Here is a 250,772-nt window from a genome sequence, read left to right as displayed (position 1 = left end):
AAGAAAAACAAATGTTATCATGCACACTCTACTCCTTCCATACACACGTACAACATTGCAACACACGTACAAAAAGGGTGGGGCTTATATCGTGAGAGTCATTTTTCTGTTTGCCCCCCTCACCCACTCCATGGATAGCAATGCTATTGAGAGGGGTCTCTCCCTGTTTGCTGTCTGTCTTACAGGATAATAAGGGAAGCAAAATTTTTGTAGGAGAACTCTGTAGAGTTTGATTCATATGAGGAAAGATTGTTAAGCAAATATCTGAGTCTCATGCTGTGAAGTTTTGGAAAGTAAGCAAACAACGGTTTGAACTGAGCTGAGATGAAATCTAGATTTGATAACAGCAAAGCTTTTGGACAGCCTTCAAAGGCAGCTCCAGAGAGCACTTACTGCAATAATCCACATTACCAAAGCACGGGTAACTAAGGCTCAGTTGTCTCTGTCCAGAAAAAATTGCAGTCAGTCCTCACTGTGATGGGGGCCAGGTCTTTAGGCTCTTTAAATAGCGTAATTAAGTTTATCTACCTGTGAAGATAATGAAGTGAAGCATCCATATGTTAATCTTGAGGGAAACAGGAGCCTCCTTCAAAAGAGTGGTCTTAGGGTTCATACATTATGCTGTATGATGACTGCTTCATAATCAAAGCATAAACAAGTTTTATGAAAAAATCATGTGAAGCCATAATTAAACAAACCATGTTTTGTTATAGAGCAATGTGGGAGAATTGATCCTCAATCAATGGAAAGAAAAAAAAGAGGGAAAGGGTTACCCACAACCCATTAATAGCCTCCAATATCTTATTTGTGGTCCCCAGAACCTCAGAGTGGATGCGGCCTAAATTTCCAGACTCGTGTTTTTGCGTTTTAGGATTTAAGGGTTACAATAGTTGCCTTAAACTTTGGAGAATCTTAAGGCATCCATTGGGCCCCCAAAGCCCCCTCAGTTCAAAAGCTGTGGTAGGAATCACTCATGGACAGCACTCTTCCACCTGCAGGTATAAATTGCTGTTCCAGTTATAACAGGATTTTCTGTTATGGTTTTTTAAAAAAGAAATTAAAATCTAGGCTTTCAGATAACAAAGACTAAGAACAGTTGTATACAGAATACAATTACTATAGTCTGATTCAATGCTTTATATGATATGATCTGCACAAAGGGGTCACTTTATTATGCTTACCATATGACCCATTTCCAAAGCAAGACAAATAATCATGGTGCATTGGTTCACATCTCAAAGGATGTATAAATCTGATGGAAACTTAAAGCTGTCTATAAACCTGCATTGATTAATTAGTTAATTATCACAATAATGTCTGTTGTGTAAGAGAATAAAAAAATTAGCAAAACATCATGTGACAATACTAAACATATTATTTCAGTGGGATAAATCGTGTAATAGAAATTATACATAGTCCTCAGAGACTGGAATAAGGCCCAAAGGCATATGATGCAGCCACCTTGCTACAGCTAAGTAGTTCTGAGTTAGTGCTTAGAGTAGTGTTTTTCAACCTTGGGAACTTTAAGATATGTGGACTTCAACTCCCAGAATTCCCCACTGAGCATGCTGGCTGGGGGAATTCTGTATTGAAGTCTACACATCTTAAAGTTCTCAAGGTTGAGAAACCCTGAGAGACTGCATGGGAACCTTGATTTTTGTTTGGTAAGAAATAAGGGAATATAAACATACCAAATAAGGCTGACATTTATCTATGGCAGATGGTGGTTGGTGTTACCCAGAGTCTGGCAAACTCTAAAACATTGTAGGGGCCGTGACAGAAGACCTGCTTAGCATGTAGGAAAGCTCAGGCCCAGTTTCCAATAACTTTGCTTAAAAAGAACAGGTGAAGAGATGGGAAAAAGAAACTATTTTCTGTGCCTGAGGGTCTGGAAGCTGCTATCTGCCAGAGCAGAGAGCTTGCCAAAAGGAATAAATAACCTGATCTGATCCAAGGCAACTTTCTAAAATGCATCTAGTCTCTTCCAGAGATAGGGTGAGGAAATTGTGGTTTCCCGGTGTTGTTGAATTATAATTCACAGAAGCTGTTGCCAGCATGGCCAGTAGCAAGGGATCCCAGATGTTGTATTGCAACATTTGGAAGGTCATCTTCTAAAGAACATGATTAGTATGATTAATTATCAGGTATTTTTTCCATCTGTGAGATTTTGCATCGTGAAACTGATGTCAGAGCCTACACAGACAAACATAAGATAGGCATGACTTTTGATCTAATACTGATAAAAAAAAAAAAGCAATTTCTGTAGCATTTACCTACCAGTCCAACCCATTCAGATGTTGCTTCCTCACCAAAAAAAAAAAAAGGGAATAGTTTTACAATGTGGATATTAAAAGACTTCCAGTGATGGTGCACCCATTAAAAGCTCTGCACAAATGTTTCCAGTGCAATTAGCAAAGTGGCGAGCTTTGCTCCCTTGACTTATTATTTTGTTTTCTTGCATTCCATAGTGAAAAGAACTTGCAGAGTAAGGAAGAAAAGTTCCAAAAGCTAGTCAAACTCACAATTAGCAGAGAGATTGATAATGGTCCTGAACCTGCCAACTTCTAGTCCCTGTGCAGAAAATATCAGAGTTTGGTGTAAATTTAAGTTGCTGCTTCACACACACACCCCACATACACACTTACGGGATTTGATTTGTTCACACTGTACATTTCATCTACAATATACTTTATTAACAATTCCTGTTCAAAAGAGCAGGCTTTATATTTGACTAATGCTAGTGGATACCTTCTTATAATTTCTGATATTATTTCATTTTGCTAAACTCAGGAATAGTATATAGTACCAGTGGCAAAATACCTTTCCCCAGAATTACTACTATTAACTTCCTCTCTTTTCCTGAAAGTACCAAAGATGGATGAGATAGATAACTTGCCAAGCCATTCATATCTTCCAAAGGACCTGGTCTCAGGTAGGCATTAATTAGGTCAGTGCTGCAAGACAATGGCTCTTTTGTGAGTTGTTCTTAATTTTTTTCTAAATTCTTTAAAAAAAAATTAAGAACTCAGAAAAGAACCACTGTCTTGCAGCAGCCTTAAACTCATATACAGAGAGGGAGCAAGATGGTGCCACATCAGGCAAGGATCAGAAAATGTGACTATTCTGAGTCTTTGAAAAGCAAGGATAAATCCAGTGACTTTACCATTAGCATCACCATCAAATGCTTTTTACTCTAAAGACAACTACTGTAAGAAAGATTTAATCACAAATGTCAATGCAATATATTCAGTTCAAATAAACTATGGAGACAAGTGTGAGAATGTGTGTTCTGTCTGAACTGAAGAAATCTGTTTGGAGGCTACAGAGAGATCTGGAGTATGAACATGATTTCCTGCAGGTTCTTGCCCTAGAGGTGCATTTTAAATCATTATTATAACATTTATTTCATGTTTAAAAAACAAAAGCTGCTAACGTAATGGCAACTGGTAGAGGTAATGAACATCAGATATTCCATCTAACATTTTGAGAGGTTGGCAGGAACAATTACACTGACTAAAGGTAATCATGTAAATGTGGGGATGAAGAGCTGCAAGTGATTACATCAGAGGCAACTGCAGGATTGGAATTTATTGATCAAATGACAAAAGAGGCATTATGCCATTATGATGCAAGCTTCACCCCTTGTGTACATGTGTACACCATCAAGATCCATGCACCAAAGGGCAGAACTTGCATTGTGAGGCTGTTTTCTTCATTTGCCATCCCTTGTCCCCCCCGCGCCCCCCCCCCTTTGTGGGTGCCTCTGGAATTAAACCATACCTCTTCGAAGGGTTTGAAAAGTCGTACTAAGGTGATCTATAAGTTCATGCTGTGGTTAAGTTTTCCAAAAATACTACTACTACTACTACTACTACTACTACTACTACTAAGCTCCCCATGAAAGAATGATAAAAACCACACAGATTAATCAGTTTCTTTAAAAAGAGTGTCTCTACTTAGATAATTTATGTGTCTAAGTATTGAAGACACTCTTTTCCAGTTGCTAACATCCTACCCCAAGAGAAATTAACTATTGTTTGGGGCAGGGCGGATGGAATTAAACATCTGAATCAAGAGAATGCAGAAAATTCATCTGATTAAAATCTGTTCACAGCCCACTTTAATATCTATGGTTAGTAGGCATAAACTTGTACCAATGAATTAATCACTGCTTTCACTTATATTTATTAACTTGCCAAAATGTTCATCATTAGGAAAACAAAAACAACAACAGAGAGCCCAGCATTGATATTACTCAAGTGTTAGCTCCTGCATGCTGTTGGTTTCAGAGACTGGTTGAAAAGGGATAGAAAGAATGATATGTTTATATATATTGGCTAGAGCAGTGTTTCTCAGCCTTAGGAACTTTAAGATGTGTGGACTTCAACTCCCAGAATTCCCCAGCCAGCTTGGGTGGCTGGGGAATTCTGGGAGTTGAAGTCCACACATCTTAACATTCCCAAGGTTGAGAAACACTGGGCTAGAGTATGGGCTATAATGCAATTGAATCTGTTAACATGCATTGAACGCTTTCAGACAGTGCTACACAGTGTAGTCCTAAGTTTGTTTAAGCATCCTGTCAGAACTATAGCCTCATTGTCAGTGTTAACAACTGAGGAAGTTTGGCTTTATGACATTATTCCCCCCCTTGCAGAGGTGGAGGACCTGATAAAATGATCTGCTATTAAAGAGAAATTGAATTCCTGAATCTCTAGGAGAGTCTCTGACAAGTACAGTTGGTGATATTGTTGAGACCTTAGTCTTACTATGGAATTGTGAAACAAGATAGATCATTGGCCTGGTTGCTAAATGCCCTCTGAAGTCCAAAAGACTCCATGGTTTTCTAGTAATGACATATGTCATATGACAGATTGAGAGGAGAGATGTTCTGGGGAGCTGTGAAACATCCCATTTTAATTCCAGACTCTGACAATCAGGGCATTCCATGAGTGGTATGGTAGTCTTCCAGAAGTAAATCTACCAGAACAAGAATTGGTTACTGATAGTTCAGACATAATCAAGCCCCAAAACATGTTTTGCACACACTTGGGGGCATTTATGAAATATTATGAGGATGACTAAATAAATGCTGGCATACTCTAGGACATAGTCATGCCTAAGTTGTGACAATGAAAAAAGCAAAGCCTTGTCAAGTCCGTATGTCCTCAAAAAGTCATGGAGCTTTTCAGATTTGAGATTTACTATCATCTGTCCTATGAGATAGTATGCTGGATTCCTTGCAATAATGAATTTCCTAGATGCTTTGAGGATAAAATTCCTCAACATCAAAGCCATCTGAATGCTGAAATCCAATGCACTATCTTCTCCAATTTTGTAAAATTGGTTTCAGCTTATTCAGCCTGAGGCTCGAGAAAGTATTTTTTGCAGTAATGTAAAATGCAGATGGCTATATGCCTTCTTGATTCTTTCCTATATTAGACCTAATCTATTGGCTGGATGGGTCTGACGTCATCTTGGAATGATACCAGCTGTCTCTTAAGAGGCAGTTGTACAGCTAATTTAGAAAATATCCTTTCTGGACCTAATAATGTATTATTACTATGGTTATAAATATTCTATTGAAGGATGCGAGAAACCTCAAAATTCTGGTAATGACCCAATTGTGCTCTTTAAAACTTCTGGGAAATTGACACTATACTGAGTGGTCTGAATTCATTTTGTTACCCCCCCCCCCATTCTTCCATATAATTCCATTTATACTATGGTACAACTGATAAAACTAGGTTGCATCTTTATCATTCCAACAAATATAAGGTAGGTGAATATATCGATTAAACCAGTGTTTCTCAATCTTGGCAACTTTAAGCTCTGTGGACTTCAACTCCCAGAATTCCCCAGCCAGCCATGCTCCTGATTTGCAGGCTAAATTCAGGACCCAAGAGCATTTCCTTTGACTGTTCAGAGCAAGAGTCTATCTCCCCAAAGCAGGCTTTCAGTATTCTCCACCTCTTATGAAAGGAGGGTGGTGCCCTAGAAAAGGAGGCAGGCAAGCGATCAACATTAAAACCGAAGGCCAAAATTATCTTTCTTCAATCATCCTCTCTGCAATGAACTCTGAAAATGTACTTAAACCCAAGAGCTTACTTGAAGAGGTAATAAGTAACTACTTTTCCAGCTGCTTTAATTAATGGCTGGCATTAACTCCTACAGATCAGGGGAGGTTCAGGGAAAAGAAACAAGAGAACTTTGCTTCAGGATTCAGATTATCTTTAAGAAATAGGTCAATATTGTAGGCAAAAGTCGCATACAATTTTTATTCCTTTTTTCTGTGTTTGCTTAAGTTCAATATTCTTTATATTTTGGTACAAATTTAGGCATTGTACATGCATCAGCCTTTTGTGCATAAGGATGCTTCCTTTCTTTCAAATTTCTTGAGATTATAATTTCCCCCCAATAAATTTCGTATGTTCTGTTACACTTGGATTTGTAGGACTTGTTACAGATCAGTGCCATCTTGTGATCTTTCAGATTTTTTAGTTTAGCCAACTTGCCAGCTGCCATATATTTTATATTGGTCAGTTCTGTATTCTAGATCCCACAATGCTGAATATTTATAATTGTATGATTTTAAAGGAAAAAAGCTATTTTTGTATAAGTCTCTTTTTACAAAAATGAAGTTGGATTTTTCTTTATCTCTTCTATGAAGTAGACCAGATCATGAAACTGACTCCACTGGAAGACTAGAACTATATCTTATTGAGATAGGCTATAGTAACACAATATTGCAAGCCTAATTGTGCTTTACCTCCCCTCCCTCTTATACTCCAGTGAATCAGGGAGGAGCCTGCTTGAGTCTCTTTTGAACACTATCTTGCTTCCCAGGATTTAAGGATGTTTTAGCCCTCTTTGCTATGTAACAGTTCTTGCCTGTTTCCCTCAAGGTCATCTCCCTGTTTCTCTACAGGAGCTAGCATTATAGAAATGATTTCATTACTATCTTTGTACTTGTCAGAAAGGCAGCAGGATGTGGGAGTCCTCTGTCTCTCAGACACTGGAGATTGGGGGAAGGATAATAGGGGAGGCAACCCCTTGGAAGATAGGTGGTTGCAGCAGGAATTACCAAGCTTCTACTACAGAGCAGGAAGCGAAGTGAGAGAGTGAAGATCTAGGTCAGTGTTTTTCATACTTGGCAAGTTGAACTCCATACATCTTAAAGTTGCCAAGTTTGAAAAACACTGATCTAGAGGTTTCCAGGAGAGGTTTGAGACCTCCAGCCTGAAGCTTGACACTATGGACTCAGACCTCCTTGCTACAGGGGCTCACTCTTTAGTGCTTTTATGATTTCAGCCTTAGATGGGCAACAAATTAAAGCTATAATCCTAGATACACTTACCTAAAAGTACATTCATAAAGATGTTTATTTATATCTATTTATCTATCCATACCATTTTCATTATATCAAACATCTCAGAGTAATTTACAATACCGTAACCATAAGATATTACAATTAAAATGGAAAATAATGTTAGAATTAAGATAGCTGGTGATTACCTAAGGAAAATCAGGGAAATGCCTGGGAAACAGATTTATAACTGATAGATGTAATGTGGAGTCCTTGGAGTTCTCTGAGTTTGGTTGTTTTCTTGCAAACATTTTGTTACCCGGCTAGGTAACATCTTCAGTGCTAGAATGGAATGGGGTTTGCTCTCTGTTTATATACAGTGGCATGCCCTGCCAGTGTTGGTGGGGTTTTTGTTTTGTTTTATTTTTTCCCTCTGGTAGTTCCTTGATTAGGGTATTGTTTACTGCTGATTGTATGTCTGGTGATAATCTTGGTGTTAATCTCTGTTTATCTGGGTGATGACTGCTGGTGAGGAGATGTTCTGGTTTTTCTTATTATTGTCTCTTTTGAATAGTGTGTAGATGTTGTTTATCTCTATGTGCCTGTTGATGGCTGCCTTGTCTGAATACCAAGCTTCCAGGAATTCCCTTGCATTTTTGGATTTAGCTTGGTCTAAAATGCTGACAGTTTCCCAGTTGAAACTATGGTTAAGTCTGTCCATGTGTTGTGAGATTAAGGAGTTTTCATCGTGTCTTCTGACTGCTAGTTGGTGTTCATGGATGCGCTCTGCTAGTCTTCTGCCTGTCTGTCCTACATAGTGGTAGTTACAGTACCACTGTATGTTGTAGATGACTCCTGTTTTTACTTCTTGGGCTACTGGGTCTTTTGGTTTACCCAAAATACCAAATATTACAATAAAAAAGGAACAACTAGAGAAGACACATATATCTATCAACAATATCTTCAAAGGAATAACATTCACCAGAGAGGAAGAAAACAACAATATGCTACCCTTCCTAGATATCCTCATCAGCAGAGGAAACAACAGAAAATTAGAAACCCAAGTTTATCGGAAGACAACCCACACTAATGGACAGATTCAACCATAGTTTCAACTGGGAAACTGCCAGCATCTTAGACCAAGCTAAATCCAAAAATGCAAGGGAATTCCTGGAAGCTTGGTATTCAGACAAGACAGCCATCAACAGGCACATAGAGATAAACAACATCTACACACTATTCAAAAGAGACAATAATAAGAAAAACCAGAACATCTCCTCACCAGCAATCATCACCCAGATAAACAGAGATTAACACCAAGATTATCACCAGACATACAATCAGCAGTAAACAATACCCTAATCAAGGAACTACCAGAGGGAAAAAATAAAACAAAACAACCCCCCCACCAACACTGGCAGGGCATGCCACTGTAAATAAACAGAGAGCAAACTCTATTCCATTCTAGCACTGAAGATGTTACCTAGCCGGGTAACCAAATATTTGCAAGAAAACAACCGAGCTCAGAGAACTCCAGATTCACCCTTGAGCTACACACATTCTCCTCTATTGATAGATGTAATATTCCATGCTGGGATTCACCTAATCTCAAGAAAGAGATTATCCCACAATTCAGGAATCAAGGACCTTTCCCTACATACCTCTAGCTATGATACAAACATACTATGATAGTACTTTTTTTTCTTTTTCTTTTTGCTATGTCCTCATGGCATTACCTTCATCTAGTCTTCAACCCATGAGTGAGACAGATGTAAAACATCCTTAGTTGTACTGGTGCTAAAGTAATGTTTCCCTCATTAAGCCAACAGCATCCAGTGGCAATTGCAAATTGTGTAAAATCTGGCCCATTTTGCTCAGTGATGCAACCAGCTGACTGGTAGCAGGAATGTATTGGCTGTTTCAGGATGATGTGGGCTTGCCCAATCCTCTACTGTTCTTTAACAGTCTTTCTCCCCCATCCTTTTCAATTATTTTGGAAAGTCTGATTTCAGCTGCAGCCATATACATGTGATAAGAGGTCCTATGGAACACCCTTGGTGCTCATTCTGTATTAATTGCCCCTTCCAAACCACTCTCAAGGGAAGCTGTATTAAAGCATGTTACATACAGCAATCCAATCTTGTGGTTACCAATATAGGGGTTACTGTGGTTAAATTATTGAACGAGAAACCACAACACACTAAACCAAAATCATTATGGCTTAGTACAATGTGGGGACGCATTCAGGATAGCTTTCCAAGCATTCAAGTGGAATCTGCATTCCTGTAACCTAAGAGCATTGTTCCATAACCTGCTTTGAAGATGATAGAAACATTGTGGCATTCTTCTGTCTAACACCCCTGTGTGAGAAGCGCTACAACATCTCCCCTGTCCTGCCCTTTAGCCATCTCTTCCCAAAACTAAACATAGCCAGCACTCTCAGCCTTTGCTCATTGGACTTACTTTCCAGACCTCTAAAACATGGTGCCCAGATCTGGAGCCATTTTTTTCCATGAATGGAGCCAACCTAAAATTTCCCTTTTGCAGTCATGTTACCCTGTTGATTCATATTCAGTTTCTGATTAACTACATTTCTAATATCCATTTCACAACTATTATTGACATTTAAGTATGCACTGTAAACAAGAACCAGAAGAGTTTGTGAGCTGAATGCATTTATTGCAATAAACAATAATCTAATTTGTTGGATTCTGGCGTAGTGCAGAAGGAGGCAACCTGTGGCACTCCAAATGTCTTCCCAGAGACTTGCTATCCTGCTGTTTTCTGCAGGATTATGTAATGTAAAATATGATTCCCACTCTCCGCTTCATATAATAAAATGGAACGATGCATCAGACATTAAAGCAAGTGGACTATCTAGCTACGAAGCCTCACTGGGTATCTCAAATATTTATTCCATTAGGTAAGAGCCTGGTAATTCTTCCTTGCTTTTACAGCTTTTCTCCTCCTGCTATAGCATGCCTGGATCTGTGGCATTGCTGGATTGCTTATCCCACCAAATATGACCTCAGAATGTATTTTGATATCATAGCACAAGCCTCATTGTAAAACTATGTGAATAAGCACTATCTGAGATCAAGATGAAGAGCTCCATTAGCTCATGTGATCTTCATCTTTGCCAGAAAGTCTGGTTTCTCACCCTTTTTCTCTAATCTTTTCACAGTCATCATTCATTTTCCTGCACATGGGAATATATGCCCCCTCGGTATACCCAATTACAGCTGGCATCACCTTTTGGCATCCTTAGGCAGCAATCAGGTTTCATGGGCCCTCCTGGAAACTTCTTTGCTTTGCTTACAGCCCAGCATTGCAGAGAGTGTCAGGCAACTGGACTGAGCCATTTTCTCCATGATGCTTCAGCCTAACTGCGCCCAATCAGGCTGCACTGCTTGGAGCTCTTCCACTGTGGATAGGTAAACTGACCAGTATTCACTGAAAGAGGATTTCCAGCAGAGAACACGTCATCCCATAGCAGTCTCAAATGGGAAAGCAGCAAGTGCTCCTGACAGACTGGGAATGGGGATTTTTGATTGGTTGGTCACATGGCTACTGTTTTGTAAATCTGAATCTTGATATGAAAGAAAACGTCAAGGAAAAATTACAGTGCTTGGATTCTTGCAATTCACTAAGCCAAAACCTGACAAGCCACATTATGGTTTTAGGTAATGTATGGACCCAGCTGTAAGGTGTCTGATATGCCGTGCCTAAGAACATATGCTCCACAACTACAAATGTGTTATGCCTAAGTAGTGCCAATTTTATTGTGGAGCCTATCCTTTTATCTTCTTTCAGCTGATGTACACTTCTTTACTGCCTAGAAGTAGCTCTCAGGAATCCCAGATCTTGGTTGTAACAAAAACATACAGAGGCCCAACTGCTAAAACATCCTGGGCCAAGGTGATTCTTAAAGCAATTTCAATACGTAAGCTCTTTAAAAGTTCTTCTGCAGGAAAAGTTAATCAAGCTATGTGAACAGCAACAGATCAATATGGGTCAACCTTTGCATATTGCACTAAGCTATTATGCAGTCTGTTTGGTTTTGCTTTAGCATATGTGAACCCAGGCAACTGTCAGTGTTCAAGCTTTGGGAGGTGGGGGGAAAAATCCTTTTCAGTGCCTATCTTACCTGCCAAGTTAGGCTTGTTTCCCAAATGGGCAACCAGGAGCAAGAGTAATGGAAGCTGATTTACTAGCTGATTGCAAACCATGTTTGAGAAATCTTATTGAAACTGGGTTCACATACCACTCTAAACAACAATGTAGTTTGGGCATGTGAACCCAGCTATTATGAGTCGTAAACCAAAGCTGATAGCAAGACTGGGCAACACTGAAACCCTTTGTTCTGCCAGGAGAAGGTGTGGTAATGTGGTAGTATCATTGAAGAGATGGTAGTGATAATTTCCAGCCATTTGGGGTCGGGGAGGGAGCAGAATAGGAGATTTACAGATGGAATAGACGCATTTTGACTTGAAAAGGCTTAATACATTACATTTCTGCCTTTTATTAAATGCTGCAAAAATTATTGCAGAAAGTTATACTCTTGCTGCAGAATTTAGGCAACATGATCTGGTGGTACTCTAAAGGCTGTAGAAGAGAGGCTAGAGCAGGTTGTATGCTGCCTGCAAGTTGCTCAAACTGGTTTATAGAATATCTACATCCAATAAATTGTGGCTTATTCATTAAGGTGTAGATGACTGAGCACACTGTGTGAGTCTAGTCTAACACTATATATTTTTCTTGATCCTTCCTTCTGTATTAAGATTCAGATTCCAGAGGGATGACTATGTTAGCGTGCTGCACCAAAATAGAAGGGGCGGGCGTAAATGTTCTTATGCATTTTAAAGATGTAAGTCAGAATAAGTAAGTGACTCTTGTCCATGAAGCTTGTACCATATTGTATTTAATATGCCAAAGATTACCAATATATACAATACTGTTATTTTTATCTGTGAGAAATTCAGAACCAGGGCAGTTCAAAGTTTGAATCTCATTAGATGGTCTTGGGATTCTCTGTATTTATCAGTCTAACCTACCTTACAGTGTTAATGTGAGGCCAAAATGAGGAGGGAGAAAACTGTGTGCACCAACCTTGGGTATTGGGCTAGGGTGTTTTGTGAGGCCATCTTTATGGGGTTTGATCAAGTAGATGTGTGAGTGATCTTGGATGGGATGTGCTGTTAGTTTTTGTTTATTGTTTTCACCCGATGTTAGCCATACAGGGTTGCATTGCGAATTGGGCAGTCTTATGACTGACTGACTGAATAAATGAATGAATGAACATAAGCTACCTGGAGGAAAATTTCTGGACCTTTAGTAGAATACACTTTGGTTATATTAGAGGATGGAAAGTGTTTAGGAATATCCAAGAGATTAATATAGAGTAAACTTCAATGCCTTAGGTAATCCTTTTCCCCCTTCCATGATTCATAGAAAGAGAAGTTGTATAAAATATATTTTCTTGGAGTAGGATTTGTATAACAACAAGTGCTGTAACCTTACCTGTCCAGAAAATCTTGAATACATTTGAAAGAAGCAAATCTGATAGGGTCAGACCATGAAAAGTGTTTATGGCCTCCTCCAAAATGGACAGCCATATGCTTTCCCCTATGGGTTTCCCCAGTACTTAATGTTGTGTAGATTTCAACACTGAGATTATAGGATTCTTGTTTCTTATTGTAGATCACTATTTTTTAAAACTTTCCAGCTGTTTCTCATATCTGTTTCTGCTTGCCAAAGAAAAAGTGGATGTCATTAGAAAAGAACAATTCCAGTATTTGAATTTGAGATAAGTTATTTCTTCTCCAATTGTTTGCTTCATACACTAGACAATTTGGAAGGAGGAAAAACCTTAAAATACAAAACGAGTTCCTCCAGAAATTTCTACATTAATCATCATCACCTCATAAATTATATCCAGTGACACTGCAGTAAATTTTGAAGGGCTAAATTCAAAATCAGGACATGTGGACTGTGTAAATCCAGACATTGTGGTAGATATTGAGTGGCTTAGCATAATATCTGAATCTAGTTCTATTTATCCAGCAGAATAAAGTATGATGCCAAATTTACTGGGATAAATGTGACTGATTAATTGGGAAAAAGCTCCACTGAACAGGTTACTTGGAAATAAATCTCCCTTGAACTGAGTGGTGCTTACTTCTAACAGGAGAAGTTCAGCTTGTAAAATGCATTGAACTTTGTAAATAATCTTTTGCCAGCTGAATTGCAACCTTTTAACTTTTAATTAGAAAGCCAGTATTGCAAAGTAATATCACCATTTAAACTGCTACCTTGAAAAACATACCATGAAAGAAAGAGAAGATACTGTACAGCCTTTAAAGAACAAAAATTCTGCAATCTCTGTCTTCTGGCAAAATTGGCAGCACAAATTTTGTTTGTATTTTTTCAAAATTAAGAGTGAAAATGGGAACATAAGGTCTCGGGGAGTCCATACTAATCTATCACACACATTCACTTGCCAGAGCAAAGAGGTCAGTCAGTCAATTATCTTATGGCTCTAGCATTTCAACACTGCTCCTGCTCTGAAAAATCTTCTGGAATTATGATCCCCTGCCCTGTAGAGAAACAACACAATTTGCAATTAATCTTGCTGCATCTAATCCAGTAACAGAGAAAAGTATCTGAAGAAAAAGATCACAGGAAGCTATGATGAAGGAAGAACCAATTCGCTACATAATCTCTCTTCTTCTATGCTAAAAGGAGATGTATGTACATACAGAGATATATCCGTATGTATCACTGCAGACGCCAGTGAGCAATATATACAATTACCTGCATCGCATCCAGATTGATTCTGAATCTGATAAATTACCAGTGCTTCCTCTAGGACTGAGTTGCCATTTTGCAATGTTAAGACCATTATTTGCTTTTGAGTCATTGCAGTGAATAAATTGACACACACCCCCCCGTCCATGTATATTTTTCTATGTAGGGGACATAGAGTTTAGGAAGCTCAAGTCCCATTTGTCATTACTAAGTCCTGATATTTGTATTTGTATTAGCTAGTCTATGCATGTCAATGTACTTTCAAATACATTCATTTTTGTATTCACCAAATGGGATCCTTTGCTTCTTCAGCTACACAAATGCACATACATCATCCGCTATTGTTGATCTAATACTATATTGGGTTAAGAGACAGCAAAGAGAAACTTGGAAGATAATGGGAGCTTGGGGCAGAAAGTATGATTCCACAATTGTTCATTTATTTATTTTATTTATTAAATAAATTTATATGGCCACCCATCTACCAAAATGAGCTCCGGTGGTCAAGAATAGAAAATTATCCAAAAAAAAAAAAAATTAAAGCAGAAAAGGCAATATTGAAGCCTTGATAAAAATCATATCTATAGATCAACCACACCATGGCAGATCCGGTAACATCCTGGTTCCAGTGCCTGGGGAGGCGGGGGGAAGCTAGGTTTTCACTGCTTTTCTGAAGGCCAATAGAGTCAGGGCCATCCGTATCTCTGAGACCGGCTGTTCCATAAGGCAAGTGCTGTGACAGTGAATGCATGCTTCTGAGGCTCTACCTGGGACATTGTTTCACCAGGGCGACCCAGATCATGCTCACTGTGCCATATTGATGGGCAATGGGCAAAACCACTGGGGATAGGCCACCTGCAAGTAACCTGGCTCTATGTCATGTGGGCCCCATATTCATGGATATCAAGACTGAAAGTTAAAAAGAGAGAAGGAAAGGAAAGGAAAAGTGCATGTTTGTGTGTGTGTGTGTTTGTGTGTTTTCCTAGCGTAGTAATGCAATGTTAAAATTCCATTGGTACCTGTTACAATTTTAAAGGGAAGAACTGGAGTTTGTTGGCTTCATCTCTGTTTACAAAGCAACAGCGTAGCAGGTAACAGAAAAGACAATCTCTTTTTGATCAAAACTTTTATTAAGGTATATAAAAAGTACAATTAAAATACAAATCAGAAAATATAGAAAAGAGAGAAGATAGAACTAAAAGAAAAAGACAAAAACTAAAAAAGTGGGATTGAATAGAAAGATGAAACAAGAAGTGACTTCTGACTATCTCCAATACAGATAGTTCAAATTAAAAAAAAGTTAATCTCTTACAACTATTTAATCCTAATTCACATTATTTCTATCAACCCAAACCATCTAATCATTAAATCCCACAATCAAAGCTTCATTTTTTCCCGACCCAAGCACGTAATCTAGGAAGGGTTGCCATGAGGAGACAAATTTAGAAACAGTATTATCTCTTATTAAGGCTGTTAGGTTTGCCATTTGAGCCAAATCCATTAATGTAGTAGTCCACTCTTCCATTGTAGGTATTTGTGAGTCTTTCCATCGCGCATATAACACAGAAAAGACAATCTCAACCTAAGAACGGTTGCTGCCAATCATAGTAAACAATATTGGGCAAGATATAAAAACAGTCAGATTTGATATAAATCACATTCTTGATTCTTTTACTGAAATGGCAGCCTAAAAGAGTTTGATCAGAGGGAAGTAGAAAAGTCTTCTGAAAGAAAAACTGGTCTAGAATCCCCAAAGACTCAAATGATTGTTTATGAGAGTTGCCAAATAACCAGAATGCAAGGCTGCCTGTTTCTGTGCCTTTATGGCAGTAGCTTTGCCTGCAGAAATCATCAGTTAAAACTGTGTTTACAACATAGAGAAAAGCAGGATTCCCTTGTTTATTGTTCCCAGATCAGATTAATAAAGAGCAGGACAAGGATGAGGGATTGAGCAGGGGCAACACTTTGTACCTTTGTGGATGTGTTGGGGCCACACAATGCCACAATAAATGGGGTGTTGATTACTCTTCTCTTATACCCCAAATGCTGGCAATGCTATTCTCAGCTTTCTGATCCTCAAATATCAATGCTTGCAGAATTTTCTGCTCTGAATTAATTCGCACTTTCTTAGAAAGTATGAGTGAAAGTGTTACAACAGGAAATACGTTTGTATCACCTCCTGCAATAAGTGTCATTTTGCAGAGCAGCTGCATTTTTAAGAGGCCCATTAAAGAAACAGTCCAGAATGTTTGGCTTTCACATTTTCGTAACACAGGACTATTTCTAGATTTACTTTAAAGCCAGAGAACTGGCACAGATATCATAATACAATCCTACACATGTTTATTCAGAAGCAAGTTTCATTCAGTGGGATTGTGCTCCCAAGCAAATATACACAAGATTACAGTCTCAGTCTTAAATGGCTATTAGGACTCTGCAGATTACTGTTATTTATAGGTTAATTCTTATAAGAAGAAACAATTTTTGAAAAGCCCATCATGACTTCCAGGTCTAAGTCACACTGTTTGAATGAAATGTCATCCATCACTGAGCAAAGTGTCGGATTAGATCAGGCTTCTATATCCTAGGCACATCTCCAGAAGCATAGCCTTCAATTCCCAGGATTCACAGCAGTGATCTCACTGACTGGGAATTCTGGGAGCTGAAATTCACACATCTGGAGGGTGCCAATGATGGAGAAAGTTAGGATAGATCAATTGTCTACAACCTGGTGTCATCCAGAAATTTGGAATGCAACTACAAACAGCTCCAGTTAATATGACTAAGAGATAGTGAAACAGCTGCAGGGCACCAGATTGGGAAATTATGGATTAAATTACATCCAAGGCTCACTCTTCAAGTATATTCTGATTTGATTGTAATAGTAACAGTCCTCTCTTCCCCTGTGCCATCACTCAAGAATAAAATTTGATTTCTGAAATCACATGCAGTATGTAGAAAGATTATGCCCAGCACCCCTTTCCAGCAGCATTTGCAACTTAAAAATGAATCATAAACCAGATCAGAGATTTTTACCATGGGTTTGGGTACCTGCCAAGCCTTACCCATAGTCGGGCTGACCCTCAAATCTATTTAGGATTCTCAACATTTTAACATTAAAACATAAATACACATTAAACACCCTATACAACAACAAAAAGCATGACTTATTTGCCCAAACTCAGACAACCTAAACAAGCCTGTCTGCTATCGGAAGGCTAACCATTTGACCTTCCACTCCAGGGAATTTCAAAGCCTGGGTGCACCCATGAAAAGGCACCATCAGGCATTTGCCTCAAGTGTTCCTCTGTTGGTAGCAGTACTGAGAATGTATAACCTGAATGCATTAAATATCTAGGCAAGCTTAGAAGGGAAAGTACATCCTATTTGATGGACATGTATAGTCCCAAGGGTGGGTCTTCAAATTAGTCCTTTGGCTTGTGCCCAGAAATAGACTGGTAGACACTTGTTATTATTAATAACAGCATGAGCCCTCTAACTAGCCCTAATCAAGTTTGGATGCAGCTTTCTGGACCAGCTGAACTTGCCAAATACTTTTAAATGATTGTAATACAGTCCGCTGAGATGTAAACCACACACATATCACCATGGCCGGATCAGTCTTCTTTGTGTATGGCACATGTATCTTAACTGGACTAACAGCACTCCTATTCACTACTAAAATCTAGGCATCCAGGTTCAAGACTGGGTCAAAAAACATATCCAAGCCACGAACCTGTTTTTTCATAGGGAGTACAATCCAGTCAGCACAGGTTAAACTCCTATTATTTAATCTGTCTCTTGCCTGAACAAGAGCATCTCTGTCTTGTCTGGATTAAGCTTCAATTTGTTTGTGTCATCCAGTTCCTTACTGACCCAAGCACCAATTTAGGATTTCAATTGGTTCCTTAGATTTAGATTGAGAGGATCACTAAAAGTGATGGCACCACATTCTAAACCTCTAGAAGGACAACTTCTTCTGGCAATTTCATTCATAAGTTAAATAGCATAAAGAACAAGATGAAGCCCTGAGGGATGTAAATGGTATCTAGCAGGAACTCTCAGTGTCATGTTAATACTAACTCTGGACTTGCCTTTGGCCCAGTCTGACAATTTCTTACTCATCTGCTGTAACTTAGTGCATGAAATTAAGACTGCTAACTCTCCAAGAAGTACCAGAGCTCCCATAAAACAGTGATTCTAAATCCTATCCCAATGAAACAAAAATGTATCACAGTTGAGGGATTGAAAACCTTCAGAAAGCACAGCAGAATCAACAGGGTTATACCCAGCTAAGATGTGAATTGCTCATTTAGTTAGTAACCAGGCAAGAAGATAACAGTCTGTCATAACACCAGCTTTTCTATTTGTTAATCATTCCCAACACAGTTAAAACCAACCCATAATTTCTCCACCTTGTCCTCACCATCTGTGGAACTCAGCATGGCATTATCTACATAATTGCATGTCTCAAGCTTGCAGAGAATATTCAGCCTGTATTGTTTGAAATGAGCCAACAATTGAGTGTACTACTTCCAATGTTTCCAGTGCTCCATGAATTAACAAACAGATTTCCCCCTCTTTCTATAAAGAGAAGCAAACAATCCTTCACACACTTGCACAGTCTCTGAATTAGTCTGTATATATTGAGACAGCTTTGTAAGGACGTTTGCAAACAATGCACTGATAGGCTGTTACAGGGGTCGTTCAAGAGCTGTTGTGTCTGACTGTCCATCCATCCATCCATCCATCCATCCATCCATCCATCCATCCATCCATCCATCACATTTATAAACCATCACAATCTCAAAGGATTCTTAGCAGTTCACAAGTTAAAAACACAATTTTTGTTGTTCAGTCATTAAGTCGTGTCCGACTCTTCGTGACCCCATGAACCATATTGTGCCAGGCCTTCCTGCCCTTCACTGCCTCACTGAGTTGGCTCAGTTTCATGCTCATTGCTTCAGTGATGCTATCTAACCATCTCATCCTCTGCCGTCCCCTTCTCCTTTAGCCTTCAATCTTGCCCAGCATTAGGGTCTTTTCCAAAGAGTCCTCTCTTCGCATTAGGTGACCAAAGTATCTGAGCTTGAGCTTCATTATCAATCCTTCCAATGAGCAATCAGGGTTGATTTCCTTTAAGATTGATTAAAAAAAACACAATAAACAGTACAAAATAAAAGTATTTTATTAAAAGATCCACAAACCAATTAATAACATGGACAAAGCCATTCTATAATCTAACCAAGATGGTATCTCAGACCAAATGCCCTCCAAAAGAGAAGGCAGTCAAAGTGGGAGCCATCTGGATGTCTACTGGGAGGCCATCCAAAGTACTAGTGCCACCACTGAAAAACAGTGCTGCTGGGCCTTGGCCCCCCACCTCTCTAAGGTGGAAAACCATTAAGTTTCTCCCAGGTAAACTGAAATGGATGGGCTGATTCCAAATGGCAAATGCAATCCTGCAGATAACTTGGTGAAACTTGTGAAAAAGACTTTGGAACAGCAGTTGACTGCAAACTGATTGTGAGCCAGCAGTGTAATGTGGCTGCAATGAAGGCAAAGGCAGTTTGAGGCTATATCAATACAAGTATAATTTCCAAGTCACAGATATGAATCATTTTACACACACACACAGACACATACCACATCCATTCCAGGCATCATGCTTTAAGGAGGATTTAGATAAATTGGAGCAGGTTCAAAGACTGGCAATAAAGATGAGTAGTGGATTAGAAACTAAGCCCTATTAAGAGACAATGCAGAGGCTGGGTTATTTTAGCCTTGAGATGACTGAGGGGAGATCTGACAATACTCTTCACCCAGACAGTCAAGATCTCTTCATTCTCATTCCAGAGTGCAGGACATGGAGTACTGGAAGACCAATACAACAGTAGTCCTTATTATCTAGAAAGGTTCCCTTTAAGTGGAGGTTACAGTTACTGTTCTGATACTTTAACATGGATTTTTCTGCTGATTAGAGGGTAGCATTTGATGGCTTAAATAACCCCTTTCAGCTCTATGATTCTGTGAATGAATTAACCTAAGTGAATAGTTGACAAAATGCTTGAGTTGAAATGAAAGGTTGGGGATATTATTTTTTTAAAAAGCTCCTAGCAGTACCAACATGCAAGCAAATCATTTAGTAGTAGGTGAAGGCTCAAATTAGACTTTGCCAAGGCTGAATATTTGTGTGCTCATCTATTATCTGCTAGTGTAATGGTATGTGGGAAAGACCTCAGGAGACAGGAGGAAGAGCCACAGCCAATGATCTAATAAATGAAATCTGAGTCCGAAGGAGGGGTAGGGGTGGAGAAAGCATCTCAGAAGGGGCCCTCCCTAGTTTTTGGAAGACTAAAAGTAACGGAGGGGAGAGGTACTTTCAGACTTGCAAGATTCTGTTACTGTTCTCCTTAGCACCCCTTGTCTTCTGTCAGAAAAAGTGTGAAAAGCATATAGTGAGCTAAGCACATTACCAATATTGATATAAGCAATTTGTTTCCTTCCTTTCTTTTGGTTGTTATTCATTATATAATTAGAGCCTAATTATTTACTGAAAGTATTTCTAAACTGCTTTTTACTATAAACATGCAACAAATAAACCCAAAGCAGTTTACAAAATTCTAAATCCTAATAGTGGTTTCAAAATTAAAATAAAATCAGTCAAATAAAGGACATGTTAAGAAGCAGCAATGGCTGAGGAAAGCCACTACCTACTTAATTTGTATGCCACCCAAGCCTAAAGAGTGGCTAGCAATCGCATCATAAAATAAAATGACATTCACAAAGGGGGGGGAGGGGAATAAAATATGCATTAAAAAATAACAAAAGAAAAAAAATAGAAAATACAAGAGACATCTGCTCACAAGCCCCATCTTCAGTTGTAACGTTCCCTTCTCCTGTATCAAGATAGGTCTTGACAGCTTTCCTAAAACCCAGGAAAGTGTGGGGGTGGCTATGGAAAAATCTGACTTCTGAGAGACTGTTCTTGTGAAGACAGGACCTGGAGGGAGATGATCCTATTTGATGTGATCAGACAGGCAGATGAATGTGGGGGAAGATGGTCCCTTAGATAATTAGGTCTATGTAAGACCTTAAAGGTAACAATCAGCACCCTGAATTGTACCCAGAAGCCAACTGGCAAGCAATGTAGCTGCAGAAGAATCCCAGATATGTCAGGATACAACTGTCACTGCCCCAGGCTGCCACATTCTATACCAGCTGCAACTTCTGAATGTTTTGCAAGGGCAGCTTCATTACAGCACATTACAGTAATCCGAATGAAGGTGACTTGAGCATGAGTGGCCATGAGCAAGGCCTTCCAATCAAGGAACGGGCATACAGTACTTGGTGCACAAGGTATAACTGGGTGGAAACCCTCTTAGCCACAGCTGCCATCAGCTCATCAAGCAAGAGCTGGGAGTCTAGGAGAACCCCCAGACTGCAAACCACCCCTGAACAGGGGAAGACAATTTCATTCAGAGTCAAAGATGGTATTTAGTGGTAAGCAAGTGAGTTTTAAAAAGACCAGTAAAACATTCTGCATTGGAGCCTGATGTACCACAGAGGGGAGGTATTCTATCAGAGAGATACTACCATGGACAAGACTCACCTCCATGTCACTGATAAGCAGAAATCTGCCATTCACAGTACAGAATATTAAACTAAGGGAGCAAAGGTCACCAGATGTGGTGATATCATGGCCATTAATTGCAATGGCTTTAAAATAAGATTTTTTGTTGTTCAGTCATTAAGTCATGTCCGACTCTTCGTGACCCCATGAACCATATTGCGCCAGGCCTTCCTGTCCTTCACCGCCTCCCTGAGTTTGCTCAGTTTCATGCTCATTGCTTCAATGATGCTATCTAACCATTTCATCCTCTGCCGTCCTCTTCTCCTTTTGCCTTCAATCTTTCCCAGCATCAGGGTCTTCTCCAAAGAGTCCTCTCTTCACATTAGGTGACCAAAGTATCTGAGCTTGAGCTTCATTATCAAAAATAAGATTAGAGGTAAGCTTTCAGGAACTGCTAGTCTTGAAGGTAACTATGCTCCCTGCAGATTCTGTGGAGCTATGGCTCTGAGTATAAGCTGCTGGGACAACCAGCAGGAGAGGGGTTCAGCCCAGAATGGGCTGGTGGGCCCTTGTGGGAATAGGATGGTTGATTATCAAGACTATGGCTTGATTCAGTAGAACTTTTCCTCTTTTAAAAGTCTGTTGGAAAAGCAATACTTATATTTGAAAATAAACATCCTCTGATAAAAATGTTTTTCTTGAATGTTTGAGTGTGTTACTTTAAGATAAGATAAAAGTGTCTTGACCTCAGCTCCTATTAACTTCATGGAATGCCCATGCACTTTTCTTGACAACAATATGCATGTGGTTTGCCCTTGTTTGCTTTTGGGATGTTTCTGCCAACTTTCCAGTCTTCATGTACAGCTTTGATACTCACTCATCCAAGTGCTTTCTAGACTCAGTCTCACTGGTGAGATGCCTAACAGACTTGGGGACACACAGAGGAGGTAGCAAAACAGTTAAGAGAGGAAACAGTACTGTTACAGAAGAGATTCTTGAGTGCAGGGGAAGGGGAAGTATGAAAAAGAGACTTAGAGTAACTCCTCCTTAATTACAATAGGAGGATGACTTTGTACAGGAGAATGACTTTGGTCAGCTTTCAAGATTGTTACATCACCCTACTAGCAATAAAGACCTTCTCAGAAGTGCAAGTGATTCTTGTTTACTGAACCTGCCAGACTTGCCGGACTTGACACTAACTAAGCTTCCAAGCCCAGAAAGGGTCTATAGGTTGGTCTTCAAATCCATACCCCCAGGCAGCATTGCCCAGGGTTCTTTAAAAGCTGCAATATAGAAAGCTATATAAATTCAGAAGTGAATGGTATTTTGTACATATTCATCCCTGTATTTTTTTTAAGTAGGTAGGTAAATAGACATAAAATAGGGTCAACAGTAGCACTGCTGACCCTAATCCTACTTGAAGGACATCAGGAAACCACCAATGGGTAGAAGCATGGAGATTTTAATGCTGCTTTTTTAATATCCCCACAATCCCTGTGATGTAGCATCTGGAGCAATGTGGGAAATTAAAAATATTTGCCATGGATTCAACATAGATTGAGGCTACCCAACTTTTAATGTTGCCATCATTAGGTAAAGGCATTAGTAGTACCCACCAATATAGGTAAGAATCTATCACTAAATAGTGCTGAGCACTTTAACAGAAGCTGATAAAACCTGGACTTAACAGTGATTAAAATCTTAGTCCTCAAAGGCACCTGCCTGCCTGAAAAGACAATCATTTAAATAAAGGTGAGGAGCTTGTAACCCTCCCACCGTTAGACTAGAAGTCTATTAATCCTGGCTACTGGTTATACTGCTTGAAATTGATGAGAGAGTCTAACACCTTCTGCAGACACATAGCTTCTTTGTTGCTAATTTAAAACATGACATTATCCTATTTACCTTTTATTCCTCCACGCTCAACTGATTAGTGATGTTCTCTATGTTTTGACTGGTAGGACAAAAATTATGTATATTGTTATCTCCAGTGAAAATGAAAATTAATCTTGTCTACCATTCTCACCTGGCTTTCATCTTTGTTTTTGACCTTTTGATCTTCTTAAATAATTTCTGTACTTTCTTTTCATGATATCACATCAGGGCAGTCTATAGATACTTTAAAGGCAGAAGCAACAATATTATTAAGCATACGCACCCTACTTCTAGAATATCAATAAACCAATAACGACTAAGCAAGATGCACCATCCTCAAAGCCAAACATCTTGATCTGCCCTTGCATTACATATTCCTTTAAACATGGGGCTTAAAAAATAGCTGCCCTTATGTAAGGCAACCCCTTTTCCTTCTTTCTGCCACCCATGTTCCTTTTTTTCCTGATATCCCTTCCCCCCTTGCCCCCAATGTATTCTTCCTTCTCTATCAAAAGTGAATTGAAGAGGGCTTTTGAAATTCAGCTGAGGATTGCATCAGTGTCCAAGATCACAGATTGTCCATCCCTTCTAATATTTGAATGGCATTTGCACGGCCCTTCCTATCATTAAATAAAATAAAGTTAGGAGTTTCTCCTAGTGATTAGTTAAATTGTCTGTAATTTTTCTATAATCTCTGAAATCTCTAATTCAATCAATTGGTACCAATCCTGCTGTCTATAGCAGCTGAGAACAAGCAGTTACTATTGTGTGACAACCCTTCAGATATTGGAAGATCATGGACGTTTCTCTTTATAAACTTCTTTCTTCACTCTAAACATACCCAATTTGTTAACCCTTCATAAACTTAGTTTATAGATCTCCTGACCACTCTGGTCAGTCTCTCTGGACATGCTCCAGTTAGTTCATGTTCTTAAAATGCATAAGACTCTTGATTTGCCCTTGGATTAAATATTCCTTTAAACAGAGCAATCTAAAAAAAAGTGAAACAGGTCATGTCATCTAGGCTGGTTTATGATAGAAACAACCACAATAATCAGTGTTCTACAGGAACCTTGGGAATTATAATTTTGGGATTACTCCAAGAACTGCCTACTGGAGACCTCTAGTGTTCTTATAGATAAAGGTTTTTATAAAGTTCTTAGGTGCTGTTAGGGTAGCTGTTTATAGACTAGTATAACAGAGGTACAATTCTCTGAAAATGCTTTTTCTCTTTAGAGGCACATCTTTTAAATGATCAATAATTGGGACACCGCAGCTCTGGGTGGAACAAAGGCACAGCTAACCCAAGCCAATATATGCTGAAGTTGATCCAAACTAACTTATCCACTCAAATCTATACACATTTACTCAGAAATAAGTCCAAATGAGTTAGTTGGTCTTACTCCAAGGAAAGTGGCGGAAGCTTTGCAAATAAAAATTATTTAAATTTAGGCTTACATTCTGGCTATTTTGTCTTTCCCTTTTCATTTTTTTGTAGGAAAGGAAGAAACAAATAGTTGCAGTGGAGGTGAAGGGTGGAATGGGATGTTTTGAATGGAAAGCAATAATCTATCTATCTAATAAATACTTTGACAGGAATTTAGAGCAATTCCAGAAGGCCATGGAGAAGATATTAGAGAAAAGATTGTTAAGTCCCCATCTAACTTTTTGGACTGGAATGAAGATGACGCAGAGGCAGAGATTGATAAGGTTTATAGGATCAATACACGGTTTGCAAAATTAAGAAATGTTTCATGGGATGTCCTTGTGCACTTTGTCAGGAAGAAGACTAGAGATCAAGTTCTGCAGCCGCATTTTAATATTAGATTGAGGATAGATGTAATTGTACTTAAAGAAATTCCAATTAGAATACTACATAAGAGAAAAGAGTATTTTTTCTGACAGACAAAATTAAACAGAAGATTCCATTTAGATGGGATAAGTTGGAAGGAGTTATTTTTACTTTTAAACAGCAGAGATTCAGACTGAACTCTGTGCAGAAAGTAAGGGATTTCTTGGGAAAATTCAAAGAATTGAAGGAAATGCAAATGGAAGTGACAATGATAGATGTGACTAAACAAATGCCACAATAGATTCAACAGGACACTGAAGATGATATACACTGGCCGCTACAGCTATTGACTTTTCTAAAATCTTAGTGTGATTATGGATTATAAATGCTTAACTTGGAACATAAATGGAGCTAATGCTCCTCAAAAGAGAAAAAAAAAAAACATTATTTGAAAAAGTTAAAACAAGATGTGATTTGCCTACAAGAAATGCATATTAGGAAAAAAGATATAAAATATTTGAATCACAAAAATTTGGATGAAGAATTCATTTTAGCAGGAATGAAAAAAAGAAATGGAGTTGTTTTGTATATAAATTCTCAACTATATCCAAAACTTATACTGAATGATGATTGTGGCAGATACGTTGGGGTGGAAGTTAATCTACAGGGCGCCAAGACTTTGATATTGGGAATCTATACCCTAAATGAAGATAAAACAGCATTTTATAAAGGACTTAGGGATAAATTATTAGACTTTCCATATGAAAACTGGTGTCTCCTGGGAGATTGGAATGGCAAACTACCAAAGGGTTTCTTTGATTTAATGGATGATTTGGAGCTTGTTGATGTATAGAGATATAAAAATGGTCACTCAAAAGATTATACTTATTTTTCTGAAAAACATAGATCTTTTTCCAGCATAGATATAATCTGGATCTCTAAGACTTTGGCTACCAATCTTCATAAAGTAGAGATATTACCAAAGATCTGGTGCAATCCGGCGACCTTAACTTTTAAAAAGAAAAATGGCTCTTTCAGATGGAGATTGAATGAGATGTTGTTGCAAAAGTTAACAATAGTGGAGGATTGCAAAAAAAAATTAAAATAATTTTTTGAGAATAATCTTAATAAAGGTATAGAAGTAAGAATGGTTTGGAATGAAAGCAAAGTTTTTGTAAGAGGATATTTTATACAATGTAACAGTGAATTTAAAAAGAAAAAGTAAGAGAAAATGAAAGTTATTTTGAATGACATAAAAAAAAGGAGGAAGAGCTAAAAAAAACCCAAAGAGGACAACTATTATCCACCAAATTAAGCTTCTATAGAGGCAATTATCTATGTTAACAGTGAGAGAGATGGAAATAAAGGTGAATTATGCAAAACAAAGAAATTTTGAATTTGCAAATAAACCAGAGAAATGGTTGGCATATAAGTTGCGAAAAGAAAAGAGATACCAAAGTTACAAGAAAGAAATACTGTAATAACAGATAGTGCAAATATGTGAAAAGTGTTTCACCAGTATTATTCTACTTTTATAAAGGCCAAGAAATTTCCTTGGAAGAAGTGGATGAATATTTATATTTACCAAAGGTTAGAGAGAATCAGAGACAAATTTTGAATGGACCCAAGAGAAGTTTGTGAAGCTATTAAAAAGACTAAAACAGGAAAGGCACCTGGTCCAAATGGTCTGCTGGCCTCTTACTATAAATTTTTGAGGATGAAATTTTACATCCTTTACAACAAACGAATATTATTTTACAGACTGGAAAGATTCCTGACAGCTGGAAAGAGGCTAATATAGCATAAATACCTAGAGAGGCCCAAGACCTGACTTTAATAAGATTATATCAACCAGTATCTTCATTGAATAATGACTATAAATTGTTTACCACAATTCTGGCTGAAAGGTTGAAAATAATTTTGCAGGACTTTATTCATGAAGATCAATGTGGGTTTTTACCTAAAAGACAATTATGAGATAATATTAGAAATGTGTTGAATATTCTGGAGTATTTGGAGCAGTACAGTGAAAAACAAGCTGCACTGATCTTAGATGCAGAGAAAGTCTTTGATAATTTGAACTGGATTTTCTTGTTTAGAATTCTGGAACATATGATCCTTGGAGATAATTTTATTAAATGGGTAAGACTGATTTTATACTTCACAGAAAGCACAAATAATTGTTAATGAAGAACTAACAAAACCCTGTGAAATTCAAAAAGGGACAAGACAGGATGCCCACTGTCTCCACTTTCGTTCACTTTAGTTCTTGAGGTATTGAATAGAGAGACATAAGACAAGATGAGAGAATCATGGGAAACTTATAAGTTAAGGGGATTTGCAGATGACCTGGTAATAGCTTTGGAGGATCCGTTAGAGAGAGTAGAAACACTAATGGGAAAATTAAAGGACGTTAGTATGCTAGCAGGTTTTAAGATTAATAATCAGAAGATGAAGATGTTAACAAAAAATATGAAAATAGAAGATCAAATAGAACTGATGGAGAAAAGTGGTTTTAAGATTGAGAAAAAAGTAAAATGTCTGGGCATTATTATGATGAATATGAATCATATGTTATTTCAAATAATTATGTTAAGACATGGGATGAAATTAAGAAGGACATGTTAAGTTGGGAGAAATTAAAATTGCCACTGTTAGGGAGAATTTCTGTGATAAAAATGAATGTTTTGCCTAGAATGATGTTCTTGTTTCAGGCAATACTTGTTTTGACAACTGATGTACCATTTCAGCAATGGCAAAAAAGATGTGTATGGCAAGGGGAAAAAAACATGAGTTAAATATAAAATGTTGCAAAATGCAAAGGAAAGAGGATGATTGGATTTACTACATTTGAAAGTGTATTTTGCAACTTGTTGTTTGATTTGGATGAAAGAATGGGTGTTGCTGAGAAACAATAGACTTTTGGAGTTAGAACAGCATGACCTGAGATTTAGATGGCACGGATATTTATGGTACGATAAAGTTAAAGTTAATGTGGAGTTTAAAAACCATTTTAAGATGTGCCATATTGAGAATATTGAATAGATATAAACCCAGGCTGTGCCCGAAAAGAACTTTATGGATCTCAGCGCAAGAAGCATTTTATAGAAGAGAAACAACAGGCAAAAACAAATGGTTAACGTAGCAATTATTGGAATATCACCAAGGGGAATATAAAATTAAATCAAGAGAGCAACTAATGGCAGAAGGACATAGTTGTCAATGGTTTTCCCATTTACAGTTATCAGAAAATTTTTAAATGGATAAAAAGATTTATGGTATGGAACAAAGGAGGACAAAATTTGAAGTGGAATTGTGTACCGATGATGCACATGTAATTGGTAAAATGTATAAAGTGTCCCTAATCTGGTCTTTCGGATCTTCTAATACCCCTTCACCACTGTAACTGAGTCCACCCATCTTGCTGCTGTTTGTCCTCTTCTCTTTTCTTCCCCATTTCCCTGCATCAGAGCCTTCTCTAGGGAAAAAGTTATTTGCATAATATGTTCAAAGTAGGGTAATTTGAGCTTGGTCATTTGTGCCTTGAGTGAGAATTCTGATTTATTTATTCTGTGATTTGTTTGTTTTCTTGGCTGTCCATGGTATTCTCAGGTGTCTTCTCCAACACCAAAGTTCAAAAGTGTCAATATTCTTCCTATCCTGCTTCTTCAAAGTCTGACTTTCACTTCCATACAGTGTCGCAGGGAATACCATGGCTTGCATGATTCTGATCTTTGTAGGTATAGACACATCACAGCACCTGAATGTCTTTTCTAAGGCCTTCATGGCTGCTTTACCAAGTGCTAGTCTGCGGTGTATTTTTGACTGCTTGTTCCTTTACTGTTGATGGTTGATCCTAAAAGCAGAAGCTATCTACCATTTCGATAGCTTAATTATTAATTCTAAGGCTGGTTGTTCTACCTGTTTTCATTAATCTGTTTTTCTTTACATTTAATTTTAATCCCATTTTTTCACTATATTCCTTGACTTTTATTACTAGACTTTGCAAATACTTTGTATTTTCAGCTATTAGAGTACTGTCATCAGAATAACACAGATTATTGATGTTTCCTCCTCCAATTTTAAAGTCATGCTCATCTTCTTCCTATTCAGTTTCCCTTAATATATATTCAGCATATAGGTTCTTGTACTGTGGCTTCCTGACCTGTATAAAAGTTTCTCATGAGGACAATGAAATGTTCTGGGATTTCCATTTTTCTGAGCACATTCAACAACTTGACATGATTGACACAATAAAAGGCTTTTATATGATCAATGATGCACATACTGATTTCTTTTTGGTATTCTTTGGTTTTCTCAATTATCCAGTATGCATCAGCAATAATGTCTTGTGTTCCTTGGCCTTTTCTAAAGCCATCTTGAACATCTGGCATCTCTTTTTCCATGTAGGGCTCTAATCTGTGTTGTATGATCCTAAGCATTATTTTGCTACCATGTAAAATTAAGTTTGCACACTCTATTAAGTCTCCTTTTTTGGTATTGGAATGTAGACTGACCTTTTCCAATCTGTTGGCCATTGTGTCATTCTCCACATTTGCTGGCATAGCTTAGTTAGAACTTTTACTGATTCTTCTTCTGTTGCTTGCCATATTTCTGTGGGTATTCCATCAGTTCCTGTAGCCTTCCGGCTTGTTAATGACTGGAGTGCTGATCTAACTTCACCTTCTAGTATTAGAGGTTCTTGTAAGTAGGGTATATCTTCTAAGGTATCTTGGATGTTGATATCTCTACTATACAGTATTTTAGTATACTCCTTTCATCTTTCTTTGATCTCCTTTAAATCAATTATTATCTGTCCACGGGCATCCTTTAGCATACCAGTTTGAGCTTGTAACCTCCTTCTGAATGCAGAGATCTTTTGAAAGACTTTGTTTTTCCATGTCTGTTTCCATCTTCTATGTCTTTACATGTAGTTGTAATGCTGCTTCTTGTTTCTTCTAACAGCTCTCTGAAACTCTTGGTTAAGTTCCTTGCTGAGATTTTTGTCTTTCTTGACTAGCTTTTCTTTTCTTCTTGGCAATTTGCATAGTTTGTTCTGACATCCAGTTTGGTTTGTTCTGTTTCTTCATCTTTGGCAGTCTCTTTTCAAATTCATCCTTAATAACTTCTTTACATTCATTTCACAGTTCCTCTGGTTCTCTGTTAAGAGAACTTCAAGGACTTTGACTTCAGGAGGTTCAGGACTTCAACGTGACTCCTGATGTTGTCCTTGAAAATGGTGGGTATATGCTCAAGATCATATAGTGGAAACTGGTTAGCTTTTTTCTTCTTTAGCTTAACTTGGAACTTGCCCATGAGCAGTTCATGATCTGTTCCACAGTCAGCACTTGGCTATGTCTTTGATGGTATAATTGATCTCCTCCACCTCCTTTTAGCAAAAAATATAGTGAATTTGATTTTTATGTATTCCATCTGGTGATGTCCATGTATAGAGGCATGGTTTTGATTGCTTAAAAACAATGTTAACTATGAAGAAATCATTACAGTGGCAGAAATTGATGAGTGGATCTCCTGCTTCATTTTGGTTTCCTAAGCCATACAATCCAGCTACGTATTCTTCTCTAATGTTCCCAACTTTGGGATTCCAGTCTCCAATCACAAGTAGCACATCTTGTTTGCACATTTTCAAATTGAACTTGGTCATAAAACTCAACAACTTTCCCTTCTTCTGCATAAACTTGAATTATCATCATATTAAAGTGTTGTCGATGAAGTCTAATTGATATTATTCAGTCATTGATTGCAATTGTAGCCAAATACTGTTCTTGCTCTACCCTTCCTGATAAAGCAACCCCATTCTTCTTTGTTTTCATGTCTTCAGTAATAAACAATGTGACCTTCTGACAGAAAGTGTCCAATCCCAGTCCATCTCAATTAGCTGATCCCTAAGATGTCAATCTTTCACTATGCTGAGCTTTCCTATATTCATGCTTTTTATGTTCCGTGGTCCCACTGTAATTCTGTCTTTACAGCTTTGGATTTTCTTTTCCTGAATGGCAATATCAGCAACTAGACATCCTGAAGTCTTTGATCTAGCCATGTCATAAACACCATTAGTATTCTGAAAGATCCTCAGCTGTTCCTCAGTAGCATGCTGAGTGGCATCTGGCACTCTATCATCAATTATTTTATATTTTCTGTTCATGTGGTTTTCTTTGTAAAAATACAGGAGTGGTTTACCATTGCCTTCTCCTGCACAGTATGAATTGATGTCTTTGCCACTGTCACAAAAGTGATAATCTGCCTCTGGCATCTTCCTATATCACTGCTGCCCAATATAGGTGTCTACTTGCTTTAGCTGGGCAGCTGAAATAACCTTCATGCCTTGGGTGACCCTGCTGAATATAAATTCTTGGCAGACACTCCCAACGTTCTTTACTCATCCCTCCCAGGAACACCTCCCTGCTATAATGAGGCAGCACAGCAGGACTGGGGGCGGGGTGGTGGTGTCGTCATTGTAATACAGACATATTTTCAAAACACCCAAATGCTTCATAGAAGAATAGCTAAACTGCAAGTCACCACCCATGCCTTTCTTCCATTAGCCTTACAATGATGCATCAGTGGTCCCCCTGGGCTTCCTTCCAGTGCTTTCTTTGCAGCCTGCGCATTGCAGCATCTCTTTGTGCTACTCCCATCTCTTTGTTGCATCAGGAAAACCATAGAAATTATTTCAGAAGTAATGGCGGAATATTTTCTGAAGGCAAAGCCAAACTACATAGCATTAACCAGAGGGTTTGTTTTAAAAATCTTTAAAGATGTAAACATCTTTGAAACCAGTAGGACCTGCAACAAACAGTTGCAGTGCAAAGTGCTTTAGTTCAGGTTCCAAATCGGTCTAATATTCTACTGAAATATTCCATTCCATTCCTTTCTCTTGATTCATGGTTCCCCCCTCCCCAATGTGCGGTAACCATATGTTGCTCTCTGTAGATTATTTAGGAAAAAGTTTACTTCCCCCATTAAAGTTTTCCCCAAAAGATATTTGCATTCTGCAATTTTTGGCTTTTATCCCCTGTCTGCAGATACTATATTTGTTTTTCAGAGGACTATTTTGGCCACAGTTCTCTTGGGGCTCATCAATTAATTTTGTTGAGATAGATAGGTAGGCAGACAGATAAATAAATGAGTTACCAACATTCTATCAGATGGTGATATGATCAAAAAACCAAATCCTGAACTATGCAGTTGCTTTTCTTTAACTAAACACATACTGTAATTTTAATGTGGTATTTTAACATCTGCTTTAAATTATATTCTGCCATCTTTCTCTCTTGTTTTTGCATGATAACTGTTTAATTAGCTACATGACAGAGAGAAATTAGGTCTGTATGAAGCATTTCACTGGGAAATCACATCTGCTTAATTTCTTCTATTATGCTGCTGTTAAAGATGGAGAATATCTGCCAAAATAAATAAGTGTGAAGCATCCTGTTCAAATTAAACAAAAAGAAGATCGAAGATTGATGAACACTGCCAGTCTTAGAATGGGAATAGGGTTGAGGCTGACCCAACTTCTGTTTTGCAGATAAATCATGTATTTAGGTGTAGGAGCAAACCAGCTTCTTTTTTCTAACTGATTAGTTAGCAATCTTATAAAATGTACCCATCTTGGCAAGCAGATTTTGGTTGTGTTCACACAACATGCTTAACCTGGTTACTGAAGTAGCTCATTTCTGAATTTACCAGATACACTGAGTATGTAAACTAAACAGTTAAAGTATCAAGTTTAACAGTGAATATAGCTGCTCAGTTTGCACTGACCTGGTTAAGTATGTTGCGTAAGCACAACTGCAGTAGGACAGTTGTATGTGGTATCTTACAGAAGATTGCTCTTGATTTGAGCAGTGTTAAAGGGGAATCTTTTATCTAAAGAAATCTCTGATCAGGTCTGGTTTAAGGATAAAAGACCAGAAAGATCTGGGCTTGGAACTTTGTCTATCTGCCCAGAGTTGCTGAGAATTGGGCAGCATACAAATTTAATATATTATTATTGTTATTATTATTAACACTCAAGACAGCAGACCGAAAAGATGGGCAGATCTAGTCAGAGTCTTGCCCCCTGCAACAAAATGTACTTACATATTTTATTTAGGGATATTATCTATCTATCTATCTATCTATCTATCTATCTATCTATCTATCTATCTATCTATCTTCTCCCTCCTAACAGCTCTGGAGAGTCTGTAATATAAATATATAAATGTTAAAAACCAAAATTATCAATCCAAAATGCCTACAAATTCTAAAGAGCCTGGGGTATAAAGACTAATTTTAAGTCTCAATAGAAGCGAATATGTGTACCTCAGGGTTGAACTGTGGAGTCCTTAGGGTGCACTGAAGATGTTACCTAGCCAGGTATCGAAACGTTTGCAAGAAAACAACCAAGCTCAGAGAACCCCAAGGACTCCACAATTTTAAGTCTTCTAAACTGAAATGAGGGGGTTTGCCTCAACTCCAGACTGGCAGTTTGTTCCACAATTAAGGCAGAATTTCAAATCTATCTGTGGCAATATCTCCAGAGCTGTTCTATAGACCTCAAAGGCAGGCGGGTCAGTAAACTTTATACAGGCGTATGTTTACATATTTAAATATTAGTCATCATTCCTAGAACACGGCCACACAGCTCGGAAGACCCACATCAGCCATCGTATTCCGGCCGTGAAAGCCTTTGACAATACATCATTCTTAGGTTTGCATCTGTAATATCCATCGGTATGAGCCTTTTTTCCTCCAAATCCCTGTCCTCTGTGATGGGCAATGCATTTCCTCAGCGCGTGGAAGCTCCCACGCCAGTAACTCGGGAAGGGTGAGGGTCATGGCCGCGTCTACCGCTTGCGAGAGGAACCGCGAATTGCAAGCCGTCTCTCCCTCGCGCTCTGGAGGGAAGGAAACACTCCAACAGTAGGAATCGCCAGCGTCGGAGCTGAGCCGGGGGGCGCGCGCTCCGGAAGTAAGAGGCCAGCGCGCGGGGCCGGGAAATCTGAGCACTCGGGAGCCATGAAAACAGTCCCTCATTCACCGACAGGCTGCTGCGACTCACGTAGCAACCGCGGAAGTGGGCAATGCCTCAGGAAGCGGGAGGCCAAAGTTGCACGTCCCGAAGGGGAGCCCGCAACACAAGCGCCGCACATGTCACGTCTCTCAAAGAGGTTCCCGAAGGCGTTTGCACTGATCTGGCAGCAGAGGGGGGAGGGGGATGTGCCACTTTTTGTGGCTTTTAAAGCTTTGTTATAGGCAGTGAATCTACTGGCGTCTTTGCAACAGGGTAGAACATTTCTGCAGCCGGAGGGTGCCCATCGCCCGAGGGGCGCTTACCCACCAGACAGATTGCTTGGATTCTTGAGGCAGAAAATCCGACCAGTTCCTTTTTGCTTCTACGGTACTGAGCATGTAATTGTTGTGTTTTTTGTAAATGAATCCTGACACCCCAAAACAGCACCAGCGATAACCACCTCTGTGCGTTTCGCAAGCCATGTTGTTGTGACGTGCAGAGATACAGGAGACTCAGCTCTCCTTTATATTCCTTTTCCTCAGAGTGAGAAATTACTCAACTTCTGCCTCTTGCACAGGCTAGAAAAAGATGGGCAAAGCATACATAAAGTGTACAGACAACTTCAATCTTTTGCTCAGTGAAACTTGCTAGGCAACCTTAAGCCAGTCGTTATTTATAAACTTTAGCTATCTCACCGAGTTGTGAGAATAAAATGTGCCAGTAGAAGTTCAAGCATCTTGTTATGGGCATTATAAAACTAACAAAATCAGAAAGGGTTTTGCACCACTGTAACCTGGTTCAGATTTCACTTTGAGACTAAGAAGCAGGTTGTACTTGCACAGTAGTGGGGCTAATCTTCACAACAATCTAGTGCAGTGTTTCTTAACCTTAGCAACTTTAAGATGTGAGGATTTCAACTCCCAGAATTCCCCAGCAGGCATGCTGGCTGGGGAATTCTGGGAGTTGAAGTCCACACATCTTAAAGTTGCTAAGGTTGAGAAACACTGAGGTAGTGGAAGGCTAAGATGGGGAAGGAGCTAAGAAGACTCATTCCCTGTCTCTTCATTTTCATTTTTTTGTGTGGGAGGTGGAATCTTTTTTTTTTTTCCTAAAGAGACTTTAAGGACATGTTAAGAGTTATTAAAAGTCACAACTAACTAAATAAATGACAATCAAATGTGGCATGGGGTCATTCTACTATGATCATAATGACTTGGTTTATATAGTAAAAGCCACATGTGAGCAACCTCATTAGAGGTAAAAATGCCTTCTGGGGAATTCCACAATGAATAGGGATTTGAATTTTTCTTCCAATTCTATATCTATTCTTAGTATTCTGTAGCTGGCATCTGTTCAGTTGGTGCAGTTTCTCCAATTATTGCAGGGAGGTGGTTGGAAAACTGGGCTAAGTAAAAGAAATCCGTAACTGCTGCCTGCCTTCTAATACCAGGCACAAAATTCACAGAATTGGATCCGATTAGGGACCCAGATTTGGACTGCAAAAATCCAAATGACCACTAGATGCCAGGAAAGAGAGTTTTCTCAATCTTTTGCTGCCCAGATTTTAGACCAGATTAATCGCTGAGTGACAGGCCACTAGAAGTCCAGGACTGTAGGCTAAAATGGGAAATTTAAAAAAAAATCCTGAAAAAGTTAGTAGTAAACCACTAGCATATTGTTGTGAAAGACTGGACATTTGAAACTTTATTTTCTTTCACTGAATTCATAGTGAAAGAATGCCTAGAACTAATAGCCTGACTCCATGTTAGTCAACTTTTTGAGTTCCTTGACTGAAGGCCCACTAATGGGGCTTACTTCCCAATAAGATGTGGTCTCCATTCTGCATATGTGCTAGAGATGCTTAAGGTCACACTGTATATATTTCCTGGTCTTCAGAAAGTTAACCTGAATGCAAGTATGAGGATAGACTTAAAACATGATTCATTTTCTGGTACATTCCTGCTTGTTGTTTTATCAGCTGAAACAAACAACAGTGGAAAGTTTTCACTGGCTTCAGTTAATGATTCTTGGGAAATAAAGAATACAGTGGACACCTTTTCCATCATCTCTTACCTAATCTTTATTAAACAGAATTGCAGGCAAACAAATGTTCTACCCCTGGGTTATAGAAAAAACTATGGAGCGCAATGGTGAACGCACTTGACAGGGGTGGATAATATGAGGCTGCTGGACAACAATATGCTGGTGATAATTCCCCTTGCTAGTCTCCCTGCCTAAATTTAACTTAAAAATAATAAATAGAAGGATGAAATACTACAAAACACTAACCTAGCATAAACTTTATTTTGCAAGAATGCTTCTCATGCTGTTATATAAGGATTCCTAGGAAAAAATGGCATGTAGCTGCAGCCCAGTGCATTGGTCGACCATGTCCATCCACCCAGAGAAAAAGAAGTAAATTGAAACAGAATGACCACATTCTTGGAGCTAGACCTATTGGTAGAGAGCAATCTTGCCAGTTTGCCTTTTGGTAAATGGACATTTGGTGATACAGGTACTCCTCATTTGGTGACTGCTTCATTTAGCAACCTTCGTAGTTATGGTGGTGATGAAAAAGTAACTTTGTGACCAATCCTTGCATTAACAACCTTCACAGGTCTGTAAAGCAAAGGAAAGCTGAAGTAAGATCATATGCACAGTTGCAGCTTCACTTAGCAACTGCTTCGCTTAACAACCAGGTTGCCAATCCCAATTGTGGTTGCTAAATGAGGACCACCTATAATCTATGCCCACCATCTCAAAATTCCAAATCTATTTGCTAGCCCTCCCCCCCCCCCCCCATTTTTCTAACTGTGCACAAGAAAATGAGTTCCATGACATTCAGTGGAGTTTAGGTAAATCAATAAGTTAAGTCAGTATACATTTTCTGCTTCTTGTTTGCTTCTTATAAAGACTTGGGGCCTTTCCCCAGTGCTGAGCTGAAGTGCTATCAATTGAATTGGCAGAAAATTATACTGGCATGAAATGTTTTGTTCCCATTGTGGATACCTATCCTGCTTCTATTGCCTCTGTTTCAAGGCAGTACAGTTCCCTGACTTGCCTGCAAGGTAATGGGTGATAAAACAGATTTTGTTCACTTGGCAGGGCTGCTGAATGATATTGGAATAAGGAAGAAAATATTACTTAAACACTGATATAGTTATGGAGAACTCCAGCCTGTCTCACTCATAGACTGGAGATGAGATGATAGCAATGTCATCATGACGCAGAAAAAGGATGTTGCAATAACATGTTTGTGCTGAAATTACAGTTAGGAAGTGCCTTTAGACTATATTTGCACAAGATATTTTACCTGGTTAGTGAATTTATTTATTTTCTAGTTTGAGAATACAATGAACCATAAACTAAGCAATGGCCTGGGTTCATACAACACTGTATGCTATAAAAAACCTAACCAAGATTTAAAGTAATCATGTTTAGCGTATTGTGTGAATGCATCTTCTAGATTTCATACTGACCTGAATAAGCATTGTGTATGAATCAAGCCATAGTGAGATGTCATTAGTATATAATATCTTGAAATAAAGCATATTTACATCTGTAGGGCCTCTTCAGACAACCATACTTTTAAAATTATTTTAAGATTTTTAAAGATTTTATTTTCAATAATTCTGTTTAAAACTGTCATATATAACTGTAACCAAAAAAGCTTGAAAACAGATAAATAATGCCTCTTAGACAGGCCTGGCCTGGCTCTGTCCTTTCTGCTATACCTTGGAAAAAATGCTATGGATATTCCTGACTGTTCAAATGAATTTTTTTTTTTTTTTTTGCCTTTAGTCTCTTGTGGAACCCAATCAAGTTCTCATGGAATCCCAGAGTTCTGCCAGAGCACAGTTTGACAACCCTGCTCTGGAGGATTCATGTGTCAGTCCTCTTCCGTACTGCATACAAGTGCTGGTATCACTGCAGCGTTCCTGTTCTTCCGGGGACTGGAAATCATATAATGATTGTTCAGAAGTTCTACCCGTAAAAATATCAACCTCTTGATCACCTGGAAGAGACCACTATCAAGAAGTCTATATTCCTATTGTTAGAACTTTTAAAAAATATGATGTAAGAGATCCAACATGAGAATGGAGAGGAAAAAAATCAGGGAGACTTAAATTTTTGTGAACTTTGCTAACCCTGATTAATCAGGAGTAAATCCCAGTGTGTGGCAATGAAGCTCAGTGCAGGATGCCCACTGTAGTTCTGTTTCTTCCCAAATCTGTTGAACTAGAGCAACATCTAGCTTGGCAGATGGTCAATTCCCTGGGTGGTCTTTCTTCTTGCCACAATAAGCATGTAGTGAATTTATAAAAAGGAAGCCAGAATTAAGTGCAAAATATAAATGGAAACTTGACCAACCAACTCTGAATTCTTCCCAGCTCCCCCCACATTCAGGAGTGTGATTAGTGCGTAGGTGGTTGGTAGATGATCTTGGGTGGAGAAGGGACAGCAAGGAATCCATCAATCACTGCAGTGAAGCTGTGAGGGCAGCAACATTGACCATTGTTGTTGCTGAGGCACAGTAAAGGTACTTGGTTGGGATAGTGCTTTTCATGTTCTCATACTTTCCTCCCATCTCAGGAATGGAAGGAAAGAATAACTATGTCTAGGGGGGGGGGGGGGAACTGTGAGGATGCATGGCCAGGTATACAGATTGAGTCTTTTCAGGTTAAGTGAGTGTTCAGTTGCCTTGGGGCAGGCTGGTCACCCTGAGTCATGAACCAAATGACAATGAGGGCAAACTGAGTACAGGGTTCAGCTCTCTCCACTCTCTCCCATGGTCCATCCATAGTCAATTAAGTACAACTGTGTTTGCATGCTGAGTCTTGTCAGTGGGGCAGAGTTTTGCTAGGAGTAAGGAGCAACCTGAAAGCTAATATGTGAAGAGGGAGATGGTGATGAACATGGAAGTGATTCCATGGCCAGCCCTTCTTTTAGGCAAAGTGAGAAAGAGCCCAAAGTTTAGAACTATCCATAGAAAAATTCCAAATTAATTTTTATTTGGAATGCAAAATAAACAGTATGAGCTAAGAGTCAATGCTGCACATTATTTTTTTACTGGATTTGGTACTAGATCTAAATGTAGAATACTTTTAAGGGGGATATGGGTGGAATTGCATGTAGATCTATATGGTTTTATATGGAAGTGAAGAATATGCCATTGATTTCTTTGTACGTATATATGTGGAATATTTTCATAAATACATACCATTAAGTTTATTTCCTTTTGTGTTAAAGAATACTAATAAAAGTATAAAAAAGTAAGAAATAATAACCAAAGAAATTAAAGAGAGAAAATAAAAGGAAATCTAACTAGTTCTCCTTTCAACAATGGGCCCACAAATATTGACCTCCACTAATCAATCCATCAAAGCTTTCACATAATAGTTTTGTGTAAAACGTACAATAACTAGTTACTCTCCAAAATATATTATCCTTTCCTAACTTGCATTTAATCACTTTATAAATAGTTCAGACAACCTCTTTTTTGTTGATTTTGTTGTGTCGTCAAATGTTGCCTTCACCTCACCCTCAGCCTATGATTCAGAAAGGTTTAAATCATCCTTAATTGTTCCAATTTTAAAATAGTTTAAAGTTTAAAAGAAGGACAATTTGCCATGCTTTCCATTCCATGTTGGCAGTGGCACAGTCACATGGCCTATAGGGGCAGGATTAGGGTTACCTAACCAGTTTAAGTTTTTGTTGTGTATGCCTTCTCCCCTGGGATCCAAGACATCCTTCACTGGCTCCATTTTTTTCTTTTCTTTTTTTCAGGGAGGAGAATTAGGGCACAGTTAGTGGCTGCTGGATACCACAGCTCCAAACAGCTGATTGGCATATTAAGTCCTCTCAGACCAAGTCTTCTGGGTTGAGTAGGGTAGAGGAACTGCCTGGTAAAGACTGCTTTACTGAGCAGCCTTCCCCCTCAGCTGTCAACCAGCTTGTTTTGAATGTGGTTTAGCACTCTTTCAAAAGATTGCTAAAACCTGTATCAAAACAAGCTGCCCAACAGGTGATGCATGGTGGGAACTGCCTGATCAAGGGCTGAGTAGGTAACCCACTCACCATGCCTATCAGCTGTCTTGCTTTGAGCACAGGATTGCTGATCCATGGAGGGGCTGCCCAATAAAACAGGAAAGGCTCTCCTGCTTTTCCAGAAGTAGCTGCCATCCTGTAGATCAGTCATAAGCTCAAAGCTAGATCTGTTAGTTGGGGGAGTGCTGCCAATAAATGAAGAACAACTGTATTTTAAAGGGAAGCTGCCATTATAACCCCATTCTGCACTCAAGCAATCAGAAGTCCAGAGACAAGGGTTAGAGAATGGATAGAAATGCACTGGAAAACCGGAAGTCAGATGGACTTGATTTGACCAGTGGCTGGAAGAATCAAAGACGGGGATAGTATGAGCTAGTTCTGGAAGATACAGCTCTGTGGGATTTGGGAAGAAGAAATAGGTGATGTGGTGGCGAGAGCCAATTTCCAAGTAAGAGACACAGGGTGGCAGTGGATTATTCCCCTGTAGACTGAGAGTTTTGAGTGGGAGCTTCAGGGGAGTTCATAAATATTGTAAAACAAAAATAATAAAATTAAACCATGGAGAAAGGCCTTTAGTCATACCTACGCCACATGCAAAATTCCCTGCTTATAGTAGGGACAATACACATCAGTCCTGGTCTATTGTGGCCCAAATGCTTTAAGCACAAAGCTCAGTTTTACCCAAGCACGCTGATGCTTTTCTATGAAAGCTGAAATATCCAATCTAGAGACCACCTTGTAATCCCACATATTGTGGCCCACATCCCATGCAATATACTAACATACGTGAGTTTAATTATTATTATTTTTATTATTAGATTTATTATGGCTGCCCTCTTCAAAAGACTGAGGCACAGATTATTTGTGTCTGCCACAGTTAAAGTTTCCCCTGGCCCCTTGCAACTTTTGTTTCTAAATAATTTGTCGGTGTCTCACATTTTCCAGCCAGTCCAGCCGGGCTGCTGGCTCTCCTCCCAGAGAGGTTGAGAAGAAAATGCACTTTGTAGGCACAGGAAATATATTCCCATGCCTGTCTATGAGTCAGCCTGTAACAAAGTTGATGTACGTGCAAGTGAAACAATCGTATGTTGCTTCCCTATTTATTCTGCTTCTATTTCCTTTCTTCTGTGGCTTTGCATGTGCTGCATTTTAGATTATAAAGTCCTCAGGGCAAGAAACTGTGTTTATCCTAGCCACAGGAGATAATTTTCCTACTTATTGGGACTACTGACAGATCGAACAAAAGCCTGTCCACTTTGGTCAGGCAATTATATGCTTTAAATATAATAAATAAATAAATAAATAAATAAATAAATAAATAAAGTAATTAAATACATAACAGGAAATCTGCTACTTTACTTCCCTCCCACAAACTCATTTCGGATTGCATTCTTACATGTTAAATTTAAAGGGGGATAAATCAGCTTTTAGTTATTTTAAAGCTGACTCAGTTAAATCTATAAGTGTTTTCTAATGATAAATAGGCTTGCATTTATTTCATAAAGTTAAATGTCAATCAAAAGATACAGTAATTGAGATAGTTTTTAAAAAGCGGCATCCGTATTTAGAGAGCTACTACGAAGAGGTTAGTGAACTTCGGGGAAAAAGAAGTAGAGATTAAATTTCTGTGATGCCATCCTTATTTTCAGTTATTCAAATAATTTATTCAAACTCAGTGGTATTCAGTATCCATCCGTGTTTTAATTTATGGGCTTTATTGTGTTGCACAAAGTAGATCTGTATATATATACATGTACAGTATGGAGCTGACAAAGCTCTTGCAGGAAAGGGCAGTTCAGCTCAGAGTTTCTGCACATCAAGTATAGGAGATAAGAAGGTCAATAAAGTCTATGAAGTGCTCAGATGCTGGGCGTGGCCATTGTCAAGACCCTATGAGAAGAGAGCCTCACATGTCAAAGGCTCTACTTCCAGAATATTTTAATTGCACATATAAGGACAGCACCAATTGCAAACATCTCATGCTTCTTAATGAAAAAGAACATCAGCTCTCTTGCTATATAGATGAGGTGTATGAAGACAAAGCAGTATAAGAATAAGGTAAACTGGTCTTGTGGTAAAAGGGAATGACGGCCACCTCCTGGAGGCTGTGGAAAGAGGAAAGAAAGTGATAGTACATTCCAGTTATATTTCGCATCCTACCAGTCACTGAAAATGCAAAGAACAAAGATACATTTTTGGCCTTCTTTGCAAGCAGCATTATTTATTCCCACATTATTTCCTTTATAAAATACTTTAGCTGTACTATTCAAACTGCCACGTCTTATAACTGTTTAGTTCACATTAAGCTGAAGAATAGAATATGGGCTTATTGTGGATAGAATTTACATAATTATGATTTGTAATTTTAGTTTCTGTGTGTGTTCCACAGAACTGAGAGCATAGTTCTATCTTATTCAGAAATAAGTCTCACTGAATTTAGTGTGATTTATTTACCTCAGATGAATGAACTATAGCTTTCTTAGCTCATAAGGAAAACTATATTTGCCTAATCACTAAGCAAAGACTGCAATTTAACAAATGCTAGTTTAATGACGTAGTCTCATTTGTTCATGAAGATCATCTAGTAACAATTTGTAGTTTCTACATTCCCCATGTTCTCAAGAAGGTGCAACCTTAAGTGGGCTTCATCTCCTTTTGGGGAGGAAAGATACTTCAAGCATTTATCACATTACTTTGAGGTGTTTTCACTGAAAACATTACTTTCAAGAGCTATCTTTGCTTTCTTTTGTTTTCAGTCTCTTCATACAACTCTTACATTTTAGATCTTCCAACTATTTCCCATCATTCTGGACCATGTGTCCCTAATTTCTCTAATAATTATATAGTGGGCATGCTGTTTCTGAACACTTAATTCCAGAATCTTTCATAGAAACCACTCAGTTCTTAAGATTGGCCATCAATAACATAATGCACCTCTTCATTATTTTGATGTAATGAAAATATATTTTACATCAGATGGAGACAGGATATTTCTAAAAAAATAAGTTGAAGGAATGTCAGAGTAAAAGATTTTACCTTCTCCAGCTTATATAGCCCTCTGTGGAGAGTGAGAGCCTCCTGAACATTGTGGGATGAGGATAAGGTGAGAAGAAATGAGAAATTTTTCTACCATGAATTTTCTTAGCAATCAAGCCTTCTTTTGGAGTAATATGCTGTTGTTCAGAAGAGCCATGAAGACCTGGCTCTTCACTCAGGGCTTTGGTGAGGGAGAGTGAGAACCCTTGCTTCATTGTGCTTGCCATTTGTTATCTTTATCTTTTATCTTTTATTGATTTTATTGTAATTTCTCTGATTGTTCTGAGCCACCCAGAGTCATTGAGACCCAGGCAGCGTACAAGTGTAATAAAAAATCATAATCATAACAACGTCTTCTCCTTTTTATCTCCTCTTGCTGTCTATCACATTTTCCAGGAAGGCCCCCTGACTTTCTAAAGATGCTTTTAGGAAATGTAAATGGCTATAGGAAAATGATGAGGACAGGAACTTTCCTTCTTTTAATGTTCTTAACAGTGCAGTCCTAACATCAGACCTCACTCAGTTTGATGTCATTTCCAAAGATGGAATATAAGTCAACTGCTCTTAGGATCTAAGCCATGAATGCCATAATTGATTATGCCTGTGTAATATCATCTTTAATATGACTTTCAAATTCAATCCTCAAGAGAATTTTTTTTCAGGCTCAGAGAAGTATTCCATAATGGAATACTTACATTATTAATGTAATAATTACATTAATTACATTAAGAAGCTGATAATAAGAAACCTTTTAACTGATGCATGAATGGACTAAATTCTGCAGTTTTCTTTGGGGATGATTTGTTTTGATCTATTTGCTTGTTGGCTGTGAAGGGCAGAAGACGAATGCATTCTTACCATATATCCTGGTCATTCAGATAACTCCTTTATCTTAATGGTTCTAAGTTTCCAAACTACGCTGCAGAAATACTCAGCCATTCAATTAAGAATCTTTAATTCTGTTTTTCTATACTTAAACATGTTTACACCAATCCTGTTTCACTTCATAGGGCTGAATTCAGCATTAGACAAAGTAAACCAGTTGTATAACCAGCAGATGCTGGAAGATGGCTGTAAAATGTTGGAAGGTGTGCTAAGTAGTCTACCCAACTCCTAAGTTGGTAAGCTTCTTTCAGATGCATAGAAGGCATTGTACCATCATCAGTATTGAAGATTTCATAGCCAGATCAGCCAGTATTTCTACATGTAATAGGAAGAGGAATTATCTTGTCCTTTGTCCAAAAAAGCACCATATCTTGGTTTGGTGTTGGTGGATGCCCTACTCATTCAGCTAAATATGAGTTTGGACTTTTACCTCAGAGCCCTTCCTGATATCACTACTGAGATTATAAGTAATTTAAAATGAAGGTCAGAACCTTCTCTGCAATTTTGCAGCACAGCTGCATTCATTGGCATTCACAGGGAGGGGCAAGGGGACAAATGATGAACCAAACATGCCTTCATCACAGAAATACCATGACATATGTATTTGCATCAGACACTAGGATGCAAGTACATAAGGCATTTGGTTGATGATGTCACCATGTGTGTCATCATTTTGGTGTTGTCATAGTTTGCTATGGATGCCACTGCCTTGAATTTAACGAAGAAGCAAATTGGAAAGGTTTCATAACATGATTGTAATACATCACGTACACTACACACCTGAGAGCAGCTTTGATAATGCATTTTGTTCCAGATGTACTGTCAGAACGTTTCTCAGGAGCAGCCCCACAAAAAGCACATTGAGGAATTCTAACCAGAAAGTTGACATCTGTCAGCTGCAGTCAGATCAATCTTCTCTGGGAAGGAATACAGCTGCCCACTAGCCAAAGCTGGGCAAAGGCACCCCTGGCCTGATTACCCAGGAGTACCTCCAAGTTGCAACCTGATTTTTCATAGTGAGTGGAAACATGTCTACTGACTAACAGTGACTTTTTTCTTATTTGAAATTAATCTCAACTTGTTAGCCCACATTCAAGCCTTCCTTACTCCAGGGAATGGGTTCTGGGCTTTCACAAGCTAACAGTATTTGCTTGGTCTCAAATGGCCACTTAATATTCCCCAAACACTCTTAGCCAGTGTGGTACATTTCAACATTTGCTCATTTCCCAGCAGGAGAGGGGTATTTTCACTGTGTATTAGAGAATGGGAATAAATGAGAAGGTTATATTTATCATGCAACAACAGACAGCAAGAAATGGAGGCAATTGATACAAGCAAAATGATACCCTGTGCATTATGATGCTATTGTGTAAATGACACAGATTATGTAGTTTGTTTGATGACATGGCACAGGTGATATTGCTTGCTTCACTTCTCTCTGTGGGCACCCCTGGTGCAGGCGCAAGGCAAAGGACATGCTTATGGCCAAACCTACATTATGTGAGTTCTGTGACCTGAGTTCCCAGCTGGAAAGAGAAAAAACTGAAATACTAGCAGTAAGGTTTGCCAGTTTAGGCAGTTTGTTCCTAATGTTTTCTTGTGTAATCCTATTTTCCTATTGCTATTCCTACTTATTATGAGCAAACTTAACAAACAAACCCAATTACATTTAATATCTTTAGCATTAATATGTTCTTAACAAATGTCAAAAGATCCAGTCACCTTTCTTTTGCAAAATATAGTTTGTCAATCAGTTCCACAATAGTTATAGCAGTTAACTATAATAGTATCTGCAAAAAGGTTCCTTCATATAACTATGGCTCCTAGATTACTTGAGGAGAAGGGATGATTGTTGAAGAAATCCATAACAACTAAAACAATATGGCAATTTCCTTTTCTATTGATCTTCTCACAATTTCTTTCCATCTGCCAATCTCACCTGTGCTGATGGTGCCTGCAACCGCATCTCCTCCATTTTCTCCTCATGTTGTCGCTGCTTCTCCTTATCTTCATAACGGTATCTGGTCATGGTAAGCTCCATGTCAAGGCGCATTTTCTCCAGCTGGGTTGCCAAGATACTGACCTGCTTGGTATTTGACTGTACCTCTTGAACCCATGCATCCATTTCACCCTCTCTGTTGGCCAAGCCAGAATGCAGATTGCTCAGCCCCACCTGTGGCTTTGTCCTCAAGAGTGCTTCTTCATCTCTAATGTCTAATGGATCAGTCACATCATTAGGTGTACAAGGTGGCTCAGTCAAATCATCAGGACCTGATGTTTGCTCAGTTGCATTGTCAGCAGCTGAAGACACATTTTCAGGGTTGTCCTCCTAGCAGAAGATGTGGGTGTGGGGGATTTTTAATGGACTAGCTATGTAAAACAACATGAAAGCAACACTTTGAATCATTCAAAAATAAAGCTAGGTCTTGGTATAGCTAACTATGATGAAGTTATTGGAATACCTGTGTGATGCAGCAATTATTTCAAAATAATTGCTATTATATAAAATAAAGATAATTTAGTGTAAGCAAGAAAAGGAAAATCATTTTCAAAACTATAATTAAATGTTTACAAGAAGAAAAACAATATAAGAATTGGTGGAATCACAACTGAAAAAAAAGACTGCATTATCATGAAAATTGTTATTCCATAAACTGACATATGTAACAGTCTCAATTTCTGAATTCTGCAATTCTTTCTAAAACAAGTTGATTTTGTTCATAAAACTATATCTCAGTTAATTTTGAACCATTCAGAGAGTTTGGGAATTCTGTGTTGTTTTTCAGTAAGGAATTATCTAAACACATAACATTTTGCTATTAGTTAAAAATTGAATATTAATAAATAGTTTAATTCTTTCTCATAGGTAAACTAAAAAAAATTGATTTAAGAAAACAATGTCATTATATAATTTTATAGTTTATACATGTTATTTCCCCCAGTTATTTTTTAAATTTTGGCATAACCAAAACAAGTATATAAAAAATGGAATTGTATTGCGAGATTTTTTGAGGGGCAGGTCATTCTTAACATCAGATGTATGTTTTAAGGTTGCACAAGAAAGGGTATTCTCATGGTGTAGCTCAGACTATGAAAGGTTGATCTGATCCCTTTGTTGATAAACTCTTTGTCAATAGGGAGCATCCATTTTATTTAAACAGTTGGTTGCCCTACTGAGTTGATTGATCTTTCTCCACGGCTGGGTCTTTTACTCTCTTGATGTAAAAAATGTGATTTGGGAAGCATACCCATCAATGTAATTAGCTGTAAGGTAAACTATCTATAATGTGAATCAAAGTCCTTGCATAAAGAACAAGAGTGTAACTCTTTGTCCCTCCTGGAATCCCAATCTGAATTTAGGGTCCTAGGCCCACTATTTGCATTAGAGGAAAAGCTCCAATTGTCTGCTATTCAAGAAGAATAATGAACAAGTATAAACCTTACCATGAGGAATTAGGCGCAAGGCAGCAGGAAGTGAGAGTGATAAAGTGATAAAGGCTGGAAGATGCAACAAGCAGCCTTCAATTTCACTAGTTTTCAATTTTCCATCATGCACTTCTATAACTGTTGTCCCTGACAATATATTCACAGGAAAGCCAGGTTTAGAGATCCAACTGTCAAGGTGATGTCACAGATTCCACACTGTGACGTTATAACCTGCCTATTGTTACAGTTGGCCCAGTGGTAGAGTACTTGGTATACGTAGATCTTAGGTTTAATCACTGTCAGGTTGGCGTGCTGTTCAGGTGACTGTTCAGATATTATTTTTTATCTGGCTAATATTGACTATGATCAAATTAAAAGTAAAAACTTTTTTTAAAAAAAATGTCATTATGCTGTCACTTATGAATAAGATCAAAGTATTAACATTATGCTCTTCCCTAGGTTTCGGCAGGTAGGAAGAAACCTAGCAGGAAAACAATTTCATATTCCTACTTGCTATAGGTCTTTCCAAACTTGCATCTAATAATAGAAAAACATACCCCAGCAACATTATTTTTCTGCTCCATACCTGTAACATTGTCTTCATCTCATCCCTAGCCTATGAGAGAAACAGACTAGAGTTGTTCTTAGCTGTACTGGTGTAAAAATAGTGTTTTCCCTCGTGTTCTAATATTGTCCAAGGAGGGCAGCCTCAAGGTATAATATCTGCTAGGCTTTCTCATCTGTTACCTTGGAGAAAAGTCAGAGAATGCAATTGCTCCAAACAGAGGCCATAGAGATAAAGTCAGGAATTGGCGATGGGGACAGCAAGTTTCTTGCCACAGTCTTCTGCTGACTCAAAGGTGGGAGGGCACACCTTCAACTCAGCAGTATAGAAAGGCTGCCTTATAACTAAAATACTTCAGATAGGAATACAGTGATGGAATTCACAAACACGTTGTCAAAATATGATATACTGGTCTGTAAATTAGCAAGTTGTGTAAATCTAGCCAGTGTGATTTGTAAGCCATAGTTTATGATTTAGCATGTTCTATGAGCCAGTTGTGCTTTATTCAAATAGCATAATAGGTGAATCAGGCCAGCCAGTCATCAGTGATGACTATTTACTTGAGAGCCAGTGAATAAAGTACTGTATCTTTTCCCAATTTAACACCTCTAGACATGTTAGACTACATCAGTCTTCCCGAACTTGAACTCCAAGGTCATAAATTGTGGAAATTGCAATCTCAGCATATCTGGATGGCCCTAAACGATTAGATCATTTCATTGCCACCCAGCATAGCATTGCTGACAAGGATAATGAGAGTTGTAGTACTACACATTTGAAGGTAGCAGCTTGGGGAAGGCTGAATTAAACTGTCTTTGGTAGCAGAAATCAGGACTGGAACTATTTTATACCACTGCATTAAAAAGACAGATGTTGAAACTGAACTAGATACACCGTGGGCCTGATTCAGTTTGATTCCAAAGCCTAGTGGAAATTCTGGATTCTGCATGACTAAACTTAGCCGTTCATCATGATCTCCTTCTGCCATTCTCCCCGCTTCCCTGTGCAGCTCTCTCCAACCATGTCATCTCATTGGCTTCTTCATCCTCATATGCTGGAAGGATAATTTTTTTCCGATTTATAACCCTGACTGGGCAGAATACTAAGCCATACAAATTTAGCTCCCAATGCATGAAGGGATGCAAAGACAGGACACTGAAAAGTAGTACAGTCCAGAAGTGCTTTGGCCCTAGCACAAGCATGGTGCCTCTTTGCTATTCATTTATGTAGACTGGCTGTTTTTAGGTGTCTGTGTGAACTTGTCAAAAAAAATTGTGCTTTAAGGAGTCCACTCCTTGAACTCAGAGGCACCTCTGCAATCCCCCTTCTTTAATTTCAGGCTTGCCTTGGTGCCTGAAAACAGGCTAAATGATAGAGAGGGGCTGTTTGTGGCTAAAGCCCATAATACTTTTTCTGAATTATTTCAAAGTGTGCAGAGACCACCTGTACAAGGGCTAAAGCCTGGAACAGTGAAGACAGTGAGTGTAGTCAGTCACACCTGGTTTTAATGGACTCAGAGGGGCTAGTTAGGCGTTGCCTGTGAGTGTCCGAGAAGTGCATTACAGAGCAGATCATTTTCACCTCCGAAGATACCAGCCGCAGTTGCTGGCAAAACATTAGGATACCAGTTAATTAGATCATGGCTTATTAGCCTGGAAACTCATCACCATTGGAGGGACGTTCATCTTCCTTCCTTCCTTCCTTCCTTCCTTCCTTCCTTCCTTCCTTCCTTCCTTCCTTCCTTCCTTCCTTCCTTCCTTCCTTCCTTCCTTCCTTCCTTCCTCCCTCCCCTCCCCTCCCCTCCCCTCCCCTCCCCTCTTTATGCCTTTGTGTCAGTTTTGACTCCTGGTGACTACTTGAATAGGTCCTTGGCAAGATTTTCAGAAGTGGTTTGCCCTTGCTTTCTTCCTAGGACTGAGAAAGAGTGACTGGCCCAAGGTCACCCAGCTGGCTACATCCTGGTTTCTAGCCTGGTGCCTTAAACTACTACACCAAACTGGCTCTCTCCAATATTCAGTAATGTTCTGTAAATCACAGAGTATGTCATTGTACCAATTTACATCATTTTTGTGATGACATTACAAATCACAGTGGAAATTTGCTCCATTGCATGTGATATTCTTTGCACTGTACTAATATATGTCATGTCATCATTTTTCAACATTTCAGAAAAAAGAATAAGCATTTGTAGATGCCTATGTGCAGAATTTTTTCAATTCACTGATTGCATATCAGTGTAGTTGGGATGCAAAAATATATTTGTGTTCTTTTTCTTTGCTCTGGAAAATGTGCGTACATGGCTAGTAGCAAGTATTATCTCTGAGAAACCATCTCTTGTCTGAGATGAAGAAATGTATTTTTATAAGCAAGGTTTATAGATATTTAACTTTCTATCTAATGATGACAGTTTTAAATAAAACAGATCTTTAAAAAATCAGTTGCTATTTTGAAAAAAGTTTGTAGTTCTATAGAAAACAGCTTTTACTCAAAAACATGTGGGTGAGGTGATTTAGCACAACTTTCCATGACTTTAAAATATCAAATCCACAAATTCAAAATGAACACAAGGCTTTACCAATCGCTTTAACAGCCAGGAGGCACTGTTTCCAAGTAGTTACCCATCCAATTTTGCTTCATTGTTGTATTTGCTTAGTATTGGAGGTACTACATGGTCATTGCCACTGAGCTATTAGTAATGCCCTACTGTGTGCTTTCAAAGCTTTGGCTTTGAGCTGTCTGTACAATGATTGCAGACCCAGGAATGTTGCAAGAAGACCGTTAAGCTGACAGTTGGAGCCGGATATCCCAATACACAATTCATTTCTCATCAAGATAGCTGATTAATAAACTAGAAGAGAGTCATTTCACTTCACAAGTGAGGAGATAAACTATAGAACAATAAAAGACAATCTCCTGAGAAATAAAGTCAATTTGCATTTTACGTTAGAAGGAAGGAGAGCAGGACAAGGTAACCTTATGCTGGCAGCTTGTTTTTATCTCCACAGCAATGATTGGATCCCACTAAGGGGCACTAGGGAGAAAAAAGCCCCAGCCTTTCTTAGCAGATGTCTGGCAGTGATCTTTGGATCTTTTCCATGCAGCTCATCAATAGCTACTGTCAAATATCTATTAGCAATAACAACACTTGAATGGTCAAAGATAAGCTCTTAACCTGTGCCCATGTCAAGTCATACTACCCCCCACCCCAAAAAGTCTGGAAAACATGTCCTCTTCTATTTACTTATTTCATTTGTAAAACTTCTACTCCATGAGAATCAAACAACTCATCATCAACCATTCACAGCCGGTGTTAGCTATAATCCTCAGTGATCTAACTGGCTTAAGATCAGCAATATTTCTCACAGACCACCTGAATGTCTATGGTCTATCAAGATCTTTTTAAGATCAGTGTACATCCTTTAAAATCTACTGATTGTCAGTATCTCTAGAATGCACAGGATGATACTACAGACACATTAAGTTAAAAAAGAAGATCTATCTATCTATCTATCTATCTATCTATCTATCTATCTATCTATCTATCTATCTATCTATCATCCATCCATCTATAACACTCGTGTCTGTAACCTTCAGCTGGCCAAAATGGTGCATCTTAGGGCAACCGTTTTTGAACCAAGGTACCTCAAATGGGCTAACTTACAGAATGCGCCCAAAATCTGGGACCCATGACTCCTGTGGGTTTGAAATTTGGGAAATTTGTGGCTGTTTCAGCACTGCTGTGCTGCCGTGCCGTCACAGTCAGCCCAGGTTACATGATCATCATGGGTGTATCTCTGACCTCTTTCCCACCTCCCTCTGTTCCCTGTGCCCAATTGGCTGGTGGCAAAGCCCGATGGGCAAATGGTGATTGGCTGCTTTGGAAACGAGGCAGAAATTTGAAATCTCTTAATGGTGGTGGGCATTGAGGGAAGGATGAGGGAGTGACATGGATGCCTGCTGGCGAAGTAGGACTGGCTGATGATCAATGGGTGATCCCTCTTCCTCCCTTGAGGGAGGGAGCCCTTGGGGACACACTGGAATGGGGAGTGGGGATGCAGTTTTCCTCACGGTCTGCAGCTCCCTTTGTTCAACCTTGCCCCAGCAAAGTGGCAGGCAGTTCCACAGGTCAGCTGAGGAGGAGGCGGCTTCACCTTCACTTCTCCTGAGGGTTGTAAGGGGAGGGCAAATGGTGCAAGCCTATATTATATGTGGAAAGGGAGGGAGGGAGGGAGGGAGGGAGGGAGGAAGGAAGGAAGGAAGGAAGGAAGGAAGGAAGGAAGGAAGGAAGGAAGGAAGGAAGATTTCTGATGCTCCCTGCCAGCTTCTCACAAGCAAAGTCAATGGGGAAGCTGGCAGCAAGTCGTAAGTTGCTCACACTCCCACGGCTTTTTTGCCCTTGGTCATTCTGTTTCTCTGTTTAGGGTTGTCTAGTGTGTGTGTGTGTGTGTGTGTGTATCAGTTGACTCAAATAATAAATTATAGGAAACCTATTCTTCCATTGTAGCATCTTTGGAGTCATAACATCCAATATTGTTCCACAGGACATGAATTACAGTTCTGTGTATGCAGTTCAACACAATTGGTTGATTCCCCATAAAACAGGTTTGACTGGGGAAACATCACAAGTCTTGAGTCCAATATTCTATCTTCCAAAACACTCTATAATACTTATTTAATGAAGAAAAATGCAATGTACAGACAGAGTATTTCAATAAATTATAATATGCTACTGACAATTCAAAGTAGAGGTTTATATTTATACAGAACAGTGATCTTTTCCTCATCCACTGATGGTGCAGCCTATTAACGGATGGCGTCCAACAGTAATTACATGGATTCCTCATTCAGACTGTAGGGATGAAAAAGAATGAATGTGTTAGATTGCACAGACAGGTATCCATAAATCCAACCCCTTTCATATTATAATTCAAAGGTAAAACCCCCATTGACCCAAGCCCAACAAACAGCTGTGAGATGTACATATACAGTACATATAGGGCTGAATTCCCATTTTGTGAAGTAGGATTTACAATGCTACCAATGTTATTGAATTCCTGCTGATTGTTGATATGGACTTCTGATGCTCTAGCTAACTTAACAGAAAGCACATTCTCGCATCCAGTCCTAAACTCTGGATTAGCCTAGATCTTTGCTTGTCCCAAGGACAATTTCTTAACATGCAATAATTAAGTTAGTTAACTATTAGTTAGGAGATGGAGAGATTAATCAAAGTCCCTAGTGGGGTATCCTTTCAAGCCAACTGGCACTGGGACTACTAATCCCAGCATCCCCATTGGAAAATTGTATTATTTATCATTTATCATTCTCCATCTTCCTCTTGGTCAGAGTGCATGGATTCCCAAGTACAAGAGGGCAAAAAAGGGGGCTTATAGGCCCCTTTTTCCTTACTCACTCCCTGTATATCCTATGCTATATCCTTGGGTGGTATTTGCTGACGCAACTGCTCCATTTTCTGCTCATGCTGGCGCTGTCGTTCATTCTCTTCATGCTCATATCTCAGCCTTGTCAGTTCAAACTCCATCCGCCTCTTCTCCAGCTCCGTCTCAATGGCTAAGTCCAGTCTGCTGCTTGACCACTCTGACTCTGCCCCACTCACCACAATACGTGGCACCTGTAGGCCCAGGTGTTCGGTCACCCCATCATTCCGTTGCTCTGGGGGCACTTCAGCTTTTTTTGCCTCTGAGGGGGTCTCCAATTTCTGCTCATGTTTTGGGCTCTCTTGATGCCCATTCTGCTCACTGGAGAGCTTCCTTTCTTTCATCTCTGGCATGTACACTTCCACAGCCAGCTGCAGCTCTATCCTCATCTTACCTATCTCAGCAAAGGCCACAGAAGCTGTTTCAGCTGTGGCTTCTGCCATGCCACACCGAGATACCTTCTGGCTCACTATGTGGAGGTTTCCTGGCCGCTGGCGCATTTGCTCCATCTTCTCTTCATGCTGCCTCTGTTTCTCCTTCTCTTCATACATTTTTCGCTCATGCTGTCGCTGCCTCTCATTCTCCTCAGAGATGTGCTTCAGTTTGGCCAGTTCAAATTCCATGCGCATCTTTTCCAGTTCAATTTCTGTAATGGGGTCCAGCTTACCCCCAAGCTGGTCCTCTTCCCCATGAGCACCAGTTCTGGAGGGAGATCCCTGGCGTATTTGCTCCATCTTTTCCTCATGCAACCGTTGTTTATCATTCTCCTCATGCTGCTGCTTCAGTACAGTCAGCTCAAAGTCCAACCGCATCTTCTCAATCTCACTGTCAACTCCATGGGTCTGTGTCTGCCTGGCTTTTCGCTGTTCTTGCTCCTTAGCATCGTCACACTTATCATCTTTGTGGGCATTTTTCTCCTCTTTGGCCTCTAATGGGAAAGGACTATTTATGATTTCTATCTGCTGCAGGGTCTCTAAGAGCATCCGTTGATCTCCATTAGCCAGAGTATCAGTCATAATAGAGAGGTTGGCAGGACACACTGGCATATCTTCACCAGCCTCCTAAAACACAATAAAGGGAGGGGGCATCATGCATATATTTCTGAGATGGCCTAATTAACACCATATCTTGGGAGTGGTCTTTCTCTCTATATCTAAGGTGGAGAGCCTGTGGTCCTCCAGGTGTTTCTATTAATCTCAGACAGCAGTGGCAATGTTAAGACACATTGGAAGATGTAGTGAGCGATATATGGAAGGAAAAGTTTCCCCTCCCTTGCAATAAACGTTCAAATGGTTTTACATCCCAGGCCAAACTGGTTCTGTTTTGAACAAATTAAAATATCCAGTTCTCATCAGGGCCAGTTGTAGAAACTCATCATAGAAAGTGTGGAGAAACAGTGAAAAAAACAAATGTCTGCAGACAAGCTATATAGACCGCTCTGTCCTCCACAGTACATTTTCAGTGCAAATGGAGAAAAGATATAAAAGAAGATGGTAGGGAAGAGGAATGGCATCAACAAAGATCAATTGAGTAAAAGGACAAGAAAGGTAAGAGAAGCCCCTAGACTTGGACAAAATGAAATTGTAACTTCAATAAAAGGAGTGTCCATGGAAAAAGATTGTGTAGTTCCCTTCCACCAGCACTGTTTTCAGTACCCAAACTCTCAGAAACCCTTTCAAACTGGCTCACAATTGTCCTCACTGCAACCAACCTCTAATCACTAAGAACCTCACATGAGCCAACAAGTGAGCCTTCCAGCTGGCCAATAAGCACATGGCCAGTGTTTCACTATACCCCACTTCTCAATCTGGATTCCTTTTTTTATGTTTGGTAAAACTTCCTGTGGCCACTGAAATGAGGGAAAGCAACCATGGTATCATCACTCTGTTCACAGTTTAAAAGAATGGTGAATGATCACATCTTGGCCTCAGGAAACCATGGCTATGAGGGGAGGGAGATGGGTAGTGGGAACTCCTGCCTTGGGAGAATATCCCACCCCAAACCTTCATGGAGCTCCAGAGGTGCACAGTTAATCCTGGAATGGGGCAAACATTGCATGTGGAGGTTAAGTGCACTATGGAAATGAAGAAACACATTGAAGAGCATTAAATGTTAGGGCCAGTTTACATGGCATCAGAATTTCCCATGCTCTTGTAGAAAGATCTGTATAAAGAAGATGGTTCTGGCAAATGATATGGTTTCTTCCCAGACCAGAGTCCTTCCCTACTATCAGCCTGAATTCAGGGAGGGAAATGTAGGCCAGGGAGTCCCAAACCTTGGTGTCTATGAACACATTTGGAATGTTGAGAGCATTACATAGGACTATTATATCTGGACTATAAAGATCTGAACCTCTGATAGACAGCGGCAGAGAGATGAGAATACCCTAAATCTTCATAGGAATTTTTTTGTAGGCCAGCTATGGTAGCCTTAATCTTATGAACATTTTTACTAAATGTTTGCTAAGATGGGTGTGGCCAAACACCAAATGCCTATATCATAGAAATCAAACAAAGGCTGGGCTGCAACCAGCTCATTTTGCTTTCTAAGTATATTTCTGGAGTCTTTGCATTTCCAGAGGCATTATGAGGAACATAACATGTTAATTTCCCATTCACTTTTCAGCCTGAGATTATCTTAAACAATAAAATTAAGCTGGGCAGGGTCATAGGATCATTAGGAATTGCTACTCTTTCTCAGCCCAGTCCCATTTTTGTAATATGGATAGGATTATGCTAGCCTTAACTCAGAGAAGGCAGGGATGATATGGCTTTCTAGATATTGTTGGACTGCAGCTCCTCTCTCACCGGTGCTTAAGTCTGCTAGACCTGATGGGCATTAATGGATAACTGCTGGAGGGTCATATGTCTACTCATAGTTTAAATTCTCTTGAGAGAATTGTCTAAAGGTGTTTGAGTACTTAGGAAAAGTATTAGGGGTATTTACTAGGAGGATCTAGAACTGCTAGCAGATTACCCACTCAACATGAGCAAACAGAATGATCCACTTGTTAAAAAGGCCAATACAACCTTGGGCTGTATTATCATAAGCAACCATATTATCGGAGGGAACCCTTTCACTACAAGTTGGTTAAGCAGCACATAGAGTAACAGGTCTGGTTCTGGGCACCACACTTAAAAAAAACAAGACATGGACAAACTGGATGGGGCTCAGGGGAGAACTACCAGGTTGATAAGGGACCTGGAAATCCAGCTTTAGGGGGAATGATTAAAGAAGCTGGACAGGTTTCCCTTGCAAACAAGAACAGTAAAATATATATGTTGTGGTTTCTGGTAGCTATTAATGGATTTCCTTTTTTTTTTTTACCAGGACTGAATAATGAGGCTTTAAAGATTTGTTTATAGATAACAGATAAGATATGGGCGTTACTTTTTAAAGAAAGTGATGTTGGAACACAAAATGGATTTATTTGATTAAGGTGAAAATATATATGTTATTATTTCTGGTAGCTCTTAATGGTCTTTTGCTGATTAGGACTGAATGACAAGTTTTTACAATTTGTTTATTGAAAATATACATGTGGTTTCTGGTAGTTAGTAATGGATTTTTTTTTTAACTAGGACTGAATGTTGAGGCTTTAAAATTTGTTTATAGACAACAGATAAGATATAGGGAGAAATTTCTTTTGCTTATTTTTCAGAGAGAGTGATAAGTTGGAATACAAAATGAATGTAATTAAGGTGAAAATATATATGTTATTATTTCTGGTAGCTGTTAAAGGACTTTTGATGATTAGGATTGAATGACAAGTTTTTACAATATGTTTATTGATAAGAGATGAGATATGGGGAGAAGAGATTTTTTAAAATTAAAATATTAGAAAAGGTGTTAAATTACTGAAGTTGTTTGTACTTGTCTAGAGGGAGGGGGGAGTCATTTCTTTATTTTTTTCCCTTTTTTATTATTCTCTTTTTTCTTTTTTCTCTGCACCTTTTATTTTTTTCTTTACTTTTTATATTCTTCTTAGTTTGTATTAGCCTTTTACCTTTGCATTTGTAAGTTTTAATAAAAATTATTACAAAAAATTAAAAGAAAGAGAAACACTGCTCTAGATTACAACTTCATTAATCGTTAGCAACCTCACAGGCCCATAGCTAGCATGCGGGGGGAGGGTGGGCACACAGATAAAAGGAGGGAAGCTTATTCAAAAAAATTCATCTGTAAAAATTTTGGGGGGGCAAAAGAGAATTTGGGGGACAAGCCTCATCTATCCTCCCTTGAATATGCCCATCAATATGGTAATTGGTAATGTTTGGTACAGGATTTTAAAAGTCTGTTATTGTTAAGATCCCTTATGTCTAAATCAGTTTCTTTATAATCTTTGAGAGAGCTAAATTTCTTTCAGCTTCAATCCTAGACTGGGACTGCTAACACACCTCTAGCGTCAAAGCTTTCGTTATGCCTTCCATAAAGCTATCTGAACTCCATAATTTCCCTCAGTACCCATCGAACGAATCTTGATCACTTTTAAACTTTCAATTACCATTCTGCCTTGTATGGTTTTCCATTCTATTTTTGTATCCCTACCTTAAATTTCCACTCTCTTTTGGAATGCCCTATTTATCTCCAGGAGGATATCAAGAGCAGATCTGGCAGAGACTCCCGCCTTGCACAATTTTTCAAGGGATGTTATCTAATTGGGGAATCTGGGTCTGAATATAGAGCGCTACTGGGGTCAGATAGACTCTGGGCACAGCCACATGGCTGTGTTAAAGTACAATCTATCACTCCTTGCAGAAAAACATGCCAGCATATAATTTGCTGCCTCTGAGCCCTTTTCTGCCTCAAGACACTGGACTAGAAGCCAGGAAACTGTGAGTTGTAATCCTGCCTTAGGCACAGGAGCCATCTGGGTGAATTTAGGCCAGTCCCTCTGTCTAAACCCTAGGAAGGAGGTAATGGCAAACCTCTTCTGAAAATGTTGCCAAGAAAACTTCAGGGTCTTGGTAGTCACCAGGAATCAAGAATGATTCAAAGGTACACAGATCCTTACAGTTTTACTGTACTTATAGTTTTAATGCAGGACAAGTTATGGAAGGTAATTGGTGGATTTTCCTGGTTTCATTTCCTCTTCCACCAAGGCAGGATAAAGCACCACCAATTGCTTTCTTTAATATATGATGAGGCATAACTGGGAGGTTATAGGCAGATGCTTTTTATTGCAGACATTAGGCATGCTTGGTGCCTATAACCTTTCAGCTGGGCTATTTCTGAACATGGGTCTAGTACTGTACTGAAAGCACTTTATGTATGTATGTATGTATGTATGTACTCAATTTATATAGCTGCCCATTTTGCAGTTGGGACTCTGGGCAGCAAAAGAAGAATTAAAACCAACATACATAAAAACGAATACACACACACATGTAACACAATCATAGCATAATGGCACCCAAGGACAATCTGACTCAAGCCACCCAAGCACAATCCTATCAAGAAAAAAAGCCACATTGACAAGCTCACCCATGCCTGAGGGAACTTCAAAAATGTACAAAATGCCAGCAGGGTCAGGGCCAAACAAATCTTGGGGGATATGATGTTCCAAAGGGCAGGCACTGCAACAGAGAAGGCATTCTTTGTGGGACCTGCCAGATGGCACTGCTTAATAGACAGGACCTGGAGTATGCTTACCCTGCCAGATCTAGTAAGCTAGGAAGAAACATTTGGAGAAAGGTGGTCCTGCAAATAACCTGGCCCTGAGCAAGGCTGTATATGTGGTAACTGGCACCTTGAATTACACCTGGAAGTCTATTGGGGGCCAGTTCAGCTCACAGAGCAGTGGTGTAACATTGATGTACTGAGGTGTAGCCATAATTGGCTGTAGCACCACATTCTGGAGCAGCTGCATCTTCCAGTTGGTCTTGAAGGGCAGCCTTTGCAGTAATCCTTTTGGGAGGTGACTGAAGAATGACTGTAACATCTCCCAGGCCAGGAAAAGATGCAATTGCACACAAGATGAATCTGTAAAAAGGCCCTCCTGCATGGCAGCCATTTGTTCCTCAAACAGAAGCTGCAAGTCTAGGAAGACCCCCAAATTGTGGACTAGTTCTGCCTGAGGCAGTGCAACCCCACTGAGAACACAAGATGGAAAATCTCTGGATCTGGAAAATCTCTGCATGCTGTTTTGGTCCTATACCTAGGCCTGTAACCTGACCGGAAGGGATCCAGATAATCCGCTTCCTCCGGGGCTCTCTGAAACTGCAGTGCAACCACCTTATTGACTTTAGGTAAGGCTGGAGACAGGATGAAGATTGTCCAACATGGTTGGGTCCAGCAATGGTTTCTTGAGGAGAGAGCAGACAATCATTCAATTGTCAATGGGACCACTCCTTCTCTCAAGGATTAATTCACTACTGCTTTAAAAAAAATTATTACTGGGACATGTTTGTGACTCTATTAAGGGTGTGTGAAGATGAGTCTCCTGGCTGACATAGTTGGTTGTACTACTTCTGTGGTGCAAAAAACCAGACAAACCACTGGGCCAGAGATTTCTGTATTTCTCTGCTGCCTCTGGATTTCTGCAGCTGAGATATGGGGAAATTACATATAAATGGCTAGGAAAAACCTGGATCTGTTTTGAGATTGCTGAGGGGGTCAGTATAAAATCTAACCTCTTTGGCTATGAAATAAATTTAAAAGCTCATTTGTTAGTTTATTTATTTATTTATTAAATTTGTCCCCCGCCCATCTCCCCCCAATGGGGAACTCTGGGCGGCTCACAACACGTTAAAACAATAAATAAATATACAGTTAAAACCTATAACAATACACATTCACAAAAATAAAAGGGAAAAAAAATCCAGGAGGCCGAAAAAATAGTTAGAAGCCATTGATTTCCATTCCTAGTGAGTCCATGGACCAATGCTCATCATTTGGACCTGGCTCTAGTAATAACCTATAGCTCCTTCAAGGACACCCTGTAATCCCTTTGAAACTTTCCAGCCACTTTATTTGCTCTTTCCCCTTTCTTTGACTTCCCTCAACCTTGTCAAGCACAATCATCTTTTTAGTGCATTGTATCATCTATTCATATAACATGTCCAGAATAAGTTTCTACCTGCTGATCTTTACTTCAAGGAAGCCTTTATTTAGTCAAGATTGATTGATTAGGTCCTCTTGCAGTCCATGGTACTTTATGCAACCATCCCTAGATCTATAATTCAATCTTCCTTATCTCATTTTTTCTCCATGCCCAGTTTTCACAGCTGTATATATTGCTTTAACTAGTCTGATTTTTGTTGTGTAACAAATATCCTTTTCCTTCCTCCCTAGGATTAATCTTATCTTTACTTTTTCAGCACACTGTTCATCTTTATTATTGAGCTCAACAAAACTATCTACACTTTTACTTCCGTAGTGGTGCATACTTTTGTATAACATTGATGTTGAATGATATCCACCAATTCTAATTCAGATCCTGTTATTGAGCAAATTATAGCTGAGCACAAAGTAATGTCCTCTTTGAGTATTACTGCCACTTTATTTTCTTTATATACTATCATGACCTCGATAATATATTAAATAATCATCATTTCAGTCCAGCTAAGTTAAATCACCCCTACAATATCCAATTTAGTATGCTTCACTTGACAATTTCAGGTTTTCCCTAGCTCATATTTTGTATATTCCATGTTCCAATACTATGTGTCTTTGTATGACAAAAAAGTCTTCTTTCAATACTGGCACCATCAGTGACCAACTTCCTTGCAGCTTTGGTCTGGCCTTGTCATCACCTCCAGATTTACTTATGAAAATTGGATATTCTTCTTCAGTAATTACAGGAGTACATTCTGACCTGGGAATCTCATCATCTGGCACCCAGACTGCTCTAAATATTCCAGCCATGTCTGTACCGTTTTCTTGACAACAGTGTAAAAGGAGTTTGCCATTTTCTTCTTCCAGGTTTGATTTTGGTTCTCTAGGTAGATTGACTTCCCTCACACCTGCAAAGTCCTGCCTGCCCTCACTCCCATTATGGATTACCTTTAGCTTCAAACCTCCCCTTTTGACCTTACTGGCAAAGGCATCCATAACAGGGGATAATGTACCACTGGAATCAGCCTCAGTATCACTGAAACAGTTGAACCCTCCCACCACATAAAGATGATAATCCTCTGAGGGGGATAAAAAGTAACTTGAAAAAAAAAAAGACAGAAGAGGGCAACGATTTGCTATACTGCCCAAAAGGGCAGGACAAGAACCAATAGATTTAAATTGCAAGACAGGAGATACATTATATTAAAATTCTTAATGACAGAAATAGTCTGAATTTGGATCAATGGCTTAGAGAGGAATGGAGGAAAAAGAATATACTGGAATATTAATCTTTTGCTACAAGCTTTCTCAGGCAACAACCCACTTTGCTTGATACTGAAGAAGTAGATGATCAGTTAAAACATGAAATGTCTAAACTTAGTTTTCAAAGGAACAGAAATAATTTAGCCAGCCAGAATCTTTGTGGAATGTGAGGAAACTGTAATCCCTGTTATATCCTCAATGAATCTCAGAGAAGCTTTGGGGAAGTCTGTCCCTATTTCTCATCCCAACCTACCTTGCAAGACTCTTGTGAGAATAAAATGAGTGAATTGTGCCTTGAACTCTTTGGAAAGGGTTTAGCTCTTACCATGGAGAACTTGGACACCAGAATCAGAGATACAAGTAGCTTGATGTCACTATGCTTAGAGATTAAATTAAGTCTGTCCCTTTGCCTTCAGCCAGATCCCAGCTGTCCTGGTTTCCAAAACCAGATTATTCAAATCTACATTCCAGGCTAACTGTCTTAATGATGTCACAAGGTTCCAGATTCAGCTTCCTTCATGTTCTCCCAGCACCTCTGGCGACTTGGAGGGGTTTAACAGTCCCTGATAAGGGGAGGGAGGGTCTTTTTAACAGACAGCTGTTATTTGAAAATAAGCATTGTTGTGGGAAATATGTTTTTAAAGAAAGGCAGTGGGCATCTCAGATTGAATATTTATTCTGCTGACTGGCTCCTGCTTGATTATATACAATTTGGAAAAAGGGTAATAAGAAGCTAGCAGCTGGAAACTGATGTCATGGCAGAGGATAGTAGCTTAGAAAGGCTCTGATCCAAGGGGCAATATTTGTTGACTTCACTCCCCTGGTAAGAATGCAGCAGGTCTAAATGTCAGATCTAGCTTTCGAAAAGTGAAATGTGTACAAAATCACCTGCATGCTGTTTCCCTGCTTATGTAGTCTGACACCGGCAATAATAAAAAAAAATGTCACTGATGGCTTTTAAGTCTCCTCCCTCCCTTCATGATGTCTGCGGTTCAGACATAGCAATGTTATTTCCCCAAGGCACTCTGCCATTTAAGATGGATGCTAATTCTCCTGGCAATGGCATATCCCATGTGTCTTGCACGTGGGACATAAGTGAGAAACACTGTTTCCCAGCTACTGCACTAGGACACGCTGTGGCAGCTGTAGGCATACCAGCTCTAAAGAATTTTTGTGAGAAAATGACATCATATTCCCATACATTGCAAGCTGGAAAAGTTCATTTTCCAAGCTATGAAATAGAAGAGAATTAGCATCAGAGTAGATAATACAACAGAAATTCAGAAAGAAAAAATGATTCTATACGTTTCAAAATGCACATTAAAATATAGTTAAACATGTACCCACAGAAGTATGAAACTTTGCCTTAAACTGTATAAACACAGTGCTGTTTTCTACAGGGAAGGAAAAAGGGAAATAAATGGAAACAAAGAATAAAATTTGTGATCATCATTCACACCGTCAATGATAGTACTTTTGAGAAAATGAAAGCATATTGCTGGTACTGTTGGATAGAATCTTGCATTAAAAACTGGAAAGGCATTTAGAAGAAAAAAAAGGATGGGCTCAATTATTTGAGGTAAACTACTATCTCTCAGCCCTCAGACTCAATGAATAAAAGTGGGATATTACTGACTGGATTCACAAACTGAAGAAACATACAACATAATAAAACATTATTTGCTGCTCGGAATTCTAGAGCATCTGATACACTGAGGGATTTTGTAACAGTGGTGTGGTAAGCTTCTAAGATGGAAAAAATGAAACAAAAATAAAGTGCATAATCAACTTATCCCATTAAAAATGCAGATCAGTTAGCCATCCTGGTAGCAGTTTAGTTAATTTGATTTACACCATTTTTAAATCCTGTAACCTGGTATAGGTGCAACCACAATACTGTGGCTTGAGTCCTTGGGGTTCTCTGAGCTTGGTTGTTTTCTTGCAAACGTTTCATTACCCGGCTAGGTAACATCTTCAGTGATATGCACTGAATGTAAGGGACTCCACAGTTCAACCCTGAGCTACATATACTCTCTTCTATTGGTACTGTGGTTTGAATTTGGCTGAATATGATCTATTAATCCAGCCCATTGGGGTGCACTCAGTAAACCATGTTAAACATAGCAAAATATGTGACCGAATGTTTCTTATTAAGATTACTTATTAAGATTACATGAATACATAAAGTGTCAAAGTTCATGGACATTATGGGATTTCATGTACAATTCTCCCTTACATTGGGAGAATTCACACACGTTCCAACTCTGTTTACCAGGAATAGCCCCTAGTTTACATGCGCACAGTCTATCTTTTTCCTATGGAAAAAAAATTAGGAAGGCTTTTTATGTTGCTGTTAATGAGCACCCACTTCATGACAGTTCTTCAAAGTTTCAGCCACTCCCCAGAAGGTGTAGAACATATTTCTGCAACCTAATGCTTAATATATTTTTGGCTCTGGCCTAGCCCATTGCTGACCTGAGCCCCATTTGCTACTGGCCTGACGCCTTCAACAAGGAAATGAGGTCCTCTTCAGAAAAAAGGTTGCTGGTTGGAAGTGCAGTCCCACTGGGAATGCCAAATAGGATGTGACTACTGAAGAAGATTGGATGGAGAGACTGGTGCCAAGGACAGAGGTTGTAAAAAAGAAGAAAAAAAAACGCTCTGCCTCATGTCATCCTGAGTGGACAAAACAGCCTTCCACAACCTGGTATCTTCCAGATATCTTGGGAGAACAACTCCCAGAATTCCTAATCTAAATCCTCCTTTTCTGGGAGGTATAGTCCAAGACATCCAGAGGACACCAAGTTGTGAAAGGCTAGCACATAAATGAATTGGTTGAAATGGGTGATGAGATGATGTGATGGATACGGATGTTACAAAATGGTTTCAAGATTAAAGGGGTTTTTTTTCTTTCCAACACCACACAAACTATCACATAGACATCTGAAAGCTGGCATGTCTGCCCTTTGAGGCAAATATAAGGGCAGAAATGTTCAGCAGTAAGGAGGTTAATGGTGCTTGTTGGACATTGCTGGTGTTGTTTGTGTGCTGTGTGGGTTGGACATGCTAAATCCATGCACAGCTGGAGGAGGAATCTGCAGCTGTGGGTCATTTACTTAGTTGTCTGCAGAGAGAACTGTCTGGTGGAAAAGACTGCAACAATTGGAAAAGATAGATGAGATCTAAGTGAGGACAACTGGACAAGGGTGCTGGAATTCCAGGCTCAAGAAAGATTTATTTGCTCTCTTTCTGTTCTTTTCTCTAGGCTCAGAAGCAAGCCTGAGAAATGAAAATGCCGAAACTGTCTAAGGGAATGAAGATATCACATTTGTGATAAGAATACCTGCGTGAATCAGGGAAGGAAGAAATAAGACAGGTAAGGAACTATTCATAAAGTTCCATATAGAAAAGCCTGTATAGAAATGTTTCTATAGTTTGTTAAGCTTAGGCCACTATATAGTATATTAGCTGTAAGTTGTTGTTTAGTCGTTAAGTCGTGTCCGACTCTTCGTGACCCCATGAACCATATTGCGCCAGGCCTTCCTGTCCTTCACTGCCTCCCTGAGTTTGCTCAGTTTCATGCTCATTGCTTCAGTGATGCTATCTAACCATCTCATCCTCTGCCATCCTCTTCTCCTTTTGCCTTCAATCTTTCCCAGCATCAGGGTCTTCTCCAAAGAGATCTCTCTTCACATTAGGTGACCAAAGTATCTGAGCTTGAGCTTCATTATCAATCCTTCCAATGAGCAATCAGGGTTGATTTCCTTTAAGATTGACTGGTTTGACCTCCTAGCAGTCCAGGGGACTCTTAAGAGTCTTCTCCAGCACCACAGTTCAAAGGCATCAATTCTTCGGCACTCAGCCTTCTTTATGGTCCAGCTCTCACAGCCATACATTACTACTGGAAAAACCATAGCTTTGACTATGCGGATCTTTGTCGGCAAGGTGACGTCTCTGCTTTTTAATATGCTATCTAGGCTTGCCATAGCTTTCCTCCCAAGGAGCAAGTGTCTTTTAATTTCATGGCTGCAGTCTCCGTCTGCGGTGATCTTGGAGCCCAAATAAATGAAGTCTGTTACTGCTTCCATTTCTACCCCTTCTATTTGCCAGGAATTGATGGGTCCAGATGCCATGATCTTAGTTTTTTTAATGTTGAGTTTCAAGCCAGCTTTCGCACTCTCCTCTTTCACCCTCATCAAGAGGCTCTTTAGTTCTTCTTCACTTTCTGCCATTAGGGTGGTATTGTCTGCATATCTTAGGTTATTGATGATTCTCCCTGCAATCTTAATTCCAGCTTGTGATTCTTCCAGCCTGGCATTTCTCATGATGTACTCTGCATATAGGTTAAATAAGCAGGGTGACAGTATACAGCCTTGTCGTACACCTTTCCCTATTTTGAACCAATCGGTTGTTCTATGAACGGTTCTAACTGTTGCTTCTTGGCCCGCATACAGATTTCTCAGGAGACAGGTAAGGTGGTCTGGTACTCCCATCTCTTTAAGAATTTGCCACAGTTTGTTGTGATCCACACAATCAAAGGCTTTTGCATAGTCAATGAAGCAGAAGTAGATATTTTTCTGGAATTCTTGTGCTTTCTCCATGATCCAGTGAATGTTGGTGATTTGATCTCTAGTTCCTCTGCCTCTTCAAAACCCAGCTTGTACATCCGGTAGTTCTCGGTTCACGTACTGCTGAAGCCTAGCTTGTAGGATTTTGAGCATAAGCTTGCTAGCATGTGAAATGAGTGCAATTGTGCGATAGTTTGAGCATTCTTTGGCATTGCCCTTCTTTGGAATTGGAATGTAAACTGACTTTTTCTAATCCCGTGGCCACTGTTCATTTTCCAAACTTGCTGGCATATTGAGTGCAGCACTTTAACACCATCGTCTTTTAGTATTTTAAATAACTCAGCTGGAATACTGTCATCTCCACTAGCTTTGTTGTTAGCAATGCTTCCTAAGGCCCACTTGACTTCACTCTCTAGGATGTCTGGCTCAAGGTCAGTGACCACAACAGCATGGACATCAGGGACATTAAGATCTTTCTTGTATAGTTCTTCTGTGTATTCTTGCCACCTCTTCTTAATCTCTTCTGCTTCTGTTAGGTCCCTGCCTTTTTTGTCCTTTATCATGCCCATCTTTGCACTAAACGTTCCTTTCATATCTCCAATTTTCTTGTAGAGATCTCTAGTCTTCCCCATTCTATTGTTTTCCTCGATTTCTTTGCATTGTTCATTTAAGAAGGCCTTCTTATCTCTCCTTGCTATTCTCTGGAAATCTGCATTCAGTTGCTTATATCTTTCCCTTTCACCCTTGCTTTTCACATTCCTTCTTTCCACAGCTATTTGTAAAGCCTCATCAGACAGCCACTTTGCTTTCTTGCATTTCTTTTTCTTTGGGATGGTTTTAGTTGCTGCCTCCTGTACAATGTTACAGACCTCCGTCCATAGTTCTTCAGGCACTCTGTCTACCAAATCTAATCCTCTAAATCTATTCATCACCTTCACTGTGTACTTACAAGGAATATGATCTAAGTCATACCTGAGTGGTCTAGTGGTTTTCCCTACATTCTTCAATTTAAGCCTAAATTTTGCAGTAAGAAGCTCATGATCTGAGCCACAGTCAGCTCCTGGTCTTGTTATTGCTGTCTGTATAGAGCTTCTCCATCTTTGGCTGCAAAGTATGTAATCAATCTGGTTTCGGTATTGACCATCTGGTGATGTCCATGTGTACAGTCGTCTCTTGTGTTGTTGGAAAAGAGTGTTTGCTATGACTAGCTTGTTCTCTTGACAGAACTCTATTAGCCTTTGCCCTGCTTCATTTTGTACTCCAAGGCCAAACTTGCCTGTTATTCTGATTACTCCTTGACTTCCTACTTTAGCATTCCAATCCTCTATGATGAAAAGGACATCTTGTTTTGGTGCTAGTTCTAGAAGGTGTTGTAGGTCTTCATAGAACCGGTCAACTTCAGCTTCTTCGGCATCAGTGGTTGGGGCATAGACTTGGATTACTGTGATGTTGAATGGTTTGCCTTGGATACGCACTGAGATCATTCTGTCGTTTTTGAGGTTGTACCCCATTACTGCCTTTCCCACTCTCTTATTGACTATGAGTGCAACTCCATTTCTTCTAAGGGTATCTTGCCCACAGTAGTAGATATAATGGTCACCCGAATTAAATTCACCCATTCCCGTCCATTTCAATTCGCTGATTCCCGAGATGTTGATGTTCAATCATGTCATCTCATGTGTGACCACATCCAGCTTGCCTTGGTTCATAGATCTTACATTCCAGGTACCTATACAATATTGTTCTTTACAGCATCAGACCTTCTTTTCGCTTCCAGATACATCCACAGCTGAACGTCCTTTCGGCTTTGGCCCAGCCGCTTCACTCTTTCTGGAGCTACTTGGAATTGCCCTCCGCTCTTCCCCAGTAGCATATTGGACACCTTCCGACCTGAGGGGCTCATCTTCCGGCGTCATCTCTTTTAGCCTTTTAACATTGTCCATGGGGTTTTCTTGGCAAGGATACTGGAGTGGGTTGCCATTTCCTTCTCCAGTGGACCACATTTTGTCAGAACTCTCTGTCATGACCTGTCCATTTTGGGTGGCCCTGCACGGTATAGCTCATGGCTTCACTGAGTTACGCAAACCCCTTCGCCACGACAAGGCAGTGATCCATGAAGGGGTAGCAGTAAGTACAAAGCATTAATTTAAAAACACTATAGCAAATAAATATCATTGTAATTTAGAGAACAGTATGTTTATGTCTGGAAAATTTCCTTTTCCCACCCCTCAACTGGATTGTGGAAGAAAGTAACTGAATTCTACTACCATTACAATGAGTTAAAATACATCATTGAGTGGGCCATGTCATTGATTCCTCATAACATTTCTAGTTCTACTTTAACATAATATAAAAGACTCCTTCAGTGAGATGTGAGCAAATTGACTGGAATCCATACTTCATCCCTTAGCAACACTTCATCTTATCTGTTGTGGTAACCAGAAAATTATGTCATCACAATGTGGAACTTTTTTGACATCACTGCCGTGGCAGTTCAGGAGAAGATCTGGGCCTGAGTTTGAGAGAGTGTGTGTGTGTGTGTGCATGCATTAAACTGGGGCAACGGCTTTCAGGTCTTCTAGATGGGGCAAATGGGGCTATAGAGGCTTTTGCTTTAAAATCGGAGACTGATGTACATTTCTTGCTGGGAATAGATCTGCAATGGTAAGACATTCTAGTAGGTTATGGGTTAAAGCTTGTAAAAAAAGAGCATTTCAAATCATTAAAGAAAACAGAAGAGACACTATATTACACAAATAACACCCATTTGCAGATTTGACATAAACTCAAGGCAGGCAGGGGTTGAACACTTTTATATCCTATTCAGATTGGTGAGAAGGTTACACCGACCACTTATTGAAATCGTGGGTCTACAATGTGCGTGGGTTGGAGAGTTCTGACAGAGCACTCTGGCATGGCCAAAGGCCCTGCTGACAACTGGCTAAAAGAAGGGATGGTATTTCCTGCTCTTCTTTTTAGGTCTTTCTTTTTTGTAGTTGAGTGGGAAGAAGGGGGAGGAATAAGATTAGCAGTGGGCTGGAATAATTTGAGATCAATTGATGAGCTGGTATGAATTTATTTAATTGAAGCCTGGGAGGAACTAGTATCCGACTGCCGTGCCTCTTTGGGGGACATTCCCAAGTTTGGATTTCTGACCCTGAAAAGAGGCCATCTAGGAAGCTGGCAGAAATACTGGATATGAGAACTTCTCTTGGCTGAATCATAATACTCTCCCCCTCACTATGCTCATCTCAGCTTTGCAAATTCATTTCTACAACTTTTATTGTTGCCTTCATGACTATGTTCTATTCTTATTGTAAATATCTTTAGCTGACTTGTTTAAAAAAAAACACTCAATATTTTTTGAAATAACTCACTAAGCCAGAAATTAAAGCAACCTCTCCCAATGTTCAATAGCTGTAGTTTGACAACAACTCCTGTTAACGGTCTCTTGGCCATGCTGGCTGGGATCATGTCTTAACAAGTCTGGGGTGGGGGGAGAGACAATTGGAGAAAGATTTCTTAATGACTTTGTTACACCCCCTTTGGCAATTACAACACATTCCAGGATTGTTCCTATAAAGCAGAGTACAGAATCTGTGGTTTCCAGATGTGTCTGAACTATACCTCTCGGAAGTTTCAGCCAGCAGGACAATGAAGAGGGAGGTAGGAGGACCACATGTTTTCCATTCCTGCAGGAGACTTACATCTGCTATTATTTTAGCTTATATAGAAGTCCTCCCCATTTCTGATCTGTCTCAGGAAACATCCAGAGAACCCCATTCATCTTCCGATTTCTCCAACTTTGAGACAGAGTCCGTGCACCACACAGACAAGGAGATTCAAGCAGATCTGGATCATACTAGCAATCTGGAAGGATCTGAATATTCTTATCAAGGAGGCAATGTAGAATTCAAGGACATGCAGGCAGGAATTGAGTTTGCTGTGCAGATAACCCCAATTAAAGATTCCAAAAAGCATAAGGAAAAGACGGTAAGTGAGAAAGAATGTGGTAGGTGAAGGAGGGAAGTCTTCATTTTGCCCTTTTTTCTGGCCCTACCATTAGGTAATGAGTCACCTCTTCTGGTAGGTGATAAAAGAGTAACATATTTGCAGTGATGCTGAGGCCCACAAGATGGATGGATGGCAGAAGATCTCAAACTTTTGTTCCAGAGGTTCTCTGGGTCTTCATACCATTCTCCCATTTCCTGCTTGAAGTAGTGGCTTGGTAGTTTCCACTACTACCACTTAGCCTCCAGGGAGTACCTTATCTGGCATCCATCCCCTAACTTTGGTATGAGAAAGACAGAATGGTGATTAAAAGATCAAAATGCAAAAATGGTGGCTGAACAGAATACCTCTTCCAGCATGTGCCCTGCTGCATGGGGTAGACAAGAAATCCTAAGCTACTCCTGGTTGCGCAGCCTTAGCATGGATGATGAAATCCCCCAATGACAAGAAGTTTAATGCAGACAGGTGTCATGGCAGAAATCACCCCAGCCAGCTCAAGAAGAGAGGCTGTTATGTAGAAGGGTGGACAGTGCTCAAATAGTATCCTTACAGTGTCCCAGCAACAGGGACTCAAAATAGGAAAAATGTCAGATTCAGTTAATCAATTAATTTTGTACAACATAACTCCTAGGTATACAACAAAAATAAAAACATGAATAATATAATCATATATAAACAATAATAAAACTCAAAGCAGTTTAAAAAAAACCCAGTTATTTATCCAGTTATTTAGTTATTCCCTAAATGGTCTCTGGAAAATGTCTGCTTCAGCCAGTGTCTGAAATGCTAACAGGGCAGATGCCAGCCCAAGTTCCAGAGGGAGGCTATTCAACAAAATGCCTGGAAATGGCTTCTGGGCTCCAGCCCTCTTTACCTTGACATAGTGTGGATTCATTAGCAGCTTCTCCTGGACAGAGCTTTTGGTCATTGAGATGGACTTCTTATAGACAACATCCACACTGCCTTCCTGCCCTCCAGCCTGGCTTGCTGCATCACTGAGAGAGTTCAACTGCCTTCTCCTTTCTCAGCCAGGTCTCTATAATCATTGGGTTGCCCTTTCATAATGACCCTCCTGCCCCAGGGTAGCATTTCTTTTACCCCAGGGAACAGAACAATGACATCTCTGAGCAGAAAGACTTCATCTGGGAAGTGCTTTAGTGATTTGGTCTGCATTCCTTATACATGTGGAGAGGGGAACAAGACCATACCTGCTGGCAGTTCTTCCTTTGCACTTTCCACCTTCTTCACTAGCCTACCTTCACCAAGTGTGAGAAGGGTTCTTATATTGCATCCTGTTCCTTAACATAAAATAGGACCTGAAACAGCCAAGATGCTCCACACTTATTTCTGAATAAGCATAATGTCCTTTGGTGCTGGGGCCACTGATGACAGGGAGTAGGGTTAGCCTTCATGGCCATGAAAATGCATAAAACTGGCTGTATGTGCCTTTCCTTATAGAAGTCCTCACTGAACAGGGTGAGTCATACTATCAAATGAAGATGCACAACGGTACCATAAATTCATAAACACAATAAAAATCCACAAAAAAGATGTTGAATTATTTCTTTCCTGTATTTTTTCCTTTTATAAAGAAATACTTTTCAGATCCCAGTAGCTGGGATTTAGTCCCACAGTAATTAATAATAGATACATCTTTAAAAATAGATTAGGCAATACATCAACTATGTGCTATTGCTAGCTGGGTTTTTTTAAGACCAGCAAAGCACAGCAGAAGAATCTTAACATTCATTCAATACAAGATGACCTCACCTGCTTCTCAGAGCAGTGGAATAAAAAAGTGTTTTGAAGTAAACTTCCTCTTTGATTCCAGTTGGCAGAATTCAACTCACTATTCCTGGAAAGCTCCATGTATCCCAGCTGCTGGAGGTACCAGCAGGAACAAGATCATGCCTGTACTTTTGACAGAGCCATTTGGTCAGCTAATGAGAAAAAGAAAACATGGATGAAACTGGCCATGACCTAAACCAGCAGGTCCTTTCTTTGGTTTTTATGGCTGAATGCTATAGCTGAAACATAAGGACTTATGCCATACGTTTCCATTTCAGGATGCTGCAAGGGAGACTCCAGGCTCTTCCTACTTTCCTGATGACATGACAGAGACCTTAGACAATAAGAGTCAAGCAGAGCAGGTGGCAATCACCACGCAAAGAGGGGGCAATGCTATGCCACCAGAAGTATACTCCAGGATAGGGGAGGCCAGCAGTTTGGAAGGAATGGGTCATCTGAACAGTAGGCAGATCACAGCCGCTGATCTTGACTTGGAGAAGATGAGATTGGATGGTGCAATGATTAGGCTAAGATATAGGCATGAAGATAATGAAAAGCGACGTCAGCATGAAGAAAAAATGGAACAGCTACGCCAAAAGGTTCCCTCTCAATCAGTAAGTGGGAAGGCATTGCAGACAAATAAGAAACCCTTTTGATAAAAATAGAAACCAGGTTCTGAACTGGCTCATCTATAGCCTCCTGACCATTGTTAAGTTGCTGGTATTGAGCTATAAAAACCTTCAACAGCTTAGTTCCAGCATACTAAAATCTATGTTTACAAATCGGTGTGGTCACTGTTTATTATCTTAATAATGATAGATCTTTCTTTAATGCAGCCTACCTCAACCTAGTGCCCTCCAAATGTACCGAAGCCATCACAACTGGAGGCCACCAGCTTGGGGAAGGCTGTTGTAAAGAATTCTGCAATTTCCCAGGAAGAGTGAATGACAATCAAGGCAGTTCAAGTTTATCATAGAGAGGTAACCTCAAAAAATCTTTGCATGAACTTTCAGAAAGAAGCGGCCTTGAAAACCAAGAAAAGGGGAGCTTGGCTGGTGTTTTCTGATTTTGGAAGGGGTCCATCTCAATGTTCCCATGGAGATTCCTCTTTGGTAGATGCTGCAATTGCTATTGCTTTGGCCTAGTTTGGAAAGAACAGTAGAAGATTGCCTTCTACTGAGGAGGGCTGTCACTCACTCCTCTGTACTTTTTCTTGGACATGACCTGGACTGACTGCAAAGACAACGAAGGGGAATGGCTGAGATGCCAAAATCCCAAGGCTATCTGACTCAGAGCTATACAAATTTTATGGCTATTAAAGTTACTGCCTGCAATTTGGAGAAGGCAAACAGAGATGTGCATCCTTCTAAAGGGCACAGGGTACAAAGATAGTTTTAAAGGGGAGGAAGTAAAAGAGGCAGACATAGCAGATGAAAGTGAGGAAATAGTATCACAATCAATGTCTGATCATATGAGATGCTGTTATGATGCAGTACATTATTTTTATTTAGTTTAGTCAAAGTATTTCTAGGTTGCTTCTTCCTGCAAAGCAAAAGGCGCATAGGGGAGGTTTTGAGGAGGACAATAACTACCTTTGGGTCAACTATTTTGGCATCCTTGTGGTCTTGAACATTTCAGCCAGTGGAAGAGATGATTCAGAGAAAGAATCCAGCAATGGCCAGACTAGGCATGCTTGTTTATAATGTGACAAAAAATCAAATGTAGTTTAACCTCCAGGTACAGTATGCTATACATTAGGGAAATACAGATGTTTATAAGATTGCATTGCTCACTTTCTTTGGATTATGCCTCAGACTTGGGTCTATTAACAGTCTCACCATGATCCTTTGTTTCTTTTTTGTTCCTTTCACTCACAGATTGGACGAGAGCTCCATGAATTATTCCAGCCCCAGAACCAGTATGCCCTATTTTTTTTCTGCTTCATCTTTATCCATGTTATTTACACAGTAAGGGAGCTGGCTTTCTATTTTATTACAAAGCACCACATATTCTGCTTTGCCACTTTGCTGTATTTTGTTTTCAAGAAGGTTTTCCTGGATTACAAAAATAGGAAAAAACAACCTTGAAACAGCAGCAGACTCTAAGCAGCAGAGACAAGAGGAATATGGCTCCTTGAAGTTTATGTATCTCATCTCTTTGCCCCTTCTCTTTACAGTTTCCTAGTGTGCACAATGAATGCAGGTTTTGGTTAGGCTGTTGAAGGGTCTGATGGTATCCTCTTTGTTGAATGTTATATTCCCCTTCCCTTTAAGGCTCTTTTAGAGCAGCCCTCCACCTGAGCCTGTCACGGTCACCAGTGTTAATAAACTGACATGGAATTAAAAAAAAAAACAAACCAATTGTGTGTGCACATTGATGCTTTGAGAAAGAAGTATTGCAGGTAGAACTAGTTTTAAAGTGGACAGCTCAAAGCGGTCCAATATTAAACACGAAATTCCAAATGAAGTTCAACTACGCAAAATGCGCGTACATTAGTAGAATAGAATTGAAGAAAAACTAAATTAGAAAAGGCCATCTAATGTCCTCCAGATGTTTGGAATTCTGTTCCCACCAGTCTCAGGCACCACAGCCAAACACAAGAATTTGTGGGAGGGGAGGAGTTAGTCCAAAAGATTTGAATGGAACCAAGTTGCTTACTCCTGAACTAGGGATGTATCACAAGTGCATAATACCCAAAGCCAATCAGTAAAAATATAATAATGACATGCTAAATAACAACTTGCAGATTTATCATGATTCCTCAAATGTGTTGCCTGAGACAGCTTCCTCATTTGGCTAACAGAAAGGCAAACCTTTGGGCTGGCCTTCCTCACTTTCACCCTCATCACCATCTTCCTCTTCACATGTTAGCTTTCACACTGCTCCTTACTCATAGCAAAACTCTTCCCCACTGACAAGACTCAGCATGCAAACACACTTGCACTTAATTGACTATGGATGGATCATGGGGGAGAGATGAAATAGCTCAACTCCACACTGTTTAGGGGGTTCTGGACTGCAAATACCACTTTTGTATTAGAACATCTTATATCAACTTCAGGCTCCCTTAGCAGCAGACCAAGATAGAAATGGAGGTCACATCATGAAGATATATCCCCTACAAATGGTTAGTGAAGCATTTTCATGTGACAGCAAGGTTGTATGGATGAACTCTCCATCTGAGAATATATCCTGGTAGAGACTTAACTCAAAGATCAGCCATGTTTCCCCACCTCCTTTACTTGATTTTACCCATCTTGCCTATGTTTTCATGGCACACTGTTCCATTATTAAGTTAAAGTTTGTCAGTTCTACTAATTTTTCCTTTATATAGACCGGTGTTTCTCAAATGTGGCAACTTTAAGATGTGTGGACTTCAACTCCCAGAATTCCCTAGCCAGCCATGCTGAGATTTTAGTCTTAAAAATTCTTCTTGCACCAGGGACCAACTGCAGTCCTCTTGCAGACCAGCAATTGGTTTATGCAATGAACCCAATTTTCTGCATTTACATAACATGCAAAATTAAACTGAAAACAGAGACTGAGTTTGCATAATACATGAGACTAAAATGTGGTTAGCTAGTTTCTGGTTAATTGTGTTTTGCACATTAGCAGAATTCTTGGAAGCTTTAAAGTTTGCACATATTTTATGTAACTGCAGCTGATCTGTTAAAGATATTGCCCTAATGGATATCCCATATTTATATGTAACGTGTTTACAGAAAATGTCTTTAAATCTATGCAAAACCTTAACTTTTCCAGATTCTGAATGGTCATCACACTTGCAAACCGGATTTATAACAATGGAAAGCCCCCCCCCCCCCAAAACCCAACAAAACACACCCTAAGGAAAAAGAATCCATAATCAGCCTTGGGGATTATAATGGACTTTTCTTTTCCCATAAGGCTGTTATGGCCATGATAATATATCTGGTTGTTCTTCAGTGCTTTTCTTGGGAGAACATTCTTTCTGACTTAGGCCAATGATAGTTCATTTTTCTCTAGAGATTTTAAGGCAAAATGGATTGTTACACAAGAATGTAAAATGAGCCTTGCTGGATCAAATAAAAATAATAGGCACAAGGTTGATCTAGTCCTGCTTCCTGTTTCCTACAGCAGCCAAACATGCTTCTGGAAAGCAGAAATATAGAACACAAGGGCAATGGCTGCTTCTTGCTATTGCCTCCTCCCCACTTCAGCTGGTAGTATTCAGCAGAATACTGGCCCAGAACCAACTGCTAATGGTCATGTTCACACTTAAAACACCTGAATTTATTTTGTGGTTTAGTCAATGCATCATGGAAAGGCAGAATATTCAGTTAATTGGGTAAGTCATGGTTAATCAACCATGGACATGTATGCAAACACAGCCAATATACAACCATCATAACTATTCATCTTTGATAGCTTTGTCCTCCATAGGCTTCTCTAATCCCATTGTAATCTTATTGCTACTACTTTATTTTAACTACAGGCAGGATATATGAAATAATTAGTTAGGAATACCAGACTTGGGCTACAAAAATCTCCATGAACACTAACAGCAGCAAATGGATACAGAAAAGTCTATGTCTTTGCTTAGAATAGCCCTAAAAAACCCCAATTTTTCTATCTTGGATTGGATGCAGAGCAATTCCCACACCATATCTGAGGATACAGGACAGATTTGATTTCCTACTGTGAAAGTTTCTTTCCTTATAGGAAACTAGAGAGCAAATATGTCAGAGTGTTTTGTCCAACAGACCCAGTCAGAAAGCTAGATAGGCACTTTATACTACTTTAGAGACCAGAAAACAGAAGATTCCTGATTTTACTCCAATATAACTCCACTAAATCCAGCACAAGCAAGTCCATTACAACTAGGTCCAATGGCACTGACTGGCTATCTATAGACTGAGGCAACCTGCACAACCGGGTGTCCTGTTATGTCCCCCAGAAGTTTTAGACTATAGACTAACTCTCAGAGTTCTTTCTCATTAGCCATTAGCAGACTGATGGAAACTAAAGTCCAGTGATTCTGGAGAACACAGTTGCCTATCCCTGATACACAGAAAACCTTCTTTTGCCAAATGAACTGTTGCATCCATCCACCAGATGTAGACCAGCTGGTAGAGAACAATTTCTTTTTTCAAGCAGCAGGAGACAGCACCCACTTACACATTATTTAATTTACGAAGTTTTCACAAGTTGCTCCATCTGGTGAGAATGTTGAGCTCTGAGGTTCATGGGAGCAAAAAAGGTGCAGATCCTTTTGACACACAGACTGACCAATAACATAAAATGAACATTTCAGGATCCACCCACTTCACAGGTATAGTGATATATGTGCTTTAAGTAGGCATTGAGGTCCCTATTTTTAGGCATCTGTGGAGATGCAAACCCCAGCAAGGCTCTAATGTTCACCTCCCTCCCTCTAAATGACTAAATGAACAGAGATAGGAGGAAAGAGAAGGATTAGCAGTCTCTGTTCACCTGGCACTTTTCCCTTTGGCCCAATCCAACACAACTGTTCAGTAGGGCAAGCCAATAGATGATAGTGATCCAAGGAGATGGAGGTGGGCTTGCTCAGGAGATGCCCTGTGAAGATCCCAGCCCATCTTCCCAAATTAATTGGAAACATTTGCCCATAGAGCTGAAGCATAAAGAAAAACGAAAGCAGATCTCTGTGTAAAAGCTAATCACTTCAGCCGCTGGTTTATATCCACACACTTCTTCCTTGTTGGTTCTGCTACATCTGAAAGTGTTACTGAAACACTCTAGTGAGAGGTGACATTTACAATTTGAGCTGTTTGGTCTGTGATGGTTTATTCACACATGCAAGTCACTTCTTTCTATGGCAGTTAAGAAGGAATGAGAAGGAATGAAAGTACATGGCCAGATTCCCATCGTAAGCATGACCCAGCCAGCCACCAACACAATTCACATCTCCTTACCAGTTGTCCAGCAATATACAATCATACTGAGTCAAAAGTCTGTTTTAGTATCATTAGACTCTGACCCACTTCTTCAGAAAGTATCTAGCATCCAATGGGCTCTTGTACCAGAAAAGCAGTATCAAGACTACATGACATCACTGTTTTCCTATTGGCCAGCAAGCAGCAGGAGACATGATTTATTTACTGTAGGCCTGTGTTTCTCAACCTTGGCAATGTTAACACATATGGACTTCAACCCCCAGAATTCCCCAGCCAGCATGGTTGGCTAGGGAATTCTGGGAGTTGAGGTCCACACATCTTAATGTTGCTAAGGTTGAGAAACACTGCTGTAGACAATCAGCGTTTGGGAGGCATATTCTATGTTGCAGACCTTGGCAGGGAGTTCAGGCTTGCTTTCTCTTTTGCTCAGTGCACCAGATTTGCAAAATGGGTCCATTAACAAGGACAAATGTATGGGTGGAGTTAATTGAACCCTATGCATAATTGGATCTAGGGACAGAATCTATTTGGAAAGCAATTTAATAAAGCTCCACTGTTTATTTGTGCCTCCAAATGTGTTGGACTATAATTTCCATTACTCCACACAGTATGGAACTTGCTTATGCTGGTGGGGATGATAGGAATTGCAGCCCAGCATATCCAAAAGATGCTGGGGGAGGGCTGTCATGCATTGGCTCAGGTCTATTTGGATCAAAGTTACAACAGGCAAGGATGTGCTGTATCGCCACACTCAGGCTATTGACATCTATAGATCAAATATACTAATCTGTTCAATAATGCTAAGGTTTCTCAAATGCAGGGTTGGTGATGGTGTAATAAAAGTACATTATTTTTGATTACCAGTCCCTTTAGCAGTTTAATTTGACTTTGTGGAGCTAACTTTACAAACCTCAACTGGTTCTGCATAACATGCTAGGCTAAAATGTAGTTGGTTCATTTGTGGCTCAGTGGGTTGAATGAAGCCAGCTAGTATGGTTCGATGATTCAGTGTGTTGTATAAACAAAGGCAGTTGGACTAATAAAATAACTGTGGGTTAGCCTCTTGGCAAATGCCTCTCTGATCTTGATAACTCTAGTAAAGCAAGATCAGGTATATTTGTATACATAAATGTGTTCATGCACACATACACATATACAGAGAGAGAGAGAGAGAAACTTAAAGATGATCATCATAGGAAGTCTGCCTGCCAAAACATCATTGGATAGGAGCATCACATATTTGTCAAGGAACTCCACCCCTTTCAAGTCAGAGGCTGCAGAGCAGCAGCAAGTTGAAAGAAGAAGGAGAGGAAGAAGAAAGGCTGCTGGTTGAGTTGCATTACCCAATGACTTGAACGGAAGCTGCTATTCAAACAAGCAAAAGCTATTGCTGGCAACTTATTGCAGTCCCCAGAGATATCTTCAGGATGAAAAATGCAAAGGTAAGAGGGCAGCATCCTTGAAAAACTGCCTCGGTCATCCCTGGTTTAAATCTGTCATCCCTGGTTTAAATCTAGAATAGGTGCAGTGTCCTAGCTAAGAGGTGAGCTGAATTCAAATCTTGCTTTTGTCATGAATTCTCCAGCTGCCTTTGATGAGACACTGTTTTCTTAGTCTACCCATCTGTAATATGGTAGTAACGGTGGCTTACCTTATAGGACTGTTGTGATGACAAAGATTATGCATAGTAAAGATATACAAATGCAGCAGTAACAATAACTGAGCAATCAGTTGCTCTAATAAATGTAATGGTTGTGATGCATTGGATATGAAGCCACTCTGAAAGCAGTTGTTAAAGAAGTGTTCTGTATTCATGAACTATTTTTGTCACTATTATTTAAAGGATAGATAATTTAGATTGCTCACCCTGTTATTTGATTAATGGAAGCAGTGTTTCTCCTTGTTTTATAGTTGGGATAATAGGTCATTACAGCTGCACAGGAGACAGATAAGGGAACAAATGAAGGATTTTTTTCCTAAGGGGGAAATAGAGTAATAAAGAAAACTTCACCTGCTAGTCTTCCATATAGTAAAAGTAGAGCACTTTTGTCCTAAAAAATCCAGTTATCTAATAAAGAGTGTTTTTTACTCCAGAATTGTCTTCGTGTGACCTCTTCTGGTACTGAAGGCTTACTACACTAGCAGTACATAGACGTTAGGGAAGTACTTGAATGTGCAAATGAACATGTGAAGAAAGTTTAAAAAGCTACTAGAAGAGATATTTGTTTGTCTCCTATCTGTCTTCCATGCTTTCAAGACAAATATGTATGGACACTCCAGTGTGCCTAAGCCCCTGAGGCAGTTAGCTATGCCAGCCTCTCAAACTGTCACTCTCCAGGTGTGAAGAGACTGAACCTCCCAGAATGCAGCTATAGTGTCATGACAGTTTTAACCCTAACACATCTGGAGGATGCTAGGTTGGGGAATGCTGGCTTATCATTTCCATTTTGACATATAGATATTGTGTTCAGATTGTATGTTCATCAGCCCGTGAGCAAATGACATGGAGATGACCCAGAAAAGTGTAAGTAGATCCCATCTTCTTTACCTCCTCCTTTAAGAACCATCTGTGCTATAAAATATTGGCCTCAGCTATAGTGAACCATTTAAAAATAATGTGTTTGGTATTTAAACAGAGAAAAGCTTGCCTCAATTATTTTTCTTGAAATTGAAATCTTTGGAGGTACATAATCAGCATAAATTGTCTTGATTGACAATTGCTGTCACTTCAGTCATTGAAAAACACATCTTACTAACTGACTGTATAATGATTTTACTTGATTGGTTATATATTCCCCAGCTCAGCTTTGAATCAAACTTTGACCACAAATGGCTAGTGTATTATTGGTTAAGCCAATCAGGCAATATCCTAAATGCATATATTAGGGAGAAAGTACCATTGGATACAATGGACAGTCTTGAGTGAATATGCAGCAATTGTATTGTACAGTAAATAGCATGGAAATTTGAGATGCAGATTAACAGGGAATATTAGAAGCTGCCTTATTCAGAATCAGAGCATTGGTAAATCTAGCTCAGACCCGTCAGCAGGTTCCAGAGTGTCAGGAACAAGGTTCACCAGTTCTGCCTGGGGATCTAGGACTGAACCTGGGATCCTGAGCCCACAAAGCATGTTCTTAATTACTGAGTATGGCTATCTTTTCTTTCATCCGTGCTACGGTTCCCTACTCTCCTTAAATAACATACCTGAAACGTAGTGCCCTTTAGATACATTAAATCTACAACTCCTTAAATTCCCAGCCAACATAGCCAACGACCATGTAAAGTGGGAATTTTGGGAACTATAGTCCCAGAACACTGGAGTGCACCAGGTTGGGAAAAAGAAGACTATGCATTTGAAGAAATGACAAGAGAAGCGATCTGGGAGCTGATTAGATGTTCAATTGATTGGTCAGTGACAAGTCAGCTGCTTCATGATATTATTGGCTAATGATGAAATATATTAAATGAAATGCTGGAGATATGTCAAGGGTACAATTTCCTAGGCTCCCAAATGATGTGTCATTGCATTCAATCAATTGTCTGAGTAGGTTGTCAGCAGAGCTGAATGATGTTTGGAATTGCTCCTTTGCTTTTAAGTGGAAGTTTGACAGGCAGAACTTGATTTAAGAAGATTTGCAAGGTGAGAAACTACATATCATTATCTATTAATTGCTGCAGGCCATATTGTTATTAAAAGGAATGCCAAGGTGCAAACACATACACAAAGTTCAAAAATTACCAACTGTACTTTGACACTACTTCCATTTGTCCAGTTTAGGAGTTACAATTCCTTATTTTCTCTGCCACTTGTTCTTGGAAAAATATATTCCTTAATCTCGTAATGATATGCATTTAAAAATATGTTTTGGTACACACACATATGTACTCTCTCTGGGTTTTTACCAATTAAATCTTGGAGGAAAACTGAGAAATACTTAGATATTAATTTCTGTTCTGAGGTAAGTTGACAGAATCAAGTATCTAATGTTATGATTTTTGCTCACATTAATTTGTTCTTGAAAACAGTTTTCTTCACTGTGTGTTAAATAAATATACATGCTAGTTCACTAGAAAATGTTAAACAGTGCAAGACACTGGCTCTGACAATTTATGTTATATTCAACACTGACCTTATGTTAATACCAAGCCTAATAATCCAAAAAATAAACTTGCAGATTTCTTGGTTATCTGTGAAAATTAATATTGCATGAATCATACATTGATTTATGGAACATAAATACAGTAATGGACATGAACCACCTAGAGTCTCCCCACAGTGAGATGGGCAGTGACAAATCTGAAATATAAAATAAATAAATAAATGAACCTATTTTATAAATAAGATTAAGCTGCAATCCCAGATTACTGTTTATGGACTATGTTTATTCTGAAAAACATAATGTTATTACTGTTCTTCAAGTTATATTATCCTTAAAACTCTGTGAAAATAAATTTATATGTAGAAGTTGCCCAGACCACTGCAAGTGTTCTTACAGTTAAATTGTTAAGTTTGCAGAATTATTCTGCCCTTGGCCAAGAGTTGGGCCCATTGTCACCAAGGCAACCAACTTTTCTTTTCCCAGCGTCAGTCCATGGGACTCATTAATTTAGGATCCTTTTGAAATACACATACATTCTCTCTGTTGGATTGCACACTCTGTATCTTCTTTATATGGGCTTAATTTGAGAGTAATAGAAATTCTCCAGGGATCATGATTATCTTGAAGATTGATACTGTTTTGCCCCATTAAGATAGCAGAATCCTCTTGGTTATATACTGTAGTTCTGCAAGTTCTGAAGTAGCAAGATGGTTTTTCAGGAATTTGTTTCAGGCTTCTTTCAGAATGTAAAATGCAACTCTGATTTCATGAAATATTCCTTGCATCCCAAACTAAGTTTGGCATATCCTAGTGAAGAGCAAAGTTAATCACAGCTTAGTGAACATATTTATGTATACTTAGAAGTATCCTATGCCCAAGTAAAGAATTAGGTCAAACATTAGTGTATGTCACTTATAGAAACACTCCATAGATTATCCAGAATGGCCAACGCTTATTGTAAGATGCTCACCTTAGCTTCCATATTCATTTTAGCATGCAGTGGATATTCATTGTATGAATTATTTGTAAGACTACCTTGTGCTGCAAGGAAATACTGAGGATATATGGTTTGGGATGGTCAAAGCTTACTGTGGAATGCGTATATCCAACTGCTGGCTTGCAAGGTAGACCCACATTAGAAATCCTCACTTGTATAGAATAGTGTGAGCACATCTGGGGTAAAACTGAGCTTTGGTTGTGGGTTGCTTGTGGCATACTGCCAAAAATGTATCAAAGCTGACAGGTATTGTCTCAAATAATGCTGCATGTGGCATGGGTGTAAGAAAGACTGGTAACCTTGTCTATACCTTCTCTAGCTTATTAAAAATGTGTTATGTGAAAATCGTGATTGGCCAAAGCCATGATGTGTGATGGAGATCAGTATCTAAGGCCCCAACTAATACTGGCCATGGCATGCAGTGACTTGGAATGTAACATGAGTAAATGGTAAAGAACATGAATTCATGAATAAAATGAAAGAAAAATAGATCAGCTGTATGTCTTGAAACTACAAAAAGGGGGAAGGGTGCAGTATATACAAATGAAGGTGTCTGATCTTGTGCATCTAATGTATACATGCATGGAAGTGAAGGTTGAGGTTTAATTATGAATGGAAGAGTTAAAATGTATGTCAGAAAATACAAACTAGTGTCATCTAGGCTGTTGCGATGGAACAATAACCTCCAGAGATCCATATGGCTCCCACCCTGATGATGTTCCAAAGTTCCTTGAAAACTTGGCTGTTTACCCAGGTTGTTCAGGCTGAAGGTAGGTGATTGTTGAGCCCCTGTCAGTATTTCTTTGGTGTATTGTGTTTGTTTTTTCCAAACATGCATGGTCTTTTTCCTTTTCTTTTATGGGTCTTTACTTCTTAAAATGTAAGCCACACAGAATCATTTGGAGTGGGGCAGCCCCTAAAGTGAAACAAACAAACAAACAAACAGGAACTCATAGGTTGGCAATAGTTGCATGTTTTACTCCAGTGAATAGTAATTTTGGAAGAACCAGAAATGACTTCAGGGAAAAATTGTGCAATGTTCTGAATCAATGAAATCCTAGGAAAAAAATTATTCAGCTAGCTGACTTGAAGAGATCTGAGAATCACTGGGTCATTTGGAGACCCTAGAATGAATTATAATGATGACTGGTGAGCATTGGTTAGAAAAAGATATACTTTGAATATACAGTTTAAGAATAAGTCTAATCATATGTACATATGGCAAATGTTTCAATATAAATCTAAAAGCACAATAGATTTGATTGCTTATTGGAAGGATTGAGAGTATTAGTAAAAGAGACAAGGGTATAGGACAGATTATTTCTTACAATCAAGTGGATTTGGGGGAAAATGGATATGAAAGAAACAGAAAAAGTGAAAGAAGTAGGAAGTACAAACCTTATATGAAAAAGTATTAGAAGATAGATGAATGGATTGAATGGAAAGTGGGCATGAAGAAAGGATATGGAAGTTTCTTGGAACAGAGTTAAAGGCGTTTTGCTATAAAATGCCACAGAAGTGCATGGAATGGGAAGTATGAAGAAGGTGATTGATCGAAAGTTGAGATGAAAGAGGCTGAAAATGAGAAAAATGCATATAAGAGGATGACAGTTGCAAAAAATAAAGATGAAAGATATTGTATAATATCTATATACTGTAGATATGATGGACACTCACCCAGTAAATGCAACAACTGGAGAGGATACAAACTATCATTTTATTTCCCAAAACTAGCAAGTTACAATAATTTCTTGCATCCAGACAAGCCAAAAGCAAGACCCCCAAGGTTACATAAGCCTTATATAGAATTTTTATCAAAGATAGTTCAAGCATACATATATACCCCAAAGACATAAAGAATTACTTTGCAGCTGATAGGGATACAAGGTAATAAAAATGGAGACACTGGTGTCCTTCATGGAGTGAGAACATTACAGACACATTCTTTCATAGGCAACACAGCTTTGATATATATGAGGTGCCAAAGATCTAATTTTTATTGTATTTTATTAAACTGATACTGTGTCTTATTATTGAAAAGAGAGAGATAAGGAAGCAGCATTACACATCCTTGAATCTACTGCCTTATCTCAAGGCATAAGTTCTATAATTAATCAGTCATTAATAGGCACAAATTGGCACTGCAGTAAAATTCCATTCTTAATGGTACTACCAGAGAAAAACAACTAGAGGCATATATATATAATACTTGTAAGTAAGTATGTATGTAATACTTACATAATTAATTGGAGGCTCATACTCCAAGCTTCCACAATAGCATAGTTGCGAAAATGTAGTCAAGGAAAGTAAGGAATAGTTTTATAGAACCATAGAAAATAGTTTTAGAAGTGAATCAAGAGGGCTAAACAAGAAGCCTCCAGAAGAGTGAATGGAATTAAAAGTGATGAAATTATTTGGGATGGTGAAGTAAGGGAATGCTGGAAGTGGTATTTTACAGGTTTCTATGGGAGTAATAGACATATTCCAAAGAGTAGAACTGAAATGAATCCTGTAAGTGTTAATGTCCAATAAATGCTGTGATAATGTTGAAAAGTGGTAAGGCTACATGTGTAGATAGTTTAATTGGAGAAATGTTCAAATACGGATGTGGTTTGCTTATGAAGTAACTGTGTGTTTAACATTTGTAAAGATTCCATCTGTGCTTGACTACTGGCACAGTGGAGTCCTTGGGAGCTTGGTTGTTTGCTTGCAGACATTTCATATACGCTTGCAGTCAATGCTTATTGTCCCAGTACAAAATGAAACATAGCAAGAGTGAATGCAAAATCTATAGGAGGGTCAGGTTGCTAAGTGTGCCTAGGAAGGTGTCTGGCACAATTCTAATTAAATTCTAATTAAAAGTGTACAAGAGGTGACAATGAGCAAAATTTGGAAAGTGTATTGTGGTTTTATGCTGAGAAAGAGGTGTGTGGACCAGACAAAGTACAGCAGATATTACTGATCTGGGAGTGCATTTTTTAAAATTGTAATATTGAAATCTTGATATTATTTCAATGCAGATTTCACTGCAGTAATATTTACGTAATATGATTAAAATTATGAACATTCTATTATTTATAAAAAAATAATATCTATCAAATTTAATTGCAATTTAGGAAGTCAGTATTACAAACATAAGATGATTTGACCTTTCATCCAAAGTTAAGTATAATATAAAAAAGAACCACTGCAATTCACATCAAAGTATTAGTTTCTATACTAATTACTAACCCTAACCCTAATAGTTTTGATCTTGAACTAATTGCTTAATTAAGATCTCCACTATATTGTTACTTCGTGTGTGTGTGTTTATATATTTATATATTGATAAAAGGAAATAAGGGATAGACGAAGCAAGTTTAACAAAAATTAAAATATCTAAAAAGTGGGGAAAAAAGAAAATAATTATTGCAATAATAAAGAAAAAAACTATTGATTTCTGACTCCCCCCTTTTTGTACATTTGCTAATTTGCAATATTTGTAAGCATTCAGGCTCCCTTAAATGCCATACTGTAAATGATTATATTTATCATGCTGCGTGAAAGTGCGTGAAAGTGTTGTATACATGGAAATCATTCTTGTTTAAATTTAGATAAACTTCTATTGTGCAAGTGTACTATTAATTTTGCCATTGCTGTATATGCTCCAAGTTTAAGATCCCAGTGCGATATTGTCAGGATTGTAACTTTCTTCCAGTGTTGACCAAAGATTATTCTCACTGCTGTAAGCATATACAGTATCTCATTAAATTATGATATGTGTTGTTAATTTTTTCTGAAATTTTATCTAATAAGAACAGTTATGGTTTCATTTCAGATTTAAATTCCAAGATTTTCTGCATTATACTATGTAAGTCTTTCCAGTACTTTTGATTTCTTTTACATGTCCATCCCATGTGATAAAATGTTCCTTCTGTTTCATAGCATTTCCAACATTTATTACTGTATGGTTTGTCCGGGAGTACATGTTTGACCAGAACCTCATGCCCCTACAAATCATTTAATACAGTAATACTGTGGCTAGACAAGAGGCTCTAGCTTCTTGTATAGGCCTTTATTCTTGAGGTTTCACTACATGACTTGGGAGAGCCAAAGCTTAGTCTGGAATGCAACCACACCCCTAGGACCTTCATCATTAATTCCTCTATTCTGCTATGTTTGACATGCTAGTGCTGCACATTAGACCAGAAGTGACTTTACAGAAGTTATAGGGCACAGATTATGAGTAGTGTGGATGACCACTGAGAGCGCTGCATGGCTTGGATCAAACATCCACCAAGCTGTGATATAGTTTACTTGATTCTAGTTTAATGTGTTGTGTGAACTGTTTGACAGAGTACAATTTCCTGAACCCTCCCTCCCTGCTAGTATGATACATTGATTAGGGATAATGGGACCTGTAGTTTAATACACTTGGAGAATTTGAAGAGAGCTGCTGTAATGCTTGACCTATGAAAACAATTATATGGTTTAAAAGAAATGCACATTTTTAATATCCATGAGAAAGGCTGTTATTCTGGTCAGGTCCATGCAGTTAAATTGTTAACTTTCTCCGCCTAAGGGTTTCAAGTAAGAATAATTTAAGACAGCAGTAGCCTCATCAGAGATCAGCCTCCAGCTTTACTGGGGGACATGCAGGAATGGATAGTGGCGTGATACATGTCTGGTACATGTGGTACAAGGGCAAGAGGCCTGACATAATTAGTCCTGCTCCCTTTTCTCATAACTTTGCTGAGCTTACAGCAAAGGGGAAGAATCTCCCTATGAAAGAAACTCCTCCTATGGAAGGACAGAATCTTTGTATGAGATCCAGAAGCCTCTTACTTCTTCTTTTAATCCATTCAATCATGTCCAATTCTCAGAGACTGTCTGGACAAGTCTCTGCAGTTTTCTTGGAAAGGTTTTTCAGAACTGGATTGCCATTGCCTCCTTCCTAGGGTTGGGAGAAAGTGATTGGCCCAGGATCACCCAGCTGGCTTTGTGCCTAGGTGGGACTAGAACTCACAGTTTCCCAGTTTCTAGCCTGGTGCCTTAAACCACTACACCAAACTGGCTCAATAGAAGTGTTTTTTCTACTTTCACACAAAGTGGTTCTGAGCAAATGCAACAGTTAAACTTGGAAGTCGTTTTGTACTCTTCCATGCACCATTTTATTCCATTGCTTCCAACTTTGTATAAAAGGGAACATGATGCAATGGTCAAATTCATTTGTTTCCTACAGTGTAACTGTGCTGCACAAAAGTCTTCCTAAATCAGGCAAAATGCTTCAGTCCCAGTACTGTATATCCAAAGGTAAGTGCAAATAAGAATTTAGGATCATTCCAGGGCTCTTTATTGACTATTTATTTATTTATTTATTTATCATATTTATATACCCGCCTATCTCACACAAGGTAACTCTGGGTGGCATACAACAATTAAAAAAACAAATACATAAAAACAGCTACATATAAAAAACTGTAAAAACACACAAAACAGGAGGGGATAAAATTAATGAGCCATCATAAAATCTCCCCGGTCCCCTGGGAGCCCCAGGCTTGATCACATAACCAGGTCTTGAGGGACTTACAGAATGTTAAGAGGGATGGAGCTAATGTCACTTCCAGGGGGAGAAGATTCCACAAGGCGGGCACCACAGCACAGAAGGCCCGCCTCCTGGGACCCACCAAATGTAATTCTTTAGCAGACGGGATCTGCAGCATGCCTTCTCTGCCAGATCTGATGGGATAGGCAGATATAATTGGGGAGAGGCGGTCCCTCAGGTAACCCGGCCCCATGCCATGAAGGGCTTTAAAGGTCAAAACCAGCACCTTGAATTAGACCCAGAAGCAAACTGGCAACCAGTGCAGGTCACAAAGCAGAGGTGTAACGTGTACCACCCTAGGGGCACACATAACTGCCTGCACCGCTGCATTTTGCACCAGTTGAAGCTTCTGGATACTCTTCAAGGGCAGCCCCCTGTACAGCACATTACAGAAATCCGAATGGGGGGTGACCAGTGACAGTGATTAGGTCCCTCTGATCTAGGAATGGGCACAACTGGAACACAACATGAAGCTGTGCAAAGGCCCTCCTAGCCATGACTGCCACCTGCTCTTCGAGTAAGAGTCGTGAGTCCAGGAGGACCCCCAGATTGCACCCAGGGTCTGTCTGGGGCAGTGCAACTCCATTCAGTACCAAAGATGGCATAACTAATTTCCTGTTCATATTAAAGACAGCAAGAACTGTGTGTGATAACAGCTTTCAGTATTTTTATGGAAGGGGGATACTTTTATGAAATAACTGTTTTCCAAAAAGGAATTTCTCTCCATATCCATTACACCAACATTTTACTGTCATTTCTTAGTTATCAAATAATTAATACAAAGAATCAGGATTTGACGTACATGCTTCAGTGAGTCTCCAGATCAAATCCAAGACCAGACCAAACCATGAGGCTGAATATAAATTTGAAAAATGAAACATTTTTCTTTCCCCAGGTTTAGGGTGTGTCTAAGAAGTTGTCTTGCATGCAAGCAGTCAAGTGGCGTGTGTGAACCAACCCATTCAAAGAGATGGCTTCCAAACTAACACTTTATGGGATGTCTCCTATTCAAGTAATGGAAGCCAACAGTTTCCATCCAATGTAGGCTTCTTCAGAAGGCAGGACTTTTGAGGAAAATTAGTTGGTACCCAGTTCACCACAAGAGGACAGTCTTTTCCATGAATAAAACTAATTCATAATTGCTTTAGTTGTGTGATTTACTTTCATTTTCCACCTCATGTCTATGGTATTCTTTTTCCTTTAGAAAGATTCTCGCAGCCTGGTTGATTGGCAGCTCATTGCAGATGGATCTAGAATTTTTGTAAACAACCTCTTTGAAAAGGAAGAACAAAACGGAGGAGGAGGAAGACAATATAGTGTATTTAGCTCTCAGAATATCAAAGAGAGACAGAAAAAAACAGCTCACTGAACTGGAAAAAGCAATAGGGACTTGGATTCTAATCCCAACCTCTAACTTACGCAATTAAGCAATTTCCTCTGTGTATGTGCTCATGCCCATGGAAACCGCTCTGCAAGATATGGGGTGGGACTGGGGATTTTGCTGGGGAAAGAAGGCAGAGGTGGTCAAGCATATTTTGCTGACCATGGGGTGATGGGAACCAGACTCTTACTCCAGCCAAGAACTGCAGGCTTCTTAGGGATGGGGAAGGTAGACTGTGTGGCATTCAAATCAATCCTCAAACATCTTGCCCCAGCTCCGCCCCCTGAAAATGCTGCCTGAGCTGGCCACTTCATTTTATTTTATTTATTTATTTATTTTTCAAATTTGTATGCCGCCCATCTCCCCCAATGGGTGACTCTGGGCGGCCAGTGGGTGGCCAGCCTTGGGACAGGGGTGTTAATCTAGTTGGTTTGGTCCAGTTCATGCAACCAGCTGTTAAATTCTTTCCTCTTCCTCCAAGGAAGAGGCAGAGGCCCAGCAACCTAAAGCTGAGAGGACAGCTCACCAAGTTTGGCTTTACAGATTACCTCCTGCACAGCCAGGACCTCCTTGGTCCTCCTGCTGCTCCCATTCTCTGTTAGGCAAGATCGAGGACTAGTATGCAACAGGCTGGCCAACTGGAGTTGAACCAAAAAGCACAGAGGCAGAAGGGTGGGACAGATTGAGACGAGGGTGTAAGCCCAGGGCAGCTGACTATAGATGTGGGATGCAAGAAAAACATTTGGCCTACTGAGATTGAATCCTCATTCCTACAAAACAGTGAAGTAGGGAAATGTTCTAGCTCTGGCTCTCCAAACTTTTTCTCTGGCAGATGTTATTGCCTGCTTTAAATCATGGTCCTGTCCTGGGGAAGATGCAAGCAGAAATGCCCACATGTCTCTTCAGAAAGGATGGATGATTTCTCTAGCAGCTTATGTGTATATATATATATATATATTACACAAACCTCCCCCCCAAATGTGTGTGTGTGTGTTGAATAGATATTCAACATATTTACTGTGTGCATATCTAAAACCTGAAATATAAGGATATTTGGCTGGTGTGGGTCTTCCGGGCTGTGTGGCCGTGGTCTTGAAGTTTTGTTTCCTAACGTTTCGCCAGCACCTGTGACCGGCATCTTCAGAGTGCAGGAGCACAGACAGGAGCAGTTCTCTCTGTGCCCAGGGTTCATTATCCCATAGGATAATGGCGAAATGCTGGCGAAACGTTAGGAAACAAAACTTCAAGACCACGGCCACACAGCCCGGAAGACCCACACCCACACACCGGAAGACCCACGCTTACACCCTCGTCTCAATCTGTCCCACCCTTCTGCCTCTGTGCTTTTTGGTTCAACTCCAGTTGGCCAGCCTGTTGCATCGTATGCCGGCCGTGAAAGCCTTCGACAATACATAAGGATATTTAATATTTCATTTTTAAATTATTTTTCAATTTTACAAAGCACGTCTTGTAAAAATAAAAAGGCTTTGTCTCCTCAGATCTTCCTCACTTAGCCAGGTCAGTCTGACTAAAGTCATTTTGCAGGAGGAGAACTTTTACCCACTTGGACGTTTTATTCCTAAATTTAAAGAGCGCTTTCCCAAAATGTGCTAATGCTTCCCTTATTTCCTCAATAATTCTATTTTGGAACAGTCTTGTTGCCATTCATTACAGTGAATCATAACTGGAACAAATGGTATTTAAAAGAAAGCTAGTACCACAATTTGTGCTCTCTAGATATTTTGAACTAAAACTTTCATCAGGCAGTAGCGTCTTGATGGTGATTGGCAGTGGGTGATGTTGGGGGAGGCAGGGGGTGGGGTACTCTTAGAAAAGGCATATTCAGTGCCTGGTATTAATTCCCCCTTTCAGCCCAAAGGGCTCAACTCCAGTGCCTGGTCATCAGATTCTCAGTGGCCCTGTGGAGTCTGAAGCAGCTCAGATGTTCATAGCCACCATGGACCTAACCCAAATCATTGAAAGCCTGAAGCACAGTGTGGGTCACACAATGGATCTAGTTTTTGTCTCAAGGCAGCGGCAACGTGATCTGGAATTGGGAGATGTTACTATTTTTCCCTTGTCATCGACAGGTCACTCTGATTGCTTTGGAGTTCTCTGTAATTGCTATATTGCTCCACTATAGGGAGGAAAACTCAATTGATTGGCCCACCCCAGGCTCCTGATAGATCCCACTGGGTTTCACAGATTGGGGAAGTTCCTGTGGACTTTAGCCACTCCTTGGAATGTATATGGATCCTGGAGGGTCCCAGGTTTTCAGAGTTATTCCAGGAGGTGAAACGGCAGAAGAGACACCTAGAGTGCCTTTGGGGAAAGACAAAGAGCCAATTGAACCCAATAGATATAGAGCCTTTACTAAGGATTACACCAAGGTGATAACAGCAGCAAAGTTTAGTTATTTTTCTGCTCTTATTTCATTAATGGATTGTTACCTGGCAGCCCTGTTTAAGGTGATCTTGTCATCCGAAAAGCTGTTGTGAGAACTATTTGAGGTATCTGTCAGATAAAGGTCTAGCCCACAGCCCTTCTTTTGTGGGGTACCTCAAGGCTCAATTCTCTTCCCACTCCTGTTTAACCTCTACATGAAGCTGTGGAGTGATGTAATCCATGGGGTCAGGTATCATGAGTACACTGATGATACCTGATTATATACTGTACAGTGGTACCTCGGGATACGAACTTAATCCGTTCCGTGACTCTGGGCGTATCCCGAGTTGGTCGTAACCCGAAGGAAATTTCCCCATAGGGTTCAATGTAAATCTGGTTAATCCGTTCCGCCCTCTGAATTTGGTCGCACCCCGAGGCAAATTTCCCCATAGGGTTCAATGTAAATCCGGTTAATCCGTTCCGCCCTCCGCCCGAATTTGGTCGCAACCCGAGGCAATTTCCCATAAGGTTCAATGTAATTACCGTTAATCCGTTCTGGCGTCCACGGACCACACGGAAAGCGGCCGGGCGCGGCGTGGTGCGGCGCGAAAATGGCCGGGTGCAGCGCGGCGCGGTGTGAAAACGGCCCGGCGCGGCGCGAAAACGGCCCGGCGCAGCGCGGCCTGGTGCGAAAACGGCCCGGCGCGGCCTGGCGCGGCGCGGCGCGGTGCGGCGCGAAAACAGCCCGGCGCGGCGCGAAAACAGCCCGGCGCGGCGCGAAAACGGCCGCGGACCACGCGGCAGGGCCGGAAAAACAGCCGCGGACCACGTGGCATGGGCGGAAAAATGGCCGCGGACCACGTGGCACGGGCAGAAAATGGCCGCGGACCACGTGGCACGGGCGGAAAATGGCTCGTACCCCGAGGCGGAGTTCGCAAACCGAGGTAAAATTTTGGGGCCAGAGCTGGTCGTAACCCGAAAAATTCGCAAGCAGAGGCGTTCGTATCCCGAGGTATCACTGTATCTCAATTCTTGGCCAGCCAAGCAATGCTACTGAGGTTCTGTCTCAGTGTCTGGCAGCTGTGGAGGTCTGGATGAGGAAGGTTCAGGCTCAGACTCAACCCTAGCGAGATTGAGTGGCTGTGGATTTTGAGGCCACCTGAATCTGAAGATTTTCCATCCTTGGTTTTAGATGGAGCTGCACTGTCCCAGACAGACCTGGAGTGCAACTTTGTAGCCCTCCCAGGGTCCCAGCTCCTGTTTAAAGAGCAGGTGGTTCCTGGACCTTTGCTCAAATCTCTCTTGTATGCCACCAGTGCCCATTTCTGGATTGGGATCACTCACTTGCTCACAATCACTTATGCCTTGGTCACCTCTTGTTTGGATTATTGCAACATGGCCTACGTGGGGCTGCCCTTGAAGACCATTCAGATGCTACAGCTGGTCCAGAATGCAGTGGCACAGGTAGTTATGGGAGCACCTTGGTAATTCCAAGTAACAGCACTACTTTGCAAGCTGGATTGGTTGTCAGTGGGTTTCTGTGTGCAATTCAAAGTGGTATCACATGCAAAGTCCTTCATGGTACAGGACCTGGTTATTCAGAGGACTACCTGTCTCCAACTACTTCTGTTCATTCAATAAAATCTCATTGAGTTGTTCCAGGTCCCATCACTTAAACAATGCCATCTGGAAAGAGCCAGGAAATGTGCCTTCTCTGTCACTGTATCTGCCATATGGAAATAGTATTCCCTCTCAGATCCAAATGATCCTCAAGCCTGCCTATTTTCCAAAAGGGTCTGAAGACCTGTTTCTGCCCCCCACCCCACCCCACCCCACCCCAGGCAGTGGGTCAGGAGGTTTTATAAGCCTGTATTTATTGATTGTTTCTGGCTGTTTGAACTGCCTCTGGCGCCTCTGGTTTGAGCTGCCTCTGGAGTCAGTCATGCCTTGGTCACTTCTTGATTGGAGTACTGTAATGTACTCTATATGGGGCTGCACTTGAAGACTATTCAGCAGCTGCAGCTGGTCCAGAATGGTGCGGTGCAGGCAGTGATGGGTGTGTCACGGTAGGTGCAAATGTGCCCACTGCTTTGTGAGCTGCACTGGCTGCCAGTTGGTATCCGGGTGCAATTCAAGGTGTTGGTTATCACCTATAAAGCCCTTCATGGCACAGGACCTGGCTATTTGAGAAACCACCTGTCTCCATATGTTTTTGTCTGTCATGTGAGATCTGGAGTGGGCATGCTTAGGTTCCCATCAATTAAGCAGCATCACCCTGTGGGACCCAGGAAGTGTGCCTTCTCAGTGATGGCTGCTGCAGAATGACATCTCCTTGAAGATCCATATGGCTCCCACCCTTTCGATGCTGTGCAAATTGTTAAAGACCTGGTTGTTCTCCCAGGTCTTGAATTAGGATGGTGGTTGCACCCCTTTGGTTTTTGGTTTTGTCTTCCACTCAGCTGTATTCTTTTTCCTTGATATATGTTGTTTTCTTTTTAAGTTTTAAATTGTAGGCTGCCCAGAGTTACTGCGGAGTCGGATAGCCTCAAAATTGAAATAATAGATAAATAATATATGTTTTATTATATTTATACTTTTGCTGGTTGCTATTTGCTGTATTTCAGTCTGTACACCTCCCCCCCCCCCCCGCTTAGTTGCATGTTAAGTGGATGGCTATATAAATTGAATTAATTAATTAATAAAAATAAAATAAATCTAGCAAATGTGTTGACTGGAGATAGGGAAGCTGTGAGCCAGTACATCAACAGCTGACCAGGTTGGGAAAATCTGGTTTATTCCACTGAGTCCTTCAGCTGACTCTTCTAAATCAGTTACCTATACATTAATTTTCTAGGAGGAAGCACAGTAATCTGGAGATCTTTCAAAGATTAGTGGAAGAAAAGAGCTGATAGATATAAGTCTATATCTTGTGCTATTATTCCTATATATTTAATAGCTGTCATTTGCTTACAAAGTAGTTTATAAAAGAATGTGTATTCCATCTAGCTTTTAAAGGCTAAACTCTGCAACACAGACTCATGACTGAACATCTTGACATAGCCCCTTTTCCTAAATGTAGCCATTAGGCAGAGTAATTTGGATCAAGCTATGCAAGAGAAAGATAGAATATTTACTGTTCCCACACAACTCTCTGTGTAAATACCTCTTCAGAGCTTTTATTAGCTGTAATGGAAAACTATACTGGCATTAAATTTCCATGGAGAATCTCCACTAGGGATGTAAGAGGAGTCTGCCACAGATCCCGCTGGGAACAAATTGATGACAGGATGAACACTAGCAGGAATAGAGTCTGTCTAATGCTTGTCATTCCTTAAAATAGATTTTTTAAAAAATAAATATTTGAATGACTTCTGAAGAAGAATGTTGCATGTTTACATAGTCACTTCAGGAAGCACTGCAATGAAGAAGCAGCCTGTGAAAAGAGTCCACTGCTGCTATGATTGGCCAGATGTGCCCAGGGGCTGCAGAGAAACTTCCATCCCCAATGCATCCATATGAGAGAGATGGCCAGAGGGCTGAGAATGCTGCTGGCTGCTACTTTCTAAGTCCCCTCTGTCTTCTTTCCTAGTCATGGGACCCAGAACAAAGCATATGCAGCCTATCCTGGAGTTCAGACTTCCCTCCTTTCAGTCTAGACTGGAAGCTATTAATTCAAAGAACAAGATTCTATCTAATTAATCTATCTGATTAATAGTATTTATTTAGAAGGAAAGTTGAGGTCACAATACAAGAGTTCCAGTGAGTACTCTACTTTCAAATGAGGTCCCTATATATAGGCAATCTATGGCAGCAAAACTCTTACCATTTCTTCCTGCTTTTTTAGTACAGAGGGGAGGATGTTTGCCTTTTCTGTGAAGATGGTGCAGTCTGCATTGTGTTGATTATTGCTAGTCCTTTAATTACTTTCACACTAGGCTTCCCAGTGCATACGTACAGCCAAAACCTATACAGGGAACACACATGCATCTACTCCAATTAGTCCTACACACACACACACACACACACAGAGAAAGAGAGAGAGAGAGAGAGAGAGAGAGAGAGAGACTGATGCAATACATTGCTTCACTGCACAGAAGAAAATACAGATGCCTCCTATATATGAGCTGGGAAAGGTGGAAGGAATTCTAGAAGCCATGCTCTATATGCTTTTCTTGGCTTGGTAAAAGTAAGTGCAAGGTCTTTGATCCAAAATGGATCAGATAACTTTTAGCCAGATTTTTGATGATGATGATGATGATGATGATGATTAGCATTACTGTTATTGAAATCCTTGAGAGAAAATAGAAATCAAGATGGGTGTAAATTCAATTGGACCATCCAATTTAATCATTATAAATTTCCTTAGGTCCATGCTCAATAGTAGAACAGTGTTTCGCATGTAGGATCCTAGATTTAATCTTCAGCATTTCCAATGACCTCTGGGAAAGGTTCCTATCTGAAATCCCCAAGGACAGTAGTCAGTCAATGTGCACAACACTGAACTAGATGGACCAGTATCTATTCTGGCATAAAACAGCTTCTTAGGTCATCTGAAGTGTAATTTAGTTATTTTGCTGCTGCTGTTGGATATTCCTACCATGCTCTCACACACATACAGACAGACCACCAAAAATGAGTCTTCCCTCAGGAAAGGAAATAACTGTTAAAATGAGTTTAAGATGGAGATACACCTTGTTGTTGCTGGAAACTACAGCTTAATATTTCTATTTTAATTATAACAGTCAATGTCAGAAACAACATTTTACACTGAGCCAAGAAAGGAACATTTAACTAGCCTCTGAGGTATTCCAAAACCATTCTAGTCCCAGGTTATATGCTGTATTTCAATGTCTAGATCAGTGTTTTTCAAACTTGGCAACTTTAAGATGTGTGGACTTCAACTCCCAGAATTCCCCAACCAGCAACACTCCAATTCTGGCAGTTGAAATCCACACATCTTAAAGTTGCCAAGTTTGAAAAACACTGGACTAGATGAACCAAGTGAAATTTTGCATTAAAACTAAACATCCATCTTCTCACACAATGGAGATATAAAAGGCAATTCCACTTGCTGACAGAATGACAACATGCTTTAGGCCACACGTTTCTCTGAGTTTGGATTCCAGTGCTTAGATTCTCAATCAAAACCAAGGGTTGCCTGAGACAATGTCAGTCCAGGGATCTGTTTAGCAGTACTGCCTTCTCCCTGCTCCTTTTTCAATATTAGAAAAAGCAGGCCTCTCTGTTCTAGTTTCTTGGAAGAAAATGCTGTCTTTAGATCCTGCTTATGGGCTTCCAGCATGCTTCTGATTACCTGCCCAGACCTCCAGTTGGCCCTCTAGTCTGTTGTCTGGACTAAATGGGCATTGAAAATGCATGAGATGTATCTGATCTATTGGGAACAGACCTCTTCTGGTGTTCCTATTTTCTTAAGAACAAATCATATAGTAAAACCATGGGAAATTTCTACTTCCTTTTCAATTTTCTATCAACTGTCTCAATAACTAGCTTTTGCTACAAGCTGTTTTCTTTGAACTCCTGCAAAAACTGCAGACTCAAAGTTTCATAAGAAAAAAAATTGTCTTAAAGTTTTATCTGTGAGAAAGATTACACTGTGCTTGTGGCATGCTTCTACCTCCCATAATTTTATCTTGTATAACAAGCACCAGAACAGTTTTTGTTGTTACTGGTTTGATCTGTAGATTGTGGCAAACTCTAAATCCCTGAACACAATCAATCAATCAATCAATCAAAATTTATTTATAGTCCAAGACCGAACACAATAGAAGACCAACATACAATACAATAACTGTAAAAAGAAAACTTAAAATTGCAAGAAAATCCTTAAAAAATTAGCAGTTAACATTAATAGTATGAGGGAGGAACCAGATTATTTGTAATAGCTATTGATAAGAATTTTGCAACCTTCTTAGAGGTTTCTGGTCACCCAGGAGAAGGGTAACAGCCTTCTGGTCACAATGGCAATTAGAGTTATTAACCATTGGAAGTATTAAACTTGATTGTCATTGGGTGTTCAATGGACATTTTAATAGCACATGTGAGACAGATTCTACCTCTGAGTTTGAACAGAAACAAGTTCAGCTTTCACATCAGAGGCTTCTGTATCTACCAGTTGTTGCCCTAATAGGGAGTGCCCCAATTTGAGCCAAAGTAAATAGTCTCCCATGTGGAGCATATAAAATGTTAAATACACTTCTAGGGACAGACCAGGGAGGAGGAGTGATTGTGCTAAAGGGATGGGAGACTTTGCCTCTGTCATTCTGGATATCTAGATCCCAAGTCCCCTGTTTTAGTTCAGCCAGGGTTTTATCAAGTCACAAAGTAGGTAGTGCTGACAAGGTAAGATTGCAATATACCAAATTGTCATTAATTTATCTTCTTAGGTTGGAAGAGAACCTATCCAGCAAGGTGAGATGAACTAAGGAAGTTCCCCACAGACTTGCTTCAGCCAGAATCTAAGATGACAAAGTCTTAATCAGGCCCCAAGGGAAATGCAGTCTAATTCTAGTTATGTTGGGGCATTGGAAGTTAAACGAGGAACTCATAGTAAGATTTTCAAGAATTTTGATTGGATTACTCCTAAACTAGGAGACCCCTTCTAAATACACTATATAGCATTAAACCCAGAACTTTGTCCTTAAATAGTTTAATAGCTGCTTGGACAAAATTGTTACCAAACTGACCTGCAAATTTAGCAATTGCTATAGATGCCTTTAAAGTTTTTACTAGAAGGTCTCTTGTTTGAGCAGACTAGCAGGTAAAAGATTGAAAATTGAGACCTAGATAGTTACAGGATTTTACCAGTTTGCCATTAATTGTCCATCTGATTGGGGCATTTCCTAGAGAATAACAGTACTTGGATGTGACGGAGATCTGGCTGTAACATCTGTCATCCCATTGATCACCAGGGTTGATTCGGTTTGTCCTAAATATAAATTTCAAGATTAAAAGTAGTTTAAGAGTTAATTCCTGTGTAAGCATTTATATTCATGAAATAATTCATTGCTCTTTCCATATATTTTTAGTCTTTTATACCTGGCTTAATTTCCTTCAATGTCTTCTGAAACTTTCACTATCATAAAGCTGTATCCTATCCTTCTCAAAGCAACTTAAGGACCTTTTATTCTTACAACAAGCCTGTGTCGTTAGTTGGACTGAAGAATATAAACTGGTTGGGACATCACAACCCAACCATGATTGGCTGCTAATAAGTTTGTATCAGGAATCAGGTCTTCTCTTTCCTTCCTGTTATGCATAGCCATCCTATTTTACCTTATCTCACACTTCCTTTGATGGATAAGCAGTTTGTTAGTAGCCTTCAATGTTCAAGTGAGGCTTTTCAATAAGTGTTCATATTTAGAAGATTGTTCCTTAATATAGACAACTTCTGTCCAACTCCAGTTAATACTAATAGGAACAGGTATGGGTATATTGTTTTCCTCCAAGTGAAAATGGAAACCTGGATCAGACTTTTATCTGTATTTTTCTCTGCTAAAGTTGCCTCTGAGTTGAGCTTGTCTCCTTGTGGCTTATATGGACACATCTGTTCTGCTTTCTAACATGATATGGAGACCAGTTTGTTTGCCATTGCCTTCTTCTGTGTTTATTTTCCTCGACTTTCCAGTTTGGCTTCCTAGCAGGGGGAGAGATAGACCAGAGAAATGGCATGATCTACCTCCACTTCTGAAATCTCAAAGAGGTATGAAACTCAATGATAGTGCCTAATGGACACTTCTTAATATATACCTCAAAAGAGCTAGCCCATCCTTTCCCATTTGGTTGGTCACATTTTTTGGATTATAGTTCCTATTATCTCCACTCACATTGGCTGGAGATAATGGAACCAGAGTCCAAAGTAAGTAAGGGAGGTCAAGCGAGGCTAGCATATTGCTGATAAGCATTTGCCACCCTTCCCCCCCCCGCCCCCCCGGCTTTCACTGTTTGTCTTCTTCCGGCATTACACAGTTCAAAATTTCATCAGCATCATCAAAAATAAAAGGGAAAAGCATGCCATTGTTGGTTTCTTTTTTCCCATGAGAACCTTTGACTTTGTGGTTGCTTCAGGAAGTTGACTTAAGAATTTAAAATGAAGTGGTGGTTTTTCTTTTTGGGGAGTTTTAGAACAAAGACCCAACTATTGATAGTTCAAATATAGCTCAAGTGTGTTATTAAGTGTAAGGCCTGTCTTGTCCCATGATGCCCACTGTGAAACCATTGCAAACTATTTCATTCAGATTATAGACAGGTGATACAGACAGTGGTATCTACTTTATTTTAGATGTCTAGCTACATCTTATATCAAAAAGGTGGTGGAGGAGGGTTAGAAAAACCTTTGAACGGAACTTTCCACTTTCAGAGACAAGCTTAGTAATGTCAAGATTGCTTTTTAGTGGCTGTGTTCACATGATGTCTGTACTCCTGATTAATTGAACTTTGGCTTACTAAACCCAACTTCTGGGATTCATATGACGTACCGTGAATCATACTGTTATACTATGCCAAAGTTTTTAAATGAGCACTCATGGGCATATTGGACCAGGTTCGCCACCTGCTAATAAGAACAAACATTTACAACTCACTTCTCTCTATTGTTTTTCCATGTTTCTACAGTTTCTACAGTGGTCTATGAAGGGAACTTCCCATGCGGTTTTGTTAACTGATGCCTGTCTGAGCTTGCCTTATACTTCCTCTCTATCTCTTTCTTTCTTTCTTTCTTTCTTTCTTTCTTTCTTTCTTTCTTTCTTTCTTTCTTTCTTTCTTTCTTTCTTTCTTTCTTTCTAACGTTTCCTTCAAGATGTTAAATGCAAAAGCAGGGATTCTCTGACTACTCGTAAGGGAAGTTGTAGTTACATGTTGCCTTTCAGAGCTCCATTATATCTCCAATGCTTTTCCATACCTACATGAAGATACTGGGCAGATCATTAGAAGATTTGGAACTGGGTGCTCTCAGTAAACCAATGGCACCCAAATCTGTATCTTGCTACCATTCTCAAGTACTGATATGATTCCCCCGAATACTTGCAATTTGTTGGATGAACCCAATGAGTACCAATAATCATTCTGAGAAATCACAGTTCCAGAGAGATGGTAGATATGTCTGTTCTGAATAGGGTCACTGAAGGGATGTGTCTGCAACCTGGGAGGCAATCCTATCAAGGCCTTTTATCAGTTCGGGTTAACACAGCAGGTGCATCTCTTACTTGAGGAGAATTAATGTGACTACCACAATGACTTCTACATGCAACAGCCTTTATATCTCATCTGAAAACTTTATTTGGCACAGATCTCAGCAGCCAGGTTTGATTCTGGAAGAGTGGAAAGAGACCACATTACCCTTGTGCTCAAAGCATTGCAAGAACTTCCAATTTACTTCTGGGTGAAATACAACATGGTAGTTTTTATCTTTAAATTCCTGTATGGGTTGAGCCCAAGTTACTTGAACAAATTTTTCTTTCTGCATGATTCCCTGCTCACTTCAGTAACGCCATCTGAGAAGTATTGTCGAAGGCTTTCATGGCTGGCATACGATGGCTGGTGTGGGTCTGGGCACAGTGAGAACTGCTCCTGTCTGTGCTCCTGCTCTCTGAAGATGCCGGTCACAGATGCTGGCGAAACGTTAGGAAACAAAACTTCCAGAACACGGCCACACAGCCTGGAAGACCCACACCAACCATCTGAGAAGGTCTGCTCCCAATTTTGCCACTGGGTTTGGTTTGTCTTGGGGGAATTCCAGGTTGAATGGTTTCTACAGTTGCCCCAAATCTTTTGAATGCTCTCCCCATAGACAGAAGAAAAAAAACACCCTAAAACATATTTTTAAAATAGTGGTGTAATTGTTGGTTTTAATTGTTTTAATATAACTGGTTTTAATTTTGATTACATAGTTTATTGTAAACTGCAGGAGATCTTGGTAGTCAGAATATTTAGCTTATTCTCTTGGTAGAATAAGCTAAATAAATTAAAAAATGAAAGGAGGTTGTAGTTACAAGCCCTGCCATGTGACATTTCCATGTGCAGGAGGACTTTGATGAAGTCCTCCTTTTAAGTATGCAATCCACACCTCTGTACTATGGGTTGAAAAAAATAATCAGGTTTTTATTGATTTTTAGGATGTTCATGAGAAATAATGGTATGGCAGATAACAAGATTTTCTTGTTATTTATTCTTCTTATTGTTCTTTAAATGTAAAGCATTAATTCTGTCTGCCCTGTGGTAAGCATTTATGTATCATTAAATGAAGAGGACGAAGGCAGATATAGATCTGAATAAAATCTGTATTTGCCAACCTATGTGTATAGATTTAAATTTAGAAATAATGTTTTTAAATGAAACATAAAGCAATTGTTTTAACTAAAGTGAGGGAAACTGTCACCAAGAGACCTGTGTATCTGTTGCATTTGCTGTCTCAGATACTGCTTGGCGGCAAGTTTCTGTCCATTGCTTTCCTTTCTTTTTACCACTGTCTTTAAACCAGGCATGGAACAGCCTTGAAACAGAGGACTTCAAATAAGGAATGCTTTCCACTATATGTGAAATAGGGTACACTGCCACTTCTCACTTTTGCTTTTTATTAGCTCTAGAATAAAGGGCAGAGCTGTTCTGCTACCTATTGTCATTTTCCTGACTCTAGAGGCGAAGTGGCAAAACTGTCAAGAAAAAACAGTTCATCTATAAGATCGCTGGTCCTTGAAACAATTGAGGGGCGTAATTTGAGCAGCAAGTCTCCCCTGAGCTTGAAGAGCTTCAAGTGGGCTGCCTGTTGTAAGAAAAGCTGTTGAAACCAGAGTAACTCAATTAGGCAGAACATCTTTGGGTTACACTCCAGGAAAAGAAAATATAATTCATCTAAACACGAACTGCAACTCAGCTCAGGAGCTGATAAACAGCTCCAGCAGTCTGTCAGCCCTGGTCTTGGCTGCTGTAAGGAATGACCATGAATGAATGTCTGGAGATTTCAGGAGCTGCAAAATAGGGTACCTTGCCTCCTGGGTGTTTGAAATTTTTCAACCTCCATTCTGGGAAACCTTCTAGGTGAATGAAAGATACCGAGGGATGATGAGGGTGTTGCAAACCAACATCTGGTCTTCAACATTCTGGTTTCTTGGCAACCTAGGCAGATGTGACTGTGTGGTAGAGTCATACCCTCTAGTTTGTAGTTCCAGCCTGCTTTAAAGCAGCCCACTAAATACTGTGAAAAAAGAGGCTATCCAATGAGGACAAAAGAAGGGATGGAATTTTATAAAATATGCATGTGCTTACTTATACACATCCGTGCAAAGCTCAAAGTTATTATGGCTCTTGTTCCCCTTCCCCCCCACTAGTATTAAAATCTCATGTCTGAAATGTTTTTGCCAGCCATGGATGTAATCGATCGGTGCAATATCCTTGTGATTACAGTGTGGGTACATATACTTCCAGAGGGAACTGTCAATCATGGACTGAAAACAATAGCCCTAACTCCCTAACCCTAACCCCAACCCTAACGGCACACAAAAAAAGCACAAGGCAACCAAAGTAAGCAGAGGGAATCAGTCGGGGCGTGAAACTCACCGGCAGGGAAAAACTTTTTGGCAAGCCAAAAAGCAACAAAAACTGTTATTATAATTTCTGTTGTTACACACAACTTTTTCACGAGCTGAGGTCTGCACTTGGCCTTTGAGTGGCAGCCCAAAAGCTGCACTTCAAAAACAAAAAACCAAAACCACCACACCACCCAAAATTAGATTTAATGTAATTTAATCATTTATATCAGATAAGTTAACATGATTACCCTCCAGTCATATATTTAAAAACTTCCCCTTTCTGTTATATTAAAAATGATAACTTGGATCATTTAATCAAATGATCAAAAGTTGTTAAAAATGATAACAACTTTTGGATGCCATGTGTAACTTCAGATAGTGTGTTTCTGATATAAATAGGAGTGCGTTGGAGTGCGAAAGTGACCTCTGTGCTTCCTCAGTCTCTGGGGCCAGGTGCTAATTGTTGTTAGCTACAGTAACTTCATGGAACCCTGGGATTTTCTTGTTTAAGATTCTTTGCTTTTAAACCAAGTAGATCAGCCCTTCAAATACAAGATGCCTTTCAACAGAACACTGTCCAAATACAGGCCTGCCTTCTTTAATAGAGGACAAATCCAGCCTGAACACAGCATTCCTGTCCCACAGTCTGAATGGTCAGATGATCTCAAAGGCCAATGGAGACATAAAAAGTCACCATATCCAACCTGGGTCTTCAGTTTTACACAAACATTTAAATATAGAAGAAGCAGGAAGCACTGTGTATGTGTGTGTGCGCGTGTGCATGTGTGTGTGTGCATTCTAGTACATCTTAGCAACTTGCTTTTTTGAATAGTTTAGCTTTGGAGACATATTCTGCCACTGACCTTTATGAACTTTACACTTTGCTAAGTAGGGCTGATCTCAGTGTTTGGCTGGTATCTGATCATGAGATTAGTCGTCATGATGAGTAATAGCAGAGAAGCTTCACTGAAAGGCAGCTCATCCTCTCTAGCTGATCTTCCCTGGCAATGTGCAGATGCAGGCTGCACTCGGTATTAGAGGAAGGATGACCACCTCTCTGGACTTGTGCCCCTTATGTCGAGGGCAGAGGCAACGGCCTTGAAGGATAGGAGGAACAGTCACTAGCAAGGCAGCATCAGATAAAAGGGGCCTGAGCATGGGCCAAGAAAATAACTGGAGAAAACGTCTCAGACAAGCCCCTCCCTAGTTCACATAAAAATAAAGGGAGGGAGGGGCAAACACGTTCAGACTTGCAAGATTGATGTCAGCCCTACAAGTTAGAACAGACTAAGAAACCAATGCCATATAGGTTAGTTCTGCTTTTATTGTAGCAGCTATAGTAACCAAATCTTGCAACCGAACTATAGAAAACCTCCTGCCCATTGCATGATGTGTTAGGAGTCTCACTGCATTCACCTGCTTGGTGAGAACTGAACAGCTTGGCAAGATCAGCTGAGACTGACAGGTATAGGGGGTAAATGCAATTTGAAAGGACTGTCCCACTGTCCAAAGCAGTTGAGACCTCCCAGGGAACCAAGTGGAGTGCCTACGCCAGTCTTTAACCAGCCAATAAAAACTGGGTCAGCCCCACTCACAGGGTGGGTGGTGAAGCCTCTCTGATTGTACTCATGACAAACAATGCGTTGATTTAAGAAAGAAAGGACTACTTTAATACTGGGACTGCCACCAAGCCTATCTCAGGATGGGCTAGGGATCAAATGAAGGCAATGTCATGGGGACGCAGCAGAAAAAGGTGGTTGTCAGGGCATATTCATGTCATGGTTAGATGGTGCTCTTTTGTTGCATCTCAGGATTGCCAGCCAAAGTTGGTAAACATGGTTAGAGGGAGAGCAGCAAGGAGACCCTTGAGACTTAGCCAGAAGATCATGTAAAGGGAACCTCTGGATGGCAGTACTCTAGGACTGGTAATAAAGGGGTGGGGCTTTGACTGCATAGTGGATTGCATGGTTGCGGCCACCATTTTGACGTTTTTGACTCCACCCCTGCATGTGGACTTTGGCAGGAAGAGAAACCTAGCTTGAAAAGAGACAGAAGTGTTTGCCTAATCCATTTGGTGCCCACGCTTTGCGATACCACAATCCCCTAAAATAATAAATGAATTTGTATGACTGTTAAATGCATTTTTATTCTCCCTATGAATAAAACTAATGATCACTTTGGTGTTGAGATTGGGCAAGAAATAAACATGCCACTTTGAATTGTTGAATTTTAAGCCATATATCACAGGAGCTTTCAAACATTGTGGTACAGTAATCGTCCACTGGGGTTTTGCCCAGGGTGAGTTTTGACAGGGTCCGGATTTGCCTGGGCAATTCTGATCAATTTCTTTTTAAAAATTATAAAACCCCCTCCCCCACCAGTTGTTGGCAGCCACCTGGTAGATGCCAAGAGTTTGGTCCCTTTTCTGAATAACCAAAAACATCAAGCAAGCAATCATTAACAGTTTAGAGGGCTTTTTTTATAAGAGAAAAGAATGGGAAGAAAAGCAGATACCCCAGGATTCAAACCAACATGCTCTCCATAGACTGTAAGCTGGAAAAATTAGTAAGAGAATGTGTTGCATGTTGGAGGGTTAAGATTTATAGGAGAAGAGAAGCTGAAGGAGAAGAAAAGTTGCAGGCCTCGTGTCATCTTGTTAATAAAACAATTAGGTCTGAAAGATTCCCAAGAATGTTAGAATCACCTGAGTGTAAGAACATTGATCTCAGAGAGTGGTGGGTGGCATAAGAAATGACTGATTAACAGAGTTGCGGATGATGAGTATGGGGAGAAAAATCTTCAAGTCTCTTCATCTGAAGAAAATTGAGGACAGCTTTGAGTTGTGTCTGAGCCATGGGTGTGGCGCATCTTGCTTCATTAATAAGTAAATAAACTGTCAACAAGAATTATCATACCTCTGTAACTATTTATTGTAGAGCAAAGTTCTTTAAGAACATTCTCTGCCACCCTTTTGACCCTCCAAGCTAGTTGTTCCAGAACTGCTCATGATCCATTGCCTTCCCTCATCCTGTGGTCTGCCATGTCTCAAAGCTCCTTGAAACAGAAATCTGTCCTTCAAGACTCTGGGAACCACCACAAAACTGATGGTGCTATGTAAATAAATGCTCTGGGTTTATCAGGCTTGTGGACAGAATTCAAGGCTCTGTTTTTTTTTTAAACAGTTTACTATACTCCTACGTACGATGCAGGAGTCTCTTGAATACTGTGGCAAATTCTGTTGATTTATATGTTTTAAATTATATATTCAATATAATATTTAATATCCCACTGTAGTTCTTGAAAGCCTCTGGAATGAATCTTTAGAGTAACAATTTGGCCAAGACCAGAACTGTTGCCTTCTCAGTATGGGCTCTGGATTACACAGAAGGAGATGGTGGATGAAAAACCCAGTCTTGTGCATATTTACTTGGGAGGATCTCTCAGATGTTTCAGTGGAATTTAGGATAGCAGACTAAAAGGACTGCCAATACAGATATTCTCAGTGAGGAGCCTGCTGTGGAAGCATGCTCAAACATTTCTGGGAAATCTTATCTGGCCCAGGATCAGGGGCAGCCTGTTCTTCTGGTTTTTGAGCAAAAGATCTGGTGTGCATGGTGCTGACTGAAACTAGAGATGGGCAGTCATGAAGTAATATGACCCCTTCCCAGTTATGCCCAGAGGGAAGTGCCTGTCTTTTCTATCACACAGCCATTCGCCAGAGTAGCTTTTTCTAATTTACTCCTGAGTATGTGTGTGTGTGTGTGTGTGTATGTATGTATGTGTGTGTGTGTGTGTGTGTGTGTATATATATATATATATATATATATATATATATATATGTATGTATGTATATGTGTATGTATGCATGTATACACCCACACACACATATATACACCTATACCTACATACGTACATACACACACATATATATATGTGTGTGTGTGTATCAATCATTCATACATATACATACAACCCACTTATCTACAAACTTACTAAACAGGACTACCCAGTTTTAAGTAAGTAAATAAATATTGCAATAAAACAAGGAAAGGAAATGCATATTCCTCAAGACCACCACAGGACGCAAATATGCAATTTAATCAAAATCAGCATGTTCCTAGGCTGATGTCATCTAGAGTCATAAAGGAAAAGAAAGCTAGATATTTTAAAAAATGGGAACAAAGTATTCTTTAAAACAATTTAGCAAATCTATCTGCCCAAAATTTTTTAAAAAGATCTTTTAAAGAAGTTTTATGCCCAAAGAAAGAAAGGCAGGCAGGCAGGCATATAAGATATTGGCAAAGGAAAGGGAGATAAAGATGAAGAACATAGCTGAACAATGGGGATGGATTGGTAATTGGAAGAATGTGGAATCAAAGATTTGGAAGTCACCCTATAATCCACTAATCCCAACCCAGGGCATCACTCAGGCAGTTGAAAACATCAAGCACTGTAGGAGCAGGAGGGCAGAGACTGAGCTTTCTAACACACAGTGGGTGCTCGCTCGCTCTCTCTCTCTCTCTCTCTCTCTCTCACACACACACACACACACACACACACACACACGATGCAGTAAATAAAACCTCACTTCACACGTAACAGGGGCTCTGTTTTCCCTTTCCACTTTTCAGGTGCTAGCAGAGCAGCCACCCTCTGCTCGATGGGAAGGCCGGGGAAAGAGGGGCTTCCAGCGCTGGTCAGAAGAGTCCATTCTCCAGGCTGGGCTGGGCTGGGCTGGGCACCACCTTCTCAGGAGGAAGAAACAGGAGCTACCCCTGCTCTGCATCAACCCTTCTTCGCTTTATTTACTGAAGCTTATCTCCATAAGTTTTATTGCTCTATCTGGGATTTGTCTTAGAACAGGGGTTCATTTTTGCCCTTAGTAGGAGGTCTTTAATGCCTGTTGATTTTAATTTTCCATTTTATGAACGTCCCTTTATAATTATCCCTTTATTATTTGTAAACTGGCTTGAGGCAGTTTTGCCTTAAAAGCAGGCAAAAAAGGTTTGAAATTAATAAGGAATAAAGGAGTAAGATATGGTTGCTGGCTTCCGTCTGACAGCATAGAACTGAGATGGGCAACATGTGGCTCTCCAGATATTATTGAACTCCAGCTTTGTAGCCAACTGGCCCAGGGTTAAAAGATGATGGGAGGTGTAGCCCAGCAGCGTCCAAATTCTGAAGGGATACCTATGGGCCATTTCTGGCATCAAAAGGGAAGCAAAAGTGTGAATATCTACAGAGTTTGACTGTTAGCCCACTCATTTTTCTTTTTCTTTTTAAAAGATATGATGATGATGATGATGATGATAAAATGCAGAGGAAAAAAAGGGTCTGCATTGGAAAGTAACAACTGAATAACAAAAAAGAAACAACTACTAAGCATGAATAAAACAAATAAAAACATTACAGGAAAACTTGCTAGTAACACATCCTCCCCTTCCCTTTGTTTCCCCAGTAAACCACAACCTAGATATATAGGCTTTACATTAAACACTAAAAATTGTTGCTTGTATCTGTTTTAATCCTTTCATCTATTATTCTTGATTAGTGCCATAATTTTCTTCCTAAAACCATATTCCAAATGTCTAAATTTGCCTTGCTATGTAATTATTAATAGATTTTTATCATATATATGTTAACTCAAGGTGATGGACATACCTGTGCCCTATTTTCCCACAACAACCCTGTGAGGTGGGTTGAGTTGAGAGGGAGTGACTGGCCCAAAGTCCCCCAGCTGGCTTTCATGCCTAAGGGAGGCTAGAACTCACAGTCTCCTGCTTTCTAGACCATCTTAGCCACTACACCAAACTGCCTTTCCATATTGTGTAGTATATAATGTCAAGTATGTAAGTAAGCCATTCTTGCTTATATTTGGTTAAACTTCTATTATGGATATATACTGTCAATTTTGCCATTGCTGCACATTCTGCAATTTTACCAATCTGGTATCATCGGCAAAGTTCCCCTTTTCCAAAAATCCTGCCAAATTTGTTCTTGCAGCTGTCAGCATTTATCTTAGTAAACTGTGATATTTTTTCATTCATGTTTTCTGGAATAGTACCTAATAAGAATATTTGTGGTTTCAGTTCAAATTTTATTTTTGGGATTTTCTGAATATTTTCATGTATTTCTTTCCGATACTTTTGAGGGGGTTTTCTTCTTTTTTTCTAAGAGTTTCCTGTCTTTCTTGGTTGCCGTCCAGCAGCCATCTAGATCTGTGCAGCGCTCATCAGGCCACTCCATAAGCGTTCCTGAAAAAGCGGAGCTTTAGAAATGGGCTTCCTATATGTGGAACACACTCTGGTTCTGTGGCAGTGACAACTTTGTACATCAATAGGCCAATATTCCTTTTTCAAATGAGGTGAATAAAGCAGCTGTGGAAGAAGATGTTCTGGTCTCTTGCTCAGCAAAAACAACATTCATGGAGGACAGAGGCCAGCAACCAGACCGAAGAGGACAGCAACACCAGACCTACCAGGCCAATTCAAGCCAAGCAGATCAGTGAACTGGACCACGTCTTCCCAAGACTCTTCCTCCATGTGCCCTAGATTGTCCGCTGGTAAGGTCCTGGGCCAGAATAAGAGGGAAAACACTGTTTATACACTGGAACATCTAAAGCCAAATTTGGGCTGCCTCAGCAGCAGTTTGGTGATGGGATGGGGGTGACATGTTTTCTACAAACCCCGGAGTGCCTTCATGCCATGGCAGACAGTATGTGAGGCTAAACCCTGAGTGTCATCTGGTTGGATTCCTCTTCTGGGAACACAGACTGATTCCGGCAGGCAGCAGTCACTTAGCAATATAGGAGCAATAAGTTGGCATCACCATGTAGATTTCCCAGCTTGGCCCAGAGTTCAGCTACATCCAGAGCATTTTGAGAAATAATAAATGATAGTACAGTAAGGGATGTTGAATTATGAAAATTCTAGCTGACGTGTATAAAAAAATCATTCAAGAGATAATCACTTTATTCCAGTTCTAGATACAGATAGGTTTGTAGGCTGAGATCAGGAGCGCGCAGCCTGCTTTGGGTGAAGGTCTCTATTTACCTTTGAGTGGCATATAGGGCAGGTCAAGGAGGAAAAAAACCCTAAATTTGGTTTACGTTTACACTTAAATTTAATTAATTAAATCTAGTCGATATGTATTCCATAATTTTGCCCTTCTGTCACATTAGAAATTACAATTTGATGGCAACTTCTGGAGCTGTCCTGCAGGCTATGCCAAGAGCTTGAAGGGTTCCAGGGTAACAGAGGATTTTGGTTCCTCAAAGGAACGTTTGAGTCCCCAGGAACGCCAAAATGAGCCTCTTGCCACAGATCAGTGTTTCTCAATCTCAGTGCTGGCTGGGGGATTCTGGGAGTCGAAGCCCACACATCTTAAAGTTGCTGAGGTTGAGAAACACTGCCGTAGATGAACCATACTATCTTGGGAAGTCTTGGTTGTGAGCATTTTTTTATTAACCTTAGAAAATAGCTATTGATCAAAATTCTGAATACCATTAGTAAATACTGTACATTTTTTTTTCAATTGCTGTAGTTTTACCTTGTGATTTCAGAGAAGAACCAGGATGCTTTGGGGTTGCCATTTTACACTGCAAACTCCCTGGAGGGCTGTTGAGGTTGGAAAAGATGACCATTAAAAAAACAAAATAAATTAAATCATAGGCCTACCTATTTTCCTTAGAGGAAGAGGTTGGGATTTGTTTGCTTCCTTGCTGAACTCACCCGCACAAGGGGCGAGGGGAGGGGGGGGGGACAATCAGTGACTGAAGGGGAGGGAATCACACGCCATAGCACACACTTAACCAGTTGGAGTGGAGACATTGCTGAAATAAAACAAAATGCAACAGATGGACTGCACAACACCTGCTTGTGTTGACAGAGATTGGAAAAACACCTTCTGATGTGGAGTAAGAAAAGACAGGTGGATATTACCTTCACATAGTGGCAGGTTGATGATAATGTTGTGTATCCATGTCCTCCAGGGTTAGTCAGCGGGCCGTCCTAACAGCAGAGTAAGCAGAACAGGCAGGTGAGCCATATCTTGATTTTATTGGGAATTTATTGAGTGTAATTGATACTATCCCTTGTTTTCCCTCTGTTTCCTGTCACAGTAAGCCTTATTTTTATGTCTAGGGATTTAGCAACATTTATATAACATGAGAAAGTTTCAGTAAAACCTTCCCTAGAAACAAAACTGGGCGGTTCCATAGCTACGCCTTGTGTTTCAAGATTGGCACAAGGTTTGTTAAGTTCGGTATTCCTGAGCGTCGGTCAGGAAATCAAAGCACCTTCCTTTCTATTTCCGTAGAGCTGGTCTGAAGGGAGAAAAGCTAAGAATTCCTCAGTCAGACAGGGTAGAGGGTATCAATATCTTCAAGCTGATTGGTGGCAGTTTATCAAAATTATCTTTTACTGAGGGCCCTTGGGAGAAGGGGGTCTGCCAATAAAGTTTTAAACTTATCTCTCCTCCGGGTCTGTAACAAACACTAATTATTTAAGCACTAAATCCCTGACCATTTGGGGAAAGCTGCAGTACATGCATAGAGGGCTGGGTTTTTAAATAGCCATCACATAATTAACAACTGTGAAGGAGAGGGTTGCCAGCCGTGTAAAAAAGAATCCCAGATGTTACAACAAATCAGAATGTTTTAAATACCCTCTCAGCTTTAGTTGGATCCAACTTAAAGTAGGACAGAGCAATCTTTAAAATATAAATAATTCCTCGTTCTCATATATTTCAACAGCGCACGCTTGATGTTCTTCTGTGGAAATTGGTGAGGCTTAGAAATTCTTCACTCTGGCTGGCATCCAATGGTATCCAAATCCCATTTCATGGGCTGGAAATCTCTTTGTTTAAAATAATTAATTAATTAATTAATTAATAATTAATAATTGTATAATATAAATTATTCCATTTGCAAACCTGCTTGCCTTTTTTCCTTTTGCGCTTGATGCTTCCATTTGCCGACAAATACTGCTTCTTGGAATGTTCACCACAACAATGGATCGTTGCATCAACTTGTCGCTCTGATACACGCAGCTCATTTGCAAATGCAATCCAGTGCGGAAAAGAAATATAGGGTGGGTTTTTTTTGTTTTGTTTTGTAGTTCTCTAACAGCCTGAATGAAGTTGATTAGAAATCAAGTAGGGAGGAATGTTTTAGCAGAAAACAAAGGAATTGTTTCACTTCAGATCTCATTAGTTTAGGAAATCATTAGTAAAGCAAAGCATGAAAGATGTAACATGACGCTGAGGTGGCTGAGCCATCAGGGATAATCTAACTCCAAGCTTTCTTATTCAGTAACAGCATTCTGATTAGTCCTCCAAGATCCATCTGCAGAGTACAGCCTCTGCTACGCTTTGCAAACTGAAAATTAATCACAGCAACATACTGAGACTCTAATTTCCAGAGAATTGAATGTATTCGTCAGAATGTATTCATAAGAAATTCATAATTTCCCATGGTTGGTTCACACATGCCTAAACTGGTGCTCTCCTATCACTTCCCAGCCAGCTGCTGAGAAGATGGCTGTTCCAGTGTAACACATTTGGGGGCACCAAACTGAGAGAAGCTAGTATAGTTGTTCTTTTCTATTGCCCCACTACCCGACCAATGAAGGATTTGATTTGGTTTGATGGATTGCCATACCAGGGATTGCCATGGATTACCACACCCCTGATTTGACAAGGAGGGATATGTCCTTGCCCCAGTTGTTATGCTGCCAATTTGGAGTAATTTGACAGAGTTCTATACATGTGGAGGGAGACAAGGGGAACAGCCACAGCCAAGGAACGGTCAGATAAGAGGCAGCTTAGCCTGCAAAAGGAATGTGGGCATGGCAAACATCTCAGAAGGGATCCTCCCTAGTTTCTTGGGCTGTAAAGATGAGGAGGGAGAAATGTACCTTCAGACTTGCAGGACTCTGCTAATGTAACCTTACAATGAAGTAGAATTAGTTCATCTGGGTGTGCTTCCTGTCTGGACTACCTCGCCAAGCTGACAGTAACTTTAAAGATGAAAATATAAGTTTTCAGTGCTGTAGCAAAATACAGAGCTCTCCAGATCACGGTAAAAGAGTTTTTTTCAAAATGAGTTTCAAAAGATAATATAAGGCTCTGGATTGACCAGAAGATGGTTCTAGTCTGCTACAAATTAAAAAAAAAAAAAAAAAAACTTTTGTAAAGAAATTGGAATAGGATTCAAATTTGTACAGAATACAAGAAAACTATAGCAGAATTAATACTGTTATGCTCAACTTGAAGAATGGATAAAGATTGAAATTACCCACATTTCACTAGCAGTACAGAGAAATAGAAATATAAGGCAATGAAAATTGACTTACGGTAGTACCAAACAGAAAACAAATTAAACCTAGCACAGGTTCCTAGCTAAACATTTTATGTATTTCTACAGAAATAGTAGTTTCTAAAGAAAAATTTCTGCTGCTTGAATTTGCTGGACATTTCTGGCTTTTTGGAAATTCCAAACTTTAATCAGAGACGCTGGGGAAAATGTTAGTCCCAAGCTTACTTTCCCTAGACTTCAGAGCTTCTCTCGGAGTTCTAGCCTTTGTTTTAAAAATCCAGATCTTTTTTCTATTTTCAGCAGAGGGAGAAGCTATGAAAATCTGATTCTGTACCTGACCAGGAGCCATAGCTACTCCCAGGGATGTGAATTGTCTTTCTGGCCTATAGTCTGAGCCTGCTGGCTGGCAAGGAAGCTACGTTTACAACAAGCAACATTAATACAGCCAGAGACACCAGATTTGGGAAGGCTGGACTAGTATTATGTTCCTGAGTTTCAGTTCCTGGGATCCAAACATTGTTTGAGGGTCTCATTACAAACTTGCAACATGATTCCTTCCCTTACATATATCACAATTCCATTCTAGAAATTCAACTCCCTTCTCTGTATGTATAGTTAATTGTGTATATCAACTAGCTATCTGTTAATATTTACTTTTTCTTGATCCTACTAGCAATTCTAACTTCCACTATTTGGAGAAATACTTTAAGAGCCCCTTCTTCTCCCTTTTTATTTTTATGTTATCATCAAACCCACCACTTCAGTTTCTACCTCCAGTTTATTTGTGAATATTTTTATACAGAACCTTGGAGGGCTCCGTAATAGGCAAGGCACTCTGAAAAAATCACAAATTCTCTGACTCACTAGTAATTTGGACTTCTGATGAGCAGATCTCCTTCAGTATGAACACACTGAAATGATGATGATGATGATACAATCTCTACCCACGATTGTAAACCTAATCCAACTATAGATATACCAGGGCTGTACTTGCATGGTATCTTGGGTGTAGTACAATAAAAAAAAAACAAGAATCAAACAATATGTCACATTAACCCTCTACACTCTTACTCTTAAAAGACTTAATCTTTTCATAAAAAGCAGTTACAAGGGATATTGATCTGCACTGGAACTACATTTTGTGGAAAAGGATAGTTTGTGTAGTCTTTCTCCTCCTGGTTTCCCACTGAAAAAAATGTCCTCTCCCCCCATTTGCTTTTTGCCTCTAAAAATGCTGGTAGGGGAAAGTATAAGGTCCTTAGGTGTCCTGCTTTATAGCAGATAATCCTCCATTAAAAACCAGGTGGGACACAATCCTCAGTTTTAAAAGCCATCAGAAGATACTCCTCAGCTGAAGAGAAGTGTTGAGTTCAGTTTAGTGTAAAGATACATGGCATAAAGATACATGGCATACAGTATGTGGTCCAGAAGTTGCCCATCAGCAGCATGCAATAAAGCCCGAGATAAAGACTCCTGTGCTATGCTGACATGTACAGTAAAATCTCAATTTAATGGTTCTTGGCTTAGCTAATTTTGGATATAGCGGACCCATGTTTTGCTTGGATTACCTTACCATTTAATAGACTGATGTCTGTTAAATTGAGGTTTTACTGCAAATAACATCAATTATGTAACTATTTAAATTATGTAAAGTGGGGCAAATCTTGTAGATTTCTCCAAAACGACCTATTAATTGAAGTTTTACTGCATTTTTTAAAATTATAATCAATATACCCTCAGTTGCATCTAAATATAAATCATTACATCTCTTTCTTAGCTATTGAAGCTATTTAGCTTTTGAAGATGAAGATATCTAAGGGGCCACCATGTAAAGTATACATGAGCACTAGAGAAGTAGAACATTCTTTATCTACCCATTTAAGAAATATTTTAAAAGATTCCATTCTTTACATTTATGGCTTACATTCAGAAAAATGGAGACATATTTTTTTTTTCTGCCTCTTTTGTCCTGTTGCAGCCTCTTACATTATTTTAAAACATATTCAATTTGGAGGAAACCTGCTTCAGCATCAGGAAGGGAGTAACACAGCTGGAGAGGAGTCAACAAAAATTGTGGATTCTTTTCTTGCACAAGTTTTTCCCTCCCACAAGAAATTCTCTAATTTGTGTCCATAGAATCAAGAGTTAATATGGTCTTCAAAAAACATGCAGCCCAACAATTTGTATCTGGACTGGAGAATGAGTGCCTCTTCCAACTTGCATTAGCATTCATGACTAGCAATAGTGACTGATCTATGCTTTTATGGGGTACCTATTAGAAAAGGTCAATCCCTCTGTCTCCTTCTATAATTAAAAAACAACAACAACAAAACAAAAAGATGGTGGAAATGAAATATGATTCAGAACATCAGCAGCTGTCAAAGAAAGGTATTAAATCTCCCATTATGGTTGATGCTATACAAGTCCAAAGGTGAAATCAGGTAACTTACTTGATAATTTACCACTTGGAGTTATTATGAAAATTTTACAGTCGTACAAGATACATGTCCTTACATGCCTGTGTATGCAGCACCTTAGGCTTCTGTGAGGAAGGACAGGATTGAAATGTGTTAGAGAAATAACTAACTTCACTTAAGACTGAATCTGGTACAAGTGGTATGAACAGTTGAAAATATCCAATAATAAAAGTAGGAAATATATGTGGTTGTTGGTGGCATGTCCATTTCTTAAGTTTTAGAAGACAATGGAATGTCTTACTGATCAAATAAAAGGATAACATTGAAATTAATTTGAAATTAAATTGATTCCCATTATTGTGGAATTTTAATAACTTCATTCAGTTATGTGTTCAAATACTTGAAACTCTGTCTGACAGCGAACATTATAATTGCAAAATACTGGAAAATTAAAAACCCAAACTCTATGATGCATTGCAGTAACTTATAAGTTAAATTAATTGATTGATTAATTAATTGATACAAATTTGTGGTAGGTCAGGAAATAGTGACATACAAATGGATCGATAATAAAATTTTGGAGTGTAGAATTTTTGTTTTATTGCCAGCCAGCCAGCCAGCCACAACATTTCATTTCATTTCATTTCATTTCATTTCCAGGCCACCCAACTTCACAATGACTCTGGGTGGCTTACAGCTGAAAAAGAATTTTAAAAGAAAACATCTTTTTTTAAAACAATTTTAATTTTTTTCATAAGTAAAAGACAAATCTAAAAAAGAAAAAGAAAGAAAGAAAAAAGAGAACAAAGTGCAAGGAAGGAAAAAAAAATGTAAAAAAGAGATAACTAAAGAAACTAAAGTAAATGACTTTACAGAAATGATCAAACTCATCATCCCCCCTCCCTCTTAACTGTTATAGAGACCCTTTCAACCCCAAAAAGAAAACATTTATCAAAGCAAAGGGAATACAGCCAACCAGAAGACCAACCCCATCACACCCAAAGGATTAAAACAAAACAAAACAAAGAAAATCCCCCAAACAGACTTGATCATCCTGACCCCTTTTTATATCAACAATTATTCCATGACTGCTGAGTACACCTAATCCTCACTGGACTTTGACCTTAGGGCATTTTGGTTACTGAAAGATTGTTGTAGTCATTTTGGTTCTATAAACCATAGTTTTTCCCCCCTCCTCAAGCTTGCTGACCCTTCCATGTAATATGGAAAACCTATTTTATTTGGGTGGCACGGTGTTCTGGATACATGCTATTAGCATATAGAATTACTAAATAGTGGGCCCATTACTGATGCTTACCGATTTGCATGCTGAAGCCCTCAGGTTCATTGCTCAGCATTAACAAAATCAAGGCAGCAGAGCTTAGAAAGAGGCAGCTCCCATTCTAGGGAGTTGACATCAATCAGAATTTACAACACTGAACTTATTCAGTCTTTCTTAGCCCTTCAGATACCTTGGATTTGCAACTCCCACAATCTTGAGTCAGCTTGTCCTTTGGTTCTTCTACCTAATTAGGAAAGGCTAAAGAAGACAAACTAATACACGTGCTGCCCTGGTATCCCATTCCCATTGCTTGTATCCCTGATTATTTCATAGAATTATGGAATCTTGTCTGCAATTTATGCTCCACGAAAGATCATTACTAAACTGTTCCGCAGTAGAATAGCTCTTACAGTAGGACTTTAAAGGTCGTCGAAATCTACTTCACTGAAATCTACTTCCTTTCAATTTCTACCTTTGGGGCAATAGAAAACAAAACTGCTAGCTCTTCAGATATTGCAAAATTATCATCAAGTTTTCTGAAACCTTTCCTTCTCTAGGGTAAATAAAGTCTTCTCTTTAAACCCTTCCTGGTATGATTTGGTTCCCAGACTTCTCCTCACCTTAGGCAACTTCCATTTTGCCAAAGAGGCACTTAAAATGTGGCCCCCAGAATTAAACATGGTTAACAGAAGCCTTTCTTCATATCTCCCCAGACCTTAAATTATTGAATTGTCTATCATCTCAGCAGACTCCATTCCTATCTAAGATACTTGGACTGGGCAAGAGGCCGTTGACTTCAAGCTTTAGTTTAGCAGTGAAGCTCAATTTGGCATTTGGGTTGACATCAACAGTTGTTAAGTCAACTGATCTCCATGCACTATTATGAGAAATACTTTTGATATTTCTAAATGAACTAATTCTGAGTTCCTTGGAAAAAGGGCAACCTGCCTTAGGACTCTTAAAATAGCTTAAATGAGGTGCTTGGAAAACTTGAAATGGACTAAAGCTGTAAAATAATATTTATTTATTCATATAAATTATGAATTTCTTATAAATTATGTATTTCTTCAATTTATATACCTCTCCATTTCCAGAGACTCACAAGATATACACAGTAGGGTTGTAAACAAAGCATGAATAACAGATTGTGGTCCTTATCAGTGAAAAGGAAAAAGGAGGAAGAGACTAGGAGGAACAGAGGGGTTTGCTGGGAAATATGTTTTTAACTTGGAAAAGCAAATTGAGGACTGTAAACAGTTATATGTTGTTGCTATGAGGTTTTTTTTTAACTGAAAATTTCAGGCCATTTTAAAAAGCACAGTGTACAAAGTTTGGACCACCTTGTAGTTTGGGCAATTCCTGCACATCAGTCAGATTTCCATCTGAAACTCCAAGCACTTTCAAAAGGCTTTTGATTTTAGCCAGCTTGCTGGATGGGCAGATTGGAAGCAGTGGTTCTCCTGAGTCTAGGAGTGCTACTAAACCAAAGAGAGAAGAAGAAAGCCAGTATGTGCATCAATTATAACGTGGGCCTGTAGGGAGAGCAGATTTTTGAATATTTGTTGCTGCTTCAGATAAGGAAAAAAATGGGCAAATATTTTGTGTTTTGTCTTGGGGAAATTTTATGAATCTTTTGTGCCTAAGAACAATCAATAAAGGACATAGAAGCCTGGAGGATCTGCTAAGGCTTATTTGTAGAAACTAGATACGAAAACAGGTAATGATGAGTTTGGATCCAGCAGAAATGAAGTGTCAGGCATAGATTGGTTGTGGGCATTTTGAACAAGGAATTTATCCCAAAAGCTGCAAATGGAAAATGCTATTCTCCCTAGGTTCTAGCCTAGAATGATGTTTTCTGTGCTTTATTAAGTTATAAAGCAACTCCCATCCATTACTCTAAGTATAGCATAACCCAACATTTCCCACAATCTGGTCCAGTACCAGTCCTTGCAAAAACAAACGAACAAGCCAAAAAAACAAAAACAAAAAACAAACCCCAAACCCATTCCAAACAAAACCCACACATGACCTTTAGAAAACATATAAATGATTTCCCTCTTCCCCTCCAATCACCAGGGCTCTGGCTGGTGGGGAGAGATTTTTCTCTGGAGCTTCTGGTCAAAGTACTGCAACTGGGCAACCTAAGCCTTAACAGGTGTAGTTTGTTAGGGATGTTTAAAAGCCCATCCACCATAGGGCAAAATCACAGATACAGGAAACTGTGGACAAATTGAATGTTTATATAGTCCACAGCTGTATGATGTTTGCAGAAGCCTTGGTATAATTTATGTCAGCTAATCATGGGTTGACAAATAAGGTTAGTTTCTTAGAAACAAACACTGCACATTAGCATCCTCAATATTCTGATTTCAAGGAAGTCAGTAATTTCCAAATCACTGTTTGATAATCTTCATGGAGTTTATGCTTTGCCAGAATTATATCAAGGATCTCAAGTATGGATGATCAAAGGAGATCTTTAGAACCAGCAACTGTGCAAAAATAGTTTCAGAGTTTCAGAGATCTCGATTTGCTATTGTCAAGACCAAGAGTGACTGAATTAGGAGGAACAGAAGACACTTGCAGCTAATTCTATGGAAACAGCAGTCCTCCCATTCACAAGGACTTCGAGAAACAGGGTCAAGCAAGATAAGCTTGCAAAGAAACCAAAACTCAGAGCCTAAGACTCCATAGGATAATAAAGCTATCATCAGATGCATATTCCTTGTCTTCAGGCATGGAATTTGTGACTTCTACAGGCAGTGTGATCTCAGATTTCCATATTAAAGATAGTTTATGTAGTCAGAGCACCAGCTTGGTGTCATGGTAAAGGCATCAGGCTAGAAACCAGGAGACTCTGAATTCTAGTTCCACTTTAGGCACAAAGCCAGTTGGGTGACCTTGGGCCAGTCACTCTCTCTCAGCCCTAGGAAGGAGACAGCGGCAAGCCGCTTCTGAAATCTTGCCAAGAAAACTGCAGGGACTAGTCCAGGCAGTTGCCAGGACTCAACATTGACTCGGAGCCACAAAAAAAAAAAAAAAAAAAGGTAGTTAGAAATAGCAACCATTTATTGGGGCAGAATAATCCCCTGGGTCTATTGGAGGTGTTATAAATAAGAATTATTAATTGAAAAAATTATATTGCATGTGTATGGATAATACGTAGTTTATCATCCAAATGAGGGTCAATACAGTGAAACGTGGTTCTAATCAGTGAATAAGAGGAAGTGAAGTCAATCCCTGTATGGCAAGAAAAAAACAGAAGCAAGAGAAGCAAGAATTAGCCGGTGAGTGAGTTTTTAATAGAAATAAGACTAAAGGAATAAGCAGTTGATATATGTTAGTTATGGTAAATAATCTAAATTATTCTAGTTTAACATAAAATTTCAGGCCAGTTTATAAAGAATAAATAAGACGTGAAACAAGATTTATTTTATACTTCACTAAGTACTTTTTGTGATTAGCTGTCAAGATGGCTATTTTTTTTGTTCTATACATTTAAAGTTAATTGCAAATCTTAATTTCTACAAACAATTTAATAAATACTTGCACTTCACAAAGATACTTTCAACTGACCGTTATTTTGCCAGAATCAAGAGTCACAAGACATGGAAGGATCAGTATGCTTTAATAAGGTATCAGTGTCAAAATACATTTCTTTATTGAGTTAAAAGTTGCCATACAGTTACAAGGTTATCAGTAAGAAATTCAACAATAGAGAGAACATGAAATAATTATGACAATAGTTATGGTTAATATTTTAAGCATGGACTCCCTCTCCCCCAGTGTATTTTTAGTAAAGGGTTAGGGTAAACACTTGAATGCTGAAACTACAAATAAAAATAAAAGAGCAATATATGAGTGCCATTAACCCTTCAGGCACACAGCTCATTACCACGAATAGATTTGGTTTGCTGCAACCACAGGCTTCAAGCCACTTAAATTCCAGAGATGTCACTGTAAATCAATGGATTACTTTAAAGTGAACTATTTGAGATTAGCAGCTTAATGTGGATATTTGTAATATATGTTTTCTCCAAAATGCACTGAAAACTTTATTATAATAACTGAATATCCGATCCAATCAAAACTCATATACGAGAGTCACATCAAGCAAATCATATTTGCCACTAAATGTATTTTAGTTGAACCTGTAATCCATTGCCACTTCTTTGAACATATGCATTATGACAAACTATATATATATATATATATATATATATATATATATATATATATATACACAACTCTTTAATGCTTCATAAGTCCTAATTTTTAAATGCAGTGTTCCTCTGATAAAACACTACTCTTCTTGCAGATCTGAAATTATGCCATATACTTAATTGGTTGTGAAAGTATTATCACAGTCTTCCTCCACATGATACCCTCCTGATATAAACTACAACTGGGTTCTGTATTCTTGGAGTAGCAGTCCACACTGGAAAGCACCAAGTTGAAAAAGGGGGTATTATGATGGCCACTCTTCAATAGATGCTTCCTGAACTTTGCATGGCAGAGACAAACTCTTAGAAATGCAAATTTATACATGTCTCTTCAAAAGTATGTTCTTTCGATTTCAGCAGGGCTTACTATCATATAGGTACAGAATTATATTTGATGGCTGGGTTTGCATTTCATGTGAAACCAGAGTAGTGCATTTTTCAGGGTTATGGGCCATATTTTGTCTTTGGATGGCCTGCTTTATACCTCCTAATTTAGACTGCTACTTTTGGATGAAACAGAGGACATTCCTATAACCAATTCTGAAGAAGATTCAACTCTCAGTCTGATCAGCTTCTGAAATTGGGGGATAGTTCTATAGCTCTTTATCTTTTGCTGCGGACATCAAAACAGCTTCACCTGGCCCTGGTTTTCCCTCTGCCTTATATAATATCACCTGTAGATCCTGATCATCAAGTGGTAAAATGATAAAGCTTGGGTGGAGGACTTTGCTCCAGATCTTTCTTTCACAAGGACTTGCCACTGGTACAATGTAGTGAGCTGCTGAGGAACAATGAAAATCCTAACTGGGTCCAGAATAATCTACTGAGTATGAGTATTTCCACACTGGAGAGATTATGCCCTAGAACAAAAAGAGCTGGGGCAACCTTCACAGCATTTCTGCTGAGCCTTTTTTCATTCACTACAGAAATACTGAGTCAATTAAAAAAGTGTAGTGTTTTTGTTTTAAATAAAGATCCCTGAGCAGTCTCCATTCCTGAACACTTTTACTCTAAAATCTTTCTGCAAACAACTTCTTTCATGGGTTTACCTAGTTTGAAGAACTCTTTTCTTCCCAAAATTCAAGCAAAATCCATTGACATCACATTTAATTTGTATTTCCCATTTCTGCTAACTTAGGTTTGGCTGGATGGAGCACTGATTTTTGTCAAAACTGCAATTTCTATGTAAGGCAGACAGGCAACTATGGTTTTACAAGGACTCCATAAATACCTTCAGTGTAGAACATGCAAAGTTCTAGCATAGCTTTATATTCCCTATGCAGGGAAGAATGAGAGCTATATTTGCTATAATGGACTAAAAGGTTTAAGGCACTTCAGCAGTAAACTACAAACAAATATAGGCCTGAATCCCCCCCCCCCTCAAAAGTTAGTTGTGATTAAGTCTCAGGGAAATAAATAGGACTTTGGGGAAAGCTTGGCTACATCTTAAACTCTATTGTCTTCAATGAGCCTTAAATACTAATTCATTTGTTTAGATGAGGGCAATGGGCATGAGGAGGAATATAGTAGAAATTGTTTTAATTTCTAAGAGTGGAATTTAATGCCATGTAAGTACATTTCCACTTGCACAGCAGGGCTTTTTTCTTCTCCTCTCCCCCCACCCCCAGCCTCACTCCTTCCAAGAATCTGCTCTGGAGAGTTGCCCTATAACCCCATTCTTCAGTGAAACCAGTTTCATTCTAAGAGCGATCCCTGTCTTTTAGAAATTTCAAGTGCTGCTAATTTGCACCAGATAATCATCTACGCAAGTGAGATTTTAGCGTCGTGTAGCATTATCAGAATTCCTGATCCTCTGACTCTGACTTGGGCTTCTAAAGCTCATTCTAAAATTCAAAGGCAAGGGTGTGCAATTGCTTCTGCACCAAGCATCACACTTAGCCTTGGGCAAGTTGGTGGCTGTTCTCCAATATGATGTCATTTTATTTACATTTAAACTGATTTCAGATTAAAATAATAAATATGGCCCCTATTTGTGCATTTAATAACTTTGCCCTTCTGTCTTATTAAATATTACAGTTTGGTAACAACATTTGGAGGTTTCTGAGGGCTACATCCAAAGCTTTTGGGGGCCACAAGGCCTTAGGGCCTCAGGTCGTGCACATCTGCTCTATAGTTTTAATAAATACCTTTAAATCTGCACCCCACAGTTCCTTGAGCTTATATTATTGCTGAATTGAATATACAGCTATTCCTGTTTGCCCAGCAAAGGCAAACAGGACTACATGGAATGAAATGGACTCCTTCTATTTAAATAAATTCCTGAGCACCAACATTTTTTCTTATAGTGTTTCTGAAAGTTCAGAATGGTCTTTTGAAAACCTACTAAACGATTATTTGCACAGAAAGGCTATCAACAATTAAGGTACACTAAAAAAAAAGTGACAAAAACCTCACTTAACCACACCAGAGTCTATAACACTTTCTACAGCATAGTAACTAGGCAAGCAAATGTATTTATTTCTCACCATAAATCAGTAGTGTGGAGGACACAGCTAGCTGAGAGGGAAAAACCAAAACACCAACATTGAATTTAACTGGCAATTAGCAGTGTTAATAATAGCCTTTAGACAGTTCCTGTCATGATATAACAAAAAGATGGGATTGAAGAAAAGGGTTTCAAAGAAGCATTCATAATTCTGCATCTATCTTAAAAGATAATACAAAGTACCAGCACATGATAAATATTTAACTCAGACAAAAGTATCAAATCAGTTATGGTGGTTGGGTGAAAATATTAGAGAATTAAAACATATAAATTTCGTCTAAGTGATCAGCAGTTTTAAGGTTATGTCCAACTCTGATTTAAATTCCTGACTTATGTAGACAGATTCTGCGGAGTTAATTCTGATCTAAATGAGATAAAATGCAACAGTTCCATTGTTTTGGATACTTTCCCAAAAACATGCTTAAAACCTAAAAGTCAGCAACTATTTTAATTTAGGAGAACATTGAATCGTAGGAGTTCTCTTAAGAGCAAGTGAGGGAAGCACTTTCATATTGCTTAAATCCATGACAGGGACTTGCCAGACAGCTCTGGCTCTTCCATATGCAAACATGAAAAAGCTTCCATCTTTAAAGCTGAGCCAGGATAAGATATGAAGCCAAGCAGCTATACTGCATGATCTGAGAGTTCACTCTAAGATAATTTGCAACATTACAGAGGAAGCTGGAGCCAAATGATCCATTCTCACATTTGCTTCATTTTCTGTTCTTGCTACGCAGAGCCATGGCATACCATTACAAATTATTGCTTGCATTACTAATTCAGTCTTAAATGAAGACACCAACCCAAACGCTACGATCTGTTATTTTCACAGGGATTAGCCAACACAGCAGTCAACTCTTAGAACTAATGAAGATTTACCTCTTATTTTTGGATTTGTAAAGAGATCGAAGCTTGCACTCTTCTGCACACTGGGAAATGTAAGTAACACCTTGGGAATGGCCATAATGGGTACTCTGTTTGAATAAGGCAGTGCTGACTACAGTCAGAAAAAGATTTATTTCACTTAATCTTTGGCAAAAAATGACACTGTTGTAATAAATTGAGCCAAAGTATTACATACAGGCATTAGCACACCCAAAGCCTTTTTTGTTTGTTTGTTTTAATTAGCATGAATATTGAGGAAATTTCAGAACATATAAATTACACACAGTAAAGGGGAATAATATAATATAAATTTTCTAAGGAACACTTTATCAGGATAGAAGGAAAAAATACAGTAGATGCATACTTCTTTTAAAGCAAATAAGAAAGTGAGTAACTTTGCAGAAAGGCCACTATTTGGTAAAGTGGACAAGTTCAACATGTAAGTAAAATCTTGTAAAAATGTAAATTGGTATTAGAAATTGTCTACTTGCAAAAATATATTTTAAAACTGCAGCTGCTTGGAACAGTATCAGCCAGGGCATATTGCAGATTTGCTCAAGTGGCTTGGTCAAGAGCTCGAAGCAAGTCACCTCCCTGCAGAAGAGTCGAACTGCCCAGCACCGGGACGTTAACCTCACAGTCATATCGGGTCAGTTCTGGCAACAAATAAGGTTCCAAAGAAGACCCAAGCAGACGACTTGCAACTCCTGGGGGACAAAAATATTCAGAAGCTGAGCAATACACTTCATTCCCAAAGGGCCTTAGAAGCAGTGCTGAATTTTAAAAAATGACATATCAATACAATAAAAGAAAAAAATGCAGCCTTTCAACGATAACTAAATGAAAACTCAAGCAAGACAAAACAAAGAAACAAACACATTTCCACCTCCAGATGTGAAGCAACATCCTTATAGTTAATTAAGTAGGGATAAGAGACATAATAAATAAACAAAGAAAGTGGCAACGAGCTTAAAACCAGTTTAGAAGTTGCAACTATTTACTGGTCTGGAAACTGCTTGTAGACTCAAGTGCTAGTTGAATGATGAGTACAGAGAGTACTCATGAATGATGAGTACAATATCCTAATCAGTGCAATGCAGTCATTCTCCATAAAGTTTTGGGTTGAGTCCTCAGACGTGAAGCCACTTGATCAACATACCCCAATGGTAGTGAAATGGGTGGCTACATTTGAAGGGCAGGAACACTATGTGTCTGTGTATATGTGTGTGAATGGGAAGATACATGACTGTACAGAAGTGTGCAAATGGCAAAATATAGGAGTTGATGATATACATTTATACAATTTGCTAAAGCACAATATAATTTTGTTGGTTTTTGGCTTGTCATGATGTATGAACTCATCCACTATAGTTTGTAAACTATGATTTACGAATTAGTACAGAGTGTAACTCCAAGCAGTTATGGTTTATTCAACAAAGCATAATTAAACCAGCCACTGTGTGTATGTATGAGTGGAATGGGTTTGTGTGAGCAGATTGAGAATATGTGGATGGATAAGAGGTCCTGATAAATGATTTTGTAATTAGTTCTGCATATGACTTTATACAACACATTTTTAGCTCTGGCTCCATTCACTGCATTGATGCAGACTTTTTAAAATTCATAGAATTGTGGAGTTAGAAGGAATCTTCTTCCTGTTGAAGGACATCTTGTTCCTTTCAGCCCAGTCTTCCAGATTAGATTGCAATCTCATTCTGTCAGCCTAGGTGTTGGCCAAACCTCCCAATTTTATGTCTGCAAATTTGACAAGCAGTCCATCAACCCTCATTACCCAAGTTATTAAGAAAAAATGTTGTATAACATTGGCCACAGGGCAGACTCCTCTGGATACTGTTCTCCAACTCAATGTAGAAACATTAATGACAACCATTTGAGTGTAGTTAGTCAATCCCCCTTACTGTAGTGCTGTCCAAACCATACAGTAACAAGTTATCAATGAGAATATAATTGACAATATCAAAAACTTTACTGAGACTGAGGTAGATTATAGCCACAGCTTTCCTTTTCTTTGCTAAAGTAGTTTCATTTTAAAGGAGCTGCAATTTGTCTTATATGAGCTGTTTTCGATAAATCCATGCTGACTCTTAGCAATCAGGCACTTAGATGCTTACCATGGCCTGGTTTATTGCCTGTTCCAACAATTTTCTAGTTAATGTTAGGTTCACTGGTCAGTAATTACCCTCCCCCTCATTTCTTAAAGAGGGGGACCACACTTATTCTTCTCCAGTTCTCCAGCACCTCTGGTTACTCACAAAGCAATGCTGCTTTTGAGCTACCTCAACCTTCATGTAGACTTTCTTACAGCCAGTTTACGTGATTACCTCAATTTATGGGAACTGGGGGAAAAAAAAAAAACCTAGAAGGTGATAAATGGCAAATCACTTCTGTTTTCTGCCAAGAAAAGTAGAAGGTCATATCCACGAGGCCACCAGCAACTGAGGTTTACTTGTAAGAGACTTTATGGAGATAACTTCAACTCATTTGGTGAGCAAACTGACCACAGCACCTCCTCACTTTGGAGGTCAGATCACTTTCAGCATCTCACAGTAAGAGCCTACCCCATCTACTAAAGGGACTGATTTAAAGCACTCTTATCTTTATTAGAAGTAAATCTTCCATTACTGAAAGTAATCTTTCCAAATTTGAGATAACACTTACCCGACATCCTATGAGCTTGTGATACATTGAAGTCCTGATAAGGGGTTTTGTAAAAAGGGGGAGAGTATACAACTTTTGGATTATTTGCAGAGTTGCCAGAGGACAGTGGTAGATCCTGCTGTTGTTGCTGCATCATACGCACTGGCTGGCCTGAGCATCTTTGTAGGTTACAAAGAAACTTATCTACAATTAAAAAGAAAAAACTGGCTTTAAAAAAAAAAGAGGGGCATACCATTAGAAACAAAATGCTTTACATAGCCCTAATTTATATTTTGCCTGGAAAAGTATTTGTGTGTAGTGGTGGTGGTGGTGTAGATAGAGGTCCCATGTTTTTGTAAGGCAACTTTAAAAATGATGAATTATTCTCAGTGGATACTTTCCAGACTGCAAACATCTGCAAAAGAAAATTACTTTAAGCAGCCACTAGAATCAGTTTAATGGTGAGCATCAGTTCATAATAAGATGTTAAGATACAAAGATTTCTCAAGGTTAGAACTAGTTCATGCATGCATGGTTTATTATCCATGTAATGGGCAATTATGGAGGATGGAGCTATGTGTATGCATGAATAGATTAGATATTAACAGTGTATTCATGCACGCAATTTTCATTCATATATAATATAGAGATATTCTTACTCTTGGCCAAAAGTCATTGAAGGGTAGCTGCAAAACTTATTTGTATTTTGACAGCTGGGCACTGACCTTGTGAACATATGATACTGAAAAGTATTGTGAGACAAATGATAAGGCAGGATCTGCAATGATGGCTTGTTCATACAGGCAACTCAAATTATCTGGTAATTACAAAGCAAGAGCTTGTTGAATCAGACTGAAGACCTAACCTAGTCCAGCATTTTGTTTTCACAATGATTATTTAGATATCTCTGGAAAGCCCACAGGTAGGACATAAGGGTTTCTCCTGATTTTGTTACAGTATTATGACTGACATTGAAAGACATGTTGCTTCTGATCCTAGAGGAGGTATGTAGCCAACAAGTATGGGTAATGGCCATAATGCATTTGTTTAAGTTTTTTTAAAGACATTTAAATTAGGAATTCACATCATATCCCATGATATCCAACAACATATTTTAACCACGAGTTGTGTGAATAAGTTTTTTTTTAATGTCCATCCAGAATTTCATACCATTCAGCTTCGCTGGATGACTCCTGGTTCTGAATAACAAGAACCACTGTGGGATATTGTCATTTGGCCTGCCTGCAGAATTCTTAAAAGTTCTGCTGGATAAGTCCAATGGACAGTCTTATTTAGTGTCATTTCGCACAGTGGCCAGATAGAAGTATCTATCTGGCCACTGTGCGAAATGACACTAAATAAGATTGTCCATTGGTCTTATCCAGCAGAACTTTTAAGAATGATGAAGCAGAGCATGGACAAGGGAGCACAGAATTGGTAAATATAAAAGGCAAATGCAGGGCATTTACCTAACTCTTTTATACAGTTTTTGCAATTCTGCCCAAAGCCACCAAAAGGTGACATATCACATCAGTTGATGTGTTCCCATTTGGCCATATACACTACCAAGTTTTGAAAATTCTTACCATTAAGGACACTTGTGCTGAGTGACTTCTTTTCTGAAAGCAATGCACAGTTTTCACTTCTGAGAAGCTTCATTCTTTTCAACATTAAGTGAGTTGGATTAAGGCCAGACATGTCATCTTGTGTCTACAGGTAAGGTAAAACATGAAGATGTAAACTACTCAAGGAATGAACCTTGTACAGTCTTCTATTTAAAAACCATGAAAGGCAAAATATAGTAATCAGTCACAATAGATTTACCCCATTCAGGTGTTGAAATGTTTGGTCTTCATAATCTAACTGCCGTTTCAACTTGAAACTGTTGGCGAGAGCTATCCGGGCTGGGTTTATATCTATGCCTCGCTGTCCAAAACTCTCCAGTGATCTATCAAAACAAACCATTGTTTTTTATTAAGTTGAAACAAGGTTTATTTTAACCCAGAGAAACATGACATGTTGGTCTGCAGAAATCTGTTCTTTTTCAGATCTGCTGTTGCTGTATCAATGGCTAAAACAGAGGCTTGCAAGAATATTTTTACTGAGAGAAAAGTGACTGGTAGTTGAGAATAGCTGTGAGACTCACAATTGGTACAATAATAAGCATTAATAAGGCACTGTGTTAATAAAAATTGAAACACTATTTCTGTTTCTGTAAAATCCCCTATCAGAAAGCTGAAATGGAAAGAACAGAATGAACTGTGCAAATTGATAGTAACAATTTATTTAACCATTGCTCAACATCTGTTTTCTGCAGTTAGTTTCTATTGCCTAAGCACTGTTGACTCTATGGTGTTGGCAAATCACTGACTTACACCACAGGCATTCACTCATTGATATCTGAAGTCAACAATAGCAGTTTGTTTTTCCCTAAAGTTAATAGGTTGTGCAAAGATAAATGGTTGCTTGAGAGTTGCTTTTTCATCTCACATCCTTCATGGATAAAGCCAGTCATATGGATCCCTTCCCTATTGGCTGGACCAGCCATTTATTATTTTAATTGTGACTGTCAGATTTATATATCATCTTTGGTCAAGGCAGCATACTCAAAATTCTTTCTCCCGTTTTTTTCTACAATAACAATATTGTGGAAGCAGGTTAATTTAAGAAAAGGTGTTTAGCTCAAAGTAACCCAGTACTACTAGTAACCTACGTCTCTTCAGTCCTACTCCAACTCCTTAACCACTGCACCACCCTGGCTCTGTCCTATCCAATGTTACAGTAGAGTATAGGAAGAAGCCTGGGAAAGTAGCCCCCCCAAACCAAGGATACTCAGTTTCCTTCGCGTCTTGAGGGCCTCACTCCAAAAGATGACAAGAGACAGGTGGATTTGGAATTCTTCTCAGGCACACAAACTGGGTGAGATTCCCTTCATATAGTCTGCAAGGCTCCTGGGAGGCACAGAAAGGAGGCTGGGGGTTGTGTGGCAACAGGGATTGCATTTTTTGTACTCCTGCCCTACTCTGCTGCACTGAGGGGAAGGACTTCATATTTCAGATGGTTTGAAGATAGGAATGTGTGATAAGCTGCTCCCAAACCAAGAGAGGACTTCAGGTGGATTGGTGGATAAATACTTTGGGGTACAGCCTCATTTTTCCCTTCCCCACAATGCCCTTGATATCCACACTAGATTATCATCTATCATTATTTCCAGGGAACTAGCAGTCCTCTTCCCCCTTTGAAAGTATGTGGGTTTGTTAAAAGATAGCTAGACTTCTTAAATGCCTGGTGCAGCTCTTGACCTTTAAAGAAATTTCAAAATAGTAGTAAAATTCATTAAAAGCTGTAAATCTCTCAGATCTCCACCCACCTGCCTAACAGTCAAACAACATTCATCATTTCTCCAGTTTTCCCCTTTTCCATTTTGGTTGAAAGGATGGCCCTGATGAAGGAGGTGGAATAATTGTTCAGCTGTAGTGATTAGAAAATGCATTGCATGCATTTTTTTTTGTCTTTTTTTTAAAATGAAGAGATATGATGATTAGGTGCCATCAAGTCATTTTCAACTCCTAGCACATAATCTCTTCAATTCTAATTCTGATAACTTCTTTAAAAATAGGCATACAAAACCATGACCTTTCTCTGACTTTCTGACAAATGGTTTTGCTGGCAATTTTCTATTTTTATGTGAGAACAAACTTTGCTCTAAGGTTTCTGTTTTGCAGTTAATGCATATTGTTTTCTGTTTCTTCTTTTTGATTCAACCACTTGCCTCCACAAGCATGTGGAGAAGGAAAGACCTAGCCATTATGATGCTGCATTTAAACTGCTTTCATTTATCATCTTCAACATCCTTTTCTGTGTTGAGTTACCTTTTCTTATCTGTGTTCCTGCTGGGCAAATGCAGTGATGGGGGGTCTGATGCAGAGCTTATTAAAGACTTATTGCCCATTCCTCTCCATTTGGTTGGCACATACTCTAATGGTGGGTCAGGAGGCCACTGTGTATTTGGTCTCCCACCCATTGAAGACAGTGGAGTATTGGCTTGTGCATAGTAGGGCAGCAAGAATGATGATGACTGACTCCCATGGTTGAAGAATGCCAGTGGCAGAGTCCCTTGGCCTGCTTGCATGTTTTTGTCAGATCCTGGCTGGCAATATTTCTCTAGGAGGAACTGGCTCTGGGAAGAAGGAGCAAGAGGTTGGAAGAGGCTGCTCATGTTGCTTAAGCTCTGCTGGGTAAGCTGGATACTTTCACAGAGAGGACGCTCCTCTTGACAGATAGGGCTCAGCTGGAAATCTTCCCCATCCATGGGAATATAAGGAGCCAAAGTTTCAAGATCCAGTTCATTGAAGTCACTCTGTTCAATGGAAATTAAAAGGGGTGGGGTAGTGAAGAAAAACAATTTCTACTTTAAAACTAGAAAACCAGAGGCCCTCTCTTCCCTCATATCCCAGTACAATGTCTCAGACCCAATATGGCTTACTCCACATGAGGATATGGGTTTGCAATCTCTTTTTTAAACTAAAAATTCCCCAGTCTAGCACATCTTAAGCAACCATTGCTTACTTAGCACCTGGCAGATGTGTTAGATAAGGAGCCCCCTAGCCTGCTGAAGATGCTGGATTGAAAAGCCCAGTCTAGGGAATTAAAATTAACCCCTACACTGCATCTGCTTTCCACCCTGCAGTACACTCAGTCTTAAGTCTGCATAGGAGGAGCTGAAAGAATGTGCTCTTCTGAGTTCTGGCTTGATGCTAATTTACCCATGGCTCCTCTTACCTGTGAACTACATTGATTCTTGGCATCTGTGTCCATGGCAAAAAGCTTCTCAATCATCTCGATCTTCAGGTCTTCATCTAAAGAAGTGTAATAATCTCCTGGGCTACTTGGCTTTAGGATGAAATGAGAAAACAGATTATCAACACATATACCAATAGTCATAATGCAGTTAGCTGTATAGAATTAAACATGAGACAGGGAAGTCTTGGCCAAAATGGATTCTTCCTTGAAACTGATTCCTTTTCTTGGCAGTGCTGAGTGTCACCTCTAAAAATGTTTCAGGTGGTCTCCCAATACTCAGGGGCATATTCAGGAGACACAGGGGCTACAGGATAAGAAAAAATTCCCCCTTGCAGTGCTTGTAGCCTATTGCTGGAAAAAGAATGATCACCAGGTTACAATCCAAGAAGCCTGGGCTTTGTTAAAGAAGAGCATACAATTGAAAAAAAAATCAGGAAATGATGGATATATTTGTCTTCCTGCTGGCTGACGTTTGTGAAATACAGTGCAGTTATAGACATACTTCGATGTCATAAACTTAGCAAAAGTATTAAATTACAGTATCTTTTTAGGCAACAGAGTAGGTCCAGTCTTTTCCTTGCTTCAAAGGAACTTATTGCTAGGTAAGTGTACTTAGAACTGCAGTCTTTACATACAGACCAATGATTAAAACAAAACATTAAAACATTGTTACTCAAATGGACCTAGCAGTGATCGAAACAATGGAAACTTTTCTGGAAGGAGAGAAGAACAAATGTGGTTATGACTCCTGAAAAGAGACAGAACACACACAGCCTGAACAGCCAGAACTGATTCTTGTAGGGTGCATGGATCTAATTCTATAAAGTAGATTTGTTCCCCCATAGTTCTGACAATGGGTTCATCGTTCTTCTACCACTGGATTCAGTATTAGCAAATAGGGCTGTAGTCAAAATGAGACCACTGCAATAAAGGGATGGTATCAGGGAAACCTCCAGGTCTACTGAGTCATAAATAAACTTTAGGAATAAATTCCTAGGGTGCAATCCCCTTCAAACAACCCATTTAAGTTTTAAGTGTGCTGAATGGCCAGGAAAAAAAAATCGGAGTGTTTATTTGGTAGGTTAGGAGTAGAGATAAGGAGCAGGGAAAACAGTATCCTAGAAGAACTAGCTTGTTGCTGAAATCTTAAGCAGGAGCACCTCACAGTGCAATGTTTGGTTGCACACTCTACTTATGCATATATAAACTCAACATCAAGGATAGCCAATTGGAACCACATGAAGAGCATCCAGGTCCCTGCACATGTTCCTGGTTTACCACAATTTAACATATGGAGCAAAAGAAGAATCACTGTCTTGATACTCCTATTTTTGAGGACTTGTGGCTGCAAAGCTGTGCTTTGCTTCTCACTCAAAATATAGTGCAAGAATGATGGCAGAAACAGGACACTGAATTGTGCTTCTTATTCGCCCTCCGCTGATTCAGGGATCAGGGCTGATTTAGCTAAAACTCCAGTGGGTGGGAGAACTGTAAACTGGGTTCTACCCCAGTAGATCCCCACTGCTTTCTGACCTTAAAGATTGATATGTAATCACATGAGTTAACTGGAAGTCATTGCATTTCTGTATGGAGCAATTCTTTCCTGATCTTGCTTTTGTATTTACTGGTGACTTTCCATGTTAATCTCTTAAGGTCTGGGAATGGCTGCTCCCCTTCCAAGTTGCAAGAGGGGGGTGACTGATGCATCCTCTAAGCATGCCAGTCCCTTCCCCTCCTTTTCATGTTCTGAGTGAAGTAAGATTCTGCCAAACTAATCTCAGCCACCATCAGCCTTTGGCTTCAGTAGATAAAGGCAGCTAGAAGTAATTCCTTTTTTAACTTCTTGTACTGTAACTGCAGTTGGTGCTGGTGAAAAAAAACCCCATACTTCAAAGCTGGCAATGCTGCCAGTCTTCAGTGCAAAGGCCTTTCTTACGGTGGAACAGCTGCTGTTGCTGCTTGCGCTGGGGGTACTGCTGCCAGGTGCAACTTGAGGCAAGGTAAATGATGGCACACTCAGCTTTTCAGTCTGGGATGCCTGGTTCTGCCCTTCTGGAGGCCACCGAGTGTTTGGAGTCATCACAGCTTTGTTGTAGGTAGAGATTTCCTCAAACTTTTGTGTTCCTGAAATTGAGGCAAGCAAGGTCAGTTCACATGCCGGTCACAGATGCTGGCGAAACGTTAGGAACCAAAACTTCCAGAACACGGCCACACAGCCCGGAAGACCCACATCAGCCAAGGTCAGTTCATCCTTGGAACTTACAATCCTAGGACTTTTTTAAGAAAAAGAAAACAAACAAACAAATAGGGAAGGTTGTCTTCATTCCAAGAAAGTAGGTGAAGGAAGAGCTCCAAAAGGCACTTGCAAAACTGGAACTAGCAGGTACACAACAATACATTCACATGCATAACGTAGACAAACAAATATCTTCCCATTCCCAATACACGTAGACAAACAAATATCTTCCCATTCTTAGAGAGGCAGACAGCCTGATTCAGGATTCCAACCTTGGAGTGTGAAGTTAAAGCATTTCTCTATGGTACTCTAACCTCCAACCATTTCAAACCTCCATGCTGAACTCCAACATGTTCTAACTTATGCAGCTGCATATTAAGCTGGTGTTTTTTGGCCCTACAGCATGTGGGGGAAGAGACTGGGGAAGACTTAAAGACAGAAGCTGCTGAGATACTCTCACCTTTCCCACCCTAGAACAGCTCTATCTCATCAGATCACTGTGAGACAATTAGAAAGATCATGGCCAAGTAAAAGGGAAGAAAGTTTGGGGAAAATACCTAGGGAGAGGGAGGGAGGGAGATTAATATCAGGGACTCTTATCTGAACTGAACTACAATGGCTCCCATCTCTGATTTAGATTATTGACCATACTTTTATGGTCAATAAAAGTAGAGAACCAAACAGACCTCTCTGTATTTGTTAAAACAAGGAGTACCTTGTATTTATTTTTATTCTTAGAGATGGCTTGAATGTCATTGTGTTTATCTAATACTTTGTGGGAGATGCTACAATCTACCAGCTCTCTGGTGGTTAACTACTGAACAAATGCAAAATGATGTTCACCACCTATTCTTCCCAAAATATTACTAACCAAAGTCAAGAGAAATAATTGCATCGCCTGGTGTTGGTGCCAGCTGGGCAAGTTCTTCTGGTTCTTCCTTTAGCTTGGTGAATAAGAAGTCACTCTTATCAGTCACTGGGACTCCATGGTCAAACATGGAGTTCATGGCCATCATATGAGGCTTAAAAAGCGATTCTGTCTGATCCATGGAGAATACAATGTTGTTGTTCTCTATTTCACTAACAAGATAAATTAAAATGTTAGATATTTTGTATTATGCAAGACAGTATTCATGTAAATATAAAAGATAGCAATAAGAGATTTAATTTTAACCAACTCTGGCTTCTAATTTGGAGTGCATAGAAATTTTCTGTGGAATAAATGCACTGTATCTAATTCTATCCTGGTTGCTTTCTTCACCAATTTATTACATTAAAACTATAAAACTTTAATATAAAATTTCACAATGGGCTCAACGAGGACTGTGGTCATATCTCCACTTGCACCTGACCATGGCACAAAGATGCCCTAGCAACATCTTTTTTCTGTCATGCCCTAATAATGTTGCTTTCCTCCCATCCTTAGCTGTTTAGTTGTTCAAATAGCCTTTATCCTCCTTATTCCAATGCTTACAAGGACAGCCTCAAGGTGTGTAAAATCCGTTAGGCTTTGTTGCTCATGACCCTGAAGGGAAGTCAGGTGACTGGCTATAACTGGGAACAGAGGCAGAATTGGGACTGGCAAAGGGGACAGCCAATTTCATCCCGATATAGTTTTCGGTTGACTCAAGAATGGGTGGATTGTGCAGTGTAACTTGGAAGTAGGAAAATTCAGAAACAGGAAATAGAGATCCAGATTTCTTTATTTCCCACTTTAATATCAAGCAACAGCATGGACATAAAAATGGGGATTTGTGCCTCCTGGCAGGAATGGTAAGTGATAGGTAAAGCTACAATGGAAGATCTGGGGACGACGACAGTAGATATTGTTTGCCTACAATTATCTTTAGTGCTGATTGGAACTAATGGGAATTAAAGCTCCAGAAGAATCTATAGGGCTTCAGTTTCCCCATTCCACACTTGCCCTGTATTTGAGGAATTTGCATTCCACGGCTCCATAAACAGGGAATGCCTCCCACAGAAACATGTGAGACTGCTCAGGCTGTATTGCTTCTCCAACAATCTTCAGGATTTCAGCTGTCTTACCTTAGAACATAGTTAACACAAATTATGCACTGAGGCTGCAAATTCCGAGTATTGTAGATGACTGTTCCCTGGGTCTCAAGCCACACGTATCCACCGTGCTTGGCAAGCATGCGGTACTGCCCTGTAACCACTTGACCTTTTGCACATACTGGAGTTAGAGACGGAAAGGGAAACATGCAAAGAGGAGAAATTGCATATCAATATCATGTTAGACACAGAATGCACTAAGCCTAACTGCTATAAATACTGTTTTTCAGTGGCAAGTATTACAGCATCTTGCTAAAAGCATCTGAAACTTGTGGCACAATAGATCTGTTAGTCTAAAGCAGTGTTTCTCAACCTTGGCAACTTTAAGATGTGTGGACTTCAATTCCCAGAATTCCCCAGCCATTCTGGGAATTGAAGTCCACACATCTTAAAGTCTTAATTCACTTAGAAGATGTGTGGACTTCAACTTCCAGAATTCCCCAGCCCATGTATGGGTCCACTTTAGCTCTTAACCCTTCCAAGCTTCTAATTGGCCTTCTTTTTCCATTGGTGTATCTTCTAAGGGAGGAGAAAACTCTGAGGAGGGAAATTAGCCATCTCCATTACTCCCATTGCCATTTCTATTCCTATCTGGCAGAAGTCAGATCTTTGATGCATGTCTGTTGTGTACTTCAGTATGATCTCTGTGGCAGTATCCCAGGGATCACAGAATTAATCTGATTTCCTCCTTGAGGTTGGAGGCCATTTCCAGCATTGGTTTCCCTGGGTTGTCACTCTCCCCATCCTTTGAAGCTGGCTTAACTGATACAGAGCAGAATTTAGGCCACACATTGGGCTGGTTTAAGTATACGCCCCATAGTTGCAATCAATGGTAGGCTACGCTGACTTTAAAGAACAACTACAAAAGCAAGAAAATCAGTGATTGTTGCTTCTTTGACACTTGCATTCCTGCCAGACGATCACTGGCACACTACTGGATTCCTTCGGGAAAAAAAACAAAAGGATGGGTCTGTAAGTATATATTACTAAAATTGACTTGATTTATTATTTTTGTTATTTTAATTGTGAATTGTTTTAATTTGTGTTCATTCTAAACCACACTGGGAACTATTTTAACAGAAAACTGATGTATAAAACAACCAAGCAAATGAACTTTTTGATGCTTTGAAGAAGGAACAAAGTCCTCAGTGATCAGAAATATCCCCCTCCAATCCTGACATTATAAAGATTGCAAAATACTTGCTTGATTTAAATCCCAGCTTCCAAACTCCTTTGCACAACTTTGCAAATGAAAAGTCTGAGAGGCAGTAATTCTGGGACTTGCTTCTGAGTAGATATCCATCAAATTTTATTATTATAATTCATGCCAAGGTAGTGTTGTGATGGAGATGCTGGGGCTAGAGTTAGGAAGAACCAGTTCAGGCCTGCCCTCAGCTACAGAAACTGACTAGATGTTTATGGGCCAGTCTCTCTCCCAGCCCAACCTACTTACACTGTGGTTTTGGTGGGGAAAAACACAAGAATAGAGTGCTATGTATCCCATCCTGAGTTCCCATTTAGTGTAAATAGATATTACTAAGGAACTACTTAATAAATAAGACTATTATAGAAACAATAGCCTGGGACTTTTCTGAGACAGACACAGAACCAAGCAGCCTTTTTAAGATGAATAAATAACCATACTAAATCCTTTGTTTATGTATAATCTACAAAGAGCTTCTCTAATGTTTTTATTGTACCCCTTTATTGGTGAAGCTCTGCGTTCAGAATAAGCTTGCTGCTAAGGAGATTATATTTTGATTATTAGATTATGGAGGTGCATGAACCAAAAAAAAAAAACCAACAAAGATTCTGTCTGAAAACCATTTAAGCAAATGGCTTCTGCACGTCTGTGAAACATTATTACACTGGATCCTTAATAGAGAACTTGTCATTAAGGAATCATCATGTGACGTGCCTGTTACATTACTCAAATGAGGTTTAGTTCTTTCATCTTTAAAAGGAAACAAGTCACACCATGTTCTGATACAAGTTGCTGTTACAGATGTGTTAGTGGAGAATGATATTTAATGGTGGATAAATAATTCTCTCATTTTGGGCCAACTGAAGGATGACCACTAGCTGATCACTGCAAAAGAGAAAACAGATAACTAAACAGATTTCCATACAATCTGCACATGCTATTATATACCTTTTAAAAAAAATCCATTCAATTGTGCCTGATTCTCGGAGACTGTTTGGACAAGTCCCTGCAGTTTTCTTGGCAAGGTTTTTCAGAAGTGGTTTGCCATTGCCTCCTTCCTGGGACTGAGAGAAAGTGACTGGCCCAAGGTCACCAGCTGGCTTTGTGCCTTAGGTGGGACTAGAACTCTGGGTCCCCCGGTTTCTAGCCTGATGCCTTAACCACTACACCAAATTGGCTCTCTCATATACCTATTTAGCCACCTTTAATAATTTGGTGTTAGCAGCAAATTTGGCCCTTTCACTGCTCACTTCTATTTTCAGATAAATTATAAATAAGTTTTTAAAAAATAGCCCCAATTAATTTGCAATTAGGAGTGAGCCATGAAATGAGGTGGATGGTGGGTGGGAACCTGGCTCTTTATTGTGAGAATTGTTGATTTATTTTTATTCCATGCTTCCTGTTCTTTGGCCAGTCATCAGACTGTAAAAAGACCTTTATTCTTATCTCAAAACTCAGGGGTGCCCACCTTGGGGGAGGGGAGTAAGGATCATACTTGGCCCTTGAATCAGGAGTCTTGGAGCACCTTTTCCAACTAACAGATTTTATTAAAAGGCCTGGAAAGTTTGCAATTCCCTTCAATAATTCATTTTAGATTATAGTTAAATGCAGACTTCATGGTTTTAATACCAGCTTTTTTTCTCTCCCCCATGCCTTTTGATTAATTTACAGTCTTGTATGGAGTTCTGATAACTTGAAAGCTTGCACATTATGAATTGGCTTACTAAAGGTACTGCCCTAACATACTGAATTCAGAATGCTGTTTCCCGTCCCTCCTCTGATTCAAATTTTCACAATGAACTGTAGTCATAAGCAGCTGAATTTCTGGAAGAAGTCTAGCGTGTGATGCTATTGTTAAATTCAGAAGTGGTTACCATGAACCAGGAAGTAGGAATGTGCATTAGATTAAACCATATCCCAAATCAGGCTGATGGGAGAGATACAGGGGACAACTAAGTCAAAGCAAGGCCCCTCCAACTCTGAATTATCTAGCAGTTTCACAACAATTCAGAGCGCACAGAAGAGTAATCTACTTTAGCGTTTTGTCCTGTGTCTATGGTTTGGATCATTTGGGTGACACATGAGGTACTACCAAGCCTATACTCCTGATGCTCTTTCTCTTTCAATATTCCAATTTCTCCAAGACTACTCTAACAACGATTTTCCAGTACTCCAATACAGTCCAATGGGAGGAGTTTAAAGGTATAGCACTTGCTTCGCAACATCGCCTCCCTTCTCCTTTTACCTCAGATTAAGGAATGTGATTTTACAGTTAGAAAAATCAATTTTTTAAAGGACATTTATCATCTGCATCAATTTGAATGTTTAAGTTTACATTTCTATACAGCTACACAGGTGAACATGCAATTAAAGGATATTAAACTACGACCTCCCTGCTCAAATGACAGCGTGATCTCATACTTCCCTAATTGCTGAACTATACAGTGCTTTGTGGCTTACTTCTACCCAGAGGTTATTTCTAAACCAGTATCCCTGCACAGTTGCACATACATGCATACTTTATTGAATGTTATTTCCTAACTTAAAAGACTGCAATTGTTTTAAATGGCAAAGAAACATACAGGCCAGCTTTTTTTTTCTTTTTTTAAATAAAGACTGGCAACCAAAATGAATAACAAAATTCAGTCGGAACAGGATAGATTGAAAGTGGAATTAAGATCAGTATTAAATACAGTTAAGATGATTCTATAGCACTTTATCAGTGTGTATAAAAGAAAACGTCCTCTCTCCCCTCTTATTCACCACTTATTCAATAAACTGTAGATTCCTGTCAATTCTGCCAAATTAAATCTTAGACTTGCATTTGATAACTACAAATGAAGTTTTCAAAGTTTGAAATGTGGTCTTCACTCACTTATTTTATTATTCTTAGTCCTTAAAACAGATTTATCTCTTTAAAAAAAACCCAACAAAATGTTGCTTATTGGCAAGTAAAAATGGCAATGTCAGGACATTGTACGAGCACTTTTGGAACTAGAATTGCCAATGAATTGTTTATGTTTGGCCTACAGCAGAAGTCCCCAACCCTTAGAAAATCTAATAAATATCATGGGCATTCTCATAAAAAAACTGCCATGACCAGTCACAAAACACCAGTTTAAACAAACCAGTAAGATTGCTGCTAGTTAATTCCTTCTTGGTCAACTGCTTTAGCTTACCTGGGGGGGGGGGGGGTGCAAGTAGGCATATCCCATACAAAACACTGGTTGCAGTCATTTGTTATGTTTATTTTCTAGCTGGGGCCTAGAATATTCTTGTAAATAAATATGGCAACTAAGACTGGCATTTTACAGTATGCTAATATCTCATTTAATTTTTTTCAGGGACAGGAATCTAAAAAAAAAACAGGTGGGGTTTGGAAATGGTGGGGCACCAGGTTTAAATGATTAGAGATATAGAAGCAATTTGCTTAATGGTAAATAAAAATGACGCATAGTTGTTATACCACAAGGATATATGCAATACCTCATTTTCAGTACATAATCTTTTTCTCTACTTAGCTTAATGCAACTATATTGTTCTTTGCTTAGCATAAACCCATAATAAAACTGAGTGGCCATTCTGCAATGACAATGTATAGGCAACTAAAAGTTAGCATCTATTTTTAGACCAGACGTAACAAGCTACAGTGAGAAACAATACAAAAGGAACTAAGAGACAAGGGGACAGACAGCAATAAAAATAGAACAAGCTGCAATCCTGTATTCACTTATCTGAGAGCAAATAAATCTTGATGAACTTGATGAGAACTACTTCTGAGTGGACATACATAAGATGGTGCAGTTAATTTTTTTGTTGTTCTAAAAATGGAAGCATTAGAAAATGAAGGCATAAGAATCTATCTGGTGTGGCCGCTTGAGTCACTGTAGTCCTCTGCAACATGGCCATCTATAGGTTGGCCTTCTGCTGCCTTGTGCAGCTCTCTGAACCTTGGCAAACAGACATCTTTCAAAAGGTTTCCAATATTTGCCTCCAGAGCACTGAGCAGGGGACTGGATTCAGTGACTTAAATGGCCTCTTCTAACGATAAAGTTTCTGACAACTTTATTATTCAACAGACTGGTACCCACATGTGAATTCCTCAGGTTGCTTCTCCTGTAACATGTTTTACACAACTTCTTGTTTGTTTATGGTTCCATCAAACCCTTCCTTTGCCCTTCATTGGGAGAGGATTATGAATTTCCCCCCAAAATCTGACCCCCAAATCCCAACAACCTAACATGGGAAAATCCTTTCACCCATTCCCTGTTAGCGTTTAGAACAGTTATCAAATCTCATTCTTACTTCAAGTCCATCAAGGTAGTATTTTTTTCTTATTTTCTGCTTGAGAAAAATGAACTTTCCAATTATGAGGTAAAATCAGCAGTAATTCTTATGGTGCTTTAAAGACTCACAGATCTATTGCAGTATTATCCTCAGTTATCAGGATATTTTTTAATGAGATTTAGAGGCAGCCTGACCACAAAATGAACGGAGTGGCTTACTCTAGAAAATCCTACACAGCCACATAAACATACTCCCTCTGACTTAAAACATAACCAACAGGGTCTCCACAAGCACCTACTGCAAGGCCCAGAAGAACAGTCAAATTTTTAAAGACTTCCCGAACATCATCAGGGTGGGAGCCAAACAGATCTCTGGAGGTATCTCATTCCAAAGGGCAGGTGTAACCACAGAGAAGCCATGCCTCTTGGGCCCTGATAGATGATATTGTTTGATCGAGGGGGCCTAAAATGCACCATTGCCCAGTCTAACTGGATGGGCAGAAATAACCTGACCCTATGCCATGAATGGCTGTATATCTGCATATATATAGGTAAGTCCGTCTGTGATAAATGATGAAACAGTTGAATGCAGTGATGGATGATGTGGCCTCAGAGTCACATGAAGCTCCCCTATCCATTTTATGCATACTCCCCACCAGGGGTTCCCTCTGATTGCACTGCCAAATTTTGCTTATAGATAAAATAGGTGTTTAGCACCTAAAACTCCTCACCCTCAAATCAGAAGGAAACCTTTTTCTATCCCTGCCCATGTGCAAGAAGCAGCATCTGCCCACTTGCACTATCACCTGACCAGTGTGACAAGGGCCATGCACAAGTTGTTATATGCACATACAGCCACCAAAAAATTGGCCCTCCCAGGCTTCTATTTTCCTAAGTAACATGGTTGTCTTGTGAAAGGACTGGTTCCCATCATAAATTATTTTCCAAGCCACACAATTTACAGGGGACTGAAGACATACAGGCAGACGTCCATACATACTTCTGCAGAAACACATCTCCAACTGATCTCCCTGGAGTGCAACCTTCTGTGAAATGGGCATAAGCGGCTCATGAGTATTATTATTATCATTATCATTATCATTATTCTGCTCAACTCATGCTTCACCCAATAATTATAGTTTTAGAGGGTGACTTACAGTTTTGATGACTTTTGGTCATACTCTCAGAATCCAATGCATGGTAGAATTCATACGCAGAACGGCCCAGCAGTTCCTCAGGATGATATCCAACTAATTCAGTTATCCTTTACAAAATATACATATATTCATTACATACTGAATTTAAAAGAAAAAGAAATATTTAATACATTACACCTGTAGTCTGGATTTGCCAGATCTACAGAAGTGGTCATCAGGTGCTGAATAATCCAGCTAATGGCATGTAACACACATTTCATTTAAAACAAGAGCTGCTTAGTGCACCACAGTACACGTCTGGGAGGTCTGCAGTCTTAGCCTAGCATTAGTAATGGTGCCTCAATGAGCAGAATTATTCCTATGACTGGGTAAGAGAATGTTTTGTAGATTTGTACTGCATCTCTTATTTTCCATTCTAAGGACTCACTTACTATTCAATTACATCTTGAAGTCTAGTGACAAAAAGGTGTAAATCTCCAGTGAGTATTCATGATTAGGAATTCAAGTCCAGACACCAAGCCACCATCAGACACATTGCCCATGACTTTTAGCACTTGATATACTCTTTCTTCTCCCTCTCCCCCTCTCACATGCAGATATAACTTTTTTCTGTTTACTTGACCATGGTGCAAGTATTGCATCTACATTACAGTTAGCTATGATTAGCTTTAATCAGTTTGCAAACCATCGCATGCCATTATATTAGCATTATCATTAAAGTCTACATAACAGAACTCCATGGTGAACTCCAAAGAGATATGGAATAGAGAAATTTTCAAACAAAGGAGGATCATATTCAATGTACATTTTGATCTTTATCTCTTAGCCCTAGGTAAGAAATCAAGAAATATTCGTGTCTTGGGGTAACAACCACAGCTCTGATTTAACTTGAAGCAGCAGACTGGAAGAAAGCCAGGGGGTGGGGTGGAATTGAATAAAATATTGAATTAAAAATTGAACTTTTGACTTTTGTTCCTCTTTGAGATTCCATAATTTACATAGTGTTGACTTTTTCAATTGGAATTTATAGCTAGGAATTAGCTCATTGTTTTTGGTATTTCCTTTACTAAAGCAAAACATTAAACAAACAAATACTAGGCAAGATACGTACTAACATTTTGAGTCTCCAAATCTCTATGAGAGTCAGCTGCTGTACTTTATGCAATAATGTTTCCTAACATAAATTCCATGAAGATTTTCACACAGTGACTCTGTTCTTTGTGTCATCAATGTATAAATGAGTACTAGGCTACAAATCAGTGGTGCTGTGAAGATTTGGTTCAAAAATCACATACACAAATTATCTTTTATTAAATATAACATGTATCCTATATCAAAATAATTGCTGCCATTAAAAACAAAGGCTTTTTCTCCTCAACGTTTCAGGATAACCTTGTTAACATTTTGTATAGTTTTGATCATATCTAAGTCAGGCACATGAATCTTATTATCTGTATAGTGTAATTGGATAAAATCTTTTTTTAAAAAACTGTGAAATGAAAAGGCTACAAGAAGGTTACTCCCTCCCCTTTGAACTGCATCACTCCTAGTTGACGTTAACCTTACAAAGCCAGGAAATAAAACCTTAGAACAAAGACGGAGTCTCTTTTGCCTGCAAGCACGTAGTTGCCATTATCCCTAATGACGGTAACACTGTATTCTCACAAGGATTCTGATTTCTGTGCTGCGCTAAAGGAGTCTGGCTTCGCTTTTTCTCCCCCTTTCCCCCCTTTTCATGCAGTTAAAGGGCACTTCCATTCAGCCACTGGTTTTGCTCCTCCTATCCCCTATAGCAGTTTTGCACCTGTAAGAGTGTCTTACTGCTGATTTTGCAAACTGTGGTTGGTAACTGTGGAAGGAGGAAAATAGAAAGTCCATCCAGCTGACCAACGGTGGGAGTGGAAAAATTCACTTTGAACAGCATCCCCCATGCTCATCATTTCCTCACTGCACTTGCTTTTTGGAAAGAGAAAAATACATCAGGGATTGTGCAGAGAAGATGGCCGTCCTACTGTACTGTAATTAAAGCATGGGATTTGGTGGCAGGTGCTATAATGCCTTGCTTCAATGGAGAACGGGGAAGACTCAGAAGCTGGGATTCAGGAGCCAGGAACAATAGGCAATAATGAACCCTGCAACTCCAGAGGAGACTCTGCAAAGTCAGCATAAGAATTCAGTATAAGCATATCATTTAGTTGTGCTGCCTTCTAAGATATGGATTGTAGGTTGCAACACTCTCATGGCAATTATCTCCAACAAACAGTCAATGAAACAGAGAGATATGCTTCGTTTCGGTCAATGACCAGCTAGTCAGTGCAACAAACACAGGACTGGAAGAACACGTTAAAGAACAAGGATGAGTTACATTTCATTGTTAAATGATCATTTGGTGATTGCAGTAGTCTGATTTTGCCACTGCATAATGGGTAAATTGCCATGGCCTAATGTGTGAAATGACTTGAGCTGCAGCAGTTTGCTGTGGCACTTCATAATAATAACAATAACAGCAATGATTATGAAGCATGTGAGTTTCTCATTTCAATTCAGTTAACACAGGAGTAACATCCAGTAATTGGAACAGAAATTACTTCTAGGTAATGCTCCTTAAGACTGCAGTTTTACTGCTATAAGCCTATTTCATTTTATATATGATGCTATTAGTATCTACTATCCTTGCCCAGATATTGGTCGTCGTAACTGAGGAATGTGGGAGATGTCAAGTGGGGAGATGCCAAGTTGAGCTAATGTAGATTTGTTTGAGATAATTACTGATTTCCCAAACACGTGCACTTTTGTATGGACAACTCTCAGGACTGTGACATACATTCAATGGGGTGTGTATTTTCCAAATCAGCCTATTACAGAGTAGCAGGGACACTAGCTTAGATACTCACGAAGCATTTAGTGTGACTGTGCCCCTAATTTTAGAATAAGCACCATACAAGGACTTTTGAACTGGAAAACCTCAGACTTTTCTCTAGTGCTGAAAGACAACATTATGCACTTTCAGTTGTCTCATATACCACTTTATTTTCATCTTCTACCATCCTTTCGATCTGCATCAAACTTCCTCCACGTAGCATTAGCCTCTCAAATGTACACACCATTGAAGCATTTCTTATAGTACATATACCCTGTGAAAATGTCATGTTAATGGGATCATATGTATTCTTGGATTAGAAGATCTTTTGGACAAAGGAGGTGTTATTTCATTGCCTTTTCACCCACTCCAACTAAGACCAATGTCTGCAGGATGGCAAATAGCTGTTTAGATCCTAAATGTCAGAGCACAATGGGTATGTTCTCAAAGAGCAGGCAATGAGGAAAACAGGAAAATTCCACCCCTGATTTATATTACATTGAAATATTATCCAAGGATTATGGTTTTAAAAGAGTGACTTCTGATAACTGGATAAACTATCCATATGCTCTTGTTAATATTCAGCTCATCTTTAAGCAGCATTAACCTTGGGGCATTACTCCTTTAATTACAAACCTGAGCTTGGCTAATTTTTAGAAGTAAATATTGTAATTGGTTAATTTTCTTCTACTCCTCATAAAACATGATGTACTGAAAGTGTTTCTTTTTCAGCCTTTTGACCCACCTGGAACACTCTGCCAGCGTAGCCTAACAGATAGGTACTAGTGGAACTCTGCCTATTTCTGAAACCTACAGAACATTCAGAATCAATGCTTTTTAAAGCCTTAATGCATACAGACTGCAGGCATGGAAATCACATTAGCTTGGTCCATGTGGCACCAAGCACCAGATGTGATGATAAATGGCCTGCCAATGTCGTATCATTTACTTCATCCCTTTCAAGTGGCACATGTTTCATGAACAGATAAGAGATGCAGCAACAGACCTGAAAGGAAGTATTCAGACTTCTATGCAAAATGACAGACCTCTACCTCCATAAGATGTAGTCAAATTTATACTGACCTCTCATCTACATTTTGTACATTTCTTACCCCCATTCAACATCATTCATTGCCATTAAGAATTTGGAGTTGTAACATTGTGATGTCAGTAGAAGTAGAAAGGAGACAGTTTTGTATAGAGTTGTTGCTTTCTGTGACAGGCCTGCTTGATAAAAAAGATGAATCCCCTACATTGCATTTATTCTGGCTTGTGTTTTGTGGAGGTCTTTATCCTTACATTTTATGGCAATTGGTAGGCAATCTTCCTGCCTACAGTTGTTAGAGTTTAACTATACTGGTAGCAGAAACCGTGGAAAATGGGAAGGCACCAAGTTATCTATAGCTATTCTATGGGATTCTCCTAATATATCCTAAGTTTATATAAAAGCCATGATCACAAAGCAGGACTTTGAGTGAAAATATGATTGGCCTTCAGGTCCAAGTGATTGATAGTCCAAGGATGCATTCCTATTTATTAGTTCTTTTGGAAGAAATGCCATACTCTTCCCCTGATTAGATACATTGTTTATATCAAAACGATCTTGAATTTTATTATTATCATTATTCTGTCTCTAAACTAGAAATAATTACAACATATGTATGTTCTGTGGAAAATGGAGCTGTTTGTCAGGATTCTCCCTGGCAAGCTGGCCTGGAGCAGATTAACAGACACTCAAGAACACAAGAACTTCTGATTTATTGTAGAAAAACTAAGAAACTGTTACAGAAGAATTCTAAGAACTGATGTGTGTCAAACGCAAGTTCTATTTATACTGTAATCAGTGTCCAAATTCTTGTGTTTCTCCTCTGACTCTATGAAAAGTGCTAGAAATTATTCTTCTTTAGGGAAGAGGGACTGTTTCCATCTTTTCTTTTGTTTTGGTAATAGCCAGATCTGGTATGAGGCTGTTTGCTTTTGACCATATGAGAACTAGTGCCCACACTGTCAACCCTTGGTGGCCAACAGAAGAAATGGACTGGGGAGTGTTAACTGCTCATATTCTTAGAAACAAGCAGGTCATATGTATGCCTGTTTTGAAGGAGCATATACTCCTAATTTCTACTTTTCCTGTTAGTCTTATAGAATTTATCTTAAATGAACTCAAAGTAGGTCTTGAATCAACAGTGAGGCAAGAATACTAAAACCTCGTAGCTATTGTGAATGCATGAGTTTTAAGGTATTTTATTTTTAAATTTATTTCCAATATTATTTTAGGGTTTTGTGAATACCATCCAAGTTTTTATGGACATCATGAAGCCCAAGAGCACTGCACTGTGACCCCTGAGTTAAATTGATTACCTGATATGGTATCATGCATATACATCATGTATGTTTCTGTGAAAGACACCTTCCCCAATTTTTACAGTCCGCTTTAGTTACACAATACAAAACACAGTTTGCTTTGAAAGGAAAAAGAAATGAAGCCCATACATACTAATTTTTGTTTTATGAATACACTGTAACATGAACTAACTAGTTCTGGAAGTAGTCATAGTTCAACCATAACACCATAAAAGTATCTCTTTTACAAACTGTAGTATGAAGTAGCTTGGTTTCTTTTTTTAAAAAAAATGTGGCTTAGATATCATTCTTGCAGGAACTTGCTATATTTTCTAGTTTTTATATTTTAATGTCAAAAAGGTATATAAACCACTAGAGACAGCAGTGTCAGATTTGAAAGGCAACCTGAACTTCTTTCAGCAACTAACATCATGATGATGATGATGATGATGATGATGATGATGATGATGATGATTTAATATAGCCATCTACTCCAGTGAACTCTGGGCAACTTACAAAATATAATGCTAATTAAAACAATTAAAACCATAAACAAAACAAAACAAAACATGACAGCCCAGACTAAAAATAACTATTAAAACCAAGCATGACAGCACCAGCCTCCCAACACATTAATCCCAGGCCTGGGACCAAAGCCAGGTTTTAAGGGCTTTTTGGCATCCCTGGAGAGAGGGTGATGTTCATATCTCTGTACAGGGTGGGGGCGGGGGAAACAGGCCAATAGAAGGGCATCTGACTTGCCCAGACCTTTATCTTGGGAAAGCTTTCCTTTAGAACAGTGTTTCTCAGCCTCAGCAACTTTAAGATGTATGGACTTCAACTCCCAGAATTTCCCAGCAGTATGAATGCATTCTGGGAGTTGAAGTCCATACATCTTAAAGTTGCTGAGGCTGAAAAACACTGCTCTAGAAGGACTCCAGCCCATGGATGAGGAGCCACATTGTTGAAGTCGGTATCTAACGAACAGGGGTTCTGCTGCAATTCTCTTCTTCCAAGCCATTTTCTTCCCACTGTGGCAAACATGATCCTAGGATTACCAATGGGAGAGAACCAACCGACAGAAGGAACAGCACCATGGAAGCAGCCATGGTGATGTCTCTTGCTACTGTCCTTGAAATCATCCCTGCACTTTGCTTTCTAGATATTGTTCAGCAATCTAACCATAGCTAGAGCAATAATAATAATAACAACAACACACCATCAAACAACAACATCTGCCTATCTCAGATCCTTGGGAAGGACTCGATAGGTGGGTAAAAATGTCAAATCCAGTCTGGCTGACTGTGCAACCAACCATCATCATCATCATCATCATCATCATCATCATCATCATCATCACTGTGGCAAAAGAAAGCAAAGGTAGAACCAATAGTAGTAGGAGCCTTGGGTGCAATCCCAAAACATCTAGAGCACCACTTGAAGCCCATCGGCATTGACAAAATCACCGTCACTCAGTTGCAAAAGGCAGCTTTACTTGGAACAGCTCACATCCTGTGACAATACTTTTAACACTATCAAACAACATCTGCCTATCCCAGGTCCTTGGGAAGGACTTGATAGATGGATAAAAATGCCAAATTCAGTCTAAATATCTGACTGACTGTGTGATCAACAATAATATATTAAATTTATATGCTGCCCAACTCCAAGTGACTGGGCAGTAAAATGTATTAGGGCTGAGAAAGTCCTGTCTGAAGCCCTGGATAAGCAACCCTTTTGATGCTGTATAGTAAAAGAAATAAATGTACTAATTTAAAAAGCTTTGGATCACTGCCTTCTTTTTTGTAGGTTTGCTGTTTATTTAATTACTGCTGGTTGCAACCAATACAGATTTATTAGAGCTTGTGGCAGAGTTAGAGAGGTGATGACATGCAGTTACCCAAACTGACCTGCATGGATGAAGATGGCTTAGCCATTATCAGTCATAACCATGCTGACATCATCATAATTCTTTCTCCATTTGGTTTTAATACACACAATGTACAAATCTTATGAAAATATTCCCTGCTATTTTGGAAGCTACAGTCTTGAAAGGAAGCTACAGTCTTTGAAAGCTACAGTCTTAAAGAGGAATTATTTAAGCTTCCTCTTTCTAACTAATTTTTCTGTTCAAGATTTCCCATTGTTACTTGTTTTTATTTTAAGAGGTAAGATGGCCCAAAGCATCCTCTCTCTCAGCTCAAGACTGCAGCCTTCCCTTCTTGTTTAGATTTTGTTGCTTAAAAAAAAAAAAATAGACAACCACATGAGACATACATATGGGATTACATGTAACAGGCAGCTTCACTTTAGCTTTGTTGCAGTTTCTGCAAGAAATCTAAAATGCCTAATAATACTTCATTTTCTTCCTTCAGAAAAATATAATTGCACCATCTCAAGGCCATATAAGCCCATACTTAAGGGGGGGGGGAAAGCTAAACATCACAAAGGTTATCACTGACTCAAGGAATTTCTTGCAATGATTTCCAAGGTGGCATTTCCTGATTTGCAATAATAACCTACAAAGCTCCATGTACATATACAAGGAAACACAGCCTTCTGCAGCAATCTCATTCTTCCTTTTAGCTATGCTCACAAACTTAGGTTCCAGACTGCAAAACCCAAGTTTCATAATCATCTTATCCCTGAATATATAATTATAATATATAATAATATAATGTATAAATATATACTATATAATGCATAACAGCACTAGTATCATATCCCTCTTCACTGCTGGAAGAAGGTGATATAAATCTTCATCATATTCTCTAACAGAGAATCTCCAGTCTTCATTTCCAGACCTTCTCACATGATGCTAAAGACCTTCCTTCTTTAGGTTTGAAAACAGCCAAAAGCAGTGAGATGGTCTAACTTCTGGTAAACAACAAACTAACCCTGTTTACATGAGATGCTTAATTGGGTTGAAGGGGAAGGAGTTAGTGTGTCATTCAAACCAGCCAATGCTGTGGGGCTGTGTATGTAGATGTGTTAGGTAGAGGGAGTTAACTTTAGCCAAGTTAACTAACCCAAGAGCCATTTCAGACTAAATTAACTTGCTACTCACATACCACAGTCAGCATGACCCTCTGAAGAACAAGCAGGTTGAGGAAATTCTCCAATCCAGCTGCTGAAACAGTCCTTAGAGGAGGCCTGGAAAAATGGGACTTCTCTAAATTATTTCTGTGGCTTTTTTACATTTCACTCATGCACCTGTAATTCCATGGTTAGCAAGGATGGAAAATGGGAAGAAAGTGACTAGGATGACATCAATCAACAATAACAACAACAACAAAAACATGAAGGCTTACTGAATACAAAGAAACCAAACTGGCTTATAAGAAAGACCAAACGAAGAATAGAAAAGAGACGTGGCAAGGCAAAGTATTACCTGGCCAGTACACAAAAAAGCTAGCAGGCAAAGCAGATAACAAGGCCTGGCAATAGCTAAGAGCAGGAAAGTTGAAGACAGAGACAGGTGGAGCTAATTCTGGCTGCACAAGACCAAGCCTTAAGAACAAATGCATACAAAGCCAGAATCGAGAAGACAGCAACAGACAGCAAATGCCGCCTCTGCAAAGAAGCTGAAGAAGCAGTGGACCACCTAGTTAGCTGCTGCAAGAAGATCACACAGACTATAAACAACGGCATGACAAAGTAGCAACAGTGGTACACTGCAATATCTGCAAGAAATACCGTTTGCCTGCAAGCAAGAACTGGTGGGACCACAAAACAGAGAAAGTAATAGAAAATGAAGCTAAACTGCTCTGGGACTTTAGAATTCAAACAGACAAGCACCTGCCACACAACGCCCCAGACCTAACAACTGTTGATAAGAAAGACAAAAAAGTTTGGATAACGGACATTGCAATACTTGGAGACAGCAGAAGAGAAGAGAAAGAACTGGAGAAAATCACAAAATACAAAGACCTGCAAATAGAAGTAGAACGACTATGGCAAAAGAAAGCAATAGTTATAGGCGCCTTGGGTGCAATCCCAAAACATCTGGAGCACCACTTGAATACCATCAGCATTGACAAAATTGCCATCAGTCAATTGCAAAAGGCAGCTTTACTTGGAATAGCTTATATCCTGCACGATACCTCTAACACCATCAAACAACAACATCTGCATGGTAACATCTTACAACAGGTCCTTGGTAAGGACTCGATAGGTAGATAAAAATGCCAAATCCAGTCTAAACATCTGGCTGACTGTGCAATCAACCATACCGGTAATGAAGTAGAATTGGAAGAACTGAAAAGGTCTACCCAGGGCAAAGAAATCAGAGCCTTGCCAGAAGTAGGTCAGACTGTAGAGGTAAACCAGGGGAAGTCAGCAGTAGAGGAAGCCAGCACAGCCACTGAATCATTTTCATTCCCAAACCAGGCACCCTCTCCTCTGCTTTCTCCTCAGAAAGGACAAAGCCCTCTAACTAAAAAACAAGAGGAATTGAAAAGAATAACTGAGTATTTAGAACAGCACAAAAATAACAGAAAAAGGTTGCCTGAATTGAAGCTTGTTACAAAGAAACAGCTAGCACAAGTATTGAAAGTTGCCAATACTGTAATATCAAATATAGGCACAGCTCACTGCAGGAAACAACCCAACTAATGTACAGCATGGCTGCAGTTATAACTGAATACCTTGGATGTAAAATCAACAAACAAGAAAAAAAGCCAAACAGCGTACCACCAAAATGGAAGATCAGGTTGGAAAATAAGAACAGCATGTTAAGATCAGATGCAAGCAAGGTAGAACAGATGAAAGAAAAGAAGCTGAAGAACAAGAAGACCAAAGAATACCTGGTCAAGGAATATCACCTGGAAACAAGGAAGATCAAAGAAGTACTGAAATAATAAAGCAGCAAATAACAGTCATAGCTAAAAAGATCAGCAGATATGAAGCTTGAACCACACACTATAGGCAGAATCTCCAATTTCAGTCAAATCAGAAACATTTCTACCAATTCATCAACAGAGAGACTGCAATGAACCAGTCAACACCTGACAAAGAAGAAACAGTACCATTCTGGGTGCAGCTATGGGACAACCAAAAGAAATACAACAAGAATGCAGCTTGGATGAAGGAGGTAGATAAGAATAAAAAAGAAGATGAAAACATCTGACTGCTCTGCACCCATTCATTGCCGAGCAGTTTAACAACATACTGCAAGGAGATGAAACTGAAGATTGGTTAACATCTGGCAAAACCTACCTGATAATGAAAGATGCAGCAAAAGGGGCAGCACCAGGCAGCTACAGGCCAATTACCTGCTTGCCAACAACTTTCAAATTGCTAACTGGGGTGGTAGCTGATGTAGTCCAACAGCATCTAGTTGAAAACAAGCTCTTTCCACCTGAGCAGAAAGGAAACTGCCCAAACAGCAGAGGGACAAAAGATCAGCTCCTGATTGACAAGATGATTTTGGAAAACTGTAGGAGAAGGAAGATCAACCTGAATGTAACTTGGATTGATGACAAGAAGGCATTTGACTCCCTGTCACATGACTGGATAATCAAGTGCCTAGAAATAATAGGAGTCAGTAGAAACATCAGAAGCTTTGTGCAAAGATCAATGGCACAATGGAAGGCACAATTGCTGGTCAATGGAGTTAGACTGCGAGAGGTTAATATCAAGAGAGGAATCTTTCAGGGAGACTCTCTATCACCACTACTGTTTGTCATTGCATTGATTCCTCTGTCAACAATACTGAACAAGTCAGGCCATGGCTATCAAACATCAAAAACATCTGCCAGGCTATCCTACCTCCTTTACATGGGAAGCTGTATCTGAAGCTGTATGGAAAACAACATCTTAAATAGAATCATTGCTCAACACTGTCCAAGTGTTGACTGGACTCAAACAGAACTAGAAGCTCTAGATAGGAAGACCAGGAAAATAATAACAATGAATCATACCCTTCATCCATGCATTGATGTTGACAGACTCTATTTACCAAGGATAATAGGTGGATGTGGAATGTTGCAAGTAGACCAGAGAGTTGAAGAAGAAAAAAGGGCATTGGAAGAATATCTGAAGGACAGTGAAGAAGATGCACTGAGTCTAGTCCACCATGAAGGCTTACTGAATACTGAAGAGACCAAACTGGCCTACATGTTGATTGACAGTCACTCTGTAGAGACACAGGGGAACTCTTTCCCATCACCTGTCACCAGATTCTTTTAAAACTAAGGGCTAAATTTGGGATGCAAAGCAGATGCTTTAGCACTGAGACATGGTTTCTCCTCTATTTTACTTTGGTGGGTCATGAGCTAGTCAGCCCAACCTAATTTCTTTTGTAACCTAAATGGTGGCTTCCCTGTTAGAAGATCTTCAACCACTGTTGTTTTTATGCCCTTGATTCAGACTGATTTCAAGTCTATCAAGCTGAATGCAGCCTAATAGCTATGTAATCTGCAAGAACCAAACGGGATTGTCGAAAATAATTGGGAAGCCAAAAATATATGAGTTGCAAAATGAGGTATGCAGGTGAGTGTCAGCCCTTTGAGGTCAGGAAACAGATACCACAAAAATTACTAGAACTCCATTTTATTGATACAGGGTATCATAATAGATTCTTGATAGCCTGACAGTTTTCCCTTCACTCACTCTTATACCAAAAATAGTCAAGGCAGAGCAATCATTAGTTTCTTTTTCCCACTTTCTTGTTTGCTTGGGTTAAGCTCATGTTTTACTAATGGTTGCCATATATCTTTTCCAAGGTGAACTCTGTGCTCCTCTACAATTGGCACTGGTTAATTTCTATGACTAATGTACAGCACATTTCTAGTATGCTGACATTTACTATTTCAAGTCTTGAACCATTCTAATAGCAGTCACAAGTGTACTTTGTCCAATCCTAAAAGCATCTTCTTTCTTACAACATCTAGCCTTTCTAACCTAACAGAATACTAGAAATAAATTAGGACTCAGGACTTTGCCCATCCATCTGTCCATAAGCAGGTTATAGCTGTCTGAAAATTTAGAATGAAATCAGATTTGATATGGTGGGAGAAGCCAGCTAACGAAAGACTGAGTTTTAAAAAGGGCCAGATCTGGCAAAGGGCTGTAGAGAAAAACATTCCAGAAAAAAATTCCCCAATGCACCCCTACGGGAGGGGCAGGTAAACAGCAGTACAGAATGTTGCTGTCTGTTCCATCCAAGCCTGGCTCCCTTCTCCCTCCTGGTAATGTGACCCAGAGCACAGCATATGTAACCTGTCCTGTGTTTCCCAGTGCACAGGTACACAGAAACATACACAGAGAGAACCCAAGGGGAAAGTAGAAAGACACACTTCCTTCTTCATTACCCAGAAGAAAATGCAGATGCTTAATATGACCACTACTGTCAAGAGCAGTGTTTCTCAGCCTTGGCAACTTGAAGATGTGTGGACTTCAACTCCCAGAATTCCCCAGCCAGCCATGCTGGGTTCCCCATGCTGGCTGGGGAATTCCCCATTCCCCATGCTGGCTGGGGAATTCTGGGAGTTGAAGTCCACACATCTTCAAGTTGCCAAGGCTGAGAAACACTGGTCAAGAGGTTAGAAAGCATTTCAGAGGCTCTGCTCTGCAAGCTTTCTCTACCTTTAACTCACAAAGGGTCCTGAGCAGTAGGGAGAATTGTCATCTTATTATCAGCTATTGTAAACCAAGATAAAGTAGGTAAATAACATCACAGAAAGAACAGAAACATTTACTCTCATACTGGAACACTAAGTGATACAAAACAAAAAAAATAAAATTCAAGGGAAGAATTCACTCTAGAATTAATATTTTGCTTTCAAACTTCAAGCTTGAAGGCCTGCTTTTTTCCCTTGACTCTCAAGAACCATCAACTGAAATCCAGTGTAAACAACATTTAGAGTTACAAAGTCCAGGAATTTGCTTGGTATCAGAAAAGAACAGAACTCACAGTCCCTCCACAACAATGTCTGTTTTTGTTGACTTCAATCATTTTAGCTGTATAATTAAGGATAGGTGAGTACGGAATTCATTTTATAACTGCCAACGTTGACAAGAACAACAGACAAAACCCTGCCTACTGCAAATCATATATAGATCAATATTAGATCCAGATTAATTTTATGCCCAACCCAGCTTTAGGCAAGACCTATAAAATGTGGATTGTATCTGCATAGTCTTAGGCATGCAGCAAAACCAGGGGGCATGATAAATTTTATAGTCAAGTTCATGAAAACGTATGTCATAATATATTTCTCTACTTGAAGGATAATCAGAGGACAGCCCTTTACTTCATAACAATCTCTATTTGAAGGGTTGCCAGAAGTTTCAGTTCAGTCCGTCTATTCTTTCAAAAAATATGAAACCCCCTTAACAAAGGAGAGATAGACCCTTGGAGATGCTGTTCAGCAGTTCAATCAATCAATCAATCAATCAATCAATCAATCAATCAGTTTATTATAGTCATAGACCAGTACAACTAAAAATGCACATAACCTATCTACTTAAAAATCTTAGATATAATAATATCAAGTAAAATCTATATCATAATTATAATTTGGCCGCCTAAATGTCATTTATACATGAAGTCAAACGGCTTATCCTATAGTGTAATTATTACTCCTTAAATTATGATATCCTACAATTATTGATCATTAGCTAAAATAGTTTGCAACCAATACAGTTGCAAATAAATTATATTTTTTGCATAGTTGTAAAAAAATCACATTTTACACTGTGACTTTTTCTGCTTTTCCTTTTTTCTTTTTGGTAATATATAAGATAGCCAAAATGTCTTAGGCTCATGCATTATTTGCAAAACATAAGCAAGGATTTGGAGAGGAGTCACAGGACAGTGTTATGATGGCTTTCACTGAAGAATAAGGTTCTTTTTTGTACCTTTAAGTTTTTACAAATGAATGTAATTAAAGGCATATTTATGACTTTAAAAATTCCAGGACCAGATCAATTGCATCTTAGAGTACCGAAAGAGCTCACCAATTGCTCAATAAAGAGAACAAAATGCTAATAACATGTAATTCTAGATACAAGAGGGCAACAAAGAAGGGGCAGGACTAAAGCTTCAGACAGAAACAGGATCAGGGAATATCTAATGAGTTTAAACTTTCAGTGCAAGATGAACTGCATCCTAGGGTATTGAAGAATCTTGCTGAAGGTCTACCTAAATCTGTATGTATTATCCTTGTATGACAACGGAGAAGTAGAACAGTTCCAGATGATTGGAGGGCAGCAAATGTTGTTCCTTGTCTTAAAAAAAAAAGGGGACACAGAAAAACATGGCTTCTGGATATCTTGCCAACCTCTTTACCAACAGTAATTATAGTTACTTCTGTGTAACAAAGAACAGTGTTGTTTCTGTGTATGTATGTGTCTATGGGTATACATACTTTCTCCTCAGGGCCTAATTAGAACTGGTGTCTATGTGCTGCCTCCATGTGATGGTTTAATCAAGGTAGGTGCAGACTTATATGTTACTCCTGTGCGCGTATTTCCATTTTTCTCTGTTTCTAAGCTGCTATCCAGTTGTACCTTTCATTGGATTATTTTTTTTCTGAATTCTTTGTTGGCCATATCCAGCTTATTTTTAAATTTGTTTGTATATTTGTATATTTCTATCTGTATATTTCTATGATATTTCTTTTAATGGTTTCTCTCATCGTACCACATTTCTTCTTTTTTGGGGGGGGGGGAGAGAATCCAGAGAACTACCAACACATCAATCTGATCTGAGACCACAGAAAACTTTAGAGCAAAGTGACTGATCTGTAAGTAGTTTTAAAACAATATGTTAATTTGCAAAAGTCAGTATGGATTTATCAAGACCATGTACTGCCAAACTAACCTTGTATCATTTTTTTAAAATAAGACAGCATCTTTATAGATTGTGGGAATGCTGTAGGCATAGTGTATCTTGATTTTAAGAAAGGGTTTGGCAAAGTAGTCACTGCATTCTGATAAACAAATATGAGCCAGAAGGCATGACATTAATTAAATGGACAGCTGGCTTGAAAATTGTATTCAGAATGCTCATCAATGGTTCTTCATCAAATTGGAGAGAGTTATCAAGTAGAGTGCAACAAGATTCAGCTCTGGATTCTGTATTTGTCAGAATTTTTATTAATGACTTAAATAGTGGGAATGCTTACTGAATTTGTAGGGGACAAAAAATTAAGTGGTGGGATAGCAATACCCTTTAACAACAATAAAATTCAAAACAAACTTGATGGGCTAGAGAAATTGATTGAAAACAATAGAATGTTTAACAGAGAGAAATGCAAAGTGAAGTACAGAAATAGCATTAGGTTGGGCAAGTAAATTGCTCCTTCCTCAAATACACTTTCCCAGGGAAAAATAAACCACCAGCTCAGCCATAAAACATTTAGACCCAATGGAATGTTAATTCAAACACTAAAACAATCAAATAAATAAATAAATAAATAAATAAATAAATAAAGTACTGGGAAGCAAGGACACAGATAACCATTAGAAAAAAGCAACATCCTAACAGAGTCTTTCTTAGACCCCTTTGTTCAACCCAAGAAAACCACTGTATTTGCACTCTAACCTCACCAATGTCATTTCATTAACATTCACATTAACACGTATATGCCATAACCCAATCAAGGAATGGCTATAGTTAAATATATACTTAATTTGCAGAAGTATATAGAGATGTTGCATTCCAGCTGCTTTTATGCTTGTCTACTGCCTCTGGTACCATAATAAAGCAATTTGTGCTTCGATGGAATCGTGTGTTGATCTCTGATTCTAAACAAAGTCTAAGGAAATTCTCCTACAAATTGAATCAGCAGTGAAATGACTGGGGACACAGAGGTGATTTGCCTCTGCAGCAAGCATAAGTCTATGCAGAGATGTTATATCCCCACCCCTTTTAGGCTTGATTACGGCCTTCGGTACTGTAATAAATCAATTTGTGCTTCACTGAAATTGTGTGCTGGTCTCTGGTTCTAAATGAACTCTAGGGAAATTCTCCTACACCAGCTTTCATGATACAACAAGGGTGTGCTATGTATCCAATACCTTAGCCTGAAAACTGATTAAATTTAATTACTAAATTAACTAATAAGTGGAAATATTTCTTCTGCCAAAGTTAAGCTGGACTTTCTGATTCACAAATGAGCATTATGAAAGGACCATCATTCTCTAAACAGAATGCACCTGAGCAAGTGCTGAGTGTACCTACAGCTAACCTGCAGCTGAATCATCCGCAGCCAGTGATCTTTATTGACGGAGCTGCCAGGGAACTTTGAGTTTAGGACATTATTTTACTTATAAACTAAGCTAAGTCAATGAAACACATTTTTTGCATTGTGAGGCATTACTACGTTTTCTGCAAAGATGGAACAGCAGTGGTTCACAAAGTTATTTGCACATTGAGAAAGGAAAGACATAGACCTAGGTCTCTTTTGTATACCAAATATATCATAGATTTTTCTCATTTTTTCAAGGAAGTAAGAATGGATGAAATTATTCTTCAAATTATGTGTATACTGTCACCAAAATTGTTAATTTGTTCATACACCTCTGATTTATATCACTTATATCTCAATTAGGATTAAATGTTTCAAACCTTTTATTGTACCACTAAGCCACAATTTCATCACCTTACTTGAATTTCAGTATTACAATTCTCACAGATCCTGAAATCTGGAAAGAATCACATAATCTGTTTTTATCAAGTCATATTTGGGCTACTTTCCTATGAAAGAATTACTGGCCTATTCATTTCTGGGATATGTCTCAACCAGCCAGGAATGTCATAAAGTGTGCTCTATGTAGAAGGACTGAAATTTCAAAGAGGGGAAATGGTGCCATATTTGTGTTGTAGAAACCATGGCTGGGAAAGTATTTCTAATTCCCCATGGCCAACCTCCTATATTTAGAGCTATCATAATTTTAGGGAGAGGATATATTTAACTTCGTATATATCAGTACTACTTTTTTAAGAACCTCAGTTATTCTAGTTTTTCTTTTTCCAATTTTGGTGGCAATCTTTCTCTTTCAGAGCAATTCACTTCCTTTGAGAATTTCTTATGCAGCCCAGATATGTGAACTGTCCATGGGGATAAGGCGCTGATGGTATAAAAAGAACAATATTTAATGTTTTAAAAACAGAAAATATACCACTAACATCAAAGGCCCTCCAGTACGAAAAAGGCTGGGACATATATTGAATTCTCTTTCATGAGTGACTTATGTCCTGGTAGTTGTTTCCAAAATACAATTTCTGTTTAGTAGGAATATGACAAACCCTGTACGGTACAGATGCACTAGATAGCTAAAGGACATCAGTTTTTGGCAACTAATAAATACTACAGATGCAGAATCTTGTTGCTGCCACTATGTTTGGGGTGCAGTGGGGGTTAACCCAGCTATCTGTCTTCAAATGTGCATAAGTTCAATTCATCTTTTTCGTTTGTTAATTTATATTTGATCAGAAGTCATAAATCCTTTCCTGACCACCAGCTGGCTTAATTTTAAGATCTGGCAGAGAGGGCATGCTGTCCTATCTGCTAGGGACTTACATTTGGAAGGTCCCAGGAGACGGGCCTTCTCTGCTGTGGCACCTGTCTTATGAGACATTCCCCTCCCCCCCTCCGCAAAGTGAGGTTAGCTCCATCCCTGTTACTGTTCCGGAAGTCCCTCAAGACCTGGCTATGTCATCAGGCCTGGGGCTCCCAGTGGACTGATTACATTTTAAGATGGCTCCACTACTGCAGTTAATATTTATTCTCTTCCGTGCCTTTAGTTTTATATATTTTAATAATGATTGTTTTTACATTTTAATAATGATTGTTTTTATATATTTATTGTTTTACTTCATTCTTATGATAAATAAATAAATAAAAATAATTTTACCTGCATATATAAATAGCGGGTACATTCTCCACAAAGCTCCACCACTGCAAAGGAGACATTGCAACATACTGTACTAAGCTATACATGGAAGCTGTGTCTACTTGAAGAACCATCATAAAGCAATTGGTGATGGGAGTCAGATTTTTGAGGAAAAATAGCTGAGGACGGATAATCTGCAGTTTACATTCCAAGAGTGAGGCAGTCGAAACACTGATGGGATACAACTCCCATATCTATCTGGCCCTAATCTGCATATGAGCCAAATGAGGTACCTGAGATAATAAAAAGCATTTTTTCTACTTAAAACTCTAGGTGAGAAGATACTGTTTATGAGACTTTTCCATAAAAAAATAACCTTCCTTGTTAAAGAGCAAGTTTTTGTTTTTCATTTTAACATTTTGGATATTTAGTGAACAACTTCCTTCTCTGTAAAATGAAAAGGTGTGGTTGACTCCACCTATGTGAACAGAATAAGCTTCAAGCCTCCGGAAACAGAATGAAAATACAGAGTTGACTGAACCATTTCAGGCTGCAGGAGGGAGATAACAATTCTGAACATTCCCCCCTCAGATACATGCAAATAAAAAATAACACCACAAGAAGAAAAGTTTTAGTACAGGTCAACCTCTATGGTGCTATTTTCAACTTGTAAGACCTTCACAAATATAATCCCCCTCCAAAAGGCTGTGGATGGTCCAGTGTAATATACTAGAATTCTGTCACATTCCCTTCTGTTTCCACTGTGTGCATGTATATTCCAAGGATTTTAAAAATTAATCAGTCACATTAGAAATAGACCAGGCTGCTTATGTTGCCCAACAAAAAAGAGATAATTTCACCTGTCATCACAGTAAGTGAATTTCATGTCCATGCTATGACGGCTCAGGAAAGTCTTGCTGTCCAGTGGAATATCGGTATTGGAAGGATGTTGAATGGGCTCACACATCAGTATAAGGCAGGATAAGAGTGGCTCCTTAAAACCACACAGAGCATGAGGAGGACATGTATTATAGACCTTAATCTGTCCTGTGCAGTGCAAAACCTAAAATGTAAAAGAAGTTCTTTGTATTATTATATTATTATAAAATAGAGCAATTGGAAAAAAACAAACAGGACTAGACTGAATTTTTCAACCAATGTTCCTAAAGTTTGTTACCTTCCATGTGGCAGATTTGAGATTTACAGTTCTGCCTCTGTTGGTAACAGTACATTTCATTCTCATGAAGAAGTCACGTTCCAGGGACATCTCTTTATTTTTTTTCCCACAACCTGAACCTAAGAAAAAGAAATAATTATATTAGTTCCAGAAGTGTATATCAACTCACTTTCTGTCAGAATTTCCAAGGATTGAATCTTTACTTTCTATTTCATCTTACAAGAGGACTGAAATGTTGCAAAATATTGCATTGTCTTATTAATAATCAGATTTTAATGAGAAGACAGCTCAAGTTTGAAGAGATTATCATTTTTGTTCTAATAAACATAATAAACAAGAACCAGGCTCCCCAAGGACTCCACAATAAACATATTATATGGCCTCAGTATTTGGTTATTGTAAACCTAATAACTTTCTGAGTGATTATTAGCTAAATAAGATTATCATTTCCCCAGAACAGTTTTCTTTTTAAGTTGTGGAAGCACAAATCTAGTTGATTACATTCTAAAGCCTTTATTTCTCCCAAGGATCAATAATTCCTTGACTCTCTAGATCAATGTTTCTCAACCTTGGCAACTTTCAGATGTATGTACTTCAACTCCCAGGATTCCCCAGCCAGCATGCTATCTGGGGAATTCTAGGAGTTGAAGTCCACACATCTGAAAGTTGCCAGGGTTGAGAAACACTGCTCTAGATTCTTTCTGGGATGAGTAGTGGAGCTGATCTCAGACTCATAAGCTCCCTCACCAGGTACTATTCTCTGCAGAAGAAACTTACAACTTTAATCAGGAAAAACAATATGTGACAGCTTAAAAAATAACACATTTAATATGATATATATGATTATATATGTAATACACATGTATACATGTTTAAAACAAATACAAATAAATAATATTCCACAAAAGTATTGTTGGGTATAAAGTGCTACAAATTATTTTACTGGGTTTGCTCTGATAGACTTTAACAAAATATCTCCATGTCCATTTGATTTCTGACTGTCCCAGATTCCATAACATAGATGCTACTATTGTCTTCTTATGCTGAGGAGAAGTGGGGAATGAACAGGTGAAGCTAGCTTTTTTCCCCTCAATTTCTCCTAGAAATACAGACAAGTAACATCTGAACAGGCACTAGGTAATGTATGGAGGAGAAGGTTCCTTCATCTCAAGGGCAGCAGTCCCTTCTGGCTAATCTATGTGCAGACCGTATTAAAGAAATGGATGGGTAGATTGCACCGACTTCCCTTCCCCTTCCATCAAACATCACCAACTGTCAGGAAAACATCCTCCTGTCGGGAGATCATTCTCCTAAATATGGGGTGGTCCTGGGAAGAAGATGCGTTTGACAGATGGCTAGGCTGGTGAGTTTACTCAAGGCTTTGCACAAGTATTTTGCATGGGTGAATCTAAAAGGGGCACGTTTATCAACTGAAAGAAGGCACGGGGAGTGAGGGTAGGAAGGAGTAATGTGGGGCTGGTGCACCATGAAATGGCCAAGAAACCCCTGCTGCTTCACAACACACACACACCCCTCCACAATTTGGCTGCTGTAATTCAGGCTTCTTCTGAATACAGTTGGCTGCTATTTGAATTGGTCCATCTTTCCAAGACAGATCTCCAAGCCAGAGATCAGCCCAGAGACCTGGTGAGTACAGGGAGACATCCCAGTTTAAAAAGGCTGGATTCTCCTGCTGCCCAACACAGAATGGACCTGGAGAATACTGCTAGAAGGATGAGGTTATGTCCACACTAACCTAAATTAACCAATAGGAGTCATCTGATTGTACCACCAACCTTGGACCAGGGATTGCCTGCTCATAAATAATATGTACATATAACACAAACCTGAAAACTCAATCTCCAGGTTAATAAATCCTCCAGGGGATCAAGTACATTTTAAAAATTATTTACCATTTTTCAAGCTTAGATTTTCCCGAATTTCTTCATGATCACATGGGTGAGTGAAATCAAAAATGCTGTGCCCGGTCAACTCCACCTAGAAAGACAGAAAAAAATCAAGAACAGCATTTCCATCTTGTTGTCAGCACAGATAGAATAAACATCACCTGAGAAAAAGTGAAGAAATAAAATAATATTACAAAATGAATTTACCTGAGCAATTAGATAGACAGATAGACAGATAGACAGTTTTATATTTCATCCATCCCCAAATACAAAAAAAGGCACATGATAAAGTTTGATAGAAACCACATGGTAAGGATAATGTTTTTCTGGCATGTGTTTTTCTTCTAATGTAGTCATTGCAAGGCATTTGCTATTGTTAGAGCTCTATTAACAATAAAAATGTCCTTTTGTTATAAATTCACAGTCTAACTATTACTATATATATATATATTATTTAATATACATTCCCATTCTCTTCTAAGGGCTGGCAATAGCTTCAATGATAACCTTCAATTGTTTTGATTACACAACAAGCTATTGTGGAATGTAACCAAGAACCATTGTTGTTCAATAGCTCTTTTTATAGAAGAGGATGAGGGCTATTTCTAATGAAAGTAGAATATCACTCATAAATCTCAGAAGACAATGAACTATGTGTAAAATTCTTATTCAGCCTTATGCTACTTGTGATTTACTAAGCTAAATATAGTCTACCTATCATTCACTCTGAATTCTTCAAAAGTTAAGCAATTCTGTCCTTTAGCCAAGTGACAGAATTTTAAAAAAAACAGATTTAATTGATACCCTGGCTTGTTTGTTTATATTTTAGTTCTATAAGGCTACCCAACTCAACAATGACTCTGGTAACCAGGGTAGCTCATATAGCAGAGGTGTTACATGAGCATACCAAAGTGTCTCTATAACTGCTCATGCCACTACATTCTGGACCAGCTGTAGCTTCTGAGTGGTCTTCAAGGACAGTCCCAGGTAGAACGCATTACAATAATCCATATGTGAGATGATAAAGGCATAAATGACTATGAGAAGGGATTCCTAGGCCAGGAAACAGCATATTCAAGCAGGACCTATAAGTCCAGGAAGACCTAAAATTGCATAGCAGTTCCATTTGGGGGAGTGCCACCCAAATCTGAGCCCAAAATGGAGAATTACTAGCACTGGAAGAACCGCACACCCATAGCAACATAATCTTGTTGGGATTCAGCTTAAACCTGTCCCTCACCATCCAGACCCAAACAGCCTTTAGGCACTGGGACAAGATCTCAACAGCATCACACTTGGTCAACCGGGAGGCAAGATACAGAGTTGAGTATCATCAGTGTACTGATGACACCTGACCTCATTCGATGAGTGACTTAACCAGCAGTTTCATGAAAACTGGCCGGAAAGGAAGAGAGCCACCTCAACACCATGTTTCCCACTCCCAATCCAGGTCCAGAAGGATACCATGATTAATGGTATTGAAAGATGCTGAGATATGAAAAAGAACCAGGATGCTTGAAGCACCCCCATCCCATTTTGCCAGTGGTCATCAACACATGTGATCAATGCTCTCTTCATGCTACGCTCCAGCCTAACACTTGACTGAAACAGGTCCAGATAATCTTTGCTTGTTTGTTTGTCTGTTGTATTGGATTTAGAAGCTGCCTGGCTCTCAGTGATTCTGGGTGGCTTACAACTCTAAAAATAGGAAACAGTAAAATAAAAGAAAAAAGATATGCATGTCCCAAACAAACAACCTAATACATCAAAAGAAAGTGAACAGAGGTTCAACAGTCCCCTTAACCCTAGACCTGGAAGGAGAGCCAGGTTTTCAGAGATTTGTGGAGCAGCTGCAGGAAGGAAGGAGGAAGCTGTATGGATCTCCAGGGGAATGTTATTCTGTGGGCAGGCACCACAACAGAGAAGGGGTGATTCATAAGTCCCTATAGATCACTGCTTGATTGAAGGGACCTGGAGCATGCCCACTCTGCCTGATCTTACTGGCAGACAGAAATTATTAGGTGGGCCCTTAAGTAACCAGGCCCTATGACATGAAGGGCTTTACAGATGATAACCAGGATCTTGAATTGCATCCAGAAACTAAAGAGCAACCAGTGCAGCTCACAAAGCATCAATGACACATGGGTGTAATATGGCATGCCTGCTGCATTCTGGACCAGCTGTAGCTTCTGAGTGATCTTCAAGGGCAGTCCCATGTAGAGTGCATTGTGGTGGTCCATCCAAGAACTGACTACAGCATGACTGACTGTCTAAAGGGCCTTCTACCCTAGGAATGGGCAGAACTGGCACACTAGATGGATCTGTGCAAAGGTTTCAAGATCTCTTTTTCTTCCAGGGCACTCTGGAGCTTTAGGTTAACAATTTTACCCAAAAAGGGAAAGTTACAAACTGAATTAAAATTGTGCAGAACTATTGGATTTTAGACTGGCTACCTGTTAATTAGAACCATCTCCCTCCTGGTTAATTAAAGCCTCCCGGGAGATTATATGAGATTGGATCCATGTAGTAGTAAATCTATCATTTAGAGATAGGGTGATTCCACCTGCCTTAAAAGAGTAATGATGTGCCCTCGCCTCAAGAAGTTATCACTACAGTCATGAAGATCCTATCTCTTCCCTCAGGAGTCACAGGATCAAATGCTTTCCAGGTAACTGTTATAGTCTCCTCTCTCTTGGAGAAGTCAGTGCTGAAGATCCTGATCCAACAGGTTAAGTAATCAACCACCTGAGGCTGACTCAACAGGAGCAGATGTGGGAGGAGTCAGATGATAAGGGACCAGATCCTAGCAGAATACCAAGTCGGAGGATGCATCAGGAGTTTCGGAGCACTGAGCAGAATGCTTCATCCAGAAACAAAGGCACAACTGAGTTTTACCACCATTGTACTATTTAAGAGCAGCTGCCAGCAGCTGGCCTCCTTATTGGGAACTTGTTTGTTCTTCATCTTTCTCCAGTGGCACTCTTCCAAAGCTCCTTAGAAAATCAAGGAGCTCCATGGGATCAGCAAACAGGGAGAGCCCACATATGAGCAATCTGATCCCAGCCCTCATTATACTCCCATTCCAGATGGAGATCAAGGCCTCAGTTGAACTCTAGGAAAAACATGAAGCTCCATCAGGTCCATTAGTTACCTGGGACAGACTAATCAAATAGCTCCTTTTTGGCCCCAGTTAGCTGCAAAGCAGAGTGATCCGACTCTGACAAAAGACTGATGGTAATGTCCTCCACCTTCAAATTATGTTGCAACTGTCCTGAGATAAAAAGCAGATCTAGCATGTGACTACCTGCGTGTGTTGGGCTTTCAATAACTTGGGACAGCCCATGGTAACCATGTGAAATCCTGAGTCAATGCCCCATGAAGGGAATTTAAAATCTCCCAGAACTATCAGCCTTGGAGACTCCACAGGCAGTGGGGTGAGAGAGTCAAGCACCTCAGGCAGGGATGTTGCTGCATAGCAGGAAGGCCAGAACAGCAGCAACAAATTCAACTGCTCCCTAGAGCCCAACTTCAATCACAGGGTTTCATATCTGGTTATCTGCAGTGCAAAGCCTCTAAAAGCTATTAGGGCTTCCTGAATGACAACTGCCATCCCACCCCCTCTGCTCTGGGATCACAGCTAGTTCTAAACTTGAAATCCATCTGGGCATACCTCAGAGAAGGGGATACTCCCCTTCAAGCCCACCCATATCTCAGTTACACATGCTGCATTGGCTGCCTCATCCATGATAAGGCCATGAAGGAGGAGCATTGCTATCTCAATCTGGGATTTAACAGCACCATCTGGAGACCAGGGTTGATCATCCTGTGAACTTATTGTACAGGCCTGCCCTTATTAAAAACAGTTCCAAATGAACACACCTAAATCTTTAGTTGAACTCTAGACAATAATGGAAATCAAAACTAGACCATCAATATGAAATTAAAAGGATATGAAACCAAAAGGAGGATGCATGGCTGAATCTCACCTGCACAAAACAGCTCATTCCCTGCTTCCAAACAGGTGTTGCACACTGTCCAAACTGATGGTATGATTTACTGGGCAATTATGTGCACTCATATCCCTTCACCAATGGCTATTCTTCTTCTACACCTCACAGCTGTATATGTAGAACCATTTATGGTTTCAGAGCATTTCCCTGTGTCTCTAATCCTAAAGCAAATGCATTGCTCTCTTCACTGGAACAGTGCTGCAGAGACACCAGTACAGTTATCTTTTGTGTCTGAGATTTACAGGAAATATTTTGTTCAATCTTATTTTTTAAAAATTCCTTTTATCAAGGAGAGAATATGAGAAGGAGCAGAGTTATATTATCCAGCTTGCTATGAGAAATGAATAGAGAATACTCTTACCTGTGTCAAGCCCATATATTTGCTAATGTTTTCTGACAAAAAGATCATGTCTCCATCCTGTGTGATGACAGTGATAAATCCCTCTAAAGCTTTCAGGTACAAGTTATCCAGCTGCTGATCTGTCTCAATTTCTCTCTCATTGTTGGTGCAGACTGCAGGCGTGGGTTGAGGGGAACAGAACCAAAAGGAAATAAGACAGGAAAAGAAAGTTAGCAATTAACAACCAAATCCTGCTGAAAATCCCTATACATTGTAAATAATGGATGCATAATTTAACCAGAAAATAATAGTACAGTCATTTCAAAGTCAAGGTAAATTAGACAATGTGGCTTTGAATCCTACACTCAGCATTAAGTCTTACTGAGGCCAGTGGAACTTATATCCTATTAAACACATATAAGACAGCACTAGAAACTATAAACTGTCAAAATGTATTGATAAATACAGTACATCTCAGTATAATGGGGCAGATTTTTAACTGATAAAGTTCGTTAAGATGCTAACTGTTAATGTCAGGGAATAGCAAGTCCCTGATCTCCTTTCTTATGATTGTTTTTCTCTAACCTGACTTCTACTGGATAAGTCTTTCAAATACAGGTTAACTTCAGATAGACTGTCATCTGCATAGTACAACACTTGACCATCCTAGCAGGAGATGCAAACCTTTGCTACCACCCTAATCCTATCAGATACACTCATATGTAACTGGTTAAGGAACTACATGCAAACATCTTGCCTAATATAATTGCTGGGAATATGCATGCACAGTAAGAATATCATCAGTAACATTACCCATTGGAAGGAGCCAAGTAGATCAGTTTATTATTATTGATTAGCCATTAGGCCATATCAGGATACAGAATATAAAACATAAGACATTAATAAGACCATATATTAAAAATAGGATAAGAGAAACAAATTGAAATTAAAAAAGTACAAAGATGCAAATCATATTTCTGAATCACCCCTACAATTGACTCCGATCAGATCCACATGTGCAGATCTCAACTGTATTGTTTTGTTCAAATAAAGGGCTGTATTATATGTAATTTTTGAATTCTGATTGCATATGAAATATGTTGTTTTAATATAAGGATCCCAATAGGTCATTTGTCTACTGTGCGGTCCAAGATACTGATCCCTCTCTTTTTTATACAGTTGACATTCAAATAATATATGTGTTATGTCTTCTATCTCTGGAGCTCTGCAAATACAAGTGCGTTCATTATAAAGGACTTGGTTAAATCGTCCATATTTAATCGTGCCAACTGTTCAAATCTTGCTTGAGTAAATACTGCCCTAAGATATTTGGACATTTCTGTGTTTAAATGCTTGGCAGTTTAAGGTTGAGTGAGCCAACCTTACTAAGGGTGGCTGTATCTTTCTGCGCTTCTGTATCCAAGATTCTTTGTGTGGCAATCTTTTTAGCTTGTTCTCTGGAAACAATGGGACATGAGACAGGGCACTGGAAGGGAAAGCAGGGGGTAGTATTAGGATCTCCCCTATCTAATCCTCTCCAAACCCAGTGCAGTTCCTTACTACTTCACCAGGGCTAAATAAATGTATTTCTAACATGCTTCTGTAACCATGTATGTAAATCAGATGTTAAGCCATACTAACCCAACAGAGTGTCATTACAGAGAAGTAATATAGGACTTTTATATAGGACCTAGCCATCCAAAACTTTTTATTCTTAGTTTGCCATTTGTAATTATTATTTTCCTTCCTTCCTTTTCTTCTTGCCAGCTATTCTTCCTTCCTTTTATTTTATTTAGCTTTCTCTTTTATTTTTCTTTAACTTTGCCTTTTCTTGCTTCCACCTACTTATTAGCTAAAGCAGTAAACAAACTGATTCTGTTTTAGTACACTCTAGAAATGCAGAGGAACAAATATTATGAGCTAGGAAGACTCTGTTCCAAATATCACATTAGTGACAAATTTAATAGGGGACTCACCACTGTTCTTTGATCCTGAGTCTCAACCTCTATACCAACATGGGAATAACAGCATGATAGGTGTAAGTGTTATTGAGAATTGTATTTTCACACAATTACTAACTCACATGGTGTTTTACAAATAAATATTTCCTGCACAGTTTGGTAACATCAGAAAAGCTTGCTAGCAACATTGGCCACAGTCCAGAAAACTACTTTAGGTGTTTGAGAATCAAGCAATCCAAGAATAATCTCCTTCTCTTTCTCCTTCTTCTCTACCCCCAATCACATTTGAAATATAACTGAATCTCATGATCAAACATGCATATCATGTAAAGGGGGCTATTCACAGAAGGTAAAGACAAAATTTGTTAGAATACCCTTCCCCATCCTGGTGCCAGCAAGACCAATGTTCACATTTGTTGGGAGGATTTGGGGAAAGGGAAGGGCAATCAAGTTGGGAAGAATGTGCTAGGTGCTCATGCAGGTTTATGTATTCTCTTGACTGTAGTTTTGCTTCATTTATGACATTATTTAGTATAAAAAATAAGTTTCCATTTCTAGCGAATTACTTTCATTAGATATTTGGTGAAAGATGTATATTTAATAGCAAGGACTATTAACACATATAGATATACTTTTTTTAAAAAAAATGCTGAGTTATAAAACCCCAAATTGTTATGATTGCAACAATTATCCTACAATGGGCAGGAAATAGGGCTCAGTTCATGGATAATATATATTCTAATTGAATCATGACCTTAAAAAAAAAAGTCCTTTATGGTAGCATCAACTTTTGGTAGTACAGAAATATTACCCAACAAAAGACTGGGTTACATTTGTTCAATTTAGTCATTAAGTTTGTTTAAGAATAACATATGCAGTTTTTCTCCTTCCAGAGGGATACAACTCAAAAAATAAAAAATAATAAACCAATGTCATGAATTTGAGTTTGTTAAAAATAATATTGTTGCAGATGCATGTAGTCTAATATATATCTTGGACTTTAAAAAACAGATTTTAATCAACTAAGACTAATAAGATTCTGTGGCAGAAGTTCATGGGAAAATCAACTCATTAAAGGTGGGCGTTCCTCAAGGAGGAGATACTAAAAGTGCAGTTGCAAACAATTCTAATGAGGAAAAAAATGAAATACCAAACAAATCAATATGGTTATGCTAAAAGCATAGTGAAAATCTGAAAACAAAAAATGGACATTTACAGGAAGTGGAAAGAAGGATAGATCACCAACGAGGTTCTGAGATACAATTCTGGAGATAGCTCACCGCTGTAGTAATGGTGTCAAGAAAGCAAAAGCTCAAAATGTGCCAAGGTTAAGAAAAAAAAAAAGAGCTCAAAATGGCAAATGCGTAGGTATGTTCAAAATAAAAGGAAAAGAAAAGAATCAGTATACAAGTTGCTTGGTGGAAATGGTAAAATTCTACTAGCTAATAGAGAGTTAGATGCTTGTCTCCACTGCGCCTGAAGCTCATTTGGTCATCTTGTGCCATTCACTCTCACTGTCTCACTTGTCTTAATTTAACTCAAAAGATTGCCACAAAGATAAAATCAAATAAAGTTGTGCTTTATATGTGATAGACTGACATGCAGAGAATGAAGGGAAGATAAATAATATCCTCAGTGCAATCACACGCAAGGTCATTGAACCGAAGGCCAGGAAGCTAATCGGTTCATTGACATGGAATGGATGTTGCAGTGCTTGCTTATTTATTTATTTATTTATTTAGCTAGTTAGCTAGTTAGCTAGCTAGCTAGCTAGCTAGTTCAAATAGAGAAAACACAGCTTCCAGTGTCACAGATGCTTTAAAAAAGAATACAGTAGACAGAATTTATGAAGGAGGAAGACATCAGTCCATGTTACCTCTAATATTGCTGTGAAAAACTTCCATAGCAAAGGTTAATTATATAATATTGGGAACAAAGCAAAACATGCACATGTGTGTATGTATATGTAGGGAGGATTTAGATGTTGGAGGGCCAAAAACAGATATTACAGTCATTCACTGATCCATCCATCCCATTCATAGATAGGCAGGTGAAGAGGTCTGGCTATGAAAAGAAACATATGGGTGAGGGAGTAAAGGTCACCCCTATTCCATACATTGTCCCTCACTTTCAGCTAGTTGCTATGTCCTTCTATTCTTTGCTCCATTTCTTACTTTTTTCCTTACTTTTTCTTTTTCCTAGAAAAATGGCTCTCACTGGATATGATGACCTCCAATTGCTGTAATTTCCAAGTGAGCTCATTGTCTGTCTGTCTGTCTATCTATCTATCTAATTTATATAACCATCCATTTCACAAATGTGATACAAATATGAATCACATATTTTACTTTACTTTACCTTACCTGGCGCAACTGGATAAGGGAGTGAGGTATGGAAGATGCCACTACCCTTCTCTCTCTTTACATGAGAATGGGAGGTACACATTCAATGACAAATATGCCTAAATCAGCATTTTGGGCCCAAAAAGTCATCAGGGCAGTTTCTATGTTCCTGCATGTAGTGGCAAACCATCTGCATGTACATTGCCAGTGCCCTCTTGTAAATACATGCAGATGGTCTGTGGAGGGCCCCTTATAAAATAAAGAGATTATTTCAGAAACATTAAGGGCTGGCCCAAGGCTGTATGCTGATGGAGGCACACAGTGGTGCTTCTGTCAATAGAGGACAAGAATATCTTCTGAATTCAACAGTAACCCAGGACAGCAGATTCCACTAGGGTTAATGGCAGCTGCAGCTGCAGCAGTTTGCTGCCACTCATTCACTGTGCCATTGGCTCATGCTTACTCTCTGGTTCAATACATGCTACCGTGTACTAATGACTGCATGAGCATGGGTCATATAGACACAGCATAAGTGCATGTGCAATGCCAGGTAGCTATCTGTGGTTCATTGAGTCAGAGAGACCTTTCCTAATAGCACAGTCTGTGATGTGTTGTGAAAAGGTAGTTAGGGAAGAAAACCAGCCGGCTAAAGCCCGCAGGATGGAAGAAACTCTTCTTTTGGAGTCTAGCTTCGGAGGGCAGCAGTCAAAAAAGTGAAGCTGATTTTCATCTATACCTGCCCTATGTGGCAGCTGCTTCCTTCTGCCTACTATTACAACCAGCCCTATGAGAACAAAAAGGAAAGAAATGTGAAGACTTTGGAGAGCAGGAAAAATGACGGAATAGACTGAGAATTTCAAGCAGCTACTGGAACCATTGTCTTGAACCTCAATAAACTTGAGCAGAGAAGGAAACAGTTTAGCTTACCCACCCATCCAACTTGATTGTGGCTCTAAAGTGATTATTATTGCCTTATGCTGTGTCTAAATAATTTTCTAATGACATTTTGTAACAAGTTGTAAATATAAGCCCCTTTTCTGAGAAAGGCATTTTCTTAATTAAAGTCTTTTGTTTGCTGTTTGCAATCAAGTTACATAGGTGTAGTCATAAGAATACATGTATGTTCAGAACAATGGAAAATGGAACTCCAAGCTATGCATCTATAAGTCCTCATAAAACAGAGCTGTGAATGGGGCCACAGGAAGTTACTTCAAACTAGTCAGGCCATTGATTCAAGCAGAAGTCTTTTTCAGAGTCCCCAAGGAATTTACTTATTCCATCAATTTTTAAGACTGCCCATTCATCAGTCACCGTAAGGCTTATAGATAGTTAAAACAATAAAGAAGAAGAACTGTGCTGTGAAGAACAAATCAGATATATTATACCACAACTGGTGCTTCGTGGGACCACTCATAAAACTGACTCAGTCTTCTGGAAGAGCCACATCTTAAATTATTCCCTGAAGGACAACAGGTTCAGGGCCACAAGGACCTTTGGGGCAGTGTATTATTCATAGAGAGAGCCAGTTTGGTGCATTGGTTAAGGCATCAGGCTAGAAGCCAGGAGACCGTGAGTCTTAGGCACGAAGCCAACTGGGTGACCTTGGGCCAGTCACTCTCTCTCAGCCCTAGGAAGCAGGCAATGGCAAACCACTTCCAAAATCTTGCCAACCAAGAAAACTTCAGGGACTAGTCCAGGCAGTTGCCAGGAGTCAACAATGACTCAAAGACACAAAACAAAACAAAGAACAAAAATACACCTATCCATAGGACTGGCATGGGACCTTTTCTGCCCACAGGTTATGTACCTACATATCCATGAATCTGCATTATTTTATTCAAGATGCTCCGTGGAACTTGTCAAGAATATCCATTATCTCCTATTATATTTAATTTGATGTTGGAAACATTGTCCTATCTTATCAGAGAAGCAAGACATTTTAAGAATAATAGAGGCTGGGGTTGAACATAAACTCCTACTGTATGCTGATGATACAATTGTGTTTGATAATTATGTTTCATATTATGCAACACTTTGATAAATTATGAGACTACTCAATTAAATTAGAACAAGTACAATATATCTATTATAAGCTCTAACATTTCCATGAAAATATGTAAAAATTAGGGTGTTACTTTTTGATGGGATTATCAGAAATAATTATTCCAAGGACATTTGTTGATATAAATAAAATTCCTTATCTCAGATGAAAATCAATATAAATAGATGTTTAAAAATTACACTGAATTATATAGGGAAAGATTAATGTTGTAAAACTAAACATTATTTAAGATTGATGAGAAGGACAAACCCCTAGATTATCTAAATTATGGTTATCATAATAACTTTCTTGATTTTCAGCTTTAACTTGCCTGATTTTCAGTTTTGTCACTGGACGTATATGTTTTATGGCATATAAGCGACCAAGTCAAAAACCTACTATGGGCACAATTAGAGAGCTTCATAGCAGAAGCTTGGTACCATTTATAGCAATAGTTCTATTGCATTTTCTTATTTAGAAGATGTTCGTAGAAGCATAAGTTTTAATAACATTTTTTAAACTTTTACTCAGGGACAATTGCATGTAAACCTTTTATTTAGAAGTCATGGGCAAGCAGGGGCATTAATACTTTAGATCAGCTTATAGCTAACCAAGTTTCTAAACCATCTGAGTTACTGCAAGAGGAATGTGTTGCTCAAAATTGCAAAATGGCAATATATTTCATTACAAGATCTGAATTCACAATTTTGTCCAGATGCATTAATACCATTAAAACGTCTGAATTATTGCCAATATTGGTATATGTTTTGGAAGATTTTAAGGCTACAATATTTTTAAATAAACCATTAAAGAGGTAAATACTGCTTATTTGGAAAAGCTCTGGAACAAAGCATTGAAACACCTATTTTGACAAAGCAGGGCTTGCAATAATAGTAAAGTATGCTTCTTATGATCTTAAAAGTGAGATTAACTCAAGATTTCTTTTTCAGTGTTATTAAGGAGAGAATGTATATAAAGTTGACTGGCAATTCCTGGAAGCATAAAATACACAAGGGGACATATATGTTGGGGGTGTGTGTGTCCTATTATTATCCCATATTGGTTTAATATCCATTAGTTTGTAAATATGGTGTTACAAAAATCAGTATAATCAGATGTGAATGAACTTTTGAACTCCACAGTACACCAAACATTTGGAATTCATCGTTATATAAAGAACTATAGATTTACCAAGCATGGGATGTAGCAAAACTGTTTTTCTTTTTTATTGAAGAGATTTTTTTTAGAGAGTAAAAACAGTACAAATTTAAAGAAAAAAAGAAAAGTGAAGAAAAGTGATAAGTAAATAAGAAATAAAAATGAAAAGACAGAAAAGAAAGAAAAAGCAAAAAAGTTGTTTTTCAATGGTGGAAAGACACTGACATTTTAAGACCCCAGATTTATATTTTAGATTAATTATATACATTCAGTTTCTATCTATGAACTGGCTCTCTCTCTTTGAGCAAAGGAAAATAATATCAATATTACTCTGTGTAGTCAAAGTTTAATTATCTGTTTAAAAACTGGGCTGAGTGACATCTATATTCTAAATGAAATATAATATGCTTTTGTTGTTCTGTGTTGGTTGTTCTTTTTTTAAAAAAAAACTTTCATCTTTTTTTTAATGCAGTACATTAAAAACATACAATGAAATAAAAATAAATAAATCCATGAATCTGATGGAATGGATAGATATTTTTATTTCCGTCACACAAGTAACAAAAAATCTGCAGCGTGCGTCTGTGTAGCATAACAAATTATACTACACTGTTGAAGATAATTTAATATCTGGGTGGGAATACACAAATCCCTTTAGTACTTAGAGGTTGTGCTATGTTTGAAAATGATTCTCTGAAAGCCTTGTTTATACAGAAAAATGATCAGTTATGGAGAGTCAGTAAAAATGCTAATAATCAATATACAAGTCCATTTAGGGCACATGTCTACTGTAATACTCAAAGAAGATATTTTTTCATGCTAAAAATAACTGTTGTAAACAAGCTGTGATTGATTCTTACTGTCAGGATGTACATGGTTCTAAAGGGCTAGAACGTGTTTCCGCAGATGCTCGTTCACTTCCTGTAGTCCAATTTTTTGGAATGTAGCTAAGGGTTAACAATCAGACTCTCCATCCAAAAGTAAATGGTTCAGTGAGATCCAAATCTGAAACTCCATAATCTAACACAGAAAAGTGTCTAAATTTATTTGTGTGTATTTTATTTTATTCAAATAATACCATGCTAAATATAAAGATGTATCATGGATGACAGCAATCTATCCTTCTTGACTGAAAAGTTCATAAAAATACTAGAAACATGGGGAAGTTATGTAAAAATCATCATAAAGTTACAAGGAAAAATGTGTGCTAAAATTAAAGGCATTTCCACAAAGGATTTTTGCATGGCTCCAAACGTAGCTCCATTCCTATGGGCCATTATGTTATGATCTATGGCCTCTCTCAGATACAAGGGCTGCCATGATCCTGGGTCGGTTCTGTGCCTGGATCCTCCCAAGATACTTCAACTTCATCTTCCTCATTCCCCAGGAGCAATAATGAGACATTTATGCAAGGACACAAAACTGCTGAATAGAATAACAAAGACAAGGCTGGTGGATGTGAGAGAGTAACCCTCATTCAGCTGGTAAGCCAATTTATTGCGGGCTCTGCTATGGTATACCTTGATTTGCTCAAAAGACAACCCTTATATTTACAGTGGTGAAGCTTTCCAAAGCTTCTAGGTGAGCCAATTTCCTTGGTGGGAACTTGTATTGCCCCACCTTCCAGATTCTGGACTCAGCCTTTCCCATCTCCCCAAAGAAGTTTCTTCTACCATGGATTTTTTAAATGCAACACAGAAGATGGCAGCCTTGCATCTCTCGCTCAAAGCAAAAACAAAAAACCCTCACTAAGCAAATGCTCAGAACCTGAATAAAAACATGATAGGGATGCAGGACCCTGATGCAATGCATTTCTTTATTTTCTCCTATTGGAAAATGAGAAGGAAAAACTGACTGCTTTGTGGCATTCTCAGTGGATCAATGTTATTTACAGTGAAAAGAATTGTGGGCAAGCTTTAAACTACTTTTGTAAGACTGAGGAATAGAAATGGTGGCAAAATCTGTTGTGCTTAAAAGAAATAAATATAAAAGAGTCCAAGTAGGAAAAAATCCTTAATTAGTGTAGAAAAATAATATACTAGTAATTGCATTAAAAATAAGTACTAAAGTTGCCATACAAATTGTTTAGAAAGGTATGTAAATTGTGGAAAACTATGAACAAAATCTGTATGACAAAAATTACAGATTTTCCAAGGTTTTCTTCTTCTTTTTATAATTTTCTGGGAAATTAGACAATATAGAATAGTACTTACCTTATACAGCACCTGAAATTAAGCCTGCAAAAGTAATAGTCTGTGGAGTTTTTTCCACACTGGTATTAGATGCATAAAACGCTGAGAGGATTGGTGAGAACAGTGGAGAGAAGATAAGAGAACGTAGAAACCTGGCCTCTCATTCTTTTCATTCACATTCTCATTAATGTACAGCCTGATCCATTATGTTTACTCAGAATTAACTCCCACTTCATTTGTGTATTTACTGCCAAATATGTGCACTTAGGCTTGCAGTGGCCAAGTAAAATTGTTCATTTATACAATTCTGAAAATCCTATGAGGCAAAACTATTAGCTGGGTTATCTTAGAAATATGCTGGTTGATCCAATATCTGACAAGAATTGTATTAATTATAAACAAGATCAGCTTGCTATACAGTATCCCATACTAGTTTTCTGGCTCTGCTAAAAACAAGTTTAGACCATCTTGCCTCCCAGCTCGCTTTTCTGGAAGAGCTTCCTATCTGTTTCCTATTTTTTCCCGTTACTTTTGCCACATATAGCCACAAGCTAAAAAAAAAAAAAAAGGTTTCCTCCAGCTGCTAAAAAAAGAGAGTAGGGGGAAGGGAAAATAAATGAATTTTAATAGAGCCATCCAAGTCTTTGTTGCTAAAAATGATCCCTTAGAAAAAAGATCAGCACCGGCTTTGCTCGCTCAACCTAAACTGAAAAGAGAAACATTCTCGGGGGCTGCTTTTATTAGGGATAGGCAATGTGGCGCCCACTGCCACTAATGACCAGTGGATTCCTCCCTTGGGACCTACCAAGTTCCCCACACTACATGACTTCAATTATTTCCTTTGATGCTTTTAAGTTAAAAATATACAAGGAAGGAAATATGCTGCAAAGCAAAACACCATATTTATTTAAGAATATCTCAAGGCTTCACATGGGGACCGCATACATTCTTAGAAAATAAAAATCGGGGAGTCAGCCACAGGAGATATGCACACCTGCCCAGAGAAAAAGTGGTAGAAAGCATCCTGGGGAGTTAATGTGGAATGGCAGGGAGCAATCTCACTAGTTTGCTTTCTAATTAAAAGGTGCTTGTGACTCACCAGGGTAGCTATTTTATGAAGAGGCAAACTTTCCTTGTCAGTTATACCATGTTCTATACCATGTTCTCAAAACTGTAGTCAGCATCCAAAAAGACTGCTTTCTTCTGTCCTAGACTAACTCAGGTTAATATTCTGGTTTATTTTGGGCAATCTAGAATGATGAGTAGGGTTGGTTAGTTCTTAAATGGAAGACCACCTCAGAAAACCAATACTATAGATTTAGATAGGGAAATCGGAAAATCATCCTGAAAGAGGGCACTAGTAAAGCACTTCTATATCACACCAAGAAAATTTCATGAATGTTTGCATTAAGTCAACAAGAGTTCAGCTTAACTTGAAGACAACTTCACTTGACTTTTCAGGTCTAACATAGCTTCTTACAGGCCAGGTTTTGTACACCATGTGCACATACACTCACTGGGCCTTATCCATGTTCGTTTGCATTGTCTAGTGTTAGAATGTCAGAAGTCACTTGAGCTTCTTTTTGTCTTGTGTGTTTGCTTGGTTGAACAAGGGAGTTCTTCTTGTGTTCACTTCAGTACAAATGGGATTACTTCTACAATCATAATTTTGCTTTTCTGAATTCCCAGTAAAAGCAGGAATTCTATTCTCAGGTGACCACAAGTTTAAGCCTTCTTCAGACTTGCAGGGAAATTGGGTACTAAGGAGATTAGATTCTTCAGGGACACATGCTACCTGCACTGGTCCACATCCTTCACAGGTATTTCTTTCTAAAAGAACACCTGAACAGAACTATTCTGATTTCAACATGCCAAAGTTGTTTATTTTCTTGCCAGCTATTCTCTCTACCTCAATCCTTCTACAACAGGGATTTTATGTCTTCATACATCAGAGAACAAACCCTTCCCCACAATTGCACAGCTCAATGCTATTTTAGATGGCTACCAACCAACTATCCATAATAGAGGAAATTGATAATTAAAAAAGAAACTAAAAGACGCAGTTGTTTAAAATTAGAGATAATTACTACAATATAAACAGATATATGGTACACCTCACTATAATGGTCTCTCTCTGCTTAAGTCTACTGTTGAGATGCTAAGTGTTGATGGGGAAATTCAAAAAGCTGGCACTTTCTCATGCATGAATGACACATGATTATTTGTGTTTATGCCAGACTTGAACCGGGCAGCTCGATGAACAGAGGATACCTTCAAACCAAGGGTTATCCTATAAAATAGAACATGAAGCCTACCTTAATGTCTGGGTAACACGGAATCTATTGGAATTCTGGTAGTTACTCCATTGTTAAATGAGCTGGACCTCTATAAAGTATTTCAGGGAAGAATACCATTCAAGCCAAGAACACCCAAAAGAAAATAGGAACAATATTCTACAGCTATTGTTCCAGTTGGCTTCCTGCAATAGTAATCTCAGCCAGGCCACCAGACCCCCAGGCTGAAGGTTTCCTTCCCAGCATTCTTGTTCAGCTGCCTACTGTGAAAAATCAAAGGGAAATGGGTTACTAAGTAAAGAAGGAACCAGAATAAAGCAAGATTTGGTATACTACACTCTTTTGAACTCCAAGCCACAGGAATAATATTTCCTATTATGAAATGATACAAAAGATCAAATTCAGATCTTTAGGTGGCTTTAGTGAAACATAAATTTTAGTCTACTAAATTTTAGTATACTTATTCTAAAAACAGGAGGATTACTGTATTTGTTGTGGTGGTTGTTGTTGCAGCAATCCATATGGAATTATTCTCTGCTGTCCATTTTGATCAGATAAGAAGCAAGCTGTCTTCATTACTGTTATTTTGTTGTAAGGAAAAAGTTAAACCTGAATTAATAAATCTGATACAGCAGATTTGCCACACCATTTCCTACATGTTTTCTTTTCCTGATATAAAAACCTACATATAATACAATTACACTTCTAAACCTCAAAATGTTTATTACAAAATAAAGTTTATGCTTGAAAACTCCTCCTTGTTTCAAATAAAAGATTTAACTTTTTCTTTTAATAAGGGAATGCTACAAAAAGCAATATGACAAAGCAGCAAGAAGTCCAGAAACAGGATAAAATAAAGACTGACATAACAGAAATATTTTGATTATTTCTAAGTTAATTACCAATCATTTCTATGTTAATCTCAACTTAATCAGGCTGATTTAAATCAGGTTTTCCAAGCCTAATACCCTCCAGACATATTGGACTATCTCCCATTATTCTCCAACCAAGAGAATGAAGGCACCAGGTTAAGAAGCTTGGCTTAAAGTTTTCTCAATCTTTTTTTAATTTTGCCCAAGCAGATATTCTTGATTTTTTACAAAGTATAGAGGATCGTATTTACAACAGATGCTTTGCTTTACTCCATCTGTCTTTTGTTTTCCTTCTGTATCTTGTTTGGCAGCTACACATTAGGTAACTACTTTGAAAAAGATGAACCTACTGCAAAATGTCCCCTTATGAAGTGCTTCTCTTTAAGACTGCAGCCAGACAGGATCTTTTACAGGAGGATGCATTTCAATTCCCTCTTCTCTCATGTCTGCTGATGAACAGAGATGATGCCATTTTAATTACTTAGTGAATGAGTTTTTTTACTACCACATAGGACAGAGGCCTTGGTGTACAAGTCACCGTTAGCCATTTCCCTAATTTTGAGGGTTAGGATTCACAGTGTTGCAATGAGAGAATTATGGCTATCAGCCTCTTTTCAGAATTTGAGATCCAGCTTGTGGTTAAGTTTACCCAGAGCAAAGTGGAGTCAGAAACTGCTATCATCATCTTCACATTTCACATACTGGGATTCACATTCAGAAAGTCTGAGAAACAGATTCCCTTTGATTTGATCCATTACAGAAATGAATTTGATCTATTTCTAGATTTCTGTAATTTTTGGAAATTCTGTGGTTTTGGATTTTTTGCCCTTATGCCCTCACAGCTTTAAATTAAATTAACCATTCATTTGGCCTACTGATTCGAACTCTGCACTTCTTCATAGCCTTCAAATAACAAACTCAGAACGGTAACCTGTGGATTCATGGTGTTACTAAATAAATAGTACTGAAAGTTACAAGGGCAGAATAATGAAGCCGAATGAGCACTTTAACATACAGGAAAACAAAATTAATGAGCTTTCTAGCATCAAGCTACTCAAAGAATGCCAGATAATGGGATGAGCAGAATAATAGTGATCCACCTTCATCCCAATTGCAATGTCTCTGGATTTAACAATGTTTTCAGTTTCCAGTCTCATGGAATCACCTTGATTGTCTTAAGAGCGGTTGGGGGTGGGGGTATGCTATTGTCCACCACTCTTGTGGAGGAGAAGGGAAACCAGACAGACCGTTTTGCATTCTTTCATTTTGAAGAAAGCATTACTTCTTTACGTTAATTTGTAGCAAATTGCTAGCATGTGGATCACAACTCCTCTAAACAACTACTCACGCCAAATCACCTGCATTGTTACATGTGGCTAACTCTCCACTCACACCCAAACACAAATATTCTAACCATATCCTTGATAAACACTAAAAGAGTGTCCTGGTATTGTTTTATTTAATTATTTAAGGTCATTTTATCCACTTCTTTAGTCCAAGGACCTTTTTTTAAAAAAAATAAAGTTTCTATTTCTTAACATTTGGATTTTTTTTTTAAATGAAGAATGTAATTTTTTTTTAATGAAGAAACATTATGAATTAGAGCTAGACAAAAAGAGCAGTATCATTAACTTCAGCAAAGCTAGCTATTACTGATGTATAGAATTGTACCATAAGTTTACTTACTAATGAAGTCAATGAAATCTAAGAAGGGCTGATTTCTCCCATTATTTCAATAGGTTCAATAGGTTCTAGTACCTTCAATTTACATTTAACTGTAGCCTTTCATAACAACATGTAGGCAGAAATTAAGAGAAGATATTTTTTACCATTAACAGCTAATATTCTCTACTAATTAATGAATATGCTTTATGTCCATAATAACATCATATCAAATGATAAACATTTTAGTCTATTTATTTCTTTGAATATTAAGTATCCATAGGATCCTGTATTACCAATCTCTGTTTTAAATAAGTGGTCATAATATGTGACACGCTTAAAGAGTAATTCTACTCTTGACATAATAATGGCCTTTACCTCTTTAATGCATAAAATATTATGTTCCTCTTACAGCTGGGAGAGCCATCTTCTGTACCTGACTCTTCTTAAAAATAAGATTACAAATTATGGAGTGGTATTATCCAAGTTGCGAACACAGTTTGTGCTGGAAAACTTAACCAAGATACTTAACTGAGAATGAGCAAAGGACAAACTTTGAAAAAGAACATGCCCAGAAGAAAAGGAAATTATGCAGCGCTCATTTTGTTATTGTTGTAATCCAAACTGTTTAATTTTTCCCCTTCTACTTAATACATGAGAGCACTTAGCCAAAAGAATGATGCAATCCTTTGATTCAAAATGTTATCCCATTTAAATTCAAGGCAAGGAGCACTACTTCCGACAATTGGGAGTTTTCCTTTTAAGTGTCTGGCATAACTGATTCTTTCAAGAAAGGAGGAAATGGAAAATGTAGAAGTCAACCATGTTTGCTACATGGCTGGGCATTCAATAGAAATCTCAGATTTCTAACTGACTTCAGATGTGCAACACATCCATCTCTTCAGGCCGCATGTTCAATCAGCAGCAAGGATGAAGTCACAACAACTTAATTACTAGCCTATCTTTTGCTCTCTGTTCCACAGAATGTCTTATGTATAATTGGTAGCTCATGGGTTTTGATTTTCTAAATTATATCTGGGGCAACTCCAGTGTGGAGCCTTTTACATTAGTAGTCTAAAACCACCTCCTCCAAGCTGGTGCCCTTCAGAAATACTGAATTTCAACTCCTAGATTTCTCAGCCAGCATGGGCAATAGCTAGGAATTCTGGGAGCTGAAGCCCAACAGAGCTAGAGGGATCCAGGCTGAGGAAGGATAGGTTGAATAAGTTGATATATGCTGTTGGGTTCCAGTGTGTTTTCCCCTTCTGACCAGTGTTATCAAAGCAACTGTTCAAGAACAAAATAATGATCCCAGTCTCTATTGTGAATGCAGCTGGCTAGATAAGCAGGAAGGAGAAAGAATTTGTCTTATAATGGCCGTTGGCCTATATAGCTTAAAATGTTATCTTCACTAACTTGGAGCAGCTCACCAAGGTTCTTTCCTATTAAAGATGTGAGAGCCTGATGGGTTTCCTAGGATCCTCTACGTAAAAGGGCTCTATCTCTGAGGAATGACTCTTCCCCATGGGAAATGCAGTACACAATCTAGGTTTCTAGTACACATGGATCATTGTGAGATACAGCAAATTGTTCCAGTGACAGGATGTTACTGTTATTTGCTTACATAATCAAACAATCTGACTTATCAAGGCCTACTTTGCAATAAGGAACAATTTGGGTGGTCTCCTAAAGTGCAGGCATTTTCATAGATTCATAAAGTTGGAGGGAGTCATCTGCACCATCAACTCCAATGTCTGCTCAGAGCAAAATTCAAATTAAACCATCCTGAACAGATTGCTACCTAGCCTTTGCTAAAGATATCCAGTGAATGGAAGCTCACTATCTCTCTGCATAATTGGCCCCTCTGTTTAATTTTTGTCTAACTTAAATCCATTATACCAGTGTTGTCTAAACTTGGCCACTTTAAGATGAGTGGACTTCAACTCCCAGAATTCCCCAGCCAGCCATGTTGAAGTCCACTCATCTTAAAGTGGCCAAGTTTGGACAACACTGCATTATACATAAGGCAGTCAGGCTAGATGTTATGGTACAGAGCACTGAGGCCATATTGAATGATATAGTTTCAGGCAAGTAAATACCAACAGTTAAATATATAATACATATATAAAACCATCATCCAAATATAATGTGGACATTAAATTTCAAAACTGAATTGTTAAAATAAAAACAGGCAAACTACTCTTTCTATGGAAATATGAATATATTTAACTTCATAGAATTCTCTGTTGGACTGAAAATAGAATTTTTTGTTTTCCTATTTAGCTCTATAGATAGCAAAGAAGGCAAAGATGAAAAAACTCACACAGGCACTCATTTTAACCAGCCCAGAGTTATAATGATCAATAGTCACTACAAATAGTGTATGAAAGACAGACTGGCTATATATGTAACCCCATTGAAGTGAAGCCTTTGAACTACTGTTGCTGCTCATAAATGTGATTATGTAGATGTTTTCCACATCAAATTGAGATATCCTTGTCCCAGCACTGAACTGTTATGATTTATAATCTCTAGTATTTTAATTAGGATTAGAAACTCTGCAGGCCCAAAATCATTTTTATTTAAAATTTCCAGGTTTATTTTTACATATTTACTCCTTACCTGTACAGAAAAATAATGAATTTGTTTACCTTGAATTCATACTTGGACAACATTTTATTTATCACATTTATAACCCTCCCTTTCTTCCAAAGAGCTTGGCACTGTGTAGACAGTAATTCACTGACAGTAATTCACTTTTACATTAACAAGCTCCTTAGGGAAACAAGAAGAGCTGTTGTTTTAAATGAATTTTAAATCCTAGTCTTAGGCTTTCTCAATTTGCAAATCAGACAATAATGAAGGTATCAAATTAATCCTTTTCCTTTACTGTTTTCTGTTGACAATCCATCCACATTATGGTGGATCCATAGCCATCCACACTATGCTCATGAGGTTTTGCTATAACCAGCATAGGGAAGGTAGAGTTCACCCCAAAATTAGCCAGGAAGGAATTATTAGACCCCTCCAGCTTGTTTGAGGAAAGGAAGAAAAGTGTGAATTCAAAGATATATTTAAAACAGAGTCTAAATTGATCCAAATAGGAATATTTGTCAAAATCTACCCAGCCAAATTAATGGCTGAATGAAGATTTGAATTCAAGACCAAATTCCACATGCTACACAGTACATCAAATTTACCTTATCACTCCTGCTAGTCTTCCCTTTAAAGACAGAGGGCAATATGTGGCCCTCCATACATGCCATTGAACATATCCAACAGCAAAGGATGATGGGTGTTGCAACATCTAGCATTGTCTCCACACTTTGATGTATCAGCCCAATGAATCACCATAATGTAAAGTTCTGAACTTGACTATAGTTTGTATTTTTCCACAATATATGTCTTATTCTCTGGGAAAAAAACAGTATTTTTGAACATTAATATAGTCAGCAGCTAATTTGCAATAGGGCAATACCTGCAATAGCACTGAGGCTCCATTGGTGGACAAAATGAGCCAGTTGGCTTCATTTATTTTACAGCTTAGTTTACTTCAGATTCATTGGATTACAACACCCAAATTCCAAGCCAATATGACTGGGTTGAAATTTTGGTGTAATACATCTGGAGAACACTGGATTGGGGAAAGCTAACTTACTGACTCACTTGTGATGACAAAATTCAGAAGAAATCTGGTAGCACCTTTTCAAACTAACACATTTTATTAAAAGACATATACATTTTAATACACTTTTGTGAGCTATCTGATGAAATGAGCTGTAGCTCATCAAAGCTTAAGCCTTTTAATAAAATGCATTAGTCTGAAAAGATGCCTTCAGACTCCTCCTTATTTTTGGCTATTACAAACCAACACAGCTCTCTTCCTACACAACAGAGGCATAGAATTCTATGAGGAAGAACTGGCTTCCAGGAGGAAAAAATTGGTTGGGCAAAATATTTCCACCTTATGTACCTCAGAATCATGCTATGGGATCATCTTCTGTTGTTCACAACAGAAGGGAGCATTTTATATTTCTTATCAGAGTAAGCACCCAAGCTACCTAGCAGAAGCCTTTGTCAAAAGGATCACAATGGGAAAGAATGAATTCAGAAAAGCCCTTGATGGCCTTGCCATGTAGGAGAAACTGAGTTAACTTTATTAAATTGGAAATTCCTAGGATCAGGCTATCCTCTTTAATAGGAAACAGGGATGAGCTGCTGGGTCACCAGATAATACAGTGGACTTGACCACAGTTGAACATCTTTGCTTACCCGAAGACAACAGCTTGTGTGTCCGTAAGAAACTGATTGCAAGACGCATAATAGATGCTTTATCCAGATGTGAGCTAATGTTGTGAGGCAATGGTAGCTCATGGGCCAGCTCATAGAATACCTCAGTTTCTTTGCTTCTCCTACACCTTGCTGCATCTCTTGACTTCTCTTTCCTTCTTTCAGAACTGCTCCTGTGACAAGAGAGGAAAAAATAAATTTGATCCTAAGAAGCAGGTTATACTCATATTTATATAACACATGCCCACCACACTGTTCTCTATCAGGTTATGCAGCATTATGCAGAATGAAGAACAGAAGTAAAAATAGTAAGCCAAAGAAATTAAAGGCATGTGATACAAGAAAGAAAATAAAATTAGTATACATCAATACCATTTATTATATCTCTCCATATCTTTCTATCCTTACAAACCGCCCTTGCTTCCCCCACATCCATATACCACTTTATACATTACCTTTTGTTCTTTAAACTTCTCATGTCCATCCATTTTCCTATCTTTAGTAAACATGTTACAAAGGTATACAAATTCACCCACTTGCTCTAGTGTTTCACCACTGATGTATAACTTGCAACTGTTCACTCCATCTTCCCTCATAAACACCACGACCGTGGGCTTGGTTGCATTAATTTCCAAATCCATACTCCTTATTATATTGGACTAACATCTGCTGCAAATCATTCAGATTCTCAGCCCACAACACCCAGTATCATCTGCATGCAGAAGTACATGTACATTCATGTTCCAAATCACCTCACTTCTAATGTCACAAGGAACATCATATGTTTATTTATAATTCATATGTCTAAAGCAATTTACTTTCTTCCCAATTCTGGGCAGTGTACAAATTGAAACAGAACAGCATCACACATCAGGCACAGAAAAGGAAGATGGTCATCCTGGTGGAACTGACATAAGAATCCCTCACAAAGGGAGTCCACAACCTACTCTACCCAAAGCCTGGAGAAACAGCCTGGTCTTCAAGGCTCATTTAAAGGAGAGCAGAATCGGGGCATTCAAATCTCTGGATAGATGCTGTTCCAGAGGACAGATGCCACAATACAGAATACATGAGTCTGGGGTCCCATCAGATGACATTGTTTAATGGAGGGTATCCAGAGCATACCAACTCTGTCTGATCTTACAGGATGGGCAGAAACAATGGGAGAGAGAGGATCACTCAAATGTCATGAAAAGCTTTGTAGGTGATAACCAGCACCTTGAATTGGACCTGGAGGCCTACCAGTAACCAGTGCAGTTTGCAAAGCAGAGATGTTACGCGGGCATATTGTGGCATGCCCATAACTGCTTTCACCACCACATTCTGAATGATGACAAACTTCTGAATGATTTTCTCATATGTGGATCACTGCAATACCTCTATGAGGTAACCATAGTATAAGTGACTGTGAGAAGGGTCTCACTTTCAAGGAATGGGCACAACTGGTGAATCTGTGCAAATGCCTTTCTGGCTACAGCTCCCACCCACTTGTGAAACACAGGCTGACAGTCCAGGTCTTGTGCACCAGTTCCAGCTGGGGAACTGCCATCCTATTCAGAACTAGAAATGAAAGTCCCTTGATCTAGAAAGTCCATGTACTCATAGCCATTTGGTCTTGCTAGGGTTGATCTTAAGTCTGTTTCTCCCCATCCTAAATGGCCTCCAAGTGCTGGAACAAAACCTTAGCAGCATCATTCAGCCAGATGAGGGTTGAGATATATAGCTGAGTATTAACCCTGAGAATTGATGATACCAGGAACTTAATGGGGAGCCTTCTGTACAAAGCATGTTCTATGTCATCAAGTTATACAACTCTCAGTGCAACCAAGTAAGTAAGTGAGGCATTGTTACATTAGCATTCTGTCTTTACTTAGGAATAACAGTATTTTTAAAAAATCTCTTCTGTGATTCCAAATCAGGCTTAAGATATGAATGTGTGTGTGTGTGAACACAGAAACATGAAAGATAACAACACAGGGCAAACACTGGCTGCTAAAGGCATATTTTGAGCAATAATGTTTTGTAGCTAAACCAGTTCTTATCTCAGCTATTTTTGCTTAATTAGAAAGGCCACATCTTATCACTGCAAATTAGTCTGTTTGTTATTTTTTCTTTTTATTTAAATCTTCTACTGGTCCACAAATCCAGGCCAGCCTACAGCAAAGTAGTTCACATCTTTCTGTGCCAAAAAAGGGCCTCATAACCTATATTACAGTTCAGATGCTTCTAGGGAATTAAAACTTTGCAAACAATGAAAGGATTTAATTGGCCATGGGGAATCTGAAATAGCAGTACTGTACACAACTATTCACCAGTTTTGCTGGGAGTGTTATTTAACACTTGCCTGTAGTCCTATGCAACAGAAATTGATAAAACCTCCAAAGTATGTATCACTGACCAATTTTTTAAATTTCAAATGGGCATGTGTAGTGGTCCATGGTATGCATCTACTATAGATGTCTGTGCAGAATGTTAGAAACTTGTGAGTAATAGGCTGGAATCTGCCATGCGGCCCCAGGAAGAAAAGCATATGGTTCACTGGGGACACACCTAAAACTGCGCTTAAATTTGAGCATTCCAAAAAACTGAAGCACTAAAAATGCAACTTCCTTCATCTTCATCTCAGATCATGCAAATGTTTCTCAGTGCAAAGGTATATTTTGAAAGCTCTGCTTCTTCTTCCAAGTTAAATTAGTTATTCTTGAGAAGAAGACAATTTCTATACATAAAACCTACCTATACTGGTATATACTTGGAAGCCTTCAAGTTTCTTGGGAATTCTAATTACACAAATACACACAGTGTTTACATTTGCGTGCAACTATTAAGCTATTGGAAATCAGAAGCCCTGATTTTTTATTTTTTTATTCCCTATGCATTGCAGAAGGCTTTGAAAATATAAGAAATTTCTAGAATGGATAAAACATCTATTCCCAAATAACAGAAATAATGACCTTCATATAAAGAGACTATATGTAAATTATTGCACCTGAGCTTCATAGGAAGCATGTAGTATTTTTCCTTCCTCTTTCAAGATGGAAAATTTCATTAAAACTTTCTTAGTTGTAATTTCCCATTCAAATTAGATTATATAATCATGATTTGAAGCTGTTTAATATTCCATCTTATTTTGAAACTTGTAAATATAGGTTTCCTATTTGGATGAAATGGGAAGCCATTGTCAACTTTATGATTTGTCTGATCCCTTTACAAAGGGACAAGTGATATGGCTCCACACATATCCAGAAGGCTCATTCATATCACAACTTTCTAAGCTATGGTTGTCAAAACTCTCTGCTACTGTATTATTGGGCAAGAGCACAAACGATGGAGTCTTCCTAATCTTTGATCTGGTAATCCTTGTTTCTTTTTGTGGTACAGATGGAAATCTCTGATGCACAAAAACACATGATCTTTACTGGAGATGAGCAACCTTTGAAGGTCTGTAGCCGCAACTCGGTCTCCCAAACTTTCAGGTGGCTGCAGGGAATTTTTTTGTGATATTTTGACATCAGCAGAAGGGAAAGGCCCAACATTTGGTCTTTTCCAGGTTTTTAAAGATAACAATGGGAGTTTAAAAAAAAAAAATGTACCACCAAAATCTGAGCATTTTGTCAACAAATTTTAGCAACAAGCTTTTTGAGATGCTGGAGCTACACAATGTGTACAGTGGAAGATGGATGTACCATGTGGGATCTGAGTTATCCATTTCTTATCTATATGCACATTTCCTATGTATTTGTTCCATGGTTTTTTTTTTAATCAAAGCAAGCATCTTCAAAAAGACACCAATTATTGATGCTTTTATTTTCAGTCTGAAATGCGTCACAACTTTAAGCTTGCAGAAGAATGATCTTAAAAGTCAGTGACAGTCACTGATGGCTCATTTTTATTTAGTCCCAGAGCCATGTCACACCACAAGAGTTCAATTGGCAAACCATTCCCAACACACTGTAACTCCAACTTGCTTTTCTTTCACTTGGTTTACACCAATTACTCATTATGAACATTTCCAGGAAACTATTTCCACCAGCTGAGTGAATATGAGACAGAAACTGGAAGACAAAGGGAGTGGCAGTCTGTCAGTCTCTTCTAAAAAACAAATCAAGGGAGAAACATGATGCAACGCATATTCCATTGGATGTAAGGTAGAAAACTACCAAGATTCATTGCCATTAACTGGGCCTTGCTTTGAAGGCTATTAATCTACAATCTCCATATGAAGCAAGTATCAAGTAAAATGCAAAGTAAAAGGATACTTAAATATATCATCATAAGAAAAGCGCTCAAGAAGGGTGAGAGATCTTTTAAAAAGGAGATACTAAAATACAAATAATATAGAAAAAAGAGGACAACAGAAGAAGCCAGTTTGTCTATACACGAAGTCTAGAGAAAAACTAAAAACAATAAAGGATGCACAGGACATAGAAGAAGGGAAAGGTAACTGAGTAAAGGTAAGCATAAGTAGCCTATCAAGAGATGATGTTGGAAAAGTTAAAGTTCAGAATAATCTGAGCTTGGTGAAGAAAGTTAAAAGCTTTTTCCGATAAGTGACCGCCCAGAGTCACTTTTTTGTGAGATGGGCGGTATCTAAATTTGAAATATAAATAAATAAATAAATAAATGATGACATTAATGATAATGATCATAAAAAATAGAACCAGTGTATTACAAGTTCAGTGAAAATGGAAAATTGCTAACAGGTAACCAAGAGAATGCACTGCTAAACCCCCATTCTAGATCAATTTTCTCAAATATGAAGCTGTATGTTCCTCTACACAACTAAAAAGGGGCAGGAATTAAGCTTGAGACAGCAACGTGATCAGGCAACTTCTTCAACAGATTGTGGGGAATGCTGTAGACATAATGTAGCTTGATTTCAGTGAAGCATTTGACAATACAATCTATGATGTTCTGGTTGGCAAGCTATTTAAATGTGAGCTGAATATATTAGACATATTAGAAACTAAAAGAGAAACTGAAAAAGCTGAAGAAAAGAAGATTGTAGGGGCTATAACAGTATCAAAGAGAAGGTTATCATATAAAAGGTCAAGACCTGTTCCCTCACACTCCACACTGCAAGACATGGAAAAATGAATTTAAGTTATAATAATATTTAAATTAATAACTGATTATTAGGGGGGGAAACTTCCTAACAGTAAGAGCAGTTTGATAGTGGAATCAATTATCTCGAGAGAGGTGGGTTCCTCTTCACTGGATAGATAGTCATCTGTTACACGTACAAAAAATCAAAAGATGTGTTTTTTACCAAAGCAACCTTAACTCAGCCACACATCACATGCACAGCATATAACTCTATGTAATGCACCTCAATTACTAATTTATTCAATGCTCAGCAATTTCAGCAGCTTGTTCTGAAATATCAGACAGATGCTGAAGATAACACTACTAATAGAAGCACCACTCAAATGATCACAGGGGAAGAGTCTGAATCATATAGCAAAAAGGGAATACTATAATAGCAATTGTTTGGACATCCAATGTGTCTTAGCCATTCTGAATGAAGAACTACAGCAAGAAAAGTAACTTGGACTGATGAAAATTATCCTTATGAGGAGCCGATAGCAAGAAATGTAAAGCAAAGGACATGGTTTACGCTATAACCTTTAGTTTAGAACTAAAGAATTAGTGACCTTCCAAATGTTTTTGGAATATTAACTCTCAAAGTCTGTGAGCATTGATATACTAGCTATGGGTAATGGAAATGTTAGGCCCAAACATCTGGACACCTCAAGTTCTATAGTTCTGCTTTAGTTAGCTATTAATCAGTAAAAATATGAGGTAGTGGGGAAGAATCTGCAGCCGTTGCGATGTTGCTGAACTACAATTTCCAACCCATGGAATAAATATTGTAAAAGCAGCAGTGACAGCTACCTTGGGGGCCCACAAACACAGAAGGGGTCTGGTCGGGCCTTCAATCTTTAAGAACACTAAACCTGGTCACAGTCTTCTGCAGGGCAGGCAGATGCCCACAAAGGCAGCTAAGCATTTGTCTAGGGCAGCATGATGGGAAGATGCTGTATGGAGCAGCAATCAGAAGTGGGCTCTGAGTAAATGTGACAATCAGGCTCTGTGTGTAGTTACTTAGGCAACCACTACACAGTCTCAAAGAGATTCAGAAAAGCTCAGAGAACCCCAAGGACTCCATAGATTCAGAAAAAATAACTCTTTAGTGGTCATCTGTATTTTTAAAGTCCAGGTTTGGGAGCTGTACTACTGATGCAGTGTGCTGGAACTGCTTCAACCTCTGAGAAAGCACCTCCAATCGCCGCTGCTGCTGTTCCTCCCTGAGATTTGACCCCTGGGAGTAGTTGGTATATGCAAATCCCAGGCATCAAACATGTGTTTTCCCTTGAATGTAGCCTGTACCTTTTTGACTGATGATTAATGTTGGGATGGAAAAAAATCCTCTCTAGAGGTTTGCCTTGGGGGCCAGAATGCTGAATTATTCTCCCTGCTTTCAGCACCTCTCAGCCCTGGTGATGTTGGCTGGGGCTGCTAGGACTTATAATTCAACAAATAGTGTTTGCTGCAATATATATCTACCTCATAAAACAATTTCCCTGTTCTACTGCCTATTAAATTCCTATTGGGATTTATGAAAAATCTATGGAGAAAAAAATCATTTCTCACAATGTACTCCACATTTTCAAAATAATCAGCATAAATTTCATTATCCTACTGGATTCTACCATGGAAAATAGGCTAGGTCAAATTTCCCTATTTGTTGCCTTCCAGATATGTTGGAATTGCAGAACTCTGTGTCAGCCTAGTCAACAGCAGCCTGAACACAACTCCTAGAAGATGCCATGTCTAACAGAAGGTTTCTCTAAGTTACCGAGTTCACTAATGATTCAAGACTGGGATACAGATATCTTTGGTGCAAGTCAGGCTCTTAGTCATACCATACTGGTTCTTCAGTTATCATTTCTTTGAAGTGGTTCAGAAAATAAGTAATTCTTATGAGAAAAATGTGAAATTATGGTGCATATTTAGCCTGGAGAAGAAAAGATTGAGCAGAGACATGATAGCACTCCTCAAATACCTAAAGGGCCAGTTAAAGACCTGTTGTCTCTTACCCTAGAGGGCAAGATTAGATCAGATGGGTTGAAGTTACAAGAAAGTTAATTTCAGTTGAATATGGCAAAAGCATGGCTCTGTTGAGCACCATTTTAAAGCATAACAGTCACCATTGCAATATCTTGATTCTGTAATCTTTGATTACAGAGATTATCAATATTTTGTGAGAAGGAACATCTCCTTTTCCCTATACAGAATTTTGCATCATTTAATGTAGGGACCCTTTTGTATTGTTTCAAGGCAATGTTCCTCAGTATTTTATAGCTTGCTATGTAATGTGTGTGTTCACCCTCTGTGTATGAATTCACAACTGGATTCCCACATCTCAAAGGTCAGGAATCCACAGTTAATTAAGCTGTCAAAAATAAATGCTGCTGTCAAAAGGCTTGCTAGTACAGCTTCAAATGTTAACTTGCAGAACAAGAATAGCACGTTTTAATGCTACCAAAAGATAAAGGGAAGTATGTTTGGCTTTCTGTACACATGGAAACTGCTGACCAAACTGAGTGGACAAGTTTAGAAAGTGAGCACTTAAAAAAGATATTTTCAACATTATGTTCAAAACCATTTTCTTTTCTCTTGTTTAATCTATTGCAAAATTTACTCATATTTACCAAAAAGAGTGAGCGAGAGAGAGAGGGAACTCTGAATTTCTGAAAACCTCTAATGACTCATCAACATTTAGCACTGGACCATAAACTGAGGTCACCTGTTCACAGTTTCTTCTGCCAAGCAAAGTGCATTGCTTATTTTTCAATTTAAATTGTAGTCAATATTGCTAAATATGCTCCTACATAGTTACACTGACATATGCAAATTTTATGGAAACCAGACTCCAAATTTATCCCTTTTTTGTGTGTGTAATGCATTTCTTCTCTTAGGGCATGCTTCTTATCCATTTTGTATCTACCTTTTTTATCAGGTCATTTCACAAGTTTAACTCAGGCTTAGCTCATATTTGCCACCAAGTGTACATTCAAGAAGATGTATGCCAATTTGCCCATTGGACAGAATACAGCTCAACAATAAGTTACATTTACAGCACATCTCCTGGAGCAAATCTATCCATGTGGTTGCTAAGAGTTGGCACCAACTTGATGCCACATAATCAATCAATCAATCAATCAATCAATCAATCAATCACAATGTATCTGTTTGACATGTGCAACATTTACATTTTAACATTCTGAGAAAATATAACACCAAAAAAACATAAACCCTTAAAAGAAAAAGAAAATCCTGAATGGCAGTCTGTAAGTGGAGAAACAAATAAACGAACACCATTTCTTTCTTGTAACTATCTTTTCTGAGCTAGGTTGTAACGCCTATTAATCAGTTCTGTCATGTTACTCTTGAAAGCATGAATCTCGTCAGCCATATTGTCAATTCAGTTGTCAGAATACACCCTTGCGCACTTCCACATAATCACTCTCTCCTTACCCTTCCTCTTCACATCTGCATTTATGATAATGCATTTTATGCTGGTCTATGACTGTAATAAAGATTTGATTGATAATGCATTTATAGTAACAAAATGTGAATCACAATCATGGTAGGGAAGTACAAATAGTATTGAATACAGTGGATCTTTATCATTCATTTGTGTATGGACAGCCTCAAGATTCTAATCGTAGACCAGTCTTTCACTGTATCCATCAGTCATTTATTTTTGACAGGTTATCTACAGGTTTGCAAAAACATCATTACCCAGAAGCTAAAACTGCATTGCTGAGATCTGCCTGTAGATAAGTCAACTATTTACATAATCTAAAAACTGCATACCAAAAGCTAAGCTTTATCTTTTCTGCAAAGAATAACATAATGGTGGCCAAAGTGTAGTACAAAGGTCTCCTAAGCTGAAGTTTTAATGTGCAGCTCCCTCAATCACTATCAGAAAGACATCAAGATGAACCCGTGTAAATTTACTCAAAAGTACTCCTTACTCACAGCTTGAATCTTCCCATTTGTAATTGATTATCCTTCACTTTGAAGTTTAAAATGAGAAAATATAAATTAGATCAGGGTCATTTTCCATTAAAGTGCCTTTTGAAAATGAGAGTTTTGATTCAGTATATGTCAATGTGCTCTTAGGATTGTTGTACTCATTCTGAATCAGAAATGAGAAACCCATGCTTTCAAATGGCTACTCAGCCATTAAATTGAGTGGATAGCCTAGTACCAATTGGTATCTCAGCTTAAACATTATTGCCAGAACTATCACAAGAAGACTGAGGTGAGAAGGAACACCATACGTTAAGGGTGAAAGACTGCTTAATACTTTTAACCCATATATTAAGATAATCATAAAATCACAGGCTTGTTGTTGGGTTATATAAACTTGGTGCCAGTGAAAACAGGATCTTTTCAGTTATGGCCCCTGCTCTATGGATTTCCAGAAAATGGTCAAGAGACCCTATATATGATTGTTTTTTAAATGTTTTTTTAAAAAAGGATTTGGGCATTTTGTTTAAATTTTGGATTTAGCTTGCTTTAACAGTTTATTTTTATATTTATTTTATATTTATTTATGACTTTATGAACTCATCTGGGTATTTATGTTTATGCTTTAAGCTAGGAAGCAAAGACTGTAGTGTTGAAAGATAGCTATAAACTTTATCAAATAAATACTTAAATATGATGACTTACTCAACAGAAGTGTGAAATAAGAACATCATCAACAAATAGAACCATACAGTAGGCTTATATTTCATAGTCAAGAGATACAGTTGATTAATTCAAAATGTTGGTTGCATACCAGCAATCTTCTCTATCATAAATGTTCAGCTGCTCTCCAAATACTACAAACACCAAAGGCAGAACATAGAATGAGTTTACTATAAGAAGGTTACATGCTTATATGAAAGAGAATGACTTCATATATCAAATTAGAGAATGAATAATTAAATCCATAGAAGATAATTTTATGCAAACATACAGTACCATGGTCTCCAAAAAATCTTGGCACAGACCTGTGTTAATATTTCCCAAGGGTGCCTGTGCAGACCATGCAGAGGATTCAGAAGGCTTAAGAAGAAGCTTTTGAACTTTACTAATGTGAACTCTCTTTTCATACAAAAGAGAGACATTTGCAATGTAAATTAACTAACCAGGCCAAAGTAGACCAATGTCCATTTTATATTCATAGTGAAAACCCACATGGAACTCTGTAAGGAAATGTCCCAAGAGGGACCAAAGCAAGAACCCAATGGAGCACAGCACTGGTTTTAAAAATGCATTGTTAACACCCTGTCATGATTCTTTTGTCAATAGTACTGTAATACAGAATCTCCAATATAACAGTGCAGTAATATAACTAAGAATACATCAAGTTTTTTTTTCCTAATATTTTTTAATACTATCTGGTTTGGTACCCTTCCAGTTTCCCATTTATTTGACACAAGCTAAACCTTTCATTGTGAAAACGTTATCATGGTAGACTTAGCTATTTTAAGCACATAACGACTATAGAGTAGCCAGCTGACAGAAAACTAGTCATCCCGTTCATGTGGGCAAGAAACAAATACTGTGTGCACTTGGGCAATGGCACCTTAATGAGTTGACTAAGAATATATCTTTTTGGCTGTACACATAACCCTTTGTTTACTCCTTCAAAAAATAATGGGTAGGCAAGCCAGGACATCTTCAATTAACAATAGTTTACAGTTTTGTCCAAACTAAACAATTATAATTGATGGCTTCAAAATAAATCACAATATTAAGCCAAGTTCAAGGCACATGCTTAATATCACTTGTTCTGAAGAAGCTTCCTCTATTGGAACAAAACATGAAATAATAGTTCACGGAAAACTTCCTGTTATATTTGCTTGCACAAACTGAGGAACAAAAGAATTGTGTGCATATCCCAAAGGATCGTTTACTTCAGGCCTTACCTTTGCATGTTTGATACAACAGCCCCTCTAATCCCTTAGTAGCTGTGAAGGTAGTGAAGAGATAGACTTCACGCTTATAGGACAATTGTCTGTTGTGAGGGGGGGGGACTGGTGTACATGCAAATGATTCGGTGTAACTTGGAACCTTCTACCATCAGGATTCCAACTCATATGGAAATGATCATGTGCCGAACTATGGCTAATGCTGTAAGTGTGAAGGCCATCTCTTCACTTATGGCACCAATGTGATTAAGAGAATGGAGGGCCTGCTTACCACTCCTTGCATGCTGGACTGAACATGCAAAGATAATGCCTCAATTGGGGTTTATATCTCACTGATCTATGATACCATTGACTAAGCAAGGCCAATATGGGTATGAGAACCCACTCTTGACCACTCTTTGCAGTGACAGTGGTTGTAAACAAGCACCAAACGTTACACATATTCATGTATAAACAATAGCTGGATTCATAATGCTAAGCTGTGGTTTGTTTTAATTATGGTTTGTTGAGCTGATAGTGCATTTGCTCACATATAACTCTAAATCATAATTTATGAGCCACAATGGCTGAAATCACACATAATTGGCTTAGCAAAATATGCAAATCCAGATAATAGATCAAAGCTCAAATCTATGAAAATGTGACTATTTGTGGCAATTAAATTGAAACTGAACCCTTCCACTCTGCACTGCAATATTTGCTTATTCTATTTTATGCATGATAATCTCATGACAATAAGCCCTTCATGGCTTAGACTGGGTTACTTGAGGGATTGTATCTCTCCAGTTGTTTCTACCCATCCGATCTGGTCAGGCAGGATAGGCATGCTTTGGGTCCTGTTGGCCAAAGAATGCTGGTTGGCCAGGCCTAGATGATGTGCCTTTTATACCACAGTGCCCACTTTATGGAATATTCTCCCTCCAGAGATCAGGATGGCCCCGACTCAGCTGGCCTTTCGTAAGCACCTGGTTCTGTGCTGGGCCTCGGGCCCCAAGTGTGTGCAGGGACCTGCTTCTTGGTTGTGTTAGTGATTTGAGTTGGTTGTTTCTCAGCTGCTTTGTATTTTAACTTTTGCAATGTTTGTAACTGTTTTTATTTCATTTTAATTCTAGTTGCTGCCCAGAGTAACTTGTTGAGAGGGTCAGCCATATAAATTGGATAAATAAATAATCATGGCTTATTTCTTTCTGCCAGTAAACTGCTCAAGTAATCATCTTTTATCTATGTTAAGCCATGGCTTTCTAATTGCACAGCAATTTGAACTTAGACAATATAAAATGACAATCTGCTGCACAAGTCACAAACTTTGCCTATAATGAAGGATAATAATATGACTTAAAAATTAATAGGGTATTTCTTTTATTTTAGATGCAGTTATTTTGCACACATGACAGAGGTGAATAAAGGTTAGCACAATTCTTACTTCTTTGAAGGCAATGCAGGTACTTGCCACCCAATGCAATGTCCCTGATGACTCTACATTTCTTTTAAAACTTGAATGTAGATTTAAAACCTGCTTTATATCAATTGCAGTTTATGAGTTTTGGTTTCTAGTATTTGATCATGATGACATTAATTATAATTGTTTGATTAGAATTGTCACATTTTTTAAAAAATTGAATCCTAGAAGGCAATCCAGGTCCTTGAAGTTGGCCAGCAGTTACCATCTGAGCAAAGGTAATGTCAGAAACAGGCATACAGGTCAGATGGTCAAATGGTCACAACCTTCTCCATTATATTGAAGTATATCATACTCTATTCAAATCCTCTTCCTCTTCCTTTCAAATTTTGCATTGATACATTGAAGTTTTTATGAAAATTTTATAGAAATTTTATGAAAAACAGCATCCTCTTCCACTTCTGGTAAGACGTTTCCACATTTTTGACCATGCATAAATAACCACTATACCTCTGAAAAGGGAAGTGAAAAAGATGCTGTTACAGGTTCTTGTCATTTTTAAAATAGTGAATGAAATTGCAGTTCCCTGATAGTTTCTTTGGCAATCAAGTGAGCACAATTTAATACTACACATTATCTGGTTATTAATTATGAGTAAAATGTTTGCACTTTCAGACATTATGTATCCTGTTATCAATTCAATATTTTCACATTATCCCACAAAATATGTATAAATATAACCATGTCGGATCACCTTCCCTACTGCACTACAGTATTAATTACTTGGTTTATAAATAAAAAATGAACTTAATTGATCAACGTCAAACACTATGTTGCTCATTTGCAGAGCAGAAATGGGCAATTTGTTGTCATCCAGATGTTTGTGAACAGCAGCTCCCAGCCTTTTTCACCATAGTGGCTGGGAGTTGTTGTCTCCAGAAGCACCGGAGGGAGCTTGAAAAGAAAGACAACGTTCCTATTTGTGTTTTCTTTTCCCAATAAATAAACCTTTATGCTCAGGCCCTAGACTGCTAATTTTCTGTCCTACTTCCTTCATATATCATGACATGACAATAATCTACATTTTCTGAGTCATTCTCCCTCCATACATTTACACACAGAGGGCTGAAGGTAGAAAACTTGGCTTACGGTGACATCACTACATTCTCCTGTTCTTCTCTGCAGTAAGTTTTTGGTGGGCAAAAAAGTTTTAAACATGCAAAGCTTATTTGGAGGCTTATGAATATTTTTCTTCTTTATTTTCCTTCTGAAAATGTATGGAAAATTGCAACTCTACAATGTAGCACTTTCCTATCAGATTGTGGTGACAGGACCTCCACATCCTCTCTGAGTCACAAAAAAAGGGCTTAGGCAGACAGACTTCAAATACAGATTTCTGCCACACAGAGTCTCTGTAAATTCTGAAATTTAGCCTTTGTATCCTTAACAGAGAAATGTTTTGTTTTAGGAAAAGGGAATTAAATATTTGTTTTACCAAAATAAATACAAACATTTGTTTTAATATGGACTGAGTGAAACTTAAGTAATTTTTGATAATAGCTTCTTCTTCATTAAACTTTTTTTTTCTTTCATTTTTAGAAGCAGACTAAAGAAAGATCAAACCTGTTCCTTTCGTCAGGTAATGTTCATTCCTATTATAAATATCATGGAAATCACAAAAGCAAAATTCACAGTCGGTGCAACGTTCCAGGGACTTCTTTGCTTCTGTAAGCATAAGTCAGGTTTATCAGATGGAAAACATGACTGGCTGAGATTTATAAAAAGGACAAATCAAGTTGAAAGAGAGGTCCAGGGTAGCATCAACCTACACATCTGATTAAGAAGTATGAAGTATAAGAAGTTTTGTGTCCTCAATATCAATAGGTATAAAATGTGCCATAGTTCTTTGGCAATAATGTGCATGTGTATCTGGTACAGATAAAGACCAAAATAGCTGTTTGAAAATGTGAAGTACGTATAAGAAACAGGAAACACCAATTAGGTCATCTACTCTGGGACTCATAAAAAGATCAAAGTATTAAAGGCTTAATCACAGCCTACATTCCCAATGAACTTTCCATATTCTCATTGCTAGGTTTACCCTTCCTCTCTAGATAGGAACTGGTACATCACAACCACATTCTTCCTCCCAATCTATTTCATCTAGGGTTACCAGACCTCCGGTAAAAGGAGGACATGTCCTCATTTTTCTCCTCATGTCCTCCACCTGGCAGGCATAGCCTTAACATCAAATATTGTCGGGCTTTTTGAGTATCTATTCTTGAGCAGCTTTTCTGGGCAGTGCAGCACTTCTTCCCTAGTAAGTGCTAATGGCAAGTTAACAAGCTCAGCTCTGTGATCTTAATTAGTACCCTCCTAGGGCTTCTGCTGCTGTCTGAAATTGACAAGACTTTAATCAACTGACGCTGAAGGCTTCTGCTTCCTAACTGGCTCTATCCCATTCCTGTGATTAAAAAACCAGTCTTTCTGATGCTGGAAAAACTAACTTCATATACATGTATGTCTAAGTTTTTTTTTTCAGTTTTTCACTGTAATTTTTGTCACAGTTAAGAAGAAAGTTGAACAGTATTTCCTCCTTTCCCCCCATTTGTCCTCCTTTCCAATTGTCTGTGTCCTCCTTTGCCTGTTCAGATATCTGGTAACCCTAGTTGCATCCTATTGCATAATCTACTATAGTAGTGTCAGAGTTACTGAATTTTGGCAATGCTGAGATAGATGAAAGGGTGGGAGACATTTGTACGGGTATTATGAACCCCAAAATATTGGACTTCAGGAAGGTAAGATTCCATTTAGGAGGACCTGTTCAGTTCTAGTTATCCTGAACGCAGTTCATGCAATTGCCAATGACAACTATTTCATTATTTTCTGGTAAATACCTTCAAAGACACTAATGCATCTATTCTTTATACCATATTTTCCTTCTCAAATTGTTTACAAGCCTCTACTTTCCAAGCAAAAGTGAATTAGTAATGCTGATGAAAACGGTTCCATTCATTTTCTGGTAAATAATTTCAGGGTCTGTTCAAGATCTTCAAGATACTCTCACATCTATTTTTTACGGCACAACATTTTCCTTCTCAAGCTTTTGACAAAGCTCTCTACTTTTCATGAGAAGTAGCTAGGTAATGCCATTCCAACCAATAACAGCAAACTTTGATTGGAATAATAGACTTCATATCTCATCATTGCAAGTTAGCACACATGCTACGGCAGCCTTTCCCAACTTAGCAATCTATCAAAATTCCCAGAGAGTGTGGTTGGAGAGATTGTACTATGGTTTCAACACAGCTGATTCAAAAATGAATGAAAGATAATCCTTTGTGTGGTCTTAATTCTTATATAGCTCAAATCAAGGATGGGGAAACTCTAGTCTATGAGCCAGATGAGGACCTCCAGTCTAGAATTCTGAATTTTCTCAAAACACACCTTCCTATAAGTCCAGTTCCAGGTTTTCGCAAATCACACATTAAATTAGCCATTTCTTTTTTCATTCATTCTTTTGTACCTTTGAATCAGTCTTTGCCATTACCTTCTTCCTAAGACAAAGAGAGAGTGACTAGCACAAAGTCACCCAGCTGCCTTTTGCCTAAAGCAAGACTAGAACTCACGGTCTCCTGGTGTCTAGCCTGGTGTCTTTACTACACCTAACTGGGTCTCCAGCCATTTCTATAGATGGCTTGCTTGCTTGCTTATTTATTTATTTATTTATTTATTTAGCCTCCCATCTCCCCCAGAGGGTGGATCTGGGCAGCTTTTCCACATGAAACTTGTTATAGATGACAATGGGTAAGAAGATGTTAGAAGAAGTGTAATTAATTTGTTAAGTTCTCACCAAAAAAATGAATTTTATTAAAATCTCTCATCCCTGTACAGGATTCTAATTTACCAAAGTAATCATTAAATATTCAGCAGATTATATTCTGCCCAGGTACAATTTGGTCCAAGGTGGACAAAAGTAAGTGTTCTATTGATGTAAGAATTCTGTATTACATGCAAATCTGCTTCAGTCTGCTACAGAAAACAGTAACTTATGGTAAAAGTGATATATTTATAGAATGTGAACAGAAGTACATCCTGCAAGAATGTTTTTTTTACACAGTAGATGAAAAAAAAATGCCTGCAGTAGCTTATCAGGTTTGCCTCCAAAAATAAAATCAGCCATGAGATAATTGAAATCATTAGCTGGACTGTACTGAGCTTTGAAAAACAGGCAGCAATCTGTTAAACCCTGTTAGTTCCTTGTTGCTTAACTCCAATTTAAATTAGCACAAACTGAAAACTTAATTTTGGCAGAATGGTCACAGTGGCAATAACTGATTGATTCATACAATTTATCTGAGCACTCAGATATTTTGCATTAGTTTCTAGTCTGAAAGAGAGAATATGAGCACCTCTTTCTATCATGGAAATCCCAACCCCTTTTCCTTCAATTCTATCAGTTCAATAGCAGTTTTCCTTGGCTCTACAGTTGTAATGTCCAAAGCTAGGGTTATTGTTCATATGAAACTGCAGCTGTTCTCAGAACTACCAAGACTTTTTGAAAACAGTATTACCTGGACTTCCAGGGAAGACATGGTAAACTGAAGATGCCTCTGTGAAAGCCGAGTTGACAACCCCGGCAAAGAGTAGATCAGTTCTTTGGAACCTCTCTGGACAAGGAGAGGACGGGAGATCACACACATGTGCTTCGGACAGCTGCTCCTCATGAGGAGACAGCAGGACGGTGGACTCCTGCAGGTTTGGGTACCAGGAGAGGACTCCTGCTTGCAACCACAGTGGAGCCTTTTAAAGGACATTAAGTTTGCAAGCCTCACTTTCTAATCACTTTCAGAAATTGCCTATTAATCATCTTAAAGCTATTAGAGACCTTTGGAATGACAGGTTTGAAAAGTTGCTGGGAGAGTTTAGTTTCAACTCTGAACAAAAGGAAAGTTAACTATAAGCTTAAGAACTTAAAGAATTTGAAATAAACAGCAAAATGCTAAATAAGATTTTGATCTAAGAAAGTTATAAATGGATTAAGGGTCCATTTGGAATATTGACTTTTACTATAAGATTTTGGAATTAACTTTAAAAAATAAATAGCTTCTTGTGGGAACCAGATTTATTTTGGCTATCTTAGGTTCATAACAAAGATAAGCGACTGTATGATTTTAGAAACTGGACACTAGAGGGGACTAAAGATTCTAAGCAGAAGGGAAAAAAAATACAAGCCTGTTCTTGATGTCAGTTAATATTGGGACTTACAAAATGACACAAAACATCATAACATTGGAACTATTAAAGGAAATCTTTGAAGAATGGAGCCAGAAATCAGTAGCTACAATATCAGCAGTGTCAGTAATGATGTCTGACTCTATGGATAGACCATATCTCCCAGATAGACTACTGCAATGCGCTCTACATGGGGCTACACTTGAAGAGTATCCGGAAGCTTCAGCTGGTTCAGAATGCAGCCACATGAGCTATTTTGGGGGTCCGAAGGACCCATATAACACCATTGCTCTGTGAGCTGCACTGGGTACTGGTTTGCTTCCAGGTCCAATTCAAGGTGTTGGTTATCACCTTTAAAGCCCTACATGGCATGGGCCAGGCTACCTGAGGGACCGCCTCTCCCCCACGATTTCAACCCATCCCACCCGATCACACAGAGAGGGCATGCTCCGGACCCCCTCGGCAAAAGAACTCCGACTAGCGGGGTCCAGAAGGCGGGCCTTCTCTGCTGTAGCCCCCACCCTTTGGAACATCTTGCCCCTGGAGGTGAGACAGGCCCCCCCACTCCCAGCCTTTTGGAGGGACTTGAAGACCTGGCTCTGCCATCTGGCCTCCGGTGGGGAGGGAGGTCATCAGATATGGGGTTGGCTAGCCCCCCAGAGGCCTGGTGTTGCTTCCATCGGCCTCCTGGATTTTTCCTCTTCCTTTATTCTGTGCGAGTGTGTTTTTTATAAATTTTAACTATATATTTATTTATTGTTTTAATCTGTTGTAAGCCACCTAGCATCTCCCATTGGGGGGAGATGGGCAGGGATAAGTTTGATAAATAAATAAATAAAATAAAATAAAATAAATATTCAAAAAATGTTAATGAGGGAATGACAGATGTGGAGCAAATTTTGTCTGAGAAGACAAAGTACCAAAAGTAGAACTACAAATGAGAGGCCAAGAGAATGATTTGGAAAAGGATGCTTTATTGGATGTACAAAAGAAACTGGCTGAAGTTTTTAAAGTGAAAGGGGAAATACAAATCACAAATCAAGAGAATGACCTGGAAAATGTTTTCTTTTCGATCTACAAAAGAGGCTTGTTAAACCCTTGAAGACTGTGCAATGGGATAGAGAAGAATGGAAGAGAAATCAAATCCTACGACAGTATTTGAATGAATTAAATATTAAGACTGCTAGAAGTAAAAGGAAAAAAAAATATAAAGTTGGTCTATTTAATCAAGATTAAAATAAGACTTTTTTTGGTAAAGTTCTGGCAATCTTTTATGGAGTTTGCTGATACCAGGATTGAAAAGTTGATGTTTTATGGATTTGCATATAGATAAGGAATGGTATATGGGATGAAGAGATAACTGTTTGTAACCTTATAGGGTTATACTTGTATACTTGTCTATACTTGTTGTAATGAAGGCTGGAAGTCATTTCTTTATATATTTCTTTTCTTTTCCTTTATTATATTCTTTCTTTTCCCTTTCTTTTCTCTTGCAATTTTTATTCATTGTTTCTATTCTCTTTTTAAGTTTAGTTGTATTAGTTTTTATTATTGTAATGAAAATCCTTAATAAAAAATTATATTCAAGGAAGGAAGGAAGCAAGCAAGCAAGCAAGGAAGGAAGGAAACAGTATTGCCTGGTTATGCAAGACAAAGAAAACTTTGTTGATAAGCAAAAACAAGCAATCTGATTGGGCATAATCCTGGCAGACCTCAACCTGCCCCTTTTTTACAGTTCCAAGGAGAAACGGCCTGCAAGCTAGATGCCAGTATCCTAAGACACATGCTGGGCCTCAAGGTGCAACCCAGCACTTACACTTGTCCAGCAAGAACTGGTAGGAATTTAGATTTAGGAGATCTGCATTTCCTTTATAAATTACATACATTACAAAATTCAACTCTTGGTGACTCTGTTGACAAATGCTTAACATAATCATGATGATTATAATCATTGTCCACTCATACCACATGGCTAATATGAAATGTAACTGTGTAAGAGAATGTGAAACTGTCAGATTTGTCTATTCAGGCAGAAAGTCCGGAGTGACAGTAACTCAGGCATTTCAGGACAGTGCAAGAAATTGGGAGATTTAAACAGAAGCCTTCCAGAGTCTATGGGAATGCTGCTGCCACGTGGGCTGAGGGGACATCAACGTAACAGGGGCTACTGGAAGGCAACTGGGTCTGGCACTGGATTTGGTTCCTTGGATTTTGATTACAAGACCCTTTTTGTATCTCCATATTATCTCACTGCAGCAATAAAACACCAAAAGAACAATCCAAAACAACTTTTTGTAATTTAAATCTGGGTTAATTGTTACAATCCATACATAGATTCAAGGATACTTAAACCCACTGAGGCCCGTGGCCTTCAAGCACACAAGTCTTTATTAGATAGCTTGGCCCAATTTCGTGTCCCAATGAGTATCAAACTTTATACCTATTTCACACCTCCTGAAAGCATCCCATTCTGTCATTTTTGTTTTTTCGCCTTGCTTCATATCCTCACAATGACAATAAGCTTGAGTCTTACATATTGAGTCACTTCTGCCTTTTTTTTTTTTTTTGGTCATTTAACAACGCAGTTTTGCTCTTGGCTATTCTTTCTGCTTTAAGGTATCAATTAAGATTTTTTGCTTAATGTATTGTTCTGTTTCCATATTTAAGACAGATATAACCTCATCTATATTTAGACACATAAATAGGTATGCATATTTCTTTCATAATTTTTTTAAGTTTACTGTTATAGACTCCCCTCTTCCCCACACACATTTCTTACATTATGGAGATACACACACACACACACACACACAAATAAATAAATAAAATTAAAGTCCTGAGCTCAATTCTTCACTCTGGGAAACAAAAGATTTGCTGTTGTGCATAAGGGCACATTTGTATTTGTCCTTTAATAATCAGTTTACAAACAACTTCTGCCTGTTTATTATTAGAAGCTGGAGTACTGTATGTTGACAACTAGATTTCTTGCACCCTCTTCATAGGCTGTTTTGACAGGCTTTCTTTATCTCTAGGGGTACAGTACATTATGACAGCCTTCTCCAACTTGGTGTCTTCCACCTATGCTGAACTTCAGGTTTCCAAAGGCTGGGGAAACTAGTTGGAGAAGGCTGTATTAGAGAGTCTTTAAAAGCCAACTATAATTGATTACTCTGTTTGTTGTTGTTGTTGTTGTTTAGTCGTTAAGTCGTGTCCGACTCTTCGTGACCCCATGAACCATATTGCGCCAGGCCTTCCTGTCCTTCACTGCCTCCCTGAGTTTGCTCAGTTTCATGCTCATTGCTTCAGTGATGCTATCTAACCATCTCATCCTCTGCCGTCCTCTTCTCCTTTTGCCTTCAATCTTTCCCAGCATCAGGGTCTTCTCCAAAGAGATCTCTCTTCGCATTAGGTGGCCAAAATATCTGAGCTTGAGCTTCATTATCGATCCTTCCAATGAGCAATCAGGGTTGATTTCCTTTAAGATTGACTGGTTTGACCTCCTAGCAGTCCAGGGAACTCTTAAGAGTCTTCTCCAGCACCACAGTTCAAAGGCATCAATTCTTCGGCGCTCGGCCTTTTTTATGGTCCAGCTCTCACAGCCATACATTACTACTGGAAAAACCATAGCTTTGACTATGCGGATCTTTGTCGGCAAGGTGACGTCTCTGCTTTTTAATATGCTATCTAGGCTTGCCATAGCTTTCCTCCCAAGGAGCAAGCGTCTTTTAATTTCATGGCTGCAGTCTCCGTCTGCGGTGATCTTGGAGCCCAAATAAATGAAGTCTGTTACTGCTTCCATTTCTACCCCTTCTATTTGCCAGGAATTGATGGGTCCAGATGCCATGATCTTAGTTTTCTTAATGTTGAGTTTCAAGCCAGCTTTTGCACTCTCCTCTTTCACCCTCATCAAGAGGCTCTTTAGTTCTTCTTCACTTTCTGCCATTAGGGTGGTATCGTCCGCATATCTGAGGTTGTTGATGATTCTCCCTGCAATCTTAATTCCGGCTTGTGATTCTTCCAGCCTGGCATTTCTCATGATGTACTCTGCATATAGGTTAAATAAGCAGGGTGACAGTATACAGCCTTGTCGTACACCTTTCCCTATTTTGAACCAATCGGTTGTTCCGTGACCGGTTCTAACTGTTGCTTCTTGGCCCGCATACAGATTTCTCAGGAAACAGGTAAGGTGGTCTGGTATTCCCATCTCTTTAAGAATTTGCCACAGTTTGTTGTGATCCACACAATCAAAGGCTTTTGCATAGTCAATGAAGCAGAAGTAGATATTTTTCTGGAACTCTCGTGCTTTCTCCATGATCCAGCGAATGTTGGCGATTTGATCTCTAGTTCCTCTGCCTCTTCGAAACCCAGCTTGTACATCCGGTAGTTCTCGGTTCATATATTGCTGAAGCCTAGCTTGTAGGATTTTGAGCATAACCTTGCTAGCATGTGAAATGAGTGCAATTGTGCGATAGTTTGAGCATTCTTTGGCGTTGCCCTTCTTTGGAATTGGAACGTAAACTGACCTTTTCCAATCCCGTGGCCACTGTTGCGTTTTCCAAACTTGCTGGCATATTGAGTGCAGCACTTTAACACCATCATCTTTTAGTATTTTAAATAACTCAGCTGGAATCCTGTCATCTCCACTAGCTTTGTTGTTAGCAATGCTTCCTAAGGCCCACTTGACTTCACTCTCTAGGATGTCTGGCTCAAGGTCAGTGATCACACCAGCGTGGACATCAGGGACATTAAGATCTTTCTTGTATAGTTCTTCTGTGTATTCTTGCCACCTCTTCTTAATCTCTTCTGCTTCTGTTAGGTCCCTGCCTTTTTTGTCCTTTATCATGCCCATCTTTGCACTAAACGTTCCTTTCATATCTCCAATTTTCTTGAAGAGATCTCTAGTCTTCCCCATTCTATTGTTTTCCTCAATTTCTTTGCATTGTTCATTTAAGAAGGCCTTCTTATCTCTCCTTGCTATTCTCTGGAAATCTGCATTCAGCTGCTTATATCTTTCCTTTTCACCCTTGCTTTTCGCATTCCTTCTTTCCACAGCTATTTGTAAAGCCTCATCAGACAGCCATTTTGCTTTCTTGCATTTCTTTTTCTTTGGGATGGTTTTAGTTGCTGCCTCCTGTACAATGTTACCTTTTTGTTTGTACCTTAGTTGAAAAACTAAAGATGAAGGAGACACATTTTGGGGGAATGAAAAATGTATGTCACTTTCTGATCTTCCTAATAATTTCTATCTCTAGTACGACAAGAGTTCCTAAATCAATCCAACAGAGTAGATGGTTTAGGCTAGGCTTGCGCAACATGAGTCTTCAAAAGAAGCCCAGCTGCTGACACACATCTCTGTCCCTGCTAAATGATTCTCAACCATTTTTTGTTCGTCTGTCTTTGGCCAGTTACAAAACACACTTTATCAGATGAAAACTGGTAAAGTTGTTTATTATTTGTTTGTTGGATTTATATCTTGCCTTCCTCCAAGAATAGACTGCACCCCCTCCTTCAATTTCTTTTTGTAAAAACAATGATGCTTCGAGGTAGATTGGATTGAGGCATAGTGACTGATCCAAGCCACCTGAGTTTTCATGGCTGAGATGGTAGTTCAGGTTTAACAGTTAATCCTACTCCACCCTGGGTATTTACTGAATTTACTCACAGCCAACCCCTGACAATACCTCTATATTTTTTCTGGGAAAATAGTTAAACTTCCAGAACAAAGCAATGTGGGGATCTTATTACAAAGAATAAGTAAAAATACAGATTATTTCTACTATAGCATGTTATCTGCCCACATTTTAAAAGCATCAAAGGATCTTTTAAAAAACTAATACATTCAGGCATCAAAGGAAGTAGAGCTATGTGCCTCAGTCCCCTTGGGTTCCTTTGCAAATCAGGAAGCTAGTGTGATCTTTAAGTGTTGGCAATTTGCAATAGGAGGAACCGCAACTTGTTCATTCATATTACCTACCAAAGTGAATGGCAGCCATTTACTCCAATGAAAGAAAGTAATTGAGTTTACACAGACACCACCAGGAAAGGTACTGTGTATTTGCTCCTATTAACAGCCTTTGGACTTGGTCAGCAGTGATTGTGATTGGATATCCTGATGAACACATCTGCATACAAGTGTATTATGAAATTATACTGGGGGTGGGGGAGGAGGCGAACAGGAGCTGGGAAAGTAGCAAAAAGCACAGTGATTCTTCCTCCACAGACCTCAATAAAATGCAACACGAACTGCCCTTGACATTTGGAAACTGGCAAGCACAGGATATTATTTGGCAGGCTATCCCCACTCAAAGCAGACCAGGGAATACAAAAGAAATTTTCACGCTTAACTTATATAGCTGCAAATTAAAATACACAATGTTTATATTTCAATGAAGCTGTTAATTTTTTAACTTTTGATAATGAAAGCATTATCTCTTAGTAAAAATGAGAGGAGGGGCATCAAAGTACTGTACAAAATAAATTATTCTTTTAATCATAACATCCTCCCCACCCTTCCCCAATAAATAACGTTTGCATCATTAACACACACATACTCCACATTAGGCTTAATGATGTCTTAAGACTAATTATGACTTATTTCATTACTTTAGATTGACCACACCCTTTGATAAGACAAATTCAGTGCAAACTGATGGAAAAGATCGGGTAACAAAAGGCTAAGAATAGACCAGAAACACAGGAAGTTTGTTCTCGGCTTAAAAAAGAAAGAAGACAACAATGTTTACTACATCAAACTCATGCTGGAAAAATGATCTTGATAGAAGAAAAGAGAGTAAGAGAAAGAAAAAACAGGGGGAGGACCAGAGTTAACCACATACACAGAAAGGATGATCAATTTCAGTTGCTAATGGTAGGCTCTGTTGTATTTTACCATTGCTCATCTGCCAATTATATTTAATTGGAAATAATTTAGTTTTTTATTTCATTAACTAGCACAGCAGACAAAAGGGACAACAAATTTGTTTTACATGGGCTCCAGCACTTGCTCTGCCCATTAACACAGACAAATCAAGGCCAATTAAAGCTGTTGTCACATTTTCAGAATATATTGTTTCAAAGTGTTCTCTGGGCAACACGTGATCACAGTTTGGGGAAGTTTATGTATTTTTGCAGCATTGTTTAGCTGTAGAGGGCAGCTTTTTGGTGGCTGCAGGCCTCCCTTTACTATTTTGGGGGAACTTAGTGACCACCATGGGCAGGTCACTAGATAGGTGAGTAGGTGGATGCTGTCCCCCTCTTCTGCTTGTTGGTTTGCAGGAGGCTTTTTTCCCCCACATTTATGTTAAACTACCATAGGAATTATACTGTTTTTTATGTGCTTTTTGTTTCCATACTGTGAGAAATTGTGCTACCAATTTTCAGCAATGGGGAGGAGGATCTGCAGGCTGCAAAGAACATGCTTAGGCGCTACCCTTGTCCCTAGAGCTACAAGTCACCCATGTGTTTGCTCAACCCAGTATAAACACAATTCTTAGGTGGTGAACACTAGAAATGTATAGTTTTATTTGTGGAAAATAGCTCAGATGGAGTATAAAAAGCATGTTGTTTTTAAGTAACTCCTCTGAAACATCAACTATCTTCTTCTGGGCAGAAAGATGTTGTCCATAGTCATCCATAACCTGGAACCTTTGAGGCTGATCATTCTAACACAAATATATGCAAGGATAGCTTTGAAGACTTCTTGCAAATGGCACTGAGCTCAGAATGGTGCAGTAAGATTGCTATAGAAAACATGGCAACAAAATCTTAGCTTAGGTTTTAGAGCTCCATTCAAAGTCTGTGTGTGGGTGTTTGTAAGAGAGAGAGAAAGAGAGACAGCAAGCAAGAATGTTTTTATTTTCCTTTGGAGCCACCTTCTCCTGATCCAGTTATCTCCAATCTTGTATCCTCCAGATATATATTTAGCTTTCATAATCCTCACACATTTTTGCTGTACAATAAATTTGGCCACAAAGAAAAAAAATATAAGTATTACAGAAAAACATTTTATTATAACTGTTTAAGTTACAAATCCTTCAATTGGCATTCCTGTTTTTTCTAAACTCTACCCCCATTGTCTGTAACAGTTGTATATGTTTTTATGTAAGACAAATTGAGATTTGACACCACTGCTTACAGTGTCCATTTCCTCTGTTTTCATCCAATATACCTCAAGTATGAATCATCTCCCTAGGCAATGAAGTTTTAAGCCACACAACTGATTTATAGGAACTTATTGCAGGCAGGCAAGGAGGCTGGGCTAAATACACCACAGCCTAACAAATTCTCTGGGAAGAGCCCTTGGAATGAATGTTATGCCATAGCTTAAAAAGCTTAATACAAGACAAACCTTTTATGGCTACTCACAAGAAAGTGGAATTTATATATCTGCTATGGTCATGCAGATGCAAATTCAAAGGTATTTAGTTTCCATGGAACTTATGAGAAAAGAAAAATCTCTTTATTTTTGGTAAGTAGTAAAATACACACCCTATGATGCAGATATCAAGACAAAAAATATTAGCTTTTCATTAGTGGCTAAAGTAAATACTGAATTATGATTACAATTACTAGATTGTAGATTGCAGTCCCCAATTAGAAGACTACAAAACAGGTAAATTCTAGCCGGTTTTGCTCAAGGGAGGATGGATAATTAGTTTATGAACTTATTTATTTAATCTTATATTAAAAGAAGGCCTTTGAACAAAACAGAACTTGTCCATACATATAATGAATCCACAGATCATAGAATATCAGAATGGCATCTAAGAAAAACATGCAATAGGACAGAGTTAAAAAACCTGAATAAAAAATAGCCAATCAGCAGAACATAAGTAAGGCAGCAGCTTGAACAGCCTCTTTGTGGAAAATATTCCAAATTCTAGATGCCATCCTGCAAAGGCCCTGCTTGAATGGAAGTAGGATGCCTTGTTAAACAACTGGGGAAGACTACACCTGTGTTTTTAATCATTCCATCAACTTAACTGGAATTTGTCCAAGGTGAATAAGTTAGATACAGCAATTTTGAGGAAGCTAAGCAGGTATGAGCCTTTCAGTGCATTCACTTCAGTCAGCACAGCAAGTTTTGGGGAGATTCAGCTTGCAGTGTTATATGAACACAGCCACTGTGGTTTGTAAACCATGGATTACAGTTTAGCTGGCTAAGTCAACTGTGTGGCTAATTCAACAAACCATCATTAAAATTCCCCATGTCTGACCACAATGTGTGAACCCTTTCAATGGCTGGATAAAATATTGTCTAGCAACCCAGTGTTAGAAGGTTGGGGCATGTAGACATTTTTATATATTAAGACATTTAGATGTTTAAACATTTATCTTTATATATTGTATAATATATAAAGATAAATGTTTAAACATCTAAATGCCTTAATATATAAAAATGTCTACATGCCCCAACCTTCTAACACCAGGTACATTCCACTTTTAATACTGGCATCAAAAAAAACTAGAATATAAATAAACCACACACACACACACACAGACACACACACACACACATAAATACATGTATGGTTTATTTTATTTGCATATATATTTTTAATATATGTGATATATTTCCAGTTAAAATTTTCTGACTGATAACACTGGGTTATCCTGTTTTAATTAGCCCTAATTAAAACAGGATTGATAGCAATGGGATTCAATGTGCAAGTTTCCTGCATATTCATATTTCTGTATTATAAGAATGCATCTTAGTAACTATTATTTTAGTGTCATTCATTTCCTTAGGTAGCTTACTAGAACTTACTAGTCCATGCCTATTATCTATCACATAGCATCTTAAAAATGCAAAGTTAAGGAAGAAAAGAAGGTGACTTTGATTCACAGAGTCCTGTACCAATCCTACTTTAAGATTTTCCTAGAATTGAGAAATAATAAATATCCATCAATATATATATATATTTTTTTGCACTAGCTAAAATGCCTTTGTTACCTATTGTAAGAAGTCCTTCAGTCTTAATGTTTTGCAAAAACTGTTAGTAGATGCGGACATTCTTGTCCGCATCTACTAACTCTAGGTTGGACACAAAATATGCATCCACAAACCAGCACATTACACACATTAAAGGAATAAGAAAGAGTTGCATATGAGAATGAAGGCAGAAAAGCAGGCTCTTGAACAGAAAGACATACATTTAAGATAAAAACAGGGAGATGTAGGTAGTTCCTTAAAGTATAACAAGTCCATTGCAGCAGTTATTTATTTTCTTTGAAGAAGAAAATCTCAGAAGTTGCATAGAAAAATCTAGAACAACAACTGCAGATTGCAAAAGAATAAACGTGCACATGGCCTACTGCTTCTCCTGATATCCTAAAGACTTAACTCAGGCAGTGCTGCCATTCTGCCATTCAGGCAACCAGAGCAAACCCACTAGATTACTTCAGAAAACATTAGCAGCCCATTAGAATGATTTCATTTAGCAGCCCCAGCTCCATGTCTGCCACCTTATCTATACAGTCTACTACAAATAAAAATTCTAGAAAATATACTCAGTCTAGGGCTATGCAGAGAACAGGATTCAAAGAGCAGATGTAATTTGGAGAGTCCATGGCCACACAAATAGCATTTGTCAGGGACACCCTATTCAAACAGTCTTTTCCTAGGATAGCACATCAACCGCAGAAGTAACTGTCTGATCCCAGGATAATACGAAATGGCTTTAAGGTGTTCCTGAGGAGTGTTCCATACTCATCCACACTCTCTGAATCATGTTTTGCCTCTTGCATCCAGACCTCTGCGTAGCCTTACTCCATGCTCTTTCAAAATAAAAAAGCTCCGGTCAAGAAAGAACAGTTTCAATGTGTGTCTCTCCATTTTACCCATTTTATCACTGGGATTCAGATGGTAGCTCTAATAAAAAGAAAATAAAATATAAACAATTAAAACTCAGCAAAAGTAACTAAAAATATGATTACTGCAACTCAAAAGGCTTGGCTGAAGAAGAAAGAGAAACTGTACTGCGTATAGCTGGCATTGCATACTGTAATTGGATCTAAATTAAGTTCCTCTCCTCCCCATCCTTTTCATTATCCATTGAGATCAAAAGTCAAAGCTTTCCCAAAGAGTCAGGATGCCTGGCGTACATGTTGTCCCTTCAGGGCTCCCAACATGTAGCTGTATAGAACAGAACAAACTCTTTTCCTTTCTGACAATCCCATGAGAGCAAGCCCTTCTGAGTTCACTGTCACTGCAGAGAGCCTATGAAACCAATCTGTTACATGACCTCCCACTATCATAGAAGTCTCACTGGTTTTAAAGAATGCAGGCTGCTCTTATTTCAGATTAAGAGTAAGGCACCCTATAAGAAGTGATGTAAAATCCGGAAAGAGAAGGGCTCTTATTTTCTCCCATTGCACCAAATAACACAACATCACTGAGAGTTTGTGAAGTTTTCATCCCGTCAAAGAATAGAGATCCTCCTTTGCTGACCATGAAAAGCAGGTGGACCGGCATGACACACATACCCCTATGCGCTCTTTGCACCTCACAAAGGCAGAAAAGGCCACTTAATACAGTATTATAGTTATGACTCTATGCAGTTGTTCCCTAAATTTCCTAGGATTAAGCTATGATTCAGAACAACACCACAGAAAATCAATCACACATTGAAATGTTGGAACATTTTGCCCATGTGATGCAATTATTTTATACCAAAAGCCCTATTTAAGGCATATCTTTTTAAAATTTGTCCTAATTAAAAAAATCATAGAATACCATGCATTTTCATGTTCTCCTCAACACTTCATTAAGAAAAGAAGTAAATAAAGAATAAGAAACAGAGAAGGAAAATGGAGAAGAAAAAATAGGGTGAATTTGACAAATAATAATTGTATAATGTTTCAAAATAATTATGTTAAGCCTTGGAATGAAGTTAAAAGAGATATGTTAAGACAGTTACAATTGTCATTGCTGGGAAGAATTTTATAAATTCTATACGTATACATTTTATAAATTTATATGTATAAAGTTACTTCGAATGTATGCTGGAAGTGTGAACAAGAGGGACCTTTTATCATCTCTGGTGGACTTGTAAAAAAAGCAAAACAAAAAAATTGGAATGAGATACATATTTGTATACAGAAGATTTTAAATATTAATATTCAATCAAAACCAAAGACTTTCCTTTTGGGTTTGATGGACAAGCAGTTGGAAAAAACTCATGGAACTTTGATTTTATATATGATAACAGCAGCAAGGCTTTGATATGCACAGAGGTGGAAAGATGAAACATTACCTACAGTGGAAGAATCAATGGTGAATAGATGGTGAAGCTGATGGAATTGGCTGAGATGGCGAAATTGATGGCTTTGATATAAGATGAGACATTGTATAATTTTAATGCTAACTGAAAACTTTTTTGGACTTTTTATGGGAAACAGAAAAAAATGAAATTATGTTGTATGGATTTGATGATTAGAAATAATATGGGTTAATAGAAATAGTGGAAGCTATGTTTTAAATTTAGAGTAAGAGCTTGAGGTATATTGTATATCTGTTGCAAGGAGAGTTGGAAGTCAATTCTTTTTTTCCTTTGTTGTTTCTCTCTTTTCTTTTTGGCACCTTTGATCTTTACTTTTCTCTTTTTTCAGTTTTCTTCTTCTTTCTCTCAATATTAGTTTTTGTTTTTACTGTTCCTTTTTAAAAAAAAATAAAGTTATTATTTAAAAAAGCGAAGAAAAATGGGTGCTGGAGCTGAAATCATGGACTCTATTTCAAGTTGCAATCTCTGATGAAATGTGGAAGGAGACTACAGATTTTCAAAGGCTTCTGACAAAGTCCTACACCAAAGACTTAGCAACCATGGCATAAGTCATTTTATGGTCTGCTTCCAGGTGACAGTTTCAGGACCAAGAATTGTTCCTAAGCCTGTTGGGATGAAACAAACAAATAATGGTTGATCCTTTGCATGTACATACATAAAATCTAGAAGTTACTCAGAAACTCCATCTTCAGGTTAGACACAGAAGATTCTTGATAGAAATAGAGACAAAAGGATCAGTTTGTTAGATGAAGAAATATATTTTTATCAATAGGAGCCAAAATTGAGTTCTTCATCAAGTCTTTAGGAAAAAAAAATACCATTCAGAGAATTTAATCCCAACTTTAGATACATAAAATCGTCTTCTCAATTCTCTCTTCCACCAACTGTTTTTCTGTTCAATATCAATAAATATTATATTCCTACAAGCATATAGAGTTGGCTCTGTGTATGATAACAGCAGTTAGGATACTTTATGCCTTTTATTGGAAATCACATATAATTCCTTCTTTAAAAGAATGGCAAACTAAACTGTGTTATTTATTTGAATGTTCAAATAAATGTTTGATTTGAATTGTTTTTGAAAACTAAGTCTGGTACAGAATTTAATTTCAGTTTGGAAGCCATTCATAGATTATACATATGGATTCATACTACATCCCAAGTTAGAATTTCTCTTACCATAAGACTTTAATATATTAGTTTTTGCCTGACTTGTTAAATAAGAATAACACTTTTTAAATCAGATAGAAAGCTTATTAACTGTGCATTCTGACTTATGATTCTTATTCTGGTTGCCTTTGTTAATTATTGAATATTGACCTGACTTTAATAATGGTTTTGATCACTCTTAGATACAGCACTGATCTAATGTTACTTCAAATTTTTAGTCATTTTTATATAGCTTGTAAATCTCGATTCTACCTACTTTTTTCTGGGTTGTGCTTCTAAATATCTATTACATTTTTTAAAAAGGAAAAAAAAATAGTCTTCTCCCACTGTACAATTCCAAGCTACACCAAAAGCAACTGTAGATGTTTTCTAATGAGCTAGTCATAAGAAAATATGCAAAATCCATATCAGGAAAGTATTTTCATTAGGCTAATTTAGCAGTTACAAAACAGTATATAAGCACTATGTTCTTCTGAATTTTTCAGGCTAGATAATAAAGAAAAAAACATTTATTGCTGTTCAGAGATGATGTTCCAGTGATCTCTGGGGACTATCTTTTGAGTAAGCAGTAGATCTAGGTGCAACTGGACTTGCAAAGCATTAGTGCACTTTGCAAATCCAGTTGCGCCTATAAAGGCAATGAATTTGGGAGAAGATTTCATAAAATTTCCCAGTGAAAGAAATTTTCCAACAGTTTCTTGGCGTAGAAACCTCTAACAATGTGTCATAAGCTACATACTGTATATTAATGAATGTTAACTTACAAAAACATACATAGTATTAGGAAAACTTGCAGATGTAGACTTTCCAGTTCTTTTTCTAAGTGACAAAAAGTTGATTAATCAGAATATATAAAAGTCTGCACAGTATCTCTCTTTTTTAATGCCCCTCACCCCAAACTTCTGAGCCTGACACCTTTTAGGGTGATCTCTCAGCCTGCCCCAGCAATGGCAGTAACATACTTCTTTTCTTTATTATATTGTCTGGCAACCCAGAGCTGTTTTCTGCAGAAGCGATCTACTGGTACTTTTGTATCCTCTATGGCAGTGTTTCTCAACCTTGGCAACTTTATGCTGGCTGGGGAATTCTGGGAGTTGAAGTCCCCAGATCTTAAAGTTGCCAAGGTTGAGAAACACTGCTCTACAGTATCATGGGAGGCGATATACATCCCCCACAAAGAAAGGTAGATAATATTTGATAAAGTTCAGCAATATGGTCCTCTTTTTCTGGGGGTAAGGTGTGAGAAAAATAAACAAATCTCAAAACTTCTAAAAAAAGCATTATGCGAACATTTTTAATGTAGCCATAGATATGTTCAGCATAATCCAGCTGAAGCACAGGCACTACCAATGTCTGTAAGAGAAAGATAAGCACACAGATCATGCCAGACAGACATTCCAGGCATGCCTGCTCTTGGCCTTTCCCCCATTTTGCTCCATGGAATTGTCAAATTAATAATCCTTACACTGATGGCTGCATGATGAGTGGAAGAATTAGTTAATCAGCATTTGTTTAGCATGCAGTTGGTGGAAAACAAGATCCAATGGTGCTGTTATTAGCAGCAGGAAAAGAATTACCTAGCCTATTTTCTGGTTTGTCAAGATACAATGCTGTATTAGCTATAGACAACTAAATCATGGCAGGAGCCATAAAAAGATGCGAGGCTCAGAAATATAACTGAGGGAGTGAGTGAGTGAGAAAAAAATTCTAGTGTTACTTTAATCACCTACAGTAGTGCTATGTCTTGGATTCTTGAAAGCAGGAAAAAAAATAAGCAAAATCTTTTCTAAGACTGGTTCTCTCAATTGCATAAATTGCCAGGTTTTGAAAAGGTGATGATCAACTACCCAATTTCAAACAATGACATTATATTTAGGCCCTCCAAAGTGTTGGGATTATAACTCCTGGAGTTTCCAGCCAGGAATGAGGATTATGGGAGCTACTGTCACAGCATTGCCTAGGTGGTATCAAGCCAATTACTAAAAATAATAAAATTACATGTATCCTTTTCTGTAAACATATGGGGCTTTACTACTTCACTACTTTGGTGTCAACAGAAAAGCATATATGACGATGTGCTGTAGTGATAAAATGCACATGAAAAATCTAAATATGACATTCTACCAATAGAAGTTTCCACCAGCAGAAAATTCTTCATACCTTCTGCAGCCTGCTGAGCATCCTACATAAATTGATCCAGACAGGAGAGGCCCTCTAGAACAATGGTTCTTAAATTGTTTGACTAGCTATCCCTTTTACCAGTCTGAAAGAATATAGACTCTGTTGTTTTACACAAGCGTCTTGGCAGCAGCATTCCAAAACTTAATCCTTGACTCAAAAACAAGCAGTTACAAATTGCTCCATTACACCCAGGCTATACCCAAATTACTCCTGGTTTAAGAACGACTGTATGCATTATTCATTTAGCATTCAGGCACATACTAGCTAAAACACCTTTCTTTGACTCAGATAGAAGAACTTGGACAAAGGGACTGTAACATTTGCCTTTAACATTTTTTAAATGAATCCCGTTTAACTGCAAAACTACTAAAAGTACCATAACTCTGGAATGCTTCTGCCTCTCCTTCTCTGTGCTATAAGACAAAGGGAAATGTTTCTGTTATGATCTATATACAGGTTAGAAAAAGTAGTGGCAAGTAATAAAAGACTACATGATGTAACAAAAAAATAAAATACCAGAAAGAGAAGATGAGGACAGTTCTGTAGAAGGTGGGCTATACAACATACTTAATTGGACATTATGGTTTGGGGTGGGGTTTGAGTAGGATGAACCCTTCCAGAAGACCATGTAACTGGTTAATTAATAGAAGATAACCTTATGCTGACTAATGATGATGGCTTCATATTACCTCTACTAATAAAGACAGTGGCATTTCAGTATCAGTAGTTGAGGAACACCAAAGAGGATAAAACTATTGTGCTTCCCTGTCCTGCTTGCAGGCTTCCCATGAGCATCTGGTTAGCAACTGAGAAAAACAGGAGGCTGGATGAGGTCAGCCTCTGATCTGAACTAGCAAGATTTCTCTTATGCTCCTAACTATATTAACAAACAAGTGTATATTGGTTTTGTCATCAGGGATGATAGCCAGAAACATGAATCACTAAATCATTTAAATTACTTAGTCATCAGTATTAATTGGTAAATATCACTAATCATTTTATTGATGATTCTCATTAACAATAAGGGCCAGCACCTATCAGATCTTTCTAGCAGACAAGGAAGATACAAAAACAGGCATCCCGAAACGTACATTTGTACCACAAAAAGACATTCAAGACAGAAACTCTGAGATCTAGAAAAGTGGTCCCTCTTTTCACTAAGAGCGTCTTATGAAAAAACCCAACAAAATTATTAAAAAATCTAGAACAGAACTGAAATTTCCTCAAATAAACTATAGATATTAAAGATATACCTCACAATGTGTAAAATCAAGAGGAACAGGATTATAGGTTTACTGTACTTGCTAATAGTTTGGGCAATAGCCCTAGCATAACATAATGCTGTAAGAAAAAAGATAGTTTCTTTAAAAAAGAAGAAGAAAAACCACGCACACCGTCTCCTCCCTAATACTGAGAAAAATAATTTGTATGAAACAGAAGAGGTTTGCTAGCCCAGGAATCCCCAACGTTTCTGAGCAAATGTGTTACACTTGGACTTTTGAGAAGAGGCCATGACACTCTCACAAACTACTACAATAAAAGATGTGTAACCAGCTGCAAATCTGACATGTAGCAGAAGGTTATTCCTCTACCCCCATTCCCCACCCTGCTTTTTATCATCACAACTTACCTTCTGGCCTTTTTGGGGTAGATGGGCACATTTTAAAGCAAAGCATAAACTGAACAACTCACTCTTTTTACTTTCCCAGATTGCATTTGAGTATGTGGAACCCAGAGGTATTATCAGAAAGAGATACGACAATGCTAGAGGCTAACACTTTGTTCCTCAGGGTGCTCCCTATTTTTTTTAGTGAAAAGGATACAAAAAATAAAAGAGGGGTGGTCAGGAAGTATTGGCAACCCATGCACAAGTCTTATACAGGTGTCCTCTCCCACTCCCCCCTTTCAGCCTGCACACATTCTCTGGAACGCATCAATAGACTTCTCCATCTTCCACAATGCAAAGCAGGTTGCAGAACCTTTTTATAATGAAAGTTTTTATTATGCTATAAAAATCATCCTAATGTATCATGTGTAAAAGTGCTCTTAACATAATAAGTAGCAGTATCAGCAAGAAATACTTTATCAGTACAGCACTACCATCTGACACAGTATTTACACAGTATGAGCAGAAGCATTCTAGCAGAAAAAGCTCTGCTGCTCAGGTGGACATGGGAACTGGAAACCCACACATCTGAATGGCATCCGATTAGAGAAACCTTCTCTATGAACTGAAGCTTCCAGTTCCAACCAACACGCGTATCCATGAAATCCCTCTTGTTCTCCAATTTTAAATAAAGGCAATTGTTGCTGATTTTAGTTTCATACCCACTACTTGTCCTTAGCCTAAAAAGTCTGCTGTAGATTGTTTGCTCACTAACACCCACTATTAAAGGCCTCATAATAGGCCTAAAGTCGCTTGTACATAATTTGCCTGTAGAGTACAATTATTTCCCTTTCAGGGCAGAAAGGGAGCAAATGTTTCTATCCTCTTCAAGCTGAGTAGTATAGTATACTACAAACCCTCCCTTTTGTAGTGTGGATCTTGCAAGTAACTCCTTGAAGAAATAAGAACAAGCCAGCATGTTTCAAAGAAACCATGTTTCCTCTGCAGTTTCCATAGGCTGTATGTAGTCTCTGCAAAACCCTTTTGCAACTGCAAACTGTACTGCTTTTGAAATCAAAAGAAAACCCCAAACCATTTCTCTGTAACACAATTACTTTAGTAGCCATCTTTCTCTCCTCAGTTTCTTAGAAGATTTGAAGAGGAATGTTCCAGCTACCTTTTTTGCACAGCTGAAGAAGTCAAAAGTATAAAAGTTAAAGACACTACTGAATCAAGCTCAGCTCTTGGTGATGGCATCTGTGCTGTTTTCTTGGAAGGGTAACAGAAATGGTTTGTCTTCTTCCAGGATGGTTTTCAAGTTCCAGGTTTAACCAAGAGCCCTCAAGTGATCCCCATTCAAATCTAGGTGACCCTCCTTAGCTTCTGAGATCACATTTGCTGAGGCAGTCAACCTATACTCCAAATGCCATGAATTTTGATGCAAGTTATTTCATTTAGCAATTCTTTGTACAGCATTTAAAGCATGCTTATTCATTTGTAGGCTGCTATCTCAGAAGAGTCTCTAGAAGCTGGCTACAGGTGCCCTAGATTAGGGGTGCATAATCTTTTTCTTCTTGGGCCCTATTCCTATAAGGCTTGCATTGCCATGGTAGGGGCCAGAGCCACAAATGTTCCTCCTTCTCTATCACTCCTTTTATTCTCTTTCTGGCATCTGACAGGCTTCTCCAAGCTATATTGTTTTGTCTGAAAGTCCTTCTTGTGACCTTTATATGTAGTCCCAGTTATCCAGTACTATGCCCAGCTTCAGAAGTACATTTGCCATTAATACAATGTCAGCAACTCAATGCCTAGATTCCAAATAGAGGAGAATGGGGCTAAACCCCACGGTGTTGTCGATCAAAGTTGAACTCTATTATGACAACAAGATGTTAGTCATTCCAAGCTTTGCTTTTGAAAGCTACATTGGAGATACAAAGAATTTAAGCACTGAGAAGACAGCAGTCCATGAAGCAGAAAACATCCAGCATTTAGCAACCCACCCACCCCTTTTATCTTTAAGCTCAGACACCTTCGGACAGACTTATCTGCTACAGCCCGCCTTTGGTGGAAGGCAGTATCTTTGTGACCTGGCTGCAGCAGAGCAATGGAGACACGGAGCTCCAATCAAGATATGCCTCCCAATGCCTCTTCCTTCTGAGATCTGACACTTGCACTAACTGGAACTGGCAAAAAGTGCAATGCTGCTGTTACATAAGAAGAATGGGTGTTTCCCCTTGCTTGAGAGCTGATTACTTTGAATAGCTAGACATTAATCTAAAAATAGATCACATGCAACTCAAATTGAAAAACAGCCTCTCTCATTGTACGATCCTGAACATTTTGCCAAAACTTTAAAAGTAATTGTCACCTACTCTTCCTATTAAACATCTTAACTGCTGGGTCAAAAACAGTACACAGTAACAATTCCAAAGAATTTAAAATTCCCCCCTGTATTTGACTACAGATTCCCCCTCCCCAAACATTAAGGGACCCCTTTGGCCATCATAATATTGCTAATTGCTGCCTTAAAGTAATAGATTCAATTATGATTTTAGAATTTGGAGAAGTAAAGAAAAAAGTTGAACTTGCCATCGCATATACCAGACAGAATACAAAATTTCACATAAGCTTTAGAATGGCTGTTGACATTTAACTGACAGACACATAGATTTCATAGGTTGCTTTTAATCAATCAGTGCTTTAAAGGCAATATGCGTCTGTCCCTGCCTTTGCACTTCAATGAAAGGACAAGATATATTTTATTGGGGTTTTTTTTTATACACCTGTCTTTTCTTAAAATTAGTTTTTCCTTAAGAAAGGGACCACTATTATCACTGTTAGTGTTTATACAGCATTGTGAACTTCACTACTTTACAGAACAACAAAAGCAAAGATACCAATCCTGGCTATGGGAACTGACCCATGAGAACTGCAGTATGAATTTTTCAAGTAGGGGAAAATCATGGTGGAAAGGAAAAAAAGGAGGAAACAAGGGAAGAACATGCACGAGTCCAACTATATAAATATTTACTTTACTTTCAACAAGAGAATACAGACCTTCTGGAAGAGGTGGATTTTGAAAAGAATAGACTAGAGGATCTCACCTGTGCCCCAGACTCAACTGTTTTTCTTGCTTCTTCCTCCCCGGTTGCTCGGCCATCTTCTCCCTCTGGCCAGATGAGATGAGCAAGCTTCAACAATGTTAAGGAAGATTAGCAGAAACCATGGCTGCTTGCTAACTCACTCCCCTCTCCTTCTTGACTTTATCTGGGATTGGACTGAAACTTGGCTTCAGTCCACTGGTACTTAGAGGGTGATATGGGACAGCAGCAGCCTCTCATCCTTGCCGTTCTCTACAAAAGGCAGCTGAGTGGCAAAAGTGATGAGAAGTAAAAGCAGCCTGCTTGTCCCCCAGCCCTCACCCTAAATAAATAAATAAATAAACCCGCACCCCTCCATCCCTTATTTAGAATATATATAATCCACAGAAGCATGAAGCTAATAAAACATATTGAAATAACCCCAGTGATTTCTGTAGTATCAATGTGACCCCACCTTCCCTTCTATCTTGCCAGCACAATCCTGCACAACTGCAGTTGCTACAGTTCTTCGCAGAAGACCATTCAAGATCATGGAAGTTCTCAGTCTAGGAAAGCTAGCACCTCAAGTTGCAAACAATGTATTGGAGATGAAGTAGCACACTGAATTTTGGAACTGGGAACTGCCTGCCAATAGCTGTCAAAATCTGGCTTTTTCCTTGGGTGTTGGGGCTGGGAAGATTGGAGTCCCTGTCCAGAGGATGGTATGAATGTGAGTTCTTGATCACCTATTAATGTCTGATTGAATTTTAATTGAAATCGTTCATCTTCTTCTGTATCTGGTTTATTGTACATCTCCTGGAGTCTCAATGTTCAAGTTGGGTGGCCATATAAAGTTTATAAATAAATAAATGCCACCATAATTGGGGTGCAAAAATTCAGATGATCACTGGATGGCAACAAAGAAGGTATATTTGCTGCCATCCAGTGGTCATTTGAATTTTGCAGTGCAAATATGGTAGCCCTAGAGGTAACTGTCCAAGAACACACAAGTTATAAAACTAAACAGGACTTGAAGGACAAGACGCAAATAAAGGACTGTAACTAGGAAACTACTGTAATGCATTGCAATTTCTAAGAGATGGGACTGCCTTCCTGTCACCTAAAAGAAGACCAAAGTAGGGAGATACATTACTGTATTAAAGAGTTGCTTGGTATCCATTATGGACATGCAGCTGAGTTCAACAGAATTTTGTACATAGAATATATCTATTTTTTTCTTTTTTCTTTTCCTTTTTATTGTGATAGTATAAATCTTCATACATTATGTTATTTCAATACAATGATATTTATATAACACATTTAAATTCTTAACTTTCTGTGTACTGTTGCTTGGTATATCTATTTGTATATGTTTGTGTGTGTGTGTGTTTATACATGTTAATAGAAGGAAAAATAGATGAACAAAACAAGGTTAACAAATTTAAAATAATAACAAGAAAAAAAGGCAAAGAAAAAAAGATTTTTTTTAAAAAAAGCTATTAAGTTTCTGCCTTCCCCCTTTTTATACATCTGCTAATTTGCAATATTTATAGGCATTTAGGCCCCCTTAAAAGCCAAACTGTAGATTATTATATTTATCATGCTGCATAATATATTGTATATATGGGAACCATTCTTGCTTAAAATTAGTTAAACTAATGTTGTTTATATATACCGTTAGTTTTGCCATTGTGGCATATTCCCCAAGTTTAAGTTCTCCGAATATATCTATTTTTTAAGTTGCTGTTTTATATCTTTTGTCCCCTATAATATTTGTAATATTCTGCAATGGTCTTAGTTTAGACAAAAGTAGAAACAGTTTAAGAAGTGCAGGAAAACATATCCCCAATAATTTTGGCAAAGCCTTCCATCCAGACTGTGTGTCGTACAAGTTTGTTTTTTTAATATATCTATTTGTCACACAAAAGCACCCACCCACCTTAAAATAAAATGTATTGGTTTGATTAATCCTGTACTTATTACTGAACAGGGTGGTTATTAATTCATTTTGATGGACCATTCATTATGCAGGTTTGGCTTCTTGGGTTATGTGAGCGCGAACTTTGTATTTGTAAACCATGGGGGGGTTTTTATTTTGTTTTTTGCAATGCATAAACCCAGCCTGCTGTAGCTTATTTAACGAAAAATGATTCAACTAACCATGGACCCGGACACAATATCTAGACTGTTTTATGCTTTGCATGGCATGTTGTGGCTATATTCCCTAACTGGATGGGGTTAGAACTCATTTTGTAAGGGAGTGTCAGGAATTTTAATTGGTGAAACCAGTGTCTTAAATAACTCAAGTCTTATGGCACCCATTTTGCTCCCTAAACCCACCCCACACACCCCCAATACAAGCAGTTGGCCCCACCCATACTAAGACACGAACGGGGTGTTGGCATTCTTGCAAGCCCAGACCCACATTTTTTACCACTCTGGTTAAGTGTGATACATGGGTGGATTCTGCTGTGATAGTGCTATAGCATTTCCTAGAAATAGCCTGACTCATCCTAGATACTGAGAGTTACACATGTGAGAGAGGTTAGCTCAGAGGTTAGCTCTATCCTAAATTATGTACATCAGATCTCTTTTCTGGTTGGCTTCTGAAAGCCGATGGGTTCAACTCGGTATTAAATGCATGGTTCTACACCTACCTCCACGGCCTACGTCCACTTTCCCCAAATTAGTATCTTTTGGATGTGGTCTCCAGCTACCAATTCAAAAGGCAACTGGCTGATTGTTATTTATGGGACAAAAGTCAGATATGCCAGAAGGATAACAGGTTGGGGAAAGGCTGCATCAGCCTCAGAACTTCAAACAGCAGCCACCTACGTGAGCAGTGCAACTTAACCATGTCACCCGAAGTGACCCACTGCAGCTCCACAAGGGATCAGGCCTCTTAGTTAAGAGCCTGAGCCCTTAATGTGCTCTGTTAACATCACAGGCAGCTCCAGCAAATGCACAAAGTTATAACAAACAGCAAGGAAATATTACGCAAGACCACAGGAAGTCACAGGAGACAGTATTCTGGGCAGATATGGCAAGACGTCTGTGTGAACTCCAGTTAACAACAGGCCTTGATCATTGGCGCCAAACTGAGCAGAGAACATTTCTAATGCTACTGTGGATAAAATGCCACATGTTTTTGCCAGTGGGCTGTGCTCCAGAACACTGTGTACCTGACAGAAATCAGATAAACTCAGATCTCTCTTTTTCAATCTCTCTCACCCCCCAACTGGGAAGGAAGGAGAGGAAGAAAGGGCAAGTAATTCGTTTAGTCTTTGTAAGAACGGGCAAATACATTTGGCACCCTACTAGGTAGCAGCACTTAGCTAAGCTAGGCCCACCTCAACAAATTAAGCCTCACTGGGCCTGATTAGAGGTTGGATGGGAGACCACCAAGAAACCTCAGGCTAGAAAAGGAAATAGCAAAACATTTCTTTCTATTGCCAAAAAAACTGCAGGGATGTGTCTATGTAGTTACGAGGAGTAAAGACCGGCTCATGGATCTTTACAAATCCATTGCACTAATGATGGATTTGCTATTTAGGCCTTCCCCCTTTAGTGATAGTTAATAACTTTACAAAGCAGAAAAGAAACAAGCCATTTTTGGCAGTGTGTGTTTACTTTCCATGAACCCATTGCTCTACCAAATTTTGTGCAAAAGTGAACCCACCTAATAAGTGTATTTTTTTTTTTACCTCCTGGCAATAGCAGCAATATTTGGAATACTGGCAGAATAGGAACTGCTTGCACACATGTACTGTTCTCTAGAGACTCGCAAGTCAATACCTGGTTTCTCTAGGAGAACCACACTGAAAAAACTGCTGTCAAAACCCAGGTGCACAGAACTACACTCTGTGGTAATTAGTTAGGTTTACAACATTGTACTATGCCATGGTTTACAATAGCATGGCTTGTTGAATAAATCACAGTGACAGGATTTACATACAACACTTTACTCTCAATGATTATTTATAACCCCCAATGGCTGATTTCAGCCATCAAAGGCAAACACAACACATTTTTGCATTCTATTCTTGTGATGATCCAGCCACTGAAGTTAGCATTTGCGGTCCAAAAGAACTCACTCAGAAGCCTGAATTTGACTCAGTTGCCGATCTTGATTACTATGATCAGAATTCCTATGACCTTATATTAAAAACATTAATGGAATCTTATTAGTTCTAGTAAATCTTTCGTTGTAGGAGAAAGTTACACCTACTGTTTCAAGTATTGCTCCATTTGCTGCCATCTGTTTGTCACCTGGAGTTCTATAGCCACGTCTAGTGTCCCTACCGATTATGCTCTGGCACCTGCAAGTTCCAACTCTGTATTTCTTAACACCACTGCTTGGGAACAAAGAACCTGTGAGTTTCATTTCTAGTATATCTTCATCTATGCTATCTAAAGGCACCCCACCTCCTGGGAAAAAACAACTAAAGCAGTAGGTAAGAAAAACCTATGATAGTGAGAAGTTGCAGTGTGGGCATGAGTCCTCTTTGAGGAATCAAGACTCTTCTAATTAAGAGGAGAGTATGAATAAACATGCTATGATCTGGCTCCCACTTCATTATTTTTTAAACTATGGTTTATGTCTGTGTGTTGAGTGAACCAAGCCAATTTGAGGTTATTAAATAAATCACCATTAACAAGCCATGGCTTATAATGATCCATCCACCCTGTGTGTGTCTGGGTGTGTGCACGCGCCTCCATAAAGCAGATTATGGTATTAGAGATGGACCTTGGTGAAACCTCTATAATGAGACAACAGTGAGATTTCCAATTGGATTATATTGGCTCTGGTTATGTATAGGAATAAAGTGACCTGATTCAGACATTATGCTACATCACAGTTTACTTAATCATGGTTTGTTGAAAAAGTTGCTTAAAAATCAATAAAATTTAAACAAAAAAAAAAAGCTCAGTGTGTTGTGTAGATCAGATCAAGGTGACCCTGGCCTGGCTTGATTAGAGATTGCTGTTTTGCATAGCTGCATCTATATCTTTCCTACTGCTACTGTTGCTTCTGCTACTGATTTGGGTTAGAAGACATTTTATTGTTAAGACTGCAGCCACATATGCATTTATTTGGGAATAAACTGCACTGAATTTAATGAGATTTGCTTCCAAGTAGACATGTATGATTATGTATCATCACGTCAGTGTCAACTCTTAGCAACTACATAAATAGATTTTCTCCAGGATGACGTATGCCCAACCTGGTCCTTCAGGTCGTCCAACATAGGCATGTATAGGATTATGCTAAATCTCTTGTCCCATATATACTGTGTTTAGTATGGGTACAGTGCACATATTACGACATGAGGTATTGCTAACAGGCATTTATTGTAAACATTAGATATGGGTTAAAATAAAGTGCTATTTGACAAATTAATGTTATGTTATAATGTAGCCCTCTCCAATCTCATGCTGTACAGGTGCAGTTTTAACTTCCATGGCTAGGGATTATCAGAGCTCAAATCCAACACATCTTGAAGGTGTTGTATTGGAAAAGGATGTATGTATTATGGCTATTGTTGTTAGCAATATTTGCCATTACTGTATTTAGAATGCTAAGTGACACTAATCTGCACATATAAAGTATATATGCTTTAGCACAGTGTGCTTGCAAAAAATGCAATCTATAATAAATGGTCCACCGCTCCCATTAACTTAGATGCTTTTACTCTCAAATACTATAGTTTTGTATAGTAATTGTATAGCAATAAATTATATTTATATAATTATAATATATAGGTATAATAATAAATTACTACTATATAATAATTTCCTTCTTATTAATTTATTAATGGATATTGCAAGTTTTTCTTAAGGGTGATGTTGATGGATAATATCCATCAATAAATGGATATCATCCCACAGTCATTTAGGATTCTTGAAAGCATGATACAGAAAAAAACAAGATATTTCATCTCCTCTTCAGTATGTGTGATTAACTTTTTCCAGTTACTAATCCTAATCCACATGCAGGAATTTTATATTCTATTGACTAAGTTCAGGAGTAAACATCCCGCTTTGCGCCATCATGAATGAACGTCAAGGTCAAGTGCTCCTTCCTCACTCTTCCAGTAATATGCCAGCTGGTTTTTCCTGGCTTATTCACTGAGATTAAACCAGAATTGCCTACTTTAGGCATAATAGGACATGCTGTCTTTATATGAGCCAGGATCTTTGCACCAAAGGTGAGAGAGGACAACTACCCGTCTGCTGGATTAGTTCCCAATTTCATAAAGCCTGCCTCTGAGCAGGACCCTGAAGCCTAAGCTTGGTCTAAACATAATATGAAATTGTTACCTATGAACTCAGTCTAAACATGTACATTTTTTTTTTCTCGGATGGCTGTAACTACCATAATGAATGGCTGGTTTATGCATGAGTCTAGGCAATAACATGATTTGCTCAATGTTGACTTATTACAGTGTATAAACCTGTACACCATACCTCTATACTATATTATGATCCAGGCTCCTATACTTTATTTAAACAAGTATAGAAAAAAAAAGATTTCCAGTTTAGCATTATGTGAGAACTCAGCCTATGTCCAGATTATACATTGCGCTGTAAAATATAGTGTGGTCTATTTATTTTTGGCACAGTGTGATGAGTACACCAAGACACTAAAGTTTCTAAACAAACTATAGTTAAAGCAAACTATGGCTTAATATAATATGCAAATACTAATCTTGGCCTAGCCTTCCTCATAGGATTCTTGTGAGAATAAAATGTTTGTTAGAGGGGTAAACTCTCTAGATTGTCTAGAAGAATTTGGAGGGTTGTGCATAAATTATAATCTGGCTTCCAGGTGCTACTTATAAAAACAAGAATACTTCAGTAAAACATTTGTATAGATGTTATTTTCATGTTGTATAGAGATTTATTTTCAGCCTTTTTCTTGTTTTCCTTCATTTTCTGAAAATACGGTGTACAAATAATTCAAAGCCCTGTTTCATACCTCTCCTTATGAAGCCTGGGAAAAATCAACAAGGGGATTTTTAAAATGTCTACTCCCCTTCCCACGTTACATAGATCAGAGTTCACACATTGTTTAGTCGTTAAGTCGTATCCGACTCTTCGTGACCCCATGAACCATATTGCGCCAGGCCTTCCTGTCCTTCACTGCCTCCCTGAGTTTGCTCAGTTTCATGCTCATTGCTTCAGTGATGCTGTCTAACCATCTCATCCTCTGCCGTCCTCTTCTCCTTTTGCCTTCAATCTTTCCCAGCATCAGGGTCTTCTCCAAAGAGATCTCTCTTCGCATTAGGTGACCAAAATATCTGAGCTTGAGCTTCATTATCGATCCTTCCAATGAGCAATCAGGGTTGAGAGTTCACACATACATAGTAATATAGCACATGTTTCCATAAATATACTAGCAAAATGTGACTTTTCTGGTCACAGAATTTGGAATCTTCCAGGCAGACAATGGCATGAGTACATTTCAATGAGAGTGAGTCAATGGTATGGTGGAGGTTTGCTACTCAACTACCTTGAGAAATAACTGGACTTTTAGTACTCCTTGTGAAATCAGTACTTTCTCCTTCAAACATGCATTCAGTATCTATTAAACCAAATCAGAAAAAAAAGTTACCCTTCTGAGAACCAACTCCTCCTGCTAAGTACAAAATGCTCTAGTGAAGTAAGATACAGTATAATGTTATCCATTCTGTACATCACATTCTATAGATTCTATACATTCAACATGATATCAGTCTACAGATCATCAGTCACTAAAATACATCTGTCCTGTCCAAGGTCATACTCATTACTTACCAAGCCAAATCCTCCCAATGGCATTTAATCTCCAAGTAGGTATTATGCAATTACAAAGATCATATTCCAAGCAGACATAAAAGTGCCCAATAGGCACGCCCATGTGCCTCTGGATTTCTCTACTTTTGCACCTTCCCCACCACGTTTTCCTTCACTGCTTTCTCCACACAACATTCCCCAATCCTGTCCAATCCTTCCCATGCAGCTTCCTCACTACTTTTATTTCTCTGCTTTTCTCACTGTGCCTGATCGCTACTTGGATCAGATAGAAATACAACAACAAATGAACATTGCAAAAGGGGCCAAATCTCACCCACTTCTGGAACATGGATCTTGGCTTGCTACCCAGGGGACTGGACCAACCAAGAGCCAAGAAAAATTACACCCTGGTTCTGCAGGTATCAAGCTCTGTCTTTCGACTCTTAATATCTAGGCACTATACTGCTAATATTTGGATCTTATTTCCTAAGCATCATGCTTTTAATTAGGTGTGTGCATATCTTTCAGCTTGTATTTATGTTTATCTGTTCAATTAGTTACATGGTTTTAATAGGTTTTTATATAGCAAAATGAGTTTTCTAATATTCTGTCACTGATCAATCAGATTGTACAAATACAAGTCATAACATTTATGGCATGGATTACTATTTCCATAATGTGTTCCTTAGTTTTCCATTCCTCTTTGTGGGTTATTTGAAGGACCACCTTTCCCCAGTTATATCTACTTGGCCCAACAGAGTGAGGAGGCAGAGTATGTTGTGGGTGCCATCTATGAGGGAAGTACATTTAATGGGACCACAAAAATGGCTACTCTATGGTGGCTCCCTCCCTATGGAATATCATTCCCCCAGAGATAAGACTGGCCCCCACCTTGATACTTTTCCAGGAGGCCCTGAAGACATGGTTTTGCCAGCAGGCCTGGGGACCCCAAGTTGATACAGGGTTGATTTGATTGTGTTTGTAGCCGTGGTGGGGGTGGGGGATTTTAATTCTGTAAGCCACCCAGAGTCACCATGTGTGTGTTGGGTGGCCATATAAATTTGTCAAATAAATAAATAATAAATATATACTGTAACAGGAAATCTCCCTTATTTTTTGTTCTCATACAGGCCTTATTACAATACCTACATTATGGCATTTTTCATGCCATCAAAGATAGAAATATGTAAATTTTCTGATTGAAAATATTAAGAGCTTTTACCATTTTTAAACACAGCATAAATGAATGTATTCATTTTTTAATAGATACCTCATCCCTAATATCTTCAGAACAGTGCAAAAATGAATTAGATTGATGGCATCAATTGTTTGTTTATAAGGAGGGTAACTTAATTGTGAATACATATGTCCAGAAGATTTATTGATGTTATCTGGGATTTTTCAAGCATCAGGCTGTAACTTTCCATGAAAAAACAAAAATGAGAATAAGCAGTATGTTATTCTAAAATTAAAAGTATAATGATCACACACCACCTATTGCTGCCATTATGTACAGCTAACATAATCAGTAGCAGAATCAAATGCAAGCCATTTCTTGCTCAACTGGTAACAAAATTACATTTATAGAAGCTGCTTCAAAACCTATTAAAATATGGCCTTTAGACATCCTTTTGTCCCTGGCAACAAATATTTGCTGAATCTTCCAAGTGGCCAGACTGAACATTCTAGAACTGAAGTGTTGTTGATTCTATTTATGTAAAATTTCTCATAAGTATTCATTTGGATGGTCTTTTACATCTGCATTCACAAAAGCTGCTGACAATGAGCAATGTAGCAAAATACACACAAACCATGATTTCTGTGGATTGGAGTGCACACTCCAGGGACTGAAACCACAGTTCTAAAGTTGGTTTTCAAGCAGCAATCCGTGATAACTGTAATCAGTCATCATATTTGGATCCAACTAGTTAGGTCACAACTGAGAAACCTGATACGTTATAGAGAAAGGAGTGCACTTACAATGACAGGAAAAAAGAGAGAAAGCAACAGCAGTGTGGGACTCACATCCTGTATGCTTGATTAACCATAATTTATTGAGTAATCCACAAGTTGGTTGAGTTCATACAAAAAATGCCAAGCCAAAACTATAGTACACAAAGCACAAAGAAATCACATTATGGTTTAATGTGGTGTCTGAATAAGATTTCCATGTGGGTTCTTAAAATATGGTTAGCTCTAAGTATGGTTTGTATTGTATTGGAAAATCATTACTTAATTTGCAGATATATCAACAAACTGCCTTCTCTTAATGATATATCTAAATAAAGCTCGGAAGTAACTGTCCAGTTTGGAAATTATGAAAACTGGTTCCAAAACAACTCAGAATCTTAAACCATGTTCTGCAGATGAAGCCCATACTCTTGCCTTGGATGTCCCTGTCTATGCAAGTTGTTAAGGCACTGTTTTAAGCCACTCAGTTCTGCCAGTCCATTTGCCCAGTGGCCAGCAGTAGAAATCAGAAAACAGAACAGAACAGCAATGAAAGATACTCAAACATGATCTGAGCCAAATACCACCCCCCAACCCCCCAGCAAACTAAAATTATTCTATGTCTCCTTCCCCTTCTATTTAAAAAATCACATCTGTATCCTGGCCAACCAACTCTGGCCATCATATCCAGGATTTTCCTTTTTTTATCCACTCTAAAAATGCTGTGAATTAGGTCAAGCTAAGAGATGGAATGAGCAGAGCAAAGATCTTTTGATTTAATAGTGACCAAGTGGCTCAGTCAAGACAAACACTGTCTACTCTTCTTACAGTATTTTCCCACAAAGTGGCTGGGAATAGTTTTTAGCAACATTTTATACTTAACTGACTGCAGTCTTAAAATTTAGCATCAGCTTTCTTCCCTTTACTAGTAAGCTATGGCCATCTTGAACCTGGTTCCTCTTCATATCACCCCGTTGCAGAATGTGGATGAAAACCATTGTGCTAAAGTTTCAGGGTTACCTGTTCTGCAAATGATTTTGGAGCAGACCATACCACATAGCTGTCCTTTTATCAGCTCAGAAATAACTTGTTAGGGTAATGCTGTGTTCCAGTTAATGCTCAGAGTTTACTGGCTACAAAGGAATTTCTAAAAGACTTTTGTTTAGCTGTATTACCACACACTTCAGCATGCCAGGTCTGGAATACCTTAAGCCACACCCAGGTGAGTCATGCACTGGCTAAGGTTCATGATATACAACAAATAAAAACCTTCTGGAATCCAAACTTCTTGTTTAAACAATATACATTAATTCCTTAAAATCCAAGAAAAGATTAGCAATATAAATCCCATTACAATGGAGAGCCACAGTAAACATTATAGCAGGTAAAAGGAATCATTGTCTGACTTCATTCACTTAAGAGAATGCAGTAGGTATTTTGTGTAATCTGCTATGGTCCCCAAATAAACAATAACATGTTAAAACAATCCCAATCAATACATGTATTGGGAAGAAATGTGTAAACTGAGGAGAGGGGGAGTATTGGCAGAATTTATTTGGCCTAAGCCATGGTTTGTTGAACAAGCCAAAACTAGCTGAGTTCACACATTGCATTAAGCCATAAACTACAAGAGCTTGATTCACAAAATACATTAAACCAAGGGTTGTCAAACCATGGGCTGGGACCCCTCAGCAAATTATGCGCAACTTAGAGATAGGGTCAACATTTTTTTTTTAAAAAAAAACATGCTTTGCAGGCATAGTGGAAGTTTGTCAAAACTCTCTCTGGACTTTGCTTCTCATTTTGCCTATGCAAGACTGCTATGAACAGCTGTGGTACCAGTCTGAGAGGTTCATGATAAATAGATTAAAAAATAGATTAAAATTCAACAATTTGACTTCTTGACCCAGCATGAAAACCAATGACATCATTAGTGTATTCATCATAGTGGAGGGGTTTCACACAAATTCATTTATTATTTTACAGAGTTATAGTACTGCCAAGTTTAAAAACTATGGCATGTAACCAACCAAATGAACCATATTGTAGCTTAGAGTGATATGATAGTACTGTCAAGTGATGCAGACAGATTTACAAACGCATGTTCTCCCTGCAGTCTTCCCCAGTTTAATGCCCCACAAGAAGTAAATAAGTCTTCCTTGGTATGGAGTTCAAGTGACCCGGATCTTGGAGAAGGCTCGTAGCAATACCCACTGCATGTCAGACACCGGAATTGCCCTAAGCACAACCTCTAATGAAAACCTTCAGCAGGAGGTTCTTAATATACTATAGTCTCTGACAAGGTATATCATTAATGTAACCTGGCGGAATAGGTTTACCCATTTGGCTGCCAACCATCAAGAATCAAGAGTTGAGAAATAAATTGATATGTATGCAACCATGCCTGGCCTGCTCAGAAAAAGATATCATGAGAATTGACCCTAAGCATTATTAGGTGCCACATTATTAGATGCCAATCAAATAAATGCACGGTCTAAAAAAGTAGTAAAATAACTAGAGCAATCTGTTCTTCTCCTTGAGAAATATCTTTTTTTTAAAAAAAAATGGTTAAACTGAAATAATTTGAGAAAGTACATATGCATACAGACATCTATAATGTGCTACCCATAAATAAACTAGTATATTCTCCTAATCAAAGAAAGTGACTGATTCCATTACATTTGTGATCACAGAAAGGAATAAAAGAACAGCCTTCTGAAAGACAAGAATTCGCACTTTGCTTTGGGTCAAAAAATATAAAATCAAGCCCTAAATGGAACACAGTAATGAATTTGTTGCTTCAGGTAAGAACATACAGTAGAGAACAGAAGCTATTTTCATACGACCCTAATTTCCGCAAACTTTAAACAAATTGAATCATACAGTCCAGTACCTCAAGCATAATAATGAAGCCTTGCTGTTCTGCTTTGCTAAGATATAAAAATTTGCTTTCCTTGGATAATGATTTGCATACTTTTACTGCCACATTTAAAAATAATTATGTTGCATTGCTTTCCAGGTATGTTGGGACTACAGTACAACTCCTGGAATCTTCATCCAGATCACTGGCTCTATTATCTGGGGATTACAGGAGTTGAAGTTCAGAGGTTCCATGTTAGAGAAATCTATTTTACACCATGCCAGATTATTAATTAATCTAATCTAAAATGGTCTACTCCAATGGTACTAATTGTTCAAGATCTCAAGATACGTTTTTCACACATTCTTCCAAATATCCTTCTGACTGGAGATATCAGCATCTGCATGAAAAAGGTATGTTCTACCACTAAGGTACAGCATTTCCATGCTTCCATTCCACAGCAGTCCCTTGCATACACAGAATTTTCTTCCCAAATTTTGGAAGTGTGTCATAACTTCATCCTGACCTTTCCTATACTTTTCCAGTATTTGGACTACTATATAAACTCCTTGGGACAGAGATCCAAGGCTTTTGTTTAAGCTATTCCATGAAATGGTAAACACTGTTATGTTTATATTCATCATATTATTTTGCAGTATTTGATATGTACTGAAGTTAATTCTCTTTTGTCATTTTAATAAAGAAACTGGAGGGAGGAGCAATGAATTTGATTAGTGATCTACAAATCAGGATAGTTTTTAGCTTCTTCCATTTCCATCTCACTCATAAAGATTCAAAACTTTCATCCAAACAGTTTTATCTATGCTGCATATAGTTGGTTTCATTCACAGTTCTTACGGTATCAGAGAGTAAAGTCCATTGCAGGTTTTGTTTTGTTTTGTTTTTTTACATCTGAGTATTTATAGGGTTTAATTGCTAGGTTTAGGATCTCAGAGGGAAGTAAATGTTGCTATTACTATTGTGACTTGGTGCTGCAATTAGGATCTGATATTTGAGACAAATGTTTATTCCCAATAATTTGTGTTCCAAATTAATCACTCAGGGAAGACAGAAGAAGCACTGTCAACCTCCATGAGCTAGAAAAAACCTAAATAGAAAAACAAGTAGCAGTGATAACACGGAAAGTCACTGAACTTTTCACTCCAGCCACCATTTGCTACATTTTGCGTTCAATAATCCAAATTAACACTTGCTCCTTGTAGACAAAACAACAAGATCTATTTGGCCTTGTAAATGCCTTAGGCAACAGCAACAATAAATGTTTAATTACATTTTCAGGAGAACACAGGGACTCTGACTAAATGAAAAAACCAAGACCTTTCAAGAATTCAGCTTGAAATGTTCTCAGAACATTGGAACATTGCGTATAAAAAAGAAAACAGGAAATCTGTCCCAACAAGAAGTGGACATCTGGTCATTCTAATCTGAGGCACAGCAACAGACAGTACTAAATATTACAAATCTCATGCGTAACTGAGAATTAACTCTCACCGTACTGAATGGGACTTACTCATGAGTAAGCACGTATAGGGTTTGCAGCTTTAATGGTTTTAATTTGCTTTCCATTCCTAGATGGTTGTAGAATAGCATACTCTTTATGCTAACATGACACAACTTAATCAGAAACAAAAGCCATTCCTTCAAAACTCTGAAGATTGCAAAGGACCAGAGTTTCCATCGAGTGATACCACTACGACCCCTTCCCTTTTTAAAAATTTTTTATCAGGCACTCTAACCACCACAACCCCCAAGAAACAAGGCTTCATATTTAAATTAAAGAGGGCAGCAGTCTTGGGCCATTGTAACCTCTTACACTTATGTTTGCTTCATTTATGTATTTTTTTAACTCATATTGTACCCTGCCAATAATTATTTTTTTCTGTAAGGTAGATTTACAAATCTGTTTGACATGTGATTAATATGTGATATATATCACATTTTATATATCACATTTGATTAATATGTGACTATATATCAATAGTTACCTCTTTTCTGTTCTTTGCTTATTTGCTTGTTTGCTTGTTTCTTTCCTTTTTGTAATTTTTCATGCATTTCTTTCCTTTTTTTTCATTTTCCATTCCATTCCTTTTTGTAAAACTTGTTAATAAAGAAATAACCTTAAAAATGTATCCTACGTCCTCCAGTAGCCATATGCTGATTTTATAATGATATGAAGAAAGAAAGAGAGAGAGGGAGGGAGGGAGAATGGAACTGTATAATTAGGAATGTAGTTTAGATGTTAGGGATATGGCTACATAGAGAGATTTTATGACAACTATAAGGATGTCTGTATCGATTCAGATCTTACAAATAACTCAAACACAATGGCAGAAACCCTCCTGGAAGTATGGATGTTTTTCAATAGCATACTAAAAAATTAACACTTCCATTTTTTATTGCTGTTAAACTAGTGTGTTTCACTAAGCTAAGGTGACATGATACCTACAGTGTTGGACATACAGTGATTAATATTCCTTTTGTTCACTTTCTACAACATGCATTAAATAATGTAATAAACAGACGGAACTCTTTTTGTCACACACACAATGGGAGGAGAGGGTAGACCACCAGAAATAGTCAACCACTTTGATACATGGGATATCTGCGACACAGACCATTTGGAGGCATTTTACATGTTTATAACCCTTTAGAGTCAGTTATCATCACAAAGGTATACAATTAACTGTTCAGTAAGAGGGAAAAATATGTCAAACTAAACCAAGTTTAGACATGTCCTGTACAACAATCACTCTTACCCGTTTCAAAAAATCAGTTTCCAAATAAGAGATAGTACTGCAGCAACAAATGTTAAAATCTCAGGCATGTGATTCTAAGAGGGCCTTGATTTCTGGTTTGCTGATTTCCTAACAGTATCTATGAAGAGATCTATATTTCTGGGCATGGAATTGGCCCTATCATTAGGCACAGGACAGTTGCATTAGGCAACTGATTTTAGGTGTGATGAAAAGGTAGGAAATGTTATTTCGTTTAGTTATAGCTTGTAGATTTTTTTATGGACAGGTAGCAAAATAACAAGGCAATGTACACAATAAGCGGGCATTTGTTGCTCTACATCAACATAAAGTATCTTGGATTAGTAATGATCCCTTTCTTCATTTTGCAAGTGTATTTCTATGAAGCCTTACTTGAGATGCGCCAACATCAAAATACTGTTCTCCACATACTATGTATGTAATCCATAAATTCACAAGAAGACCATAATGTACATAAACTGTATGAACATTCTTTTCCAACCATGTATGGAACATTCCTGACTAATAAAAAGGAATAAAATGATCCTACCTATTTCAATTTATGCAGGTATATAACTGCCAGATCAGAGATTCTCTATATAGCTCTATTTTGGGGGAATTTTCCCTCTTCTCAGAAGTATTAATTATACTTTTATTAGACAATAATTCTTAATTAATTAATTAATTATTACATTTGGCCTACTTCCTGTCCATATAAAAGAGCCACAGGTTTTTATTTTATTTGATGTAAATTGCTGGGAAATAGTACATCAGCAACCACACTGAAGCTGGTTCATCTTCCCCGCACCCCCCTCCCCAATCCTGTAAAGATAACAACCAGAATTTAATGTGAGCCAGAGAATCTCAGGAGTCCATTTCCTCAGCACATCAAAGATGACAGGCAAATGATTGACAGAGGAGCTGAATGAATTAAAACAGAGGTGGGCAACTTGTTGCTCTGTAGAACATCTGGCATTTCCTTTCCTCTGCATTATTCCATCTTCAACCCCAACCCCAGCTCTGAACCCTAAGAAGTAGTTAGAAGAGCAATCATAATTAAGGTACACATTCAAACCAGCAACTGTAGCTACTGCAAAACATCAGTTAACATACATAGTCTAATCAGTAGATTGTGATTTGGTATACAATTGAAGCAACATATTACTTGAAGGCTTGACCAGATAATATGATCAGCCATGGGGATCCTGCTCACAGGCCTGCCAGTACAATCTATTGGACAGTGTTGTCCAAATTTGGCCACTTTAAGATGAGTGGACTTCAACTCCCAGAATTCCCATGGCTTGCTGGGGAATTCTGGGAGTTGAAGTCCACTCATCTTAAAGTGGCCAAGTTTGGACAACACTGCTATTGGATAAGCAAGAAAAGACAGGGCTCTTTCTGTAATGGCCCCATCCTTACTGAAAGGTATACTACAGACTATATACCTCTCTCACGCACTCTCTAATAGCTTTAAAATAAACCTCGAAAATGCTGAATGTTTCAGTTTTCTTTCAAATGAATCTTTTTTACTTTATGTATTTTATTGTTTTTACTTTAAATATGTTCTTTTACATGTTATTGTCTTAAAATTGTTGCTATATAAGCCACTCTATCTAACTCTATCTAACAGAAATGTTTAAAATATGTAAATAAATATTAAAAAATAATAGATATTTAAAATTAAGTAAATTTTGTTTCAGGAAAATGTTTAAAAATAAGTAAATAATGACAGAAGAGAGGCCCACTGAAATAAATACTTATGTTCAATCAGTCTACTTCAGCTATAACTCAATCCAAATCCAAGTCATAGCATTTATTACTTTAATTTCGGAGGAAAAAAATCAAAATGATATTAGCTGTCACATTATGACCTTTCCAACTGTTAAGTTGGCTTCTGAATACCACTAATCAGGCATCATAATTAAAACATAACCAGTGCATGATCATTAAATATATGGCTTTAGAGCTGCAATGAGAAATTTTACTCCCCTATTTTGCTAGAAACTGAAGTACAAGTGATAACTCTCTATTTCTCTTTACCTCTATTACTTAATATTCACACATTATTATGGTGATAATCTCCAAACTTGGAAAGTAATATCCATTTACATAATGTATCATGGCTGAACAAAACTGTACAATCTACTTTGTTGCAGTCTCTCCTTATTGAACTGCCTTTACGGAGTAAGATCTTACTCAATATTAAAGTCAACAATATTATAAATGTATGGGATGTTGCAACAAAGGAATGACAACAAAAAGGATTCCACAAGAGTAGGATGACCACTTGTGGGCTGTAAGTTAAACTTAATATTCTGATTAACTTTCTAATTTGCCCTATTTTAGTAATGGGTTTTTATCCTTTGCTTTGCCTTTTCTTTTCATCATATGGCTTTTTACATATAATACAGATTAAGGGTTTTTATACATACAATAAAACATTTTATATATTTTTAATATAATAGTAATATTGGATATTGTTATATACCACAAGCTACTAGGGTCTCTTTAAAAATGTTAATTCTAATATTGTTGAACTTTCATAAAATAATTTTTTTAAAGTTTCTCGTTCATTCCATCTCATGCAAACTTTGTCAGGTTAATCAACCTTAATCAGAAAGCTAATAAAATAGCATCAAACAGAATGAACTTCAGAAAGGACAAGCTTTTACTAAAGCTAAACAAAAAAACAAATCTCACTGATTTCAGGACTCAAGAGACGTTTTGTTATCCTCTTCATGCTTACATGGGAATAAGTACCACCAAAAGCAGCAATATTTATTTCCAGTTAAATGAGAACTATGACTGCCCTGCACAAACTTAACTTCGCCATTACTGTACAATAAGTCAGCAGATGTACAAAGTGCTTAGCTTTGAAGAGATCATATCCTGAAATAAAATGAAAATACACTATGATAAAATAAAATTACATAGAACAGCTGCTAAAATCCATGATGCAGTGGTTGGGGTGGAATTATGTATGTATGCACAGCACATTCTTTAGTTAAAATATATCAAATCCAGTTCCATTCAGTGTGGATGATCTAGGTTTGCAGCCTAACAGTGAATCAGGAAATGTCTGGTTCATATCTACCTCTGCCACCAACATACTATGTGTTGTGTTCTCATCTGTAATATGTGGACAGGAACACCCAAAACAAGTCAGGGATATAGGAAGGGCCACTGAGAATAAGTATCAAACAATCTGAACACTGAAAATGTAATATAAAGATATTTCAGTGCAGACATTGAAAATGGAAGGTGAAGAAAAATATTCTTCTTTTTAAGTCAATGGTTCAAAGTGGCAGAAGACAGAACGTGTTTAAAAGAAACCAATACTGGGGCAGTGTTTGGACAACTGAAGGAACCTCCACTCATGGTGCCTTAGTGATGCTCCAGGATTGGCTCCATACACAAATGATTCACTGATATTTTGGGTAGGTGGCAGCTTAACTAACTTACTTCTAAATCAGCTACAAATCAACAGGAAACAAACTGAGTCCAGTTTTCCAGCAGAAATACTGGAGTGAGTCAGTTTCCAGCTGGTTAATAATCGTGTCTCAGGGCCTTCCCCCTTATACCTAACCCAGGAGGAAACTGCCTGGCAACATCCTTTTTTCTTTAATCACTCTATGATAGGCTTTCATCTCTTTCCCAGCCCATAAAAGAGGCAGATTTAAATCTTTCTTAGTGTGCCAGTGTTAAAGCAGTGTTTTCCTCCATAAGCCAACAACATCCAGTGACAGCTCCAAGGTGTGCAGAATCTGTTCCACTTCACTACCCATTATGTCACACACAAAGTCACAAGCAGTAGCAAATGGGATCAGAAGGGCAGGCAGATTCAGGAACATGCAAGCCAGCCCCCCACCCTTTGGTCCCTGATTAGGGTTATCTGCTGGACTTATGTTGCTCCATCTCTAAAAAGAGCCAGATATAGTGGCCATGAAGTATAAAGAAAACTACTTGCTGGGGTTTGAAATACAGCAGCAGTGAAATAGTAAAATGGTGGGACGGTGCACAGTGAAATGGTTTAACAATACGGAAATAACGTAACAGGCAAACACAGCATAACACTGAAATCATGGGACACTCCTCCCCGTTGCCTTCTGAACAGAGCACAAAAGAAAAAAGAGAAATCTTAAGGAAAAGTGCTGCTTGTGATTCAGTTCCCTTTCTAACTTCAACCTTTTGTTCAGGTCAGGTTATAACAGAACGAGGTATAGCAGGAGTGTATAGGAACGGGCCTAGAGATGATAGGCAGAGTCTTATGGCCAGACCCTGTCCATTCTCCCTAGAATGACTTTTTCCCACCAGCTAGTGATATGCAGAAGAGGAAAGCCTGCTGCATGCGCAAAGTCAGGGCAGCACTGTTCCGCATGTCAGTCAGAACAGAGGCAGGATAGGGATCAGCAATGGGGCAGCAAATTTCATGCTGGCAGAGCTGTCTGGTCATAGTTTTCAGCCAACTTAAGAATGTATGGATAGCACAAACATAGCTGTGGGGAAAGGCCCTCACGCTGCCTCCTGGTTCCTCAGCTATTCCTCCTCCTGACAGAGATTAAGTCACTGTAGCTTCATGTTGTCATTTCTCTGCACTGTTAATAAAACAGTCAGAGGAATGGTAGCTTGTACCTTGGTGGCTTTACAGCTCCTGACTGTCAAAGCTTACATGTTATAAAGGACAAACAAAACAGACCACCAATGGGGAGGAGCGCTGGCTGAAGGTTGATGCCTCCTATTAATCAGTTCATGGCTTGCTTCATGCTTTCTCTGTGTTTTGAGATTAGCAAGGGGAGGACAACTGTAAGCCAACTCAAAACTGTTTTGGAGAGTTTGGAAACAAAATCCATGGTAGTGTGGACGAGTATCTTCACAGACACATGCTTTTAAAGAAGACAAGCAGTTGAAATTCGCCTTTGCACAATCAATATCTTGCAATAGAGAGAAAGGACATAAAGAGAACCAGGGAGTATAGGAGGTACATGGACTTTGGGGAGGGGGAATGTTGTACAATCCTAATTGTAAACCTTTTAACTTTCTGGAAGCTATTGAGCTTTTTCCCCCAAACCCCATATGCAGTTGATCTCCAGAACTGGCTTAATTTGTTGCACCAAGGAACAAAGTATAGGGTCCTGAGGCTGCCTTCTGCAAGCAGGAACCTCCAGGGTGTTGGTCACACTAGCTTGGGGTCATGAGAATTGTAATCCAATATAGTGTAAGACACCAAGTTGGAAAAGGCTGCCTTCAAGGTCAATGCACATAAAACGTCCTGTCCCCCGCCGTGCAGAGCATACAGGCACTCAGCCGATCCAAACACTGATCCACACAAAATGTGCAACAACCGGGGAGGGGCTGGACCTTCACCCAACCGACCTTTCCCTGAACTCTCCTTGTCCCACTGAACTGCCTCAGTCTAATGCAGCGACACCTACAACAATCTTTGCCCTAAGAGAGATTTTTGAAAGGCCAGCGCTCTTCCACTTAACCCAGGCCAGAAAACCTTATTTGGCCGCAGAGCCCGGAAACCTATGGAATATCTGCTCTGAAGTTCTTGAAACCTATGGAATATCTACTGCCATTGTCACAGCCATTGATGGCACGATGAGTATGTGTGAATAAGGAGCAAGGACGCACATAAAGGCATCGGGTTTTTTTTCTTTCAGGTATCATGAAACTAGGAAATGGGAGTGGGGGACTGAGAAGGGCAATGGATTTATGAAGGAATAGATCCGTAGCTTCAGCTCCTCTGGATATCTAGCAGTTACTCCTCTCCTGGGATGGAGACCATTTAAAATTTGAGGTCAATTTGTGGAGCAGCAGTGGCTCCCTGTAAGGAGCATAAAATAATTTTGCATTCTCCTGCCATCACCAGGAGTTTAACCTTTCTTCGTCCAGCTGAAAAGAATATAGTAAAGGTCAACTCCGCTTCTCAGATATGTGCCAGACTAAGTTAACTGGTTCACTCAAGGCTCAAGGGAAGGAATGGACCAGATGATCTTTAGAGACCTCTCCCAGGTCCTGTAAGTCTAGGATTAACACCTCAGAAAAAAGCACTGATTGAAAGCACTGGGGGCTTGCTGTGCTCTCTCCTCATCTCCGGAGAGACTGCTAGATAGACTGCTCCCTCCTAAATGCGGTTCTGTTTCCAAAGGCACATATCATGGCAATCGCCTCCTCCCCCGCCCCGAAAAGGTGATTACTTTCCGCGCACGGTCCCCAGCTGTGGATCGGAGCCGTTCCTTAACTTTCGCGGCAGCAGGGAGGCAAGTCTGGAAGCATCTTCTACGTCTCTGCCCAACTAGTCCAAGAGCTAGAGGACGGGATCATGCACCTCGCAGGGGGCGACCCCCCCCCCCCTTCGACTCCATTTATGTTTCGGACTCAGAGATTAAAAGAAATGTGAGACGGCATCCAGGCTCAGCCGCGCGGAGCTCGTAGAAATCCCATTGATCTCAAGGGCGGACTTAACCAGCCCCCTCGCATTCATTCCTTGGTATCGATGGGATTTCCGAAGCCTTCTGTTTTTTTCTTTTCTTTTTAAAATCAAACCACGAAGCAAGCGTATTCCTGGGAACTACGACCCAGCTTTCGGCCGTTCAGTTCCGTTCAGTACATTCAACGCAGGCTTAAGCCCCGCTGTTGAAGAGCGAAGGCTCCTAAGCATACTGAGCTTCGACTACTTAGACAGATCCAAACGTTTAAAGGTTAACTCGTGAAGCGTTCATCTTTCGAATCAGGATAGTATTTTCAATTTCGAAACCTCACGAGCACAACGCAACCACTAGCCAAAAGTATTTTAAAGGGGCCGCCTTCCGTAAGACAGATACCCATTACTGTCATCACTGAGGCCTTGCCCTTCCAATCAACTGCCCTCTAGAGAGCGGGTTTGTTGTTGTTGCTGCTGCTGCTGTACTACAACTACTATCGTTATCTAGAACGGCAGCAGCGGCCTCTCGGCACTTTACTGGACGGGAGAGAAGACACGCTTCTGTTACGTTGTTCAGATGCCTCCATCCTTCCGCGGGCTCTCCTAGCCGCGTCTCCTCCTCGCCCCCCGCTCTTACCTCTTCTTTTCCTTCTCAGCTGTCATCCTGGACGCCGCCGCTCCTGCTGCTACTCTTTGCTCTTTTCCCGCGTGTTGCTTAACCCAAGCGCAAGGAGAGGAAGACGAGGGCTTCCCTGGGCGTCCCGCTTGGCAAGGGCAGCCTGGGCGCACACAGATCCAGGCAGGGGCCTGGCTTAAGTGGGTGGGAAGGTCCCTGAAGGCCTTTGATAGGCGCTGGGCTGGGCTCAGCTGCTTCGCTCGCCCTTTTCTCCGCTCCTGCCTTCCCTGCGCTCCTTCAATGGGCTGGATCCCCTTGCCGCCAAGGATCCCCGGCCACGCGCTCTCTCCGCGAGCAGCAGAACGAAGGTCGCCGAGGAGGCTGCAATCCGAGCCGAGCCGCCCCTGAGCTGACCATACAGTCTCAGGACACTGCCGAGGATTGTACAGCCCGCTCAGGGAAGAAAGGGGCAGCGAGTGCCCGCCGCGACTCTTGGGTGCTTCTCCCTTCCTCGGGCTCCGTAAATCTGAGGAAGCAGCGACGCGCTCAGGGCTCCCTTTAAAACGTCAAGCCTTGGCTGGGTGCTCCGGGGGCCGTCTCAGACTCTTGAGCCCCGGGCTCCGGCTCCAGCTGGAGCGGCCGACGGAGTGTCCTCCAATGGGTAAACGAGGCGCTCGGCTCTAGGCCCGCCTCCGCTCCCCTCCTCCCCGCCTGTCCTGCAACTTTCCAGGACTTGTTGAGAGGAGGTCAACGGAGTGACTTGGAGGTGGCGGTGGCGGTGGCGGCGGCGGCGCGAGCGGCCGCGGGCAAGCGAACCTGCGCGCAATGACGAAGCGAAGAGCCCCAGGCAGGTGGCCTCGTTTATTGGACCCCAAGGCCTGGCCCCAGAACCGAAGATAGTAATCAGCCCTCTGAGACTGGAAGGATATTCTCCTTTTATTCTTACACATTAATGAATCTACCTCCAAATGTAAAGCCATCTTGCCTCATTTTAATGAGACATTTTCTAGGGGGGATTACTTTTGTTTCGCCCCCTTTCCCTTCTCTGTGCCACCACTCATGGCCTAGCAGAATGATGGTTAAGGTTAAGGAAGGCAAAACTCTTTTTGTGGCCCCCTCCAACCATGCAGCCAAATTTCAACAATGCAATTGTCTAAAACGTTTCAGATCAGTATCCTAGTATTTTGAAGGAACAGCCAAAAACTGTACCGAAACCCTCAACAGAAGATAGACAGTAAAACACACCCAAGCCTTTCCAAAAACTCTAAACTCCTGAGCCCACCTAGGTATGTGATGTGGTCCTAACTATCCTGTCCTTCAACTACTCTGTAATGGTGCAGTTAGGGCCTGGCTCCTCAGCAGGTGATAGCACCTAGCCACCCTTGGCTGATCTTCAAAGCTAAGCCGGGTCAGCCTTGGTTTGGGAGACCACTTGGGAAATCCAAGGAAACTGGCTGGACGGAGAAGTGGGGAAAACTTCCCAGAAGGCAGAAGTGGGAAATCACATCCATAACACTTCCAAGAAAATAGCATGGATGCAGCCACCAGAAGTCAAATTTGACTTGGGGGTGTCTTAGAAATAACTTGCTGGGTGGGCCTCTGGACTTTCTGGAGACATGGGTCTGGCAAATATTGCTGGAATAGTGCAATTCCATGAGTTTTCTGTTCCCCCTCCCAATATGCCATCTTTTCTGAAGCACTGCCCTCAGAGTACAACAGGTAGGTAAGTGC

At 38.8% G+C, this 250,772-nt stretch overlaps 3 protein-coding genes and 1 long non-coding RNA gene across 5 annotated transcripts; 1 reads left to right on the top strand and 3 right to left on the bottom strand.

The window, feature by feature from the left end:
• Positions 1 to 53,751: 53,751 nt before the first annotated feature.
• LOC112543114 (uncharacterized) lies at positions 53,752 to 56,821 on the bottom strand. The gene is made up of 2 exons (XM_025177288.2): positions 56,741 to 56,821; positions 53,752 to 54,825 (listed from the first exon to the last, which is right to left on the bottom strand). The coding sequence occupies exons 1-2, from the start codon at positions 56,819 to 56,821 to the stop codon at positions 53,752 to 53,754; spliced, it is 1,155 nt and encodes a 384-aa protein (XP_025033056.2).
• A 12,744-nt stretch (positions 56,822 to 69,565) lies between these two features.
• On the top strand, positions 69,566 to 74,713 carry LOC112541991 (uncharacterized). The gene is made up of 4 exons (XM_025173624.2): positions 69,566 to 69,607; positions 70,414 to 70,644; positions 72,729 to 73,064; positions 74,328 to 74,713. Exons 1-4 carry the CDS (start codon positions 69,566 to 69,568, stop codon positions 74,535 to 74,537), a joined length of 819 nt encoding a protein of 272 aa, XP_025029392.2. The 3' UTR covers positions 74,538 to 74,713.
• Positions 74,714 to 110,881: 36,168 nt separating this feature from the next.
• Positions 110,882 to 113,914, bottom strand: LOC148217165 (uncharacterized). The gene is made up of 4 exons (XR_015798036.1): positions 113,290 to 113,914; positions 112,299 to 112,367; positions 111,907 to 111,974; positions 110,882 to 111,219 (listed from the first exon to the last, which is right to left on the bottom strand). It is a non-coding gene; the product is annotated as an uncharacterized LOC148217165 (long non-coding RNA).
• An 8,066-nt stretch (positions 113,915 to 121,980) lies between these two features.
• EPAS1 (endothelial PAS domain protein 1) lies at positions 121,981 to 249,626 on the bottom strand. 2 transcript variants are annotated; one of them, XM_088147802.1, is made up of 16 exons: positions 249,063 to 249,626; positions 188,675 to 188,865; positions 169,902 to 170,053; positions 165,537 to 165,621; positions 163,624 to 163,742; positions 163,307 to 163,509; positions 144,401 to 144,507; positions 137,727 to 137,874; positions 136,552 to 136,760; positions 135,381 to 135,568; positions 133,424 to 133,534; positions 132,514 to 133,001; positions 130,466 to 130,589; positions 130,228 to 130,351; positions 128,663 to 128,845; positions 121,981 to 126,690 (listed from the first exon to the last, which is right to left on the bottom strand). In XM_088147802.1, exons 1-16 carry the CDS (start codon positions 249,086 to 249,088, stop codon positions 126,539 to 126,541), a joined length of 2,610 nt encoding a protein of 869 aa, XP_088003928.1. In that variant the 5' UTR covers positions 249,089 to 249,626; the 3' UTR covers positions 121,981 to 126,538. The 2 variants fall into 2 exon arrangements, with proteins under 2 accessions (XP_088003928.1, XP_088003921.1); XM_088147795.1 differs by lacking the exon at positions 249,063 to 249,626 and adding an exon at positions 226,663 to 226,817.
• Between the last annotated feature and the right edge of the window lie 1,146 nt (positions 249,627 to 250,772).

Source organism: Python bivittatus, unplaced genomic scaffold (assembly GCF_059951505.1).
Source record: "Python bivittatus isolate LINGU-HERP-01145 unplaced genomic scaffold, Pbiv_v1 ctg000020_np1212, whole genome shotgun sequence".
Lineage (NCBI taxonomy): Eukaryota > Metazoa > Chordata > Lepidosauria > Squamata > Pythonidae > Python > Python bivittatus.
Note: the sequence above shows the minus strand (reverse complement) of the source record. Positions and strands in the feature narration are given on the sequence as shown.

Coding starts and splice junctions, on each gene's coding strand:
- EPAS1 (XM_088147795.1), bottom strand. CDS start 226,718: ATGGCCGAGCAACCGGGGAGGAAGAAGCAAGAAAAACAGTTGAGTCTG. Junction 135,569..136,551: donor AATTATTTCTCTTGACTTTG/GTTAGTAATATT, acceptor CCTCAATTTCAG/GAACACAAAAGTTTGAGGAA. Junction 128,846..130,227: donor CAGCACAAGTGTCCTTAATG/GTAAGAATTTTC, acceptor TTTTAATTGTAG/ATAAGTTTCTTTGTAACCTA.
- LOC112543114 (XM_025177288.2), bottom strand. CDS start 56,821: ATGGTTGCTTATGATAATACAGCCCAAGGTTGTATTGGCCTTTTTAAC. Junction 54,826..56,740: donor TGTTTGCTCATGTTGAGTGG/GTAATCTGCTAG, acceptor ATTGTGTTTTAG/GAGGCTGGTGAAGATATGCC.
- LOC112541991 (XM_025173624.2), top strand. CDS start 69,566: ATGGCCAAAGGCCCTGCTGACAACTGGCTAAAAGAAGGGATG. Junction 70,645..72,728: donor AAAAGCATAAGGAAAAGACG/GTAAGTGAGAAA, acceptor TTTCCATTTCAG/GATGCTGCAAGGGAGACTCC. Junction 73,065..74,327: donor AAAAGGTTCCCTCTCAATCA/GTAAGTGGGAAG, acceptor TTTCACTCACAG/ATTGGACGAGAGCTCCATGA.